The sequence below is a fragment of the Tachypleus tridentatus genome, chromosome 5 (genome assembly GCF_004210375.1).
Source record: "Tachypleus tridentatus isolate NWPU-2018 chromosome 5, ASM421037v1, whole genome shotgun sequence".
Lineage (NCBI taxonomy): Eukaryota > Metazoa > Arthropoda > Merostomata > Xiphosura > Limulidae > Tachypleus > Tachypleus tridentatus.
Window position 1 is genome coordinate 15,806,933 of NC_134829.1, and position 215,642 is coordinate 16,022,574.

Below are 215,642 nucleotides of genomic sequence, written 5' to 3' on the forward strand. Positions count from 1 at the left end.
CCAAACTGTTGTTATTTGTGAATACAAATCTAATATAATGAAGAGATTTAATGATGAGTTACAGCATTTCTTCATGGGTGATGATGTAGTTTGTTACATGGAGAGAAAGTCAACACCACCAGCCTCTTGTGAGATGCAAAGTACATGTTAAATGTGTCGCATTCACATCATTTTATTCTCGTATAAATAATCAGTGTTCAGAATTCAATTATAATGAATACATTGTTTGCATTTCAATCTTTATTTTGTATTTGTTAAATGCAAAACCTCACTTCCAAGAAAACTTGACCATCCAGTTCTCTCTTTAAGAAGTGACTGAAAATTAATTTGTTCTCTAAGTAAAATATGTTAACGTGGTAGAGCACATAAGTGATGTACTAACACATGTTGGAACCTGGATGTAAGAAAAAGTTAAGACTCTTGGTTGTGAATAATAGCCAATAGTTTTTTACAAAGTTTATCACGTTCCTTGTAAATCCTTTTATATTTTCAGATGATATATGAATACATTTTTATATTTTCAGATGATATATGAATACATTTTTATATTTTCAGATGATATATGAATACATTTTTAAAACTCAAACAGAAACCTTACGAATGAATTGTACACTGCAATATGCCAGGGTCTCAACGATCCTATGTCCAATTCCATGTCAAAAAAGAGAGTGTTCACCTTAATTCTGAACATATCCGCACTAAACGTGGAAGAAATATGTTTTCACACTTTCTTTAAACACATTTTGGGGCCGTTGGGGCATATATTAAGATGGGTAAACTGACGTATGTATCGTATATAAAATACTCATTAATACCTGATTCTTGTAAGGTTCTTGTAACTAAACATTGGTTTCTCACAAAGTAAAAAGTAACCATTGTGAGAAATAAAATGCACAAGATATAAAGATTTGCTGATTAATCAAACAGTTTGAATCCCTATTGAAGAACAAGCTAGGATTAATCAGTTGAAGTAATAGGAAGAGACTGTTATAAACTCTCGTAGTTTTATAGTTTTAGTTAAAGACAAAAGGATGGTAATTCCAGTTAACTGTACCATTGTCTATTTCTGTTTTTAAGAATATGCCTCTAGGATAATGTACAACATTTAAAATATTGAGAATAGAGAACCATGCTGATCTACGTAAAGGATAAAATTAATTAGTAACAAAAGGGATCGTGATTTAGGCAAAATAATTGTTTTGGAGGTAAGCTAGTGAATACAGGATAGTTCATAATATGCATGAAAACATTGCTACTAGAGCTAACAAACCAAATAATCTCATTTGTTTTACAAAGCAAAGCTAAAATCGTGTATGTTATACATCAAAGTCCAGTATTAATTACTCGAATTCTTGATGCTGGTTCATAAAAAAGTAAAATGTCTGTGAAGCAAATAAGATTCGAGAAGTTCATGTATTAAAATAGAAAGGGGACGTTATTGATGTATGGAATGGTTTAAAAGGTTTTAATTGAAACAGAGAACAATAATTAGCTTTATACAGATCAAACATTAACACTAACTTTATAAGGAACACCCGTTTCCTTCTACTGTCTAATTTAATTTCGCTGTTTTAACATACTGAACTCTGACTTTTCACTATTTTCATGTTGTTCGAATTTTCTTATTATGCTATTTCTCTTCCTTCTCCAGAAAATGGAGAACTGTATAGACCCGTTCAGATAATGTTACAAAAATAAGCAAAACGAATTTGTAAACAGATAAAACATGAAATTTAATAATAGTCAATTTTAGTTTTTGATAATTTATCACCTCTTTACAAAATTTACAGTTCAGTTTTGCATTTAAACGCAATAATTTAAATGTTAAAACAATTTTTCTGAAATAATTCAGTTAATTACTAAGGCAGTAGTTTAATTTGTTGTTTTTCTTCAGATTCTACGATAAAACAAATATGTAACAAAACATTGTCGGTTGTATAAAAACAGCAAAACAATTATTTATTTTCCACTGTCGTAACCTAACTCAGAGAATATGAATCCATTTTAAATTATTAATAAGGTTGACCTTTAACAAGCTAAAATATTTTTATTCTTAACGCCGATTAGGGATGAGCTACGCCATTCAAGTACAGTGATACTGCAACGTAATGGGGACAGTACTACTTTGGCTAATGATAAGTTTTATTCATTATAATTTAAAATTGTTTATCATTACATATCTACGTGAACGTCGTCACCTGGTAGGACAGCGCTAAGTGTAAATAACTTATAACGCTAAAAGTCGGGTTTAGATTCCCCGTTGTAGAAATTGCATAAACTTTATGAAAGTCACTCAGTTTCTTGTATATTTTTAATTCTTTCAGTGATTGGTATAATGAACTAGGTATCTTAGCTTTCTAGGTTCAAGTTAAGTTGGTGAAAAAAACAAAACGTTACGCACTGCACTTTTGTTTTTTGAGTGCGACATATAAGTGACGGTCAAATTAACTATTTTTTATTATAATAATAGTAGTTCAAGAGTGAGTAGTTTTTAATAGTTGTCTCTCCTTTACTTTGTTTCAACAAAATTATAAACAACCATCACAGATAGCTGTTATAGAGATTTTTGTAAAACTTAATAGAATAAACAAACCTTACAGTACTTTTGATTGCAGACAGACCAATAGCATTGATATCGAATAAATTTTAGCAATAAGGAAATTCTTAATTGGAATTTTTTTCTACATCTGTGTACAACTTTAGTGGGAAAACTACGGCTCTTGTAATAAATATTTTCATATCTTTCATTAGATTTTGAACGAAACCAATCACAATTTGTTTTAAAAGTATGTTATTTACTGCAAATATAAAACACATACATCTATTTCATGATCTTTTTTTTTTAAACATTATGACTTGTTTTGATTTTTATGGCAAAGACAGACACTTGCTTTTGCTCTGTGTGCCGCGAAGAATCGAGTTTCGGATTTTAACGCTTTAAGCCTGTAATCTTGTCGCTGACCTATCAGAAGACTTCAGGTTCTAAACCTGCATATTTTAAACAATATATTTGTAACTAGCTTTCTTAATGTTTACATATATTTGGGTGTGATTTCAATTGGTTATTGTTAAGAAGAGAGCTACACAATAGGCTAGTTGTACCCTACCCATTAAGGTAACGAAACCTGAGTCTTAGCGCCCTAAGCCCCAATAGTTACCACTATAAATGGGTATTTTTAAATGAGACATATTTCATTTTAAAGAAAGTTCACGTATCTAGTTTTAGTCTTTTTTTTGCGTGTTTGTTTTCTTGAAAGTAATTCAAACACAGAAGTAGTCATCAGTTTGGAAAGTTTTAACAACAATAAAACTCGATAGGAACTGTTGTGTTTTACTTTTTAGACTCATGGGTTAACTGTTGTAGAGATTTACTCCTGAAGAGAAGGTTAAGAGCCTGGAGCATATTAAGTTGCTATTCTAAATAAACAACTATTTATATATTTTATCTCTTTAATAAATATCGAATATAATATCTCTCAAGGCTGAAACGACTGTTGCCTACACTAGCCATGATTGGTATTGTTATTGAATCGTTTCCGAATCAATAAATTCAGAAAAAAGGTTACAACTAGATTTTTAAACTTTCTTCCCTAAAAACGAATTGTTTTATGTGAAAGGAACAATTATATAAATTAGAAAGATCTTCTATCTGGCTCGCGAAATGTGAGAAATGACACATGGTGTATAAATACACAATTATCCTTAAAAGCTAGCAATTCTAAATAAACCATTCTTTCAATACTTTAAGAAACTAATGAGTTTTGCAACAAAATATTGTTGTACTTGTATCAGTGAAAGTGACAAAGGAACATTTAAATTTTCCAAGGACGTTAACACTCGTGAAGTTTGTCTGTAATTAAGCACAAAGCTACAGAATGAGCTCTCTGTTCTCTGCCCACTACGGGTATCGAAACTCGATTCCTCGCCTTGAAATTCTGTAGACATACCGTTATGCCATGATAGAGTGCACTCATCACCCATCCAAAACTGTTGTCACTAGTTGGTGATCTATAAATATGAAAAAAAACAACTAATGTTCTAATGAATTTAACTCATTTATACTCAGTTTAAATAAGCAATTCTTAATACAATTAATCTATTACAAACGTGACTGAAGAGGCAGTTTAAAAACACTTACTAACAAATGTTTGATCAGCTACGGTAATAAATATTATTAGATTCAATATCATGTAAGTAAAAGTCTAAAACTGAGATTTACAAGTAACAAAAATACTCCATTTGTACGGCTAAGAATTCTAGAATAATAAAATAACTCACTGAGCTTCATTTCTGTACAAATAAAAAGAACTGCTGAAGCACCGTACGTGGTATGATTATATTAAGGCTGTAAGTATGATAGGCTTTACCTGAAATGTCACAACTTGAGATAACGTTGCTTATGATATGAATTTATAGATTTAAAATCTTTGAGAAAGAACCTTCAAATGGGTCGTACTTATATAATTATTTTATAAGAGCATACGAGTAATTAGTTAGAAAATCTTGTGAAAATATGACGAAATCGGCCCGGCATGGCCAGGTGGGTTAAGGCGTTCGACTCGTAATCTGAGGGTAATATTTAGAATGTTACAGATTTTTATTACATATAACATAAGTGCTTTTATTTGGTTTGTTTTGTTTTGAACTTCGCGCAATGTTTCACAAGGGCTATCTGCGCTAATCATCCCTAATTTAACAGTGTAAGACTATAGGGAAGGCAACTAGTTATCACCACCCACCGCCAACTCTTGGGCTACTCTTTTACCAATGAATAGCAGGATTGACCGTCACGTTATAACGCCTCGCGGCTGAAAGAGTAAACCTGTTTTGTGTGACGGTGATTCGATCCCTTATCATCACATTACGAGTCGAGTGCCTTAACCACCTGGCCATGCTGGGCCTCAAATTCTTTTGTACATGTTTTACTTTAATTACGAGAACTTGGGTTAACTTTTGAAGAGATAATGATTCTATACCCGTTTACACATTCGAAAGTTGTGTCTGCACATTTATTTTTTGTTCTCTTAAATGTAAAACTAAATCTCATACAAGTGCAGGTTTCAGTATTCACTTCTTATACTCCACATTACACAACCTATTTTTCAAGCGGAAAATAATAAATAATTACACACTAATCAGTGTGAATATTCACAGACTGGTCTTATTATATTAAGCCCGGCATGGCCAGGTGGTTAAGGCACTCGACTCATAATCTGAGGGTAAGGAATCGAATCCACGTCACACCAAACATGCTCGCCCTTTCAGCCGTGGAGGCGCTATAAAGTGACGTATAAAGAGTAGCCCAAGAGTTGGCGGTGGGTGGTGGTTATTAGCTGCATTCCCTCTGGTATTATACTGCTAAATTAAGGACAGCTAGCGCCCGCGCTAGCTCTTGTGTAGCTTTGGGCGAAATTCAAAACAAACAAACAATTAACATCTAGTGATAAATGTAAAATTATTCAACGTCTATCAGGTAATATCCATGAGTTATGAAGAAAAATAGCTTATCAACAATCAAGAACATATTCTTTTGAACTTAAAAATGAAGTTCATTTCAAATTTCAGTCTGAATGCTAAATTGTGCAGTATCCGCACGATTTCACTTATTTTATGAGAAATGTCAAATGTTGTTAACTTATACAAACAAGAGAGAATAAGTTTAGTTATGTTGTAAAAAAGCAAAACAAACAAGATATACAAGGTTTTTTTATCAATAAATGAACAAAAGAACAAATGAAATATAACAGGAACAAATTCATATTTAAAAAATAATTGTCTTATGCTAGGGTGTGGTGATATCACTAATTCCATCAAATCGATAATCCTGAAACAAACCGTTAACTTTAAAATTTTAAAATTATAATTGAACCTATATTTATGCACTTAGTTTCTATCATTTATCTTAAAGAAAAACGTTTCATTTATACAATTAAACTAGAAACAAACCAGATAATTTTAATATCGGATCTTTTGTTCTGAATGTTATGAATGCAGACATAATTCCAGAACAAGAAATTTCGAAGAATATGTTGAGTAACTTCAATGGCACACGCTAGAATGATGTTACGTATATCTTCACGTTTCTCTTGAAAGTAATGACGTGTTTGCGTGATCGGACCTAATGCAAATTCAACCAAACGACAAAAAAAAGCATTAAAGTAGCACTATGAAATATTTTGAAAAGAGAATCTGCTTGCATATGGTTTTAATTACACATACTTTGCAGATTTATACAACATATACATGAAAGTGCACAAAAATAACATTGATCATGTCTGGTTTTAGTCATAAGTATTCTATCATAAAGCAGCCATTTTACAAAATCAGAATAGCTAATTAATTTGGTGTGGCTGAAGAATACAGAACTTGATGACAGAAATCTCAGCTCTCACTATCGAAATGATATAACCAATAGAAAGGTTCATATCATTTTGCAGTTTTTATTTGTCTCCATATTGAGGCGTAGTGATATGTCTGCGGATTTATACTGTATGAACTGGGTTTCATATATCAGTCGTGGGCATAGCAAAGACAGTCCTTTCTGTAACTTTATGCAAAACAGCCAAACCTCCATATCTTTTTGTGGCGTTCCTTTTTATCTTCATTACGCTTACTTTATTTGTTTTTAGTGTTTAACAGTCCTTCATTATGTCTTTGTGGCACTATTTTTAACAGCATACATTATCCACTTCATGCCATAAGACAGTTAAAATATTTAATATTTTAGCCAGCATTTCTTCTCATAACATAGGTTAAAGCAAAAGATGATAATATTATCAATATGCTAGTCTAAATCAAAGAGAAATGACAAAAAACTTCAGGAAAAATGCTTAATTACTAATTAAATGACGTTTCAGTTCATGCTTTCTTTGGGATCTTTGAGCATAATTCCTGTTCTTTACGTACATATATAGATATTTTAATGTTTATAAGTATCAATAAATATTTTATATTACGTAAATACAAGACGTGAAGCTGAAACGTTTACTAGAGGAATTCAGTTATCCGAATCTTATCTCTTATTTATAATACTTTAGTTAACACTTCTTATCCTGAAGTAATTCCATTCTGTTACTGTACCTAGGAAAGTATCTAAGAAAATAATATATCAGGGTAAAGAGCTAGTAGAACGAAGTATTAGTTTAAGAACCTCGAAAAATCAAATATTATTTTAAGGACCTTAAAGTGTGAAGCATTAATTTAGGATCTACAAAGTGAAGTATTAGTGAAAGGACCTACAAAATAACGTACTAGTGAACAGACTTAGAATAATAAAATATTAGTTTAAGAATCTTCAAGAAAAGGGTGGGTTGGCTAGAGGTTAGTTTGTCGGGCTGCGGGCTGGAAGTCCAAGTTTCGAGCTGTGACATACTGTTAAGTAGTCTGGCACTTTAAACTATATGAGAGTTATAATTATGATTATCAAACTACACTATTCAGATAAGAGTAACTACATAGGCAGTTGTCACTGCTGATTGGTTCCACTCCTTCCGTTCAGTATTTCTAAAAAATAAACAGTTATGTCTGAAGCTTGGGTCTATGAGTTGCATAAGGTGCAATTTAGGTTAAATATCCAAATATCTATAGAAATGTAGCATTAATACTTTATTTAATTTCAAGAACTAAATTTTTATATTACGTAATCACAAAGTAATAACCAATTATTTTAATTGAAACCACATTATATTTAGAATAGAGCTTAATAGAAATATTATAAATTCGTTGTTTTTTGTTTTTCGAAATCTCCGTATGTGGTATGTTTTATGATCATATTTGTTCGTTTCTAGACACGATTTAGAAGCTCATAGAATGCCTCTGAGTACAAATCTTTAGCTCAAAGCTCTATCATTTCTTAATCGATTTGAGATCTAATTACAGTTTTGGACTAAGGAGGTCAAACACTTTCCATTGATGGTATATATGTAAAAACGGCTGGTATGGATAGAGAAAGCATTACGTAGAGGTGCGAACAACGTTTCGACCTTCTTTGGTCATTGTCAGGTTCACATAGGAAAAAAGAGTTACTGACCGATAGCTGACCACATGTTTGAAGGCGGTTGTGTAATTGAGCGTGGGAATGTAGATGGCGTGCTTAGATGCTGGATTATATTTATTATTATAGGTATAAAGGTGTTCCTTTGTATTGGTTTATTTTGGGATTCAGTTTTTGTATAAGTAAGGCTTCTTTAATTTTGCGTTTGTTTATGTTTGTTTCTTTATTTAGTGTTTGGGTGTTTTCTATGGTCATGTTGTATTTATTTGATTTGCAGTGTTTGAAATATAATCCAACATTTAAGCACGCCCTCTACATTCCTACACTCAATTACACAACCGCCTTCAAACATGTGGTCAGTTATCGGTCAGTTACCTTTTTTTTTCTTTGTGAACTTGACGATGACTGAAGAAGATCGAAACGTTGTTTGCTCCTCTACGAAGTCCTTTCTCTATCCATACCAGCCGTTTTTACATATACAATTTTCTCTACAAGTGGGTTTTCTCGTCGTCACGGATTATTTCCATTGATGTATTTGACAACGCACAATGTGTCGTTGAAAGACTTAATCCTACCTAAAATAATTTCAATTTGAGGGCATGCTGGTAGATATTCCGATGAGTAATAAAATTGAATCGGGTAAACGCCTTATTTCTACGCTTCCTATTGCTGACACACAAAAATATAGTTAATACAAAGGAACACAAAAGTTTCATAGATTAATTTACCCTAATCATGCTTAAAGGAATTTCAAGTGCTGCAGCTATTAAGGATTCTCTCTAAGCGTCTCTTTAAAATCCAGGGGAATTTTTTTTTGCTTATGTCTTTATTTATTTCGACTAGTTCATATCTATCTATCTCTTTATCGATAGGCATTGTCGTATAATGAAACTTAAAGTCGTTTATTTCATTTTGCTTTATTTATTCTGCATACCTCTGTTTTCAGTTGTAAAGACAATAAGCAATATTGCTTAACACGAAAAGGTAAAAGTAATAGGTATACAGTAATTGTGATTCTGTCCTGCATTGCTTGATAAAAAAATATATTCTGTACAATGAATAATTATTGTGGTTATTTAAGAAAAACATAAAACTGCGTTTCACAAACACACGTGCAAGTGTACGAACACCTACGCAATACATATTCTTAAAGGAAAAGATTTTATTATAAGAGAATAACAACAATCTTCAAACTGAAATAACAACTAAACTGTAACAGTTGGTACGTGTTTTACATATATTAACCTAATATAAATATTCCTAGAGAAATTTAACTAATTTGTCTCTTCATATACTCTTACGAATTCTCACACTAATAACGTTTTAGACAACAAATATTGAGGCAAGTTTATTTCCTGGAGAATTTAATCGAGTCCTTGATACATTCACATATTTCATAGAGATAAACTTAAATATTTACTTGTAGATGGTTTAGTAATTGCAAGCCTTAGAAAGCAAACACTTAAATTTATAAAAGTTAAAAAAGCAAAATCGATCTGTCAACTGCAAGAATTATTAGTTGCGGCGGAACAAGTTCTTCATTCTCACCATAATGATTTTCAACTGCAGTTTTTATCCTATTACGAATTCTGTGGTTTAGAAATCTTCTTTTCTTCTGTTTATACAATAAAACACAAACTTTTGTTAATGATCATTCTATAGTTTATGTAATATTCTAAATTGTTTTACTTAATAGACGAGTACTGTGCTATCCTAATCAATATAGGAAGACATTTTCACTTATGACAAATTAACTAAAGATAACTTTTTCAGGCATCAGTATGAGACACTGAATTCCAACTATAATCATACGAAACATAGATGTTCAGTTACTTTAGGTATTCCAGTGTATTATTCAAGCATACTGAGCATTTTTTGCTCCCTTATTTAACATAAACATTTTTGAAATTTCAGTCCATATTAAGCATGTATCTTAACATAGAATGATATTCAATTAATCCACTAATTTTCTCTTGCTCTGCTTACCTTTTAAACTGGGTTATTTAATTTAGATCTCAGCTGCCATTTCTTTTAGGAAAGGTTCTTATAAAATAGAGTATACTTTTTAAAAATAAACAGTTAATCTTACAAACTGAAAAGTTTGATGATACCTTAAGGATACACAAATCTTCATTTAGAAGTGAGGGTGAGCGTCAGCCACGTGGATTGTGAGTGAGTCTGAGAAAACTGCCATTTAATAGATCCGTAGAGAATATATGCTCAGTTTCTCTATAATGTGCAAAATGAGAGCTCTCCAGTGAAGATACTACATAATTAACTTGTTTTAATCTGTTATTTAGTTTGTATGAATAATAAAATATTTCACTGTGCTATAAAACCAAACTTTTCATTCCGCCATGTTCAAGATTCACAAGAGAAGTTCCATAAATAATTTATCTACTATTGCAAACGATCTGTATAAAATATTTATTTGGTTCAGTCTCCGTTAAGGTAAAGAAAACTCAAATTTTGTTCCATAAAACATTTTCTGGTGACCCTTCTGTTATTTTTTAATTTCTATCCAATTACTCTAAAGGAAAACTGCATATCTGAAGATATAATTGAGTATGTAGGAAGGAGAACATTTTATGACGTGACGACAAGATTGGTTTTCGCCGATTGTCTCTTTGTTTCTCTCATCAAATGTACTTTCCTGTGCTCTTCTGAAAGCCTGTGTTGTTTAGTTAAACTTAGTATATGAGGAAATTGATTTTCCATGAGTCAAATAACACATGACTGGGAGGAATGTTGATAATGGCAATTCAAGCTGAATGATGAAGCAGAGTTAAAACAGCTGTCAACACTCAAGAAGGTTTGTAGAAGTTTTGCTCTTAAGTTTTCCTTTATGATGTCTGCTACTCTCAACTATCACTGGGCTGTCTGAAGATATATAATATATATGGCCCGGCATGGCCAAGCGTGTTAAGGCGTTCGACTCGTAATTCGAGGGTCGCGGGTTCGAATCCCGGTCGCACTAAACATGCTCGCCCTCCCAGCCGCAAGGGCGTTATAATGTGACGGTCAATCTCACTATTCGTTGGTAAAAGAGTATTATCCCAACAGTTGGCGGTGGGCGGTTATGACTAGCTGCCTTCCCTCTAGTATTACACTGCTAAATTAGGGACGGTCAGCGCAGATAGCCCTCGAATAGCTTTGCGTGGAATTCAAAAAAACAAACAAAAACATTAACTATCATATACAGCCTACTCTAAAGGGGTGCAGTGTGAAAGATGAATAGTTTTTCTCAACTTAGCTACTCATTGGGTCTTTTGCTAAAACCCTGAGTATGATACCTAAGCAGTTATGAACAAATGATTTGAGATTAACACCAAAGAAGGTTGTACCTATGTATATGCATATGAAGATTGTCAGTCATATAGTGAGAATAAATGGAGTCATTACTGGTCTTTCAAAAATCATAATATTATAGAACTAGCCTCATCCTGTGACCAAAGCAGAAGAAGACAGTTTTAGGGTTTTGTATTATATTATTCTTGTTTGTGATAAACTATTCCATATTTTACTCCACCATATTTTACATTTTACTAAATTTCATCACATTTTAGCATTGTTGTTGCTAAAGTACACTCAATGAAAGCTTCAGTGTTGAATTATCTAAGACTGTGATTTCTTGTTTGCTTGCAAAGCCAAAACGTGAAATATAGGCAATACTATCGCAGTTGTAGGATGAAGTGGAAGGTATGATTGTGTGTTTTTCATACCTTTATGGCTCCTAAACAAAGAAGGCATAAGAGAGAAAGAATTGTTTGCATTTATTGTTTTCATTGAACACCATTGACATTATATGTAGGCCTGGTGGTTAGGTTGATTGATTCATATTGTGTAGACCAAATTATTAAACTCTGTCATTGAATATGCTCTTTCTTTCAGCCATGGAGGCATTATAATGTGACTGTAAATTCCATATTTCACTGGTAAAAGAGTAGCCCGAACGTTAATGGTGGATGGTGTCAACTATCTGCATTCCCTCTAATATATCACTTCTAAATTAGGGATAGTTAACATGGATAGTTTTCGGATATAACTTTGTGCAAAACTAAAAAATAACACAAATAAACATTATATATATTTTTATATATGGCAGAAAGCTCACTATTTGGGTGAAATAAATGTCATTGAAGTGACTTACAAACTTTCAAAATTTTGAAGGGATAATTGCGCATTAGATTACAATGTTGCAAGATTATGAATTTATTATACTATATTATGCAGGCCCAAAATACAGAAATTCTGACATATTGTCTTATCACATCGTGAAATATTATCTGTTCATTGAACGTCCTAATAGTGGAAATCATGTGGTAGTTACATGATTCTACGTATTTTAGGAGCTCTAGATAAAGCAATTCATGGATCTCAAGCTATTATAGGTTCTCATTGTCATGCAGTAAGGTGAGCATGTCAGTATAGATTAGTGAATGCAGAAGCTATATAAACAATCAAGAACAAGTAAGGTGTGCTGTACCATTGTTATCAACCACCGAGATCTGGTGCTCAACTAATGTTGCATGTAATAGTCTACAGATCTCTGAGGTAGAAAATTCTTGGGATGTCATGTAAGGCAAGGACCGGAAGCAACTAAGGTGCCACATGTACTTGTGTTAATGCATAATGGTGATTTTAATGGTAGCATTTAGATAGATACATCAAGCAACAGTGTCAAAACTGTAATGTTATACTTCTGAGAAGAAAATCTAGAATGTATAGGGTAAACTATGGTAGAAAATAATTGGATCTTCTTTGCATAGAACATCCCAGGATGAACGAAGGTAAAATGATATGTTGCAGTTGTTACTGATTACTTCAACTAAACGAACCAAGGTTTATCCATTAGTCACCACTTTAGAAAAAAATTATTGCCGTTGTTTTGGTTGGTCAGTATGTACAGAGATTTTGAAAACCAAATTTTAAATAATAATAAATTTAGACCAGAAGTTTGGATAAGCTTACAAATGACACATTTTTAATATGGCGAGATGACAACAGCAAACTACAAGAATTTTCTACTTATTTAAGTAAAAAACAGCCATCAACTCAATTCACGTGTGAAATTGAAGAAAATAATGTCATTTTTAAACGTTTCTGTGAAAAAAGAAACAGAAGGTAACATAGAAACACCAGTTTATAGAAAACCATTTGCTGTTATTATGGCGTCATACAAAAAATCATGTCATATGAAAACTTTAAAAAATCTCTGCACTTTACACATATGTTTATAGAGCTTTAAAAATATATTCAAGACAGGATGACTTAAATAACAAAGTTGTTATTATTTACGTATATAGCTACTGAACGAGGATTTGAACCAAATATAGTAGACAAACCTCTAAAGAAATTTAACAAAGATGTGCATATAGTTAAAACTACCAGATTAAGATCTATTTATGAAAAAAACTGAAATGAAACTTTAGATTTACCTTATATTCCCGTGTTGAACAAGTCAATTATATAAAGTATTTAAAAATCATAAGAATGTTTATCCTTTCTTCCAACCTATAAATAAGATTAAAGACATGATAGGGAATACTAAATATGACATACAATTAATAGATAAAACGGATATTTACAAAACAGAATGTGAATTTGGTAGTATTTATATTGGACCAATTAAAAGAAATTTAAAATACAGATTGTAAGAACATAAGGGTTATATGAGAATAATGAAATGAAAAACCTCAGCTCCAGTGGAACATGTAAAAATAACAGGTACCCAATATAAGATATTATGGGAAAAACTAACTTAAGTTCATAGTATTATGGCATTAAATATTAGAAAAACGTTGGAAATAATGAAATATATAAAAGAAATAGAGATGAAGGATCAGCTAATATGTTAATATATGGAGAGATATATCAATATCATAAAAAAAACGTTGTTTTGAATTAAGCTACATAAGGGGGTATCGAAACTCGGTTTTTAGCGTTGTAAGGCTGCAGACATACCGCTGAGCCACTGAAAAAAATACTTGACAAGGGAAATATGCAGCTAATAGTGAAGTAATGTGACAAGGAATAACAATATAAAGTATGTGTTGTAACATTTTGTAATTTGTGAAGATCACGTGAATCACGTCGAAACGCGTACATGTAGAGTGCCATTTTCAAGGAAAGGGTAGGTAGCTTTAATAATGTTTTAAATTGTGTAAATAAAAAACGTTGGTTTTAATTATTTATTGTAATTTTAAACATTACACAAGTGCCGGCAATTTATATATAGTTTTGATTTCACTGGATTTACTAGTTTCTATGTTTCTTTGACAACAATTTAAGTGAGTGGATTAACTCACGAATAACAATACGATATCTTGCTAGTTTGGCCATGGGTGTCAGCAGCTGGATAGGAGAGAAAAATGATTTTAATAAGGAATATCGTATTTAGTCCAGGTTGGTCTGGGTGTGTGTTAATATATACTGAGGTAAAATCATGAATGTTAATCCTAGCTGAAATAATTTTATCTAACAAATTGTAGTTTGACTGAACTCTGTCAGCGATCATTTATTTCATAATGTTAAGAAAATCTGTTAAGTTTAATGGCTTGTTTTGGGCGGCATGTTATGGCACTGTATTTATTAATATATAGTAACAATGCTCCACGAGATTACTCTAGTGATGGCAAACATACAGAGGCAGTTTATCTACACCTATTATTTTATGTGCAACGATGTGTAATGTTCATATACATGTATAATTAAATATATGCTTGTCTTGTTTACACCTGTTTTATAATACTTTTACCCAAAGCCACTCATGAGATTGTATAACATAAATGGACAAATTACATTAATAATACAACTATTAAACAACATTATAATGAAAATATAGAATTTGATTTGAATATAAAGTCTTTAAGATGAGAAGTTAACTTTGATTACTAACCTGTAAAGCACCATTTGAAGATACATCGTACCTGATATTTGCATTAATACGGATGTTTCAGTTTTGATATTGAAATATTCAGCAGATAGTGGATTTTCATGGAAGATAAAAATATTGATTAAACTTATGTTAATTATGTAGAAAACAGTTTGACTTGGTGTTTTTGCCAGCTGTAGTGGATATAAGTTCCACTGGATCGAACTTAATATTCCCGTATATAAGTAAAATTACCGTAAAAAGTGAAATTTACAAACATTAGTTTAAATCATACCAAGCTGGTTTTACTTGGTTGCTGAGCCACGCAAAGCAAATGATTTCGAAAATCACATGGACTTTTGAATATGATTTTCCCATCTTAGATGAATACATATTTGGTGGCATAAACGTTTCTACACCTAGCACTCACTTATAGGGCACTTTAAAATCTGGCGATACGTCTCAAGTATTATACCAACTTCAATTTTAATGGGGATTGGCTTGGATTATGAAATGTATCTACTCAATTTGGTGGCCAGTAGACTGGAATCAATCAGAAGGGAGGTGGCAGTTGGTAACACACTTCCAACAGTTTCTTTCCTTCTCAGCTCAGAAGTTATTTCCTGATCTTCAGTGGTTGGGAGGTTAGGTTTCATGGATACTTCTTGGCTAGTCCACTTGTGCTTCATTCAGAGCCAGAATGCCTGATAAGTGCGTGAGCAACACATTTTCATCCATTTGTTCTGGTTCTACCTGGCTGAAAGCTAGGCTATCCTTAAAGGCTTATAAACCGCAGAGTAATTATTGGCATACAAAAATTTTTCAAAGAGATAAACTGTATATTCACTCTGTATAGTAAGTAGTGACTTTTGCGTCTTGCAACAATAATGAAAATTACACAAAGTGTACACAAAAAGTAGATAGCCACAAAGGTAAAGAAACTGATCTTAAATAGAAAGATAAGGATTGAAATGTAAGATTAATCATATTCTGACTGGTCAAAAGTTTTGTTAACATTTTAGGCTGAATATGTAGTGGTACTCTTACAATAATTTTCTGTTATAATATTGTGAGATAGCAGATTTTGTTTTTCATGGTTTTGTTTGTCATTCCTTTTGTTGTTTGTTTTCTATGAATTTATAGTTTTATTAAAATGCTAACTCACCTTCAAACTGCTCACGTTTATTTTGAGTATATAACTGACAAGAGTTTCCTCAGCTTTGATGTACAGTTAATAATAACATACCTAAATATTATGTAAACTTATGATCGCATGAGATGAGCTCTCGTGACCTAACGTGATGAATAATTACCCTGCCATAAGTTTTATAAACTGAGTCACTAGAGAGTTAGTAAAAGATATAATTATTGCTGTTTTTCACTCGATATTGTTACTAATATTGAAAGATGATTTGGAATATAGTTTTTTTTTACGTTTTTCTTTTTCTGGCTCTTTTTCTTAATTCCTTTATTCGAAATACAATGTATTTTTGTGCGTTATTGCTCATTGACATCAATATTTAAACTTTTCTAAGCACGTGTTTATTAACTGTATTTTTGGTAAGTACTAGATTCTATTCTAGTTGTTGTTACAGTTTAATAAATTGTTGTTGTTTTTTTGCTCTAACTGTGTATTATTTCAGACCGTTACGATATTTCCCTTAGAAACAAAGTGAAAAACTATTGTCATCGTTAAGTGTTTGTTGTTTTTAATATGTTTTGTTTCTAGTAAGTTGTGTTTAATGTTTCATTCGTTTTTTGTTGGTTAAATGATTTGAAAGGATGGTGGACTCAGCAAATAGCCTCAGCAAACACACACACATTTGAAAGGATGGAAGTAAGTTACATCGAGTTCTAAACCAATATGCGCGACCTTTTAATTAGCCCTAAGTATTAAAATTAGGAATTATCTGAATGTAAAGGAGAATGGAAAATGAGGTAATTACACATATATATTACGAGTTTATTAAACTCTTACTGATCGTAAAATATCTTACAATTATGAATAGTTTTCGGCTGAAAGGGTTATTACATTTGCCCTTTTCAAAAGCGATTAATTTTTGGTAAAGATAATATGAAAATTAAACTTTGATACAAGCCTTCCACAATTACCTTATTATTATTATTATTACTTTATTCCACCATTACTTTATTATTATTATTATTACTTTATTTCACCATTACTTTATTATTATTATTATTACTTTATTCCACCATTACTTTATATCAGCTTTAGTTTTGACGTGACTTGCCGATTTCATGTTGAAAATCATTTCAACAAAAGAACTGAACCTTCTTTGTTTGATTAATCTAATCTCGAGAGGTTGATTTTTTATAACACAGCAACATAAAGAAATGTAAAATTTCCACATTACATCAAGAACTTTTGCGTGCTAATAAGACAAACGTAATCTAATTGAAGTTTTTTGCTTAAAATAGCATTTCTTCGTGTTCGTAGATGCCACTTTATGTTAACTAAGTATTCACTATTAAAGTTGTTAAAAAGAGACCGTAGAAGCTGAAACGACTTTCACAGCTAGTTTTCATCAACCATATAATAACCGTTTCTGACTTCAGCTTAGACTGGATAACATATATTGTAGTAATGAGAAGGTGTCATTAAGTTAAGAACTACCCTTTTTGAAATTACACGTTGGAATTTTATTTAAACTGTATTAAATTAGTGGACGACTTTTCCCTCCTCTTTTTTTATTGCTTTCTATATACAAATTAATTCTTAATTGAACAAACAGATTTACAAACAAACACATTTTTAGTCAAACCTTCCTAGAAAAATAAAAATAGCATAATAGGACAATTTATACAAAAGAATAGAACAGTATCATCCAGCGTAATCAAGTCTACAAATAGAAGAAATGTATACATTTCCGTGAAATTTAAGACAAGCAAGCAAGCAAACAGTTGCAAACATTATCATAAGGATTACTCCAACTAGCAGAAACAAAATCTGCTCTAAAGTGGCTGTTTGTGCTTATACCTCGATATTAGCAGGCTGCACAGAATATCAAACTGTGTGTGTAGAACATTCAAAAACAAGTTCCGTTGACTTTGTTATACGATAAAAGAATCAAAATACATAAAGATAATAAAATTTTGATACCAACATTATCAAAAGTGCTAATAATTATTTAGCAATAATAATAATTATTATATCTTAATAATTATTAAGAAATAATTATTCTTAAATAAATAATTACTGTGAGGGGTGCGAGAATATATTAAATTTATTTTAGGGGTGCGGGGCATAAAAAAAGTTGGGAACCACTGGAATAGTGGAATTGACCGTCACATTATAACGTCTCCACGCCTGAAAGGAGGAGTATATTTGATGGGACAGGAATTTAAACCCGCAACCCTCAGATTACGAATGATGCGTCCTAACCACCAGGCTATGCCTGGCCGTACGCATTTGACCTTACCATAATTCGATAGAAATAGTATTGCAAACATGTTACATTCTTGCCATCTTTATATTTAAGATAAAGTCTCAATAATCTAATCGTTACATGGTAAAAGATGACGCTAAAAAACATCACAGCTCCTATGCAGCTCCGAAATTCACTCCAGGATGTTGTTTGAGACACAAAACAATATCAGGATTTTCAACATTTTGGTTTGGCTTCAGCATAACAATTTTATTTGAGGACGGAGAACTAAATCATGTTAACCTTGTGGTTTATTTCTTCTCATTGATCACAACTCAGAGATAATTTTCACTTTTGCCATTTATGACTTACCTTGGGTATTTCAGGGTCTTTCTCCCTCACATCATTACACATGTTAATTCGTAATGAAACTTACTCCATTTTTGATTCAATGAAAAAGATCTGGCAAAATTTAGGAACTTTCAAATCATTTATAGAAGCCAAAGATCCAATACATACGGTAGATTTGTACACGAAAGCTGTGATTCCAGTTATTCCAACCAGAGTCTGTTAGTTCGTCATGACAGCCCGTAGATGTCACACTGAAAACGCAAGTGCATTTGCGAACATTAGATAAAAAGTGCATGGATTCAGCTGACTTCACCATGAACAAGTAAAATAGAAAATAAGGTGCAACTGACCAATAACTGAGTTTCACTTTACCATTCATGAAACACACTGTTTAAGATTTCCCATGAAACAGTATAGCTGAACAGGAATCGTAGAGGTAGACATATTTTACCGACTCGTGTTTAAACCTGCAAAACTTGAAACATTCTATTGAGCTCTTCTGACTGTTTAACGATTTAAGAAATTAATAGCTTGTTCATTTTTTCGTTCAGCATCCTGGTGACCTAAAAGGTGTGGTTCTCTGCCACGAACTTTTTCCTGACTTCTTCCCACTGACCGTTCCTCATAATTTTGTGAGCAAATCTGTCTTTGTCTTTCTGTAATTTGCATCGTGTCATTTCATTTTCTTTCTCAAAGTTTCAGACTTTCTTCGTGAAAAGTCACTTTTCCGTTTGATATAATGATTTACGATGTTATTAATCACTTTATACTCAGTAAAGATACAAAGCCTACAGGTGGCACTTATACCACTAGAAATAAGGTTTGATACCTATGATGGGTAGAGCCCAGATAGTTTTTCGTGTTGCTTTGTGCTTTATAACAAATAATAAAAACTTGTTTTGTTTTTGAATTTCGCACAAAGCTACTCGAGGGTTATCTGCGCTAGCCGTCCCTAATTTAGTAGCGTAAGACAAGAGGGGAGGCAGCTAGTCATCACCACCCACTGCCAACTCTTGGGCTACTCTTTTACCAACGAATAGTGGGATTGACTGTCACTTTATAACGCCCCCACGTCTGAAAGGGCGAGCATGTTTAGTGCGACCGGGATTCGAACCCGGGACCCTCGGATTACGAGTCGAACGCCTTAACACACTTGGTCATGCCGGGTCTCACCGGGGTGCTTCCTTACATAAGAGACCCAATTGTAATGAAATATTTATGAAAATTTCCCTGTACAGTGCTGATACATCGTACGAAGTTTCATCCAAATAGAGCTTAAAATGTAGAAGTTTAGCAGACAAGAGGACATTAGCTTTATACATATATGTATATATGATTGATAAATGTTCGGGTTTTTGTGTTTCATTACAGAAATATCAACATATCGTTTCCTATGTAAAAATTGTAAATAAATATGAGCTTAAATCATTATATGAGTTTATGGTTGTTTGTACTCATTACATAAATTAGCTAACATTTAATAAAATTAGTAAAAGTATTTACGAATTTGAAGCTAGAATGTTAGATGTTACCTGGGCTGAAAGTGAGTTTGCAATAACTGTCATTAACAATGTGTGATTTTGATTAAATATTACATACTATATTCATAAAAAATTAATTTTTGCTTCATAATATACACCATTTTATTCTGCAGTGTTCTAAAAAACTGGTCTTATTTACCAGATTTATATCCATAAATACATACTATTCTGGACATTTTCCCAAGGCCACCTGTTCTTAATTACAATAGGGAGTCTTCAGGTGATGTTATGCTTGTGTGACGTAATTACTCACTGAAATTATGACCAATCAACTGCTGGCAATCTGTTTCTTCTCCATTTGTTCCACAGTGCGCCGGTGCAGGATAGAAAAGCCCAAGAATACGGAATCTAACAAATAGTGTCATCACCAACACGTACGGAACTAGAAGCAATTCTCTCTATGCACTCCTCAGGTGTATGGATTTTTCGGAATCTCTTCAAAAATTCAAGTTTCCAAACGCCGAATCTTCATAACCAATCACACCAGCGGTCTGCTGTAAATGTAGAAATCGATTCGTTTATCTGGGGCTAATAAACCTATTGAACTTCAAGGTAAGTTGGTTTAATAAACAACCAAAAATACTTTGTATTTGTTTAAATATGATTCCTGATTTGCTGAAATATATTTCGCAATTGTTATCAGAATTTTGATTTAAGTAAATTTATTGATAGTGTCCAATTTCGAAGAAAAAGTGCAGAGGTTAGGAGGCTTACTGGAAAGGAAACAATTTGATATAGACTTGAGTCTTACAGGATATGAACTTATTTTATTAGACAACTCGTTTTGAAAAGAGTCAAGCAATATGCTATGCACGTGCACTCATGCGTGAAGAGGAAGAAGTTGAAGAGAGTTTGGCTGAATTCCCTATTTTATACGCCAAAGGAGTTCAATCTGAATATCCTCAATTAATGCTGTAACATGATCAGTAAATGTGGTGAATTGGGGTTACAGCATCCCTCTTATGACTAATGTTTCTTCATGCGTGTTTATGTGATGGCAGTAATTTCTATGATCTCTTATGTCTTGACATAATTTTTTTTATCAAGTAGGATTCAAACCCAATATCACATGTTTCGTAATACTATCAACCTCTCTTCTTAACGTTCGGAGAAAGATTTACTTCTTAATGTATTTGCATGTACTAAAAAAGAATCTTTGTGTTTATAATATCTTTGTTATTGTCGATAAGGCAATATGATATTAAATTTATACAAGAGTAAAATTATGAAGACAGTAAAGAACGAAGGAGCAGAAGATTAGTTTAGCGCCAGATGAAGATTCTAGTTAAAATCAGACAGGCGAAATGGAATCAGTAAAAGTACACACAATTCATACAGACACAAAGAACCAATTCTGGGATTTAGCCGTTTATAAAGATACTGAAAAAAAATTATAAATTAGCAACTGAAACAGGTAATAAGCTTGTGCAAGGAAACATTACCTAATCAAATAGGTAATAAGCTTGTGCAAGGAAACATTACCTAATCAAATAGGTAATAAGCTTGTGCAAGGAAACATTACCTAATCAAATAGGTAATAAGCTTGTGCAAGGAAACATTACCTAATCAAATAGGTAATAAGCTTGTGCAAGGAAACATTACCTAATCAAATAAGTAATAAGCTTGTGCAAGGAAACATTACCTAATCAAATAGGTAATAAGCTTGTGCAAGGAAACATTACCTAATCAAATAGGTAATAAGCTTGTGCAAGGAAACATTACCTAATCAAATAAGTAATAAGCTTGTGCAAGGAAACATTACCTAATCAAATAGGTAATAAGCTTGTGCAAGGAAACATTACCTAATCAAATAGGTAATAAGCTTGTGCAAGGAAACATTACCTAATCAAATAAGTAATAAGCTTGTGCAAGGAAACATTACCTAATCAAATAAGTAATAAGCTTGTGCAAGGAAACATTACCTAATCAAATAGGTAATAAGCTTGTGCAAGAAAACATTACCTAATCAAATAGGTTATAAGCTTGTGCAAGGAAACATTACCTAATCAAATCTAATTTTGTTATAGTTTATTTTATCCCACTCAGCCTTAAAAAGAAAGATAATTATCGGTCTAACCTGATGTATCAGGTACAAAAAGTGAATGAAAGTTCAACCATTACCATCTTTTCTTATCACTAAACATTGTAAGTAAGTAAGCAGAATACATAAAACTAAGCTTTTTCTCCCACAACAGTTGGTATGAGTATTAACACTTTTATTGATAAGCAGAAAACAACGTTTCTACCTTCCTAAGTCATATTCGGGTTAACAAAGAGAGTTTGCAACTGATCGTTGCAGGGCACACGTTTTAGGGACGAGAGTATAAACGGGTACGGGATTATTGGGGCTGTTGGAGTTAGATGCTAGGTTATTAATGAGTATAGGTATAAATGTGTTCCTTTATATTGTTTTAATTTTGGTTTGAGTTGTTGTATAAGTAGGGCTTCTTTGATTTTGCGTTTGTTTACATTTGTTTCACTACTAAGTATCTGGGTGTTTTCTATGGTTATGCTGTGTTTATTTGATATGAAATGTTCAAAAACGTGTGAAGGTTTATTTTTTGTTGTTCTTTGAGTCTATTTTTCATTTGTCTACTTTTTTCTCTAATACAGAAGTCGTGGCAGTTGTTACATTGTATTTTATAAATTATGTTGGCGTTGTGTTTGTCAGTGTAGTTTTTACATAGTATGGACTTTAGTTTTGTACCCTATTTTTGAATAAATTTGGTGTTTACTGAAATGTTGTGTTTCATTAAAAGTTTTTTCAAATGCTGGTTATGTTTTCGCTGATGTCGGGAACATATAATATGCAGCAGTATAAGGTTTTGTTGTTTGTTGTATCTTGGGATTTATTGTTGTTTGTTTGTTGTTGGTCTAGATGTATGCGTATAATTTTTTCCACTGTTTTCTGAGGAAACTTGTTGATGTTGATGAAGATTTGTTTTATTTTGTTGATTTCATTGTTAATTTTATCAGGTGAACATAGTTTTGTGGTTGTGTTTAGTTGGTTTTTTAATATATTGAGTTTTTGTTTTGTTTCTTGTGCTGAGTTCCAGGGAATGTATAATCCAGTATGTATGATTTTTCTGTGGATTTCTGTTTTGAATTGCGTATCAGTTCTACTTATCTAGAGATTAAGAAATACTTTTTGGTTAGTTTTTTCCTGTTCACGGGTGAACTTAATGTTGTAGTGTATCGAGTTAACGTAATTGAAAAAAAACCAACAAAAACAAAATGTGTGTTCTGTGGATGTGAATCCAACAATTGTATCATCAACATACCTGTACCAGTATAGTGGTGGGTGTAAGGCTGAATTGATCGCTTGAGATTCAGTCTTTGTCATAAAAATATTGCCTGAAACTGGTGACACGGGATTACCCATACTTAGGTCATTTATTTGGTTTTGGTTATTAAACGTGAAGTTAGTTTTGGTGGTAGTGAATTCTATAAGTGTTGCTAATTGATTGCTGGGGTGAGTATCAATGGGTTGGGGTCTTGGGTATAAAGTTCTAAAACTATCTTGCAGGCTTTAGTGGTTTGGGTCAGTTGCAAACTCTCTCTTTGTTAATCTGAAGATGACCTAGAAATATCGAAACGATGTTTTCTGCTTATCAATAAAAGTGTTTATACCCATACCAGCCGTTCGGGATACATTTAGATTTGAAGTGGGGTTTTCATCATCAAGAATAGGCTATTTCATTATAGTAGCATATTACAGTTTAATTTGGTTGTTTGTTCGTTTTTGAATCTCGCACAAAGCTACACAAGGGATATCTGGGCTAGCCGTCCTTAATCTAGCAGTGCAAGACTAGAGGGAATGCAGCTAGTAATCACCACCCACCGCCAACTATTGGGCTACTCTTTTACCAACGAATAGTGAGATTGACCGTCACTTTATAGCGCCTCCACGGCTGAAAGGGCGACCATGCTTGGTGTGACGTGGATTCGCTTCCTTACCCTCAGATTATGAGTCGAGTGCTTTAACCACCTGGCCATGCCGGGCTTAATATAATAAGACCAGTCTGTGAATATTCACACTGATTAGCGTGTAATTATTTATTATTTTCCGCTTGAAAAATAGGTTGTGTAATGTGGAGTATAAGAAGTGAATACTGAAACCTGCACTTGTATGAGATTTAGTTGTACATTTAAGAGAACAAAAAATAAATGTGCAGACACAACTTTCGAATGTGTAAACGGGTATAGAATCATTATATCTTCAAAAATTAACCCAAGTTCTCGTAATTAAAGTGAAACATGTACAAAAAAATTTGAGGCCCAGCATGGCCAGGTGGTTAAGGCACTCGACTCGTAATCTGATGATAAGGGATCGAATCACCGTCACACAAAACAGGTTTACTCTTTCAGCCGCGAGGCGTTATAACGTGACGGTTAATCCTGCTATTCATTGGTAAAAGAGTAGCCCAAGAGTTGGCGGTGGGTGGTGATAACTAGTTGCCTTCTCTATAGTCTTACACTGTTAAATTAGGGATGATTAGCGCAGATAGCCTTCGTGAAACATTGCGTCAAGTTCAAAACAAAACAAACCAAACAAAAGCACTTATGTTATATGTAATAAAAATCTGTAATATTCTAAATATTACACGTGGTAATGTGTTTACTTAGTTTCTTCGGAGAAGTGAGAAGAAATTACACCTAATAGTGAATGTGTAATTTTTTTCTGGAGCTGCAAGTGGATTTTACTTTCTGACTGAACAAATTCTTATAATACAAAATCCCCACATTATTTCAGAAAGTAAATATTATTTTTAACTAAATGAATTTTTGGATGTCTGCCATAACAAAGATAATCGGGGTAAACGGGGAAACAGAAGTAGAAATTGACGTTCTCAGTAACTTTAAAAATATTTCTTAAAGTGTAGCCACATGTTTTCCATATCGGACTTTAAATGAAGAAAGTTGTTCATGTTAGACCATGATGACTTCTTCTCAATTTTCATTTTTCTTTAATTTTTTACACGATGTTAATTAATAGAAATGATTGCTGATTGAGTTATTGGCAGTTTCGTGACTGGAACTATTTAAACAAATTGGAACCAGATAATTAATAAAAAATACTTGTAATTTTATAGCAGGTTTAGGTTTCATTTATTTATTTCTTGAATATTACAACAGATAGTAGAAACAATAATAAATTCAATAACTTAGCTTTCTCACTAAACGTTGAATCATGTTCACTGGACACTCGTGTATGTGTGGCTTTCCCATAACCCGAGAAACTCATTTATAATAGCTGAAGGCCTACCATAGTCGCCCCCCGCTAGTACAGCGGTATGTCTCCGGATTTACAACGCTAAAATCAGGGGTTCGATTCCCCTCGGTGGGCTGAGCAGATAGCCTTGGTGGCTTTGCTAAAAAAAAAAACACGAACACGAACAAACACCTACCATAGTCTGGTGGCTAAGAAGATGGACTTGCAAGATGTGAGTTCGAATCCTGTCGCCGAACATGTCTATCGGTCAATAAATTAGGAAGGCCAGCGCAGATAGACCTTAAGTAACTTTGTGCGAAATTCTATGAACAAAAAATATTAATTAAAAACAAAATGGTTGGTATGCTGGTCTTTGTTAACATTAGAGTATTATTTGGCAGTAATGTTTCTAGTGACGAAAATCACCAAACGATCCAAAGTTTTTAGGTTTAGAATAATTTAATAAAGAAAGGGAATAGTCCTAATTCTAATCTGATCAAACATGATATAAGATAATTACATTAAGTTTTAGCTAACTGCTGATTCTTATCTGATTGTATAATAGTTTTGGAAAATGTTGGTCTACTAGTTAGGTCTCTGTTTCCATTTATAATAACATTAACACGCTATACTGGAAGTCTCTCTAAGATCCATCATCTCCATTTCTTCATATCTAGAATGATCGCGATTTAGTCTTGTCATCGTATGACATGAGCTCCCTCAGGTCTATTACACCAAATACCTGTGGTGGGCAGAGCACAGATAGCCCATTTTATAGCTTAGTGTATAATTACAAACAAACTATCAAATCAAAACTTTGCTCATCTCGTTTTAACCTTCATCAGTGACGTCATAACTTTCATATCATTTCTATACTACTCTGACCGTAAGCCTGTAATTTCAGGCTGCCATCTTCACGTCGTTAACTTTAATTTTTCTCTACCGTAATAATAAATTCTAAATCTCCACAACTTTTCAGTTTCTTACTCTGACTATCAATATTGCACACATGAGCCACAGAGAAACACGATTTCTAGTCTATTTTTAAATTCGCCATTTGTCAGTACGATGGACGGGTTTCGGGGAATTTTTACCTTTCACCAGTAAACTGGATAGGGAGATATAAATCGAAGGTAAAGCTCAAGTCTTTTATAATGGAATAAATAAAAATTAACGTCATCGGTACCGAATCACTGCCTTTTAAATTCAGATAAAGAATAGCAGAACTTTTTATTAAAAGAAAAGAAAAACAAATTTAGGTTAAAAGTAATGATCATGATGCGGTTTCAGAAATAAACTGCCCCTCTAGTGGCTTATCGGTATGTACACAGGTTTATGTCACAAAAATTCGGGTTTCAATACTCGTGATGGGTATAGTACATACAGCCTATATGTAACTTTATGTTTAAAAAAACAGAGATAAAGTTTATTATCTTTATAAGCAGTTCAAGTCCCACTCACTAGTTCTGTTTTAATAAAAAAAACCTTGCAGCAGTTGGATGCAAAATAAGCAAGAGGGAATCTTCAACAGCCATGGCAGTTGAAATTATTTTAGGCAGGATTATAAAGATCTTTTTCTTTCCTTTATATTAGCAATATTTTTGTGTGCCAACAACATCAAGCTTGGGGTTGCGTATATCCGATTCGATTTTATTACTTATCAAAACTATACCAGCTTACTTTTAAATTGAAATTATTTTATCTAGGTGACTGTGGGCGTGCCCAATCAAGTAAAAGGATTTGACCTTCTGGGTCCGAAACTGTAATTTGATCTGAAATCGGTCAAAAAATGACGAAATTATGAGCTAAAATTTTTAGTTGATAAAAAAAACAACAAAAAGAAAAACCTCAAAGCCGTTCTATAAGCTGCCATGCCACGGCTAACAACTAGTGAACATGATTTCTTCATTCGAATCTTATGTAGCTATATTTCGCTGTCTTCACATATGAAATTCAGGTGACATTTTAACATAATCATTACCGTTTAACATGTGCTGCACATTGGAAGCAACTAAATGAAGAAGACGGTTAACAATAAAATTCCAAAAGACGATTCCTACTTCACTTTTGCCCTTCAGCCTTTCACGCGATGGAAGAATAATAATAAATTTATTTGAAAATACTGCTCACGGACTAGGTAGTTACGAAGCAGGCTGTTTTCGGGTTGTGATATAGGACTTATTGGATTAATATCTTGAACTTAAAGACTTGATGGGTTCCGTCTCCTATCCTGTTATAGAAGGGGTGTGTTGTGGGAGATCTGCGTAAGGATGGAAGAGGTATTTTCTCATGATGCCTAAGGTAATGAGCAATCGATCTTTTTATAGCTTAGGACTTTTTTCTTGAGAAGAAGGAGAGAAGATATATTGTCTCGTATTTAACTTTGTACCACAAAATACATGCGTAATACGACATCTAAAACATGCAAATAAACATATTTATTTACATAACACAAAGTAAAAGGACACGTATATGTTATGTCGTTTAAATAAGTGGAAGAAGTAGAAATTCATCCCTACTTATGGAAAACAGTAAATAATATGTGGAAAAATCCATTCAACTTCTCAAAGTGGAAAAAAAAGAAGGGTGTTTATTAGGAAAGAATTCCTTACTGATGTGTGTATGTTTGTGTGTGTGTGTGTGTATGTATATTTCTACTTTAAACAAACATATAAATTTACAACGCAAGAATAATTTTAAGCACGCCCGTTTAAAATACTTAATATATACCCATGCTTAACATTTTCGAAGTATCATAAGGAATAAAATCCAAAAGATAACTGGTAATAATAATAATAATTATTATTATTATAACATAGAATTTGTAAATAAAAGTGACTTAAGTCGTCAACAGTAGTGTAAAGGTCTATTTACACCTACACCTCTTAGTTCTTTTGTAAAACTTCTTCTACGACATTCTTCTGAGAGATTGCATGTGTTTGTGTTTAAAACAAAACCAGTTATTGGTGGGAGACCAGTCACAGCATCTTCCTTCACACTTAAGTATAAAAAAACACTTATCATAGAAGATGATGTCAGGTTTTGGTTTAAAATATCGACAGCTACTACTGGGAATTAGCCATAAATATAATAGAAACTAGAGCTGTAGTGGAAGATTTTCCGCAGTAGCTGTTTTACGTCTTTGACCTGAAAAAGACCAAAAAACAATTATTTCTTGAAGACCAGTCTTTGGAGTTGCTCCTAGACTTGGGTTTAAAACACACATAATTATTATCAGTGGGATAAAAGTTTTAGGAGCTGTTATCAGTCGTTCGGAGAAAACTTACACAGTTATTACTAGGAGCGCACTCCTAAAATCTCTTCGACTTTAAAGGGTTTATAGTAACAAGACTTTGGAGTTGCTGTAAGAATTTGGGCGTAAAAAATACAGTTATTACTGTTTGTTTGTTTTGAAGTAAGCACAAAGCTACACAATGGGCTGCCTGTGCTCTGCCAACCACGGGTATCGAAACCCGGTTTTTGGTGTGTAAGTCCACAGACATACCACTTTGCTACTGGGGGCACAGTTATTACTAGAAGCCCAATAATACAAACTTGTATCAAACTGCAAGAATTGTACAGTTATTGCTGAGACACCAACTATAAGATATACTCTAAGACTAGGGTTTAACAAAATTACAGATATTGCTAAAAGAGCAGTCATAAGACTTTGATTTAATACAAAAAGTTATTGGGTGACCGGCCATAGGAGCTGCATCACGATTTTAGTTTAGAATATACATACAGAAACTGCTCTATGCCTTATGTTTTAAACACGTTAAGCCTTTCTACTAAGAGACAATAGATTTTTCTGAAACTGTAGTTTAAAATATATACGCTTACTTCTGAATGACAACCCACAGGAGTTGCTCTCAGACTTTTATTTGCAAGTTGACCTTTAATGATCGTATTTTAGTGAGTGGTTGCCTAAGCCACGCCAAACAATACAAGTAATTATAACAACTACAATGTCTCCATTTCGGTAGAATGACCAAAAGACATGATGATGAGTAGTAGTAGTAATAGGGAAGAACTTTTTAACCAATGGGAAGTTCTATTTGCCACATAGTATTTGAAGAACTGAATACGTGAAATGGTTGTGAATAACACCAGGTGAAAGATTCACGTAAGACTTTAATTAATAATAATGGTAAGAAATACTGGGTTGGATAATGTTTATTTTTTTGTTTTAAATGCTATCCCAAGAAGAGAGCATTTTCACATTTACTATGATTCTTGCAAGGTTTTTCTTTCCATGTTAAGTCACGTAACAAGATAATTCAGTAGCAGAAGAACTATGAAAGTGTTCTTTACTGTATGCTTGCGATACGTGTGTAGAAGACACTCTTTATTGTCAACCTATATCCAACATACATAGTTTTCTTATTACAGAAAGTGAACTAACAGTTTTAATGTGTATAATCAATACATGAATCTATTGGTGTTAACAAGTCAATATAACAACACCTGTCTGTGATTAGTAAAATATAAAATAATATAATTTCAATATAATTACTATTTGTAACGGTCAGTTATGACTGCCAAATCTGGTCAAAATAATGTGGTATCCTGGGTTGACACTGTATTTAGGATGCCCTAAATCAAATCCAGCTAAATAAATATGTTCTAGAGCACAACATTGTATTTAGAAAGTCCTAAATCAGATCGAGCCAGAGAAATACGGGTTTTCAAGGCACTCAATATTTAAAATATGTTTAACCAGATGTAGTCAAAGAAAAGTGGGTCCCATGGCATACTGTATTTAAGATCTCTTTAATCAGGCCCAACCGAAGAAATGTGAATCCACAGGGCGAGACTGTATTTAGGATGTCTTCAATCAGGCCCAACCAAAGAAATGTGAGTCCCAAGGACAACACTGTATTTAGGGTGGTAGTTAGTATTCGACATAACTTGGAACTGAAAAGTTGATATTGAAAAATATATTTCGTCACAGAACTTTTCGCAAGCTTTGGCACAATGGAGGTTCCCGTATTGACCTCAACTGTTCATGTTCCGACTAGCAATGATTTCTATAGTTTATGCTGAAAGATAAAATAATAAGTGAAAAGGGGATGGAGGCTTTAACCCGGAAACCCTAGCTAACAACGATCTACTACTGAGTTACATAACAGTAGAAATTGTGCTGGTTAAGGTATGCTGGAATTGGTCAGTGGTAGAACATTGCTCTTGTGTAGCTAGAGGTAGTGGTTGCAAGGCTCATACTGCCGTCTCTTTTTATTATTGGCCCTTTGACTTAAAATATTCAATTTTGATTATGAAGATAATATAATATTAGTATTTCATGGTATCTATCTTTATCTTTATTATTATCTTTAAAAATAGAGCATAACAAACGATTAATGCAATGGTTAAAGAATATAATTTTACAAGATTCGAACCAATTTTTTATTTTTGTTTGTTTGTGTTTGGAATTTCGCACAAAGCTGCTCGAGGGCTATCTGTGCTAGCCGTCCCTAATTTAGCAGTGTAAGACTAGAGGGAAGGCAGCTAGTCATCACCACCCACCGCCAACTCTTGGGCTACTCTTTTAGCAACGAATAGTAGGATTGACCGTCACATTATAACGCCCCCACGGCTGAAAGGGCGAGCATATTTGGCACGACGGAGATGCGAACCCGCGACTTTCAGATTACGAGTCGCACGCCTTAACACGCTTGGCCATGCCGGGTCTACTCCTTGTGTTATTAGATTGTATGTATTTTATGAATTTGAGTACAAATGAAGATGGTTTAAGTTATTTCATCTATTTCTCTGCTCACTTGCCATTCAGTGAAACACTGTAGTGGTTCATAATAGGAATCGCCCATTTGTTCTTTTTATTATTATTTATTAATTTCTTTCAACCTGTCTAAAGCAAAAATGACTGAGTATTGTAATAATACTTAAGCAGTATTAGTAAACGGTTTACTGTGCATTCTGTAAAGTAGTTTTTAAATTTATTTGTCTATATAGCAAATAAAGCGGCTGTATAAACTTTTACTGTTGTTGGTTTTTTCTGCGCTAGCTTACTGAAGTTTTAATGTAGTCTATGGCTCATATGGAGCCTCATAACCTACTACCTGCTACGTATGGAGCTGCGTGCAAAACGTGGATGCCATTTAATATTTATATGGCAGCCATGACACATGTAACGTAACGATTACCAACTTACTGATGTCACGTATCATTTGTTTATGTAAAGGGTTCCTGCTCTTTTGGACATGACGCTGCTGACAGGATCAATTTTTTTTAGCACTGCCCTTATTTCACAAACGTCTAAACTGTCTTCCATAAGAAAAATATTTGAGCTGTATATTATGTATCATAACTTATCTCGGACGAGCCTCTAATTTACTGTATTACATATTACAATTTGAAATAGACAAATTAGTTAAAATGTAATTTGGATTTAGAAGTTAATTAAATGTCAATATGTATCAAATTTATGACACTTGTCAACAATATTGTTACACATGATTAATATAAATATATTTCAATATACATTATATTATATATATTAATGGTTATTACCAACAATGATTTATATACAAATGTTTTACAAACATATAAACATTACTGAGTTTTTTATTTGAATCCGAACTTTCTTAGTATTGTATCCAAGGTTCACAACGGCGAATTAAATCTGTGTTGATACAGGTGCAATTCACGTTACAGTGAGTTAGCTAGCTATTCGCTGGCCAGACTTAAGTTTTTCACCACTGAAGTTATAAAATGTATTCGTAAAAATACTAATGCCCGATGTTAATCCGTCGATAATAAACGGTTTGTAATGTTCGAAATCTATAAACGTCAATATCTAAAGTTCCCGATTAATAAGCGTTAATTACAGTTATAGTATAAAAACTGCAGCAAACCACCAATATATATAGTCTCTTGGCGCGTTGTATCAGTTAATTTTATAAGCTTCAGAGGGCAACAATACTGGCGATCACTAGTGTTTACGCGCATACATAGAACGTTTTTTTATTCTTACACTCGAGAATCTTACGCTGCTTTAGTGAATAGATAGGAATTTTGCATGTATGGATGTTTTCTTTTGCAAATCCACATAAGGCTATCTCCTGAGCCCACCGAGGGGAATCGAACACCTTATTTTAGCATTGTAAATCCGTAAACTTACCGCTGTACCAGTGGGGGTACAATCCGTAAACTTACCGCTGTACCAGTAGGGGGGCCCGGCATGGCCTAGCGCGTAAGGCGTGCGACTCGTAATCCGAGGGTCGCGGGTTCGCGCCCGAGTCGCGCTAAACATCCTCGCCCTCCCAGCCGTGGGGGTGTATAATGTGACGGTCAATCCCACTATTCGTTGGTAAAAGAGTAGCCCAAGAGTTGGCGGTGGGTGGTGATGACTAGCTGCCTTCCCTCTAGTCTTACACTGCTAAATTAGGGACGGCTAGCACAGATAGCCCTCGAGTAGCTTTGTGCGAAATTCCCAAACAAACCAAACCAAAACCAGTGGGGGATGGAGGAATTTTGCAATACATATTTAAGACTATAAGTTGCATGCATATTTAAATATATATTTAACTGAAAGAAACATTGATATTAAAATAAATATATAACGATAAATCAGTCACACGTAATTTAACTGATAGAAGTTCAGTTTTGAGCATCTGATCAGCAATCACAGTGATGGCTGATAGCGAGAGTCAAATCATAACCAACACTGCATGATTTAATCCGAGGGTCGCGGGTTCGAATTCCCGTCCCACCAAACATGCTCGCTCTTTCAGCCGTGGGGGTGTTATAATGTGACGGTCAATCCCACTATTCGTTGGTAAAAGAGTAGCCCAAGAGTTGGCGGTGGTTGGTGACGACTAGCTGCCTTCCCTCTAGTCTTACACTGCTAAATTAGGGACGGCTAGCTCAGATAGCTCTTGATTGTGTAGCTTTGCGCGAAATTCAAAACAAACCAAACCACTACACGATTACGAATTTTATAGGTTTCATAGTATCCTCAAGTTATAAATTCATAGGTTGACTCTATGTTTAAAATTTGTAATATTTAGGAGAGTCCAAAAGGGATTTGTGGCTGGAGGAAATAACCTCATCTTTGTGTCTAACTTTGGGTCTCAAACTTTAACCTTATTTATTTACTTTTCTTGTGACGCATTTTCTCTTTAGCTGCTTATCTTGTTTCTGTAATGTTTTGAAAATCCCTATTTTCTGTTTTAAAATTAAGCTTTTTGAATAATCTTGTTTGTTCATCGTGCTATCACATCAATAATCGAATATTTATCAAAAGATAAAATACAGGGTGTTCGGAAAGTCACTGTGCACTTGTATATTTATTAACAGACATGTTTCAATATAGAATACAGGAGGTAAATATGAATGACAATTATAATCAATGTTGAAAGTGACCCCCATTGGCATCAATACAGGTCTGGATCCTCCTTATTATGTTTCTAAACACCGCTCTCAGTTGCTGGTTTGAAATAGACTGAATGAATGCTGATTACAAAACTGCACAGTGACTTTCCGAACACCCTGTATTAATTAAAAGAAATTAATGGTATTGTATATTTTCAAGTTAGTAAATTGTTCTTCGAGTCAAATTCTTCCTTAATTTTCTGTTGCGGCTGAGATTAAATGTCTGAATTTCGTGAAATATAATTGTTTTCATCTCCTGTGATTATCTTTTTTTAATTAAGGCAAAGAGATAAAACATACTGCTTCCGTAATACGTTTTGTGTTTCTAGTAGTCCGTTAGTATTGCTGGAGAACAAAAAACTGAGCCAAGCCTTCCGGAAATGAGACTTTGATCAGATAGAGAAGCTTTTTACTCGGAAGGACTGAGACGAGAACTGTGTGTTCGTTGTTAAATAACATAACTTCCTGGAAGTCTTGTCTGTCTATAAGCGACATCGCAGTTGTCGGAGAGACGTCAACAGGAAATAAGTTAAACTAAGGCCCTGAACAAACTTTCTGAACTATTTTGGAAACAAGGTTTTTAATATGAATGTGTCCTGTTGTGAAGTTAGTCAAAAATAATTTATTTTCATATGTATTTTATCTAAAGTATAACTGGGAAAATTCAGTAGTCTCCAAGGGTTAATAAGGAATTCAGTTTGAAAGATTAATTTAGAAACAATGTGTGAGTGTGTTTGTACAGCAAACTATTTGCTGTGTCCACCGAGAGGAATCATCGAACCCCTCATTTCAGCCTTGTAAATCCTTAGACTTACCGCTGTCCCAACATTTTGAATTTGAAGAATAATGAATTGACCTTTTGATCTCAAAGGGAATTTTGGCCTTATGATTTTATATACAATTAGGTAAGCTGTGTTTCATTTCAAAACGTTGTACAAGATAGGGCACTTTATCATTTTTCTTTGTAAATTAAACTAGGCCACTTCGTTTAAATGCAAGTGTACACGCACGTATTTTAACAAAACAAGGTGGATTTTCTAATAAAAAGTATAAATTTCCATCTACAAAAATGTTGCACATCACAGACGATATTTTTTTTCTTTGAATTTCGCGCAAAGCTACTCGAGGGCTATCTCTATTAGCCATCCCTAACTCCTAAAAGAGTAGCACAAGAGTTGCTATATATGTTAAAACGTTGTTCGCTCCTCTACATAGTGCTTTCTCTATCCATGCCAGTCGTTTTTACATATATAGCAACTCTTGTGCTACTCTAATCGTATAGTTTGATTGACTGTCACATTATAACACCAACATGGCTGAAAGCATGAGCATATTCGGGAATGGAGTTTTTAATTTGTGACTCGTAGATTACTAGTCGATCTCTATGACCACTAGGTCACACTATATCTAATTGGTAAGGAAGGAAAAAAGGCTGATATCAGCTGGTCTAAAATTTGTGATAAAAATCGTATAAATTGTAGGGCTTTGTTTTCCAACGTTATTGTTCATTTGTGAGTTTCAGATTCAAATCAGAGGCAAGTAAATATAACATTTCAGATTTATCTTTTGTCCCTCACAAGTCACAATGGAAGTCGCCTTTTCTCGAGACCATAATATGCCAGACAAATGACTTTATATGTTTGTTTTTTAACGTTAATTGTTATATATGTAAAAACGACTGGTATTGATAGAGAAAGCACTATGTAGAGGAGCGAACAACGTTTTAACCTTCTTCGGTCATCGTCAGGTTCACAAAGAAAGAAAGGGTTACTGACCAATAAACGACCACATGTTTGAAGAAGGTTGTGTATTTGAGTGTAGAAATGTAGAGGGCGTGCTTAGATGTTTGATTATATTTATTAATATAGGTATAAAGGTGTTCCTTTGTATTGGTTTATTTTGGGCTTGAGTTGTTGTATAAGTAAGGTTTCTTTAATTTTGCATTTGTTTATGTTTGTTTCTTTATTTAGTGTTTGGGTGTTTTCTATGGTTATGTTGTGTTTATTTGATTTGTAGTGTCCGAAAACATGTGAAGATGACTTTTTGTGTTCTTTGAATGTGGTTTCAATTTTTCTACTTGTTTCTTCAATATAGAAGTCGTGGCAGCTATCACATTGTATTTTATAAATAATGTTGGTGTTATGTTTGTCAGTGTAGTTTTTACATAGTATAGACCTTTTGTTTTGTGCCTGTTTTTTGAATAAATTTGGTGTTAACTTGAATGTCATATTTTGTTACTAGTTTTTGTTAAATGTTTGTTATTTGTCTGCTGATGTGGGGAATATATGGTATGCAGCAGTATGTGGTTTCATTATTTTTTTAAATCGTGGGGTATATTTACTTTTGTTAGTTGATTTTGCTTTTTGTCTAGGTGTGTGCGTATAATGTGTTCTACGGTTTGTGGAGGAAACATGTTGATGTTGTTGAAGTATTGTTTTATTTTGTCTAATTTGTCGTTAATTTTATCTGGTGAGCATAGTTTTATGGCTGTGTTTATTTGGTTTCTTAGAATGTCGTTATCTAACAATATTTAAGTATTGTCGTGAGAATTCTAAGTAAGATAAAATCATTCAGCACTAATTAAGTAACGACATGTTGTGTTAGCCAAGCAGTCTTCTCATATGACAATCAAATGCAACATTTAAAAATAGCTTAGACCACTTAAACGATAATCATATCTTTAGTATTTGAATATTCTAAATTACACTTAAGAGCAAAATTCTGTGGTTGTAAAGGTTTATCAGAAATATTAGAAATTAGGTTTTTCGATCAACATATAATTAAATACTGCTATAAAATTGTTGAAGGTGGACTCATAAACGACAAATATCGTTCGTGATGTACAAAGAAAAAACTAATGGTTTAAGTAAATACTGATTGAAATATCAACCAATATAAATTCACGCCTATCAGTGTAACACCAAACAGGGTAAGAGAGATAAATGGGAATATGATTGATGTGAATACTTAAAAGCTCATGGTTACGATATAGTGAAAATATAATTCGAGAGGCATCAAATAACAGTATTTTGGTTATAGTAACATTAATGATCAGACGCCATTGACGACACCTTATAAGAAATTCTTTGGTGAAAAGTTTTAGACTTCTTTACAATGGTCATTTTGAGCAGAAGGTAACAATTTGAATAATATCAACATATGGGAAGACCTTAGTATTTGATGGTTGAGATAAAAGTTTCCATGTTTCGCCTATGTTTTACTTTTGGTGGGGGGATTCAAACTCAGAGAAGTTTTAAAATAGCATTTCAGATCTATCCTTCAACCTCCACAAGGCACAAGATGGATTTCGTTAAGTACCAGAATTTAATAGTTGGATCGAAGACTAACAAAGCTGAATGGTTGTTACTACACAGGTTACTGTCCCCCTGTGGCACAGTAGAATATCTACGGATTTACAAACCTAGAAACCGGGTTTTGTTACCCATGGTGGGCACAGCACAAATAGCCCATTATGTAGCTTTGTGTTTAATTACAAACGAATACAAAAACATAGATTATTAATTCTGGTTTAAGAAAAAAAATCAACAGAAAATGCTGTTTAGTTCTTGCTAGTCCACATAATTATTTCTACGCTAATTAGCCAGGATTTTGTTAAAACAGTCTAGTTATTTGTTTATACTTTACTTTGTTATAATTTTGCTAAACACTTTTTGTCGGTTGTTGCTACTCAAGTTTATTAAGATTTTACTTTCCAACTGTTGGTTTTTTTTCTATGCTAGCTTACTGGAGTTTTGCTAAAAATTAAACGACTCTACTTGTTTGTTTCTACGTTAGTTTACCAGATCTTTGCTAAAGACTTTTGTCAGTTGTCGAGAAAATTTTTGGCCGATTTTAATTAGGCAATGTTATTTACTTATTTGTTTAACGATTATATTTAGTTAACTTTATTAAAGTTTGCTTCATAAAATGATCCCAAATCATGTGACTGGTACTGCATGACTTTAGTGTTTTGTTAAACATCACTACAAGGTTTTTTTCTGAAAACATTTATTCAGTTTTTCTCCATAATGTGACTTCCTTGTTGTACATAAGTGTAAGTCGATCGGGTTTGCTAAACGACGATACTGTTTTTTTTCTTCACATCATATTACTCTGGTGACATTTAATTAAACTACTTAGTTGCTGCTATGGCATTTGTATTGGCATTTGCCAAAGATCATTGCTCTTTCCAAGGTTTTATATGTTATGCTACTTGGCTTTATTATTTAACCAACACACTGTCATTAACGATTCATGAATTCCAGGTTCACCGTTAACCCTATTAATCAGAAGTGAACATTTAAATATTAAAAGTTTATATTTACATATATTAAATATATATTAATCACTGGCTTTCTACCAAGAAACAAAATAAGATATGATAGTGTGATTTTACCTTTCTGCGATCACTAAGCTTGTCTTATAAAATATAACACGATAAACTACGTGAGATTCAATAAAATATGGCCTGGCATGGCCTAGCGCGTTAAGGCGTGCACTTCGTAATCTGAGGGTCGCGGGTTCGCGCCCGAGTCGCGCCAAAACATGCTCGCCCTCCCAGCCGTGGGGGCATTATAATGTGACGGTCAATCCCACTTTTCGTTGGTAAAAGAGTAGCCCAAGAGTTAGCGGTGGGTGGTGATGACTAGCTGCCTTCCCTCTAGTCTTACACTGCTAAATTAGGGACGGCTAGCACAGATAGCCCTCGAGTAGCTTTATGCGAAATTCCAAACAAACAAATCAATAAAATATAAATTAATCGATAATGTGTGTTCTGCTTAACTGCTGTCTTTCCTTATGTAGCCTGATTAACTATACTTCAGTTTGGTGCAAAAACTATTGTTTGAAGAAAATAACGTACAGTGTAACAACAAGTTTTGTAGCCTGAAACACATAAGCATCACAAAATTATCATACTATATGTCATCACATAGTTTTACCTGTAACACGAAACAGAATGCAGCAAACAAGTTATAGTTGCAACATGCTCACCATACCAGTTTCAAAATTAGTCTTAAAATTCAGGTGAAAACAACTTGTTTGAGTCTTGTACCAGCTGATGAAGCCGTTTACGTTACAGTTACACAATGTTATAATAACTGAGCTTTATGTTTTAGTGAACGATGCCCACTTGGCATGACTTTTCATAAGAAAAGAATAACCTTTAAACACTACTATTTTTTTAATTTCTTTTTTCTTTATTTTCTTGAAAGTGTTGCCTTCTATTGGTCCAAAAGCGATTTATCTATCCTACAGTACTTTCGATGAACTCGCTTGATTTATTTTGATTGGTCTAGTTATTACTGACGGAAAGGTAATTTCCCGTTAGATTAATGCGATTTCTAGAAGCTGACAATAAAACACACCAGTCTGGCTCATCATTAAACTTGAGACAAGCGTCGAACTTCATCAGTCACGTCGTTCGAAGCCTTGACGTTCTGATCAGTGATTACCGAAATTTAATAATGGGTCACGTGAACGGAACGTACGCGAAAGCGTGATAACATTCACACAGAGTCACGTTTTGTTTGCAGGACATTTGCAGAGATAAATTCGTTCATCTTATCCTGTAGTTTATCACATTAAAGTCTGCTTCTAATACCTTAATAATGACAACTAGTTGAACGAGAAAGAATTGACATACGTTGTCAAAAATTCTTTATGAATATCTTGTATTACATTACGAAAGAATCCACAGTAAAAATCTTCATCGTTGACGGTAATATTAGAAAAAAAATAACAATGTTGATTCTGATTAATGTTCGTGATATTCTACATAATTCTGGAGACATGACTAGGTGGTTAGGATGCTCTACTGGTAATCTGAGCGTTGCGTGTTCGTATCCTCGTCACACCAAACATTTTCGCTCATTCAGCCGTGAGGACGTTATATAGTGAGAGCCAATCCCAGTATTAGTTATTAAAAATAGCCCAAGAGTTGGCGGTGAGTTGTGGTGACTAGCTGTCTTCCTTCAAATGTCTTAAACTAGTAAATTAGAGGCAGATAGCCCTCGTGTAACTTTGCTCGAAATTTAAAAAACAAACACATTTTTGGAACCTGTATATAATTGGCTATGTTCATATAACTTTTTAGCGGTTACTTTTTAACATATGAGTATTATGAGCTGTTTATGATTTGAAGTGTTCCTACAGTTTACAGCCGTTCAAACTATCTACAGTCTCCTCTCTTAACCACTGTGATATTTTATTAAATCAGTTAAATATAAAGAATTAAATGAAACCAGTGATTAAATCTAACAAATACATTTTACAGCTACAAATTCAACATAGAGCGTGATACAGGGTGCATGTTGTTTTGTAACAAGTTGTACATAGTCTGATATAGGATGCACGTTCTTTAGTAAGCTGTTCACATGTACATTTTACTAAAAAACTTCCAATATAATCGAATAATTGAAAATACACTTGGATAATCATACTATAATGGAGCTCTTGCTTTTATAATACTGGAAAAAAACGTTTTTATTACTGACGTGCAACTCGTAATTTCACCAAATCCTGTGTGTATGTAGATTTGTAATAGGGGTCAAGATTTTTCCGTTTCGCCTCCGCTTCCCGTCAGAGAGAACTTTATTTTTCTCTATTTTCAGGATTCAGATATGACGTTAGGAATACGTCACACGCGAATCTAATGCACTCGCGCCACCTATATAAATATAATGGTAGTGTCTCTTTTATGTCCAGGTAAATACTTCCAGGTTGTGGATGGATCTTTGGAAAAATTGGTATGAAGTTCATTAAGTCCATGGAGAAATACATACAATTTTTAATTTTGCAGTTTGCAGTTTTAATGAGTGTTTTATGTTTTTTTTGAACCAGTACTTCGCCACTTTTGATGGATCTCTACCAAATTTGGCATGAAGCTTTGTTGGGTCCATGAGGTGATACATGCAAACTTACTGTTTCATATTTGTGTTTTGCTGTTTTTACGTACATTTTGGTCTTTAATATACATATATGAAAGAAACAACTTTTAACATCCTGAGATAACTTTTCAATAATCATGAATTTACATAACTACTGTCCAGGGTACGGGCATCAAAGCTATTATCTACAATTTTCGTCCAAACTTAAGAGATATGAAACAACTAATTTATGTTGCACTATTAAATAATGTTTTCTTTTGTATATTATTTTTATCTCCAAGAAATGGGTGTTGCCATTGGGATGGAGTCGTCTTACACAACATTTGTACGTCATTTTCGTACATTTTCCTGAAACAACTGGATTCACGGTCTGGAGTTTCTCAATGAATGGTTTATTTTAACATTAATTTTACCCTGAACTCCTTCGCAGTAAGAACATAGTTACTATTCCTGAATGTTCAGCACTAATAGTTTCCTGACACATTATTGTACACCAAACTCACACAGAGTGATAACATTTTAAATCGGAAGAAGAGTGTGTGTGTGTGTGTTTCTTATATCAAAGCCACATCGGGCTGTCTGCTGAGCCCACCGAAAGCAATCGAACCCTTGATCTCAGCGTTATAAATCCGTAGACTTACCGCTGTACTAGCGGGGGGTAGGAAGAAGATCGGTTTTAAAGAAAAACAGTCGATTGTTCACCCGAAATTTTTACGAGCTTGTTTTGAGGTATCCAATAGCAACATTATTACAGGAGAGTCTAGATAAAATTAAAAGATAGCCTCAGCAAATGGATTCACAGCTCACACTATTAACGAATCCAGAAACACGCGTGGAAAGAAAAACATGCTCCGAAATATTCATTTCACTTCATCACCGAACTAAACTTTCCCTAAGTACAGTTGTTTCATTATGAGGCTTTGGGAGCGGTAAGAAACTTCTTGTAAAATTAGTTTTTTATCTTTTCTCCTGTCTGTGTGAAAACTGTATTTCTTGTGCTTCAGACGTAGACAATAAATGAATTATAGAAATACATTGCATGATATATCATGTTCGTTTTAAGAACGAAACTGTTTTTTATGTTTTGGAAAACATCAAAGGTGCAAAGAAAATGAATGAATATAAACATTTCCTCAATTCGCTTCTTAACGTTATGGTGATGCTAACTCTAATATTTCTTTTACCACAGAAATTGTTTCAAAAACAATTATCTTAATAGAAAAATAACTGAAAGCACCTTTATCACGAATGAATGAAAACCAACCCTAAATTATAGATTCAAGTTATCACTACTTAAATCAACTTAAACATTTCTGATGATGAATATAATTTCATTATTATTTGATATTTTTCAAAAATTTAAAATAACTTCTCTATGTAGGAAGCTTTGATGTTTCTTTATTTTTTATGAACATCGGTGGTGTTTGTCACAATTTGTGTATTCTTAACCTGTTTTTCTGAAAAATGCCTTCATTTCCAAGAATATATTGTATGTGTGTGTTTTCTTTTAGCAAAGCCACATCGGACTATTTGCTGAGTCCACCGAGGGAAATCGAACCTCTGATTTTAGCGTTGTAAATTCGTAAATTTACCACTGTACTAGCGGGTGGCTCTAAGAATATAAGGCGTAGTCAATGAACAAATACATCACATAGATCTATGACTAAGACTAAATGTGTTTTTTAAAATTTTTATTTGTGAAGATTTTCTAGGGTAACAAGGTTCATGTAAAAGTCATCCTTAAATACCGTCAGAGGAGCACTACGTTATTTAAATCAAGAGCATACTAGTTTCTACATATATTTTATAACGGACAGCATAAAATGTGCTACAACGTGAATAACGTTTCGTAATGGACAGCAAGTAAACGAAATACAAGGTGCTTTATATTTTGTAACAAGATTCATAATGTTTTGTAGTAGGCTGTATAAAACATGGTAGAGCATGAAACCTATTGTAGCTGAGAGGTCAAAACGTAATTCAAGGTAAATATTGTTTTCGTAACCGACAGTGTAAAACGTGATAGAAGGCGCCTGTATTATTTCTCAACGGTCAGTGCAGAACATAATATATCGAGCAAGTCATGGAGTGATAAGAGTAGATAAAACGTGCACTATATTTTGTAACAGTCAGTATTAAACGTGATAGGAAGTGAATGTTTTTTGTAACTGACATGTAGGGTGTGATATATGTGATGTTTTGTGAAGGGTAACATAAAACATAATACAACCAGCGGGTTTTTTTAAATTGGGAAGCATAAGGTGGTAACATTTTGTGTGGAGGCAAAAGAGTTATTTCAGAAGGGGTCGAATGCCATTAAACACACAATAAACTCTTTTCTATGTTGTAAAGAAGCGTTTAAAAGAATATTTTTAATTTAAAAAAACGCACTGAAATTACTTCACGCTTTCTTTGTACAGCTTCTAGATGCTCTGATGCTATTTCAAAGGAACATTAAACCCCCTCCCTAAGTCTCAAATTTGGTTCAACTTGCACGTTGTGATTACCCTGACCATCAGAAACAAACTTTCATGTCGTTAGGTGTAACAATGTAGGAAGAATTTAAGAATCTTTTAGTATTAAATTTTGATATTTCGTTGGGGTGGGGAAGCAGGGTAGGGTTTTTCAGTGTTATTTTGTAAGACACAGTTTAGTCTAATAATAAATACTATTATATTTTATAATATTTATAACTATCAGGACATAATGTTTGGTTGTTGTTCAACGAAAAGCTGCACAACGGGCTGTCTGTGCCGTGCCCACTGTCGGAATTAAAACTTAGTTTTTAGCGTCATAAACCTTCAGACATACTGCCGAGCCATTAATAGGATGTTTTATTACTGGCAAGTTAAAGCATGGTTCGATATTTCGTAATGGACAGTATAAAACTTGAATGATATTTTGTAACCGGCAGTCCAGCGTGCATGATTTTTAACCTGTTTTATAAAACATAGTGTTGTAGTTGTTCTGTTATGTTTTGAACAAGACTCTCCAAACTTATATACGCAACGACATTTAGCATAATTTATTCTTAACTTTCACATACGTTCTTGTGTTTTAGGAATAGCAAAGAAATCCGATAATACTAAAAATAAATTTGTTGAAAGTGAATACAAAAAAATCAGCATTTAGGAAAGTAATTTTTGTGAGAACATCTTTGAACTTACTCAAACACTTGAAAATGGATTCACTCAGAAATTTGTTTAAATAACTTAAGAGTTTGGTGTCCATCTTTTTCTCTCATACATCTTTCAAATATCTTATGTAAGGGCCCGGTATGGCCAAGCGTGTTAAGGCGTGTGACTCGTAATCTGAGGGTCGCGGGTTCGCGCCCGCCTCGCGCCAAACATGCTCGCCCTTCCAGCCGTGGTGGCGTTATAATGTTACGGTCAATCCCACTATTCGTTGGTAAAAGAGTAGCCCAAGAGTTGGCGGTGGGTGGTGATGACTAGCTGCCTTCCCTCTAGTTTTACACTGCTAAATTAGGGACGGTTAGCGCAGATAGCCCTCGAGTATCTTTGTGCGAAATTCAAAAATAAACAAACAATCTTATGTAAGAATTGCATACAGCGTGTAAATTGTTATTGTAGGCACATTTTAGAGACAAACCAACTCTGTAATTCTATAAAAAATCGATACTTCTTCCGTAGCTGGTAATATTTTAGCTTTTAGGTGCATTCTATACATTCAGTGAGTTTGTAAAGACATAAAGAAACACTTGTTCAATCTGAAAAATAACTCATTGTGAATTTATAAATTTAATAAGCGAAGATATCCATAATACTTTCTAATCACAAGCAAAGTAATTAATGAGAAATCGAACAATGAAAAGATATTGAACAATGTTATTTTTATAACTAAATGATTAATTAAAATTATTTTATTAATAAGATGAGCAGACATTACCTTCTCCATCTGCAAGGCGAATCGTCATCTGGAAAATATGATTCCGTTTCTGAGAAATTTCGATATTTACGTCCTGTAATATCTGAAGAATATTACGAAACTCAATTAGTGGTTGCATAGATGAAATAACATACTCTTGAAAAGCTATATAGGGCGCTTACCAAAACGGTTTTGATTTGAAAATGTTTATCAAACGATTTTTCGTTTTGAAAAACCAAATAACTTATCTCATTCTTGAAATTCATGATTTTTAATAGAAGCAGACGAACACTGAATTCGAACTGAGGTTCTTTATATCATAATATAAAGCACAGGAATTTTCTTGTATTCAGAGTTATGTTCAGAGTAATAAAATATATGTGACCTTCGCTCAGTTTACTCGCTGGATGATGATAAGTGTGTGCTTCTTGGTATTGCTAAATTACTAAGCAGCCTTATTATAAACTTCATTGCTGACAGTGAATAATCAAACTAAGATAAGCTTAAACTACATTTTCGGGCATTCCTAGAATCAAATGAGTTAAATGTATAATCTCACAGACATGGGTAAAAAATGGCAACGTCTTGATTTACAAAACACATTGAGCTCTAAGGATATATTTTGTTTCATCATAAGACTAACTTCATGAGTAACTGATATAATAATAATAATCTGTCTATATAGTACAGTTTTTGTTAGGCTTTGGTGGTAAAAGTGACCGATTTATTATTTATGAACATCGTGATCGTAGATCTTTGTGTGAATCAATGTTAATAAGTATGATTAGTTTGTTATGGAACTGCCTGTTCATTTTTCTTTGGAACTTGGTTATTGTAGATAGCTTTTCATTTTAACCATCTTTGATGTTTACTTTAAATAGTTAACTATAATTTTCAAAAATTTATCTGAAACATGAATTTTTTTATCTCAACAAATGTTTCCATGTATATATATATATATATATAATCAGTGTTCTCTAATCTGTGATTTTACTATATATATATAATCAGTGTTCTCTAATCTGTGATTTTACTATATATATATTATATATATATATAATCAGTGCTCTCTAATCTGTGATTTTACTCGCACGTGTTTATGATGCTTAACTCCGGCGATGTCTTCGTAAATCAGTTTTAGCTATGATGAAATGGTTTAAGCATGGGTATTTATTAAAGAAAGCAGAAGAACTAGAGATGATTGAGCCAAATGTCAAAACAAATATATTAGAAATGTGAATAAATAAGGCCTATTTGATTAGTAGTATAATAATATTGGAAGTATGTAGGATAAATATTAAAACTAACAGTGACCTTCACTAATGTTTGTAAATCTTGCAACAATTAATATTTTGACTTGAGAAAAATTTGATATTTACTAAAGTTTTATCTTAATAATTGTTTTTGAAATGTAAACTTGCAACAATTTGTAAAGTAATAGAATCAATAAACTAGTTGTCCCGATATGGCCAGATGGTCAGAACGCTCGACTCGCAATCCGAGGGTCGCGAGGTCAAATCCTTGTCCCACAGTTTGTAAAGTAATAGAATCAATAAACTAATTGTCCCGACATGGCCAGATGGTCAGAACGCTCGACGTGCAATCCGAGGGTCGCGAGGTCAAATCCTTGTCCCACCAAGCATGCTACTCATTTCAGCCATGGGAGCGTTATAAGTTTACGGCCAATCCCACTCTTTGTTTTAAAAGAGTAGCCCAAGAGTTGGCGATGGGTGATGACGACTAATCTTTCATTGCTAAATTAGGAACGAATAGCACAGATAGCTCTCGTGTAGCTTTATGCGAAATTCTCAAACAAATCAATAAACTAGTTTTTCTGAATAAAGTTCAGTGACAGGAAATACTTTAGTCAGTTAGACTAAACTTAATACATAATGATTAGTGAATGTAACTGTATACTGCATTTGATAAAATAAGTACGCAGTTACATGATTTGGATTAGTGGACTAAATCAATACTTATCGTCTGTTAGCTAAGTTAAATTTATCTGATATAGTAACCAAAATTGTTCGTCATAGAGGTGAACATAAATTATTCGTTTATAACATAATGGGAAGAATTGTTTAGAGTAAATTACTAATTATTTTACATAATAATTATGTTATCAATGTTAGTACATGCTTGATGTATGCGAATAACTTTTACGTTATTAGTATCAGTATATGTGTGAAACTAATAAGTTGTACTCTTATTTATAAATAATTTGTTTAATTATTCTATTTTTAAAAGGTTTTATAGTAAAATCAGTAGTTTTTGTCAATTTGAAATCTTAGTATGAGGTACATTCTCATCAGATGTCTCAACTATATGCTAGATGTCTAGTTCTCTGTACTCGTATCTCAAAGGGAATCAAAAATGTTCACCGACTTTTTTTTATAAAATCACAGACATCACAACATCTAATTAGCTGTTATTGTTTTAAGAAAACATAAAAGGGTAAGTGTTGGTATTTGTTACACTTAGTTTATTCTGTTTATATAATAGAAAATATGTTGTAAAAAGTATGTGTAATTGGATTTGGTACAGAGTAAGTCGTTCATTTTGAATACTTTTTTACAACGCATAATGTATGTGTCACATACGTAATGTGAATGAAAACAGTTGTATTATAAGGCATAAAAGAATGAATACATGTTAACTTACGTTTCAGTTATATGATTCAAAGAATTACCTATAGTTGAAATGTTTATATATAAAATGATACTAAACAGTATCTTTTCATGACTATATAGATAAGTTAAATTATTATATGGATGGCCATATGCATATGATGCGTAAGAGTTTGAATGATGTTTTATATACTATTCTACTTAGAAAACAATCAATTTAAGGACTATGTATATTATAAATTAAACTAATCATGATATACACTACTTAAGTAGTCAAACTATCATAACACTTCATGAAATAGAATAATAATTACACTTGTTTAAGCATTTTGTTTGTTATAGATAGTTAAAACAGAATTTTATGCATAATTCTACTGTTCATTATTGTTGGATTGCATATGTTTAGTTAATGCTGCAGGCAGTATATAGTGACTTTAATGAAAATAGAATTACACTGTTTGTCTAATTTAATCCTTATTGTTAGCGTTTGTTAAAATCATTATAGAAGATATATCGAAAAATAAGAAACGGACTTTAAAATCGTATCTGTATGTTGATATGTATTAAGCAATAAGTTGGTGCTAAAACAAGAACTGGAAAACGCTAGAAATAAGGAAAAACAGTAACAGTTCGGAAAACGTTGAAGGTGGTATTTCGACTTAATGATCTTATCAACTTTATTGGGTGAATACTGTTCAAACATCATGAAAGAGTTTGAAAGTAATTTGTATTCACAAAATGAGTGATATTAAAAGAGATATAAATTTATTTTAATTTATTACTGTGACATGTTTTATATGTGTGCTCCTTTTTGTCACTTTCTCCAATGACTTAGCAGTGAGTCGAGTTTGAGGGCTTGTAACGCTAAAAATCTGATGTCGATAACCGTTGTGGGCACAGCACGGATAGCCATTGCGTAATTCTGTGCGTAATAAGAAACAAACAAATAACGGTATTTTTAGAAAACAAAAACATCTAAGCTGTAGCTCTCTTCTACCTATCGATACTTTTGACATAAAGTAGAAATCTGAAAAGGTTCTACTAGACATTAAAGTTGTATGATATTGTTGACCAACATTATATCAACTTCAGGTTTAACACTTATGGTAATGAATTCATCATTGCTACAGCAAGGAGTTGGTCGTGCTCTACATCTGGATAAGAAACTTGAAAAGATTAATTTGTGTCCTGTAACATCTAGCCATACATTACTTATTGAACTTCTGACCTATGATTTGTAAATTACATATAGGTTCTAATACTAATTTGTATTTAAAAAAACTATTTAATTTTTATCGATCTTTAGCTCTTACTGAAAACTTCCTGCGAGGAAACTACAGAGACTTCAACTGCCTGGTTCTAGTAATCAAAGAGTACTTCTAAAGTGTCAATTCAGATGAAGCAGTTAAACTACCAAGTGATCAAACTTTTGGAATTTTCCCCAAAAACACCTGAGGCACCTTTAGCCACCATGCCCGAACAGAGTGATTTATTTCCCGGCTTATTATAAATTTAGCTGGTCCTGCACGGTAAGGCTAAGAACAGATAAATCATTGTCCCAATAAAAGGTGTGGGACTACTAAATCCAGCAAATGTGACATGCAATGGGACTATCACATACATAAAGCAAAAAAGTGTCTCCGTAGTTGAAGTAGAGACAACAACAAAAGGCCTATAACATCATTGACCACAAAGTAGTCCTATCACAACCACGGTGACAGTTCCTGAAAGACTGACAACAGGGATATTGATAAGGACCTTAACTTTGATTATTAGTAACTTCGCGAAAATTAAAGTAGAGAAATCAAGTCTAGGCCATAAAGTGAACTATGGCCTGAAACATGTGTCAGAGTGAGTCATATTGGCATTAAAGACGGATGAAGTAGCAGCTAGCAGTCGAGAATAAGTGCCTGTACCAATAAGTATCTTAACTGAAAGAAAAAGTGTGCAGTAGGTCAGCATTGCCCTCTGCAAAGTCAACCCTGAAGTTGCTTTTTGTCTGATTTACTAGCCAAATAGTTTCAGAGTTTGAATAAAGAAACCATTAACTTGATTGTAAATATCGTAAACGTTAAAAGGAATCAAACTGACACCAATGCATATAAATAAATAATTTATTTCTTTTAAACATGTTTTCAAATTTGCCAATTTTTTTATTTTACTCCTTTTTAAACGTTCTATCTGAGCCTATTGTAGTAGATTATACACACTAATGTGTGTATATTATAACTTATAATAACTTGACCAACTTCAAGTTGGCATGTTAGGTTCACAGTGTAAACCGAAAAATACCAGATTTATTTATTTTGTTAATTTTACACCTGGCATGGTCAGGTGGTCAGCGGTAAACTCGCAATCTGAGGGTCACAGGTTCGAATCCCCGCCACACCAAAAATGCTCACCCTTTTAGGTGTGGGGTCGTTATAATGTTCGCTCAATCCCATTATTTGTTGGTAAAATAGTAGCCCAAGTGTTTGCAGTGGGTAGTGATATCAATCTTCTTTCCCTCTAGTCTTACACTTCTAAGTTATGGACGGTTAGCACGAACAGCTCTCGTATAGTTTTGTGCAAAGTTCAAAACAAATAAGCAAACGAACTTTTGTGCTTATAGAATGTTTACTTATCGCACTAGTCTATGCGAACTCACAGCTAATAGGTTAATTTGTGAAACTTCATGCTAGATAACATGCCTTGGACTTTGCTATAGAAATCTTTGTTTTTTTTTTAAATTTCGCACAAAGCTACTCGAGGGCTATCTGTGCTAGCCGTCCCTAATTTAGCAGTGTAAGATTAGAGGGAAGGCAGGTAGTTATCACCACCAACTCTTGGGCTACTCTTTTACCAACGAAAAGTGGGATTGACCGTCACATTATAACGCCCCCACGGCGGGGAGGGCGAGCATGTTTGGCGCGACGCGAGCGCGAACCCGCGACCCTCGGATTACGATTCGCGCGCCTTACGCGTTTAGCCATGCCGAGCCACTATAGAAATCACAATTCTGTGGCTATTAATAGAGTATTAACAGCTCTTCCAGGTAAAGGCTGTCCAGAGATAGAAGCTAAACTAATCTGGTTTTCTTTATTTGGTATAATTTGTTTTTCATTGTAAAATTGCCATTCCCAAATTAAACGATTGTTTATAGCTTACAACATATCGTTTCTTTACTGTGAACACAAGATATGGAGTCCATTGCTAAGCAGGTATCTACTAGAATACATAAACACATACCATATTATAAAGTCATTTTTAAAAATCCAATTATTCGTTGATAAAACATCAGCCCAAGAGTTGGCAATGGGTGGTGATGACAAGCTGCCTTTTCTCTAGTCTTACATTGCTAAATTATAGACGGCTAGCGCTGATAGCTCTCGTGTAACTTTGGCGAAATTCAAATTCTTCTTTCGATTTTAGTATAGTATAGATTGATTTTGTGTTAACTTGTGAAACGAATCCCTCTAAAAAAACAAAAACAAACTAAACAATTATCTTACTTTATCCATACTTTGTTGGGACAGCGGTAGCTCTTTGGATGTACAACGCTAATGTCAGGGGTTCGATTCCCCTCGGTAGACACAGCAGATAGCTCGATGTGGATTTGCTATAATAAAAACACAAACTCTATACGTTGTTAACTAGTAAGATTTCTCATTATAAATATTGTAACTTTTTATTAATAAGACGGTGTTTATTCACGACGTGCGTTCAGTGTTATAACGTGAGAATAACTGAGATGTTTATTCAAAACATACATGGCACCAACTGTATTTTATATCTCTGTAAAAACTGAAATGAGGTAAAGCTACAATGATCCTTTCTGTTGTAGAAACTAATTGTAAGTTCGTGTAAGTGGTTTATTTTATGTGGTTTCCTTACAGTTAAATCCTGTTGAGTCTGGTGTTTGTTTCCTCTTATGCATTTATCAAGGAGAAATGCGAAACTATTTTGGTTGTTTGTGCAAGGTACACATGGATAACAGTCAGGTTTTAAAATATATCATATTGAGGACGCTAACAAAGAGAGCCTTTTACTACTAGCTGTGTGTTTAAATGTTCAACTTCTCATCTCAAGTAACAACACCTGGTCTGAAATGTTAAATAAATAATTTCAACTCTAAAGAAGTTAGATTTATGGCTGATATAATTGCATCATGTTAAGACTCGTGCGCTAGACTTAAAATTAAACAAAGGAAAATAAAAGAACACGTATTTCTTAATTGAATTTCAAAAATATTATTTTCAGAGTTTTCTAAAAAATCTAAAAATTATGTATGTTGTGGGATATAGGTTTGTTTGTTTGTTTGGAATTTTGCGCAAAGCTAAACAAGGGCTACCTGCCCTAGCCGTCCGTAATTTAGCAGTGTAAAACAAAAAGGTTTGTTTGTTTTTGGAATTTCGCACAAAGCTACTCGAGGGCTATCTGTGCTAGCCGTCCCTAATTTTGCAGTGTAAGACTAGAGGGAAGGCAGCTAGTCATCACCACCAACTGCCAACTCTTGGGGAACTTTTGTACCAACGAATAATGGGATTGACCGTCACATTATAACGCCCGCACGACTGAAAGGGCGGGCATATTTGGTGCGACGGGGATTCGAACCCTTGATTCTCAAATTACGAGTCGAGCGCCTTAACCCACCTGGCCTTGTCGGGCCGTGGGTTATCGCAATTTTTTCTAAGATTTACTTATTTGAATTTTGGAAACCTCAAGAATATTCGTGTAAAGCTCAAATTATTCTAGGTTGGATTACCTGGTTATCTCAAGAATGTTTTAAATTATTAGCACTGACAGGTTTTCATAACATGATAATTGAGAGCTAGTTTCAGTATTAAAGTTATTAAATATAAACGACAAAACATACGTATTTTTTGGAAAACTTTCTTGAAGTTCTTTATTCTCTTATTATTTTGTATTTTGTGACAAAAGTTTTAAGAGATGAAACAAAATATTTTGCAAGATGGCCCTAAAACCTAGAAACTAGCAAAAAACGAATTGCAAGTACTCAATGTAATTTCATTATTTATCTCTTGGTTTCATGAGAGTTGAGAAAAGTACCAGTTATTATTAGTTTGAAATCCGGTAATCATGTGCTTCAAACACATCTCACCTGATTTAGCTGTAACTAGCTTCGTATTTTATCACAAGTCCAATGTTATTTCGAGGAAAAATCTAGAATAAAAGGTGAAAGTTTGATTTCTCTGACATTCTAAGGCTGTTCCTTAAACAACTGTATGAAAATAACCAAGTCTCCAACGAGTAGTTCGCCGAATATGGTTCTAGTTGCTTGAATATTTTGAATATTTAATAAATCAGGTTTATTAAATGTGTGGGCTAATATCCAACAAACATTGAAACACAAACGTTCAAGCGGCTTTTTGTTGTTATTGTTATTTTTAATACGTGGTGAAACGTACAATAACAACATCCTAACACGTATAAGTGCGTTATTTCTACGTGCTTGAACAGCTAAGTATTTTGCAAATTATTTTATATTTCAGTTCTGTGTTGACACCATATTATTCTGGTGCAGAATGCTTTATCTCTGTTCTATTCTTACATAAGGATTTTGCTAAATTGTCTACTCGTATGTGTTCATTATCTATATTTCTCTTTTTTTGGTTTGTTATGAATTTCGCGCAAAGCTACACGAGGACTATCTGCGCTATCCGTCCCTAATTTACGGGGATTCTAACTCGCGACCCTAGGATTACGAGTCCAGTGCTTTAAACACATGGCCATGCCGGGCCCCCATTTTGGTACTACCCAGTAAAGTGTAAATGATATAAACGTGCTACTACGTCACCTTTACCTGTACAAAGGTGTTCGAGCAAACTGTCATCGACATTTAAATAACAGGACTTCTATGCTTTTTGTATGGATTTAATTTCTTTAGTTTTATCTGTAAACCAGATTAGTAGCATTGAAGGAGCTTAAACTGTTTTATGTAAACAGATTAAGGAATTACATTAAATCGAGTTATACAAATATTTTTGTTTTATTAGCTGAAATATAGTTTTATTTTTTTTTCAAAATTAGTACTTGATACCATAATCTAAAAAAGACGAATATGATGGTTAACCTTTACTGACTTTATTTTTTAAAATAAAGTGAAGACTTGAAAGGTGGGTTATTAAAGTTCATAACGTTTAGGCTTGCGGAATTATAATGACAATGCTGTTCATTATACCACATGTTACAAAAATGAAAATGCTAAATAAAAACTACTTAACAACAGGAGATAAATTAAAACACAAATTGGTAAACAGTGGCTATTAAAGAAAAACAGTCTTACCGATGACTTGATTACAATTAAAAACGAATCTCATTTACTTAAAATAGTTTTCATTTGAAATTAATTACGTTTCTTTGGAGTGTTAAATATCTTAGTAATTGAAAGTGATTTTCACCGTTTAATGGTTTAAAGAGATTTTCAAAAATCAATTAGTTTTCAAACGAACGTGTTAAGGTCTCAGAAAGTATTTATAATTGTGTTCTAAGCATTACTACAGTTTTTATTTTCGTAATGTAATTTTGCCTAACTTCACACTTCTAAACTTTGTCAACAACATAGAACCTCTGGAATTCCACTACAAACGTTCGCTGCATCTATTAGACTTAAACAGTAAGCTTCATTATCTGTTAGTAAAAGAAGCACGTGTACAAACAATTGCCATAAACTAAGAAAAAAAAAGAAGATAACTTTTAGTTCAGAGTAGAGAAAACAATTCTAATAATGTCGTGATAAAGAGAAATACAATGGACAAAAACGAAAAATAAGATACAAAGATGAAATTGGGGAATAGGAAAAATAAATTTCAAGATATGAATAAAAATATATTCTTCTTCTCCTTTCACTGGCACTTAGATAACATTGAGATTGTACTGTCGAGATGGAAAATGACACAGGGTTGAAGAAGATATCCTGACAGAAACAGGAATGCTGTTTCCCTAAAATAACGAGGCAGTAGCAATTAAAACACGAGACAGAGAGAAGACAATACAGCAAAATATAAAAGTGAGATGAAAGGAAGCAATTGAAGTAACATGATGTTGTTCATAAACTATCGGCTGTAGCCGTCCTTATTTTCGAATAGATTAGAGGAAAGTCAGCCAATTAACACTACACACCGCCTATTATTAGGCTACTCTTTTATCAACGAAAAATTGGGTTTGAAGTCATATTATAACTCTCCTACGGCTGAAAATGCGAATATGTTTGATAACAGGACTCTAACTTACGACCCCTAGAATGCGAGTAAAATACCCTAACAATCAGGAGACGCCAGTGCTGTGGTTGGAGAAAATACATTTATAGACACGTATGAGATACAACGTCGGAGATAAAATAACAAATAACGTGAAGATGGTAGGATTATGATGTGATAAGAGAATGAAGTAATGTAAGAGACGCATCAGTTTGTTGAGTGAGAACCAGAAACAAATTGGATGGAAAGAAAAATAATAGTATCTTACGCATAATTTCGCTTTGCAGTCATACTGTAATATGCATGAGTTTTTTTGTCTTTCACTTTTCATAGTAATTAATAGATCTAGTCTTAAGGATTTTTAGTACGAGTGAAACAGTTTCAATAACCTATATTAAAGTGTCAATGTAGCGTCTGAAGTCTATATGGTCACGTCAGTTGAAAAACAATTTCTTAATATAACGGTGGCACAAACACAAAACTCTAATTTCTGCTTCTATATCTACTTTCTGTCTAGTTAATTACGGAACGACCTTAATGTTGTAGTATTCTAGAAAATAATTACTTCCCTGATTGCAGTCTTGAGTCAGATAATACAATATAAGTAGGATCTTAAATAGAAGAGAGAATTGGTCTCCTCAAAGCGGTTAATATAATGAAAAGAACTAATACTGGAACCGTTTCTGTATAGATAGAGGGAGAAAAAACATTTTTTTAACTGAACTGAGTCCTCTTATTTTTGGATCCTCTTATATTTTCTATCAAGACATACTTTTAACTTTACTTTTAACCCGTAGTCTGTCTTTATATGTGAAAATATTGTCAAAATTAAAATCTAAATTAAGTATTAATCTGTCAAACTGTCAGTACAAAGTTAAACTGTATCCTAAAAGATAGTACACCAGTAAATAGTTAAGAATTGGTCTTTGTTCTAACTATTATTTGTAAAATTATGTTGAAATCATTTGTTAAAAATTGCTTTTTACAATATGTGTTTGTCTAGCTTTCTGAAACCATTTTTCAAATATAACTGAATGAGGGCTTTTGTACAAAGATTTGTTTGTTTTTAAAGCAAAGCTATATAACATGCTATGTCCTATGTGTGGATCTAAGCAACATTATAATGTTATGTCTTTAATCTTGACACCGAACCTCCGGAGACCGACAACTTACTAACATATCACTACAGTTTATTTATTTTAATGATGAATTAACACCTATCATCTGTTTACTCAAATAATGTTGGTGTTACATCATGTTTAACAATAATAAGGTTAGTTTCTTAAGTACTTCAGAAGAATTTCATTGAAATTCAATTTGTTTTCTAAGTAAGTTTGATATTCACAGACGAAAGGCAGTTTAATTAGTAGCTCATTATAACTTTTAAGGGGGAACGGAATTGATCAAGTCGAGTTTCATCCGGGAACTTAATAATATTAGCAGTTACGAGAATATTTTCTGCTTTACTGCTAATGTATTTATGTAGTTGCTATAATCACACTGTCGTAACATTTCTGGTGAAAGTTGCTGTAATTTAGCTATCAAAAAATATCGTGGTACACAATAGTAAATTTTCATATATTCACCTGAAAGAAGTGAACTTAGTAAAATGTCTGACATGTCGGTTCATTGCAGAGAATTCACCTAAAATAATTGTATTTTTAACACCTTTAAATCCTTTTACAGAATAATAAATATTTCCCTATCATTTACAGTAAAATAAACCTACAAAATTATTTTGAGCTGTCACTCCGATTGAAGTATAGTTAACTGAATAAACAGTGTTTTGTTGCATGTATATATACTGTGTCTGGCATATTATAACGTTATCCTTTGCTTTTCCCTCATGTATGATGTCATTTTCTACTGTTGACATTCTATCGCAATCCTTAAAGAAGAATATTTATCTTGCTGGTTCTACAGTTCTTGTAAACAATATCTAATTTAATTGAATAATAAACATAAATAAATAGATAATCAATTATCAAAAATCAAAATACAATGAGTAATTTTATGATATTAATTTTTATTTTGAAACCTGACTTGTGAGTGAGTTACATAAAGTTGATAATAATTACAATCCACTTACGTAGTTTGGTTCACACCATAACAGCCGTTGTTAATGGAACATTTGTGATATGTGTACATATATTGCGTATAGACAACTATCACATCTTTTGTATTTCATCCGACTTTATAAGCGTTGGTATCAGGTGCAAGATCTCGTCGGCAGATATGGGTTGGTTATGATATTATAATATTTTACTTGTTTTCGCTCATAAGTTCTTAGGCTAGTGCGTGATTGTGTCATAGTCTCGAATTGTCTTCTCTGACAGGAAACTTTTCTTTTCACTAGTCAGCGGGATTACGAGAAATCTTGAAATCTCTCAAAAACACTTTCACAGAAAGTGTCTACTGTTGGTTCCTACCGAATTTAGAACTGCTACAGACATTATCTACAATTAATTTGTTGAAACGACAATGCTTCAAACAGAATGTTGTCAGAGATTTTTCTATGAACGAATAAACTCTCGTCTGTATTTTGCCTTTTTATTTTTTTTTATTAGCACACGTTTATAAGAAAAACAAAACTAATTTTTACCGTTAGAAGTATTATAATTTAGTGCTTTATTCTGAATTCAGATATAGTTAATAAGAATGTATTAGTAGCATTTCAATAACACCTTATGTATTGACAAATATAATTAATATTCCTTATAATCCTTAGGCCTAATTTAGACATGATGAACTATGACACAATGGTTAACTGCACAAACTATCGATGCATCTTTTACAGCTCCAATGTTACCTAATCAGTGTTTCAACACCTATTTCGAAAGAGTTTTGTTTTATGATTATAAAACTGTGCTTAAAGCTTTGTGCAAACTTGCGACATATTTTATACGATCCCATTTTCACCTACTTAGTGTTTCAATACTTATTTTTCCAGTAGTCTAGAGTTAGAGATAAACAATAGACTGTGTGAAGAGATGAAATGTGTGAACATGTAAGAGACTGAATTGATTCCAAGGAAAATCGATAGATTGCTGTTCCTTATCTACAGAAGACCTAATGTGTCAAATATAAAATAAAACGGACAGACAAACATGAAACTAGGGATAATTGGTTTGTGTCATAACTTAAGGATTATTGCTGATTAAGAGGGATTAATCTCCCACATCTTCGTTTTCTCTATCCATTAAATACCTATCTTCAGATGATGGACATTGTACACACGTTATTCATTTTCATTGTCTCTGCATATATTTTATATATTTTGACTCATGTCTATTAATGATCATGCATAATGGAATATGTCTGTAAGTAGTGACAAATAAACATCATGGTTACTTGGCTTTAAAAAATTCAGTGTTTGTCCCTTATTCTCTCCTAATACTTCTGTGATTTTCTCCAATTGTAACTAAAATTATGACCTGCATCTCAAGAACATATCTTTATTAGTTCAATATTTTGCTAATACAGCTTCTTCAGGACCTATAGATACCATACAAGTTCACAAAGCTCTAATGTGGAACTTGTAAGTCGTTATTTGATTTAAATTTATAGAAATGTCTCATAATAAACTGCAGTTTACGTTAAACAAAGTTGAATGGGTTTGGTTGTTTTGAATTTCGCGCAAACCTACACGAGGACTATCTACGCTAGTCGTCCCTAATTTAGCAGTGTAAGACTAGAGGGAATGCAGCTAGTCATCACCACCCACCGCCAACGGCTACTCTTTTACCAACGAATAGTGGGATTGACGTTACATTATAACGTCTCCAAGGCTAAACGGGCGAGCATGTTTTGTGTCACGGGGATTTGAACCCGCGACCCTCGGATTACGAGTCGAATGCCTTAACCATATGGCCATGCCAGGCCAAACAAAGTTGGAACTTCTGTACTTTGGAGATTTGTATCTTGAATTCTGGAGGCTTTTGTTAGTTTGTGTGTTCTGTCATGTCTTGAGCTTTAAAAATCTTTCTTATAAATCAAGTGCTGTAATTTTGTTTGTTCTTTGTTCGGTACCTAGCAGTAAACTGTTTGCACATGTTTAATAATATGATGGAACAAACATTTTGTCAGTAACTATTTGGCAATGTTCCCTTGTGTAAAACTCGGGCGATTGAGTCTTGTTTTTGCTACTTGTTATATAGACAAACAAAGAGATGAAAAATATAATAGTTTACACATACATATAATAATATTAAGTAGAATCAAGATCCACTTTATGTATGTTTGTTTTGGAACGACCAACTTTCACCCCATCGATATCTTGATATTAAACAAATATATTAACCAACCTTACATTGTTTCATTTTCTGTTGTCAAATTGTCAATATTGTTTAGAAAACTGATTTACTTGTTAAAATTATTACGAGAAATGGGCATTTTTTTTTGCTTTTGAAGAATATAAAAGGTTTCGAACATATATTCAACTGTTTTAGATCCGGATTTTCTTCTAGCAGACAAGGTTCGAGCCTCAGTAGTGCTTTTATAACCTAACTTTACGTACTGTTCCGTTTAGCTTGGCTTACCAACTGGGAGACTTTACTAATAAGTGCTGTGTGTTTGAATAACCAGTCGAGAAAGAAGAACATTACTACTGAGTTAATGGGGTTATCTCTCGGGACTAACTGTTGGGTAGAACACAGACATAACGAGATGGAAAGAATCGATAATAATCTTTGAGATATTCTTTGCGCCAGTTTCTGTAAACTCTGAACTTGTTAGACCAGCATTGTTTTAATGTCAAACCGAAAATAATAACAAACGGAAGATACGAGACGAAGGTTTTGTTTCAAACTTCGCGTAAACTTACTCGAAGGCAATTGTCTGTGCTAGCTGACCATACGTAATTTAGCACTAGAAGGAAAGCAGCAAGTCAACACTACCCACCGCCAAATCTTGAGCTACTCTTTTTCTAACGCATAATGTAACTGACCGTAACATTATAATGCCCCCATGGCTAAAGGAGCAAACACGGTTGTGACGGGATTCGAACCCACGACTCTCAACATGCGAGCCGAATACCCTAACCACCAAGTCATAGAGAGTTATGGATGGAGCTAGGTACATTACAATCCAAGAAACCCAATACTTTCGGAATGTAAACCTTTCTTTAGAGTGATAGAACATCTATCACTCCAAGAGAATGAAAATCTTCATTTATAAAGCAGTGGTGTTATTAGATTTATGAAAAAAAAAACCTTTGCTCTCTGAACGTATGCGGGTTATTAGGTTCCTTGAATCGTGGGCTATGTATTTTTATAATTCCACAGTAGGAACAACAACATAGTTCATCTCAGAACAAGAGTGATGAGTGAAGCAGTAGTGGACGATGTTTTGAGTGACTTCCATCACCTTAAAGACAGATAACGGAGCTCTCATGAAACGTTGTCGCCTACTGCTTCTCTCATCACTGTTTTGTTTTAAGATCTACTAAACAGTTCCTACATAATTATAAATCACGCGAAAGATCTTTATAGCAGGCTATTGCAGCTCATATATGTTGTCTTCCCTTCAATGAGTGGGCAGCATTTCATATCAAGATATATTTTAAACACTTTTTAGGTGTTTAGTAGGAAATAGTCTAGCCAATGTTTCTTTATAATGAGTTCCATCGAGCGTTGTATCTAACCAAATTTTCTTGAACTGAATAAATTTTGTGATATATTATGGGGATTACGAAATGTTAATAATTGTAATATTTTTTATTTACTCACTCAGTTATAGCCCCAGATGAACGCCAAAGGTATCCCAGTGGGGCCATCAGGGTGTGAGATTAAAGGATACAGCTCCTAAGGGGGCTCTGATAAGAAAAAAAACAAGAGGGTCATAACATCATATGAGCAAAATTCTAGTTTGTTCTCTGGCGCCAATGAATAATGTAATAATTTACATGTTACAGTTAGAAATCATGATAGTTCCTTATGGTACAAGTTAAGTAAAATGCGTGATACATTCTAATAATGTCATAACAGGGCCTGATACAAAAGAATGTGTTACAAGCGTTATATATGTGGCACCTAAAGGAGATGAGAGAATGAGGTGTGAGTTGCATTTTTCATTGTAATACTGATTTCATGTGATGGTTATGATATTCATTTGTGTAATAATATTTACTTGTGCGATGTAATACCTTTATTATTTGATTAAGAAAAGTGATAAAAAAACATTATTTTAGTAAAATACGAAATAAAGACATTGTATGACTATTGTCATTATTGTTCAGTTATTTACAAGGTAAATGAAAGTAGTTCGCTGTGCATGAATAGAGTTTACTTCGGCACAGTTTCGAAATTAGTATTTCGTGTTATGTTGGTCTTTGGGAAGATACGTCCACTTTATAGAAAACAAAAGTTTGGAGACGAAACATTTACGTTGATACTTGTTCTGGTCTTACTTGCAAAATTTTGGACGAGTGACTGTTGTTATAATTTGACATTCGGCATTTTGGACTTCGTGTTTCCTAAAACATTATTACGTGTAGGCTTGTTTGAACCTAAAATAATGAAACTATATAGTCTTGAAATTGAGTGTTTTCACCATTTATTATTCAAATTATCTGATGTAAACATTATAGCAATTAAAAAATAATCTAATACGTTCAACAAAATTGTTTATTTCTGGATGTGTCCAACACGATTATTTTAACTTCGATTAAGTGCTTATCAGTTGATTATCCATATATTACTTTTAGCTTAAATGAACAAAACTATGCAACCGTTAAAAAATGGCTTATTTATACGAGAAGTGTTGACATTCTGCTTTTCTTTTACAAATCTATTTTATGATGTGGTTTGAATTTCGCGTAAAGCTACACGAGGGCTATCTGCGCTAGCCTTATCTAATTTAGCAGTGTAAGACTAGTCATCACCACTCACCTCCAACTCTTGGGCTACTTTTTTACCAACGAATAGCAGGACTGTTCAAACTGCCTCACAGTGGTACAGCGGTACGTCTGTGGTTTGGCAAAGTTTTTACGCAGGTTTCGATATTCCTGATGGACAGAGCACAGATAGACCATTACGTAGCTTTGTGTTTAACAACAAACAAGTTGCTTAAAATTGTGTTTATTACTAATATATTCAAGGAATATTCTGATTTATTCCATGATAATAATTGAAACCTTAAAAATTTATCATTTGGGTCAAACGTCTTATAGTTTGATATCTGTTGTGGACATTTTGTGTATGCATACTATGTATAATAACTACAAGTTGAAGTCTACAATACGCGCAATTAAAAAGAAGTGCTATTCATATTTGTAAAAAGTTATTTATAGTTCTAGTTGATTATCACTTGATTCAACAATTGTACTTTGCATAAGCTATTTCGCATGCACATTTACATGTATGGTACCTGATTTTAGGTTTATTTTATTGATAAATTATGACAAAGCTATAACAACATCAAAATTATAAAATATCGTTCACTCTTTTAAATATTTATTTCTCAGAAACAACAAATAGATCATCTCACAAAAATTGTACAGTTATATTGGTAAGCACGAGTTAAATCCTGTTTTCCAACTATATCATGATATCACTCATTTCTCATATTCTCAAGTCTCATTTTTCAAGTCTAACAGAAGAATAATTACTAATGACGAGGCCTAAAATTTTACTTTCAAAGTTGAAATGTATTACTTTTTCTATTTATTTCATTTACTTTTAGTATTGCTATTATTATATTCAGAAAAATTTATTATCCGTGTTTTTAGACATCTGGTTATTTCTGTTTTTAACTGTAATGGGAATTTTCGTGTTTCACTAGATTCTAAACAGGACTCTCTTCACAAATACTTAAACGCTTGCTGAGATTACAAAACTTAAGTTTTTTAAACAGTAAAGTACATTATTTCGAGAATCAGTATTTTCGAAATTATGGTTTCCCCATTCATGGAGAACTTGAGAGAACATCTAAAAACATCAACCAAATTATCATGGAAAAAAGGCAGGCAGTTCGATAATTAACTAAGCGTACATTTTAACATTTATTAGTACATATATATCATAACCGATTATTTCTAAAGTGCTTAAAATACTTTTTTCTAGTCAAGACCAAGCAAACACCTTAAAGTCTATAGGGAAAGTTAGAGTAAAGTGGCCACATTACGTTTGATTGTGGATTTTCACCAACTACGATGAATGCCACGAAATCGCAGAAAAATTTTTTAAAAAGAATTCTTGTTTATCATAGCTACCATTTTATTTATCTCATAGATTACATAAGACCTTTTTAGTCGTTCAAAAATGCACTCTTATTCTTGGGCTATCCCAAAAGGTTTAATAAAACGGACCCTAAGATAGGGTAAAATAGTCCCAATATAACTCGCAACAAGTTCAATTTTATATAAATGCTGCATTTAGCAGTTTAATTTGAATCATAACTAACTTCCCGCAGAGATCAGGAAGGCTGTACGCTATGTGCAAATCGAATATCTAGGCAAATGGTGCATATTGTTCTGTATATAATTTTATATTGTTTAAAATCAAAATAACAATATGCCCTAAATAAACACTTTTTTGCTCATAAAAACCTGAAAGTGCTTATCTTTGATAAAGGTTGAAAACAAACGTAAGAAAACAAAAACAACAAAAGAAAGTCGCACTTTAATCTGCCAGGGTATTCATACGCAAGGTCACGTCAACAACAGCTACACAAAATTAATTATCAGTATGTTCCCTGATGGTCCAGCTGCGGAATGACTACATATAACGTACGTATTGTTCCACTAGGAATTTGTTCACCTTCTTAATTTCTTTAAATATATAAACATTTCTTCTGCTTATGATGCTTTTTTGGCGTCTTATTTTTGAAAACCAGGGATTTAAAATGTGTATGATATTCTTCAAATGTTTTTTTTTTTAATTTTAGAAGTGTAAGACTAAAAGGAAATCATCTAATCATCACCACCCACTGTCAACTCTTGAGCTACTCTTTCACCAATAAATAGCGGGAATTAACCATCACATTACAATGCTCCCACGGCTGAAAGGGCGAGTATGTTTGGTGTGAGGGGAATTCGAACCCGCGACCCTCGGAATACGTGTTGAATGTTTAAACACCTGGCCATGCCGGGCCTTTTCGAAATGAAGATATGATGCGTATATTTATACCAGTCACTTTGAAATGTGGTCCACGTTTCCATAGAAACGTATTTCATTTTCATTTCTCTTGAATATCTAGATTATAGCCTGCATGGCTAGGTGGTTAAGGCGCTCGACTCGTATTTTGGGGGAAGCGGGTTCGAATCCCCGTCATATCAAACATGTTTCCTCAATCAACCGTGGGGTGTTATAATGTAATTGTAAATCCCACTATTTGTTAATAAAAGAGTAGCTCAAGAGTTGGCGGTGGGTGGTGATGACTAGCTCCCTTCCATCTAGTCTTACACCGCTAAATTAGGGAGAGCTAGAGCAGACAGCCTTCGTGTAGCTTTGTGCGAAATTATAAAATAAACAAACAATCTAGATTATTCCCCAACATTATTGTACTGAAGTATTTGTATTTCAATATAATATATCACACGAACAAAAAAACTAAACCGTTTAGTCTTTCATAGCTAACCTTTCACATCCACTCTTTAAAAAAGTAACAAAGATAATCCATCCTTTACTTTCCAGGAAATTACTGAATTTCGTCTAAAAGTTGCTGGTCGTCACTGCTGTGTACAACTTATTCAGTGAGTAATTACCCTTTTAGAAAAATTGGTTTGTCTTAACTGGAGCCTTTATTTGTTTCAAATCTTGATCTTGTACTCTCTTATCCTATTTTGTTCAGAATACAGAACAAATAAATCACTGGCTATTATTATTCTAAAACTCATGATAATATTACAAAATTAAATAAGATAACATGTTACTCCTCTTTTCTTTCGAGAAAATGAAAAAAGATCTAGTAACCTATTCTTATAATATGTTTATCCCCATTTCTGGAAAAATCCTAGTAGCCTCTTTTATACCCTTTTCAGTAAGTCAACATATTTTCTTTGATAATGAGACTACAACTATTGACAGTCTTACAAGTGAGGCTTAACTAGTAATTTATAAATATCGATAAAGTTACCTCATATGAATTGTAATCAAGAATCTGTAAATATACAATAAAATTCCATTAGTTTTACTGCTAGCACCAGAACATTGTTTTGATGGTTTAAGTGGCTTTTCTCCACTAAGTCAAGATGTTTCTTTCAGATAACACATTGAGAAGGTTTCCATTTATGCTATACACGTGATTTTAATTATGATAGTTGAAATGCACTACCTTACCCAAACCGTAATCAATAGCTCTTTATCAAGAATAAATAACAAATTGATTGAAATCATTCTGCACTTCATTAACATTCTCAGTGCAGTTAAAAATACCCAAAAGTTTAATGTGATCACCAAATCTTACTAATTATGTCACTATCAATACCATTAATGCAAAGAGGAAAACAAAACCTCATGCAGCATCCTTTCAGGCTCTCCATTAGTAACTTGGTTCCAGTCTGGTCTAAATTCATTAATAAGAACATTTTATTTTTTCCCTTTCACGAATTACCTTACGATCCAATTAATTGGAATTTTCCCTATCCTTACCGACGTGATTTTGTTCTAGCTGAGCGTTTTGTGTGATGCCTTATTAAAAACATTTTGAAAATCCAAATTTTCTACTTTCGAGATATGCCTCTAGTTGCACAGCGGTATGTCTGCAGAGTTACAACGCTAAAAACGGTTTTGATACACGTGATGGGCAGAACAGAGATAGCCCTTTGTGTAACTTTGTGCTGAATTACAAACAAACAAACACTAACTTTCCCGATGACAAGTAGTATCTTTGAAAAACAGATTAGTAAGGCAATACTTCCTTTTTGTGAATCCATGTTGGCTTTCATTTATGATACCATATCTCATTAAATGATAATATACATATAGATAAAGAGAGGGTGGACAAAAAGTTAACTCTCTGAAAATGTTGTTGATTTGTTATATATTTTATTAGATAACAAAAACACATCTAAAACTATATGTTTTTAGAACATAGTCGACGAGATTTGTTTAAATATGATCTCACATCCTAATTTTAACACTGATTTTTTTAAATACCTGAACTTTTCATGATTTTAGCTACATTTTATCATGAAAAGTGTTGTGCGTCTGCTTATTACAACAAGTCTACAAAATAAGTATAGAAGTTTCACTGCAATAATCGAACGTAAAAATTAGACTCGAAATGACACAAACCAGTTTTACAAGTTAATATATAGTTAACATTCTCTTGGACTTCAGTACTGCTTCACATAGACGTGGCATCCTTTTAATATGTTTGTGATTGACTTCCATCCTTCTTTGAGTACATCAAAAAGTTCATATTTCGTATTTGGCTTACGATCTTTCGTTAATCGGTTTAACTCAGCCAATAAATTTTCAATCGGATTGATATCAGGTGATTGACCTGCCTATTCCATATCAAGTTTTCTTATTTTTGAGATACCTTTCAACGACTTACAATTGCAGAGAAACTTATTTGGTCATTTTGTTGCTAATTGAAATAAGAATATCCAAGGAACTACAGTACGTACACAACACTTTTTATGAGAATATGTAGCTAAAATTATGAAATTGTAGATATTTACAAAATCCAGTGTTAAAATTAAGCTTTGACATTACATTTGAAGAAATCTCGTCGAGTGTGTTCTAATAGAATGTAGGTTTTTGTTGTCCACCCCCGTATATATAAAGTTTATTTTAACAAAATCCCTATAATTTTTCTCTTTTATAGAAGTAAGCTTATAAGTTTCAGGGCAACTCTTTACACTCCTTTTAAAAATAGAAATAATACTGACAAATCTCCAATTCGTAATCCCCTACTTCCCCCCAAAAAATAGCCCCCGCTAGTACAACGGTAAGTCTACGGATTTACAACACTAAAATCAGGGGTTTCGATTCCCTTCGGTGGACTCAGTAGATAGCCCGATGTGACTTTGCTATACGAAATCTTACCCAAGAATGAAAGAGGGAAGATGGAGTATTTGATTTGTAGTATCCTTTAAACACATAAAAAGAATCTTGTCTATTTTTGATATTTTATATAACTTTAATATCTCATTCTTTTTATGTATCATCATAGAATTAGTATCTACCTGATTTAGGCCAGTTGCAATGTTTTTCATACAATACTTATATTTGGTCAAAAACATTCCATCGTTTGAAAACAGAATAGATTAATGAAAATGCCTTGTTTGTTTGTAGTTAAGCACAAATTAGTATATGTGCTGTACCCATAATGGGTATTGAAAACTGATTTCTAACGTCATAAGACCACAGACTTAGGTGCACTAAGATCCATTCTTAATGTTTAATAATTCTTTATTAATATAAAATGAACTTGGTACAATTATACAGATATATATATGTATAGAAATCTTCTGCACCTGGTGGCTTAATGGTGAGTCTATGGGCATATAAGGTTTCAAAGCGGGTTTTGATACTCTCGGTGGGCGTAACAGACATAAGTTATTAATTAGCTTTGTCCTTTATAGTAAACAAAAAATATCTGTAGGATGAATCAATAAACATCGCTTTTAAATTTGCTAATACTGTACGATCTTATGTGGATAAAGTGTTAGGAACCACAATAGTGGTTTATAGCAGGGTTTGACCAGGTATTTCGTTAACACTCTAATAAAACATAGGGCGAAAATCTTCTTAAAAAACAGAATTGTTCTTGAAACAACAATCGAGACTTTCATTCTTAATGATTAAGGCTGCTAATGTATTTATAATAGCAAAGAAAAAAGTTTTTGATTCTGAGACAAAATTCATTGATTTGTTTTTATTACTATTATTCATGTTATTCTTGTTTCACAAACCTATAGAAGAATCGGGTGTGAATATTTTATTGAAACCTGAGCAAACTTACTAAAAAATTTCTTTGCAGATCATAGGACTATTTTTTATATTGTAAAAATACTCTAAAGAAGACAGTTGGTATAGGTTTTAAAACTTTAAAATAAAACAGAACAACGTTTCGACCTTCTTAACTCATATTTAGGTTAACAAATAGTTTCCAACTGACCGTTGCTGGGCGCATATCTGAGGGACGAGAGTATGAATGATTGTAGGAGGCGCTGTAGTTAGATATTAGGTTATTAATTAATATAGATATAAAGGTGTTCCTTTGCATTGATGCTGTTTTGATTTGGGTACTTCTATAAGTTGGGCTTTTTTATTTTGTTTATGTTTGTTTCTCTACTTAGTATGTAGATAGTTTCTATGGTAATGTGCTTATTTGATTTCCAGTGTTCAAAAACGCGCGGCCCGCATGGCCAAGCGTGCTAAGGCGTGCGACTCGTAATCTGAGGGTTGCGGGTTCGCATCCCTGTCGCGCCAAACATGCTCGCCCTTTAAGCCGTTATAATGCAACGGTCAATCCCACTATTCGTTGGTAAAAGAGTTGGTGGTGGATGGTGATGACTAGCTGCCTTCCCTCTAGTTTTACACTGTTAAATTAGGGACAGATAGCCCTCGAATAGTCTTGTGCGAAATTTAAAAAAATAATAAAAAACGCGTGATGGTATATGTTTTGTTCTTTGAATCTGGTTTCCATTTTTCTGCTTGTTTCTCCAATATAGAAGTATTGACACTTATTGCATTGTATTTTATAAATAATGTTGTTGTTATGTTTATCAGGGTAGATTTTACATAGTATGGATTTTAGTTTTATATCTGGTTTATTAATAAATATAGTGCCTACTGGAATGTTATGTTTTGTTGTAAGCTTTTCCAAACGTTCGTTATTTTGTTGTTAATATCAGAAATATATGGTATGCAATAGTGTAAGATTTTATCGTTTGTTTCTCCTTTGAACTTGTTGTTTGTTTTTTGTTGTCTGTGTTATTGGTCTAGGTGTAGGTATGTACTTCTTTCAGTGTTTTTTGAAGGAAATTTGTTGATGTTTAATTAAAGTTTAAATATATATTTTCAGAATACTTTTTTACTTCAAGTGGGTTTTTCGTTATTATGTATTTTTATTTTGATTCTTGAAAGAGAAGAAGAGACTATACCAAATTCTCTTGATGACGAGAAACCCACTTGAAATAAAAATGTATCTCAGAACTGCTGGTATGTACTGTATTGATAAGCAGCCAAAGGCGATTATACGAGAATTGCAAGTCTTTTGTGTTTCTTTGTGTAGTGTGTTATCTGTTTAAACTCCGCTATGCCTGAACTTACCTACATTACGCCATTGTTAACTGTACACGCTCGTATAACCCTAACGAAACTAAGAAACCTAAATCAAGTTCCCTGCTTATCAATAAAAGTATTAATACCCATGCCACCCGTTCTGAGAAACAAAACTATATCAGTTTCTTCATTTACTGGTCAACTATCTCTTCGAAGTCATTCTAGCACCAAAGCCTACAGCAAAATCGACTAGGTATACTACGCCAAAATCTATGTACAACTGGTAAACAAATTCCTGCGAAAGTTGTAAGATTATTTTTAAACTGATTCTTGAAAGTTGAGATATTTATTTATTAAAATTTTCTAAGTTTTCCTTCACTCCCACCATAAGTTCTTTAAAGCCATTCAAGAATGGTAGAAACGAAGAAGCCATTTAAGCATCATTATGCTAGTCGGAAATGCCTTATTTTATTAGAGTAAACAGCGTGCATATTTATAACAGTGTCTCCAGCCTTTTTATTATTGGTTATAGTTTTACAAGCGCCACCACATAAAAAAGGGGTACGAATATTCTACTAAAACTTGGACAGTAGTAATGAATACTAAAACTTGGACAGCAGTAATGAATACTAAAACTTGGACAGCAGTAATGAATACTAAAACTTGGACAGTAGTAATGAATACTAAAACTTGGACAGCAGTAATGAATACTAAAACTTGGACAGTAGTAATGAATACCTAAAACTTGGACAGTAGTAATGAATACTTTAACGTATGTTTTAGAGAGTAGTTTTGATATTAATTCAAGCGTCTTTGTTTTCTTCATCTTGAATATTTTCTCTAAGACTTTTACTTTACGCCATAGAAAAAACCAGACACTTTACCAATGTTCATTAGTTTGAAAATAATCTGTACAACTTCTAATTTATTGACTGGAAACTGTCATGTCAAGGATTCATCATTTCTCGACTTCGCTGTTCTCCATTGTTTCTCGAATTTAACTACTGTACTTTGTCTCTACATAGTTTTCGTCGACTATTTCAGTGAGTTTCCTAACAGTAGACGAAGAGTAAATTTCTCTCTTCTTGTGAGTGGTGATTTATTCCAATGATTTTTGTACTTTGTTGAAATCATGAGTGTATATTTCAGTATTATTCTTATCAATTGTTTTTCACAGGACTACATCAAAATCGACTGGATATTTTACAACAAAATCTAGAATGATATATATATTATATGATATGATGCAAGTGCCCATGATGTATTCGAAATTTGTCATTTTTTATTGAAAATTGATTATTGTGGCTATGAATATATAATATATGCGATGTTGCTGTGAGCGGCTTCATTTGTGCAAGACGCTTATTAAACGCGTGTTTACGCGATACCTTAGGCACATAAAATCACCTGGCTCAATAAATGATGGCTAGGCAAAAAAATAAACAAAAACAAACCAATACAGCAGTTAACTGTTGATAAACATTTAACATTCAACTGAATGTATGTGCACTTATACAGTATAAAATGTATTTTCCATAAATGGACACCAAATGTTAAGAAACAAGTTATTTAAACACTTTTTAATTTAAAAAGGGAAAAAGTTGAATTAAAATGAAAGCATTATATTTCCAAGCCTACAACTAGGGACTCTAAAACAAATAACAAATTAGCCCTGAAATACTGTCTACATTATTTATATAAGTTACAAGTTCCTATTTTGACTCCATGTCTACAGTACTTATGAATTTTAGTGGACCCAAAATAAGGATATGCAGCTTGAGAAATAATGTCAGTCTAGTTTTATTTCTTAAAAGTCCCGAGTTATAGGCTTACAAATATAATCTTTTCACTTTGATTCAGCTTGTTTTTGAACTTTTTAACGACCTTTATTCCTTTTATTAAATTAAAAAATATATTAATTATCTTGTCGAAATATACTTTGATATAAGTAAATTTAGACAAACCTTTGCATCTGATTAACAATGTGAAACATATTTGATATAAGCAATTAACGGTTTCACACAATAACTATGTTAGCAATGTTATAATACGTACGAGTACAAAAACTCTAATTTTGTTATTTGTTTTAGAATTTCGCTCAAAGCTGCACGAGGGCTATCTGCGCTAGCCGTCCCTAATTTAGCAGTGTAAGACTAGAGGGAAAACAGCAAGTCATCACCACCCACCGCCAACTCTTGGGCTCCTCGTTTACCAATGAATAACGGGATTGACCGTAACATTATAACGCCCCCAGGACTGAAAGGGCGAGGATGTTTGGTGCCGCGGGATTCGAACCCGCGACCCTCAGATTATGAGTCAAACGCCTTAACCCGCCTGGCTATGTCGGGCCCATTTTAGTTATTAACGAGTACACTGTAATGTTAAGCAATACATCTTGCTTAACTATACATTAACAAAAGAAGTAGCTTATACAAGATAAAAATGTGTCTTGTGTTGTATGAATGTCACTAATATTTCAGATAATTATAACTATAGACGAATGTTTAATGTTATATCAGTGTTACTGAAGTTTATAATAATAATATAGAGCTATAATCGAATGTATCACATGTATAAAAGAACTTTAACATATACTTCAGTGTACAGTAAATATATGTATACGCCAATTATATGCATCAAACGCCTACAAAAATATTGAAACTTTAAGACATTTAAACGACTTATAAAACATTGGCAGTCGTTAAGAAATATTTTGTATAACGAAGGAAGTGGTTTTAGCTACGTGAAACTTTTCTTTATCACACTTAAGCATGAGGAAGACTATTACATGGTGTATTCACCCCTAAATACCAATAAATGCATGTAAGTTACAGAGGGACTGTACGTATTCCAATTGTCACTATGAATCCAAAGATCTATGTTTCGCGGCTCTTACCTCAAAAACGTAATCGACATTCTTGGATCGTGGGCTCACTGTAGTGGTGACGGTGAAAAACAAGTCTCATTACTGGGTAGCGCAAGAGGAACCGAAGTCTTAGCAGAGAGTGCTGGTTACTGGCTAGCTATCAGAGAGTGCTGGTTACTGGCTAGCTATCAGAGAGTGCTGGTTACTGGCTAGCTATCAGAGAGTGCTGGTTACTGGCTAGCTAGAGTGCTGGTTACTGGCTAGCTATCAGAGAGTGCTGGTTACTGGCTAGCTCAGAGAGTGCTGGTTACTGGCTAGAGAGTGCTGGTTACTGGCTAGCTATCAGAGAGTGCTGGTTACTGGCTAGCTATCAGAGAGTGCTGGTTACTGGCTAGCTATCAGAGAGTGCTGGTTACTGGCTAGCTATCAGAGAGTGCTGGTTACTGGCTAGCTATCAGAGAGTGCTGGTTACTGGCTAGCTATCAGAGAGTGCTGGTTACTGGCTAGCTATCAGAGAGTGCTGGTTACTGGCTAGCTATCTTCGTGCTTATTTATATTTTGTTATTTCAAAATTACGAACAACTATTTGACCGTCTTTGCAAATTTCAAACAGCAATCAAATGTGGATACTGCATGTTGTTAATACCTTTTCCTAGCACTGAACAACGTTTTTCCCATGACCCAATTGTTTCCAATACTTTGCTAGCTTTCAGCATTTAATCAGTAACTTTTACTTCTTCCGCTAATACGAAGAAACGTAAGCAATATTTCTAGGTACTGTTCACTTCAAACACTTATTATAATCTTGGTTTTAAGTATACACTATTTATATATTGTATGACGAATTTCTATCACATAACTGCTTTAATATGGATGTTAAAGCTACATTTGTATTTAGCAATGTACGTAACTTATACTGTTAAATTTGTATTGCGAAATTCCCGTCTATTCACTGAAGCTGTAGAAGATTCTCGAGTGTAAGAATCAGCAATATATGTGTGTGCGTAATCACTAGTGTATCGCCTATACTATTGTGCAGGCTGAAATTTCTAGAAACTCTCCTCACGCCTATAAATGCAACCAACGCAATGCACCAATAGACAGTATATATTATTGGTTTGTTATAGCTGTTTCTTCAAGTTAATTGGTAAACGTGAGTATTTTATTGAGTTATTTCGTTATTCGTTTCTAGCAATTCAAGACGAAAGTCGTTTGTTGGCCAGCTATAATCTTGTGTTTGATTATAACTAATAACAAAGCTATTCAATGGGGTACCTGTGCTCTTCCCACCACGAGTATTGAAACCCGGTTTCTAGGATTGTAAAACAAATCGCTGAGGAGCAACATGTGTTGAATAAGAAGTAAAGTATTTTAACTATAAAAAACCAAGAGAAGTTTAACAACAAGATAAATCGCTGTACCATTGGGGAGCAACATGTGTTGAATAAAAGTAAAATATTTTAACTATAAAAAACCAAGATAAGTTTAACAACAAGATAAATTGCTGTACCATTGGGGAGCAACATGTGTTGAATAAGAAGTAAAATATTTTAACTATAAAAAACCAAGATAAGTTTAACAACAAGATAAATTGCTGTACCATTGGGGAGCAACATGTGTTGAATAAAAAGTAAAATATTTTAACTATAAAAAACCAAGAGAAGTTTAACAACAAGATAAACAAAACCCATCATAAGTAGGTCCTGGCATAGTCAGGTGGTTAGGGAGTTTGGCTCGTAATCTAAGGGTCGTGGTTTCAAATCGTCGTTACACCAAACATGCTCACCCTTTCAGCAGTGGAGGCTTAAAGTGTGACAGTCAAACTCACTATTTGTTGGTAAAAGAGTAGCCCAAGAGTTAGCGGTGCGTGGTGATGACTAACTACCTTCTCTCTAACTTTATACTGCTAAATTAGGGATAGCTAGTTCAGATAATCCTCGTGTAGCTTTGCGCTCAAATTAAAAACAAATAAACATATTTACTAGAATACGTAATTCGCATCGAATAAAACAAACAAACCAAAAATAATACATAAGTAATTCTTATAAACTTTTTGTTTGTCACCAAGTAAATAATCCAATTTCTATCAAGTTCCGACACGTGTCTCGAAGTTTCTCTTAAGAATAAAGGATAGGATTTGTTTAATACAATGCTTCTTTATTACATGTTTCTAATTTACTCACGTTCGTTTGTCAGATGTTGAATTAGTGATGCATAAGAGATTATAGAAAGCCAAATATAAACATATGTTAAATATTTAAAGGCTATAGGAAGTTGAGCTGATAAGAGCAACACATGAAAAGAAATATATTCATGGGTCTGGACAAACATAAATTAAATTGCTATCATTCTTTTCAGTGTAATTAAAGCAAGTATATATTTTGTAATAAATACTCCATGTTTTTTTAATTACATCATTATCTGTACAACCAACTGTTTAAAAAATGGGAAATAAAAGTTTTAGTGTCAACTAGAATAAGTTCAAAAGTAATCAGTGATGTCGAGAAACCCATTTGTAGATAAATTTATATGTAAAAACGGCTCGTTTGGGTTGAGAAAATATTTTACATAGAAGAGCGAACAACTCTAGCCGTCCATAGTTTAGCAGTGTAAGACTGGAGGGAAGGCTGCTAGTCATCATTAACCACCACTAACTCTTGGGCTGCTCTTTTATCAATGAATAGTGTGGTGCGACATGGATTCGAACGACTTAACCACATGGCCATGCCGGGCTCTGTGAAAAATGTTAGCATGCTTCTAAAAGGATAGTAAAGAATTTGTTATTTCTTACCCAATTGAATAAATGTGATTAATGCAGCGTTTCTAGAACTTTGGTTTGTCTGTACAGTTTTCCAACATCCTCGTCTTTAAGTCTCTCATAAAAACGTGGCATAGTCTTTGCCATCTTGTTGCCCAAGTTGGCTTTTTGTTTGAAAACTGAATTCATTATTAAATTCAATCCATTAAGTATAAGTACTAGTTCAGCTAAGACTATAATAATTTGAATGTTGGCTTTTTCTAGTTGTAGTAAACAAGAGATTCTAGGAATTTTAGGCCTTTGTGGTGGGGAATATTTGTGTAGAGAGAAGAATCGTCTGTAGTGCAGAGAGTAGTATTTGAAGAATGTTTACTGTTGCTGTATTGTCACAGATCATGTTGAGAAAATGTACAACATCAAACGGGGTGGGCGGATGGGTAACGAAATTTTCAACTTTACCTATTTCCCAGGTAGATTCAGTGCTAATAGAGAATTTTTCCGAACATACAATAATTTTAACAACTTTCTAGAATGTTGTAAAACTTACAAGAATCATCTAGAATGTTGTAGAACTTACGATAATTTTCAAGAAACTTTTAGAATTTTCTAGAACTTTCCATAGTAATACATATACAGTGGCTCACCACTCACCAGCTCAGTTTAGTTCTAGCTGCCTAAGTAAACACACAGACCTACCTGATTTTATCAGAAATGGTATCAAGAAGCTGGCCAGTTTATCAAGACAAGAGCGAAAACGTACTCTGTGACAGCATGTGCTAAAATGTGTGAAGCCTACAAGGCATATTTGGGCATGCCTGTCAGGGATTAAGACAAACCCTAGGCACTTCATTTTACCTGCGAGCACTGGAAAAAAAAAACACTTTAGAAGGTAAGACACACAATTTTTGCTTGCTTGAATAGTAAGATTTTATATTATACAAATTTTAGATATTTTAAAATTTAAATGTGTGTGTTTTTCTTATAGCAAAGCCACATAGTGCTATCTGCTGAGACCCCTGAGGGGAATCAGCCCCCTAATTTTAGCGTTCTAAATCCGTAGACTTACCGCTGTACTAGTGGAGGCTCATATTATAGAATAAAATATCACATATAAAATATTTTGCATGAACCTCTTGCACATTCGTTATGGAAGAAATAAATTTATTCTTCATAATAACAATTTTATTTTGCTATTTTGCAGAATGGTACACAAGGGAAAACAGAACCATGAAGTTCGCTAATCCAAGAATTTGGCGTGAGCCCACTGACCACTCAAGGCAGTTGCTACTTCTGCATGGTGGACCCTTCCAAACATCGGACTGGAAATAATGCATCTGCTATTATGTTTCCAGACCTCTTGATAAGGAAGGAGTCTGCAGCTTCCAAGTACTTTCGAGACTTCTTCCATAAACTGTCTGAGGCAAAGGTCAAAGTTGGTGTCTTTGTTGGACCACAAATAAAGAAGATCCTGAAATGCACAGAATTCCCCAGAAGCTCAGTAGAAAGGAAAAAAAAAAAAGCTTGTGGCAGCTTTGTCGCAGCGGTTTGGGGCTTCGTGGACAATCACAAGGCCGAAAGTTATGTGGAACTGGTTGAAGCTCTAGTGAAGAACTACGGCATAATGGGCTGCAGGATGTCCCTGAAAGTCCATATTTTTGACGCTCATCTTGATAAATTCAAGGAGAACATGGGAGCATACTCAGAGGAGCAAGACGAGCGCTTCCACCAAGACATACTGGACTTTGAACGCCACTACCAAGGAGCGCATAACGAAAACATGATGGGAGACTGTATTTGAGGGGTTAATACGTGAAAGTGATTTACATCACAGTTGCAAATCTCGAGAAACTACCCACTTCTAAACATTTTTGTATAATTTTAGTATAAATACATGTAAATCTTGATTCATATGTTGTTTTATTCAGATCTTATGTAAATGAAAATGTGCAAATTTGCCCGTTTTTACATAGAAAATAGGTTAATTTCTAAATTTGATTATCCAGGTCACAAAAGCAAAGTTTGAAGGGAATAATGGCCACTTTCTGTACTTTTACAAGATAAGCAATTAAGAAATAACACATACTATCCAGGAACATAATCTGTGTTACATAGCGTATAGGACGATAAGGGTTGTTGAGTTTGTGTATGTTTGGTAACATATAAAACCGACCTGGAACCGGGTGTTCAGGTAAAAGGAACTGCAACGTTTCACGACTGATGTATTAGATTTTCTCTCACTACTGATGTATTGGATTTTCTGTAAGCTGCATATCATATCTTAGATAGTTTTAACAAATTGTGGTGCAGGGTCCACATCTACCTTTTTATAGTAGTTTGTGTCGTTACGTTGCGGGTAAGCTTCGTTGATGTTGTCGGGTTTACCTTGAATGACGATAACCCCATCCTTATCAGATGGTTTAATAATAATTTCATTTGTATGTTTCAATTAAACTGGAGTAATATATTCACTATAGGAGAGACTGTTTCGTACTTTTGAGTCAGAGTTAATGGCTTGAATTACTTCAACTTCAGTTGTAGAAACAAAATTCTCTAGATGTGTTTCCCTGTTGACCAAGAGTTTCCTTTAAACTATGAGTCGAAAGTATTTCTTTTTGTGGTTTGATTGTGAAAAAATCCAAGTCTTAATCTGCGTGCAAATTCTTGTAGGTCGAAAATAGTCTCAAAACTATCTATGCTTTTACGGGTAGGAAAAAAATTAAGACCTTTGTCAAGAAGCTTGTGTTGAGTTTCAGTTAGTGTTCTAGAGGACAGATTGGCGACATTGGAAGTGTTCTTGGATTTGAGTAGCTCGGATGTAGAAGTGACTCAATAGAGTCAGAAGTCGAATCTTTTTTAGGAAACAACTCAGTCTATGTGTTTACATTGTCGGAGTTATTAATCAGTAGTTCACAGATGGTATTAGTATAAGTCCGTTTAAAGTTAGTATGTTGTTGTGAACAGACATTATAGTTTGGGTGGGAGAAATCTATTCTCATATGAAAAATCATGATGTGTTTTTTATTGTTGCTTTTTGCGTTATTTAAAAAAATCTTTATTATTTTTTAACATTTGCGTCAAGGATTTTGTTATTCAGTGGAACATAGTGTATTTTTGCAATATGTAGTAGCAATTTTAATTTCCAGGTTGTCAGTTGAAAAGGGATTTGTAAGAGTAAAAGTGTGACTTACAGTAGCATCACAGTTTGTAAATTGTGAGGGATTCTTAGGTGTGTGTTAGGTTTAGAACTTAGAGCGAAGTTTCTTAAAACAGGAGTGGAAGCCATAACTTCTGTATAACTGCAACGCTTAGACGAATAAGCCCCTTTAGTTCTGGAAGAAGCATTGATAGAAATGGGGTTTGAAAGTGCATTAAATGTGTGCCCTATAGAGGTATGATCTATGGATTGAGAAGGCTTTGTGGATTGGAAACGAGAAATAGAGTTGGTTGAAGGAAGTTTATGACTAGAAGTGTTTGATGGATCTAGGTTGGATTGTTAAGCGGTTGTCTGTAGGCGAGAGAAAATATAATTAATAACAAAGAATAGTAAATTACAGGATAGGATTGGTTTGATTTGTTATGAATTTCGCGCAAAGCCTCACAAGAACTATCTGTGCTAGCCGTCCCTAATTTAACACTGTAAGACCAGAGGGAAGGCAGCTAGTCATTACCACCCACCGCCAACTCCTGGGCTACTCTTTTATCAACGAATAGTGGAATTGACCATCACTTATAACGCCCCCACGGCTGAAAGGGCAACCATGTTTGGTGTGACGGGGATTCGAACCCACGACCCTCGGATTACGATTCGAGTGCCTTAACCACCTGATCATGCCAGGCCACAGGATAGGGAAACGATTCATTTGAATGATAGGTGTAAGCTATCCTTTACTAAGTAATGTGTTCTGTTTTCAATTTTAAAGTTAATTTTTAAAGGAAAAATATAAGTGTGAGCTATGTTGGCGGAGGTCACGTGCGAGAACGTTAAATTTGCCAGTTTCTTGGTTTAAAGATTCAGTAGTTCAGGTCTGATGATTAAAGGAAAAACAGTGTTTCTATTGACATCACGGTAGGCAGCGCTTGAGAAATGAACAGGAAGGTTTGTTTGTTTGTTTGTTTTAATTTCGCACAAAGCTACTCGAGGGCTATCTGTGCTAGCCATCCCTAATTTAGCAGTGTAAGACTAGAGGGAAGGCAGCTAGTCATCACCACCCACCGCCAACTCTTTGGCTACTCTTTTACCAACGAATATTGGGATTGACCGTCACATATAACGCCCCAAAGGCTGAAAGGACGAGCATTTTTGGCGCGACGGGCATGCGAACCCTCGACCCTCAGATTTTCAGTTCTGTCGTGAAAAATTATGTATTTTGCAGTCTGTGACAGTACAGTCACGTAAAATGGCTCCACTAATTGATTTAATTAAAATATGTTGGCTATTAAGGTAAAAATATATTGATGGAGACACTTAATAATGGAATCTCCAAAAATTTACAATATAAGGTGAAAGAAATAGTAATTTACTTCACAACGAGTCTGTTGTCCATGAACGGAATATACATTTTGGTTAAAAATTTATAACACAGTATCACTTACAAAAGTTGTGATGTATTAAATTAGATTTCAAAATCGAACACTTTCGAATAGTTGACTACTCTTTTTCAGGATTATAGCTTGATAGTGGAAAACAGAAATTACCTAAAAACAGGGAACGTTCACCTGATAATACCTCATTTTCTCCAGATGATATAAAAAAAACATATTATCTAAAGAAACCAGTCTATGAGTCCATTAATTTATTAGTTTTAGTATCCTGTTTGAGACTGGTATGAAGAATATAAAGATGCCATCATTAGAGCCATGAACACAACAAATTATAAGCAAATGTGGATGTGATGTGGAGCTGTACATCTAGTACCTTTAATAAATGCGGCACTTGAAATCATTTTAGGCATTATTAAAATAAATTAATTTATGATACGTTTCACTCTTTTTATTAACTATATTTTGTACGCTAACAATACCACGCATGGGTCACGCGTATACCTGATTCGATTTTGTAACTCACCACAATTTTTACCAGCTTACCCTAAAATTGAAATTCCTTTAGGCAGGCAGGATTACAGTAAATTAATACATGAGACCTTGGGCATGGTAAAATAGATCAATAGAAAAGATTTGACTTTGTTAGTCCATAACTGTAAATTAGATCTCAAATTGGTTAAGATATGGCGGATCTCTAAGCTAAACGTTTGTACTTTAAAAAAACAAACAGAAAATTCAGAGCCATTCTAAGAGCCTCTATGCTATGTTTAAAATATTAGAACTAAACACTTTTGAGAAAAGATGTAAGGAATCTGATGTCAAATTCTAACACAAAGTCAACTTATTTCATCAGAAAAACTGCATAATTGAAATTGTAGAAGCCCTACAGCTGATAAGTACCAGAGATTATATAACTTGTTCATGAAATATCAAAACACATTCTACTGTGGACTTCGTAATTAGTGCGAAAAAATAAGTTGCATAATCATATTGGTATTGGAGATGCAGCCCTAATTATCAGATAACTAGACGACTCCTGTTTGCAAATCATGCTGAGGTTTCTAAAACAGACAGAAGTCATGAAGAAATGAGGAGTCAAAGAACTGAATATTAGTCCTTGGGCAACACCCAGTGTACTGTGAAGAAGATGGATTAGTCTAGAAGGTCTATTTTAGACTACCTGAATATTAATGAAGTAAAAAAGGAAGGAAGACAACTCACTGCCTAGATATACTCTACTAGAGATGCTCTGTTTGTAGCAATATGGTTCTTAACGTTGAATCTTAAGAGTGGATATTAACAAGTCGATAAAGAAAGTACAGAGAAGACAGCCTTTACTGCAGCAAATGGATTGTGGAAATTATAATCTTAATAGTTAAATTATGTAAAGCACTTCAAATGCATTTTATGAAAAATCACGTGTTAATGAAAAATGCGAAAACTATGAAAAGATGGAAGTGCTCAGTAATGGGGTGATCAACCTATATTACAACAGAATACAACCTAAAATGTGGCATTCACGTATGATAATGAAGAACTAATGTGCTCCAACACTCGACTAAAATTTACTCTCGCAAAACACACGATTTTGAAACCAATTACCCAGTGAATCAGTTTAGTGCACAAAAGTCCTGATAACAAACAGTCACTCTTTTCAAACTAAAGATAAAGATACAGTGGAATTCGTTACATTTGAATGGAAGCTTGCTATGTCAGAGATGGAAAAATACAAGTGGACAGAAACAAAAAAAAACAGTTAGTATTTCTTCTATCTCAATGTCTTGAGGAACTCTGCCAAATCTATAATCTTAAATCTACTGGGCATTTGGTTTCGAAAATACTGAAACAATTAAGAAATGCTTCTATTATGTTGGGTGCTGATATGTAAAGAATTGTTGTAAACATGTTAACTATATTGTGAGTATAAAAACCGAAACAAAAACACATTAATAGCATGGGCAGCTGCAACAGTATTGTATTAGAGCACCACATGAGGGATCTGTTATCGATAAACTTGCTCCTTTGCCTCGGAGAAACAGTGGAAATAAATACTTTGTGGTTGCCAGAAATTGCCAGAAGCATTGACTGTTCATAAACAAAAATCAGAAATTCGAGCAAACTAACTTGCTATCAAATTTGTTTAGATATTCAATGTATCCAAGAAAGAGTACTTTGTTTAGAAACAGATCCTGAATCAGCCTTGTTTAGGAAATGCATCATCTTTTGTAAATAGAAAATAAATGATGTTGTTTACAGAAGCTAGATGAATAGATGATATAAGTCATAGGTAAACCAATATAATCGTCTCTAGAAACACGTCAGAGGGGAGAATTTGTCAAAGGAAACACGACCTTTTTAGAAGCTCAGGTATTCTGCTGAGACCACTTTCAGTGGATCAACAAAGTTAGAATCGCCAGTGGGTTCACTCTCGATCACCTACATAAAAAACTCTCCCAGCGATAAAACAGACAGTACCTATAAGGAATATCTAATCTGTAGACTAATGATCTCATAATGGAAAACCACGAAATGATTTTGTGAATGAACTATTCAGTAAAGTATTTTGTTTCTATAGAAAGAATGTTCAAGAGGCTTGACAATTCAGAAAGGAGCAGTATCGTAAGCCTCATTTACATTCGTTTCATTCAGGTGTTAGCTAGACAGCGCATGATTTTAAAATCAAGTGGGTTTATAAAAGTAATCATAGATACATAGAATGTTCGGGAATATGATTGAAAGGCTTTGCGAACAGTCGAGAAAGAAAACTGCATTATAAAAATACGAGAGTCAGTGAAGCATTAAGTCATCTTTCAATTGATAAAGTGCCTTTAATTCAGTGAAGTATTTGGAGTTTACTTATAAGTTAGTCGTAGTACGATGACTGAATAAATCTCCATCTAGTACAGCGGTAAGTCTAAAGATTTACAACGCTAACATCAGAGTATTTGATTCTTTCGGTGGGTTCGGAAGACAGCGTCATGTGGTTTTGTTATGAGGAAAACACAATCAATGAATAAATTTTGTTGAGAATGAACGTGTTATGTACAAGCGAAAGTAGCCTGTAGTTTGTTTGTTTGTTTGTTTTGGAATTTCGCACAAAGCTACTCGAGGGCTATCTGTGCTAGCCGTCCCTAATTTAGCAGTGTAAGACTAGAGGGATAGTCATCACCACCCACCGCCAACTCTTGGGTTACTCTTTTACCAACGGATAGTGGGATTGACCGTCACATTATAACGCCCCCACGGCTGGGAGGGCGAGCATGTTTGGCGCGACGCGGGCGCGAACCCGCGACCCTCAGATTACGAGTCGCACGCCTTAACACGCTTGGCCATACCGGGCCAAATAGTTTGGATAATTTAGTGTAAAATATTTAATTTGGCAAAACATTGAGCCCTTTCGGAACTATAAAACTAATTAGAATCACTGCGATAAAGATTTATTTTAATTATTTTTATTACGTCAAAAAAATCTCAATACTTCGCCAAATTAATTATTTATATTAACTGTTTATATTACTGCTGAAGACTATAATACTGTTGTAAGGTTGTTATTTATATTAACTGTTTATATTACTGCTGAAGGCTATAATACTTTAATACTATGTTTCAAGTCAAATAACATGCCAGTCGTTATTAAGAGCTAGTTTCAAGTCAAATAACATGCCAGTCGTTATTAAGAGCTAGTTTCAAGTCAAATAACATGCCAGTCGTTATTAATAAACTCGAAGTTTTATTTTCAATATTATTTTGTGACCTATGAAACAAAGTCGTAAAACTGATAACTTTATGAAAGTAAGAAAAAAATTTACTGAATAATAATCATGTACAGGGCCTTTGAAGTCTGTAATTAAACCATTAGAATCATTATTACTATGCACTCCTGAGGACTTATGCTACTAAGAATGGGTTTCGATATCCATGATGCGCAGAGCACAGATAGCCATTTGTGCTTAACAACAAACTAATATCTCTGGAACTCAGCAACTACTTAATCTAATAATTAAATTTGTTCATAAATTCTCACGCTTCCTTAATTTATTTTTCAAAGTTAATTAAAATAAATGTTTATTTGTTTCGAATATCGTGCAAAGCTACACGAGGCCTATCTGCGCTCGCTGTCCCTAATATAGCAGTGTAAGACTAGAGGAAAGACAGCTAGTCACCACCACGTACCGCCAATTCTTAGGCTACTCTTTTACCAACGAATAGTGGGATTGATCGTTAGATTATAACGCCCTCACGGCTGAAAGGGCAAGCATGTTTGGTGCGACTGAGATTCGAAACCCTGACCCTCGGATTATGTGTCGAGTACCTTAATCACGTGGTCATGCCGGGCCTAAATAAATGTTTAACCGTGTTTTAATATTCTTCTTCAAAACGTTATTGAAATAAAATGTATAAATAAAACCACGTGCACCTATTTACCATGTAAGAACTTAGGTATTAAAAACAGTAAATAAAACGCATTGATATAATTCATGTAGCTGTTTCCCATAAGTTACACGAACATATTATTTTGACAACATTATATAGCAGAAGCCAATTAATTCAAGACATTATTTAAATGTCATTTAAGATGACATTTGACAATGAGTCTCATTGCACATTAAGCTTCCTGACTTTGAACAACGCTACTATCTGTCGAAGATAACTGAACAGCCGAGTGTAACAAGATCTGTTCAAGATAAGTGATTATAAGATGTGTCTGTAAATGTTGTAGTAATCATATTATTTGAAGTGAGAGATTTGTTTGACAAATAATGTAAAACAAATTATAATGTAAACGTATGGTATTTCAACCTACATAACCTTCAATTCGTTTGACAAATAATGTAAAACAAATTATAATGTAAACGTATGGTATTTCAACCTACATAACCTTCAATTCGTTGGACAAATAATGTAAAACAAATTATAATGTAAACGTATGGTATTTCAACCTACATAACCTTCAATTAGGTGGACAAATAATGTAAAACAAATTATAATGTAAACGTATGGTATTTCAACCTACATAACCTTCAATTCGTTGGACAAATGACGTTAAACAATCTATTTTGTATTTTATGTAAGGCAAAGTTATGCTGTTTCTTCCACTCTAACGTGTCTCCCAGTGACAGCGGTTTGTCTGCGGATTCAAACAGCTAGAAAGCGGGCTTCGATACCCGTGGTGGGCACAGCACAGATAGCCCATTATGTAGCTTTGTGCTTAATTACAATTGAATACACATACATAGATTACTAATTATGGTTTAAGAAAAAATGAACAGAAAATACTGTTTAGTTCTTGCTAGTCCACATGGTTGTTTATACGCCAATCGATTTAATGTTTAGAACAAGAATAGCGTGTTTATCGCATCATAATATTGTTTACTTTTACGCCTCGTTGCTTTGCTTTCGTATTCTTATTCATATTTAATTTGTTTTACAGTCTGTCAATTGAATTTTAATCTAGGACTCCCAATACACCAATACTGATCAAAACATCTGGGAAACACGAGTACGAGATGAGCAAACTCTCTTCACAGTAACATCATAAAGAATGTGCAGTAAAATCTTTAGAAACTGAGGAGAAATCAATGTGCCTAAATGGAAGAAGGCTTGTGACGAAATATTCTTTATCTCCACGTGAAATAACGCGTAATTAACATAACAAGTATTTGATTACGCTACTTATATTAAGTCCAATTTACGACCCCCTTTTACATTGAACCACTATCCTGTAGAAAAATATTACTTCACCTCAGTAAAAAAAAATGATTCATTTAGTTTGTTTGTTTTTTGAATTTCGCGCAAAGCTACTTGAGGGCTATCTGCGCTAACCGTCCCTAATTTAGCAGTGTAAAACTAGAGGGAAGGCAGCTGGTCATCACCACCCACCGCCAACTCTTGGGCTACTCTTTTACTAATGGATAACGGAATTGACGATCACATTATAATGCCCCCACGCCTGAAAGGGTGAGCATGTTTGATGCGACTGGGAGTCGAACGCCTTAACACACTTGGCCATGCCGAGCCTGATTCATTTAGTTTAGAACAATGTTGATCATATGTGTTCATTAGTGTGACTCTTGGCCATAGAATGTTCACGCAACAAACATTGATAATATTTGATTAAAGACTACAGATACTGGATCTTTGTAAAGTTCTAGTTTTCATTGCTGAATCTTTGACAAGAAGACTTAAGACAAAGTGTTTTTAAGAAGTGTATTTCATGATAATCACGCAAACTACAAAATGTACAAGCACCTCAGCGGCAAGTCTGTAGAATTATAATGCTAAAAACAGGGGTTCGATAACCATAGTGTTCATAACACAGAGCTTTGTGCCAACATCAAACAAACATTTAGAAATTTCTACATAAATTTCACTTTCATAGCAAGTTTTTTGTTGTAACTTTCCGAAGAAACCCAAAAATAACCATGCATTTAAATTATTTGAAAATTAAGCTTAACTCAACAAAAGACGTACATTTTACTACAAAGTCTCAGCTTTTAATAAATTTTTCCAAATCCTTTCGTTAAATGAATTTTCTTTTTGCGAGACGTTTTTGTGGTTTTAAACACTCGAACTGAATGTAAAAATGTTTGTAAACTAGTCTTGTGTAGTTTTAAATAGAACCTGCCGCCTTTTGAAACTAGCCGGATTTTTAAACAGCCCAAAAATACCTTTGGGCACAAACATAATTGTATTATTACACTAAATATACAAAGACATTCAAAACGTCTTATAATCTGAGGATCGCGGGATTACGTACGTGCACACCCTCTCAATAGTGAGGGCGTCAGAATATATCTCTCAATTCCATTGGTAAAAAGTATCCCAAAAGTTTATATCGATGCTTTGACTGTCTTCCTGCTGTCAAAGTTAGGATCGAATATCAGTTTTTGTTTTGTTTTCTACCCTATTGTTAAACTTTGTTTTGGCTTGTGTAACGAGATATTACTGTGAGATCAACATGCTAGGATACATAATACAGAAAACTCAGTTTGGCTTTGAAACTTACTAAATATGAGCAGTTGGTAGATAATATTGACTGAATGAGCTGATTAATATAAACAATTGGTAAGTAAGTTTCATCTAGGTGAGCTTACTAAATATAAACAGTTAGTACATTATACATTAACTCGCGTAAATCGTAATAAGCATTTAAGCAACTGAGTAAATAGTCCCACATAGCCTAATGTTAGTAAAAAGAGTGCTTAAATATTCAAACATTTAACTTAGACGGAAATAGGGTCCTCTTTCTGGTCAGAGGTGAAAATATGGACTTACAACGCTCAAAATTAAGATTCTGATCTTCGTCGTGGACAGAGTGGAAATATCGCGTTGAGAAACAGTAAGTGAACGGGAAATTTGAATTTTAAAATATAGTTGATAAAAGTTGTGTGTTTTTAAGGTTCGTAGGATTTGTGTATTTGTATCAATAGCTATCTGTATCAGTCATCCCTGATTTTGAATTGATAGACTGAAAGGAAGTATATAGTGAACGGCACGTACCTTCAACTCTTGGGGTACTATATTCGTCAATTCTTGGAATACTATAATCAAATAGCTATATTTCACCGTAACTCTTCTCTTCCAGGGGTCAGCTCAAATCTCCGTGGCAGACAGAGTACAAGTATTCTATTTAGTAACGTTACGACGATTAAGAACAAATATTAGTCTTATAAGACACCCAAGCACACAAAGAGCGAAGCGCAACTTTGTGATGATGGAATGTTAATCATAACTTCTCAGGCTGCCCTGAGGTCATGTTCAGCCTGTTGGCCAGTGATGATCAGAAATACAATAATATGTAGGGTAATAATAATATTATTCAATAATGCCAAATTTGATTATTATAAATCAGACAGTGCAAATGATAATGTTACGCTCTTCATGTCATCTACTAGTTTTCAATGAATCAACACATTTATTATTTAATAAATAAAAAATACAACTTCCATACATCTATCAGGGTACTCTCTCAATGATGGCTGTGTGATTATTGTTGCTTTTTAAATATATATATATATGGGCATATATTGTTTCAGTAACTATTATTCAACACTGCCGTTCTACCTATATGTATATTTTGTTTGATAGCTTGGAACCTGTCGTCACTACTGTACTTTAAAAGTATTCTCGCTTTTGAAAGAAATATCTACTTTCCATATTTATCGTATGCGTGGGAAGGACTGAACAATCCGCATATTTGATGACTGCATTTAGAAAAAAAAAATCCGTTTTTTTTTTTGGCCACAGGCGAATGAGTGTTTCTTTGTTCGTCATAGATTTAGACGATAATGTGGAACTTGAAGGAAATTTTAATTTTCGACAAGTAAGTAAACGAGCACTTTTCTATCGGTTTTACAAAAGAAGACGCCATTTTCAACAGTAAAAATCTACTCTTTATTACTGATACATTTTATGGTCTAATAGTATGCATTGTTGAGCAAATAAGGAAAAAAATTATATATATAAAGAAGAAACAAGCTGAAAAGAAATGATTTCTCATGATCTTTGCGGTCCTTCTGTTTACTGAAGTGAAGACTCACCTTTGTTGTCAGAATGGAAAGAAGGATCCCATCAGCTAATGTACACATCGTCTTCGCTCGAAAGAAACTAATCAAAGACGTCTCTTGAGACCCGATGTTTTGTTGATTAGAATGTTCTTGAAGTTACTGAGTTTTTAGATGAGTTTTGAGCAGAAATCAATACTTAGTGATTTATTGTTCATAAAATCTTACTACAAGCATTCAAAGTCTTTTGAATGATTAACAGGTCTTCAATATTTCGATGTTATGTTCTGACCGACAAGAATTGAGAAACATATTTTGTCATTGAAAGCAAAGACTTCAGTTAGTTAATTGAGTTGTAAATCTTGATGCTATTTCTAAAGAACCAGTTCTAAAAAAAACGTATTATAACTAAAAAACGTATTATAACTAAAAAAACGTATTATAACTAAAAAAACGTATTATAATTAACCTTTCAACGTTCAGTTGATAAGTAATTCACTGAATACACCTTTATTCCAGTGCGAAGGTCTGTGGGTATGTACTTGTGTTACAGTAAAGCCACAGCGAGTTATCTACTGTTCAACAGCAGAGAATGAATCACTGCATGCCAATATTCTAAGTCCACAAATTTTTGATGACGAGAAACACTTGGTGTGGGTATTAACACTTTTATTGATAAGCAGAGAACAGCGTTTCGACCTTCCTAGGTCATCTTCAGGTTAACAAAAATATTTTTGTTTTAATTAACACAAGAGAAATTTATTACAATTTAATATTTTTTAATGATATTTGTAAATACTCGATAAAGAAACATTTCTGTCGGCATTCAATCAACAGCTACCTACATACAAAGATTATCTATCATAATCATACAATACCCGTCCTAAATTTCGAGTGAGTGAATAGTGGTAAGTCTACGGGATTACAATGCTAAAATCCAGACTTCGATTCCTTGCGATGGAGACAAGAAATCAGCTAAATATGGTCTTGGTACAAATAAAAATAAACCATAATTTTGAAGTGATAGACTCCACAAACTCTTCGATAACTCTTATCTAATTGAACAGTGGAATTTAACCCTCATTCTTGCCAAGTGTCAAAAACTTCAAAGTGTAGAGTGCGATTTTAAATTTTTTTTATTTAATATAATTAAAACTATTAATCCCTTGCATAACGCAAACTCTTAGCGGACATAAATTAAATGAACAATTATGTGTACTATATAAATTAGTAAAATATGTACAACAAAACTTATTAAGGTTTTTTTCTTATCCAATATATGAGAGCAAAAAATATTAATGTATATTTGTTTTTCTTGAAAATAAAATGCAAGTTATACAACACATACGCAATTAGAAAATGACTCAACCCCATTTTCTTGAAAATATAATACATAATTTAACAAATTTCCCTACTAACCCGTAATCTGAGGGTCGCGAGTTCGAATCCCAGTCATACAAACATGCTCGCTCTTTCCGTTGTGGAGGCGTTATAATGTTACGGTCAACCCCACTATTCGTTGATAAAAGAGTAGCCCAAGAGTTGGCGGTGGGTGGTGATGACTATCTGCCTTCTCACTAGTCTCACACTGTAAAATTAGGGACGGCTATCGCAGTCTGCTCTCTTGTAGCTTTGCGCGAAATTCAAAACAAACCAAACCAAATTAAAAAAAAAAAAATACAAACTCGATGAAATATTTAGTTACGCTTTTGTTTAGACATAAATAGAAGCCTGTATGTAGCCTGAAAATACTGTCTTTGTGTATAAAATTGCCTTTGACAAATTCTATTTGAAAATAGTATAGTAAAAAAAAAATCTAGTCTCTATCAAATTTTTTAAAACTATGGGAATGGTTTTATATTTAGTGTCGTATCGTTGGTTGTGATAGGAGTTTCAGATGCGATTACAAATTTTTGAAACTAACCTCTTATAGTTTTACTACTTACGAGGGCTGTTCAAAAAATACGCGGACTGTTTGAATTGCGCGGCTCCAGTTGATTCCAGGGGAATCCGCTTGGTGTCGCTAGGTTTGCACAGATCAGCTGATTACGACGCCATTTCCCGATTGCAGATATCTTCATTTGTGTATTAACTACGCGGTTTTAAGTGAAGTGCGATTTTTTCGTTTGGCGGATTTCAGAATGAATGACCTGAAGGAGCATCGACTTGCTGTGAAATTTTGTGTTAAACGTGGAAAATCTGTGACTGAAACTTTTGCTATGCTTAACACGGCTTACGGTGATGTTGCTATGAAGCGTATGGCATGTTTCAAGTGGCATGAACGTTTTAAGGATGGTCGACAGTCCATTGAAGATGACGAGCGCCCTGGACGTCCTTCCACGTCAACTGACGACCCACACGTCGACAAAATCAACACCCTGGTGCGGGAAAATCGACGTCTGACTGTCAGGGAGCTTGCTGAAGAGTGTGGGATATCAGTTGGATCTTGTTACGAGATTTTGACCGAAAAATTGAAGATGCACCGCGTTGCTGCGAAATTCAGCCCTCAGAACTCGTGAGTTTTGGCCAAACACTCGATCACTGTTCTTCCCCACCCCTACTCACCTGACCTTGCTCCTTGCGATTTTTTCTTGTTCCCCAAACTCAAAATACCCTTGAAAGGAAGAAGATTTGAGACGATTCCCGAGATTAAGGCAAATGCGACGAAGGAGCTGGAGGACATTACAAAAGAAGCGTACCAGGACTGTTTTAACAAGTGGAAACACCGTTGGGATAAGTGTGTGCGTTGGGGAGGAGAGTACTTTGAAGGGGTCCCAGATCTGTAACTTCTAAATAAAGTGCATTTTGTTTTATGACGTCAGTCCGCGTATTTTTTAAACAGACCTCGTATGTGAATACAGCCAGTGTAACATTCGTACATTAACAAGTTTATTATTTTAGTCGCCCCCCCCCAGTGGCTCAGCGATCGGCTTTCGATACCCGTGGTGGGCAGAGCACAGATAGCCCATTGTGTAGCTTTATGCTTAATTAAAAAAACAACAACAGTTATTTTAGTTATTAATTTTTACGTTTTTTTCACATTTTACTTTCTAAACGTAATTATTTTAAAATAATTTAGCACAAATTTCAATTCAAGGTCTCGTTATTTTATAACATTATGTAACAAAGTTTTACTTTTTCTTGTTCCTGGGCAGAAAGTGTTATTTCCCAATTCCTTATGCCTTAAGTAAATGAAAAAAAAACAAACCTATTTTCCCATCAAACTTTGCTTTTGTGACCTGAATAATGAATTTTTCAAATTTACCCATTTTCCAGAAGATTACAAGCATATTCAGTGCTGAGTAATTGATAGAGAATTTTCTCGAACTTACAAGAATTTTCAAGAACTTTCTAGAATGTTGTAGAACTTACAAGAATTTTCAAAAATGAAAGCGTACAAGTCACAAGTCAGAGGAAGCGTTACCGACCTTTGTCAAGCTTTTTCATTCGTCAAGATGGGCTCTGCTTCTGCCACAATGTATTCGGTCTGTGCGAGGCATTTGGAATTGCTTGTAGCCCGAACGAGTGGCGCCTCTTCATTGATAGCTCATCCAGAAGCCTCAAAGCTGTGCTGCTTTATAACAGGAAAAAGTATCCGTCTCTTCTCCTGGCTTATTCGGTGCACCTCAAAGAGGAATACAACATCGTCAAGATCTTGCTGGAAGCCTTGAAGTATGATAAGTATAGGTGGGAGGTTATCGGAGACTTGGTAGCATTCCTTATGGGGTTCCATGGAGGCTTCACCAAGATTCCCTATTATATTTGCCTTTGAGACAGCAAGGACATCGTAGTGCACTACAACAGAAAGCATTGGCTACAACGGACCGAGTTCTCTATGTGGAGGCACAATGTCAAGTGTGAGCCACTAGTGGACATCCAGAAGGTGTTGTTCCCACCATTGCACATAAAATTGGGTTTTATGATATAATTTGTCACAACACTTAATAAGGAGTCTGCAGCTTTCAAGTACCTATGATAATTCTTCCCTTAGCTGTCTAAGGGAAATGGCAAAGCTGATGTATTGATTTTCCTTCTTACTGAGCTTCTCGGGGAAGCTTTGTCGCAGTAATTCGGAGCTTTTTGGGCAATCACAAGGCCGAAAATTATGTGGAACTGGTTGAGGCTCTGGTGAAGAACTACGGCATAATGGGCTGCAGGATGTCCCTGAAAGTCCATATTTTCGACGCTCATCTTGATAAATTCAAGAAGAACATGGGAGCATACTCAGAGGAGCAAGACAAGCGCTTCCACCAAGACATACTGGACTTTGAACGCCACTACCAAAGAGCGTATAACGAAAACATGATGGGAGACTGTATTTGAGGGGCTAATACGTGAAAGTGATTTACATCACAGTTGCAAATCTCGAAAAACTACTCACTTCTAAACATTTTTGTATAATTTTAGTATAAATACATGTAAATCTTGATTCATATGTTGTTTTATTCAGATCTTATGTAAATTAAAATGTGCAAATTTGCCCGTTTTTACATAGAAAATAGGTTAATTTCTAAATTTGATTATCCAGGTCACAAAAGCAAAGTTTGAAGGGAATAATGGCCATTTTGTGTACTTTTACAACATAAGCAATTAAGAAATAACACATACTTAATGAGAACAACATTTGTGTTACATAGTCTAATTGTTCAGTATGACAAAAACCACCTGATTTGCCATTTGTTTTTCGTTTTGTTTTTGTTATTTCACTTATATTTCGATGTTAGTATTCAACCGGGCCATTTATTAAGATAGAATCTCCACTTAAAAGCTACTGATGTGAATATTTGAGCCAGACAGCCTACTTAAAACTATAAACGTGGGTGATTTCGGTAAATCCCAAATTAACTCGAGAATCATTAATATTAATAATTTTGGCAGATACAAAATTTACTTGAATGATAAAAATATGGATATTCCGGTCAGAAACAAAGTTATCTTATAAACTTTATCAACAGAAGTTATTTGCATAATAAAATACTTTGATCGATACCAGTGTAGATATTTCGGACAGGTATTAATTGTATTCGTAGTTATTAATATAGTATTAAGTGGATAAAAGCAAGTTTTTAATCAAACTATTGTTTAATAAAAGTCTCTGTGTTTGCGCGCGCGAGTGTGTCCGCATATAAATGGTGAACCGACAAACAGAATGTCATCAAATCTGACTTGTATTTCACAGCCCTCCTTTGAGGAGTGACATAGTGGTAGGCATTCGCATATAACTCCCCTCTCCATGTCGGTCTTTTTAGCGTGTATTATCACTGTAAAAATTTATTTTTGAGACACCAGCAATTTGTAAAATTTAGGCGAATGTGAGCAAGAATTTGCCTAAATCGAATGAAAGTTAATTCTTTGAGAAAACAATAAGTTGTCCAGTATAGTGTAATTATGGATTCTAATTTAGTGTAATTATGGATTTTAATTTTTATTTTATGTAAATATATCTTAACACAAAAGAAGACCTTAATTTATAATATTAAGGGGGAAAGCGTTAACCCTGTATATTTGTAAGAGACTAAAGACCAGGTATCAATACTCCTAGTGGGCACAACACAAACTACTAATATGAAATGCATTTCAACTGTGTGTTATAAGGTACACACAGTGTTTCAGGCGTAACTGATATGAAGTATTTTTCAGCTCTGTCTTTGAATGGGTGATAAGTCATGTATAACAAAATGCGTTTCACACAGGGCTATGTGTGTTGTTAAGAGCTGCTCTACTGAGTGCTTGTATTGAAACAAGTGCGTGATCTATGGTTAACTACAACAGATTTATGTTAAAGTACTACTATAAAAGTTATCTTATTGGAACACCATAATTGGCCAATTAGGTAATGATAATTACAAGATGCATTGTTTTGTGACTAATTTCCTCTCGTGAAACGTATCTTGTTTCCCAACTTTAGATATTATCTACTGTAGTTTTTGCGACCGATTTTTCTTAAATTCATTTTCCTCATGTTAGGCAAAGTTGATTTGTGGAAAGTAGTGCACTTCCGAACTGGAAATCTAGTGCGGAATTTTATCTCTAAACTATTAAGACAAAACATTGAATCTTTCGACCATGGGATAAGTATACTTGACAATTGAAGTATGCTTATCTTCACCAAATCATATTTCCACTACTAATGCGATTATGCAATGGTGAATATAGAAAGATAGTTTTGATTACATCTGAAGAATTGGGTGAAAAAGGTTTGTTTGTTTGTTTTTAAATTTCACACAAAGCTACTCGAGGGCTATCTGTGCTAGCCGTCCCTAATTTAGCACTGTAAGACTAGAGGGAAGCCAAGTAGTCATCATCACCCACCGCCAACTCTTGGGCTACTCTTTTATCAACGAATAGTGGGATTGACCGTAACATTATAACGCCCCCACGGCTGGATTCGAACCCGCGATTCTCGGATTAGGAGCCGAATGCCTTAACACGCTTGGCCATGCCGGGCCTACGTTCATAAGAAACCATTTATTATATCGATGTAATACACGTTGTAGATGTACTTTTCACAATACATCGTTTGGCAAACCAGTACTTCTACTCATGAATATTTAAGTTAATGAAATAGATAAATATATTTAGGTTATTTCAGTTGAGAGAAAAACTAAACAAGCGATTCTAATTTCTGGCACTTATGTTTCTCTTAGTTCGTTCCATAATTTTGCAAAGTTAAGGTCATTCGTCACTGGGTCAGTTTTCGCAGTTTGTCATGACATGTATGACGATCTAATTGACTTCTGTTACAACATCACAGTGGTTAGGTTAACAAGATAAATTTTATTATCGCCAAAATACGTAATTTTTAGCTGTTAAGAGTGACTATATGCCTTCACTTCTAGTTTATCAGTTCATATTTGAGGACAAGTATGCACAGACACACAGCTCTATGCGTATTTTTTAGAAAACATTGTGAACAAACAAGCTATTAAAACAGATAGCGCTGTTTGTCAATGAGCTCCTTTAGAATAATTTAAAATGAATAAACCACAGTTTATTCAAACCATTTTAATATAACAAAGGAAGTAATTCTTAATGTGTTAATTTTGTTTCTCACCAACAACGCTATCAGTAAATAATATATTTATATTATTTATATTTTCTTAGTGAAACTAAACTCGCTATTAAACTTTATAAAAACAAAACCGTTGTCTTTGATTCTAAAAAGGTAACCTCATCATATAAACAAATTACCATTTTGCTTTGCTACTGTGTAATTTACGAAATAAATAGTTACATAAATGAACAATAGGAATAAACATATCAGCTATCTACATGTCTGTAATGTTTGAAGTTGGAATGAGCAAACCAATCTTTAAAGCTTAATTTGTGTTTCATGGAATACCAACTCCTACTTGTAAGTCTAGTCTAATGGTAAATGTGCGTGATCATAGCCAATCCGTTTGAAACATTTCGTAAGGTCTTCGAAATTTTAGACAAAGTTCATATATGTAGCCAATTATTTTACTACTGAATAATCGCAGATAATTCCACTTTTGCAACAGTGAGACTCTTAAATCAGTAACAATATGTTTCAACAGAAGGTTATGTCTGGTAACAGCAAGTTTATGTTTCAATAGAAGATTATGTCTAGCAACAGCAAGTTTATCTTTCAACAGAAGATTACGTCTGGTAACAGCAAGTTTATGTTTCAATAGAAGATTATGTCTAGCAACAGCAAGTTTATGTTTCAACAGAAGATTACGTCTGGTAACAGCAAGTTTATGTTTCAATAGAAGATTATGTCTAGCAACAGCAAGTTTATATTTCAATAGAAGGTTATGTCTGGTAACAGCACGTTTATATTTCAATAGAAGATTATGTCTAGCAACAGCAAGTTTATGTTTCAACAGAAGATTACGTCTGGTAACAGCAAGTTTATGTTTCAATAGAAGATTATGTCTAGCAACAGCAAGTTTATGCTTCAACAGAAGATTACGTCTGGTAACAGCAAGTTTATGTTTCAATAGAAGATTATGTCTAGCAACAGCAAGTTTATGTTTCAACAGAAGATTACGTCTGGTAACAGCAAGTTTATGTTTCAATAGAAGATTATGTCTAGCAACAGCAAGTTTATGTTTCAACAGAAGATTACGTCTGGTAACAGCAAGTTTATGTTTCAATAGAAGATTATGTCTAGCAACAGCAAGTTTATATTTCAATAGAAGGTTATGTCTGGTAACAGAACGTTTATATTTCAACAGAAGATTATGTCTAGCAACAGCAAGTTTATATTTCAATAGAAGTTTAAGTCTGGTAACAGCAAGTTTATGTTTCAACAGAAGATTAGGTTTGGTAACAGCAAGTTTATGTTTCAATAGAAGGTTATGTCTAGCAACAGCAAGTTTATATTTCAACAGAAGATTGTGTCTGGTAACAGCAAGTTTATATTTCAATAGAAGTTTAAGTCTGGTAACAGCAAGTTTATGTTTCAATAGAAGGTTATGTCTGGTAACAGAACGTTTATATTTCAACAGAAGATTATGTCTAGCAACAGCAAGTTTATATTTCAATAGAAGTTTAAGTCTGGTAACAGCAAGTTTATGTTTCAACAGAAGATTAGGTTTGGTAACAGCAAGTTTATGTTTCAATAGAAGGTTATGTCTAGCAACAGCAAGTTTATATTTCAACAGAAGATTGTGTCTGGTAACAGCAAGTTTATATTTCAATAGAAGATTGTGTCTGGTAACAGCAAGTTTATATTTCAATAGAAGTTTAAGTCTGGTAACAGCAAGTTTATGTTTCAACAGAAGATTGTGTCTGGTAACAGCAAGTTTATATTTCAATAGAAGTTTAAGTCTGGTAACAGCACGTTTATATTTCAATAGAAGGTTATGTCTGGTAACAGCACGTTTATATTTCAATAGAAGGTTATGTCTGGTAACAGCAAGTTTATGTTTCAACAGAAGATTAGGTTTGGTAACAGCAAGTTTATGTTTCAATAGAAGGTTATGTCTAGCAACAGCAAGTTTATATTTCAACAGAAGATTGTGTCTGGTAACAGCAAGTTTATATTTCAATAGAAGTTTAAGTCTGGTAACAGCAAGTTTATGTTTCAATAGAAGGTTATGTCTGGTAACAGAACGTTTATATTTCAACAGAAGATTATGTCTAGCAACAGCAAGTTTATATTTCAATAGAAGTTTAAGTCTGGTAACAGCAAGTTTATGTTTCAACAGAAGATTAGGTTTGGTAACAGCAAGTTTATGTTTCAATAGAAGGTTATGTCTAGCAACAGCAAGTTTATATTTCAACAGAAGATTGTGTCTGGTAACAGCAAGTTTATATTTCAATAGAAGATTGTGTCTGGTAACAGCAAGTTTATATTTCAATAGAAGTTTAAGTCTGGTAACAGCAAGTTTATGTTTCAACAGAAGATTGTGTCTGGTAACAGCAAGTTTATATTTCAATAGAAGTTTAAGTCTGGTAACAGCACGTTTATATTTCAATAGAAGATTGTGTCTGGTAACAGCAAGTTTATATTTCAATAGAAGGTTATGTCTGGTAACAGCACGTTTATATTTCAATAGAAGATTATGTCTAGCAACAGCAAGTTTATATTTCAACAGAAGATTGTGTCTGGTAACAGCAAGTTTATATTTCAATAGAAGTTTAAGTCTGGTAACAGCAAGTTTATATTTCAACAGAAGATTGTGTCTGGTAACAGCAAGTTTATATTTCAATAGAAGTTTAAGTCTGGTAACAGCAAGTTTATATTTCAACAGAAGATTGTGTCTGGTAACAGCAAGTTTATGTTTCAATAGAAGGTTATGTCTGGTAACAGCAAGTTTATGTTTCAACAGAAGATTAGGTTTGGTGACAGCAAGTTTATGTTTCAACAGAAGATTATATTTGTTTAACGTTCTTTGAGTCATCTTATATTATTAAGTTAAACCTTTGTAATTCGCCTTCTCATTTTTTCTGTTGATAACTTTTTGGTGCAGGTTTTCTGCGTTCTATCCATTACGGGAAATAAAAACCGAGATTTGAGCGTCCTGAGTACAGAAACTGATCCAACAGGGGTAACTTTCTTTCCATATCTATTTCTTCATCTTCTTTCAATCTTTCGTACCTAAATAGTCTCTTCAGTTATCTTTATTTAATCATTCTATTTCACGCTCTAACTTGCTCATTGACACGATACAGTGATACACATGCTAAGCTTTCTACATAAAGTATTTATTGTACAGGTTCGTTAAACAAAGTATTATTGGTGTCATATGACAAAAACGACTTTCGAATCACATATTTCCATGTATCTTTAGTACTTGGAAATGCGACCATTTAGTTCTCAAATGCTTCATTTCCACCCATACCCGTATCTTTGTTCGTTAACCAGTCCATCCCTCAGTTTGTTATTCTGCTTGTATGTCTGTCCTTGGCTGAATACTAGTACTTCTCTACTCTCTGTTTGTTTATTTTAGAATTTCGCGCAAAACTACACAAGGGCTATCTGCGCTAGCCGCCCCTAATTCAGCAGTGTAAGACTAGAGGGAAGGCAGCTAATGATCACCACCCACCGCCAACTCTTGGGCTACTATTTTACAAACGAATAGTGGGATTGACCGTTACATTATAACTACCCACGGCTGAAAGGGCGAACATGTTTTATGTGACGGGAATTCGAGCCCGCGACCTTCGTATTATGAGTCTTTCATTCTCTATTTCTCTGCCTATTTCCCATTTCAGTAATCTCTCTAGGCCTGTTCATTCATTTCTCCCCTATATGTCTGTCTGCCACTTATATATTAATCTCCTTGATTGTATATCTTTATTTTTGTCCTTAGAACCTGAAAAATGGATAAAGCCGAAATACCCATACTTTATATTGACGTCGTTGTTAGAAAAGCCTGGAGTCATTGGTGTTCAATACCATCTGTTTGTGAGAACCCACCATGCTACTCAACAACAATTAATACGCTTGTGAGTCCCACGGGCTAAAGGATACCCACTGTTAACAATACTAATAATGAGAAGAATCCTATTATTTTTATGTATCTATATGTATCTAAGCATATTTTTGTACGTATATGTGTGTGTGTAAACATATTACATCATTGTTTTCCAAATTCTGTGGTTCGCCACTCGAAAGAAATGGCTGTCTTTTTGGCAGAAGAGCCCAAAATTAAGGACGGAAGAAACAGAAGAGTTAGAGATGATGGAAACCTAACAAATCAATCACTTTGGTCTAGAAGTTTTGTTTTGTTTTGCTCTCACATTTACCCAATCCTTGCAAACATTTTTGTCATTTTAAATAAATTATTAATAATAAGTAAGGAAAATATTGATTTTCCTTTTATCACTTGCAAACATGATTTTGGTATGAAATGGTTTACAACGGAAACATTACTGATTTTGGGCGGGGACGCCGCTGTTTATAGTATATAAAACATCGTATTACATATATTTTCGCATGCATCAGAGATGCGGTTTATATTTTGAATGAATTTGAAACTCTGCGGTAACCGTTTTTCAGAGCTAGAAATGCATGGCGTATCTGCATATCAAAAAGGTTCTTACAACATTTAAATTTATAGGAAAAAAAAAGAATTGATAAGACGCTACATATCTGATGTAAAATAGGCATGTGTCTTTAAATACTGCAGTGTCTGATTATTTTATACAATAATTTGTTAAGCATAACTATTAGTTAAAAATTACATTTCTCTTTGAAATTACTCAAGCCTGCGTTGTCTTTAAACAAGTGTTTTTTTTTCTTTAAATGGCTAGTTGAAAAAAAAATCATATTTCAAAGTGAGGAGACCTGATGTAATTAGCTTTAAGTTCAGTTAAGTTTATCATTAGGCAAGTCTCTTACAACGCTAAAATACGAGGCTCGATTCTCCGTGGTAGACAAAACGCAGATAACACTGCACAACAATGTTTATGCTTCTTGAATACTGTTGGGTGTTCCTTATAGATTTTTGGCTTTTTGCTGACTACTGTTGGACACTGCAAGATGATGCACCGGACATTGAATACAAACAAAAATCAGGAGCAAAACACTTTTAATTATGTTGAACTTAATAGCATATTAGAAACATAAACGACCCTCAGATTACGAGTCACACGCCTTACGCGCTTGGCCATGCCAGGCCCACCAGGTATCTGTCACAATCAACAAAAATTTTTCAGGAAGCAAAACTTTTCAAAAAATTGTTGTGGAGTGTAACTCATTTGTGTAGTTTTACATTAATAAAACACAAGCAAACTAAAATACACTAAGTATTTTCCTTGTATTAGATGTACATTAAAACATTTGAATAAGAAAATAGTTACTTTTACATTTGTCTGCGATAAAGAAATAGACAATTTTTCTTTGTGTTTTCATAGTGTTATATCTATTTTCAATATAGTGATATATGGGTGTATTATCGTGATAACCACTTTAAACATAATGAATCACATGTAGAACGTCATAGAACCTAAGTGTTTCTGGAAAACTAGTTGCAGATTTTTCTCTTCATTTGATTAAAAGGAAAAGCTGGTAATATTAATCAGTTTTAAAATTAAAGGAAAACGATGGTGGTCCAAAACTTATGGAAAGAAACAAAAACTGTTATGGATTTCAGATTTAAATTATTTGTTTTACAAATATGTAAGAAAAAAATTGAAAGAAGTTATAGATGACCGCAAATTGTGAGAGACCAAGAAAAAAATTTAATTGCAAATTATCAGATAATTTCAACAAATGTTTTAAATTCTTCAAAGTTTATAATTTTGTGTTATTTTTTTGTCTTCAACATTCAAGATCAATAATATAAAGGTGAAGATTATCTGATATTTGTTTTCTATAACAACAATTTAGAAATAGAACTACGATCATACTTCAGGTGGTTGAATGTCATGTGCATATAAGAAAGAGTATGTGTATTTTTTATTTATGACAAAGCTACGCCATCCAGTGGATCAGCGGTTTGTCTGTGGACTTACAACGCTAAAAACCGGATTTCGATACCCGTAGTGGGCAGAGCACAGATAGTTCATTGTGCAGCTTTGTGCTTAATTAAAAAAAAACAACAATAACGACAAAGCTACATAAGCTATTGCCACCAACCCTAACTTCGAGCTATTGTTTAAAGGGTTAGCAGGCAGTCAGAAGCACCCTGCTACCCATTATCCATGCTAAGGAACTAACTATCACACTTATAACGCAAATATTTTGTGGTATCATATGGATTCGAACAAGGTTCATATACTTGAGACCAAAGTGCACCTAAAAAAAAGCGTTCAGTTCGGAAGACAAAACAATTACAAATACCTTATATACATATAGAACTTCCTGAAATATCAGACACAAGTGAAAGTTGAATACGAAAATTACATGTAACTATAAATTACAGCATTCAAAATTAAACATTTTTGCTGACCATAGAAGCGAAATGAAACTGAAACAAATCTATTTCATTTATGACCACAATCAGAAACGTTTTGATTTTTACGTTTAAAGTTGTAGACCCGGAATGTAAATGTTGAAAGGATATTTTTTAGATAAGTTTGTTGCTACTCGATTTACGACATAAATGTTCAAAATGAGGCCAATAAACTCTAATGAAAAAATATAACTCTTCAATTTAATAATGATAAGTTAGTGACCTGTTTGTCCTTCAGTTCAAAAGTCAAAGTGACAAAGAAATACATAATTTAAAATGTGTAAGATAGTGTTGGCTTAAATAAAAGTCGAATATATTAATAAGTAAAACATGGAATTGAGTACTTGGATTGAAAGTATTCATTAATAGATAGGTTTAAAGATTAGCGTGACCAAGTTAATAATATAAATATATATATATATATTTCTTTTTTTTTTACAGAATAAATTCGCTTTCCTCACTTGAAGAAGATGAACCTATGTAAATCTTCCCCGTTCTCCACTAGAGCGAAGTCTCTACGTGAAAAATTTGGATCTAAAAGAAGTTTATCAGAAAACCTGAGGGATCCTCCTGTTACAAAGACAGAACGCTTTCCGGAGCGACAGTCAATTTCTGGATGCTTACGTGTGGCTCCCAGACTTCCAACTGAACATTCTAATCTATTTTATACCCTATCGGAAGATGCACACTGTTGTGAACTGGACGTAAACTCCTACCAAACAGATCCACGATTCCCGTGGCAAAGAAATATTGCTATTCAGTGCGATATGTCCCCAGAAGAAGTTTCTTCTTCACTTTCTTTGACGGATTCTTCCGAGGCACTAAGTAGGAGCAACGTCCAACTTGATTCACGATGGGGTAACAAGCTGGGAAAGACTGAAGAGATGAGTCGATGTCATAGTGCCGTCTCTTACAAAAATGTGCCAAAATCTGTTCCAAAATACATGATTGTTCCGTCCAGCTCGGAGCAGCCACAAGGACGTCCAGGCTTGCCTAAGGAGATACTTTCTCGCCGGAAATGCAGTTCCGGTCTTCAGCGATCCATGTCTTTAGAGCGTGGCAAGTGTAGATCTAAATTAGTCCATCAGATGTCGATGGACGACAGCCGAATTGATCAGTCACATCTCTATGTGCCCCATCACGTGCAAACTCTGACCCCGAGTTTGGAAGTTGTCCCTTCAAGTGAGCTTATTTCTCCTGTTTCATGTGAAATGACAAAAAATTCCAGCGCTCCGAATTCCCGTACAGTTACGCCTTCTCACGAGATACCAATTCATCCGCCCGGTGTTGTAAGCAATCCGAGTTTGATTATGCGCAAACCTACTGCAGCAGAACTCCGAAAATTACGTTTTGTACGTAAAGACACAAGTTCGGCCCCTGACTCCTTGGACGAAACCACTCCACAAACACCTGAAATAAAGATGACCAATTATTTTAACGTAGACACGATACAGAAATATCTTAACCTAACTTGTAACAGTGCTTTAGACGGTCGCTTTCATTTGAATCTTCCATCTGGAAACGGTAAGATTAACATGAAATAACCATTCACTAGTCTGTTATAGTGCAAAATTAGAAAAATAATGTTCGTTTGAGGCCTGAAAATGATTCAAATATTATAAATGACATTATCATCGATATTAATAGCCAACAGGATTGCCTTGTTTGTTTGTTTTGGAATTTCGCACAAAGCTACTCGAAGGCTATCTGTGCTAGCCGTCCCTAATTTAGTAGTGTAAGACTAGAGGGAAGGCAGCTAGTCATCACCACCCACCGCCAACTCTTGGGCTACCCTTGTACCAACGAATAGTGGGATTGACCGTCACATTATAACGCCCCCACGGCTGGGAGGGCGAGCATGTTTGGCACGACGCGGGCGCGAACCCGCGACCCTGAGATTACGAGTCGCACGCCTTACGCGCTTGGCCATGCCAAGCCCCAGGATTACTTGTTTAATTTCGAATTAATATCTTACTAATTAGTTTATATTTTATAAGTTGGTTGTAAACCTGCTCTGTTATGAAGGAATATCCGGACTATATTTTATGGTGGTTACAGTCAGGATTGTATGCTATTAACACCTTCATCCCAGACAAATCTATACGCTATATGGAAAACTAAGGATAAGTAATTACTTATACGGGCATCTTCTCTGTCGTAGAAATTCACTATTCCATTTCGTAGTGAGGTATCTGGTAAACAAATTATCATCATGAACCTGAAAAATCCAAAATCTCCACATTTAATAACCTAGTTAGCGCTCTATAGTCTTGCAAGACACAATTATTAGTGTATACAGTAATGTACCGTCACCTGAAATAGTATAGATCTTCGCTAATAGTTTTAAATTTATTGGAACGCACCTAACTGATAAACTCAGGATAACATGACTCACAACATTCTGTATCAGCACAAATAGTTTTCAACACGATAATAAATACTATCAGTATGGTTCAGTTCACGTTTTCATCTCTTTTACCAATATTGTAAATACGGTACCTCGATTATACATCAAACCACACCAATATTGTAAATATGGTATTTAAAATATTGGTTAAACCACGTCAGTAGTGTGAAGCTGGAATCTCAACGATAGATCATTAAACCATGATACCTCGACTACAGATCAGGCCACCCCATCAATGTCGAAATCTCTAGTATAGATAAAGCCATCATAGAGGTGTAAATACGGTAAATCTGGGTCAAACTACTCAAACTACTCTAAAAATGTAAAACACAATTCTCTATGAATTACAGAACTATAAAAATTGTACTTAACGATAAATCCAACTGCCCAATATTAGTGCGTCCTAGACTTCCTACATTCTAGAATAAACAAGATTTATATTGTAAAAAAAAAAATGTTTAAAATGAACAAAACACGTTAGTACAATGTTCTTCGAATTGGACACCTTAAACAATTAACAAAAAATAAATTTAAAAAGACATAAGCAAGGAAAAATTATAAACACAGCTTTGTTCCCCTATCTCAAGCATGCAGAGGACATATAAACACCACAAAAACAAAGCACAATAGAGCAGTAAATATACACACGTAAATCACTTTAATAACTAATAGGCGATAATAATAATAAACTATGCATTTTACAATATATCTTGTGAAAGCAGACTGTAATACATTATAGAAATAGAAAACCAAAAGTTAGGTTCAGGAACACAATAAACACATACACGACTTTGTAATGTTTGTTTTTATCCGAAATAATCCTCTACACCAGAATTGAAGACCATAGAATAAAATGAAATAATATGAAGGTAATGGAACGTGAACCGCACGTGAAAAAATAACTAGGAAAAGCCATTCCATATTTGCCGAACTTATAACAAACACATTTAGTTAATCTGATGTCAACCACACGTAAGAAAGATAAAATAACCCTGTTACATTTATATAGGTCATGAAACATTCAGTCTATAGAATTAAAAACAGTTAACATCTCTCTCGAAAACATTCAACTGTTTAGCTGACTCAAATTCTATACAAGAAGACTGACCAACAGTCGAACCCTTGCCACGACTACCATAAAAAATTCCATTTCAAGTTTTCCTTAAATTATAACAAACGTCAGTAACCAAATGTAATTAGTCAATAATTAGCGCTTAATAATAAACGAGTAAATTTATTAATCATTGATCGCAACAGCTGTGGTTTAATTAACTTGTAATATTATAAGTGTTGAACCAACTAAATTACACTCGAGTTTCTCGCAACAACACAATGCTTAATGTATGTTACAAAAATAGATAAGTTCAGATATCCATTTTTTGAATCATACCACATCAATAGCGGGATATCAAGTCTTTTACTATCACTTATAATAGATAAACGACTTCCCCAGTATAAGGTTTATTTTTAGATAAACAATATACAACAAAAAACCTTTTTTTTTATATCTAAAATTTGAAACTGGCCAACAGTCTAAAATTTACAATGGAATTAGCTTTGTAGTATCAGCGTACAGGAAGCGTGGAGCAAACGTGAACGAGACAATAGGAATACAGTAAAAAGAACAACAAAAGTCGGTTGTTTCATAATGTGTGGTGTAACTAGGATAATAACATAAAAATAAAGATTTGAGAACAGCTAGACGAGCAGACAGTGAAGAGAACAACAAAAGTCGGTTGTTTCATAATGTGTGGCGTAACTAAGGTAATAATAAAGACGGATTGTCACATTTTGAATGAAGAAAAATGAAATATTCTGTTTGGTTTTTAATTTCTCGCACAGCTACTTGAAGGCTATCTGTGCTAACTGTTCCTAATTTAGCAGTGGAAAACTAGAGGGAAGACAGCTAGTCATCACCACTCACCGCAAACTCTTGAGCTACTCTTTTACCACTCACCGCAAACTCTTGAGCTACTCTTTTACTAACGAATAGTGAGATTGACCGCAATTATAAAGCTCTTACGGTTGAAAGGGCGAGCATGTTTAGCGCGACCCTCACATTAGGAATCGAGCGTCCTATCCACCTGACCATGCCGGTCATATAGAAATATGAAACTAGAATCAAAAGAAATTAAAGCTAGATAAAAAAAATATATTTTTTAATTTTTTCTGGTAAGTTGAGATTTATCAATAGTAAATTAGAATAACGAAAATGTAAGTAAACTTAAATTGTTGTATTGGCTACTTAAATTGTAGGTTTCCAAAAAAACATGTAACATTTTATCTTTTCGTTTGTGGCAATTACATTTGATAATATATCCACAACTAACTGGAAACACTCAAATTAAGTTATTTTTAAGTAGTTATTTACTGAATACGTCCATGTAGAATGTGATAGATAGAACACTAAATATTCAGATTGTTTGTTTTACAGTTAAGTTGCATTAGGCTAATCGCTGTGTTTACCGTAGGGAATAGAACTTGAAATTTTAGCGTTATATGTCCTTACTTATCTTTGTCCCAACGGGAAATGAATATTGAGATATAAGTAGGTTAGCAACTTACAAACAAGATTTTTAATAGTTCTCCATGTCAAAATTATAAAAAGCTACGATATGGACATTCTAACGGATTCCGGAAATAATGACTAATGAAACCTTTGTTAAAAAGTAAAAAAATCAGTTAAAGAAAATATGTATCTGTGAAATGTTAGTTTTCATAACGTCTGGCATTTCTCTTAAACTAATTCCACAAATCTGACGTGGTATTATAGGTTTACGTATTTATGAAAATTGAGCCACAAAATGGTTCTTTTAAATTATGAGTCTCAAAGGGTACGTTTCTGCTATAACTCTCTACGTCTTAGTTATAACTTCATTAATATACCATTTTAATAAGACATGAACTTCAATGGCATGTCTGACAAAATTTAGTTATGGCCTTTTTCTTTCAATGCCTTTATCAGTCCATTGTACTTATTAATTAGCTCCTCTGACCTACATTTCCCTGCATCATTAGCATCACATGCACCACAAAAATTGCATCTCTGCTAGCTCCCTGTATTATACATCCTGCTTTGTCAGTTATATATTCCATTTGTGTTCTTACGTAGAATAATCTCCACTGATTAGTTAGTTAATCCACATGCTTTGTCAAGAAATCACCAATAACTTCCTCCAGTATTACCTTGTGTGCATAAATGGCGTGCTGAAATTTGTTGCTCATTAGAATAGGCTCATTACAATTACATTCGCTAATTTTAGCCACAACAGTACTTTTTCTAACTTCTTGAAAGTCATTGTTATCTAATGTATTCCTTGCATGTAAAAACTTAAGCTTCTCGAACGTACAAGTTGAACTTATTAAAATTACAGCTTACCACTATAAGGCGCCATCTCTCGGTAATATTAAATAATATATAATATTAAATGTTTTACTGTACACTAGATGGCAGAAACTTCTCTAGTTGTTCTTCTTCTTGTAAACAACGATACTTGTAACCGATACTTAAGCAACACCTTTACTTAAATATAATTATGTTCTTGGCTTTAACGAGTTTTCATATTTAGAACTTAATGCTAATTTAAACTCATGTTTGAAAAAGACACGAGATTTCTACTCGTTAAGACGTAAAATCGTTATCTCTGAAGGTATTCAAAACCAAAGGAAAAACTGAATTATTATTAACCACAAAGTAATACAATGAGGTATCTCTTGTATACTCGCCGTATAAATAGAAACCTGATTCTTTGGGTTATAAGCCAATAGAGTTACCGCTGAATTACCACAAACTGTGATACAAAATACCATCTATCGCGCATTTTAATTGATACAGTTGTGAGAAATGACTCTTTACTATTATTATTTTTAACTTATTAGGAACAACAAACTGAACAATATTTTGTGTCAGTTTCACTGTTTATATTAAATATACTTTTATTGCTGTTTTCGATAAGTAATATCAGAAAACTGCTCTAAATAGTGTAAAAGTATTGCTATGACAATGGTCTAAGAAATTTAATCGCCTTGTTTTAAACCTATATTTGCAAATATAAAGTGTCAAAAAAGTAAGGAGTTCAGTAAACTATCTACAGTACGTTCCTTATGAATTTATAAAATGAGTTTGAATTTCAGTCACCGAATTTGTTTGTCCCATATGGTAGTTTATCTGGGAGGCCACATCGGGATAAAAGGAGTAATAGTTTTATCAATTGTGTATCGACCATTCAATAATTTTCTTTGAATTTTATTCGTATGATTCAGTGTTCTAATTTTTTATGATTTATAAATTGGACGTAGTGATACTGAGAGTTTGAACAACTTTACAAAAAAAAACGCTTATATAAACCCCGATAATAAAACTACGGTTTTGTCTTTTTTTTCCGAAAATATTCATGTTTCACGCGTCTAACAACAAAAATTTGTGTTTTATTTACTTTTTTGAGGCTCAAGAACTCAATAAAATAACAAATGGTTTCAAATGTGAGATAAGAAAATTAAAGAGTCTAATTAATAGCTTCTAATCCTCAGATTTTCCAACTGTAAACTAGCTACAAATAAGTAAAATCACACTCTTCTTTAAACGATGAATATTTTACCCTTTATTTTCTAAGAAATCCATGTTTTGTTTTTTACAGTTTAAAAGGGAAATATTTGGTCACTTTTGTGTTTCGATTATAATTTTTACTACCTGTATGTACCTCTTCCTTATTTCAACGAATAGTATACCTGTATGTACCTCTTCCTTATTTCAACGAATAGTCTAGAAGGAAGGCAGCTCTTCGAAATTGCTCTTTTTTGACTAAACAGGATATTAGACAATCAATTTTACTACATATTTTAGGAAATGTGATGTGAACTTTGAATTCTAGGATTCACAATCTTGGTAAGTTAGCATTAGATCACGCGTGGCCCATTACAGAAAGATTCAAGACACCAATAATTGAAGAGCCCAAATTTTGATTTGGTTAGCAATGCTTATGTATTATTTGCACTAAACACAAAGACTATGTAATAAAAAAACTACGTAGGTTTTATGTCCATTGAGGATAAACATGGCTGTTTAATTCTTATTTGAGCTTTATGAATATAAAATATAATCAAAGCACTCATGTAAGAGATGTTAAAAGTTATTTATTGTTCATGTCGAACTGTCGTGTCTGGTCTTCTATCAAGAATGTATACATTCTCGACGTTGAGCCAGGTTTAAAAGCCTGTTGCAGCAACGAATAGTTTTCTTTCGCTTGATGTTACTAAAAATAGCTCTGATATTTTTCGAGACAAAAATGGAACAAGTACAAGACTGGAAATAAGATTAATATAGTAGCTTGAGATTTGGAAAAATACGTTTTTAATACGTTATTACGTTATAATTATTAGGATCTACCAAACGATAAGATCTCTAAAATGTATATGGTTTACATTTTGTGGATAAAGAAGCAATTTTTATAAGAAACTATCGTGAGAATCTTGTGTTGATTAATAAACAGAGAGAGTGTTACGTACTATGACTTGTTTCGGATGAGCCTCCAATATATTATATTATATGTTGCGATATCAAATAGTCCGAAATTTTTATTTTTATTTAAAAATTAATTGAATGTCGATGTGTCTCAAACTCATGACAACAAGATTGATACACACAATTATTTTTTCTAACATAAATATATTTTAATACACAACCGACACTACAATTTATGATAACGGCTATTACAAATAATGATTTATATATAAAAGTTTTACAAACTTACAAAGTGTATTCAATTTTGTGTATAGTCTGGAACTGAAGATTTCATCGACGGTTCACGATGAGCAAATGGATTTCGAGTTAATATCGGTACAGTTGACTTAATGAGTAGCTAGCTAGCTCTTCATTCTTGGCTAATCTCATACCGTTTACAACCTTTTTCACACAAAATTATATAATATCTTCATAGAAATACTAACGTCCGAAGTTAATTCACTGAGTTTACACGACTTGTAATGTTCGACATCTATGAACTCTCCTGGTTAAGTATCTGTAGTTTCTCAATTAATAAGCGTTAATCACAGTTATTGCTTCCGAGCTTTATATTATACTAGTTGTAACAAAGAAACAGTATTAAACTGTCTCTTGGCACATCGAACTTTAAGATAGATTCTCGTATGTTCAGGTGGGAACAATACCGGCAGTCACTAGTATTACGTAGGCACACATGGTACTTTGCTGATTCTTTCACTCGAGAATCTTCTACAAAATTAGGGAACAGACAGGACTTTTGCAACACACATTTAACAGTATAACATTAACAGTATTAACAGTAACTTACAAGTAATATACAGCTTTAAGCGAGATCGTACAGGCCTCGTAACCCAAATTTCTATTAAACTTCGCCTAGTATGGCCTAACGTTTAGGGCACTCAATTCGCAATCTGGGCAATACTGGTTCGAATCTCATCACCTAAAATACTTGCCCTTTCATCCATGAAGGCATTATAATGTGATGCTTGATCTCATTATTCGTTGGTAAAGAGTAGCTCAAAGGTTTGCTGTTGTTGGTGTTGAATAGCAACCTTTACTCTAATCTATTACTTCAAAACTAGAAACGGCTAGCGCGAATAGCCTTACAGTGTCTGTGCACAACATTCAAAACAAACAAATTACTAAACTCCTCACTTTTCATCATTTCTGGACTAACGATATCACATGACAGCTCATAAATAACCTCTTGTATTCCTGACGGATAACCAACAATTAGCGACATCTAGTGCCTATTGATAAAAAACAGGCGGTTTTGGTGAACGGTATTGACCACTTACACATAATGCCAACCACTACGTATCTTAGTAAGAATACTTCTACACGGTCGTTATGTAGGTTATTTTGTTATTTTTCATTTTATATCTCATTATTGAATTCAGAGGACTTCCTGTCTCAGAGATTTCTAAGCTACTTTTATATCATAATTGGTTCTGTATCTCTGTGGAACTTATAGATCATATAACATGAATCTTCTGTTGATTTCATATTTGCCAATAAATACATGAAGTTGATTATAAAGCATCTGTTGTACGACCAAAGCTAGAGAAAACTGTGAACATATGTTTTAGCTTAGGTTTTACCTAGTCACTGACTACTTTATTTTACAAGGGTTCTGTACACACTTTGTTCCTAACTTTGAGTTACATAGATCACTGAAGTTAGCACTACCTGCTGTTGGAACATCTTTTGCTGATGGTGACGGTCATTGTGTATAGGGTATAGCAGTTTCATTTTTATTATTTTAGCTGTCCACAATTAACGCAATTGTACCTTATCTCTTTCTCTCAGCCCATCTACTATAGTGTTCCTATGTTTACAGAAATAGCTCAATCAGTGTGATCAACTTCATGCAGTCCTATCCATTGCTTCATATCTAGTTCTGACGACCAGTAGTTTTGCCTGTTTCTGGCCTGATAGAACGAGTCACTTACGGAGAGCTAAGCAGGAAGTAGAGTTACCGTTTCAGTTTTCCAACAGTATCGAATCTGGTTTGAAGTCACTGTTGTGGCCTTAGTCATTATAGAGATAGCCACGGTCAGAACTACAATATCTCTGATATCCATATCGTGCTTTATTTGTTCACTTGATAAACTTTCTACATTTTTTTCAAAACATAACCCTCATGATCTGACATAGTCATTTCAGGATACATTTCCTCGTGCAGAGAACATGGGTCGTCTACATAGATGACCATTTTTTTTAATTTGTGAACATCAAACGCAGATCAAACAATTATCTACACAGTCAAATTTTTGTCGTAATTCTTTTATTAACGTGTCCCAGCAGAAGTGCTGTTCGTCACTAAGATATTAAACAGAGTCTAGGCTTAACAGCTACCATTATTTTACCACCAGACATTTTATACAACAAATTCATTGAAAAACAGCAGTGAGCAGCCAAAGTTCTGTTGGTTCATGATATATACCTGAATAACATGCTTATTTTGAGGACCTTATTACGCCAATTATCATAATTATCTTTTATATAGACTTCTATAAGATCATACTAATTGCTTATGATATTTCTGATAATAAACATAAACTTAGTTTCCTACTTTTATATCATTTTTATAATTTGTTGATTTCAGGCTTATTCATAATAATGATGTTGAAAACTGAGTTTACTCTTATTAACTTAATTTTGGTCCTATATAATTAATTAAAGTTTATTCAGTACTACTTTGATCACAGTATTATGATAACATACTAAATAAAGCTTAATTCGATTAAGATAAATTTATTATGATAACATATAATTTACCCTCGACAGGATAAAACTAATAACACAACTTAATAAGCGTTATGTGTTATAGAAATACAACTTGGTGTTACTAATATCACTCTGGTACGAAATATACATAAAATAGTTTAATTTTGCTATTCTTGCCCTATTTTAATACAGTAAAATATGGGTTAAACCGATTAGTCTGTTTTTAGTATTATAGTATTTAAAATTCTGCTTAATCTAAGTGGACTCAGTTTGTTCTGGTGGTAATAAAGTACTATTCAGTTTGTTTAATTTCCCGCAGAGCTACACGAAGTCTATTTGTGCTAGCGGTTTCTATTTTAGCAGTGTAAGACTAGAGGGAAAGCAGCTAGTCACCACTCACCGCCAACTCTTGGGCTACTCTTTAATAACAAATAGTGGAATTGACCGTACATTATAACGGGCGAGCAACTTTAGTGCGACGAGGATTCGAACCCGCGACCCTCAGATTAAAAGTTGAGTGCCTTAACCATCTGGCTATGCCGGGCCTATATTGTATTATAATGAATTAAAATAGAACCTATTTTTAATAATTTCAGTTTGCTGTGAGATTGTCAAAACATAACATTATTATTATTATTATTATTATTATTATTATTATTATTATTATTATTATAGCACTTATATTATTACAGATACACTAAGTCGGTCTTTCTAGGTTTGTTTGGTGTGGTTCCTTTAAGATAGAGTTAACCTTATTTTGGTCACACGAATAGATGTTTCAACATTTCATATTGTTCATAAATTAAGAGACACACCTCTTGGAAAGCAAAAAAAAAAAAGAGGCTCAGCTTGGTTTGATAACATGTTTAAATTACATTTAAGTACTACTTTCTTCATTCTAAATTCATAATTAACATAAAATACAGTTCAGCATTAATACCACTACATTGGTTTAACAACACGTATAAAAACGATCCAGCGAGATTAGGACAACATTGGTTTGATAACATATATAAATACAGTTTAGTATTACTAGGACTACATTAGTTTGGTAATATACACAAGTTAAATACAAAAATGAGAAGTTAAAAACATGCAAATACAGATAGCAAAAATAGTGGTTAGGGTGCTGGACTCGCAATCTGAGGGTTGCGAGTTCGAATCCCCGCCCCATCAAACATGCTCGTCTCTTCAGCCGTGGGGTTTATAAAGTGATCATTCACACTATTCGTTGGTAAAAGAGTAACCCAAGAGCTGGCGGTGGAGTGTGATGACCAGCTGCTTTCACTCTAATCTCACACTGCAAAATTAGGGAAACCTCGCACAGGTAGCTCTCGTCTAGATTTATGTGAAATTAAAAAAACAAACAAACACACAAACCCTTTAGTCTTTCACTGTTAGATGAGGACATGTAACGCAGATATCCCTTGTATGGCTTTGCCCGAAATGAAAGCAAAGAAACATTTTTTACTAAGAATATTAAACATTAAAATATATGATTCAGTCAGTTTTATTTAGAACACACTACAAAGATAACATGAAAATGAAGCCCAAATTTAGTAAGTTAATTTTAGTTCAATATCGAGTGAAAGTACAGCTCAGTTTTTTTTAAAGTTAATTCAAGTATATTAAGATTTAATTACGATTTAATTTTTCAAACTTCATTATGGCATAATAACATTAAAATATGCGCCTTTTAATAAACTGACTTTATTAGGATGCTAAGAGAACAGAGCTTAATTATACTAGAACCACGGTGGATGATACCTGTCAATATTTAACATCACACTAAAGCTAACACAATTTCCCGAACAACATGGACGAAAGTCTCAGCCCTTTAAAAAATTGTGTTAGCTTTAATGTAATGTTAAATATTGTTTAAACACTATCTTTGACAATATCAGTTACACAGTAAAGACTGACCAAGTAAATATTGCTTTGACAAAGATGAATAGTTAACGTAAAGAAAAGTGTTTTCTGATGCACCGCGACAGCTCAGAAGTACAACAATTGAAACAATGCTGTACGAAAGTCGTGTAGTTGTTGCCAGTACTGAACGTCTATATAACAAGATTCAGTGTGTATTTAACGTAACTCATCCTAAATATGGAGCTCTTAACCAGTTCTCCGTGGCCTCCCTTTGATAGTCCATGGAAGAACTTCAAGAGGCCCGTGAACTGGAGCAAAAGATTACCTTTCCTCCATTATTTTGTGTGTATGTGTGTGGGTAAATGTTTACGCGCATTTTTCTAGGGGGAAGGTCCATAACTTTTGAATTACATTCTAAACGTAGTCCGTGACCTAAAAAATATTAAGAGCATTATTCTGAACTGTTCGCCACACTGACTTATAAACTGTACCAAACGAATCGCCTTGGCTCTGAGGTTTTTAAAAAGGTAAAACTTTTAATTCACCCCTTTAGGAAATACGAGTATTTCCCGAAAACACTTTAAACAGAGATTTCCCGAAAGTGCACCCTAAATTTTGCATTGATCTATATCAGAGCATGTAAATAAGTAGGCCTACTGATTACCGTTCGTAACTTGGTTAAAGAAATTAAACTTACATTATTTCAGCAATGATTACTATACTAGAAAAAAAATTAAAATACTTTGCATTGTATCGTCCCTGTGAATGTTGACCATAGGTTCAAGGGGTCACTAGTTTGTAAATTAGATTTGATGCAATAGTGTACTGACGAATTTAAAACAGGTTTAACAATAGTCATTAAGTGTAATGTAAGGGAACTGCGATACAAAAAATTAAGTTTTAATACTGTAAAACTATTTTGCATGTTGGCTCGAAACTATACCTTTGTGAAAAGTTTTTGGGACGTGTTTTGTTTGTTGGCTAAAATCATGCAAAGGAAAAACGACATATAATTTATTAAATAGAAAACTGTACAAATACAATCGATAATTCATCATTCGGTGCCCTCAGGTTCGAAATCAACTTTATAATATGAGTGTTTGTGTGTGTGTTTTCTTATAGCAAAGTCACATCGAGATATTTGAGGGGTCCACCGAGGGAAATCGAACTCCTGATTTTAGCGTTTGAAATCCGTAGGCTTACCGCTGTATAATACGAGTAATAGTCGTACTTAAAACATTCGTACTTAAAAGTTGTACTTAAAACATTCGAATCCTAAATACAAACCGTGTCAAAGTTTCAGCAAATGTATGAAATATAAAACACCTTCACAAACGGAATAGCGCAATAGTACTAATGTGTCAGTTGTTAATGAGAGGAGAATTCTTCATTCTGGAATTTTTTTGGTATCTTTATTCTATAGGCGGATGGAAAAAAAATGAGAGTTCTTATTTAATCCTGGATATTTGCCATCCTCAAATCTCCCATCCACTTGGAACACTACAGAATTCTAAAGATAGGTTATTAAAAGTGAAACGTGTCACATCTTTAAATGATGTGTAATTTTGGAACACACATTACACAATATTCATCTGCTCATATAGTACTTTGTTTCTTGTAATGAATATATTTAACCAACAAATTTAATTGGTATGCTGACAGTAGCTTTTGGTACAGTTCTTTCGGATAAGATGCTGAAACTAAGTGTGTTATATTTTTATTAAACATCAGAATAATGTATAATTTGTATTCCTCAGATCAGCCAACAGTTGTTTGACTTACCATACGACAAATTACTTCGAAAATTATTTTATTACCGTGTTCTTTAAAGTAAACAGTAAAGGCAGTTAGTTATTAAATGGAAATTGTTGTTGTAATTTTTTTTAAAAAGGTATTTTTTCTAGGGATACAAGTGTTCTCGGAGACTAAACATAATTTTCCAACGATATACGATGAAATATGTTACAGATTTGACAAAAATTGGAAAATAGTTACTAAGATACAGATGAAATGTTTTTAATAATTAAAGGTGACGAATAGTTTATTTTGAGAGCAAGATTAGACAACAAACAATAGGCTTTCTGCGTTCTTCTCATCACAAGATTCGAGTCCCGACTTTAGTATTGTAATTGTATAAACTTACAAATGTGAACAATAGTAATAAATAATATGTATGACATTCACTTTTTTACACTTGTTTAATAACCGAGGTAATGAAAGTCAATTATGAGTCACCTCTTATGAGGTATTGCATAAATAATTGGTAATTCCGAACAATATTTGTGTATATTCAGTGTTAATTTATGTTTTTTTTTAATTAAAGTTCTAAATATGTACACAAAACTAAATATAATTAAAAAAAAAAACTCCAATTATTTTGATTTTTCTTTCACACTGGAATAGCAATGGATTTTTGGTTACTCAGTATTGGGCTTAATGGTTATTGTACAGTGGTGTAAAGTTTGAAGTACGAACCACCATATGCTGCTAAATATGCTTCGCTCTTTCAGCTGTTGAGGCATTATAATTTATCTTTATGTTGTGGAGTAGTTTCATGACGGTCAGTGCTGTTTACTGTGAAGTAGTTTCATGACAGTCAGTGCTGTTTACTGTGGAGTAGTTTCATGACAGTCAGTGCTGTTTACTGTGGAGTAGTTTCATGACAGTCAGTGCTGTTTACTGTGGAGTAGTTTCATGACAGTCAGTGCTGTTTACTGTGGAGTAGTTTCATGACGGTCAGTGCTGTTTACTGTGGAGTAGTTTCATGACAGTCAGTGCTGTTTACTGTGGAGTAGTTTCATGACAGTCAGTGCTGTTTACTGTGGAGTAGTTTCATGACGGTCAGTGCTGTTTACTGTGGAGTAGTTTCATGACGGTCAGTGCTGTTTACTGTGGATTAGTTTCATGACGGTCAGTGCTGTTTACTGTGAAGTAGTTTCATGACAGTCAGTGCTGTTTACTGTGGAGTAGTTTCATGACAGTCAGTGCTGTTTACTGTGGAGTAGTTTCATGACGGTCAGTGCTGTTTACTGTGGAGTAGTTTCATGACAGTCAGTGCTGTTTACTGTGGGGTAGTTTCATGACCGTCAGTGCTGTTTACTCTGAAGTAGTTTCATGACGGTCAGTGCTGTTTACTGTGAAGTAGTTTCATGACAGTCAGTGCTGTTTACTGTGGAGTAGTTTCATGACAGTCAGTGCTGTTTACTGTGGAGTAGTTTCATGACGGTCAGTGCTGTTTACTGTGGAGTAGTTTTATGACGGTCAGTGCTGTTTACTGTGGAGTAGTTTCATGACGGTCAGTGCTGTTTACTGTGGAGTAGTTTCATGACAGTCAGTGCTGTTTACTCTGGAGTAGTTTCATGACCTTCAGTGCTGTTTACTCTGGAGTAGTTTCATGACAGTCAGTGCTGTTTACTGTGGAGTAGTTTCATGACAGTCAGTGCTGTTTACTGTGGAGTAGTTTCATGACGGTCAGTGCTGTTTACTGTGGAGTAGTTTCATGACGGCCAGTGCTGTTTACTGTGGAGTAGTTTCATGACGGTAAGTGCTGTTTACTGTGGAGTAGTTTCATGACGGTCAGTGCTGTTTACTGTGGAGTAGTTTCATGACGGTCAGTGCTGTTTACTGTGGAGTAGTTTCATGACGGTCAGTGCTGTTTACTGACTGCATTCTCTCTGTTTAGTACTTCAAATTTATGGGCTCTGATCTGGACGTTATCCAAGGATTGTCAGGTTTGAAATATGAAATTACAAAATGCCATGCAGTATTGGTAACTGTTTCTCAGTCAGTTTCAATTATTCAAAGGAGATACTCAAAATGCGTGCTGTTTTAACGATATAGCTTACTAGTGGCACTTACATCTCTAAAAACTAAGTTTTGATACCCATGGTAATCCTGCATGTAGCTTTCTGCTTAACTTCAAACAAATAAACAAAATCAAAAGTGTATGCCAGATCTGATAAGTTGATTTTTAACTAAGCGGAGAGGTCACCATAGCTACCAATTACTACCAAACGTTACACTGTTGATGCTCGAATGACAAAATGTAAACAACTTTACCAAAATACTGATTTGGACAATTTGCCTATCCAGTTAAGTGTTGCACAATGTGTGTTATTGTCAGTATTCAAACTGATTGTATGTTCAAAAAACGCTTGCAAAATATAGTCGGTTCTGGTTGTTGTTAAGTGCAAAGTTGCAAAATGGTCTATTTGTGCTGTGTCTATTACATGTATCAAAACACGGCTTTTAGCACTATAATTCTTGCCACTTACTAACAAATCGCGTATTTTTTTAAAAAGGTCTTATGTTGTTACAAGTAAATATTCGTTGTTTCATGAATTAAATTATCCTGTAAAATCGAATAGATTATCTAATCTTTGGTAAACCAATTAAACTGCGTATCTTTTCTTAAATCTGTTTTTCAAACAATCTGTTTCAATTTGTCGAACTGACTAAATGAAAATATTAACTTACTTTTGACAAATAACAAAAAAATATGTTTTTAGATTAATAATATTGTTTACTATAATTCAAGTCAATTTTATTTTCTGTATAACATATAAGTTTGATATTTCAATAACTATCGAATGAGTAGCATTTTCTCTTATCTTCTGCTGGACTCCCCGTGTTTACATTGTATCTTATCTTCTGCTGGACTCCCCGTGTTTATAATGTATCTTATCTTCTGCTGGACTCCCCGTGTTTACAATGTATCTTATCTTTTGCTTGACACCCCGTGTTTACAATGTATCTTATCGTCTGCTGGACTCCCCGTGTTTACATTGTATCTTATCTTCTGCTGGACTCCCCGTGTTTACAATGTATTTTATCTTTTGCTTGACACCCCGTGTTTACAATGTATCTTATCTTCTGCTGGACTCCCCGTGTTTATAATGTATCTTATCTTCTGCTGGACTCCCCGTGTTTATAATGTATCTTATCTTTTGCTGGACTCCTCGTGTTTACAATGTATCTTATCTTCTGCTGGACTCCCCGTGTTTACAATGTATCTTATCTTCTGCTTGACTCCCCGTGTTTATAATGTATCTTATCTTCTGCTGAGCCCCCCGTGTTTATAATGTATCTTATCTTCTGCTGGACTCCCCGTGTTTATAATGTATCTTATCTTTTGCTGGACTCCCCGTGTTTACAATGTATCTTATCGTCTGCTGGACTCCCCGTGTCTACATTGTATTTTATCTTCTGCTGGACTCCCCTTGTTAACATTGTATCTTATCTTCTGCTTGACTCCCCATGTTTACATTGTATCTTATCTTCTGCTTGACTCCCCGTGTTTATAATGTATCTTATCTTCTGCTGGACTCCCCGTGTTTATAATGTATCTTATCTTCTGCTGGACTCCCCGTGTTTATAATGTATCTTATCTTTTGCTGGACTCCCCGTGTTTACAATGTATCTTATCTTCTGCTGGACTCCCCGTGTTTACAATGTATCTTATCTTTTGATTGACACTCCGTGTTTACAATGTATCTTATCGTCTGCTGGACTCCCCGTGTCTACATTGTATCTTATCTTCTGCTGGGCTCCCCGTGTTTATAGTTTGTCTTATCTTCTGTTGGGCTCTCCGTGTTCATGATAATGACTGTAGGTATTTAAATAATGTGTTTGTTTTAGCATTAAACACCAACCTATACAATGGGCTAATCGCGCTCTGCCAATTGCGGGTATCACAAGTCTGGTTTTAGTATTATAAGCTCCAAGACTGAGCCACAGGGGTGCTGTTTAACTGCTGTTTTTGAGCTTTGTATACTGTTTCGTCTACGGACTTAGATTGATGATATTAAGTTAGAGACTCTAATATGTATATATATTGTCAGTCTGTCTCCAAGTAGATTAGCAGTAAGTTTACGGATTCACACTGCTAAGCTCGAGGTTCGAATGCCCGTGTTGGACAAATAGCCCAAGGAGCGACTTTGTGTTAAAACAAACAGTTTACGTAAGCTTTATTTGATAATATTACATTATAAATTTCACTGTGATTTCTCCTATTGAAATTTATCGTTATTTCTTGCTGTTGCAGCTACGCAAACACTATTTGTGAATGAAAAATACTGAAACTATGTCCGTGATATCTACTTCTTATACCAATAACGCTGAATAATGATAAACGTGGGTTACACGTATCGCAAATACCGCCAATATCACCAGAATACACGATGCCACAATAGAAGACAACTTCTCTTTTGGGAATTAGTTTAGACTTATTAAATATTTAAGTTAGTTTTTATTGATACGCTCAAAGAAATATTTGTTTTAACTCAATTTGGGCACTCAAGATAACGTAATATTTCTGTGTTAAGTTACATTTAACATGGTTAACTTGTAGACGTCTATACCCATCACTGAAATAGCATGCAATCATTGTCGTGACGGTTTATTGCATTCAAGATGTAGATGTGTGGATACTGAGATCCACAGATCGCCGCTTTTAGTGGTGTTGTCGACTATTGGGCGTACGCCAACCTCTATCACATAGATTGAGTGTTAACTATGTCGACATTCTTGCGAAAGACACAAAACTGTATTAACGACTTGTGTATTGCTTCTACTTTATATCAGAAACACTCTGCCTCTCCTGATAGAGTTGTTAGTCACCCTCTAATTTGGTTTCGGTTGGCTCAGTAGTTTTTATTGTATATCTCACTCAGTTAAGAGTTCTCAACGTCTTTATCGTTCGGTTAAACTAGCAACTAAGTTCAGATGAATAGACATACATGTTATGGATTTATTTTCTTTTTTACCTAAGATAAAATTGAAAAGAGAACCTGTGGCGTATTCTATGATTTGCTGACCGATCTGTGTTCATAAGCCTTGAATAGACGATACTACAGTGCACGGCCAATCAAGGAATGCAATAGGTCTCTACGTCACAGGTTTTCTTTTCAAATTTATCTTCAGTGAAAATGAAAAGCTATCAGTAACCACCAACTAAACAGTTGGTCTACTTGTAAAATGTCGAATAATAAATTAGGCGCAGGTTCTAAGATTCACAAACCTTTAGGTTATTATACGATGATATAAATGGATTCAAAAATAAAACTACATAGGTATTAAGATCATATGTTTTTGTTTGTTTTTTCAAAAAAAGAAAACATAATTTCATTCGTTTCTTGTATAGACTATCTCGAAATGAAGCTAGTGTATTATTTTCTGATTTACTATAAAATATTTAATGACCAATAGTAATAGTTTGATATTTATAAACACTGTAGTAGTCTGACTTGAAACAGCACTATGTGCTGTCTCGCTGTTTCTTCAGAACTGAAGTATTCTCCAAGTTTGCTCTCACTTTTACTTTTTTATTTTCAGGATTTCAATGAATTCAGGGTTATTGAATAATTTCAATAAGAAGCTGAAAAGGAAAACATAATTACAGTCATTTATATTTTTCAAACCTTTGTATGTGTTTTGTTTTCATATTTTCTTCTCATTGTAAGACAATTTGTTTTTCAACTATTGAATGATGGAGTTTAAACGGAATAACTGAAACATAGCAAACTGCAGACTTAAGACGATAAAAATCGCATTTCGATACCCGCGAGAACGAAGAAGAGATGACTCTTTGTGTGGTTTTGTGTTTAACAATAACCAATACCCGAATTCAGTCGGACCTCGTATGGCCTAGTGGTTAGAGTGTTCGCTTCATAATCTGTAGATTCTGTGTTCGAATCACCGTTCCAGAACATTCTCTCCTTTTCAACTACGGAAACATTATTACATAATATCAATCTCATTGTTTTCTTGTAACAGCAGTGATAATCCTATGTTACTATTTCTGCTTATTAAAACAGTGGTGAATATGTGTTGAACCTATTCATTACAACAGTAACGACTCTTTGCTGAAATTATTTGTTTGTTACAATAGCGAGGACTGTGTATCGACATTTGTGTTTGCTACAGAAGTGATGACTCTGTATCGAAACAGCTTGCTTGTAACACTGTGATGATTCTCTGTCGAAACTGATTGCTTGTTACAACTGTGACGACTCTGTGTCAAAACAGCTTGCTTGTAACACTGTGATGATTCTGTGTCAAAACTGCTTGCTTGTTACAACTGTGACGACTCTGTGTCAAAACTGCTTGCTTGTTACAACTGTGACGACTCTGTGTCAAAACTGCTTGCTTGTTACAACTGCGATGACTCTGTATCAAAACCTTTTGGCTGCTATAACACTCATGATTATTTAGTGAAACTTCCTGCTACAACAGTGCTTATTCTTTATCAATACTGTTTACTTGCTACAATAGTGTTGACAATGTTTGCAGACATGAGATGGTTAACGAAGCACTCGGATACATGCTTAAAGTACTATTTGCATCATTGCCTGTAAGGAAAAGAAGAAGTGTTACTTAAGATTACAGTTGTAAGCATTAACCACTTTGACGATTGCTTTGTTGAGTGCTAGTGTAACGAGGCGATAAATAGTTTGCTTTAACTTTCCTTTAAATCACCAATAGTGTTTAAAATCAAGTGTTTATCGCTTATGGAGACTATTGTATTAAACCGTGTATACAATAGGTTAATGAAAGGTTGAACATTTTATTGTGTTTAACAGTAACATTGTATCAATACTAAGGCATAAACGATAACCCATAATTTGCTAATCATTTTATTTACTTAACTACGTCACAACTGGTGATAACGAGCAAGCATAGAACCTTAAACCTTTCATTCTCTATTGGAGGTTAGAAGTTAAAGGTAAAAAAATAACTTAAAATTAATTTATTTTGGGGTAAAAAAGCTAAGCCAACCAAAACTGAATGTTTTATATAATTCGCATTCTTATGATTGTGTAAAGTTTAAAGGATAACACCACCATGAAAGCGGCATCCAGGACAAGTTACTTTCCAGTTTCCACCCAGAAATCCTTCTAATTTAGTTATTAAAATGTTATATATTTGTATAGAAACCCAGGATTTGATATCACACTTCTTTCACTGATACTTAATGGAAATCAGTTATTATATAGAATAAGAAGGTGAAATTAACAAAAAATAATTTAATGGTAGTGAGCCTTATCTTATATTGTCTTTGTGTTACAACGAATTGCGTTTCATGACATCTCAGTCAACAGTTATTGATGGGTTTGGATTAACTATACGTTTGTTGTGGCATTCATGGCTTGCGTAATATTTTTCTGGAATTTCTACTCAACTTTTTATATAGTTTTTTTAAGAAAATGAAAGCATCATATATTAAGACAAAATTATCACTTATAGGAATACGTCGTATTTGTTTTACTCAATGAACTCAAGATTACGAGAATAGACAAAAGCAACGTGCTTATTTTGTAGCTTTAGTTAGTATATATTAAATCAGGTATAAATATATATGAAACACTAAGGAAGTTGATAGAAACATGTACTGGCGACTTATCTTGGTCATCAAAGAGTGAGCCCCCTCGGTTACAAGATGCAGCTTTGACAATCGCTTCTGGCCCGGCATGGCCAAGCGTGTTAAGGCGTGCGACTCATAATCTGAGGGACGTGGGTTCGCATCCTCGTCGCTCCAAACATGCTCGCCCTTTCAGCCGTGAGGGCGTTATAATGTGACGGTCAATCCGTCATAGTGATTCGTTGATAAAAGAGTAGCCCAAGAGTAGTTTTAATATATATTAAAACTAATATATATATATATATGTATGTCCATTTAAACTGGACATACATCAATTTTTTCACAAGTATATTAAATTTGAAATGAAAAGAAAAGAACATAATACATTCAGATAAAAGACTCAAAACAAGTAAGATAGTATAAATTTCTCAGAAAATTATAAATAGAATTACAATTACAGAATAAGTATCTTAAAATGCATTGTTATAGGTTATTGTTTTAAACGTTTAAATCTTATTTTCAAGCCTGTAATGTGAAAATAAATATACATATGTATACCATTTTGTTTAGTACGTAAGTATAGTGTGTAATTTAGATGGTTGTGGAGTTTTTTTAGGAATTTTTAAATATGATAAAGCATAAATCTCTGTAAGTAGATCTTTTATGTTAAATGAAAGCAACTCTATGCGTCATAAAACAACTTAATATCATTTCATAATTTACAACGTCCATTACGTATCTATCTACTGATATCTTCTAATGAAAGTGACTGTTTACGAATAAACTATTGTTTTTATTTCCCGTTTCTCTGTTTTTCTATGTTTATTGCCGAGTTTCTGTTAGATCTTATCAGTAAAGTTTCCAGAAGTTTACATTTATATTTCTCGTTTTTTGTTTTTTTCTACATTTATTGCCGAGTTTCTGTTGGATATTATAAATAAAGTTTCTAGATGCCCACGTTCATATTTCCAGTGCCTCATCTTTCTGAATTTGTAGTGCTGTTTCTGTTAGATTAGCTGAGATTATCTGTTAATCTGTGTTGAAGGTTTGTTAACAGTCTCAGAAAGTTTTGTTGCTGATAATAATAAAACGCTTATATATAGTCTCCTTATTTGTCATTTGAATATTTCATATTCCTCAATTATCTAATTGATTTTAATATAATACGGTTTATTTCTTAATGTTTCATTTATCGCTTATTTTTCTGCCTTATATTTGTTGCTAGATCAGTTGTTCTTATTTTAAGGTTTCTTTGTCCATCTTTTAAAATGAATCATGTGCAAGTTCCTTTATTATTTTATTTACAACATACATGGTTTACTTTCTCTACCTTAGAAAGTTCTCTTTTCCCTCTTTAACGACCTTTCAATGGATAAACTAAATAAGTGAGAAATTTAGAAAGCTAATATAAGCATTTCACGAGACATCAATATTCAAAACTGGAATTCATTGTGTTTATGAACTAACATATAAAATTAGAGTGTTTATTTATAAAACTACATATTTATTATATTTGTGTGCTAGTTAAACCTCGTTTTCAGTACCTAAATAAATATTTATAGTGAGTTTGAAATTTCTAACAACTATAAACACCCATTTTTTAAGAGTATTTAAATTTGTAATGCCGCCATTTTATAAAAGAACATAAATGAATGTAACCATAGAATTTATTTTTAATTATGATACAAACAGACTTTTGCATAAGAACCACTCCAAACCTGTACCATTTGGAAAACGAACTTAACATTATTTAAACTGAACTTGGATTTGTTAATAAATTCGACGTAAAATTTTCGTCATTCATTCGCTCAGAAACATTTATTATAATTTGTATAAATAGAATTGAAATTGCTTATATTTCGGATTCTAATAATGGAAACTTGTGGGACTTTCCTTTATAATTCTGATATTGAAGGAATGTAGTGTAAAACTGCATAATTGGCTATCTGTGCTATGGTAGTTGTTGTTGTAATCTTCGCAGCTTTATGCACAGCCGTCGTGTCAACTTGATGGATAATAGCAGTAAAATAGCTGACGGATGTTGTTAAATACGGTGTTTAAATTTATATAAGCAAAACGACTCGTTTGGGTTGAGAAAATATTTTACGTAGAAGAGCGAACAACGTTTCGACCTTCTTCGGTCATCGTCAGGTTCACAAAGAAAGAAAGAGGTAACTGACCGGAAGCTGACCAAATGTTTGGAAAGGGTTGTGTAACTGAGTGTCGGAATGTAGAGGGCGGTGTTAGATATTTGAATATATAATTTTATATTATTTATTTTATTATATTTAATATAGGTATAAAGACGTTCCTCGATATTGGTTTATTTTGTGTTTAAGTTGTTGTATAAGTAAGGCTTCTTTAATTTTGCGTTTATGTTTGTTTCTTTATTTAGTATTTGAGTGTTTTCTATGGTTATGTTGTGTTTATTTGACTTGCAGTGTTCGAAAACGTGTGAAGGTGACTTTTTATGTTCTATGAATCTGGTTTCCATTTTTCTACTTGTTTCTCCAATATAGAAGTCGTGGCAGTTATCACATTGTATTTTATAAATAATGTTGGTGTGGTGTTTGTCAGTGTAGTTTTTTACATGGTATAGACCTCAGTTTTGTGCCTGGTTTTTGAATAAATTTAGTATTAACTGGAATGTCATATTTTGTAACTAGTTTTTGCCAAATGTTGGTTATTTGTCTGCTGATGTCAGGAATATATGGTATACAGCAGTATATGGTTTCGTGATTTTTTTGATTCGTGAGATATATTTACTTTTGTTGGTTGATTTTGCTTTCTGTCTAGGTGTGTGCGTATAATGTTTTCTACAGTTTGTGGAGGAAACTTATTGACGTTGATGAAGTATTGTTTTATTTTGTCTAATTCATCGTTAATTTTATCTGGTGAGCATAGTTTTATGGCTGTGTTTATTTGGTTTCTTAGTATGTTGAGTTTTTGTTTTGTTTCATGTGCTGAGTCCCAAGGAATGTATAGTCCAGTATGGGTTATTTTTCGGTGGATTTCTGTTTTGAATTGTGTGTCAGTTCTTGTAATTTTGAGGTTAAGAAATGATATTTGATTGCTTTTTTCCTGTTCACATGTGAAGTTAATGTTGGGATGTATAGAGTTAATATGATTGAAAAAATTAAGTATGTGTTCTGTAGATTTGAATCCCACAACCGTGTCATCTACATATCTGTACCAGTATAGTGGTGAATGTAATGCTGTGTTAATTGCTTGTGTTTCAACTTGTGTCATAAAAATATTGGCTAGAACTGGTAATACTGGGTTGCCCATGCTTAGGCCATTTGTGTGTATATAGTTTTGGTTGTTGAACATGAAGTTTGTCTTTATCGTGGTGAATTCTATGAGGGTTGCTAATTGGTTACTGGGAATGTCTATAGTTGGGTTAGGGTCTCGGATATAGAGTTCTAAGGCTATCTTACCTGCTTCAGTGGTTGGAACTTCTGTAAAGAGGGATATAACATCGAAACTGGCCATTAAGGCTTTATGATTAAGTTGATTTAGATTAGACTTGAAATTAAAAGAGTCTTTGATGAATGAGCTGGCTGATGTTACATATTTGGAGAATGCCCATGCTATGTATTTACCAAGATTGTAATTAAACGATTCATATGTGGACATTATTGGTCGTAATGGACAATATGGTTTATGAGGTTTGGGGATGCCGTATATTTGTGGTGTGCGTGATCGGTTTTACGTAGGTAGGAATAAAGTGTTTGTGAAATTGTGTTGGCTTTTTTCATTTGTAGTAGTAATTTGTTCAGTTGCGTCTCGTGTGTCTTTGTTGGATTTGTTTGTATTGGTTTATATTTGTTCGTGTCTGATAGGATGTTATTCATTTTTAGGATGTATTCATTCGTGTTTATTATGACTATAGCGTTACCTTTATCTGCTTGTGTAAGAATCAACAATGTACGATGTGTGTATATAATACGAGTAACTGCCAGTATTATTTCGAGAACCTTACCTGCAGTTTATAAATCTACACGCCGAGAGACTGTTTAATATTGTTGATTTGCTAAAGTTAGTATACTATAAATTTCGGAAGATATAACTTTGGTAAACCCTTATCAATCACGAAACTACAGACATTTGACCAGGAACGTTGAAAGATTTTGAACATCACAAATCGTTTAACTTCAGTGAATTAACTACGGACGTTAGTATTTCTAATAGGAAATTAGATTTATTTGTCGATAAAAAAGTTTGTGTGAAGACGCTAGTTTGCTTTCAGTCAAGTAAAGCATATCCGTGTATCAACATAGAATTATTTCGCTCACCGTGAATGATCAATCGAAAATTTAGTTCATTGCAAATAAAATACTCGGTATTGTTTGTAAGCTTGTAAAACTCTTGTATCTAAATAATTATTTGCAATAATTGTTATTATCAATTGTATTATTGTTTGTATATTAAAATATGTCTGTGTTAAGAATGAAAATTGTGTGTGTCAACCTTGTTGACAAATATCATAAACTTGATAATATCAACATTAAATTTACATTTAAGTTCAAATTTGAAACCGTAAGAGGTAATATAATAAATATAATATATCTCGTTCGAGATAAATTATAATACCTAATGACACAAATACAAACAACACTGCGATTTATAATAACAGGTTATTACAAATAACTATTTATATACAGAAAGTTTTTTGGTATGGAATAAGAAGTGTCATGTGTCAAGACACAGAACCAACAGACACAAAAAATCCATATTCCTTCCTAACTACATTAGCCTTTATATCAGTGGTCAAATCAACAACATCGGGTAATGTAGTGAAAACACGTCCATATGTGTACACAAACACACTGTGTGTTATCTTTTTTTTTTTTTTTTCCTTTTCCAAACACAAACACTCAGACATAAAATCTAGAACGTCTTCTTCCGAATAAGTGTCAATCACTCGTTTTGGGCTTAATTTCTTAACCTGAACTCCAGTCACAGCACATGAGGGAAACACTCTGGATTCTCCTCAACAACATCAGCTTTTGATGAAACAGTGATCGGTTTACTAACCATTTTGGGTTAGACAACAATCGTTTCTCAACAATAATGACACACTCGTAACTCGCAGTGGTCCTATTCCAGCAACTCGGTCTGATGCTAAATAAATGTTATAAAGAGGAGCATTAATAAATTCACCCTCAATACACTGAACAAATAAAAATTTATCAATGACAGAATTCAAATATAAAGGCAATATACCCTCTAACAACAATGATTGAGCTGTCCCAGTATCACGTAGAATACGCACGATTATGGGACTAGCATGTCAAATATACAGAATCAACAGACCCTTGTATCAGTGGCTGAATGAACAGCCGCGGGATGGCCGGATGGTTAAGGCACTCGACTCGTAATCTGAAGGTTGCGGATTCGAATCCACATCACACCAAACATGCTCGCTCTTTTAGCCGTGGGGACATTATAATGTGTCCTTTAATTCCATTATTCGTTGGTAAAAGAGTAGCCCAAGAGTTGGTGGTGTGTGGTGATGACTAGCTGCCTTCCCTCTAGTCTTACACTGCTAAATCAGGGACGGCTAGTGCAGATAGCCCTGGTGTAGCTTTGTGCGAAATTCAAAACAAACCAAACTAAATGAACAACAACAGGTGATCTGGTAAAAGTACGTCCATATGTGTACCCGAAACCATTGGGTGTTGCTTCCTTATTTTTCTATTTTTTCAAAAGCCAGCAATCTGCAATCATAATCAGATTTCTTACAGAAATGGCAGAAAGCCTTGATTATTTTGATGAAATATTATCTCGTCTGTAATAAAATATTGAACTAGAGAAGCTGGACTTTTTAACATAATTCTAAATTTTACTGAAGTGAACAACTTTTTGTCGAAATGGTAGAAAGTTTTTTTTATGAAAAGAGGTTTTGTGTGTTAAAACGTAATCATTAGTAAGAGAATCTGCTTCCTATAGTGTTTTAACTTTCTTTTCATCCAAGTGAGTCTTGAGGTCATCACTTGCACAACGTTTGAATTTCTCAATTACGCATAATTATCTTAGTTTGTGGAAACTGTTACCGATATGTACAGAACCATCGATCAAAATAAACCTCTAATACTAACATTTGAATTTAATTTTCTGAAGTTAATCGGTTTATAATATTCAAAATATATAAACGTCCCTGATTAAGTATCTGCAATTTCCCAATTGATAAACGTTAATCACAGTTATAGCTTCCGAGGTTTACAGTATACAAACTGTAGCAAACCAACCATGTGTAGTCGTTTCTTGGTGCGTTGTATCGGTTAATTTTATAAGCCTGAGAGATGATTTTCTAGAAACTTCAGCTAACGCAACAATACTGGTATGTACATTGTTGATTCTCACATGCGAAAATCTTCTAAAGATTTAGTAAATAGGCGAGAATTTCGCAATACACATTAACAGTATAAGTTACATGCGTTTTTAAATATATATTTAACTAAAACAAACACCGATATTAAAATAAATACACAGTTAAATTGGTTAAACCCTATATAAGGTTTTGAATTTTACCTGCTATGCATTGCTTATTAAAAATATATTACATTAAGTTATTGAATTTGTGTTCAAATTTGACAAATTTCAGTTTATTAAAACAAATTCTTAGATAGTATTTGTATTTGTGAATTTTATTTTGTTATCTGAGCTTGTTTAATCATGTGATAAGATTGTAATGAAAATGCGATTTTGTTTACTAAAACGACTCTAATTCAGCATATGCAAGCTTAAATTTCTATTGACTAAGATTGTTAATGCACTAGTTTAAGAAAGTGCTTACTTTCGAATGTGACTTATTTCGTTTGTTTTATTAAATAACTTGTTGATTTGATCTTGTTTGTATCGTTCATTAAAACAAAGCACCAAGGAAAATAGTATGTAGTTTGAATAACTTGTGGCCCGGCATGGCCAAGCGTGTTAAGGCGTGCGACTCGTAATCTGAGGGTCGCGGGTACGCATCTCCGTCGCACCAAACATGCTCGCCCTTTCATCCGTGGGGGCGTTATAATGTGACGATCAATCCCACTATTCGTTGGTAAAAGAGTAGCCCAAGAGTTGGCGGCGGGTGGTGATGACTAGCTGCTTTCCCTCTAGTGTTACACTGCTAAATTAGGGACGGCTAGCACAGATAGCCCTCGAGTAGCTTTGTGCGAAATTCAAAAACAAACAAACAAATAACTTGCATTTTGCGCCTCATCACGCAGTTACAGCTCAAGTCGCCTCATCCAGTCATGCTCTAACTGATGAGTGTGCATTTTGAAAATAAATTTGCAGTGTAGTTTTCATTAGAAAAGGCTTCCTAGCAAGGTTGTCAAGTCTTAAGCACATCACTCATCACCAAATACTTTCCATAATACCACCAGGTGTAGAGGGCAACCGTTTTTCAGAGCTTGCTCGTTTCAACAGTCTGATCTTAGAGAAGTTTGTAGACGCTGCATCATGCGACATGACCAACATGTATTTCATAGTATAGCATGACTACCTATTTCTTTCACTAGCTGCTTGAGATATGTTTTTTTTTTTAGATTTTTAAGCCCTTGTTCAGACAGTACCAGTAGCTTCTAATTTCATCAGATTATCCCAGTTAAATAACTTACTTTTAAGATATTAATGAGAATTCAAAATGATTTAATTTTTCAGTTTATTATAGCACATTCGTGAAGTTTAGCTCAGTATATTAAATTATGTATTAAACTCTTGCATGTTGGCTTTAGTCTTATTTAGTTGCTCAATTTATTAAAACACCTGCTAATACAATATGTGGGTTGGAATCTAAATTAGTTAGTAGTTGAATTTATGGCAAAAGTAGTAAGAATCTGTACCATAGTTATTATTTTTGAACTTCTTATCAGAGAAAAGGTTGCAAGTCAACCACAACTTCAAACTACCATCTAGACGAAGGTATTAACCGTTACTTTTAGAGCAGACTCAGAGCTTCAAATGCTGTGTGAATGTGAACAAGGCTCATCAGCTTCTCTGCTAAGATCGCACACTTGGGTTTGAATCTGGTTTGGTAAACTAAATATATTAAAGCAAGTTTCAATATGGTACAAGCATTTTTCAATGTCTTTTATCAGTTCAGTTTATCCAAACTCCTCTGATATTATATGCAAATTTAAACCTCAAGAGATTAATTTAGTTTATTAAAGCACCTGTTAATACAGAACACATGATTTTAAATCTGAATTGGATAGCTTCATAAACACATCTGTTAAAATAGTACATTAAGTTTTAAGTCTGGCTTAGATCAGTTTATTAAAATATTTCTGAATTTCCGTTTGAATCTGATTTTGCTAAATCAGCTTACGAAAGCAACCTGTCAAAATGGTGACAGTATGATCTAATTTTTCCTTGGTAATTTTAGTTATTAAAGAATCTATCAAGACAGGACACATGCTTTTAATTCTGGATTGCATCAGTTTATTAAACATCTGTTATGAAAGAATGGTTATGTTTAAACCTGACATATTAATATTTATTGAAATAATTTTAATTCAGTGTAGGCTAGTTCAGTTTATCAAAGTGTTTGGAAGATAATGTTTTCAAATACGCTGTGGTTAGCTCATGTTGAGACGTTACTCATGGATTTGAACCTGGCTTATTAAGAATGATATGGAGATAGTGCACGTGGATTGTAAACGAACTTGATTCACTTATAGTTTATTAAAACACGTATTGAAGATACTCCACGTGGGCTTTAACTTGACTTGGTTACGTTGGTAACTGTCACTGGTTTGAATCAGAGTTGGTTGGTCCGGTTAATTAAAGTGCCCATTTAAACAGGATTTGTGAGTTTATTTCTGGCTTGATTAATTCAGTGTGTAAAATACGTGTTAGTGTAGAAATCTCTGGATCTAATCAGACTTATTTAGTCCAGTGTATTAAAGCCTTTGTTAAGATTGTATATGTGGTATCAGTTAACTGAAATCCTTACCTATCTTGGATATGTGGTTTAGAATATGGTTTATTTTGAGTTATGGAAAAATACAGTTTAAACTAATAGCATAATAGTATTTTTCTTTTGAGAAACTAAGAAATAAATAACGGAAGTAAATATTAGGGCTAATAACAGCTCTTTTTATTAAAGATGATTTATTTTTAGAAACTTAAAATTAAATTAAAATAATTAATAGCTAATATTAAACGTTTAATTTTTTGTTTTTACGATTTCTTCAGATCTTTTTAGATTTACAGCAATTTGCTAACACTATGAGGATGAAAGTTAATTTTAGTAAAACTATTGTAGTTTTATAAAATATTTATATTTCCAATGGTCAGAAGTGGTTTTATTTACTTTTACATATTTTGATCATCATATATGGATATCTTTAATGTAACATGGGTTATGTTTTAATGTAACATGGGTTATGTTTTAATGTTCACCACGTTTTGTCTGGGAAACCAAATACAATGAGTGAAGAAAGTGATAGCATGCGGTCGCCTGGTTATCGGAGCGACTACGATTTGTTATTTAAATCAGGACGAAACAACAGTTCTCGCTTAACTGTATTAGGGTTTGTTTTTTTGGCTTCTCATATCGCATCATTATATAAATAATTTTTCAACCTGCCACTTTCGTAAGATATTTCGTAACAGATTTATCAAATATTATCTGGGTCTTAATATATATGCTGTTAAGGTTTTATAAATTAACATTAATATTGTAACTATACATATATGGTCCCAAATTAGCAAGTGAAGTTCCCACTTGTTAACTAGAAAGTATGTGACAGTTATCAAAAAATAGCCATAATCACGTGTATTATGTAGCACATATATATGTTTATGTATGTGTGTGTGCTTAAATAATAATAGAGGCCAAATTAATCTATCTAATTCCATGAATCCCAAGGAACAGGCAGCTGGTTATGAGAAGTATATGCTTGAAACATGTAGTATAAATTGCAAAATGCCCTTTGGGAACTTTATATGTAAATATAATTAATAAGTATTAATTATCTGGGGTTTGTTTTTTTGTTTATAATCAATCAAAAAGCGACACAATGGGCAATCTGTGATCTGTTCACCATGGGTATCGAAACTCGGTTTCTAGTATTGTGAGTCCGAACTAAGGGGCATCTGTATTTAAACAGTGTAAATTGATTTTAGTTAGAATAATTTCATACCTTCAGACGACTATCTGAAAATAAACACAAATTATGTGTACAGTTATATTTTATAAACCTAAGCTGTTTATTCTGAACTATTTGTCTTCTCATTCGATGAGTTGAGAAAAAAATATACTGTTTTGATTTATCATAATGTTTTTCCAGTACAATAATGTGTTCTTTTTTAAATTTTAGAACGAAGTGAAGTACAATTTAAATTTATGAATTATTTTCAATCACGTTTCCAGGTGAGACAGCGGTAAGTCTATAGATATATAACGTTTAAAGCCGAGGTTGGTTTCCCTACGATGGATATAGCCCACTACGGCTTTACCCTTAAATAAATACACAGCAATACATACATAACTCTTTCATCATAGTTTTATACTTTATATATATCTCATGTTATTGAAACAGGACACACCATCCTGAGTTTGATAGCAATCTCGATTTATAACTGTACAATAATAACAATATTTTTCTCTCCTTATTTGGCTTTTGTTGGTTTTAATAATAATTTAAGCGGAAATGAAGGAGGAGAATATGTTACAGTGATTGACACATTTTTAGCTTTGGTTGATTTTTAGGGTTTCCATCGTTCAATGGAAACTCCAGACTAAGTTGGTTCAAAGACATTATGGTAGATTACATTGACAGTATAATGATGCCAAGCACAGTAATAATGTTCATATAGAATAAACCCAAAACGTAATGAATAAAAACGTAGTATACAGAGGTGTCACTAGGTAATGGTGCACGGGGCCCGTATCCAAATTGTATTTGACAGTATCCCAAATCCATAGTTAATGTTTTGAAAAATTAGACTATAAAATCAATATAAATATCATAATGAAAGGCCGAACATCTCTTCGCTTATTAACATGAGCTCCGAATCTTTTAAGCACCTAGAGACGCCTCTAGTAGTATGTAATTTGTTTTTTGTTTGGTGTCATCCTTGACTTATCTATTAATTTTGCGTTTCTGCAGGGCCTGGCAGCAAAGATGCTAGCTATCTGAATTTACCATCACCTAATCTACAAGGCCAGGTGAGTCTTTCTAGCTCCAATCGTTAATATAAGTTTCAACTTGTTATAAAGTGGCAGATAAAGCAGCAGATTAAGAAAATGTCAACTAAAATGTATTCACCTTTAATTGTTATTCCAGTCAGATCTGTTTTTATTGTTTTATTTAACTGGGTTAAAGAAAAATGAAGTTGTAGAAGGATAGTGTCAGTTTAGAAGTTTCCTGAACAAACACATTTAATAGCACGTATTGTAATCAATGTTTTTATTAGTATTCAGTTTAAACAATGTTCATTTTAGCTTGAAAAGTTCCAATGTGTAAAATTTAGTCTTCTTATATTCTAAGGTTTATTTACTTGTATCAGAAGCGGCATTTAAAAATATCAGAAACCTCAAATTCCACATCAAGAATGTCTTATTGTAAAAAAACAATCCTGAATGTGTTACCTTGATTTTGATATGCTTTATAATATTTAGAAATAGACAGTTTAATGTTCTCACTAGCGATGGCTTTTACTTGAAATCATTACTAAGGTTCTGCTCTACCATAGTCAACTTGCAATATAGATCAACTAATACTGAAAGCAAATAAAAATATGTTATAATATGTCAACCCTACTACAATCTGCCATATATTGCGTTGACGAGGCTTGTCGTACAATATCATGGCGGCTGAGATGTAACAGATATTAGCGAAATAATTCATAGTGGCGAGGAACTTATTGATATATATATATATATATATATATTTATATAACAGAGACTCTGATCTTTGTATTAACAATGTTTATTTAAAATACAAAACGAATAATGTTTATAAACATTGCGCGCTGCAATGATTTCCGCTAGGCAGCGTGGCATACTCTCAACTAACGTTACGAGTCGTTGATTTGGAATTTTGTTTCACTCTTCAGTAAGTGCTTGGCGTAACTGCTGCAGGGTTGTAGAGGGGTCGTTCCTATTCCACGACCAAGTTCATCCTAAAGATGCTCTGTCGGGTTGGTATCTGGGCTTACAGGTAGTTGATCAAGGACCAACACACCACATTGTTACAAGAAATCTTGCACATTGCGAACATTATGAGCGGGGTCATCGTCCTGCTGCAGCCGTAAATTGTCCTGGAAAATACCCTGGGAAAATGGCAGTAAGTGGCGATCCAGGAAATTCTGATGCATAGCACCAGTGACATTTTGATCCAGAATGACCAACTGGTTAACAGCTGCAGAACATAATGTACCCCAGACGTGAATATTTTCATCAGTTAGCTGTTCCACAGGAAGCCTGCGCACTTGTATTCGTCCATCAGTGGGGTAGAGCAGAAATTTGGATTTGTCAGCAAAAACTACATGATTCCAGTGTGCGATCATCAGATTACAGTATCGCTGAGCCCACTGCAGCCTGTTGTTGCGATGTCTAGCTGTCAGTTTAGGTTTCTTGACCCTCCCCTCCGCCTTGCTCTGTATCCAGCTTGCACCAACCGTCGAATAACCGTGTGACTTGAAATCTGGATCAGTTGTTGCTCACGTAACTCAGAAGCAATCGACTGGAGGACATCATACTGATTCGACGAGCGATGGTAAGGATCCGGCGATCATCGCGTGCTGTAGTGGCACGTGGACGGCCCGTGGTTCTGCTGGATCTCACACTTCCGGTTGTAGCTCTTCTTCTGAGAACTCTGTTGATGGTCTGCCTCGATACACCAAGTTGTCTCGCAACATCGCCTTGTTTCAACCCAGCGTTGTCGTAGGCAACCATCTGATTTCTCAAACCTGCGTTAGTAGAACCTAACATGATGTCTAAAATATTTACAGAGTTGTAAACACGTCACCAACAGGTAGGGTACAAAAGTAACACCAAAATCCCTGTCTTTTATACCTCACCGCAGATACTGCGTTTGGGACAAGTCTCAAAACACTCCCATGTGCATGGGATTAAACCGACACAAAATAAATTCAGGTAATGTAGAGTAGTAGATAAATAAAACTTGAAAGTTTAAGGGCAATACACAAAGCGAATTTGTTTTTAAAATGATATAAATAACCAAAAATCACATTTTTCGAACATGTAACAAAGCAAGATTGTGGAACACAGATGTTTTATTTTGGAATTAAATATAAATTGAGTTAGATGATATTTATTATTTGAGTATTGTCTCTCAAAATTTACATGGTAACAATAATAAAGATGAAATTAAATATAACTTAAAATGTTTAAACACCTCTTGTCCAGACTTTTCGTGTCCCTGGTTTATCACGTTGCTTTATAAAATTACATTTTTTAATGAGTTCATTTTCAGAAATTCATTGATCTCAATTATTTACAAAACATTCTAACCACCAGTAGTCAGATTTCACAGATTTCACGCTTGTCTCAGATTTGTTGTTTTTTGCATAGTCAACCATCTAGCGTCAATATCAAACATCAAACTTTATCATTATTGATTGATGTGTGAACGGAAGTAACGTGTATAGAATAAACAAGTAACTAACTTTTAACTGCTTGGCTTTCATTTTTATTTCTTTTGTTTTTTAAAAAATAGATGCTTTTATTTAAATAATTTAACGAAATGTTTGAACCTTCACAGTGTTGTTGAATGAGATAAGTCACAAGTAATAACTGAGAAGGACTAATGAAGATCTTGTGTGTTTACTTGTACAGTAAAGATCAGATAAGATTAAAGTATTTCCTTGCAATTTTATGTCACGGAAAATAAGAAGCAACTGCAATATTATATTTTATATCCTATGAATTTATCATGTACTGCAAAACTTGATGATATATTGTTTTTCTCATCACAAGTTTCCGAAATTTGACGAGAAAGAAAAGTGTAACCTAGTTCACCATTCGATCGCCTCTTGTTATTCATTTAGACTGTCTTCATCGCTAACACTGGACAAGAACAAGTTGACGAACAAAACCAGGCCTATTCCACTTGCGGTAGCCCGTACAAAGACTGTTTGGCGTAGTTTCAACTAGAATTTTCTAGTTAGTGTCTCAGAGGAATACAATAAACTTTGCTATAATCAACAGATTGTTTAATAAGTATCTGGTATAATTGAACATTTCAATTTAAAACTAAAATTTATGACTACTGCCTTTTGATTATGTTTTGCTTATGATACGAATACGATGGAATTCTGCCTGTGATAGCACCATTAGTAGAAGTATCGCTTATATCATGATCGTATTTTCGAAATAATTCCATCTGTGTGAAAGAATCATTAATAACATTTAGAAATGACTGTCTCACTTATAACACGATCTAGTTTACGATAGAATTTTGCCTCTGTGGTAGAATAATTAGTAGAATTTCGAGCTGACTGTCTCGCTTATAGTATGAGCACAGTTAAAATAGAATTCCAACTGTGTGATAGAATAATTAGTAATATTTGGAACCTAATAAATTGGTCTCAAACCTAAAATCTTTGCTAGATTAGGTTAAAACTGATACATCAATGTTCATTGCTTTAAAACATCGTATTTTCATTATACAGCTATAATAAAAAAACGATAATAAACTCATATAAATTTCAATAACTTTTAATTGTGTTTGAAAGGTTTTTGCCCAGATGTTCTAATGTGTATTGTATATATTATGTTAATGAGTTGTAGCTTGGCAGCTATAGTACAAAATTTGTTATTATCATTCGAGAACAAAGTTTTTAGAACGTTTGTGTAGAATAATATTTTAAAGGGTACAACAAAACGTACTGACTACATGAACATTAAACACATGGTTTTATGTGATAACGAATGTTTCACTAATGTGTGTGATATATAAAAGCTTTATGATTTTTCTCATCAATCAATAATAATTTGGTATTGATACACTACATTGGAAGGCCCTTACTGTATTTGCATTCCTACAAGAAGTAGGGAGAGCTCTTCAACGGCTTGTACTTTCTAGTTGGAAGACCTCGAAGAGATGAGATCATAATGCATGTGTCTAAGTCATCTTAGAGAGACGTAGTGTTGCTATTTTTGATATCCATCGAGTTTGGTTGAAACGCTTGAGATACTAAGCGTTGTTGTACTGAACTTGTGAGTTTCTACCGTAGAAGAAACAATAACACATCTAAGCTTCCTCTTTTTAGCTTTTATATCAAAGCTACAGATGTCACCGTTTGTTTGTCACTTGATAAATTGCCCGTCTCTTTTAAGCAAGTGACATCACTAAAATTCTCAAGTAACAGTAATACACAAAGAAGGAAGGTATATTAAATTTAATGGCATTTTCCTTTCTGATAAAACATTATCTCTGTTCGTAGCAGTTCCATATATATATAATACGAATATTCGATCGAAGTTTTGGTCGGTTAAACAACTGCAGTTGTAATTATATACAGGAATAGCGTGTACCAAACACGAAGGTTAAAACTAACGTATTAGAAATATCACAAATTTAAAAAATGAATGATTTATAAGCATGTATCAGACATCAAGGTTAAAGATAATGTGTTAGTTTATATCAGATTATAAACATGAAAATTAATAATGTATCGCTTTATATCAAATACTAAGGTTAAAAATAATATGTTAGTTTACAACAAAGAACTGGGATGAAAATTTATAATGTATTAATGTGTGCCAAACATATATCTGTTACTAATGATCAGCTGAAAATTCTAGACTTTAGCAGTATGGTTGTTTTGGCAGTTTCCCAACAACGAAATTGTGGCCTGGAATGACCTGGTAATTAGGTGCTCCGTTCACAATCTGCGGGTCGCGAACTCGAATCCATTGATAATGTGATGGTCACTCCCATTGTTCGTTGATAAAAAGAATAGCCCAAGAGTTGGCGATAGACAGTGCTGACTAACTGCATTGTCTTTAGTCTACCATTCTTAAATTACAGACGACTCGCGCAGTTAACTGTCATGTACCTTTGCATGAAATTCAAAACAGACCAAACAAACTAAGCAATGAATTTAAATTATCACAATCTTGATCTATGCTCTCTTATATGAATTATAAAAAGCTTGATTGTTGTGCAACAAAGCCAACTAAGCGCTATGGGAATCGAGCCCCGGATTTTAATGTTGTAAATCCTATTAGGAGTGGCGTCAAATTATCAGTAGAGATCATTAGTGTAACCTCTTGACTTTGATATGTATATGTTTTTAGTTGGTAATGCGCTCTATAGTCTGCCCAACTAATACGATAAGCCCTAAAGTTGTCGAAATCAATTTTATACTGGTATTCTGTTAATGTCTGTTTTAGTTAGTTGTGGTAATGACTTCTTTAATGAGTCTTATTTAAGGACAGTAAGCTGTTCCGCTCACCTGTTTGCCTGTCGTTTCTTTGGCGGTGAGAGTTGTAATGATTTTTCAGTATGTAGCCTAATGAATCTTAGGGCTCAGTTTAAGATAATTTATCATAGCTTGAACACAAGGTTTCAAAAATATTTGCTACGACACCGAAATAAGAAGCTTGTAATTCCAAGCGTATTCCAAAAAATTACATTTAAATTGAATATACTATTCTGTGTTTAGGAATTTTATTTTTTCGTTCTTGCGTTATTTTCTCACAGCTTCATTGTAGCTGTTGCTTCTCGTCGATTGTAGGCCCTCTAGCGGGAAGCCGAAGAGCAATAAAGATCTGAATGGTGTCGTCGGGCTCGGATGTCTCTGTATTCAGCGCCTAAACTTGAGGATCCTTTCCTGCGTCATACAGATGCTGGGGCTTAAATGTGCTAGAGTATGATAGCACAAAGCCAAAAAAAAACTGAATTTTATAATGAAAACCTTTGTATATTTGTTAATTTGTTTTTACGAGTGAATTGTCTTAAGAAAGGTAAATTTTTGAAGCTAGTGAACGCAAGAACTTGTGGATAACAAGCAACGTGACAGTTAAAAGTCTATTTCTGAAGAGTTAGCTGGATATTCAAGTGGTGAATGTAAATTTAAAACAGACGTTCAGGTTTTATGTGTCAAATATCATTTAACTGATTCCCAGATTGGATGATGAATATCCACTAACAATTATTAAATGACTGTTAGAAATTCTCTACTCCATGGTAATCTTTAATCGATTGATGGATTTTATGCTCTTGACTACTCAACTATACCAGTGAAGATATTAAAAGTCTGTAGTAACAAATTAATTATGTGTTAATACTGACGGAACCAACATGAAGTGTATTAACGACTGCGCTAATATGAGTGTGGGGCATCGCATTAAGCACATAAAAGTTCATTTTAAACGTTTATTATATTTGTCAGCTTCGTAGTGAATATTGAATTCACTACAAGATAATCTCGACAAACAACTGGAGTTTTTATGCGGGAGATGAGTATTTGGTTAGAATGATATCTTTACCCCATAAGCTTCACTTAAAAACTATTAAGGTAAGTTTATAATTTAAATATTTAAAGACTGCTAACTTAAAAATATTGAGTAAAAAAATCATTAATATGTTAACGAGATAGTAAGTTCAACTCACCTGTATTAATAAAAGCGTATATCAAAAGCATTATTCCGTACTTTAATTCAACATAAGGGTTAGACCTAAGTTGTTGAACTAAACACGGATGTTTTTCACTCTTAAGTCTATCCTCAGCTGCTTGTTTTGAAAAATGAACCCTATTTTATATTCTGTAAAATTTAATAGTTTTTGATAAATTTTAAATCATTTATTATAATGTAGTTCAGATATATATATATATTATGCGTCAAATATTAGGCATTGTTTATGCAATGCAAATAGGCCTAAAAACTACTCTCAAACCATTACATGTGAATGAAGTATTTGTATTAAAACTCTTGACATTGATTTATGATACTGTAAATCTGAAATAGAAACATTCTAAGCCACTGAGCCATAAATTTCGTTAATATAATATTTTTCTCGTTTCGTAGTATATTAATCTCCTTTATTTACAACTTATTTGTATCAAAGTTACGAGGGATCGTAGACAAATATCCTTAAAACATTAGCCGAGGAAATGTTCATCACGTTTTCAAATAATATCTTAGTGTATTCTTGCCAGTTATTAGTCACATGTTTTTCAGAATAAACTTGTGTTTTAGTTTAAATAGTCAGTAATGGCTGTTGAGTCTAATTAACAATGCCTTGTCTGTTTAATAGGACTCACTTTTATTTTAATGGCGTCACAGTTCCAATTCTAAGTTACATAGTTTTGACCTTCAACCTCAAAACTCGAGCAATATCAGCTTTCCTCTGACAGTATGATATTTGTTAAAGAAACACAAAATGAAGCTGTGATATACTTTATGAGAAAACTTAATTTGGTGTAACGTCTGGAAAAAATTAGGGGCTGGAAAATACGTTGAAACGAAGTAAATGTTTAATAGCTGTTTCCACTTCAAACTGCAACACACAAGAAAGAAACAATTTCAGCTCAGTAAATGAAACTATCTTATACCTACTGGTCTAGGAAAGATATGAAAATAAGTTAGGAAGCTAAAAGTACACGGAAAATTAATTTAGTTTAGGTTAAGTTTTTCGATTAGCGAAGTTCTGTTTGGAATTAAGCCCAAAGCTACACAATGGGATGGATATCTTTCTTGATTAGAAAAGTTAATCGTGTTTGGAATATAATCATACGTGCATGAGAATAACAAACTGAAGTTCATGTTTGAAACTTAAAGTTCACTGCCTTGCGTTTAAAAAATATTTTCCTACGCTAAAAAAAAAAAGAGATGAATGGATAAATACATAATTTTACACAAGTTTAGAGTTGGTGAAAAATAACACTAAATTCGTTTCTATAATTCAGCATAGCAAATAAAACGTTTTTCAACGAAATCGATTCTTCGAACGCTTTTGTGACAAATTAATATATTCTTTACTCTAACGGTCCGGCATGGCTAGGTGGATTAAGGCGTGCGACTCGTAATCTGAGGGTCGCGGATTCGCATCCCCGTCGCATTAAACATGCTCGCATTTTCAGCCGTGGGGGCGTTATAATGTAACGGTCAATCCCACTATTTGTTGGTAAAAGAGTAGCCTAAGAGTTGGCTGTGGGCGGTGATGACTAGCTGCCATTCCTCTATTCTTACACTACTAAATTAGGGACGGCCAGCGCAGATAGCCCTCGAGTAGCTTTTCGCGAAATTCAAAAACAAACAAACAATCTTTACTCTATATCTACTAGACTTACTAGAATGTTGTAATGTCTAGCTGTATCTAGTAAGTAAGTCATTAGAAGTAGAAAACTGTATCGACTTAAGGTTACTTTTGCTATTTTCCAGTGGTATATTGACTGATATAAATACTTTAAATTACACTGCTCTATATAGTTTTTGCTGACTTGAAAGTAACAGTTGTTTGTGTAGGAAAAAAGTACATTGAATCTGAAAATGACTTTAGTTTTTAGTGTCATGTCAGATTTTCCAAGATCAGCCGGAAAACGAAATTACAAATTTCATTTGTTTTTATAATTAATTATACTATATTCATATTTTCAATATATTAATTATATTTTAATAATAATTATACTTTCGTATTAATTATACTTTTAGCAATAGCTAGTTTGTTTTGTTTTTGTTCAGATTGAATTTGGAAATTTAACTTCAATAAGTATAGTGGTATAATGGATCGTAGAAAGCGCAGATAAAGTCATATAGTAGTATACCATATACTGTCGATATGTTTCTTTGTAGATTGTTTCATTTAGAAATACGCGCCTCTATTTTTTCATCTTTTAATCATATATTCTAACGTGTTTGTAGCAGAGGTAATCAGTCATCATGCATTCAGGTACGATGGAAATTTACTATACTAGCGAATTTTTTAAAAGTAATTTGTAAAATACTCAGACCTGATGGAGAGAAAAAGAGGTCATTTCCAATTTCAGGGCCACCAATTTAACTGTAATCAGGTCTTAAAACGAAATCAGCAGGAAAAACGTTTCCACATGCATACTAGTGCTATTCAATCTGAATGTAAAGTATTTTTATATTGCCCTGTGATTCTAGTTTTTCCTCTCTCACGTTCTCTTATTTGTAGCCCAACCACCCTTTTTCTTTTTGTACCATTTATTTCTTCATGTTACTTTATATACAATAATTCTCTCATCTTTATACTATTTCTATGATCTTCTATCAAGTACAATATATAATAGCTACTCAGTTTTCTTTACTGTTATATTTAACATGTTTACCTTTACTACTCGGCTTGTTCTTACTTATATCATATTTTTCCATCCCACAGTTTCACTTATTACTATTAATTCTGTATATCCTTATTTATCATTTTATTCTATCCTGTCACTTATGTTAATATATCACCTTTCCACATTCCACACCTTATTTTATCACATTCTTTTCGCTTCATCTTTTGAGATCCTCCATATTTTGCCCTTCTTAATACTTTCCTCTTTGTTACCCACATTCCACACACACTCTCTCTCTCTCATATTATTTTTATTCTGTTTTTTTTACATTCTTTTCCCCCTCCACTTCTGTCAGCATCGTTGCCAGTAAAACACTGACTTCATCAGCCGTTGCTGTTACACTAATTTGGCGAACTGCTCGTCGTTTTCTTTCTAAGACTCTGTACATGTTTGTTTATGTTCCCACTACTGTCAATGACGCATAACAAGTTAATAAGCTTTGTTTGTCTATTTCTTAGGTTTAATTACGTTATGATCACTAGACGGGCTTCGGTGACTTTGTACACGCGCAATCTTTACAAGTTTTGTTTTGTTTGTTTGTTTGTGTTTTGAATTTCGCACAAAGCTACTCGAGGGCTATCTGTGCTAGCCGTCCCTAATTTAGCAGTGTAAGACTAGAGGGAAGGCAGCTAGTCATCACCACCCACCGCAAACTCTTGGGCTACTCTTTTACCAACGAATAGTGGGATTGACCGTCACATTATAACGCCCCCACGGCTGGGAGGGCGAGCATGTTTGGCGCGACTCGGACGCGAACCCGCGACCCTCAGGTTACGAAGCGCACGCCTTAACGCGCTAGGCCATGCCAGGCCTTACAAGTTTCTATCTAATGACTTGGGCTCATTGTATTGACATGGAACTGAAGTCTTACGACCTGCTATTTTAAGGCTTCTGCCAGCTTGTTTCCTTTTCTTGCCCTGCTTCTTCGTTTTGTTAGGATTCCTTCAGAAATCAGTTTGAGCTATTTGCGTGTATGTTGTAGAATATAAGCAAAACCATAGGTTATCTGTGCGGTGCCCAGTTTTTAATATTATATGCATTCAGACTTACCGCCGACCCATTCAGCTGGAGCTGCTTGTCGTAACTTGACACAAGTCATGATTTACTAATATATATTTATTAGATTTTTCAGAGAAAGAAGTTTATTTTTACACTATTTTATCTAAGATGTCTCTACTATTTTTGTTGTTTTATGTTTCAAAGCTTTCCGTATAATGACAACTTTTACAGACTTAGTTTCTTATACGTATCTTGTTAGTGTTACCATTTTTTCTATATTGATTTTTCTGCAACAGTCCATTATTTTTCATTTATGTAATGAACATTTAGTACTACAAGCATGGTAAATATAATGAACATTTAGTACTACAAGCGTGGTAAATATAATGAACATTTAGTACTACAAGCATGGTAAATATAATGAACATTTAGTACTACAAGCATGGTAAATATACTGAACATTTAGTACTACAAACATGGTAAATATAATGAACATTTAGTACTACAAACATGGTAAATAAAATACAAATGAATTTGCTCGCCAGGCTGTGTGGAAATAGAGAATCGCAGTGTGAGAAAGTTTTTTGTTCTATTTGCAAACAATTTCAGTGTATTCTATGAAGCCATTCTAGATAATGACTTAAACAAACGATGAAACATTTTCAATATGCGTTATGCAGAGGGGAGATGGAAGTAGTGTACATCAGCTAACATTAATTAGCATTAGCAGTTCTGTGAACGTTAAGAAAGAGAAATCTGTTTTGTAGAGTATTCCCTGCTTGCAGGATACTACTGTTGTCACCAGATGTAATAAAAACTCTTTGTAGGTCGGTGACTTATGTGATATTATATCACAATAAGATATACTATAGAGCATACTTAGTTGGTATGTAATCATTTATTTATTATTAACACTGGTCTTACAAAATATTACACTTATTTTTTATTATAATTAACACTGTTCCTATGGGATATTACAGTTATTTGTTTATTATTAACACTGGTCTTACAGGGTATTACAGTTATTTGTTATTTATAACTAACACTGGTCTTATAGGGTATTACAATGATTTGTTTATCACTAACACTGGTCTTATAGGGTATTACAATGATTTGTTTATTACTAACACTGGTCTTATAGGGTATTACAATGATTTGTTTATTACTAACACTGGTCTTACAGGGTATTACAGTTATTTCTTTATTATTAACACTGGTCTTACAGGGTATTACAGGTATTTGTTATTTATAACTAACACTGGTCTAAAAGGGTATCACTTACAACTGAGTTTAGATACGTCTGGTGGGCAGAGAACAGATAGCCCATTGTGTTGCTTTGTGCTTAAACACAACAAACTATTAATTCATCTAATTCCGCTTCGTGTTACATTCACTTCGTTGTTTATCGTTAAGAGTAAATTCGGTGGAAGAACAAAATATTTTCTTCACTTATATTTATATTCTTTTCAAGACATATTCATAAGATACCTTAAGTCAAGTAGACAGTTGTACTAATTGATTTTTGTAGACGTTTGATATTTTAACTTCAAAAAAAGAAGTAATTTTTAGCTCTGACGATCCAACTTCCGGTTGAACTTTCTTGGATACATCAATTTTCACTTTCGTGCCAGGTTCTTTAACTGCTGAGAATATGTGATGGCGTCCTCATTTGATAGCATGTAAAAGTGCAACAACATTTCTTTTCAGCGTTTGAAGTAGAAATGTTATTTTTTACTTTACCTATAATACTATATAGACGTTAGATAGATTCACAGTTTCTTTTTAATTGTTTAAAAACGTTCTTCTCATATTATCGTTGGAGTACTTCAATGTTCCTATCGTAATACAGATATCGTTGTAGTATTTCAATGTCCCTATCGTAATACAGTTATCGTTGCAGTACTTCAATGTCCCTATCGTAATACAGATATCGTTGGAGTACTTCAATGCCCCTATCGTAATACAGATACAGTTGCAGTACTTCAATGTCCCTATCGTAATACAGATATCGTTGGAGTACTTCAATGTCTCTATCGTAATACAGATATCGTTGGAGTACTTCAATGTCCCTATCGTAATACAGATATCGTTGGAGTACTTCAATGTCTTTATCGTAATACAGATATCGTTGGAGTACTTCAATGTCTTTATCGTAATACAGATATCGTTGGAGTACTTCAATGTCTTTATCGTAATACAGATATCGTTGGAGTACTTCAATGTCCCTATCGTAGTACAGATCATAATGGCTGCTGATTTTTTTTCTTTGCGTTTAATGAACAAAAATACTTTCTGATATATCTGTATAAAACCTTTTACTCACTTGAAAACCTTTGTATATTCTGTCTTTTCGAACCACAAAATATATACAATGGTAAGAATATTTGCTTAATTGTTTGGTTTTTGAATTTCGCGGAAAGCTACACGAGGGATATTATCACTAGTAATACCTAATTTATCAGTATAAGATTAGAGATAAGATAGCTAGTCATCATCATCCAACCACAACTCTTGGGCTACTCTTCTACTAACGAATAGTGGATTGACAGTCACCTTATAACGCTCCTATGGACGAGCATATTTGGTGTAAAGGGGTTTGAATCTGCAACCTGGTAGGAAAAAGAAAAAAAAACGGTGGTGTGTTTTGTTTATATTTTACGGTTAGAAAAACACCCTATAGGTGACGCTGATTATATTTTTGCAGTTCTTTATAATAGCAGAACTTGAATAATTAGGTAGTGTAATTGCAAACTAGGAACATCCTGGCTAAGTTACTACATTTTTTATAATACTGGAGCAATTGCGCTATGACAGTTAAGGTTAGAGTTTTGGCAAGGTATTGGAACTTTTAGCTATTCTATAATGTTCATTTTGAGCTGCCTATGTAGTGTCAAAGTTATGAGTTTGTATCAGTATTATAAATTGTTGGTACACTCATACAGTGCTAGATGTGTTTTCAAATTTCGATGGTATGTGTTATTCGTACGTATGAAGAGATACCTATGGTAAATACTCAATATTTCATGCCACAACATGTCGCACTACTAGTGTTTGAAGTTCGTTAATGTGTTTTTTCGTGTTAAAATAACAGCTAATTATAGAATACAAATTGTGTAGAAATCATCATTGTGTTCTCAGTTTTACTGATTTTCCTTAGCATGACTGAACAGGAACCGCATGATAACTAGAGGCATGCCAGGAAATGCTTTTCGGATCCGAAAAACTACTACATCTGAGTTTGGCCCAAACTCGACGCAAGATGCAGAAAGTAACATATTCTTTAATTAAATCAAAAATATCCAACGTTAAAGACAAATGTGGCACCTTTACCGAGGAAAAGTTTGATGTTAAGTTCTTAAAAGTTAAAATTTAGATTTCTAGTTTTAAGCTATAAGTTAAGTATGAAGATGAATTTAAGCCGAATCAAGTTGTAATTTATTTCAAATATCTCTAAAGTAAGTTGGATCTTCAAAGTTCTTGAAGCTGTTCTGATGTGGAGAAACATTACTTTATATACTTATATACTAATAAACTCAAAGCCATTCTTCTCAAGATAAAGACACTGCTCATGTGATTGGTGGCCACTTTCAAATAGGTAATGCTACTTTTTGGATATCATCCGACATGCCAATGGAAAATATCACTTTCGCTTTCTGTACAGTATTTGTTAGACATTACAGGGTTCTTTATCACAAGAAAGTACATGTTACAGGTTTGTTGACTAATCTAGTTAAGTGGATAATTAAGACTAAAGGTACGGGATGGCTCTCTTGACGAGGAATCTAATTATGATGTAACAGGGACAGTTTGTTTTTAGTTTTAATGGTGGTAGTTTGTTGTTTTATCGCAAGGACATCTAATGTTAAATTTTACCGATTCTTTTACTGGGGTAGGTAGTATTGGTAGTTTGTTTGTTTTATGGTCTAAGTATGTATTGATGACAGTTTGTTCATTTTAGAGGCAGGGTATTTAGTGGCGACATATCATTAAATGTATCACTACAGTGCTTAATAAATTTATTAGTTGTATCATCAGAGTATTTAATGATGACGGTTTGTTCATTTTATTGCCGTAGTGTTTAATTGTGATAATCTGTAATTGTATCACTAGAGTATTTGATGTTGGCTTTTTATTTTTGTATCCCTACAGATTGTAACGGCAGCACTTTGTTGGTTCTATTGTAACGGCAGCACTTTGTTGGTTCTAGTGTTCATATTTAGTGATAGTGTTTGTTAAAAATTTATTCCATGATGCCAGTTTGTTGACTGTATTACTGTATAGCTTAATAATAATAGATTGTTGGTTATATCATCACGAAATGTAAGGATGACGTCTTCCTGGTTGTATCTCCAGGTTACATAATGATAAACATTTGATAGTTATGTTGCTATAGTAGCTAATAAAAATAATTTCTTTTTTTTTCACCAGAACATGTTATGTTTTTTGTATCTCAACATAATTTAATGATGACAATCTATTGTGTGTAATTATAATAGCCAATGAATATAGTGTTTTTCTTGTTTGTTACTGTATATAATGCAATTGTTTGTTAGTTGTAGTACAATGCTATATACAATGCTAAGACAACAGTTTGTTGGATGTACTATCAGTGTATGTAATGGCTTGTTAATTATATTGCATGGGTATTTAACGATGTATATTTTTCTACTTCATGTGTTTTACGATGTATACTTTTCTACTTCATGTGTTTTACATGGATACTTTTTGTACTTCATGTGTTTTACATGGATACTTTTTGTACTTCATGTGTATGTAACGATATTGGTTTGGTAGTTATATTGTCAATGCAAGCAGTCATTACACCTTATTGGGTGTATCGTCAGTGGATACAATGGTAAGAGCTTGTTTTTTGTATCATCAGGATGCATACTGGTTACAGTTTGCTAATTTTGCTGTTACAGTATGTGATACTGGTGGGTATTGGATTGTATCATTGAAATTTTTAATGACCATAACTAATTGGTTATGTTAACTAAGTATGTAACGATGAAATGTTTTTAGTCGTAATGCCAGACAATGTAATGGTGGCAGTTTGCTGGTTGCATTACTATAATAACTAAATGCCAGTCTGGCTATTTTGTGAGATATGTAATGACAAGACTTTGTTGGTTGTATTGTTATGCTAGGTAATGATAAGAGTTATTTTCGTTTCTGTCACTTGAGTAAGTAATACTGACAATTTGTTGGTTCTATCCTGTATAATGACGAATGTTTGTTGGTTATATCATTAGGGCTTCTAATAATGACAACTTAATTAATTAGCTAGTCTAGCAGCAAATAAACCTTTAATTTAGTTCATGAGTGTGTATTTCATGGCTTATTCTATACTTCGTCTAAATTAAGTTCTCGTTAATGTAATCAAGATAACAAGAAATTAAGATTTATTTATTCAAAATGTTTAATTATGTTCAATTTAGTAAATCACACGTTAGTGTTAGAAACATTTATTTAAAGAACCGAGGTTTGTTGTTTCCTGACTTAGGCTAACAGTTTTGTGAAATTACATTTATGAATGATAATTCGTAAGAAAGATTTGTTTAGGCTAAACATCACTAATTGTAGGTTTGTTTGATTCATGAAAAACTATGGGTGTGCTTTTTCCGTAATGCTGGGCTACGTATTAACAAGCCCAGTCAAGAGAAGTAAGTAAATCTAGATTCAATGAAGAGATCTAATCGACCAGCTGGGAAAATTACCCCCAACGTAGCAATATTAGTTAGCTGGAATTCTGGCTTACCTTTAACCTTTATCCATTTATGAGATGAAGTGTTCAAGTCGGATTGAGAGGGAAGATTTTCTTTTAGAAATTTATGTGCGTTAGTTCTGATTTATTTTATTTGTAGTCCTTAATGATAGTCTTGTATCCGTTATTTTTATTTGTCAAGTACTTTGTCTGTTTGTTACCTGACAACACGCCGAGAAAGTACATCTTAGTACGTATCAAAAGTACATCTTAGTACGTATCAAAGTACATCTTAGTACGTATCAAAAGTACATCTTAGTATCAAAGTACATCTTAGTACGTATCAAAAGTACATCTTAGTACGTATCAAAAGTACATCTTAGTACTATCAAAAGTACATCTTAGTACGTATCAAAAGTACATCTTAGTACGTATCAAAAGTACATCTTAGTACGTATCAAAAGTACATCTTAGTACGTATCAAAACTACATCTTAGTACGTATCAAAAGTACATCTTAGTACGTATCAAAAGATTCCTATGTGAAAAACAAATTACATTTACCGACCTACACTCCTCCACTTCCTTTGAAATGCAGAAAGTGACTTCCTCTCAGTATAATGAATATCTGTTTGCCATTACTGACTGTCTTGCGTATTAATAGTTCTTTTTCTTAAAGTATTCTGGAACTCTTAATTAGTTATATTTAGTGTGACTCGAATGATACCTATTGAAACATTATATCACTACTTAAAAAAATTAGTTTCAGAGATAGAAAAGTAATCACTACGATCTAAGAAATAGTTATTTTAATTATCCGACAATCAGAATGTTGATTTAAATACACTGTGATAGCGCACGAACCTAATGGACCCTCCACAACCTTATAAAGTACCCTGGATATAAAATATGTACAATACATTACGATAACTATATAAATATCTCTAGTAGAAGAAAATTTCCCACCTACTTTAGCACCAAACCATGACGATGAGAAGACATTATTTCCAAGAGTAAATCTTAGCAGAAAAGTTGTTGTCATGGAAGTAACTCAGTTTAAACAGAAGAAAGAGAGATCGTTAGATCTGACACTTTTCTGAGCTCATTGTCGTGAACCATAATAATGGATCTGTCAGTAGTTGGACATAATGAACACAGGAAACTTATTCTAATGTTCTTTATAGTTCAACATATCGGGGACATAATGTCATGATGTAGCACTGTCTTCAACTTACTATGCTGTATTTGTAGTTCAGATCACAAGTTGGTCATGTTGTTTATAGGGTAAGAATAATGAAATTGAAATGGGTTCAACCTTTCATAAACTTTACATTATCTCAACGAAGTATTCTTACTTCGGCCAAATAAATTCCCAATAGAAAGGATCCATGTTAAAAACTGATTCAGAAAAATATATTATTTAGTTCATTGGTAATAGAATGCTTTTAAAACCCAAGTATAATACCATTTCTGGATCGAAGGTTGAATGTTGAGTATTGAAGAGAGACAACTGTAGATAGTACATTGAAGAGAACTTCGTAAGTCAATCTATTTCGGCTTTGGATGAATAGATAGAGATGTTCCAACAGGTGCATAATCTCAGGCGGTGTCAAAGCTCTTTATGATTAACTAACAAGCAACGACAAGACTTTCTAGGTCATGTTGTGAAAGCTTTTAGGAGAGTCATGAAGACGTATCACGTGAACAAGATCCTATTAAGGCAAACGTTAGTCATGGCAACCATAATGAACCAACAAACAAAAAGCACTAATACTGTTGTTGTGATAAAGTTACTGTTAAGTGGCAAATAAAAGTTACGAACAATCATGTTTGTTTTGGAATTTCGCACAAAGCTACTCGACGGCTAACTGCGCAAGCCGTCCCGAATTTAGCATACTAGACTAATGGAAAAGTAGCTTGAACGCCACATTAAAATGTCTCTACAACAGAAAAGACGAACATGTTTGGTAACGGGATTTGAACCCACGACTATTTGTCGCGAGTTGAACTCTTTAAGTCCGTCACCCGACCATGCCAGTTCTTTCATCACCTGAAAAGGATTGAGAGTAAATAGTTTTTAACCCACTGGTTTAATAACCTACCAAAATAGAGGCATCACACCACCATCTTTATTACTTCCGGAACTAACCATATTTCAGAATATCGGAAAGAGTGACGCAGATAATGAATTAATTGTTTGAAATTAAATTTGGTTTACATACGTCAGAACACGTGACCAAACTTTTAGTAACACTATCTGTAGCCGCTTCATAATCTACTATAAGGCTTAAAACTTTGTCATTTATAACAAGTTTATGCTGAACATAGTAACATGTAGTACAGTTAACATACTGTTAAACAGTCTTCTTTGCTTTCAGTTATAAGCTCTGAGAAATATTAATATAATGTTCACGTGTTGTCGCTATGGTTACTTGACTCTCTGTGAAAACAAAAACAATAACTTGTTCGTTTGTCGATTTTTATGAATGATGAGTAGAAGTGTATTAAAATAAAAACAAACATTAATAATAAATAACTGGTATTATAATAAATAATGTGTTATTAATACTTACCCTAATTCTGTTTTGTAAACGACTCAATTAAATTGGATAAAAATTTCACCATAATAGTGGCTCTTCATGCAATTTGAAAATATGAACAGTGTTCCAACCACAATTATTACTTATATTACAACCCAGCCGGTCGAATTAGTTCTATTGTAGGACGAAAGGTCTCGTCGGCACTGGATATGGTGACGTTTCGTGCACGTACTCTGTTTCTTTCACTCTTTCAATTCCTCGTGCTAACTCTTCGTGGGGGAAGGGGTGGGGGCTAGCGTCACAATGTGCGTTATATTATTTAGTTTGTGCTCCTGGCGTGTCAAATGATTGTAGTATCTCTGTGTCGTACAGACGTAATTTAACCTGATCTCGAAAAATCGAATTGTCTGAACTTATATGACAGAAACGCTCGTTACTTGGATAGTAGTATTTTTAATCAGTTGAAATACGTAAAACTTTAGCTGTTTAATAAAAGTTACATTAATAATAAATGTAACTATGACTTGGGTTTTTGGAATATTAATTTTGATTCTGTATTTCTGGCAGTATTCTTCGATGTTATTTAGGACTGGTTGTAGGTTCGTTGCTGCTATTGACGGAGTGGGGGCACTTTTCCAGACTGCTACATCGTCAGCGAACTGTGATGCATAACCTAAATTTAGGTCCGACAGAGGCATATTATTCAATACTTGAATAATAATTCAAAAAGAGAAAAAAAATAATAATAATAAAAATAATGATTAAAAAAGAAAATAATAATTATAAAAATAAAAATAAACAAGGACTAAGTGTCTAGTGCATAGTGGCCAGCTTGTGTTACATTTCTTAAATATATGTTAAAAGGGGAGAGGTATTTAGGACCATTTACATGATGTACGTGATATCTGTCGAGATCACACATTAAGTCATTTTTATGCCAATTCTTATTGAAATATTTTAGAGAATTATGCAAGAGTCTTTCAGCTATTGTATCTATGTTTGCATACTTGTGCATGAATGTGGTTGAGGTGCTACGTGGTACTTTGTATGCTGAAGTTAGTACAGAATTTTGTATACGTTGAAGTTTCTGTACATGTGTGGGTGCTATGTTAATCCAGGCAGGTGATGCATATTCTATTGTTGGTCTAATGTACGTTTTGTAGATTTTAAGTATGTTGTCTGGTGATGTTCCTTGGATTTTACCTGAAAGACTTCTTGCATAGTTTGCTCTTTTCCAGATTCGTATCAGTACATTTTTAATATGTGGTAGCCACGTTAATTTTGAGTCATAGGTTAGACCTAGAAATTTAGCAGAAGTAGCAGTCAGTAAAAGTGATCCATTCATATAGAGTTTTGGAGGATCTTTTTTCAGCTTATTCAGTCTGCTGAAAACTATGACTTGGGTTTTTGGAATATTAATTTTGATTCTGTATTTCTGGCAGTATTCTTCGATGTTATTTAGGACTGGTTGTAGGTTCGTTGCTGCTATTGACGGAGTGGGGGCACTTTTCCAGACTGCTACATCGTCAGCGAACTGTGATGCATAACCTAAATTTAGGTCCGACAGAGGCATATTACTCACGTACATGATAAATAATATAGGGCTAACAACCCCTCCCTGCGGGACTCCTGCTTCGGGTGAAAAGGACCCTGAGCGGGCCCCATTTACATTTACTTTACACATTCTGTTATCCAGGAAGTTGGACAGCCAGCGAATAGTTTCCTGGGGTAATGCCATTTCAAGCAATCTATGTCGTAAGCCGTTATGCCACACTGTGTCAAATGCTTTCTCAATGTCGAGAAAGCAAGCTACAGTGCATTTTTTTTTGTTGAAGCTGTCGGTAATTGATTCTGTAAGTCGAATCAGGTGGTCTGTAGTTTGGCGGTTTTTTCGAAATCCGTTTTGAATTTCTGGTAATTTTGAATTTTCTTCTAAGTAAACTGACAGACGATTACTAATTATCCTCTCTAATACTTTGCCAATACAACTGGTTAAGCTAATCGGGCGGTAGTTGTTTGGTTTATTCGCTGGCTTTCCTTCTTTCTGGAACATTAATATTATTGCTTCCTTCCAAGAAACGGGGATATATCCAGCTGATAGTGAGAGATTAAATAACGCTGTTAGGTGTTCATATAATCTCTGAGTGCCTTGTTTTAGGAGGATAGCTTGAATACCATCTTCTCCAGGGGCTTTGTTTTTTGTGTTGTTAATAGCAGTTACTACTTCTGTTACAGTGATATGTTTTACCAGTTGATGAGTGCTCCAGTCTTTTGTTTTTTCTTGGTGTGTAATAGTGTTGACTGGAAATTTAGGTGTAAAAATGCTTCTGTTTTGATCAATATAGTTTGTGACTGTATTATAAAAGTATTTGTTCATGTCTGGTTCATGATGTGTTTTGAACGTGTTTTCTAGGTGTTTTTTAAATATCTCGGCTTTTTCTGTGTTAGTGTATGCTGTTTCTCCATCCAGTTCCAGTGGTGGATATACTGTGTTTGTTGTTCCTGTGTTTGTAAATCTTTTCAAATGTGTCCAGAATTGTTTAGGATCAGTTTTGTGAATTAGATCGGAACAGAAGGTGTCCCAGTTTTCTTGTTTCTGTTGTCTGATTAAGTTTCGTATTTTATTCCTTATTGTGTTTATCTGAGTTTTAAGTGTGGGGTTGCGATTTTGAATGTACTGTCTGCGGAGTATACGTCTGTTTTTAATTAAGTGTATTATATCTTTATGTGGTTGCCATGAATGAGTTGTTGTGAAGTGTTTTTGTTTCGGTATCGAACTGTTGGCTGCATGTTTTAGACACTCAGAGATGATATGACAGTATGCATCTATATCTGATGCGTCCGCGGCAATATGTAGTACTTTTGGAGGTAAGGTTTCATTTAATATAGTTTGGAAAACTGGCCAATTAGCTTTTTTGTAGTTCAGTTGGTCTCTCACTATGATTTTATTTAAGTGGGGGGTGAGATTGAAGATACACCAAACTGGGAGGTGGTCACTATCTATATCGTGACCAACATGAAAATTTACGAATTTGCGACTCATATTTGACGAACACAGGCATAGGTCCAGTATTTCACTGGTGCCGTGTGCGTACGAGATATGTGTCGGTGTTGCATCGTTTAATAAAGTCATGTTTGATTCGTCCAAAAATTGAAAAAGTAAATTGCCATTTGCGTTTGAACAACGACAGTTGAATGCCATATGTTTACTGTTTAGGTCGCCGATAATAATAAGATTACAGTTGCTATTATACAATATATTCAATAGATTTACATCTAACACTGTACCAGGCGAGCAGTAGATGCCCGCCACAGTAACGTCTGTTTGATTTTGCGTTTTTACATTAATAACTATAGATTCATTACTGGAAGGGATAGTAAGTTTCTGAACTATAAGTTCAGTCTTATACAATAATAAAAGACCTCTGTTTGGATCTCTATTATCCTTCCTGTCATGTCTAATAGTAGAGTAGCCGTTTAATTTAAATCTATGGTAGTAATATAGGAGAGTTTCACTAATTATAATTACATCAGGTTTTATGGAGTTTGTTGTATCTTCAATCTCATGTTTCTTGGAAGCAAGAGCACCCTGGATATTGATGTGTAGAACTGTGAAGTTATCCATGTTTTGTAGAGTTTATGATGGAGGTTAAAATTTGCGGCAAGAACTTGTGTATGTTTTTCAATATGATTTTAACTATTATGTCTGTGAGACTGTTGGTGTTTGTAGGGTTTGTATATTCTGCCATTATTTCCGAGAAAGTGGAAGTTATGGCAGATGTCAGTGTTGTTTCAATTGTTGTTGGTTGTGTATTTTGAGGTGGTTTTGGTATTTCCTCTTCACATGGTGATGGTTTTTCCTGTCGGGATGATGAATTTTTAACCACTGCAGCGTAAGTGTTTGTCTGTGTAGTTGTACTTTGTGGTGCTGGAGTGGTAGGTGTGGGTTCCTTAATTGTTCGTGGTGGTGGCGGCTTGTTCATGTTGGGATTTTTAATTTCTTATAAGTGTGTTTTAATGGATTTATATTTCTGACAACCTTTATAATTTGCCGTGTGTTCTTCCCCACAATTGCAGCATTTGGGTTTGGGGTTCTGTTTTGTAGACTGTGTAATGTGGTGATTCTCCCCACAGCCCACACAACGCGCATTTGCTTGGCATGCTGCTGCTACATGTCCAAACCTTTGGCATTGGTAGCACTGTGTGACAACCACTGCTGGTGTTTTTGTTTGTTCTACTGTGTACTTTTGATACCACATAGTGATACCATTATTAATGAATTGTGTAATATCCTGGCTGTTGTCTGTGACTACTTTGATTAGGTTTGTGGGTCTTTTAGTAATATTTGAAATTATACGGTCAACTGAAATATGTTTTATGTTTTGTGCACTTAACTCTTCCTTAATGTCTTCTATGTCTATTGAATTATGTACACCTCGTATCACAAAAGATTTCGGTGTTGGTTTAGTTCCTGGTAGGTGTATTGTAATGCTTCCTGTTTTGAATGCGTCTGCAGGCCAAGCTTTTAGTAGACTGTTTAAGTCAGCGGGTTCCTGTCCTTGAACCAGAACACCGCCTCTGGGCAGACGCTTAATATTAGTAATCTTTCTGTTAGGTTTGCACCTGTATATTTCTTTGGCCAATTGTGGTTGGTTGTAACTACCAGGAACTCCTTGGATTATAACTGCGTGCTTAGGTGATTTTGGTGCGATTTGTGTATGTGTGTCTGTGGTGGTTGTTTTTTGTTTAATTTGTTTTTTCTGACTTCGAGTCTGCACAAGCGTGAAGCCTTCGTCGTCAGAAAGAACTTCGTCTTTGTCTGAACTTGTTTGTTGTGGAATATCCAGGGTGGGGTTTGGGTTGCTAGAACTGCTAGTTTTTGGCATATTATAGTCTATAACCGTAGTCTTAGGTACATTGTCTTCAGATGCTGAAATCATAATATCTTTTACTAGTTTTCTTTTTTTTCTAGTCCTTACAGTATTTTCTTTAACAGGCGTTAACTTTGCTTTTAGTTCTTTTTCGGCTATGAACATTAAAGATTTTAATTTTAAATTATCATTATCTGTTTGGCCACAGTCACTAGACTTACTTTTTGTCCCTGAAACAGACGGGCTTGCTCCCTCAGTCTCAGACGCTACATCGCTTTCCCTGGTCTCCGACTCCCCGGCCGGCATGTCGCCTCGTTGTTTTGCGAAGTTGAACTTCCTGTCTTGGGCTAATTCAAATGGTAATAAGGTCTTCTGTCTACTGGCGTAAAACTCGAAGTGAAAAGTAAAAACACTAACAAAATATGAAGCAAAATATAACACGTGGAAATATAGAGCCTTTCAGAGGTATGTCATTCCTTTACCCTGTCCAAGCGCAGAATCTCTACGAGGGCTGTTCAAAAAATACGTGGACTGTTTGAATTGCGTGGCTCCAGTTGGTTCCAGGGGAATCCGCTTGGAGTCGCTAGGTTCGCACAGATCAACTTATTACGACGCCATTTCCTGATTGCAGATATCTTCATTTGTGTATTAGCTACGCGGTTTTAAGTGAAGTGCGATTTTTTCGTTTGGCGGATTTCAGAATGAATGACCTGAAGGAGCAACGACTTGCTGTGAAATTTTGTGTTAAACTTGGAAAATCTGTGACTGAAACTTTTGCTATGCTTAACACGGCTTACGGTGATGTTGCTATGAAGCGTACGGCATGTTTCAAGTGGCATGAACGTTTTAAGAATGGTCGACAGTCCATTGAAGATGATGAGCGTCCTGGACGTCCTTCCACGTCAACTGACGACCCACACGTCGACAAAATCAACACCCTGGTGTGGGCAAATCGACGTCTGACTGTCAGGGAACTTGCTGAAGAGTGTGGGATATCAGTTGGATTTTGTTACGAGATTTTGACCGAAAAATTGAAGATGCACCGCGTTGCTGCGAAATTCAGCCCTCAGAACTCGTGAGTTTTTGGCCAAACACTCGATCACTGTTCTTCCCCATCTCCCCTACTCACCTGACCTTGCTTCTTACGATTTTTTTCTTGTTCCCCAAACTCAAAAGACCCTTGAAAGGAAGAATATTTGAGACGATTCCCGAGATTAAGGCAAACGCGACGAAGAAGCTGGAGGACATTACAAAAGAAGCGTACCAGGACTGTTTCAACAAGTGGAAACACCGTTGGGATAAGTGTGTGCGTTGGAGAGGAGAGTTCTTTGAAGGAGTCCCAGACCTGTAACTTCTAAACAAAGTACATTTTGTTTTATGACGTCACTCCGCGTATTTTTTGAACAGCCCTCGTATATGTGTTTTTCTTCTAGCAAAGCCAGATCGGGCTCTCTGCTGAGCCCACCGAGGGGAATCGAACCCCTGATTTTAGCGTTTTAAATCCGTAGACATATCGCTGTACTAGCGGGGGGCGTGGTCTGCGTAAAAACATGTATGAAAGCTACACTGATATATCTTTAAAAAGGTTTTGTTTGGTTTGTTTTAAACTTCACGCAAAGCTACACGAGGGCTATCTGCGCTAGCCGTCCCTAATTTAGCAGTGTAAGACTAGAGGGAAGGCATTTAGTTATCACCACCCACCGCCAACTCCTGGGCTACTCTTTTACCAACGAATAGTGGGATTCACCGACACATTATAACGCCCCCACAGCTGAAAGGGCGAACATGCTTGGTGTGAAGGGGATTCGAACCCGCGACCCTCAGATTACGAAAAAGGTTTTGTTTATAATACAACAGCTGTTGACAGTCTTTTGTAAAACTTTTCTCGTGCTCTTGGTTTTGAAACTAGAAAAATTTTATTGTATTTACTATTATATATTTCAGAACTTAACAAATCATTTTCTAAAAATATCCCACTTAAGCCTTACAACTAAAAGGTCTGTTTTAAGAAATAAAATATTCTAGCTTATTGTAAATTCTGCAAAATAAAAATAGTTGAGAATTTATCATATTTTCGCAAAAAAAAATGAAGAAAATTACAATTAGATGAAGGAAGTTCGTAATTACCAAACAATACAAACAAAAAACAAACAAACTCGAAGTTCATCAAAATAATTTATTTCACGAGAACTGTTTCTTATTTCCTGAGCCCCCTAGTGGCTTGGCGTTATGTCGGCGGAATTAACGACGTTAGTAACAGAGTCTTGTTACACATGGTGGACAAAGTACAAGTAACCTCTTGTGTAGCTTTGTGCTTGATTATAGACAAACTTATTTTCTGCCTAAATGTAGATATTATGCTTTTTTTTGATATGGTAACATATTTTAACCTTCAGTTCAGTAGGATATATACAACATGGTTATTAATAGTTCAGTTATTCAAAGTAATTAAATCATTCACTTTTGTACCTGTATAAGAAAAATAGATCATTTTTACTCTAAGACATTTGATATTAAATATACGTTCATGAAAGCAAAGATATGCATTAATAACATTAGGAAAATAACATACTGATCCAATGAGTTAAACCGAATTAAGTTGTTCAAAGTAATTGTACGTTTAGCACAGTGATGAAAGTAATATCATATATTCAGGTTTCGAGAACCTGGATAAACCGTTTCATTGTAACGTACATTACGATTAACATGTTAAGCTTATTCGTTAAGGTTTTCACATTTTGTTTATCAGCTTTTAATTAACTAGTAAGTAACCTTGCATTTAATAGTTATAACTTTTTGTGATTTAAGAAGCGCTACTAATAACAGATAGTTATAATTTGAGCATATAACTCTTAATTATAAAAACTAAAAATACATTCTAATTTATCTAGCGTCGTTATGATAAACCTGTCTTAAAGTTATTAATTATTATTTCCAAAGACATATAAGTTATCTTACTTAAAGTTAAGTTTTAATCGACAGTTTTCATAAACAGAAATGGTTAATATTTAAAAATTTAGGATATAAACTGTTTAAAAATGTCTTGGAGTTATGGTCACTCCCACATGTGGGTATATGTTTTAAAAAGTAATATTCATCTTAAGTCTTATAACTAAAAGGTTTAAATATGTAGTCTGTCATAAATTGTATGTAAACTAAATTGTTGTTAGATATCGTATTATAATCTTCTCTGGAATACTTAGGGAAAGGTTAATTTGATTTGAAATTTTGCGCAAAGCTACATGAGAGCTGTCTGCACTAGCAGTCACTAATTTTGCAATGTAAGACTAGAGGAAAGGCAGCTAGTCATCACCATCCACCGTCAACTCTTGGGCTACTCTTTTACCAATGAATAATGCGATAACTGTACCGTCACATTATAACACTCCCACAGCTGAAAGGGCAAGCATGTTTGGTGCGATGGGGATTATGAGTCGAGTGCCTTAACCACCTGGCGAGGGAAATTTCGTGTCATTTTTCTCATTTTAGTTGTGAGACCCGGCATGGCCAGGTGGTTAAGACACTCGACTCGTAATCCAAGGATCGCGGGTTCGAATCCCCGTCACACCAAACATGCTTACCTTTTCAGCCGTGGGGGCATTATAATGTCATGATCAATCCTGCTATTCGTTGGTAAAAGAGTAGCTCAAGAGTTGGCGGTAGTTGTTGATGACTAACTGCCTTTCCTCTAGTCTTACACTGCTAAAGTAGGGACGGTTAGTACAGATAGCCCTTGTGTAGCTTTGCTCGAAATTCAAAATAAACCAAAGCTAATTTGGAATGGAAGAAACTAATCCATGAGGGGGTATTTAACGTTTACGGCTGATGTGTTGTTGTTTGTGGTTAGACACAAAACTACACAAAAGGCTTTTTGTGCTCTGCTTATTACGGGTATTGAAATCCGGCTTTTAGCGTCGTAAGTCCAGAGACATATTGTTGTGTCACTGGGTAGCTTACAGCTGAGAATACCTAACGCTATGTGATAATATTTGACTCATAAAGCAAATTAACATAACACAAAATTATAAATTATAAATATTTATCGCAAAATTTGCATTCAGGCTCCAGTTCAAAGTTTGTCCTTGTCGATGATTAAGACATTAAACAAATAAAAATTGTTAGATTTAACTCAACCTACATGTTCTAGAAAATAGCCAAAAATACTTATTTTGATTGTTGCTTTCTGAGCTCAGATTGCCTTCACAGTGAGTAAGTACGTCTAATGGACTTGTGTGTTTAACTAATGATGACAAGAACACAAGTGAATTGTTATCGTAAGGAGTAAAGCAGCTATAATAAAGCTACAACTTGAGTTTATAATTAACCACTTTAATAAATCAAGTAATAAGAACTAGGGTTAAACTCATATTATATTAGATTAAGCGTATAAAAAATTAATTCAATTACTTGTATAGTCACAGTGTGAGATAGTTCGCTGGGTCTGTATATCTTTTTCTATACAGACATTAAAAACATAGAAACTAGAAACAAACTTGAATCTTTCTCTTGTCCGTTCATTTTAATGTTAAAAACAAAGCTACACAATAGGCTATCTGTGCTTACTGCAAGTACTGAAACCCGGTTTTTATCGTTATGTTCAGGTTTGCCACTGATCCACTGGGAAACAAACCTGTAGCTAACACCTGTTTCTGTGCGATCTTTTTATAATAAATATTAACTCAGATACATTCGAATTTATCGTATCTTATAACCAGCCGTATGCTAACCTAAGTAGTTGATACAAATTTCGTTGAAATTCATTAATATGATTTCTTTTTATCCGAATGTTTGAGCGTTGTTTCAACTGCAGTTTAAACAACGTACTAAGTGATGGTCTAAAGTGTAGTGGAATATCCGAAGTTTTTCGTTTGCAACAGTTATTAAAACTCTAAGCCTGAAGGAAAAATCAACGTTTCTTTTTATAATTTGAAACAGATGAATCTACAAATAGTGAGGAATAACTGACTATGTAAAGTACAGTATAATTGTTGTTATTCTATGCAAAGTGTAGAACCACAGTATCTTAGGGTTCTGGAATGACAGACCCTTCAGCTGTAAGTAGTAATTGAAAACATATTGGTAATACAATAAATAAGTTTCAATCAGAATCTAACTGGAACTCTAACTGTGGTTTAATAATCGAACCTTCAAAAATAAGAAGTACAATGTAATAACTATTTCTTATGCATATACATACATATAAAACCCCTAACCCCTGTAGTAAATAAATCTCCAGATATGATGATAATGTTAAATTATACCGTAACAACTATATTGTAATAACTGAATTTTTACGTAGTGTCTAATAACATAACATTCATGCGGACAGTAACATTTTTTTTTTTTTAATGTAATAACCGAACGTTCATGTAGCGTTTTATAACTGAATCTTCGTGGAAAGTGTAATAACTGAACTTTCACCAAAGACCAAATTGAAAATATAATCTGTGACATAGGGGCCTAAAACATTCTTTAATTCGCCACACCTTCTGATATGGATCACAGTTTTACCTATTCAAGGGTCCTCAACACGGCATGTGTCAGCAAGCCAAAAAAAATACAGTTAGGCCTTTTGTAATGGTGATGTATATATACTTAATACTTATGTGGTTTTAGATTTTTTTTTTATATCAGCACGTAATAATGTAAGTTAATTTTCGTGTGTTAATATGACATTGTGCCTAATAAAGTTAACTGGTAGGTGGTAATCACTAGCTGCCTTCCCTTTATTCCTTCACTGCTTAGGTAGGGACGGTTAGCGCAGACAGCTCTCGTGTAGCTTTGCGCAAATTTTAAAACCAAATAATCATCTGCCTTTGAAAAGGTGTTTTTATTTAAATAATACAATTAACCATATCTATCGATGTAATTACTTGTTTGTAGCTGACCAGTAGCGGCACCATGGGGGTATTTTCCCTCCCAAGAATAGGCTCTGCCCCTCCACTTGCCTAACCCCCTTACCGAGTAAAAATTTGAAACAACCCAAGATGTAAATATACATAGCCTGTTGGCTCTAATGTGAAAAGATTTCACCCCTAACGTGATTCACGTTTGGGTTTCTGATCTACTTTGATAAAACTATGGATACAAATAGTTCCCACAGAAGGAGGCCTTGCCTTTCACTTGTCCTCCCATCGAAGGATATCTGGCGCTGCCACTGTAATTGACTGAGCGTAACCTGATCGCTACGATTTTCTAAGTGTGAATCCGAGGATACATGGTTTTCGGTGAGTACGGTAAAATAGTAGAAGTTAAATACCACTATTTGGTCAGTTAAGAGTATCTCTAGAGTTGACGGCGGGTGCTGTTTAATAGGGGAAGGATATGCGCATATTGTTAGTTATTTAACTTTGTGTAGAAAATCTGATATTCCAGTTTTTGCTTTTAATTGTTAGATTATCAAATTATAACTATCCATTAATTGGCAAACTAATCTTTAGGTATTTGAAACTCCGGTTAGCAGTTCCACAACAGCCTAGTCTAGTTAAAAGGTGGTGTGTTAATCACAAGAAGTCTATTGAAAAAAGCAGGTTGTTTATTGTAATATACGAAGGAAAATCAAGCCTAGATTGCGAATTTTACTTTAAGAACATGCCTCTATTGTCTTGCGAAGAAAACTAATTTTCTTTTACGTTTTATCTCCCAAGTATCGAAACGTTATCCAGTCATTAATAACGCTTCAATAAACACTGTATATACTAGCTTCGAATCATTAACGAACTGCACCTGCCTCGTATCTTATGGGTACTGTTTCATTATTTGCGTTTAAACCTTCATAAAATTAGCATATTTTTGTGTCTTGTGTTCTTAAGTCTACTTTTAGCCAAATATACTCAGGTTTAACATTTAAGAAACCTTAAGAGACTGGTTGTAAAGAGTTGATTTCATAACTGCTTCTCTGCTAATAGAGATTTGCCTTGTTTTCACAACTGACTCTGTGCTTGATGTTATTAGTTAGTTTGCAAACATTATTTTCCAGGAGCAGGATACGACCACAGTTTTTAAAAAGCTCTCTTCTGTTGAAGATGAAGAAAGTGAAGTGGACGAGCCAGAGGAGGGACCGCCGGCTGCAGCTCTGCATAGAAGGAGTGCTCTGGTCCCCCCAAAGGTAATAAAATCCGTTCAATACCGATTAGTTAACTATGTTTCTAAGAAACGTAACTTAATTGCAAAGTAGGTGGATTGAGCATATTTTGGGATGAAATAAACAGACAAGATTCATAATTTCAGAAAACTGATATTATATACTCTACCACATGAAACATCAGGTAATAATACAGTGTAATGTATATGGAATATATTTATATATATATAGCAACAGAAATGTATCTTAGATCTAGGAAAGTAAATGGTATAACCTGTATCTGTAATAATACATAGTATAACCCGAATTTATAGAAGTACATGAATAACCTACCCTGTATCAGACATATAAGAATATGGACCTTGAGATTTTGAATTAATGGTAAAATAAAGAAACTAGATGTACCAGAGTTAAGATAATAATTAATGTTTACCGTTGTTAAATTAGAAAAAGATGGTATTTATCAAGGCTGATGAACCAGAAACAATGATAGAACAACGCTTACAATAGTACAGTACATCAGCATACAAATGTGTAAACCGAACAATGGACGTCACTGATGTATGCGTGTGTTAGTCGATATTAAGTTATTAGAAGTTTAATTAAGTATCATTTAGGAAGAAATGTCTGAGCAAAAATGACGAGTGGACGAAAAATAAAATATTGTAAAATCCAGAGGTTTGCTAGTGAAGCAGACAATAAACATTATTCATGGCTTTTAGTTCATGTTTTCTGCTCATTGTTCTTCGCCATTCATTTCAAGAGGAACGACTGACAATGTATATTACTGACATCAAGAACATCGCAGTAATCAAAAGAATAAATTTACTTTGGGTTAGATGTCTTACATTACTGTTACAAATCCTGGTAGAGAAACATATTCCCATGGCTATTCAATATGCATGTGATTCATGCGTCCATGGATATGGAAATCGAGAAAGGTCCTTAGGTATAATGGACCTACCTGTAACAATATCTGAGGTAATTCAGGGTTATCTTCAAGGTCATTTTTTTAGAAATTTATTAATATTCATCATACATCCAAAATGTCAAAGAGTAAGGTGTAAACAAGATCGAATGAAATATTTCAAAACAAAAACCAGCAAAATTTCTGAATCATCCAGTGTTAGAAAATGATGAATGAATGTGATGTATTTTTAAATGAACTATTACAAACATTTGCGTTGGATAAAAGAACTAGACTTTAATTCCTTGAACATTAACTCCCCTAAATCATGTATTATAAACAGGTATTATATGAACCTTTAAAAACTGACCCATGAAACGTTAAAATTGAAACAATTAGATTTATAATTAGAATCGATATTGAGAAATATGTTTTTAGAAAGGAATATTTTATATATAATTACGTTTAAATATTAAAAAAAAACCCTTTGTGACCTTAAAGAAGGGTCATTTTCAAAGGATTAATTGTCACAAAATTTATTTCTACCGGTTGGAGCTGCCTCCATCAAATAAATAACACTACCTTCCAAACACTTATAGAATACAAATCCTCCTGCCTCATTATGTTAAACCAACACATAGGACGGACTTGAGTGTGATTTGAAAGCTGGTAGGACATTAAAATTGTAATGAAGGAAGAATTTCATTTTATACCCTGTACTTATATTTCACTCTGCAGATAGTAAATCAGTGTAAACCCTCCAATTTTAAATTTATGTTCAAATACAAAAAAATGTCGAAGCTAAACAATTAAAAATTTTAAATTTAGCGCTATTTACAAAATTTTGAAAATGACAAAATCTGCCTAACAGTTTAAGTGAAGTTAAATCAAAGTCCTTCCATAGCAAAGATAGGTCCAAGGTTTTGTTGATTAGTCTTCGGCAAATTTTGCAACGCGCCAATAGTTTACATTTTTATACTAAATCTTAGTTCTTTTTTTAATTAACTTTAGGTACACTTTCTTTAAGGGATGAGTTATAAACGTTGCTATTGGCTGATTGTGAGACCGTTTTTATGTTTAACGCAGACGTGTACTACAAAGAAAACATTAATATAATGGTAACCATTTTATATTGTTTGCGATAACAACGGTGAAAAGGAGAGCACTGAAGTGTTTGATATCACTCAATGTCTTAATCAGAAATACTGGTAGGTATACTGTTATGGTAACATACCAAAACTAGATACTGGTAATGTATCACTGATATCAGTCCTGCTATGTCTTATTCCTACAAATGGGTGTTTAGTGTAAATATTGTATTATGTGTCATAATCGTGTTTCGTCTTTTTTTTATTCATTTTAAAACTATTCAGGCAAAGTAATGACACAGTTTGGTTTTTATTAATTAGTACATTTAATTAACGCTAATTTTCTTGAGTATTATTTAAATATGCAGAAAGTAGGTATTCAAAAGAAAACCATATACACCGGTGGTATGTATACTCTGCTTTTTCTTATCGTGAACGGCAAACACAACACACTATTTTCCAGACATTTGATTTATCATACTCAGTGAATTTTGTGGCTTCCACGGAAATGCAGAGTAACACAACCATTTTAATTTTTTAAACAGTATATGATCTCCGGATTATGTTCTTTCATTCATCTATCTATCTGCTTATTTTGATACTTTTGTATTAACGTACGTATAAGTCAGGTTGAAAATTAAATTAACTTTAGAATGTAACAATAAACTTTGTTGATTGAGTACTTGAGTAATATATGGAGATTGAGTAATTATTACACGTCGGATCACATGAATGAAATCCAAATTCTTTGTGATTCGCTAAGCCTAAAGAATAAAGTAACAAGGAGACTGAAGAAAGAAAACGTTATTTAATAAATCTGCTAACACTTTGCTTGTCTGAAAGAAATGGCTAAATTATCAGAGAACTATATCTTTTAATAACACCCTTAAAATGTAATTTTTTGAACACTTTAGACGAACCAATTATATTATCCACAATCTAAGACTGAATAATAATAATAATAATAATAATATATATTAAACATAAGTGCATTTGAGATGAACTAGCCGTTAGGGCCCGGCATGGCCTGGTGGTTAAGGCACTCAACTCGTAATCCGAGGGTTGTGGGCTCGAATTCCCCTTACACTAAACATAGTCGCCCTTTCAGCTGTGGTGGCATTATTTTGTGACAGCCAATCCCACTATTCATTGGTAAAAGAGTAGCCCAAGAGTTGACGGTGGGTGGTGATGTCTAACTGCCTTCCCTCTTGTCTTGCATTGCTAGATTAAGGATGGGTAGCGCAAATAGCTCTCGTGTAGTTTTTCGCGTAATTCAAAACAAATCGCAAACCTTTAACATCAAGTAACTTTGAACAGCAACCTTTTTACAGTTCACACTCGCCAATTATTTTATGTCGTGGAATTACACTCAAATGATTTTCAATAATTAGAAATACTATTTCAATTTATATATCATCTGAATTATAAACAGCCGAGTGTCATAAGAATGCATCTCATAAGACATCATTAATCGTTTGGCTAAATTAACTTTTCAGTAAGTTTTAATCGCTTTCATCTCATAAAACCTGTCCATTTTATTGTGTTTACTCATGTATAAACATACGATGTGTAATTAATTTAAATAAACACAAGAGAGAATTTAAACTTATGTTTATTAGCAAGCAGTATTGTTTGATTTACAGGAAATGATGGTTACACAGCATGATGTATAACCCACGTGCAAGAAGACATTTATTGAAAATATTAATGGACACGTATATACTGGCATTAGTTTTGAGAGAAAACGCTGTGTCTACACAATAAAACGTACATATATAAAAACACAAAACTCCACTCGTGCAAAACAAAACTACTAATAAAAATACACCTTTCAGAACAGATATTCAAAGGAATTTATCATGGTTTTGGACTGGCGCGAGTTTGGGCTAAATAGATGCCACTCTTCATTCCTACAAAAGGAAACTTCAATGTTACATCTAAAATTCAAAATATTTGATAGATAATGTACGAACGTTTGAAAAAAACATAATTTTAAATAAAAAATAAAACGTAGGCTACTTTGTTTTGAATTTCGCGCAAAACTACTCGAGGACTATCTGCGGTAGCCCTAATTTAGCAGTACAAGACTAGAGGGAAGGCAGCTAGTCATCACCACCCACCGCCAACTCTTGGGTTACTCTTTTACCAACGAATAATGGGATTGGCCATCACATTATAACGCTCCCACGGCTGAAAGGGCGAGCATATTTGGTGCGACCGGGATTCGAACCCGCGACCCTTTGATGACGAGTCGAACGCCTTAATCTACCTGGCCATGCGGCGTCTTGTAGACTAGTAAACTAAAATTATAAAAAAACATTACCTAATTGTAAATTTTTAAACTACAGATCTATGTTAAAACCTGTTTGTTACTAGTAAATAATAAATGTACAGAATGTGTTAGAATGATGTTAGGAAATTATATTGAGCTGAAATTAAGAAACTACATTATATCTGCAAGAAAATATACATTTATAACATAAGTGTAACAAAAAATAATGTTTTTATCTCATTAAAATAGACGAAATTTGTATTTATTCATTGCGTTAGGTGGTTAAACTAAATAAAGAAATAGAATATTCGAAAAAATCCTCCTGGTGTTAAAGAATGTAAAGTTGTATTGTTTGAATTTCGTAGTTTATTTTTTTTACCATACACTAACCTAGATGTAGTTTATTATTCAACTACATGCTTGCTTCTATACTTTTGCATAAAACAACATGTTTTCTGAGCCTTCGTTATTACATCACATTTTTAAAGTAGTACTTCTTCCAGTGTTTGTTATCTATTAGTTGGTATGCGACAGAAACGTTTCAAGAAGTTTTTTGCTCATTACACGCCTTTGAGGAAGAAGTGCTTCTACTAACTGATCAATACAGGATACACGCTTTTCTTGTTGATATAGGTGTATTATAACAAGAAAATGTCTTCAGTTTCTTCAAGTTGGACGCAGCAACCCAACTACCTCTTCTGATATGACAAACAAGACATCATCCCACTTATGTATATATTCAAGTATTCCATAAACAAAGGGAGCAACCTACATTGGATTTCAACTTATGGGTAGAAGTCGAGAATAGCTCTCGTAATTGTTTTCTGAAAACTTCACGCAAAACAAAACTGGTTTTAAGTTTCTAAGTGCTTTACTGGGATGTAATTTACTTGGGCCTCAAAGATTAGTTCCTAGATGATTTACCTTTTACCAGACAGTGAGATGATTTGCATCAGTTCTTTACATCGTTAAAGATGACCATCGTGTGACAAGTGAGGGCTTGTTGTCAGCTGTGTTGAGAAAGGGAATTCCTGGATGTGAACTTCATGTGATAGATCATGATTCTACAATTCCAACTCAGAACGAGAAGGAAACTTCCTTTAGACTCCTAATGGTTCAGCTTGACATTCGTGTCAGAAGTCAGAACTTCAATATTCAAATAAACTGTATTTTGGCAGTTAGCCGATAAAATGACTTTTTTTTACGTGAAAGTTAGATCTGAGGGATTTCCAGCTTTAAAAATCAAGATATTTGAGCATTTCTTAAATGTGTTTTGTTAATACTTAAAACTGAATAGAAACTTTCCTTCCAAGGTATCAGGGTGGTTAACAGAAATCATGTGAAATGGTTCTTAGCCTCAGATATCTTTTGACTAATTTATAAGGATTTTATTCAATAGAAGAAAATTCATAAAAGCTAATTTAAATGAAGTTATTTTCTACAGATGATCACCGATGGGTATGAAAGCACTAGCGAAGATGGAGACAATGAAGACGAATCACAAAATCAACTAACTACGTATGTAAATTGAAATTAAAATAGCTGTGATTTTATATTAAGCTTATTTTTAGACTGAACTTGCTCTCTTAATCTGAAAAAACTGTTTTCTGATTAAAAAAAATGATTAGTTTTAATTTACTAAGTTACTTCGTATGTTTCCTAGAGTGGACACGTTATTTATTATTTAGAAGACTACAGTTAATAACTATAAAAAAATAAGTGACACCACTGATCTTCTAAACGAAGACTTTAAATGCGGCAAGGAGTACATCCGCATAAAGTAGTTCTAAGTTGTTAAATGACCTTATTCATAACTAAAAATAATTAGGAATTTAACTAAAATTGCTCTAATATTTATTTCTTTATATTTATTTCATACATTCTTATATTTGTTACATAATAGTTTAATGATTTTATTTAAGTTTCTTAATTATCTCGAGGTTTCGGGCCAATCTAATCTGTTTAACTGTTGTGGCCTGTCTGATATTTATCATGTCTACAGGTCAGATGAGAGCAGCGTTGGAAGGAATCGTAGAAGTTCTATTGTTGTTATTCCGCCTATGCATATGTGCCCAGGCGATTTACTTGTGTACAGTAAAGTGTTAACTCACAGGAACGACTTCCTCGGTGAGAAAGAAATGTTTGTTTTATAGCTTGTTAAAAATTTAGGAAATAAATCGTTAGTCCAAATGCCAAGGTGTCCATCACATTAAGAAGCGCGTGGGAGACATTATGTATAGTTTTATTTTTTAAACAAAACATCGGGTTACAAACAATAAACGAGAAGCTAAATTGAAATAAATTATCACGACCTATCGAGCGTTCAATAAACCTTTTAATGAAAATAATTTCGGTTATCATTGAAGGTGCATAAATTCTAATATCAAAAATTGTACAAAAATATTTTGTTATATTCAAGCGGGTATACGTTTTATTTATTTACTATTTAGTAATTCCTTTGTGTATATATATTCAGGGTTTTTCGAAGTTACAAACATTTTTAATACTAACATAAAGAATTACATTATCGTCAAGAGAGGCCACTAGTATACATTTTCTGTATTTATAAATGGTTTTTGGGTTTCAACAATATATATATATATATATACACACACATATATACTCTTCAAAAAAAGAAAGGCAAAATATGAGACAAATTGTTAACAAATTTATTCCGGGTAGTTCTGTATGACATGTGTGAAACTTTGCACATTCACTGCTGAACATCCAAAGTCTGCAAAGGCGAAGTCCACGCTCACTAGGGAAGTTTAACGTCACTCAACGTCAATAACGAGTATGCCCCCCCGTGAGCGCCAATAACTGCTTGGCATCTCCTGCCCATGGAAGCGACGAGATGACGAATCACATCCTGTGGAATGGCTGTCCACTCAGCCTGCAAAGCTGCTGCAAGCTGAGGTAGAGTCTGCGGTTGAGGTTGTCGCCGTCGCAGACGTCGGTCCAACTCGTCCTAAAGATGTTCGATGGGGTTTAAATCTGGTGATCTGGAAGGCCAGGGAAGAACGTTGATGTTGTGGTGCCTCAAGAAGACAGTGGTGAGTCGGGATGTGTGAGGACGGGCGTTGTCATGTTGAAAAACGTCGTTGACGTTCACCATGATGGGTTGCACATGGGGCCTAAGAATCTCGTCGACGTATCGTTGAGCCGTAAGATTCCCTCGAATGTGCAAAAGGTCTGTTCTGGCATTATAGGCGATGGCAGCCCACATCATGACGCTGCCACCAACAAATCTGTCAAAATCCTGCACACAGTTTGCTGCAAAACGTTCACCTCGGCGACGGTAAACACGGGTCCTTCCATCCTGCCTACGAAGCATAAAACGTGATTCATCGCTGAACCAAACATGCCTCCATCGTCGATGAGCCCATACCCGATGTGCCCGAGACCACTGCAGGCGTGCTTGACGATGTTGCTGGGTGAGGATGACGCCTTTGACTGGACGTCGAGGTCGGATTCCTGCATCTCGTAGACGGTTGCGTACGGTCTGATCGGAAATCCTACGCAGCCCTGGTATGGTTGAGGCAGTAGACGTCGCAGTGGTGGTCCTATCCCGAAGGTGACGTAACCGGATGTTGCGATCTTGTGCAGGCGTGGTCACACGAGGTCTGCCAGATCATGGACAGTCACGAGTTGTTGGTGACGATTCCATAGTCTTGTGATGGTGCTTGGGTGGACATTCACAACTCTGGCAACATGTGATCGAGATTCGCCTGCTTCTAAGCGACCAATGGCGTTGTTGCGTTATGCTTCAGTCAGTCTTGGGGTAACTGTATTGCGTGTCGGTGGCTTAACACTGAGCTATGGAAACCGAGAACCCGTCACTTTTATAGGGATTTTGCACATGTTGCACTTGCAGAACATGCAGATCTCTAACAAATTTATTGGACACGAATGCGTTTTGGCGAAAAATCCGATGTTTTCCTCCGTTTTCAAAGTGCACAACTTTTATTGACATTTCGGTCTGACAGTCAGTGCCTTAACACGTGTAACATCACATACTCTGAGCTTGTAATGTTATTACATATATTTCTCTTTAAAATAACAAAAATATCCCTTTTGCGTTTCTTGTTTTGAAGAGTATATGTTTATAGTACCAAACAGGCTCCTCAGTCTTAACTTCCATTAAGAAAGTCTCTCGTGTAAAAAAAATATAATAATATGAAAGTAAACAAGTAAGTAACAAAAATAAAAAACGATAAGTGTGGAAGATAAACCTCACATCTATATCGCACTACTTCCTGAAGATTGTAGGAAGCTCTCAGAGGAAGTAAGGGGAAGTAAATCAAGAAACAAATGTAAAGAAAAACGTCCTGTCATATGAGTAGGAAACATCGTGAAGTATAGCCACATTATAGTCTGTGCCCTGGCCAATTTACCTTGTTTTTTACTATAAATAATTTGTTTTTTTTTTCAATTTAGTGCAAAGCTACACGAGGTTTATCTGCACTAGCCGTTCCTAATTTAGCAGTGTAAGACTAGAGCGAAGGCAGCTAGTCATCACCGCCCACCGCCAACTCTTGAGCTACTCTTTTACCAACGAATAGTGGTAATGACCGTCACATTATAACGCCCCCACAGCTGAAATGGCAAGCAGGTGTAATGTGACGGGGATTCGAATCCGTGACTCTCAGATTGAGCGCCCTAACCTCCTGGCCGTGTCGGATGGTTTCAATAATAGGTTTATTCTTACTGTTTGTAATGGATTCTTCTTTTCTCTCACTCTCTTTGATGTAAATAATTAACTTCACTGCTTAGTTAACTTCTGTGTTTACATTATACGTATATTAGTTCTAGCTTGAATTGTAGGCGAACAAATGAAATGAAGAAATTGTAGTTCAACTCTTTACAGCATACTTTAATAGAGTTGTCTGTAATGTATTCTTTTTTATATTTAAAACGCTTAAAGAATCGCCGCACAACACTTAAAGAATCGCCGCACAACACTTACATTTCTTAAATCAGTACAACAATCCATACCATAACTTCAAAATTCTTTATTGGAGCAAGTGCGATCATTTTGTAAGGTTTAATGTGAACCAATATACATTTATAATTGTTATAATTTTAATTCCTTCTACGTATTATCATTTCATTTTGACTAAGTCTTCCATTTATTATGATACATACGTTACCTATTACGATTTCAAATGACCTGAAATTTTTATTCGAATTTAGAAGTTTATTAAATATCTATATGTATCAAATTTATGATATTTGCCAACAAGATTGATACACACAATTTTCTTTCTTAACACAAATATATTTTAATACACAAACTAAATATAATTTATAATGTTTTTTTTTTTTTATTGGTTTATATACAAGAACTTTATAAACTTACAAACTGTACTATACTAAGTCTTCCATGTGGTCTAGAACTGAATATTTCAACGACTGTCCAGGTTCACAACGACCAGATTAATTCTGAGTTAATATTGTTACATCTTGCTTCAGCTTGGTTGGCCTCAGACCGCTTATAAAGTGAATTTTTACTGACGAAGATATTTAATGTCCTCGTAGAAATACTAATGTCCGAAGTTATTTGTTCCTGGACAAATTCTGTAATTTTCCGATTAATAAACTTTAACCACAATTATAGCGTCCGAGGTTTATGCTATACTGATTGTAACTGATCAAACGATATTCGATTACTATCGTTCAGCTAGCTTTTATACCAATTGGGCGAGATCCTCGAACGTTCAACAATATTTGAATATACGTTAATGTTTTCGTAAAACATATATTGTTGATTCTTACTCCCCTGAAAAAGCGGTACTTGCGCTATACACATCCAACAATATACGTCACATGCATGAAACTGAAACGAACACAGATATTAAAATAAATGTACAAATACTTCCATATATATATATGTTTTATAAAAAATATATTTCGCTTTTGACCTCACTTTGAAAGTAATGAATGGTTCCAAAACCATCTTCCTAATCCATTATTTCTTCTATGATGACAAATTTGATCTAGAATCAACCTGAAGATAAAAAATGTTTCTGATTCATAACTACTGTCGCCATGGATACGACGTGAGTTATTTGTGAGAACTGTTATTACGGCTGATTGTTGGCTAAAAGAAAAGGTTAACATATCTTTTGTACTAAAAAAAACGACCGTTGTTCACTGCTAACAACTAGAAAACAAAAATTAAAAGTGTTCACAGTAAGCTACTTTCTATCTTACGTTTTAGTATAAACGTTGAAATTTACTGTGATAAGTCACGGTTTTCTACAGGGCTAATATTTCTAATATCTTATACACAAATTAAAAACATAAAAAAGGACTACATTATTCCAGAAAACACCTTTATCTGAAATATTTATAGATAGCTGGCATGCCAAAATAGCTGAGCATAATCTGGTGGTTAGAGCGTTCGATTCGTAATCTGAGAGTCGCGAGTTCGAATCCCCGTCACACCAAACATGTTCGCCCTTTCAGGCATTGGGGTGTTATAATGTGATGGTCAATCTCACTATTTGTTGATAAAAGAGTAGCCCAAAAGTTGGCGGTGGGTGGTGATGACTAGCTGCCTTCCCTCTAGTCTTACACTGCTAAATTAGGCACGGCTAGCGCAGATAGCCCTCGAGTAGCTTTGCTCGAAATTCAAAACAAAACAAAACCAGAACATGCCCCAATGAAGCGGTAATGGTGAAGTGCTACCAAATAAATGTTTTCTTAGTGCTCTCACTATAGGCTCAGTGGTAAATTTGAAGAATTAAAACGCTAAAAGCCGGGTTTTGATACCCATGGTTGGAATAGCACAGGTAGTCACACGTGTAGCACTGTGCTTAACAAAAAAATATTTAGTAGTGTGGCTGATGTTAATTAATAATTTTAGACCAGATGTAGCTAGGTGGTTAGAGAGTTGGACTCATAACCTGAGAGTTGCGGGTTCGAATCCCCGTCCACACCAAACATGTTCTTTATTTCAGCTGTTATACCGCGACGGTCAGTCCCACTATTCGTTGCCCAAGAGTTATCTGTAGGTGGTGATGACGCACTGCTTTCCATCTAGTCTTACACTGCTCAATTATAGACGTCTAATGCAGATAGCCCTCATGTAGCTTTGTGCGAATTAATAAACAACAACAAAAATAAGTAAAAACCAATAATAATTTTAATTTGTAAATAATATTCAAGACAATGAATTAGCTCTAAACATTTTAAATAAAATGATGCTCTATATTTGTGAAATTACAAATTTCTCATAAAGCAAACAACATTAGCTTTCATGAGAATACAGTGACTACCTAGAAGGGTTATGTTTCTTGTATAGTTTGCATAAAGTTAAATATTATTTTTCACTAGAGGAACATTAATTGTTTGATTGATTTGTTATGAATTTTGCACTAAACTACACGAGGGCTATCTGCAATAGCCGCCCCTATTTTAGCAGTTATAGAGTAGAGAGAAAGCAGCTGTTCAACACAATTCACCACATATTCTTGGGCTACTCTTTTGCCAAAAAATAGTGAGATTGGTCGCACATTATAACGCAACAACAACAGAAAGAGCAATCATGTTCGACTGCGGAGCTTCGAACCTGTAACTTTCAGAAAGCAAGTCAAGTTCCTTAACCATCAGGTTATCAGTAATTGTATTGTTTGTTTTTCGTTTTTGTGTATGTTTCTTGTGAATAAAGAAATAAATAAACAGTCGTATTTTGAATGTGACATCTTTAGAAGAAATTCTCTCCCCTTTTCTGAATTTTCTTCCCAAACCTTCAGTTTGAATAAAAAAAAAATTAAAATATCCATTATTGCTACTTTGTTTCTCGACGTTCTGTCTGCGGGCTTTTAAAAATTCCCAGTAATATTTTTTAGCTTTTTACACTTTTTTCTAAAGTATTTCGTTACATTAATTTCCTAAATGGGCTTAGAAAATTGTTTGTTTAAAAATGAATGCAGAGACAATTCCATCGCAAACTCTTTACCAATTTTGTTCTGTAAAAACGTCTTAATTATTAAATATATGTCACAGGCATTATGCATTGTAAGTCTTTGAAATAAAAAAATGAGTGGGCGTGGTCTAGTGGATGTAATGCTCAGACTGTGAATTCGAAGTTAACTGGTTCGCAGCATTTTTTTTGAAAAACGCACTTCGGACATTGGGGTCATGGGTACGCTATAAGAGTGATGGTCAAATCCCATTATTCAGTTATACAAGAATTGGTGATCAGAGCTGCTGTCCAGCTACTTTCTCTTTAGTGTTTTGTTTCAAAAGTAGAACGGCTAAGCGTTGTGTAGCTTTCCGTCAAAATTCGGTAACAAACACGCTTATTATACGAGTTTTGATTAAATGTTAAATATAAACATTTAGACAATTGTTCATAAAACAATTCTATTTCTAGTGGGATATGTCCAGTTTTGTTGAGAGTATCATGTATGCTTTAAAAGACATAAAATGAATCTTTAATTTATTTATAATTTTCTTGTTAGTATTTCCACCTAAAAATAAAACAACATAGGACGAAAAATATCATTTCGACGTTGTAATAGTTGTTACAATATATATGTTGTATTAAGAACGAACGTGGAACAACTGTAAGTTTACGGACGTACAAAGCTAAAATCCACGGGTTCAGTTCCACGGGGTAGATACAGTAAATAAACCATATGTGTTTTTTGCTCCACGAAAAATAAACAAACTATTACACAAACAATATCATATCATGTAGCAATAGTTCCTGTATTACTATTAGATGAATAATATTTTGTGGAAATGGTTCCTGTATTACCATGGATAAAATCATTGGGTGTGTTTTTAATTCTTGTCTTATCATTGGTAAAAGTTTTCTATACTACAACAAATATGAATTAGTAAGTCTATAAGTGTCTGACCAATTCACAGAGATTTTATTGTACAAGAGACAACGTATTTCTTATAAGTTATAGCTTCTCACCAACCCATGTTAATGTTACCATGCTAAATTAATAAACTACCTTATATTCAACGTCTATTTTCTTGTGAAAACACGACAAGCTAACGAATTACATAATATATTTGAAAAGAGTACAGCTCAACCTCTGTAACCCTCACTCATCCCATAAAAAAATGTTGTTTTTTTCCAGCGGACTTGGATGGTTCAACGCAGTGCCTTGCTGTGGCTGAAGGTAATCTAAATAATCACTGGACATTTTATTAAAACCCAAATGGTTATCAACTATTAAAGGCAGAAATATACGAGAATACAGGAAGCAATAAAAATACTTAATTGAAACTGTGGTATATGTAATAATTAAGAATCAATGAATGGACTCAATGAGTTTATAAATATTAATTAGTCTACATTTTGTTATAAATATTAATTAGTCTACATTTTGTTATAAATATTAATTAGTCTACATTTTGTTATAAATATTAATTAGTATACATTTAGTTATAAATATTAATTAGTCCACATTTTGTTATAAATATTAATTAGTCCACATTTTGTTATAAATATTAATTAGTCTACAGTTTGTTTGGGAACAAACCCAGCGCTCATTGATGAAAGTGATATTTGCAATTGCATTTTTGGTTAATGATTCTCAAATTTTAAGATATTCATTTAATAACTAACTTAACGAACAACTAAAAAACAAGACAGTTGTTAATTAACCATAAACTATCTACTAAATTTATCACCAACTTGTTAATTAACCATAAACTATCTACTAAACTTATCACCAACTTGTTAATTAACCATGAACTCTCTACTAAACTTATCACCAACTTGTTAATTAACCATGAACTCTCTACTAAACTTATCACCAACTTGTTAATTAACCATGAACTCTCTACTGAACTTATCACCAACTTGTTAATTAACCATGAACTATCTACTAAACTTATCACCAACTTGTTAATTAACCATGAACTCTCTACTGAACTTATCACCAACTTTAATTACACTATGTAACACAAATTTTTTCCTGGATTGTATGTGTTATTTCTTAATTGCTTATGTTGTAAAAGTACAAAAAATGGCCATTATTCCCTTCAAACTTTGCTTTTGTGATCTGGATAATGAAATTTAGAAATTAACCTATTTTCTATGTAAAAACAGGCAAATTTGCACATTTTCATTTACATAAGGCCTGAATAAAATAACATATGGATCAAGATTTACATGCATTTATACAAAAGTTATACAAAAATGTTTAGAAGTGAGTAGTTTTTCAAGATTTGCGACTGTAATGTAAATCACTTTCACGTATCAGCCCCCAAATATAGTCTCCCATCATGTTTTCGTTATACGACCCCAGGTCACAAAAGCAAAATTTGAAGAGAAAAATAGGTCTTTTTCATTTACTTTAGGCATAAGCAACTGGGAAATAACTCTTTCTGCTCAGGAACAAAAAAAAGTAAAAATTTTGTTGCATAGTGTTATCAGTTATTTCTCCGTTGGTCACCATTCGAAGAAGAACACTAATTCCTGATGCCGTATATCAGCTTTATAGAATTATAAGTAATTTCATTTTATCATATTTTCCGTAATTTTCCAACAACTTAATGTGTGATTGTTTATTCTTTTCGCTACGGATATTATTTATTTTTCATTAAGTATTTGCTGTTGGTTGACTAAAGATTGTTAAAGACAAAATTGTACCTCGAACTAAAACAAGCTTTAAGTACTAAAAAGTAGAAAACGTGAAGGAAACTACCATGAAAATTGTTTTAGGGGGGCAGTGCGAGTGTGACCGTTTTATAACCGAGAAGTTATTTCCAAGGAACGTATTTTTAGTTCTGTATCTTTGGACATGTGTTTTGTTATGTGTTTTCTATATTGTGATTAAACATTTATGCAGCTCTTTTGTTTTCAATTTTATATAGACTCGTCCAGAAAAGGAAAGAATTCGTGGTCATTACTGCGTTTAGTAAGTAATTAGGTCTTGTACTTTTAACCCGATAATGGCGCATAAAATTCATGACTGAATCCATAATTAATGGCCTTTTAAATGGCTCCTTGTTAGTGGAAGAATATTATAACATATGTCTTTGTTTAGATTTAACAATACTAAGGTTTTTATTTTTTATACATTACAATTAATACAGTAAGGAAAATTAATGTTTTAGAGCATGTACGACATTTTGATTACTAAAGTACGTCAGTGATCGAAACGTTGTACCAATTCTAATAAATAACGTTTTTTAATGTAAAAGTTTAAACTTATAATAAGATAATATTTAATCAGTAAGTAAACTCGTAAACGAAACTACTGCGGGAAATTGTTGTTTTTTTTTAAATTCGCGATTGTATCTTCTGTATATTAAAACTTTAATTATTTAAAAGAAAATACTAATTAAAAATTAAGTTGTAACTTCTTTTCACAGACGTAAAAATACAATACTCGATACTCTGCGGTAGCTGAGATCGTAAATCATCTAAGCCTTCCTGAAATATTCAGTTGTGTTTGTCCTGCCATCTATTGCTAGGTATCACAGTAAACATGGTAGTTGAAACTTGTACGGTGGAAGGGAGCTTATTGATGTGCTAATTTATTGTACACGGAGCATATTCACTTGATTTCTAACTATTAACGTTTGCGTTTAACCAGTTTGATAGATCAAATAGAGGGAAATCGGAATCTTTATGTGGTCTGGAAGAAGTTCTAAGCAGGTTACCCCCATCTGAGTTTGTGGACGAACAGCTAGCAAAATACAAGGTGAGATTTCAAGTATCTTCATTTTTTGTGGATAAAGATAATGGAGACAGAATGTGTGTTATAAGACTGTTTTCATGTGCACACAGTAAGAATACTTAATGATACAACAATAATTAAAATATTTAAAAAATAAAATGTAGAAAACGTCGATTTTGATTTTTGTTTTCTTTTTTCTTTCGATTAATTCAGTCAAAATTGTTTTACGATAAACTAGATGATAGTAGATTGCATTTTCTTGTAACAGTTAAAGGGAATTTGTTTTTATTGCTGTCATATCCACTTGGACATTTTAATATTTAAAAGGAAAATAACTGCTACAAACGCTTCAGAAGGACAAGATGAGAAAGACAATATAATTAAACGTTAGAGTATTTGTTAGAGTACCATTCTAGAAAAAAAAATACCAATCATTGGATCAGTCATGTAAAAACTGTTGTTTTATATAATGAACCTTCTTAATCATGAGTTTTTACTTTCTAATCACATGGTGAATAACTAAAGCCTTTAATTTCATTTTATTATAATGTTACTAATGAAACATTTCAAAGTGTTCTATACGTCAAGAAGGACGACATTGACTTCGTGAGATTAACCCACGAATCGCGTTTCCATTTTATTACTTACACTATTAACTACGTAACGTTATTGTTCCATATGTAAGATAAGATTATTCTTTGTTAGTTTTTGCAGCTTATTATATCACTACTTATGCTTGAAAAATAGAAACCACATTAGACGAGAAAACAAAGCCATACAAATAAAATTTCTAACACTTAAATTATTCTTGTCTTCGAAAGCAACCAAGAGATGACTCCAGTAACACCAAGAGACAAATGTTAACGTATTTAGAATTTTTCATAAACGTACTTCTACAGGAGGACTATCTGTGTATGACTTTCTAAAGTTGATTTGACTGAGAAGAGGGAAGGGAGCTAGTCAACACCATTCATTAGCTACTTTTTTCTTGCAGCATTTAATCATCACCTGCGGTTTCAAATTGCAGAGAACCTTTTTATTTATTTTCTTTAACAGGATGCGGACATGACGAGGAAACCTCAAATCTGCAGTCCAACACGCCATTGGCAAAACAAGTGATAGAATAATGGGTTCTTTCAAATATGTTAAGCAATATTACTAATGTGCAGTTACCTTACTATGTTACATTGTACTGTAAACAAAATGCCAACAAATTTAGCTGTAACAACAATACAAATTTAAATAATGAGCTACTGTTCACTCTTTACTTAATAAATAAATTCTACGTTATTTGGTCGAACAGCTGAGCCTGACAGAGGGTGTTCGTACGAAACTTAGTTAAAAATAGCATATAAACGAAAAGGTTTTAATATTGTTTGTATTTTGAATTTTGCGCAAAGCTACACGAAGACTATCTGCGTTTGTTGTCTCTAAGTTAGCAATGTAAGACTAGATGGAAAGCACCTACTTATCACTACCCACCACCAACTCTTGGGCTACTCTTTACCAACGAATATGGGATAGACATACACCTAACACAAGCTGGTATCTCAACGCAGCCCTCTTACGGATACTTTTTTATTTTAAACTCTCTAACGGACATGTACCTTACTCAAACCCACTGAAAACATTTATCTAATCCAAACCTTCTAGCAGACCTTTATCTGACTCAAGGCCTCTAACAGATACCTACCTTATTTAAACTCCCTAATGGACATATACCTAATTTAAACCTATTGAACACACGAACCTATTTTCAGCCTTCCGAAGGAAGTTTACTTAATCCAAACACGATTTAATAGACACGTACTATTTAATATAACCTCTTATGGGAAGACAAGACTTGTAGTGTGAAGCATAATCGTGTGCCTAATCATTCCAATATTAGTGTTTATGTTTTATAATAGGGAATGCAGTGGTCAGAATTTGTTTGCATGTTTGAAGAAAAGCAGCGTCAAGAACAAAGAGCTAAGTCTACGTCATCAATCGGCACACCTTCACGTACAGATTTAAAACCTAGCTTTGGTGAGTCACACAAGCTACTTCGGGCGAATTCTATTCGAAGTGAATCAGAATTTCGGTCTTCACGGCAGATGAGAAGCATTTTAAACCCTAATCAGCTACGACTTAGCGTTGGAAGCAGTGTTTCAGAGCATCAATTAATGAAAACGAGTCCAGATACCAGCCCGTATAGGTCACTTCTAGAACATCAACAGTCCTGTGACGTTACCAATAACAAACATATTAAACCTAGTTTTAGTTGTGAAGTGACTCTCAGTAATAATGGTGTTAGGCCTACTCATAGCTTTTCCTTTGATGAAGCATCCAGTAACGACATTTTTCCATTAGAAGAAATGAGAGGAACTTTAACCAAGGGAGAAATGAAGCGACGTGAAGCATTATGGGACTTATTTCAAAGCGAAGTCATGTTTCTATACGACCACTTGATGGTTCTAAAAAACGTATGTTATTTAAATAAAATGTCTAACTTAAGATGTTTGTTAATTTACTTTTAGATTTTAACATTTTCTTATTAGTCGTTCTACTCCCCTTAGTATCACAGTGGTAAGTCTGCAGGCTTTTACTAAACTACCCTTATTAATCGAATGAATAGTTAGTTGAGAGGAATATGATAAAAAACATGTTTAGACTCTACTCATTTTGTATTTGTGTGAACAGCATTTTAATACATTTCTGATAGATTGATAATTTTGAATATCAGTTCATTTTATCACTAATTTATTTTTTATGTTAAGGAACTATAAGAAAGTAACATACATAAATTAGGAGGTAGAAGATAAAATAATAAAACCAAGTATACAAAAAAGAAAGAGCAGAAACATAGAAAGTCATGAATCCGTAAACACGAAAACTAAAAAGCACTTATAAGTTGAATACACTGAATTAGTAGTTAAGTACCTACCGTCACTGTCAACGACATTTTTAGCTGTGACTCCTAAATATCTCATGATGATTCAGTGCTTTTAGGATAGTAGGTCCATTCCAAATCCATATAATACAATGCTGAATAACCTTCATAAGTGTGCAAACTAAATAATGATTTTAAATATTATTTTCAACAATACTGATAAAATTTAATCGAAAAAATATATAGATTATGCCGTTACTTACAACATACATAAAAACCTTTTATTTGTTTTTGAGACTTAAACAGTTTATCAATATAATAAACTCTGATAAAATTACAAACATTTGTTATTCATTCATTGCACATTTTACTGACTGGTTTATAATGAGATGCTGATGTTCTTGTATAAGATATTGCTATTTAGCCTATTATATTTTTAGCAATATATTATATACGTAGTCTATTATGGATTTTCAAATAATAACAGAATTTTGACAATAACATTTTTCTGAAATGTAAAGTGTAATTTGTTTCTGTCTTTAAATATTATTCCAAATATACTACTGAAAAATTAGCGAAACAAATTACACTTAACTTCTTAACAATATGTAAGTGTTGCCTTATATTGTGCTATAACAATGCTCAATGTTTTGTCATTTCTTTTTATAAATACGGTATACACGGATCATCAGGTTTTTATGGAACCTTTGAAGAAAATACAAGTGGAAGGATTTGCGATGTTTGCCCAACCTGAAGTTCTGTTTGGAAATCTAGACGAACTCTGTTGCGTGAGTGATCCTGTTTTACAAAAAGTAGTTCTCAGTTTTGGAGATGCATGTGATGATAATTACAAGCAAATTAATTGCTAGAAAATGTAGCTTTGATTAGATAGGTTAATGAAAACTTAGAACATCAACATTTGCTGTAAGTTTCAAACATTGTATCGTCACAGATTTCTCCTAGTTATTGTTTTATATGGCATTTCACAATATCATCATTTTTCTCCACACCCACCTTCTGTAGTAATTTGTAAGAAAACATTTCAACAAGACTGAAATTGTCTAAAAGTGATTATTTCCAACATTTCCACATTTTTGCACATTTTGGATCTCAAATAACTTGTTTGTAGAAATATCATTTCAGATTTAAGTTTTATGTAACATAAATCGCTACCCAGAAGGTCTTTCGCCTAGTACCAAAACTATTCAGTTGGAATTATCTACGTTAGCCTTAAAATATATGTGAAGTGATATATTGAACAAAAGGACATTTTAACAGTGATTTATGCCAGTCAAAATACATATGTTAAATGCTGTTTTTATATAACATTAAACCAAAATCCAGGAAACGTTATTTAAAATAAAAAAGGCGTAAGGTCAGAGTAGGTGCAGTCAAACGTGAGTTCATTTAACATGTATTTTGTGACATAAAACAAACTAGAATCAAAGTTAGAAATGTTAAAGTAGAACTGAAATGGTTCTTAAAGTAACCAGGTTTCTTTCACATCTTTCATGAAGTTCGCCCTCCCATGGAACAAATCTATCTTGTTATGAATGCTCCATTGCTTTGGCACAGTATAATTGTGTCATACTCATTTCTAAAGTCCACTAGAACTTGAGTTAGGAAAGGAAAGCAGCGACTAACTGTTGTTGTACATGACGAAAAAATGCAATTTTTCTTGTTGGTGAAATATAAGGACGATAATTATTCATATGCACTGTAATTAAAAGAAAATTTGAACTTGGTTTGAATTTCGCCCAAAACTATCCCAGATATTTCCCCTTGTCGTCCTTTGTATATCAGTAATAGGCTAGAGAGAGAGGGCAGCTAATCTTGGGCTACTTATAAACCAAAGAATAGTAGAATTGGTCGTCACATATAATTTCCTCACGGTTAAAGTGGTGAACATGTTCAGTAACGGGGATTCGAACTTGCAATCTACAGATTGCGAATTGAGCGTCCTAGTTACAAGGTTGTGTCTTACCTTAATTAAAACAGACAAAAAAGTGAACGCATAATTGTGAAAAATTAAAATAAAACCTACAGTTAAGTATTGAAGTATTTATTTATTGAAATGTCAAGATGATACTTTTCGCGCACAGGGGTTCATTATAATATTGTTCTATACATAGGTTTGTTATAATTACAGGTAAACAATGAACACGTTTAGAACATGTATGAGTTGTAGTAACTGTTAAGCGAAATATAGCGGTAAACTTGTTTTTTTATTCACTTAAAGGTTATTTATGCTCTTAATGCACACCAGCTTTGCACTGTCAATAAAGAATATTACAGGCTACTTTCATTGAATGTTATTTCTCCTAATGACATCAAAATTGGGTTGTTGATAGGGAATACTAGCCTAATTTCATTGAATGTAATAGATTCCTCTCCTAGGAACACCAACTTTGTGTTGTCAATAGGGCTATGTTACAGTAAGTGTTATGTCTTCTTCTCCTAATTACACCAAAGTTCGGTTGTTGATTTCCTTAATTTTTTCTAATTCCAAATGATAGTACAAGTTTGAAGTTTAACTGGTGCGTTCCAAAATATTTTACAAGGAGCTTAAATGCTTATATTATATGGAAAATACACATAAAATAGTTATCGTCTATTAATATCTGTTAATGAATGAGTAATGTCGTCCAATCCGTATTAACATAAGGAAACAAAATAATTACAGGTCACCTACGCCTTTTGTAAAGAATTTTTTTATTTAATCCTTCAACACGTGCACTATGGGGAGACTGAAACTACAGATGTGCTTGTGAGACTGTTTCAAAAGGTAAAATTTTTGGTAATAAACATTCACTTAGATCGTGATTTTTCACTAATGTGTGACGTCTTTATTTTATGTTTTGTGTTTTATGCTTGTTTATAAACCCAGAAAATATCATCTGATTTAGTGTTTGAAAAAGAAAAGCAGTAACTATGCTATATCTAACTGACACTAATACTTGTGGAAAAGATGTTTTTAGCTATATAGTAACTATGCTATATCTAACTGACACTAATACTTGTGGAAAAGATGTTTTTAGCTATATAGTAACTATGCTATATCTAACTGACACTAATACTTGTGGAAAAGATGTTTTAGCTATATAGTAACTATGCTATATCTAACTGACACTAATACTTGTGGAAAAGATGTTTTTAGCTATATAGTAACTATGCTATATCTAACTGACACTAATACTTGTGGAAAAGATGTTTTAGCTATATAGTAACTATGCTATATCTAACTGACACTAATACTTGTGGAAAAGATGTTTTAGCTATATAGTAACTATGCTATATCCAACTGACACTAATACTTGTGGAAAAGATGTTTTTAGCTATATAGTAACTATGCTATATCTAACTGACACTAATACTTGTGGAAAAGATGTTTTTAGCTATATAGTAACTATGCTATATCTAACTGACACTAATACTTGTGGAAAAGATGTTTTTAGCTATATAGTAACTATGCTATATCTAACTGACACTAATACTTGTGGAAAAGATGTTTTAGCTATATAGTAACTATGCTATATCTAACTGACACTAATACTTGTGGAAAAGATGTTTTAGCTATATAGTAACTATGCTATATCTAACTGACACTAATACTTGTGGAAAAGATGTTTTTAGCTATATAGTAACTATGCTATATCCAACTGACACTAATACTTGTGGAAAAGATGTTTTAGCTATATAGTAACTATGCTATATCTAACTGACACTAATACTTGTGGAAAAGATGTTTTAGCTATATAGTAACTATGCTATATCTAACTGACACTAATACTTGTGGAAAAGATGTTTTAGCTATATAGTAACTATGCTATATCTAACTGACACTAATACTTGTGGAAAAGATGTTTTTAGCTATATAGTAACTATGCTATATCTAACTGACACTAATACTTGTGGAAAAGATGTTTTTAGCTATATAGTAACTATGCTATATCTAACTGACACTAATACTTGTGGAAAAGATGTTTTTAGCTATATAGTAACTATGCTATATCTAACTGACACTAATACTTGTGGAAAAGATGTTTTTAGCTATATAGTAACTATGCTATATCTAACTGACACTAATACTTGTGGAAAAGATGTTTTTAGCTGAAATTGAATGTAATGGTTGTTTCAGTGAATGTTCTAACTGATATAACAGGGGTATAGTGTTCCTTAGATTAGATGGATAATCTTCGTTTAAAATCAGTGCATAAATGTTCGTGAATTGTATTGGTTCATATTACAAATTGATGCCATGAGTACGTATGACCAGCTTTTCTATAATTAACGTTTCGGCATACAGTTATCTAGAGCGTAAAATGGCAAATATTAATTAGCGTAATCATTTGAAATTTCCAATAAATATGAACGATAATCTAACATGGGTAAGAGTTCATAGCCACCATCAGCATGAAACACATGTGGTGTGCAAATCATCAGAGCCTAGTTGTAACTTAAAATTATGATAACTCATGAACCTGACCTTTGTTTCTTTATCAGTATTTTGTGATTGATTTCCATAGAGTACCAAGGCGACAGCATTGAGACAAGCTTATCACAGGTATACTCTTAACTACATCAACGCTCTCAATTATTTGGAAACATTAAGGCGGCAAGTGGAGTTCAATGAATTTGAGAAAGTAAGTCTAAGATTGTTATGGTTTTAGTGCTATTTACAAGCTGGCGAAGAATGATTGTAATTAATTATACTTGTCATAATACATTATGTTAATTCTATTATATTTGTAATACTTCATTTTTAATATAGTCTCTTAGGGATTTTGAAGAATCAGAAGAACATAAATTAATAGTATTTCCACTGCATACCACATTCGTCATATTTAAGAGATTAGATTAATAATCTATTATTAAAAGGAATAATAAGCCTAAGGGCCTAACATTATGCCTTATTAAAAGTATAATTAATTATAATTATTAATATGTGTGTGTGTTTTTTTATATAAGAAATCTACTTCGGGCTACCTGATGTGCCTACCAAGGGGTATCGACATCCTGATTTTAGCATTGTAAGTCCGTAGACTTACCGCCGTCCCAGAAGGGGACCATAAGTCCTCCATTAGTTTACTATTTACCAACGTAAGGTGTCCGATAGTGTTCAGTATATTTATAATTTTTATAAGGGTTAAATATTAGTAAAATACTAATGTTTACAGTTGCTGCTGCTCCCACAAACGTATAATAATATACGCACTACCTCAGTCATGAATATATTTTTTATCGAGATGTTTTTAACTTACATACCAAAATATGGACTGAATTGTAGAGAATGTGACATTTCTCGATTTAGCTCCCGGCTAGTATGGAAAATTAAGAAAAGTATATATTTTGTAGTAACGCTTGGTAAAATTGAATGTTTGCTCTTTATTTTAATTAAGTAAGTCATCAACACATTTGATATTTATTTATTTCTAGCTAACCACAAAACTACACAATGGGCTAACTGTGCTGTGCCAAACACGGGTGTATAAACTCGGTTTTTAGTTATAGTTTTCATACTAAACGCTGTATCACCTGGTCAAAATTAGATAATGAATAATGATTTCGCTCAGAAGATAAACAAAAAATATGTTTGTATGATTTTGATCTAATTTGAAGTTAAGCAAGCAACACAAAGGGCTATCTGTGCTCTGCCCACCACGGATATCGTAACAAGGATTCTAACACTTGGTAAGAAGGTTATGATAAATAAAAGATCAAAATCAATTTTCAAACACACGATACAATTAGTTATAAAACTGATACACCAACCACTAGCAAATTTATAATGTGTACGTAAATCCTCATATGTAAACTAAACTTCGAAGTAATATAAAATACACGTTTCAGACTGACGCTCCAACGTCTGTTCAAAACGTAAATTTTAAACATTATATGGAAGCTGTTTACTTCTTTTTACGCTCATACTACACTACTAGCTGTTTACGTTCTGTTCAAAGGAGGAAATCTAACCCCAGATTTTAGCATTATAAGTGTTTTTTTTTTATTTCGCGCAAAGCTACACGAGGGTTATCTGCGCTAGGTCTTCCTAATGTAGCAGTGGAAGACTAGAGAGAAAGCAGCTAGTCATCATCATCTACCGCCTACTGAAGAGCTGTTCTTTTACCAACGAAGAGTGGGATTGATCGTAACAAACAAGAGCGAGCATGTTTGGTGAAATGGGAATTCGAACCTCAGAGTGCGAGTCAAGCGCCCTAACCACCAGATTATGTCTGACCAATTTCATCTCTTATGATGTTACTAAACAGTGATTTTAAACATGTCGTATGTGGTTTAGAAACTTCAATTTACAAACCATTGCTTTTCATTTTGATGTCTCATGCATATACATATGTGCCCCACATTAAAAATTAAATTAACATCTGTAGAAGAGGGGGAATAGAATACTTTTCTTGTTACTTTTACCTATTTCATAAAGAATATTGATTTAACCATTTAAAAAATATGTACTGCTAATGCTGAGATATCACGGTTCCTGAAGATCATAGAAGCATTGAAGTTCCACGCTTTACGTCTTTTTTTAAAATAACAACATTTTGGAACAATATGGGACCTATTGGTCCATCTTGGCTATTCCATCCTCTAAAGTAAACTAAAACTATCACCCTGAGAGAAAAATAAAACTGTACTCATACGCTGTCAAAATTTATATTTGTGTCCCCTAGTCCCACTCTTCTCACTGGTAAGTATTAAAAAACGATGATGCATCAGCTCTATGAATTATCTTTACAATATTAAAGCCCTCAACCAGATTCCCTCTAACTCAAGAGAAAACAAATTGAGAGATGTCAACCTTTTCTCATATGAGAGCCCTTCCATCCCAGGCACCATTCTTATATCTCTTCTCTAAGACTTTCCAACAATTCAACGTTTTTCCTAAGGTAAGGAACTCAAGACTGAACACAATACTTGAAATGTTGCTTAACTAGTGACCTCTACAATGAAAGTTTAAATCATTATAGACTTATATTCAATATTTCTGTAGATACAACCTAAAATCCTATTTGCTCTACCACTAGCAACAACACACTCACTACTTGGATGGTTTGGAGATCGATCAACTGTTACACAAAGATCCCTTTCTGTCGTAACACTGTTAAGGTTATCTCTATCCAAATTACACTTATAATTAAGATTATGATAATTCACATGGCATTTACATTTATTATAATTAAAACCCATCTGTCATTTATTTGTCCAATTAAATAAATGATCTAAGATTTTTTGTAACTCAGCAGCATCCTCTTCACAGCTAGCAACACCCAAAACCTTAATATCATCTGAAAATGTAATTTATTGACTGTTCTTTCATCTATATCATTGATTCAAATAAAAAAGAGGAAAGGTCCTAAAACCGGACCCTGAGGTACCTCATTTCTGATGTTAATTAGTTTGATTGAACTTCATTTGTAACAACCCTTTGTCTTTTCCCACCTAACCACTTCTCCCGCACGTGGAGAAACTAATTTTTAATCAACCTTTCATACAGTACCCCGTTAAGTGCTTTTTGAAAATTCAGATACACCAAATTTTTAATCCTCAACTACTTTTCAAAATATTGTCTATGGTACGCATGTCGAAACCTAAAATCTCTTAATCATGGACGATGCAAATTAAGCGTAATAATATTTAACATGTAAAGGAACAATATCTAACAAATCGTTTAAACATCTCTGGAACAAAGCGAGTTTTAACAAGTACTTACAAATCTAACTTGTTATTTATTCTAATAGTGGTGCTCTCGTGACTTACGGTGCAAGAAGCTTCAGCTCACTGATCTCTTAGTTTCTCCAGTTCAACATATCATGAGATTGCCTTTATTACTAAAGGAAATAGAAATGCGAACTGATGACGCCTACGAGAAGGAAGCAATCACCAGCATCCTTGAATTAGAAGAAACCTCTATACGTATGTTCCAAATACATTTTTAATGATTTGAAACTTTTCAAGTAACATGGTATTCCTCTATCATAACTCTTCACAAAACACAGAATTTTTGCGTGATTCTTCTGTCCTCGTGAATTTGATAAAATATGCGTTACACTGATTTTTCAGTGAGGTTACGAGTGGTGTGGTAAAATTATGAAGCTATTTAGAACTCGTCTTTGGATTTCTCTAGTAATGTATCAAGATTCAAATTATTTAGTCCAACGGTTACTTGGAGTCAATATCTATAAAATATTATTTCACATGAATAATACCTAATATTACAGTACTGTTGCTATTACTGTCGGGACACACACACTGTTTTCATTAAGTTTGACCATATAGGTTGTAATCATGAACCTTTTACTTTTTTTAAATCAGAAATGTATATGTGAGTGAAATTAATGTTCTAGATCTACCAGAACTCACCAGCTACAAAGAATTTACAAGAGCCAAAGTTCGTCTAAAATGTTACATTAGTATAAAATAAAATGAACATAATGTTGTTATGCAAAATATCCAGACTAACTAAGTAGAAAATCTCATTACGTTTATATATATATATTAAAGATCTGTATTGGGTTAACTAAGACGTTACAATTAGAAGCTGTGCAATGATTGCTTGTTCAGTTTAACCAGAGTCTTTTTGTGTACTATTAAATGTTTATTTTATGTATTGGACATGTTTAACCAGAGTCTTTTTGTGTACTATTAAATGTTTTTTTTATGTATTGGACATGTTTAACCAGAGTCTTTTTGTGTACTATTAAATGTTTTTTTTATGTATTGGACATGTTTAACCAGAGTCTTTTTGTGTACTATTAAATGTTTTTTTATGTATTGGACATGTTTAACCAGAGTCTTTTGTGTACTATTAAATGTTTTTTTATGTATTGGACATGTTTAACCAGAGTCTTTTTGTGTACTATTAAATGTTTTTTTTATGTATTGGACATGTTTAACCAGAGTCTTTTTGTGTACTATTAAATGTTTTTTTTATGTATTGGACATTAAAGATGAAACTCGTCATTATTTTTTCATTGCTAAAACCAAGATGCATTTAACGAAGGCTAAAAAAAATGGATGTTTGCAAATATAATTGACATGGTACATGCAGCTTTAAAAGAAACAACCTTGCTTCGGTTATTGATAATATCAATAAGAAGGTTTAACTTCATCAGGTATTCTTAGGTTAAGGGCCGAAAACACCGCTAAGTAGTAGGTTTTCTAGAAGCCGAAAGCAGATTGGTCATAAAAGTTTTTTTTTTGTAGTTTATCTGCTACACATCGTTATGACTATTTATTACTATTGTAAACATTTAGTAGCATTTACCTAATTGTCTTAAAATATATATTGTACATGTAGTTTAATTATTTGAAAGAGTAACTCATCGCACACTGTATATACTTGACTCTTGTTAACTTACATAGTTTTAAAGCTTCGGGAAATCTCATAATAAAAACATTAATAACGTGATATGATGTACAGATGACTGTTCAGTTTAGTGTATGTAGAGATTTTACGTTAATAATAATGTATTTTAAAGTTAATGTGTTACATGTAAGATCTATGTTTAATATGCGAGGACAATTATTGAATGTCATTTACCTAACAATGCTTACACATATTTAATTGCACATATATGTTGCCCTGAAAGCTTAAAAATTGATTTAAGTGTAATTGTATTATCTAAAAGCTGTTAGTTTGGAACGGATTATGTGAGAAGGGTAAAGCATCTTGCATGGTACCGTTAGAGAAAATGGTTATGTAATTTAATGTGCTGTTAACGAAATATGCAGTGAAAGGTAATATAGGATATTAGTAAGAACTTAGTTTCTTTGCGAGAAATAATTTTGTAAGATATCTCTTCCTCTAGCTGCAATATTTAACTTGATGTGTGGGTTTGTGTTTTTCTTATAGCAAAGAAACACAGCGGCGTATCTGCTAAGCTTACCGAGCAGAATCGAACCCCTGATTTTAGCGTTGCAAATCCGTAGACATACCGCTGTACTACCGGGGATAGTTAATTTGAATATAAATGAGTCATATATTTGTAATAGTAATAATTCCATCATCTTTAGTGAAACATGATTTATTTCGTGTTGAAAATGCTACGAAACATCACCATGAAGTTATCTAAATACTTCTAACGAGTTGGTTCTTGAAATGTTTACTGTTGTTTTCATTGTTTATCAATGAGTGATATTTTTGTTTATAAAAAAATGTAAATATTTTTATATTTAAAACAGGTGAGTTGGATGATAAAATGAAATGGCTGAAAAACTTCGAGAGACTTCTAGAAATTCAACGCAACATCATTTGGCCTTCTATTACAGAACTAGATCCAAAGGCCTTCATTCCAGAGGTAAATTATTTGTTAAACAGCGCAAGATTAAAGCGTAGTAGGGTTTTAGAAATATAGTGTCTTATTGTTGTGTTGTTTATAGGAGATTTTGTTACTAAGTTTGTTCACAGAGAATCACATCGTAGATGCTCAGGTTATTTTGTTAATTAATAACATTATTAATTTCCATTAACGTAATTGTAGTTAACTACATTTTTAAACATGTAGTTTTAATTAAAACAAAACCGAACGAAAATTTTCATACTGTTCTTTTTTTTATTAAAAACACAGTTAATGTTTTTACCAGTTAGTGAAAAGCGATGACATGTTTTACTATTAATAAAAAATTCATTAAAATTATTATAGTCAACGTATTTTTGGGAAATTATAGTCTTGACTCAAAAGAGTTTTTATCTTTGTTTAAAATGTCTTACTCAAATCCAGGAATCAAATTAATTTGCAGGAACTTTTTGTTTTGGGAGAGGAATATTCAAACATTTATATAACCTCTTTACTATGTCACGTAGCTGATAGATATTTTATAGACTTATGATTTAACTTGTACTTACATCGCTATAAAACACACTGGCGATTTTAACTATATAATACAGGAAACTTAGGTATTTAAATTTATTTGACAGTTAAAATAGCTCAATCAAGTATTTGATGATTCATACTTCACAAATATTTTTACATCGAATTTTTAATGTTTAATAATATATTAACATATTTTGCATACATATACTTATATAAAATTATTCGTGCTAATAGCAACAAATTTTATATTTATATTTTACGTAAATATAACAATAAAACAAATAACTAATGTTAACAAAACAAAAATATTATTAAAGAAAATAACATCTGCGACAAAGAATAAAAGTCAACTGATACAAACAAGTAAGTAGTGAAACAGATAGATAAAAGTAATAAACAGGTATATAGAAAATCAAATGGCCAGATTGACAAAAAGAAAGCAAAATAAATTAACAGTAGGATAGATAGACAAACGACTGATGCTACCCAGATACAATTGTATATATATATTCTGTCTCTTGTAAGAAGACAAATTGATAGAGATTCAGAACGAAAAAAAAAGATTGGAAAATTATTTATTGTTTAATTTATTTACAGTTTTTAAAAGCGCCTCTATCCAAACAGCCGTGTGAACGACTGATTGTGAGCCCTAAGAGACAGATAATTCTAGAAGGTCCTTTACAACTTTTTGGTACGTAAAACCTTGTCAGTATATTACATTACCGTTTTTTATGCCAGTGACTTATATTCCATAATGTTTTGCCTATCTATGTTAGTAGCTAATTCTAATGCTACGTCTATGTCTTCCGTTTTGCTTGTAGTATTAAATAGCGAGGTTTAACTTTTTCTTGTTCACTGCATTAACTAGTCTAGACTAAATTTAGAAACTTAGTTTACCTTACAGCTACCTTTTAATCTTAACCTGTGCATTTACAAATTTTCACTAAAACTATTTGCTGGTTTAACAAATACTCTTTTAGCCCCTTCTTACTGATATTTAATAATAACTATTTGTTCGTAAACCGCCTCTACCCATATTTGAACAATCACCTGTTGGCTTACTTTTGTAACGGATGAATGAAACTACTACGTCTTCTCTTAAATTTAACCGACAGTTTTCAGTTATATTCTTCTCCTGTGTAAAAGAGTACTTTTGTATATTTCAAGCGTGATCCAACAGAGTGAAAAATTATACTTTTCATGAACATTCTTCTTTTCGCTCTAGGTGCTTTATTTGTGTGTGTGTGTTTGAACTCATTTTATAAGTAAAAGTTTTCAAATAACAATTTCATAGTAATTTGAATACTTGTTTAATTATAATTTCTCTCATTTCGCAGATGGCGGGAAACCAACCGAAATGTATGTCATTTTATTTGATGATATGTTTTTAATTACAAGACGGAAAAAAGGTCTTCATAAAAAGGTAAGAATAAGAAACTCTACGTAGCTAAGAAATTATAAAACGAGCTAATGATGTTGTTTAACATTTTTATTTATTTACCTACAATATAGCGCAACTCATGTTAAACTGTTGATAAGAAAGCTTTCCATCCAAACTCCCATAATTCGAAATTACTTAAAATTATGTATATTTATCAGAGACAATAGTGAGTAAATGAGAAAACTTCTCCTTGGAAAAACAAAATCGTCAATTTTCAACAGATTAAAATGTTAACAAATAAACCTGAATACTAATATATCGTTTGATTTATCACTGGACGTTAAGTTATACTTGTGTGAATAAGAAACATTTGAAAACGCCATAGATAAATCATGTATTGGTTAAGAAAAAACACGATCGTTCCATTTATGAAAGATAAATTAAGTCTATTTTGTGCTGTTTTTTCCATACCACATCCGTGTGAAAACTAAATAAAATTACAGTTATACTTAACAGTGCAATCTTTTATATATGTGTGTAAATATACAGCATAATTTAGAAGTCCGATGACAGACAAATAATTCAGAAGTAGAAGGATAAAGAAAATTACTTGTTAACTAACTTTATACAATAAGGAGTTGTAAACATCATTTGAGTTCACTATAGATCATTTTCAAAATGATGTCCTCTCGTGCATTTATGTTGTTAATATACATCAAGAAGATAAACTGTGAAGTGTTTACGATATTAAATGAACATTTAAAGTAAACAATAACAGCGAAAAATATTCGAGCGAATATAGTTTCTTCTCTCTACATCATTGTAGGTATGAAAAAGCAAGGGACTTAAAGTTTACAATATTTAGAATCAAGCGATAAACTTGAGAATGTTTTTTTGTAGTTTCTTTTGACGTTTTTATTGTTCATGACTATATTTTTGTGCTATAATATGTCGATTTGAAAGCTACGTGAATATTATTCTATGAAAATGTATCAGTTAAGGATAGCTAGGGTTAGTGAGGACGGTAGCTTTGGTGTTTTTCAATGACAGTTATTCAAATTACACAAAACTTTCTAATATATATATATATATATATATATTAGTAAATTTATTATCACTCAGACAACACAGACAACCACAACAACTCATTATTTACTGAAAACACAGGATCGTTGTTAGAGAGAACTAAGGTTCACAGGATATAATGGTAGAAAATGTCGCTTACATCGATGTATACATATGATACGAGTGCAAGCTAAACTACTATTTGTCAACGTTTTCACTGTTCATCTGTGTCTCATACTATTTTGTAGTTACATAACAACTGCAGTAGGTAAAGTTAAAAAAACAAATATAAATAATTGATACACATCCAACGATTTAGAACTAAATGGATATATGAAATGGATCTTGTTGTTCAATGATAACAATAATAGTCTTATTTCTTTCATTTTTATTAAAATTTACGTTTACTGTATGAATAGATAAGAAAATTACTATGCTGTTACTAAAACAAATACAAATGATTTTATTGAAAACGCCATTAACGTTGTTGAATAGATTTATTTATTTACCTAGAATATAATGTAAACTTATGTTAAACTGCGAATTAGAAAAATTTTCATCGAAACGCCCAGAATTTGAAATTATTTAAAATTATACATATGATATTACACATTTATAAACTTTTATTTAAGCAATAAAAACAAATAGAAATCCTAAGATGAAAAAAAGAATGTTATTGTTTTTATAAAAACAACATTTAAAACAATTCAGAAACTAAATTTCTAAAAATTCACAACTTGAATATTATACAAATGTTGATTCAAATCACCTAGTTTTCTAGCAGATAGGATATCATGTAGAACAAGGTCTACCAAGTTTGAGGTAATTTAATAAAGCATGACAACTTGTCCTACAAATAAAAGCTCCAGATAGATGTTTTATTTGTTAGGTTGAACCACTGCTACTCTTTTCATTATGTGGTTATTGTGACGGAAGAGAAACCCAAATCAGTACTGTACAATATACAGCTGGTCCATAGGAAATTTCTGAAACTGGTCGGAAAATTTTGGCAGTAACTTTAGATCTGGAATAACACAGACCATTCTTTTTCTTAAAATGCTCATAATAGATATCAGTATAATGTGTAACGTGAGTCATAGCTACACTAGCTACTAGAAGATGTACCGTGAAGCAAAGAAGCTGGCAGTCAGATTGGACCACCAGCAGAATTGGTTTACCTTAAAGATCAACAGTGCCATCAGTTCTCTTCAAAATTGGATCGAGCTCACCTAACTATATTCCATGTGATCATCTTTGCTGACTACATTCTATTGTTCATCAAAGTCTCTATCAAATTTGAAATCGAAAATAAAATGTTTTGTTTGTTTTGCGTTAAGCACAAATCTACACAATGGGCTATTTGTGTTTTGCCCACCACGAGTATCCAAACCAGGATTCTAGTGGTATACATCCGCAGACATACCACTGTACCACTGGGGTGGCAAATGAAACACAGCAATTTCCTCGGTCAAATGAGAGAATAGTACAATGACATGGAAGTGGTTATTAATCCTCCGGAAGCCACAGCCATGATATGAACACTCAATAACAGATGATCGGTGCAAACCATAATCGTTATTTGCTGGCACTGACATTTTTATGGAAGAAACAATGAAGTCTTTGTTTGGTTAGTTTGAAATTTCACGCTAAGCTACATGAAGACTATCTGCGCTAGCCGACTCTAATTTAGCAGTCTAAGACTAGAGGGAAGTCAGCTAGTCACTATCACCCCCGCCAACTCTTGGGATACTCTTTTAACAACGTATAGTGTTATTAATCGTCACATTATAACGCACCCACGGCTGAAAGAGCAATTAGGTTTGGTGCGACGGGGTTTCGAAACCGCAACTCTCAGATTACAAGTGCGTTAACCCCCTGGCCATACAGGACCCATGAAGTTTCTAAAAGTAATTTTCACAGACAATTCAATTTTGCCAGCTGAACTAATACTAACATATCAGAGCTACTAAAGGTATGAATACACTAAAATTTGCAACACAACTAAAAACGTCATCTGTTTATTCTTTACAAATGTAAAATCAGGGGTTTGATTCCCCTTGGTGGACACAACAGATAGCCGAATGTAGCCTTGCCTTTAACACACACACACATGCTTTTCAAAAGCCCCCCAGTGGCTCAGCGGTATATCTGTGGACTTACAACGCTAAAAACCGGGTTTGGATACCCGTGGAGGGCAGAGCACAGGTAGCTCATTGTGTAGCTTTGTGCTTAATTCAAAACAACAACAAAACAACAGCTTTTCAGAAACGTTACACTCGCTAGTTTTATTTTGCCCTGTTTGTGTCAATATGATTTGTACACAAATTATTAATACAGCAACTATAAAAAAACGTTTCATAGTGGTCAAAGGATGTATTCCAGTTACTATCACCAAGGCACTTTACAACTCACAAACACCCAACACCATTACAGAACACCAGTATCACTTACAGGGACACTTTACCACCATAGCCTTGCAGTATAAAGACCAAGTATTCCATCATGATGCTACTACTTTTTTTTACTTACGACATTTCATCTACATGATGGTCTCTTAGACTAAAAGGCATCCCTGGAGACAGTCATGGTTATACAGGTACTATACAAGCCGCACAAAGATAACTGGTCACCACGAGATCTATGTGCTCCTCTTTCGAATAAATATCTAGCATCACTGGATATCCACGAATTAATCTCAATAAAAAATGTAGATACAGAAATGTAGAACGAGCATGTTAGCACCTACTTGAAGACCATGAGATACCCATCTGTCGTCGTAGATACAGAAAAGTGTTATCCACAGATAATGAGAAGGCTGGTTAGAAATTTATCATTTCGTAGAAGGCAAAATCATTTTGCGTAAGACATTCAAATTTCTTACCAGAAGCTCAATAATGGAGCTGGTAAGCCATAAATCAAGCTCCTTTGTTGATTGCAAAAACCAGTGAAGTACAAACAGTCATTACTATCAACACAACATGTGCAAATAACTCACAAGCAGTATTACATAAAATGTTGGTTTTAAGATAGATGACAGAAGTCAAAGCAATAGCGTACTAATGTATGTGTCAGGCAATGCACACGTAAAACTGAAAGAAGAAGTTGGTATGCTTGTTAAAAATACCCCTTTATCAAATCCATCATAACTCTACTCGCAGTATATTGATTCCCTTTGCGCTAGTAAAGCAAAAGAGAAAAACTTGAAAGACGTTCATCAATATTTATAGTTAACAAGACTGCTTGAAAACAAAGTATTGTATTATGTAACAAAGATACAAATAGAAAACAGTTATAGCCAGAAAGCTATTGGTAACATCAGTGACTCTTTACTACCTCCCGTAAGGCAGTTGATTTACACATGAAGGGTTAGCAACTGTCGGTACAATTCTTGAAATTATCACATACTAGTTAGTTGAACTTATCTCATCTGTGTGTACGTGCATAATATTAAGATATCCAAAGAGCATCACCTTGAAGATGAGTTAGAAATATCTTATTATATAGGGTACGCCCACAACACCTTAATAAAAGCTTGATCAAAATTTACAATGCCTTCAGATATATTTATATATAATTTGTAGTCAGTTATTTTTAATATTTACAACTATGACAAAACTAAAGCTCAAAGGCTTACGAAAACAGGATATGTTGTGTTTCAAATACCGCCTAGTATAAAAGCTTATTCTTTTATGTTTTCTCTTATACGTAACATGCCTAAAGTCACTTCAAGTGTTGTTCAGGCCTAAAGTTAAATTATATTTCATAAGTTTGTGTGTGCTGTTTTTCCATAAGGATGTATCTTTGTTCTGTTCAAAACTAACATTTCTTGAATTCCTACTTGTATAAGTAACTTAACTGCATAATATCTCTCATACTAAAGCCTACGAAAAACAAAATATCAACGGCCTTGGTGTCAACGTTATAATTATGTTAAGTATGTTTTTGTTTTTCCGTTACAGAAATCGTCAATAACAGAGAACTGGGCCAGTTCTTCTAGTAGAGGTTCCTCGTCACAGGAGAGTGGCTTCAAGTATGTTGTATACAAGCAGCCATTATCACTTGATAGGTTCTTTATTCATGACGTCAGCCCCCAAGATGGCGCTCGTAAGTGAAGAAGCTCAAATCTATTAAATCAATTTAATAATTTTATTAATTTATTTTAATCGAATTTATATTATTGGAAAAAATATGCACTAATTGGTCACTATTAGGATCTCACCTAATAATTGATTGAGCCACTTGTCACTGTCCTAATACTCTGAAATTTGCCTGTTATAAATTATAAAGAATGTTGAATTTGTTTGTTAATTTTTGAAATTTTGCACAAAGCTATACGAGAGCTATCTGCACTAGAGCCCCCCCAGTGCTTCAGCGGTATGTCTGCGGACTTACACGCTAAAATCCGGGTTTCGATACCCGTGGTGGGCAGAGCACAGATAGCCCATTGTGTAGCTTGATGCTTAATTCAAAACAACAACAACATCAATCTGCACTAGATGTCCCTAATTTAACAGCGTAAGACTAGAGGGAAGGCAGCTAGTCATCATCACCCACATCTAACTCTTGGGCTGTTCTTTTACCAACGAATAAAGGGATTAATCGTCACATTATAATGTCCCTACGGCTGAAAAGGCGAGCATGTTCGGTTTGACGGGATTCGAATCTGTAACTTTCCGATTATGAGTGTAGCACCCCAACCATCTGGCCATGCCATGCCTAAGAATGTTTGAAAGGTTTCTTGTTAAATTGTAGTCTATTTCCGCAGTTGGTTCTAGGTGTCATTAGAGGATTACGGTGGCGAAATGACGTCTACGTGTTCATTAATGAACGAAGCTTGGTCATTGGTCTGGTCAATGAAGGTGACTGGAACTATCAATATAGCATTAGTTTTGGGTCATGTTACTTTACTTTTTCATATGATTACTTCTGTGTCTATGAAGAGATAATGTCAAACACAGCTCATTACAACACCTTTCACTTCTCACAATTTACACACAATTCCAACAGTATCTCGCTCTTGGAATGTGGGATTAGGCGATTTTCGGACTGGACATCCTTCACATGATACAGATGGAGAAAGTAAAATCCTGCAAATTTCTGAAGAATTCGCTTAATGAAAATAAAACCATGCAACGTATATTGCAAATAACAAGCCTACTGATAGTTTCATCCAATAAGTTACCACACTGTTTTTGATGGAAGACATTACATACAAATTGTAAGATATACAGAGCCTGAAGAATGGATTTGAAATACTCTGAAACACACGTACGATTTTGATAAAGTTGCTCCTACATGAAGATAAATATACCATAATGCAACTAAATATCAGATAATAAAGCCCTTTCTTTTACAATTACTTGACATTTCACATGATTAAACTGTTATGCAAATAAGTGAAACGTTCTATGAATGTATGTATTAAGGGAGTGAAAGTCCTTATATAGTGTCCAGTTAGTGTAGAAACTTCGTATGTTTTCATTCATATGTCCCCTTGTTTTTATTTATTTTTAATGAAAGCTTCGATTTTGGAAAGTGTTATTTTTAAATTATTATCTTTTATAAGTACGTGCGTCATAATGAATCAAACACATTTATGAGATATGCCTTCCTTTTCTCGGCTTATTTGTAGAGAACAATCTAAAGCATGCCTTCGTTCTTGTCCTGTTAAACCGGTTCCAACAAGTTGTGGCAGTATATACTTTCCAGAGTTCCAATGAAACCGTGAAGGTAAGACAACAAAATCTTTTTGACACACTCGCAATGTGGAGCTATGTTATCTCACGTTGTATAAGGTTTCAGAAACGTATTTCTCACATATCTATCTCTACTGTTATATATATTTACCACAATGAATAGTTTCTTACTCTTCTGAGAGTAGAAATCCCTTATGTTGTTACGTTACATCTGCTACCTTTATACAAATATTTGGTTAATTTAAAACTTACCTTTTTAGTTTCATTATATTAATGTAATCCTCACTTTTCATTGCTTTAATGCAGTTTTACTGCCCTTACCTATCTTACTTCCTTATGCATCCTATATTTAGCATTATTTTGTTCATTGGTTTCACATAACTTGATTCCTTGCACTGACCTAATGAAACTTCACTTCTTTTATGTAACATGATCCTGACTCTCTTCACAGCCCTCGTCTAGTCTGACTTATTTTACTGACATTATATCGCCTTAGTCCTTTACAGCCCTCGTATAGTATGACTAATTTTACTGACTTTATATCGCCTTATTCCTTCACAGCCCTCGTATAGTATGACTATTTTTACTGACTTCTTATCGTCTTAGTCCTTCACGGCTTGTACATAATCTTAATGTCTCACACGACCTTATTCATGATCTATTTATTCTGTAGTTTTACTCTTATAGAAAACCATTAGTGTTAAATATGTTAATTTAAAGCAATATGTGTTTCTTTTATTCATACTTTGAGCCCAGTTAGTTTCATGTATCTCTTTCTTTATCTTCTGTTCTGATGATGTATTATCTTTGTTTCCATAAGCTACACACACAAAATTGCTTTATATTTACAAGTATGAACGATGAGTTTGTGTTATGTCACTGTAGCTGTCTATGAATGTTTGGGATGGCAAAGGTTACAAGATGCTTAGGGAAATAAAACAACAACAAAAACAATGTTAAATTTATAGTAAAACGTAAATTATAAGTGGGTTAATAGTTATCAAGAGTGACATTTTATTCCATATAAACAATCAGATGTTGTATAGCGACTTCTTTATTCTACGTAAACACGCTGATAGTGAACTGTGACCTTTTTATTCTACGTACATACAGAGATAGTGAGCAGTGACTTTTTATTCCATATAAACAATCCGATGTTGCATAGTATGATTTATAATGTTTTATTAAATAAAAATGTATGACCACAAGTAAAAAGACAACAAACTATAAATTCCTTTGAGTATCCATAATTTAGAATACAGAGCAGTTGTAAACTAACCAACAAACCTTCTGTTGACATGAGTTTTGTATCTTAATAAATTATGCATTAATACAGGAAAGTTTCATAAAGATAATTGTCAGAAGAAAACACGGAAATAAAATTTTCCTCTACTGCAATTTCGAATTTAAAAAAATCAGTAAAGTTTATACATTTATAACGAATTGTTTTCTGTTGGATGCTATTGGCAGGAAGCCAGCACATCGTGAAGGATTAGTAGAAGCTTGTAGGAAAAGTGCTGAAGATGAAAATCCCAAGTGTTCAGGATCTGAACTAAAATCATAACATAATTTTCAGTTGATTTGTAATGGTATCATTGGAATGCTCTCAATAGCTAAGGATAAAAACTTTAAAACTTGCTTTTGTCAAATAGTAAATTTACTTTATATATAGAAGCATTTCAATTTTTATATCATAACCTTTGTAATGAAAGTACGTAATTTCTTTTTTGAAAATGGTCAATAAATACTATACATCGTGCAAGAGCAAAATCTTTTCGTATAATAAGACTGGTGCTCATTTCTTTGCCAATTATAAGCAAACTTCGATTGAAATTAACTAGCGATTGGTATAATAAATATTTTAAGTTCTAAATCAGTGATTCTTAGTTCAATGATAAGATTTTTGTTTCTTTGTTTTATTACAAAGCCAGATTGGTCTATTTACTGTGTCTATTCCAGGGAACCGAACCTTGGAATTTAATGTTGTAAGTTCGCAAACTCACAACTGTACCATTGGTGAAATATAAAATGTAACGGTTAAGACTATAAAAGGAAGGGTATTTTGTTTAAGAAAACTAAGGCATTTACTTGTGTAATGGAGAAGATTTAAAGTAATGTTAATATTTACAAAATATAAGATAAGAGGATTAGGGTAAAGGGGCAGGAGTGAAAGTGATGCTGGGGTATTCGAGCAAATATACGAATAAATATTAAGAAAAAATCTAATAGTATAAAATGAATTGAAATGAGTTTGGGATGGCAAAGGTTACAAGATGCTTAGGTTAGAGGGAAATAAAAACTCAAGGACAATGTGTATGTAAGTAAAGTGACTTAAAGTGACAATACACATAACAAAAACCTTTAAAAAATAACTAAGGTTACTAAACCTTCGGCGAAAGGACTTTCTGGACTTCAACGCGTATAGTAAATTACAGAAGAATATTCAAACCCCCAAAATTTGTGAAGTTCAGAGAAATCTGGGTCATAACAGATAAAAAGAAACTTGGCAAAGGCCTCAAGGCTATAATAGTACTTCATGATTTTTTATAATTTTATATTGTTTGAAGAAAGTCTGGTTTCTGTAAAGTACAAATTCAAAATTTTCTGGATTGTTTAATTACTTTTAAAACATTATTTATTTGTCTAAGTGATGCACTGTATAAGATGGCAACTTTTAAATACAGTGAAATGTAGATTTAAATTAGAAGAATAATTTTTAAATAAAAACGTTTTAATATTATTTTAAAATAATAAATTAAGCTTCTAAAAGATTACACTAGTGGCTTACAATCAAGTCAATGTTGAATAGTGATATTTTTATTCCTCGTAAACACGCTGATAATGAACACAGTAATTTTTATTCCATATAAACAAACCGTTGCTGTTTTTAAAGTGTGGATGATTTTAATTTAGCTCATTTTCAAAATATAGTGATATGTTTTTATTGTTCTTTAAGCATTTAGGATTCGTTATTTTTACCTACGATGCATAACGTAAGAAAAGTGTATATCGCTGATACATTTTATGTGTGTGGCGAAACTTTTAATAAAGAACAAAGAAATAATGTATTCATTTTTAGCAAGGTGTATACACATTTGAACAATTAAACTGTGATTTTATTATTAAACATATAATGTGTTCTGTACTTACTTTTATAATAAACGATAAAGGATTGCATGCTGTTAAACAGAAAGTCAGTATTGTAACCTAATAAAGGTAAAGTATGTTCATTTTTCAAGATTTATTTTTACGATACAGATTATAGGTTTTCAGACTGGTAAAATTTCAGAGAGGTTACAGAAAAAGGTTTTTGTTTCACGAATTATCCATAAACGAACTCCAAAGAATAAATATGTGATAAAATATGTGTCAAAAATGTTATATTTATACGATAAATATTTAGTCTTAACTCAACTCTTTAGTTGAAAAGAGTTAGTGGCTTAATTCTATGACTTTACCAAGTATACCAGACATCGCTTGTTTTATTGAGTTCAACCAGAACGTGATTATTCATAATTTGTTTTCCTCTTTCGTAGGCTACATGGTTGTCCAAGCTAAAAGACACAATAGAAAAGTGGAAGAGGACATTACAGAATACAATGTTTCAAAGTAACCAAGTAGAACCAGGTCTTCTGCCCAAATAAAAGTCTTGAATGATGTCTGAATATTCAGCACCAAAAAAAAACGTTTACCTATTAAATGTCTATGTTTTTCTACTCCCATTAAACTCTGGAAAAGCTAAATAACTAACAGAAGCAACAAAATAATGCGTTTACTCGAATGATTACTTAAAGTTAACCCACCTCTGTGGTGTTTGTGAATGGTGGTTGGGATTGCAATGAAGAATGACACGAGGAAAATAATTAACAAAGACAGATTTGTTGATTAGTTACGATATATTGTTTATAATCTGAGAGAAAAGTCAATATATTTTCTTCCAAAATGTAATTTATTACCACTGATATAGGTGTCTCTTGGTGAGTTTGTGAAATCAAAATGTGTTAGCACAGTCTTAGATGGGCGTGTTAAAAATTAATATATATATATATAAATGTATTATAGTTGTAGTTTATTTTGAGCATTTCTTTAAAAATGACAAAGAGATACCGTAGTTCTAAGCTTTTCTAACAAAAAAAAAGCAGAACCACAACAGTTAGTTTGATGGATCCCACTAATATGATATAAAGTTCCAAAGCTAATCAGACAATCATAGCTATCATAAACTCGATGTGTCATGCTGTTAATTAAAATTAGTGTGAAATGATGCTGTTATTTCTGTAGAGATTTTATCGTCTTGAAGCGATGAAATTTTTCTCTTCTTTATATTTTATTTTATTTTTTTGGTGTTTTTCTTCTGTTACTATTCTGTTTGTCTTCCATGTTTCGTCTTATTACACTTCCTATTCTTTTCTCTTTTTAGGAAGATCTTATTTTCTTTCTTTGTTTCTCTTGTCATTTTCGGATTTCTTCTTTCTTTATCATATGTCTTTATTTTGCTCTTTAAACTGCTGCATACTATATAGTTTTTTGTTACTTTGTTTATATTGTTATAGACTTTCTAACATTATTTGCCCTCTGTACCCCATGTCTCATTTTTTCTTCAAATCATTCCCCTTGTTTCTCCTTAACTTTTACTTCTTGGTTTTTTACATCTTCCTACATACCACTTTTTTTTCTTCTGAAAACTGAACAGAAAATCTCGCCTTTTAATAGAACATTACATCTTCCAAACAATCTTTATTAAATGCTTTCCATCTAAAACGCTAATTAGAAACCTATATTTTTAGAGTATTTTTCGAACAGTTTTTTTCATTTCTTAACAGTTGTTCTATGTCGGTCATTATTTGATAAATTCTCCTCAAAAAAATCTTGCTCATTTTCTTCATTTTTCTTTCAGGAGATGATAGCATTCTTTCAGGAGATGATAGCATTCTTCAGTCGTGTTCTTTGCTTAATACTTACATTTGTTTAAAGATTTGTTTTTATCTGAGTTCCATTTTCTTTTTGTTTTTTTTTCATATGCTCTTTATTCTCTTAATATATCTGATTCTAATTTCACAGTCTTAACAAAATGCGTTAGATTATTTGCTTTAGTGTATATTTGGATACATTTCTCATTTATTCTTATCAATTAATTATATCTGATTTTTTTAGATTCATATACTCACGTTTACTTTAATTAATTATTTTACTTTTCTTATGTGTTAGATTTCATTCACGCTTAACTTATTGCATCTCTCTTGAGTGTCAATAATTGCATTACGCAAACTGGAAGAACAAAACAAGCTTAAGAACGAACAAATTTTTTTACGTTGTTAAATATGTCAGACCACAATGAAAGTTGTGCTTAATGGATTTATGGTCCTTGTGATCAGAACCTGTGATGTTTGTACGTTTATCCTTTTTACTATTTCTCTTTATAACCTAATTCTCGGTGGTTATCCCAAATTAAAGGAAAGCGTGCTCTTTTGTTTTTGTGAAAAAAAATGTAGAAACAGTGCCTAATGCATAAATCATATATGTAATGAATTACCAAAAGAAGTGTATTTATTATGTTAATATAATTTAATAAGTAAATATATTACGGTTTATATAGTATAACATGTGATTATGTAATGAAGATTTTTGGATAAAAAAAGAGTACTTAAGTACTCCTTCAACTTATCCTAATAGGTGTCTCAGTTGTTGCTATTGGCAACTGGCACTAACAACTTATTGTAATGTCTTAGAATAATTTTGTTCAATATATGAATCTTTAAGTAAAAAACATAATGTAAATAAATACGCTATGAGATGAATCAAATCAAATGATAGAATAGGTATCTTGTTAATATTGTTTATAAATTCGGTAATTGAAATTCAGACTTTTTTAATGAAGAATTGAAATGGCTTTAACTGTTGAAAAATACCTTTCTGTAATCAGTAATCTGAGAGTAAAAATGAAGTGTTCTTTACAGATTGTCTATAAAATTCCTTAAAACCAACGTTTTTATCAGTAAAATTAAGCTAGCTTATTCTTGTTATAGATTACAAATAAAATGACCTTAAGGTCATTGATACTTCAATACTACTGTTAATCTTAATATCTTTGTGCTACGCTGAACCTGTATAGATTAGGTTGTGATAAAGCTTTGAATTTTTCATTCTAGCTGTTTGGATGATTTGTAATGGTGTTCGATACCATATGAGCACCTGTCATTGTACAAGATAACAACTACTAGCACTTAAGAGCTATGTACGTCGGTATTAATTAGAGATATTTAGGCTACACTCTTACTAGAGTCACAAATGTTCATTTCACAGACAAATACATCTTGGTGTCATCTTTTAGTTCAGTTAAGTTTTATATAGTACATGTTGCATGATCCTAGTTGCTACAGAGTCACGTGTGAAAGAGAAGAATTCTGTGTTTGCTTGCCGTCCGTCACTTAATAAACTTAATAATGTTCACAGAACAAGAACAGGTAATAATTATTGCTAGGAGCACATATAGTACAACTGAAACGAATAATCTAATGTTAAAACACACAGAAAACACTTGTAATTGCTCAACTCATTGTGAAAAAAAATGCTTCATGGGTTAAGAGGTCTGAAGACATAGATAATGTAAATGATAAACATAGGGTTACTATGGTGACAGCCAACTATTCTCTAAAGTTCCATTATCTGTAAAATTAAAATGGAGTTTAATCTAATGTACCCTATTAAGGCATGTCTTTCGAGAAATAAATCCGATGTTTGTTGTGAAATATAGTTTCCTCAGTTTTCGTTTCTACTACACTAAATAACTTTGTTTCTGTTACGTAAAGTCATCATAATAGTCTCAGTAGTTTCTGCTAATTACGTAATTACGTCAGCTTTGTATCTCTTTACATCACTTAGCTATGTCAGCTTTGCGTCTGTTACGCATATAACTGTCAATTTGACAATATTACATGACATAACACTCTCAGCTTGATCTCTGCAGTGTTACATCATGTTGTCCGATACATCACTTAACTGTTTTCATATTGATGTCAGTAACAACAAGTAACTGCAAGCTTGTTGATCGTATTATATAATATTTGGCACCTGTCACATTATATAATGTAGCGATATGGTAAGTGTTGCTTTATAATTCTGCCTTTTTTATATTAATTGAAATAAATATACGAGTCGTTTGGTACATATCGAAATACTTTTAGCTTGTTACATGGTACAAGTGTTATTTCGGTATACGTTATATCACAAAGGTTTTAAATTGGGTGACTTCTGCATCATGTTATTCATTTAATTTTGTTTGCCTCATTTTTTAATTATTATTATAAAGCATGTTGGAATGACGAATCTTTATAAACTTGATATAATTAGCTTTATATTTTCTTTTTCCTTTGAGCTAATTCCGTGAAAATCTTATTTAATGAATGAAAATAAACATAAAAATGTTTTGAATGATAGATCTATATATGTGAAATAACATTTTATTTCTCTGGCTTCATTTTAACCCTTAAGTGTCGTGAACATTAATGGCAAAATTCGTCTCCAGTTTACTCCAGCGCAAATAGCTTTAGGTCAGTTTAGCCCCAGATTTAAACAATTAGGCTAAATGGACATATTATATTGTATAATACAAACAAGGTATGCTTAATTTTCACTGTTGAACTTGTTTACGAAAATAAGCCACAAACAAAAAATCATTCCATTTCGTAGAAGCGTCATTAGTTATGTGTGTGCGTATATATATATATATATATGTATTTTTTCTTTTAACCCATAGGTACTTTTTGTACATATGATGTGTGTGCAACAATATAACGTATAATAAAGTGAATGCTTGTGCACATTTTCTATTTTTTCCATTTTCTTCACTTACACTGTCCTTTCAAAAGTAACTTGAAATGCATTTATACAGATGCTTTAGTAATCACTGTCTTAATAACATGTATTGTTCTTAATCTGCAAGGCATGCTCATATAGGTTCCAACAGCCATAAGCATTTGGTGCGAGTTGTCTCCATTGTTGTTTGAAATACTTGATAAATTGATAGCGAAGGTAAGATTGTGGTTTAACCCTTTGAATTAACCTCTCCAGACGATCACAAGAACGCTAATTGAGAGTTTAGATCAGGTTTCTTAGATATTGTTTTCGTTACCTGAGACCAGTCACGGATAACAGTATCAGGGAGTGTGATCACACTGGAATGATATAGTGGCTAACTGCCCAAAACCTCTATCGTGACCCAAGAAACGTCTTCGTTAAATATTTCTTGACATCCATGGGTATTTATACTTACAAAAATACTTCATACATGAGGCCCTCTCTTGAAATGCTATCTGGCAGTGTGCTAATCACACCATAAACACTTCACATTTGCACAAGACAGCCACTTTTGATTTGTTCATCAGTTTGCTTACAGACCATATTCAGCTATTACTTCAAACTTGGTGCAGCAGCTTCCATCACCAGAAAATCTGAAATCAGCCATCAAGATTTAGTTTTGTTGAGCATCGGAACAAGCAAACATTTTGAAGCATTGTTAAAATGATGATTTTGCAAGTCTTCCAGTTCTCACAATGTACCCAATAATATATATAACATGTAGCACAAATATATCACTAATAGATAAATTAGATTTAGTAAAGCATTGTGAATTTGTTGCAACAATTAATCCTAGCACATTTTCGAAACCCTTACACACTAGGTCATGCGTTACTAAGAACCTTATTAAATCATGTTTCAATTACCCTTACTTTGGTAGTGTATTACCTCGTATTTCTTTTTGAAATGTATTATCTCGTTTATTGCGCTTTTGAATCTTTTTTAAACATCTAAAAACACCAGTGCACTTATCTTATACGTCTGTGTATTTATTCTTACTGAATCCTTTTGTTGAGAATACCGAATGTGTGATGTCAGATACTTTTAGTAGAGGAAAATATATTTTTTAAATTCCTTATGCTTTTCAAAAATACTTACAATATTTTCATCAGCTTACGAAAGATTTATATTCTTGTGGTATTCTTATATTATATTCTTTTACTATGAGAAAAAAATTTTATCAAAGTTTCTGCTAGGATACGAGCAGTTTGAAAAAAAAGTTTCAAAAAACAAATTTTATTTATTTTATAGACAATTCTTCGGTTTATGTTTTTATCATCTATATGAAATCTGAACAATAAAGCAAACGTAAATATAAGAATAAGCTTTCTTGTTAACTTATAATTAGGTTCACTCCTAGACATAAAAAAAAACGTTTATTTTCAACATGAAAATAAATTATGCTGTTAATCAAATGAGTACTCAGAAAACTGTGTCCACACTAATATCTATTGAGGTTCAATACACGACAGAAGTAAGAGTACGAAATAGTTTTACTTTTATTTTACATATTTCTATTGAAGTTCAACACCCTATAAACTGTAAATAAAAAATATATTTGATTTTAATTTGATCGATAGAACACCTTGATGTATTATAAACGAATTGATAAAACGAGTAGGCAGAAAATTTTGACAAATGATTAATAACAATTACTAACTCCCTACAATACCCCTCTACTGGCACATTGGTATGTTTGTAGACCTACAACACTAGAAACGAAGTTTTGATACTCATAGAGACCAGAGCATAGATAGCCCATCGCGTAATTTTGTATGTAACTTTAAACCAAACAAACAAACACTAGAATAAAAAGAGACTGTTTAAGTTCCTATTAGATTAAGAAAATTGATATCGTATGAGCTGGTTTTTAATCTTTAAGCATTCCTAGTCCTCATTTGCCGGTTAGATCGAAATAGAAATTTCCACCTCTTACTTAAATGAGATTGTCGTTTTTCACGTGGATTATATCCTTAAGTTTTATACACACTTACTTATATATTTTTAATGTTAGCAATTTCACGTGGTAATAATTTTATGTTACCTTTACATCCAAGCATCAATTCATTCACACATACTAACATTTTGTAACTTTCACACTGTCACCTAGCATTAGAGCAATCTTCACTTTTCTCAGTACTGAACGTTTTTAATTTGAAGTCGTAAAACGAATCAAGAAAGAACATTCAACAATAACCAGCTAGAAACGGCGTTTTCTATTAGTGTCAGCTTTTATCATCTAAGTCAATGATTCTCAACTTTTTTTCCAATATCATTCATTCCTATAGGTTTTCTCAACAGCTTACTCATTCTTGTTCGATAAGAAGACAGAAAAGTGAAAGAAATTATAATATTATATTATCAATAAATTTAAAGTAAAAACTTTTGACGCCACGTTCCTGCACAACTGAAATAAAATTCATAAGTTAAGCATGTTTTTATCATCTCTATATTATGTATTTTTTGGTATTAATTAAACACACGCATAACTAACATTGAGAAAAAATCAAATGTCCATACAGTGAGAAGAAATGTATACATAGTTTCTGATAATGAGTAAACACAGGAAGGTTAATTATAAGTAAAATGAGTATACATAGAAGGAATGTGAGAAAACCAGGTGTTTTCCTATCATTAATAATTAGGCAGGTTTATTTTACTTAATATTTTTGAAACAAACTTTTTCAGAGAATGGTGTCGTGATAATAAACACAACCAGATGTCGAATATTCGTTTTAGGAATGAAGACAATACAAAATGTTTTAGTATGCATGATGCGCATGAAAAATAATATTTTGAATTTTCTTCCAACCAATAGTTTAGAAATGGCCCTGAACCAGAATATAGTTGATATAATACCCATTCATCCTGGTTCTAACATTATTAATCCCTACGTGAACCATTCATTCAGTTGACAAACATTGTACTCAATGCCAGAGGTATTTGTTTGTTGGTATGTTTTGAATCTACCTCCTCACCCTCATGAGTACACTGTGGCTGAAATAAATATGGCGACCAACTTCTTAAAACAAAAAGCAAACCATAAATTTCGTTGCAACAAATAAAGACCTAAGCAATAAAATCCTTAAGCGTCAGGGAAAGCTATTGTTTGGAATCATTTAAATATTCTAAAAAAAGTAGTAAGTAGGTTTGTTTTCGAATTTCGCGAAAGGCCTAGTAAGTAGGATAGAAATGTACTGAGAAAAAGAAAATAAATACAAGCACTTACTGATGAGAAATAATGAACGTTTGAAAATTGGAATAAACAGGAAGAATAATAATTTAAAGGTAATGAACAGTATAAACCCACGTCAGAAATCATTGCAAGGAAAGTCATGACTTTAAATAAAGCAACATTGCAGCCCCATCTATTCGTGAAGAAACAAGTCTGAAAAGTATCATGTCTTCTGTGAAACAGTTTTCTAAGCAAAGAAAGCATGTTACTTAGGATGACTGGTATAATGCGTGAAGATGTCTGGCTAGGTCTGTTAGAACAAATAGCAATAGAATTCATTTATGAATGTTACTTAGGATGACTAGTATAATGCGTGAAGATGTCTGGCTAGGTCTGTTAGAACAAATAGCAATAGAATTCATTTATGAATGTTACTTAGGATGACTGGTATAATGCGTGAAGATGTCTGGCTAGGTCTGTTAGAACAAATAGCAATAGAATTCATTTATGAATGTTACTTAGGATGACTGGTATAATGCGTGAAGATGTCTGGCTAGGTCTGTTAGAACAAATAGCAATACAATTCATTTATGAATGTTACTTAGGATGACTGGTATAATGCGTGAAGATGTCTGGCTAGGTCTGTTAGAACAAATAGCAATACAATTCATTTATGAATGTTACTTAGGATGACTGGTATAATGCGTGAAGATGTCTGGCTAGGTCTGTTAGAACAAATAGCAAAACAATTCATTTATGAATGTTACTTAGGTTGACTGGTATAATGCGTGAAGATGTCTGGCTAGGTCTGTTAGAACAAATAGCAATACAATTCATTTATGAATGTTACTTAGGATGACTGGTATAATGCGTGAAGATGTCTGGCTAGGTCTGTTAGAACAAATAGCAATACAATTCATTTATGAATGTTACTTAGGATGACTGGTATAATGCGTGAAGATGTCTGGCTAGGTCTGTTAGAACAAATAGCAATACAATTCATTTATGCTTTTACTTTGTTTGTTTGTGTTGTTGAATTTCGTACAAAGCTACTCAAGGGTTATAACTGCTAGCTGTTCCTAATTTAGAAGTGATAGACTAGAAGTAAGGAAGAGAGTAAACACCGCCCACCACCAATTCTTGGGCTTTGTTTTTTTTAACTCACGAGATATGAAATTTACTGTCACTTTAATCAGTGATGACGAGAAACCCACTTGTTGAGAAATTTATATGCAAAAAACGGCTCGTTTGGGCTGAGAAAACACTTTACATAAAAGAGCGAACAACGTTTCGACCTTTTATGTAAAGTGTTTTCTCAGCCCAAACGAGCCGTTTTTTGCATATAAATTACTGTCACTTTATAACATTTCCACTACTGAAAGGATGAACATGTTCGTTGATTGGATTCAACTAAAGATCCGCAGATTGCGAGTCAAGCGCCCAAACCTCGGGTATTATCAGACTTTAAGCTTAAATAAAGTAGATGATTTTTATAAACCACGCTTTTGAAACATAATACTAGTACAAAAGTAGGAAACTAATGAGTCATATTTCTTCTTCGGTCCTACTATCTTCCTATATATCACTGAAAAAAATACGTGAAAGTGTTGAAACTAGGTCTTTGTATTAATATTTAGTTTCACAAGTGTGATATATAAATATAAATGTATAATAAAGTTAAATAATTACAAATGAAGCCAAATAAGTAAACAAAATCATGAGGAAGGACTGCGTTAAAAACAGAAAATCACAACCTCTGATTAATTATATTATAACTATAAATTTTAAGCCATAAATAAAACACGTTAAAATTAAACAAAATACGCCGCATATTTTGAAAAAGATTCTTGGGTACAATCTACAACAAGATATTATAAAATGTATCCTGTATTTTGGAGGTGACTAGGAAGTAGGGCTCAAATTGCGGTGGGGATACACTGTCTATCAGTCTTAACCTTTAATTCGCTAGTCTCACAGAAAAAGATTAAAAATTTATAAATTAGAAGAGCGAGATGTGGATGCTCAAGCCTATAACGTCCCCCAACTGTATCACCCTTCACTGCCTACAAACAGTTGTAGGAAAGTGACTGCTCTCCCAAGTTAAAATAAGAATAAAAAAAAGATAAACATAAAAACGATGAAACAAATAATGTACTACCATTAAGTAAGATAAAACATACCTCTTGAAGTTAGCATTCCTGCCCCTAATATGGTAGAAGCATTAATTAACACGACATCAGTAAAGTGATAGTTTACTGTGACTGTGGTGCTTTTATATGCGATTCAAGGTGTACATCCCGCATAAAGTAATGCCAAGTTATTAAATGACCTTATTTTTAACTAAAAATACTTTTAATAAAATTTCTCTTATTTTACTTTCTTTGTATTTATTTAATACGTTTTTGTATTTATTGCAGAACTATTTAATAATTTTATTTAAAATTTATTTATTAAATATTGTATCCTAGGATTCTTTAAAAAAAAAATATTCAGAGGGAGTAATTCCGAGTCCGCTTGCCAAGTTCGGTCCAAAATTGTGGAAAGTGTTAAGTGATAAAAAAATAAAAATACAACGATTATCAACACATAATGAGACAGGTTTGTAAAAAATTCAAAAACTGTTTTGTGATGAAAAAACAGAACCAAAACACAGAAAAATGTTTTGTTACAGCAGATAATTCCATTACTGTAGTAGAGCTGAGTATGAACAGTTTGTTTACAAACTACCGGTGAGTGGTAAACACTACATTAAACGTACCCGTTATCCCCAAGCACAATAACTGCTATGGATGACTAAAATAGAAATGTTCTAAAACAGAATAATGTTTCTTATCACCATCTTGACAACATTATAAAGAAACATTAAAATACATTAATGCTGTAATTTTCCAAGAAGCTAAACTTCACGATATAGAGGCTACAAACGTATTTTCAAA

The 215,642-nt window shown here is 33.4% G+C and overlaps 1 protein-coding gene across 3 annotated transcripts; it reads left to right on the forward strand.

The window, feature by feature from the left end:
* Positions 1–20,565: 20,565 nt before the first annotated feature.
* On the forward strand, positions 20,566–208,423 carry LOC143250597 (pleckstrin homology domain-containing family G member 7-like). Of its 3 annotated transcripts, XM_076501402.1 has the most exons (20): positions 20,566–20,697; positions 101,008–102,090; positions 133,545–133,603; positions 163,809–163,937; positions 169,625–169,698; positions 170,183–170,307; positions 177,282–177,323; positions 179,026–179,069; positions 179,751–179,858; positions 181,742–182,296; positions 183,396–183,491; positions 185,387–185,488; positions 187,230–187,346; positions 190,458–190,632; positions 192,901–193,016; positions 194,130–194,223; positions 194,870–194,955; positions 199,938–200,082; positions 201,611–201,708; positions 205,211–208,423. In XM_076501402.1, exons 2-20 carry the CDS (start codon positions 101,037–101,039, stop codon positions 205,316–205,318), a joined length of 3,327 nt encoding a protein of 1,108 aa, XP_076357517.1. In that variant the 5' UTR covers positions 20,566–20,697; positions 101,008–101,036; the 3' UTR covers positions 205,319–208,423. The 3 variants fall into 3 exon arrangements, with proteins under 3 accessions (XP_076357517.1, XP_076357519.1, XP_076357518.1); XM_076501403.1 differs by lacking the exons at positions 20,566–20,697; positions 101,008–102,090; positions 133,545–133,603 and adding exons at positions 139,172–139,926; positions 146,873–146,983; XM_076501404.1 differs by lacking the exons at positions 20,566–20,697; positions 101,008–102,090; positions 133,545–133,603 and adding an exon at positions 139,129–139,926.
* Positions 208,424–215,642: the final 7,219 nt, after the last annotated feature.

Bases quoted from the DNA above. Each gene is read 5' to 3' on its own strand.
- LOC143250597 (XM_076501402.1), top strand. From the start codon at position 101,037: ATGAACCTATGTAAATCTTCCCCGTTCTCCACTAGAGCGAAGTCTCTA. The intron at 169,699-170,182 runs GTATGTAAATTG...TCATGTCTACAG, and splicing joins TCACAAAATCAACTAACTAC to GTCAGATGAGAGCAGCGTTG. The intron at 190,633-192,900 runs GTATGTTCCAAA...TATTTAAAACAG, and splicing joins ATTAGAAGAAACCTCTATAC to GTGAGTTGGATGATAAAATG.